Source organism: Hippopotamus amphibius, chromosome 9 (assembly GCF_030028045.1).
Source record: "Hippopotamus amphibius kiboko isolate mHipAmp2 chromosome 9, mHipAmp2.hap2, whole genome shotgun sequence".
Classification (NCBI taxonomy): Eukaryota; Metazoa; Chordata; class Mammalia; order Artiodactyla; family Hippopotamidae; genus Hippopotamus; species Hippopotamus amphibius.
The window spans coordinates 90,380,101-90,614,660 of record NC_080194.1 but is presented as its reverse complement, the minus strand read 5'-3'; the positions used below and the strand labels follow the sequence as shown (position 1 = coordinate 90,614,660).

The window sequence follows — 234,560 nt, the reverse complement described above, 5'->3', positions numbered from 1 at the left end:
TGTTTAGGCCTACCCTGTCACATCTTAGTGCTCTGTGTCCATTCTTAGGTCTCTGCCACTCTCAAGAGGTCAAGGAAGTACTGTCAAGGGTCTTGGATGGGCAGGAAACTGCCCCAAAAGTGTTTCTGGGCCTTTTTTAAAAGGACTAAATGCAATTCTTACTACAAAAACTGTGTGCCTGTTGCTGAAAGAATTAGGAAAGAAAAGTCTCTTCATTAATCCCATCAGCCATTTACTGAGTTCTTCCTATAGTCCAGGCATTGTGACAGGTGCTAAGGATACAAGGATGGATAAACCCGGGCAGGACCTGCCCCGGAGGGAACTGCAGTACAGAGGTGAGGAAAGACCTAAAGGAGTGGAGTGAGAGGCCTGTCAGGGTTTGTTGAGGAGGCTCAAAGCAGGAGCTGACAGTATTATTTGGGCAAGGGATCAGGAAGGGTTTCATCAAGGAAATGACTAGAGCTACCATCTGCAAAGAGGTGGCCAGGTTATTCCAGGCAGAGGAGACTAGGTCTGTGACCGAATCTAAAGGGGTGCTTTGTGGTTTGTAGCACAGAGGGCAGTAGGTTGTGGAGAAAGACAAGACTGGGAAGGAAGGCAAAGCCACCCAAAAGGACAGCATCAAATTTTAGATCAGTGGTTCTGGCGATGATGGGGAGAGAGAGAGCAGACCGAGACAAGTTAGGGGGCTGCTGCAGAAATTCAGGCAAGAAATAATGAGGGCTTTAAAGTCAAGTCAATGTAGGTGTTCACTTTGCCTCTGCAAGAGCACCTTCAAAAAAATAACAACATGGGACTTCCCTGGTGGTCCAGTGGTTAAGACTGTGAGCTGCAGGGGGTGCAGCTTCGATCCCTGGTCAAGGAACTAAGATCTCGCATGCTGTGCAGCGCAGCTGAAAATAAAGCAATGTGTTCTATAACACCATATGTGAAAATAAACTCAGAATGGGTTAAAGACCTAAACTTAAGACCAGAAACCATAAAACTCCTAGAGGAAAACATAGGCAGAACACCCTTTGACATAAATTGTAACAATATTTTTTTGGATGTCTCCTAAAACATAGGAAATAAACAAATGGGATGTAAACTTAAAAACTGCTGCACAGAAAAGGAAACCATAAACAATGAAAAGATAACCTACAGAATGGGAGAAAATATTTGCAAATGATATCCAGATAATATCCAAAATATATAAACAGCTCATGCAACTCAGCATCAAAAAAACAAAAAAAAACTGATTAGAAATTGGGCAGAAGAACTGAATAGACATTTTTCCAAAGAGGATATGTAGATGGCCAACAGACATATGAAAAGATGCTCAACATCGCTAATTATCAGGGAAATGCAAATCAAAACCTCAGTGAGGTATCACCTCACACCTGTCAGAATGGCTAACATCAAAAAGAACACAAAGAACATGTTGACGAGGTTGTGGAGAAAACAGTACACTGTTGGTGGGAATATAAATTAGTGCAGTCACTGTGGAAAACAATATGGAGGTTTCTCAAAAAACTAAAAATAGAACCACCATACCATCCAGCAGTTCCACTCCTGGGTATAGATCCAAAAAACCCAAAAACACTAAATCAAAAAGATACATGCACCCCAATGTTCATAGCAGCACTATTTACAATTGCCAATGTATGGAAACAACCTAAGTGTCCATCAACAAATGAGTGAATAAAGATGATATGTATATGTGTGTGTGTGTGTGTGTATATACATACCTACAGTGGAATACTATTCAGCCATAAAAAGGAATGAAATTTTGCCGTTTACAACAACATGGATGGACTTGAAGGATATTATGCTAAGTGAAATAATTCAGAGAAAGACAAATATTGTATGATATCGCTTATTTGTGGAATCTAAAAAATACAACAAGCTAGTGAATATAACAGAAAAGAAACAGACTCACAGACATAGAGAACAAACTAGTGGTTACTAGGGAGGAGAGGGAACCGGGGAGGGACAAGACAAAGGTAGGGGATTAAGAAGTACAAACTATAATGTGTGGAATAAGCTACAAGAGGGAATTCCCTGGTGGTCTAGTGGTTAGGACTCTGCACTTCTACTGCTAAGGGCCAGTGTTCAATCCCTGGTTGGGGAACTAAGATCCCACAATAGGCACAGTCAAAAGGAAAAAAAAAAAAAAAAAAAAGCTACAAGAATATACTGTACAACACAGGGAATATAGCCAATATTTCATAATAACTATAAATGGAATATAACCTTTAAGAACTGTGAATCACTGTATTATATACCTGTAACATGTAATACTGCACATCAAACATACTTCAGCAAGAAAATAGATAATTTTAAAGAGAAGGCATTGAGAAAGATTTTTCTTTTTAAATGGAAACATGGAGGGGAGAGGAAACACAAGTGAAGACTTTCCACAAGCAAAGCCACTGTATCTCCAGGCTCACTCCTTTCCGATCCTGTATTAATTTCACCACCCACATCCTGTCCCTCCACTAAACAAATAATTCTGCTTCCCTCATCAGGCCTTCAGATGGTTGAAGACAACGGAGGCTTCTCTGGGCTAAGTACTCTCAGTTTCATTTAAACCTCCTTGTATCGTGTAGTTTGGGGTCCCTGCTGCACCCCCACATTTGTGGTTTGGGTGGTTACACCATGCTCTCAATTTGTTATGAAGCCACTGCCCTCTGGAACCCCTGAGCCTTTACACGTTTTGTTATTGCCCAAACCATGCTCCTTCACTTTGGATGTTTGCAGTGGTTATCTTGGACCTAACAGCTGGCCCTCGTGTTTATCCTCATTAAATGTAGACTTGTTAGATTCAATTGACAACTGTCTCCAATGGGCAGGTTAAAAGGTTGAATAGAACAGGACCAAAGGCAGACCCTAAAGGCAAGTCATTAGAGTCCTTTCTCCCAATCAAGATCAGATGAAGGCGAAAGGCTCTGAACCCTGGTAAGACTGTGGTGCCGAGTTCTCCGTGTATAATTCAAAATGCAAACATTAAACCAGGAAGCAAATGCAAGGAAGTACAAGATGATTATACTTTAAAAAATATATATTTATAAATATCAAATTCTGGTCTCAATTTTTTTCTTTCATTCTTTGGTGTCCTTGTTTTGCTGGTGTTCTAAGCATTGGCTCGGGCTGCCCCTTGAGTGATTACTGCAGCGTTACTGATGCCATTCAGTCCTCAGCTGAGCAGTGCCTTCAGGATCAGGCCGGCGCCCAGAGCAAAGGGCCCTGCCTACCAGTCACATAGGTCACAGCCACACCAAATCCCATCGCTCTGTCTGGACCATGGGGGCAGCAGAAGACATTTTGGCCTGCTACCATGTGATTCCAGTTCTCCAGGAGGAGGGGCTCCTGGGCTCTCTGTGGGTGGGTTGGAAAGCACTGGACCGGAGAGAGGGTCCTATTGAGTCTAGGCAGCCAGAGGCCTGTGGAAGGATATTAGCGGCTGGGGGTGGGTGACAGCGGATCCCTGCAGGAAGGAGGGTACCAATACTAATTTGACTGCCTTAAAATTTCATCTAGAGTCAGACATCAAGGTGTCTGAAGATTAAGGAGACATGTCTTACTCTTCTCAAACGGGTGGAGGTAGGAAGAACGGGCAGGTGGCCCAGGCGTGTGGAAGCTAATGCTTCTTTTCTCTTGTTTGGGGCAAGTCCGTCACCTCCGACAAGAGCACAGAAGAGCTGAGTGGGTAGAAAAGAGAAATGATTCTCCAAGACAAGAAGAGGCGGGAATAGTCATGGGGAATAAAGTCATTTCTGTCAGATTGTGACCTAGTGAACATAGGCTCTCAATGAATGAATGCATTTTTTCTCAAGATCAGGAATCCCTTGGTGCACTTTGCAAATGAGAAGCATACTCTGTTCACGTACAGTAACAGAGGAGTCTGAGGCTGACAGGGAGGGTTGGGGGAGATTGTGAAAACTTCTCAGACCGTCGTAAGTAGCTTGAATTTCTTGACTGGGCAAGGAATATGAAGGCAAGTAGATAGACGGAGCTTGGAAGGGAATGGAGACATCCCTTCCTTCGAGTGGAGGGAAGGCAGGATGGGAGGGGATGTGGATTCAGTTTATAGGAGGTGTAAGATGTGAGAGGGATTTCATGCCTGGCAGTCTCTATTTCCTTAACAGAGTAGGGATTAACGTAATTGATGGATAATCTATTGGATTAAGAAGATTTATAGCAATTGTCAAGTTTTAGAAATGCCATTAATAGATATAGGTGTGAGATAGATCACCTGACAACTCAGCAGAGGCTGAAGACCAAGATCAAGCAGTGGCAACTTCAACACAACCAGACACTTTTTTGTAGCAGATATCAGCAACCCTGGAGCAAAAGTAGAAGACAGACCACTGGGTTGATCCTCAGCCATGGCCTGCCAGCCTGGACGTGAATTGCCTAGGGTCAAGGAGCAGGGTAATTAGGCCAGCTAGAGAAGGATCGTGAGGTCAAAACTGGACAGGGAGGCCTTAGGAGATTAGTTAGAATCAAATACAGTGAGCCTCTGACAATTAGAGGGCAGGAGGGAAAGGTGGTCAGAAAAAGGACATTTTTAAAGTTTTTTTAAATTGAAGTATAGTTGATTTACAATGTTGTGTTAATTTCTGCTATACACAAAGTGATCAATATCTCTCTCTCTCTATATATATATGTATATATATATATTCTTTTTCATATTCTTTTCCATTATGGTTTATTACAGGATATTGAATATAGTTCCCTGTGCTCTACAGTAGGACCTTGTTGTTTATCCACTCTATACATAACAGTTTGCAGCTGCCAATCCCAAGCTTCTACTGCATCCCTGCCCCAAAACCCCTCCGCCTTGGCAACCACAAGTCTGTTCTCTATGTCTGTGAATCTGTTCCTGTTTCATAGGTAGATTCATTTGTGTCGTATTTTAGATTCCACAAATAAATGATATCATATGGTATTTCTCTTTCTGATTTACTTCACTTAGTTTGATAATCTCTAGATCCATTCATGTTGCTGTAAATGACATTATTTCATTCTTTTTTATGGGTGAGTATAATAGTATTCCATTATATATATGAACCACATCTTCTTTATCCATTCATCTGTCAATGGACATTTAGGTTGTTTTCATGTCTTGTCTGTTGTGAATAGTGCTGTTATGAACATAGGGGGTACATGTATCTTTTTGGATTATAGTTTTGTCCGGATATATGCCCAGGAGTAGGATTGCTGAGTCATATGGCAACTCTATTTTTAGTTTTTTGAGGAACCTCCATACTGTTCTCCATAGAGGCTGCACCAATTTACATTCCCACCAACAGTGTAGGAGGGTTACCTTTTCTCCACACTCATTCTAGCATTTTTTTATATGTAGACTTTTTTTTAGGAAGTTTGTTTGTTTGTTTGTTTGTTTATTTATGACTGTGTTGGCTCTTCATTTCTGCGCGTGGGCTTTCTCTAGTTGCCACGAGTGGGGGCTACTTTTCATTGCGGTGTGCAGGCTTCTCGTTGCAATGGCTTCTCTTGTTGCGGAGCACGGGCTCTAGGCATGTGGGCTTCAGTAGTTCTGGCACGAGGGCTCGAGAGCATGCAGGCTTCTGTAGTTGTGGTGCACAGTCTTAGTTGCTCTGTGGCATCATCCCCGACCAGGGCTTGAAACTGTGTCCCCTGCATTGGCAGGCTGATTCTTAACCACTGCACCAGGGAAATCTTATATGTAGACTTTTTAATGCTGACCATTTTGACAGTGTGAGGTGGTACCTCATTGTAGTGATTTGCATTTCTCTAATAATTAGTACTGTTGAGCATCTTTTCATGTGCCTGTTGGCCATCTGTATGTCTTCTTGGGAGAAATGTCTATTTAGGTCTTCTGCCCATTTTTCAACCGGGTTGTTCGTTTTTTTTGTGAAAAGGGATATTTTTAAATGGAGCTATTTAGAGTCCAGAGCATGTCCACAAGGAAGTAAGCTGTGAAGTGGAGACAGGAGTCGTTGAAGTAGCAGAGACCAAGGGAAATAAGGCATTTTGAACACCTGCCAGCAATGGCCTTTCTCCCCACCCTCCAGTGGAGTTGGCCCTGTGTTGGGAGCAGGGGAACAGGTCCCAGAGAAAAGCTGGGCAGACACCTGGTCTCAGGCTGATTCCATGCAAAGGGTACAAAGCAGTGTGGCTGGAGTTCAAGTTCTAGGGGAAGGAAGACGGCAAGCTGAGACTGGGAGGCGGAGGATGTGTGGGTTCTCAAGGGAAAAGAGACAGTGATTCTTGGGCAGAGAACCTTGGCATTCTGAGAACCCCTCATTTTCTTCTTATCAAAAGGAAATGGGGGACTTCCCTGGTGGCGCAGTGGTTAAGAATCCGCCTGCCAATACAGGGGACACTGGTTTGATCCCCAGTCCATGAAGATTCCACATGCTGAAGAGCAACTAAGCCCGTGCACCACAACTACTGAGCCCACATGCCACAACTGCTGAAGCCCATGCTCCTAGAGCCCGTGCTCCGCAACAAGAGAAGCCACTGCAATGAGAAGCCCGTGCACCACAGCAAAGACTAGCCCTGGCTCGCCACAACTGGAGAAAGTCCACGCACAGCAATGAAGACCCAATGCAGCCAAAAAATAAAATAAATAAATAAATAAATAAATTTATTTTTTAAAAAAAGGAAATGGCACTATATTGCAGGAAAGAAGTAGATGTAAAATATACTTCAATATTGCTTGATTTTGTTATATATGTTATATTCTTATTTTTTTAAACAATGAAGTTTTTTTTAAAAAGGCAACAGCAGGGACTCTGCCTAGTGGGTATCCGCCCACTGCCTGGACTCAGGTGCCTATACCCATCTTTATTGCCTGCCTCTAACAGCCTCCCTCTTTATCCACCACTCTCTCCCAGGCCTGGGCTGCATTTCCCCAAGTGGCCAGCAGAGGGTCCTTCCACAAACAAATACACTTTTTCATCATTCTATCTAAAGATGAGAGACTGTCCCGGTGGACCAGAAACCTGGGGTGGTAGAAGCAGAACTGGGTCAATTCCAAGGTCTACAGTCCAATTCCTTTCCAGCTCCCATAGCACCCTGCTACCCTCTTTCCCTATAGATACATAAAGCTCCTTACCAACTGCTTCTCCCACAAATCCCTGCCCAGAGCACCCTGTGTCTGCTAGATTAGCTCCCGGCACTAAGCCGAGACAGGAATTTTCTGCTTCTGCCTTGCTCCTCGTAAGCCAATTATCATCGACCCTTGCCTATCTGGGTCTAGGGAACCTGTCCCAGATGGAGGCTGTCTTGGTGGTGGTGGGAGGGGGGGTTATGGGACACGGAATTGGGGAGGATCCTAGAAACAGCAGAGGATCATTCCCAGGGAATGGAAGGTCTATTTGAGGAAAGGGAGGAGGTCCATTTGGGCACTGAGGGAAAGTCCATGGTGGGAGATTGGAAATTTATTCAGAGGATGAGAAATCAAAGTGTGCCCCCAGACTAGCAACATCAGCATCACCTGGGGACTTATTAGGGATGTAAATTCTCTGACCCCACCCCAGATACTGAATCAGAAACTCTGGGAGGGGGGTCCCATGATCTGTGCTGCAAGGAGCCCTCCAGGGGATGCTCATGTGTGCTAAGCTTGGGAACTACTGCTCTCAAGTTACAAGGTCTCTTCCAGGAGTTAGAGGTGTGTGTTCTATGGAATCAAAGTTCTGTCTTAGAAGGTATGTGGAGGGAGTTGAGGGTATCTCCCAGAATGGGGAGGGTCTGTCCTAGTGGACCTCTAGAAGATTGGAAAGCTTTTCTATCCTAGAATGGGAAGAAGCCTGTTCAGGGGAGTGGAGATGGAAATGCCTCTTACGAAGGAGTGAGGACAGAATGAGAAAGTGACACTATTAGGGAATGAGGAAGTTTGACGGAGTAGATCAAGTCATGGTTTAGAATGTGTAGTCTTGGATTTGGATCCCTAGAGCCATTACATGTGACCTCATACTTGTACTTAACATTTCTGAGCTTCAGTTTCCTTATCTGAAACATGGGAGGATGATACTGGCCTCATAAAGCCTTTGTGAGAACTGGTTAGGCTGTTTAGTCAACAGATGGCTATAGAGCGGGTTTTCTGTGCACACATTTTGGGAATTCAGGGGAGAAAGAGACAGACCTAGCTCCTTCTTCAGAGATCACATCTCTATGCTGAGTGCCTAGCATACAGTAGGCATCAACAAAAGTAGTTTCCCCTCCTTTGCCAAGGTAATGGGAGAGTCTTCTGGGGGAAATGAAATGACTTTGAACCATGGTAAATCTGACCTTGAGAGTAAGGATATATGATCCATTCTTGAGAATTAAAAATCATCATCTATTGCTAAGCACTTGAACACCTGGATCTCATAAGAACATTTTGAGGCAGATATAGAGGATTTTTAATATCTCCACGGCATGGATGAAGCTCAGAGAGGTGGAGAAATTTGCTTGAGTACAGAACTAGTAAAAACACCAAGGGTAGAATGCAAATCTTCCAACTCCAAATTCAGGACACGGAAGATGTGTTCACAAAAAAATGGGGAGAGGGCTTCTTATGTCTTAGAGAAGGGGAAGGCCTGTTCCAGGGAAAAGAGAGGCCTTTAGTGGGTGCATGGCAGGTGTTCATATATATATATATATATATATATATATATATATATATATATAAATTTATTTATTTATCTTTGCCTGCACTGGGTCTTCGTTGCTGCACATGGGCTTTCTCTCATTGAGGAGAGCGGGGACTGCTCTCCATTGCGGTGCACGGGCTTCTCAGTGTGGTGGCTTCTCTTGTTGCAGAGTGTGGGCTCTAGGTGTGTGGGCTTCAGTAGCTGCAGCATGTGGGCTCAGTAGTTGTGGCTCATGGGCTGTAGAGCATGCAGGCTTCTGTAGTTGTGGCACATGGCTTAGTTGTTCTGCGGCATGTGGGATCTTCCCAGACCAGGGCTTGAACCCATCTCCTCTGCACTGGCAGGTGGATTCTTAACCACTGTGACACCCGGGAAATCCTGTGGCAGGCACTCTAACCCAGGGAATGGAAGGTTCATCTAGGGCAGTAGCTCTGAACTTTGCCCACTCAGTGGGATCAGTTGGGGAGTGTTTAAAACTAATGCCTGGATCCCACTTTAGAGATCATGAATTGCTTTGGAGTCTTATCTAAACATATTTGAAAGGCTGAGGACCACTGCTGTGGGACAGGGGGTGTGAATCACATAGGGTGGAAAGCTGGCAGAAGACTTGGAAATTTTGGTCTCTGAAGATAGGGAAGGTGGTCCTGAGGAATGGGGACAGAGCATCCCTAAGGAAGGGGAGGAAGTTTTCCTGAGCATTGGAAAGTTGTATGCCAGGGAATGGAGGGGAGGTCGTTAAGCTATAGAGGTTATCTCGAGAGAATAAAGAGCTTGTCTAGAAAGTGGACGGAGACAGTCCATTTGGGAGTAGGGTTCCCAGAGGCTTCCTAGCACAGTGGGTAAAAGTGAGGGCTTTAGGGTTTAAGCCCTGTCCTGCTACCAACTAGATGTGTCCTCCCTGTGCCTCAGTTTCTTTATCTGTAAAGATACTGAGGCATAGGTTGTAACACCAGCCTCACAGGGATATTGTGAGAATTAAATGAGCTAATGCAACTGTTGCGGGGTGGGGGGTCTATAGCAGAGCACTGGAGGTTAACTTGGAGAATGGAGGGCCTGAGGAATGGTGGTGATGTGGGGCATGGGTCGGGGAAGGTAGGGAAACTCTAAGTCACAGGGTGGGGCCTGGAGATGTCCTGCAGGGGCCGCCAGCCTCCAGGCTGCAGAGAGGCTGGCAGAGGGGGGGACCAGCGGGGGAGAGGTTTGACTGCTAGTAACCTCTCATCTGCTGCAGTAAGGAGATGCCTCAGCAGTGGCAGCAGCACCAGCAGCCTCCCCTCCCATCCGTCTCTGCTGTGTGACAGGTGGGAACTTAAAAGCTCAGGTCACGTGTCTCGGCTGGCTAACCTACTTTCCCCTTGAAGTTGGGGGCCGGGGCAGGCAGGGGCCAAGAGGAGTTGCCTGAGAAAGGCGCAGAGCAGGGGAAAGCCCCAGAGTGCATTGGAAGGCTTGTGGGGTGAGGGAGAGAATGCATATGTATGTGAGAAGATGCCAAAAACAGCGTTCTGAGAGCCGTGTGTACACACTGGCACACATGTACCTCCAGCATCAGGCATTGCCTGTCTTAAAGGCCTGAGTTTGCCTGGAAGAATAAAGATTTCTACAGTCAGAGCAGGCTGAGCTCTGGGTACCAGTTTAACCTTGGAGCTGCCTGCAAGCTCTCCCAAAGCAGCCACCTCTGTCCTTTTATAACTACTCTCCTCGCCCCTAGAGAGGGAAAGGGTAGGCGGGGAAGACGGGAGGAGGGGGCGGGGCCGGGGCGGTTGTCCCAAGATTCTTGCTTCCAAAGCCTTTTAATCTAGTTTGGGGATACCCAGGGGATGCCCTGAGCTCAAGGGCCAGAATTGTGGGAAACTGATAGGGGTGCTAGTAGTGCAGACAGGCTGACAACTCCACAATCCCTTGAGAGTGACGGAAACTGCACCCCCAATCCCCCTCCTCCACCACCATTTTTATAGCTGTAATCCAGGGACCTGTCCCCACTGAGTGACTTCAGCTCTCCTTTCCTCAGTGCCTCCAAGCCGGCCCTTCGCCACCAATCCCAGTCCCTGGTCCACAATTGCACACGTTCCGGCACCCCGCGTCACCGGCGTGTCTCTCCCCCTCGCCATCCTCACCCCCCGCGGGCTGCGGGGCGGCGCGGGCCCTTTAAGAACAGCGGGACCCGCGAGCAGCAGCTCGGAGGAGAGCGCAGTCGCCCGGCGGGTTCGGGAGGACAAGGCCCCGAGGATCGGGCTCAGGGAACAGGGTGTGCGAGGCCAAGCGGAGCAGGGGCGAGCCCCAATCGCCCCTCCCCAACCTTGTCGTCCCTCTTCTGACTTGAGGACCGAGCCCTCCCCTGTCGCCTGCCCCGCCCCGGCCCCGCCCCGGCCTGGCTGCCGGGACCGGGAGCCGGGACGCCGGTGCTGCAGCCAGAGGCAGGTAAGGGGGGCCCGGAATCTCCATCCTCGGCCCGTAGCATTCCTAAGCATCTCGGCTCCGCACCGGCCCGGGGGCCGCTCAAGGTGACCAGGCTTGTGGAGGATGGGAGGGGATGAGCCTGCCATGGGGGGCTTAGTTGGCAGTGGGGGTTTTAAGTCCCGGTGGTGCGCCAGTCTTTGGGGAGAGCCTAGGGCGCGCGGATCCAGGGGCTCCGGCGGGAGGGGCTGGCCAGGGCGTCTCACCCAGGAATGCGGAGGGGAACGCAGCGGGAGGCCCAGAGCCTCCTCTTCCTCCGCCTCCGCCTGGTCCATCCTGCGCTCACCCTGCTATCCTGACCTCCTCGCAGGCAGCCTCCGCCAGCCGCTTCTTCCCCACTCCCCCGCCCCCATCCAGTCCCCAGGGACTGCCGGCTTGCGGGGTAAGGAGATTAGAGCCTCCGTGGGGAGGAGGGAGAGGATGCGCGCTTCGAGGGGCCGGGCTGTTGCCAGGCTTGGGCTGGGGCTGCCCGGGACCGAGGAGAGGTTGGGACTGAACGTTGCTGCGCTGGGAGTGGTGGTCGGGGGGAGGACCGATGCTCTGGCGGTGGGATGTGTGTGCTCCCAGTAGCCGATCTACCCTGAGAAGGAGGTGGGGAGTGGGGGCGAGGGCACGTTAGAAAGCAAGGGAGCTCTGAGCCAGGGATCAAGGTCTGCCCCAAACTGAGCAGGCTCTCTCCCTGCAGGCCGGAGGCGGCGTGATGGCGGAGAAGGCACTGGAGGCCGTGGGCTGTGGACTAGGACCTGGGGCTGTGGCCATGGCCGTGGCGCTGGAGGACGGGGCGGAGCCCCCTATGCTGACCACACACCTGAAGAAGGTGGAGAACCACATCACCGAAGCCCAGCGCTTCTCCCACCTACCCAAGCGCTCAGCCGTGGATATCGAGTTCGTGGAGCTGTCCTATTCCGTGAGGGAGGGGCCCTGCTGGCGCAAACGGGGTAAGGGTGCAGCCTGATGGGGAGCTGCGGGCCCCCATGTGTTGTCCCTTCAGGAGCATGAGGCCTGGGTGTCCCCTGTTCTGCAAATCCTGTCGGAGCGTGTCCACTAAAATCTCTGCCCCTCATTCACTGTGCGCACAGCTGAGGTGCCAGGATCTGCGCTCCCCCTATGTAGGACACTAGGTTCAATTGGTTATTTCCTCTCCCAAGTTGACACTATCACCTCTGGTCCTTGAGGAGTTTTCCCATCTTTGTTTCAGGTAGAGCTCCTTTGAGGGCTGATGTGAGAAAGTAGGGACTGTGTTCCAGGGGTTGTCCTCAGTGGTTAGCATTTATCCTTGGACTTACAGAGCACTGCTAATTTAAAAAGATGTTTTCATTGCTGTCTTCTTACTTTATTCTTGGCGAAGTCCTCCGGGGCAGCAAGGGTGGAGGCTTGGCAGGATAGATGACATCCCTATGTTACTGATAAGGAAACCGAGGTCCAGAGAAGTTGAGTAACTTGATCAATGTCACACAGCTAATAAGTGGCAGTGCTGGGACCAGAACCCAGGCTTTCCAGCTCTCCATGCAGTGTTCCTTTCTCTCTCTTAACTTCGCTGTTAAGCATTCCCATCCCCTCCTCATTTCTCCCATTAGGACAGGTGGGTAAGGTCTGGCTGGGGCTCTGAGTTCCTCTGAACCCTGACCATCTCCTGCATCCCTTGCATCTTTTGCCCCCCACCCCACCCCTCTGCTCTGGGCGGGTTGAGCTGGGAATAGAGAAGCTGGGTTTTTCCCCAGAGCCTGGGTGTGGATCAGGGGTGGAGCTGGGACATTGTTCTCTGATGTTTAAGAAATATTTGGGGTGCTTCAGAACGGGGCTGAGCCTGAGCTCTCTCTGCCCTCCCTACCCTCATTCCCAGGAGCAAACAAAAGGTCACAGGGTCTGAGCCACTGGAAACTGAGGCATTCGGGCTCCCTGCTCAGCGCCTGTCCCTAAGCAGGCTCTTGGCTCTGGGTAAAATGAGGAGGTGGCTGTTATTTCCTCAGCCCTCACAGTTTTAAGGAAAAATGAAGATACAAAAGAAATGTGTCTAGATGGGCCAGCTCTCTGGTTGCTTTAACCCAGCAGCCACAAGTGGGCACCCCTGACCAGGTCCTTCCCTCATTTGCCCTTGCCAGCCCCACTCTGCTCTACTGGCCATTTTGCCATCTCTTCCATCCCTTGACCCTTCCTCTGCCCTCTGTCCTCCTCTCTCTGCCTTCTCTTTTCACTTGAATCTCTGTCCCCTTCTCTGGAGTACAGAAAGCAATTAGAGGTAGGCAGAGAGGAAAAGGAGCAAGGGGTGTGGAGAGAGGGAGATTTCTGTCTTTCCTATGTAAGTGTTCGTCACTCGCCTCTCCTAATTATATACATTTCTTGATTTTTAAAACACTTTTCTATTGATTATTATCAATTATATCACTTAATATTCATAATAACCTTATTATGTCCTTGGGAGGAGATATTACTAGCCTCATTTTATAGATGAGGAAACGGAGGCCCTGAAAGATTAAGTGACTTCATAAAGCTGTAAAGAGAGTTACTAACTGAGGCAGAGCTAGAACTCTGGTGGGTCTCCATCCTGAAGGCCTGGCAAGCCCCTTCTGTGCTGAGCAGTTGCGGTCCAGCAGGAGTCCCAAGACATGGGTTCCTAGCCACTTGTAAGCTGTGTGACCTTGGGCAGGCTACTTACCCTCTCTTGGCCTCACTTTCCTCGTCTGTAAACAGGGATGATAAGAATACCCACCACACAGGCTTGCTGTGCAGCTCAGCTGAGACATTAGCTGTGAAAATGCTTCATGAAAGGCAAGCGTAAGATGATATTTGAATTCGGCGTCAGTGTTCAATCGAGTGCTTGGTGGTGATTAAATGAGGGAAGGTCCATCATCACCACCTCCTTCCCCTGCAAAAGAAATCACTTCCTGTGAGTGGCTCTGAAAGGCACACGCTGGTGTGTGCAACCACACCATCTTTCTGATTGACGGTGATGATGACTGAGGCAGAGGGTTGGAATCCATGATTTCCCCTCTCCCACTAAAGCACTTTGCTGTGTGACCTTGGGTGAGTCACTGGATGTCTCTGGGCCCCAGTTGCCTCATCCATGTTGCTATAGCAGCGACTGAGACAATGAACTTTGTAAACTGGAAAGTACCATCCAGGCAGTTGGTGTGATCAGGATCCCACAGTGGGCAGCAGCTGATCGCCTGTCTGACCAGATGTGTCCAGAGGGACAGCTGGGTGCTGTGCAGCGAGGGTGAAAGATCACATCCCTTCACGGCCTCCACTAAGGAGGTAGAATGGAGAGGGAATTGGGCTCTGTAGGGGTCAGAGGAGGGTGGTAGTGAGCAAGGTACCTGGTGGGGATTGGTGTTTTGGCCTCACTGAGGCAGGTCTGCAAGCACAGAAGGCGGGCTAGCCTCCTTGGCTTCATCTTTCCTCTCCACCCTGTTGTCTCAGCAGTTGACTCCATGGAGTCTCTGCCCTCTGCTCCCTGGATTGTATTACATATATGCTGATATATAGCAGAGCTTTTCCTCCCAAAGCCTGGTGAGCCTCTGCTTTCCCTTTCCATTTTGAAATGCTGCTCATCCTTCAAGACTTAGCTCGAACACCACCTCTTCCCTGAAGCCATTCCTGATTTCCCTCTTGCCCCTCCACCCTCATCAATTCCATTTTCTGCATTTTCCTTGCACATGATTTGTACTTCTGTTATAACCCTTATTTTATCTTTCTTCAGATCCTTAGATGGTTTCTTGTCCATCTTTTTTACATAGACAATCACCATCTTGAGTGCAGGAACTATGTCTTCCTCATTTTTTTGGTCCTGTGTCTGGTACAGAGCTTGGAATGTAGTATATATCAATAAGCGTTTGTCAAATGAAATTAATAATGAAATGTCACTTGTTTTTAATGTGCTCTATGTGCCAAGCACTGTGTCACATGCTTTACGTATATTATCTCATTGAATCTTTATAGCAACCCTATGAGATAGGTACTATCATCCTCATTTTACAGATGAGGGACCTGGAGCTCAGAGAGTTTAAGCAACTTGCCCGAGGTCACACAGCTGGTAAGTGTGGAGCCAGAATTTGAACATAGATCCACCTGACTCCAAACCGGTACTCTAAATACATATGCTGCCTCCCAATAAGTGAATGAAAGGTGAGATTTTACTGGTCCATGTTAGGGGCTGCAGAGACAGCACACTGAAGAAGGCTTTTTAGAATGAGGCCAAGGCTCTGAGAATACACAGTCATAGAACAAACACTTATTGAGCATCTGGTACATGCAAGTCAGTCTGCTAAGGTTACAAAGATGTGTAAGATGCAGACCCTGCCCCCAAGGAGCTCACTAACTAAGAGGCTGGGGGAGGGGGTTGAAGGGCAGGCACATCAAGTAACAAACATGCTGGCATATGAGAAGTGCCATGGGAACACAGAGGACAGTCAGCCAGCCCAGGCTGGATCATTGGAAGAGGCTTTCTGGAGGGGATGAGAGCGTGACTGCTGTGCTTGTAGAAAAGGAGAAGAGTCTTCTGTAACTTTGATCTCCTCTCCACGGCAATCCATGAGATGTGGGGGGTTCCCCATGGCCTTCAGAAGAGCACTGTCACCTCACGTACTTTGCCATTAGTGGTGGTCATTTCTAGGGGGGGCAGGATGAGAGGGTATAGGTTACTATTGAGGCTCTGAGGGTCGCTCCTCATCCTCACCAATTCACACTGCCTATTTCACTGATAGCCATGGCTCCTAAGACTTTGGGGTGTCTCTGTTCACTGAGGCCCTGATCAAAAGTTCCTCCCGCCCTCACTGCAGGTTATAAGACCCTCCTTAAGTGCTTATCAGGTAAATTCTGCCGCCGGGAGCTGATTGGCATCATGGGCCCCTCAGGGGCTGGCAAGTCCACGTTCATGAACATCTTGGCAGGATACAGGTGAGGACAAGGCTGGGGTAGAATGGGGGAGGACCCAGGGAGAGGGGTCCCCTGGGGAGCACAGAAGGGGTTCTGAAGTGACGCTGACCCGCATCCCCAACCAACATTCCTGCAGGGAGTCTGGAATGAAGGGGCAGATCCTGGTCAACGGGCGGCCGAGGGAACTGAGGACCTTCCGCAAGATGTCCTGCTACATCATGCAGGATGACATGCTGCTGCCACACCTCACGGTGTTGGAAGCCATGATGGTGAGGGCTGGACGACCATCTCCTCCTCCCAGTCCCCCCTTTGTCTGCTGTCCCCATCCTTTCCGTTGGCTAAGGGGTCAAGGCCATGCCCTCTCCCACGCGTATCTGATCCGCCTCCACTCTGGGCCCCAGGTCTCTGCTAACCTGAAGCTGAGTGAGAAGCAGGAGGTGAAGAAGGAGCTGGTGAGTGGGGGCGGGGGGGGGGGTGGGGATGCGGGGGAACAGAACAGCTGCCCTTTTCAGTGCTGCTGAATTCTGGGGCCCCCGAGTTGGGCTGTAGGAGAGGGTTGGCCCAGGCTGGGACTTTGGGCTTAAGGGAGATGCTTATCTAAATTGGGGTGGTGCTGGGGGGAGCAGAGACTCTGAAGCTGACCTGGGGTTGGTGGGGGGCTGGGCCAGGTGACGGAGATCCTGACAGCACTGGGCCTGCTGTCCTGCTCCCACACGAGGACAGCCCTGCTCTCCGGAGGGCAGAGGAAGCGCCTGGCCATCGCCCTGGAGCTGGTCAACAACCCACCTGTCATGTTCTTTGACGAGCCCACCAGGTAACTCTCCCGCTCCTCTCCTACCAGGATGCCTCCTCCTCTCAGCCCAGAGCCAGGGCTGGAGGACTGCATCTGCTCCCCTGCTGGAGACCAGAGCATGTATGTGCAGCCTCCTGGGCCCAGAGAAGGGCTCCACCCCTGCCAATCCTGTTTTCGTAGCAGCCCCATCCTTCACCCTCGCAGAAATCCCCATGTCCTCCTCAACTGAGGCCGCCTGCTCCTTCTCTCCCCCACAGCCAATCAGTCACCAAGTCCTGCTAATTCTACCTTCTTTTTCCATCACTCAGATTCGTCCCACCCCCATTCTTAGTGCCAATGCTTAAGTTCAGGACGTCATCCACTCTTGCCTGCCTTTCTGCAACAGACTCCTATCTCCTTGTCTCCAGTCTCTCCCAGCCCATCCTTCTTCCAAACTGCAACCAGAGTGAATTTTCTAAAAGACAAGTCTGGCAGTACTCACTCCCCTGCTTAAAAAACATGTGATGATTCCCATTTGCCCTCAGAATAAAGTCAGAGGACTTACAAGGTCCCAGTCTGAACCTACTTCTCTGGCCTCACATCTTGCTTCACGCTGTCTTGTATTTTATGCTCTAATAATATTGAATCACTTATAATTCTCTTAGTCAAGCCATGTGTTTCATGCCTCTGAGCTTTGTACATGCTGTGTCTTCTGCCTGGAATGCCCTTCACCACCGTACCTGCCCTTCTTACCTCACCTGATTTAGCTCTTTCTTCTGCCAGACTCACTTAGGAACGTTCTCTGACTACCCTCCAACACCTTTGTACAGCAGAGCTGAATCCTCCCTGCTTTCACCCCATGTCTCTACAGCATGGTCCACATTATCTCAAATTATCTGTGCATCTCTCTCTCTCTCTCCCTCCTTCCCTCCCTCTCGACCAGAACCTACACCTTATTTATTCATCCTTGTAATCCCTGTGCCTGGCATTCAACAGGTGCATAATAATTGCTTGTTACACCTAACAGTACTCGGGGCTTCTTGGTACCTCCCAACGCCTGAATCATACAGTGTGGATGGGATATAGGGATGGCCAGGGTGACCCCTCTCCTGCCAGCTTCCTCGCCCACATAGCAGCTGCCCCACCCACACACTCCTTTCCCTTGGCTTCTGCTCACCTCACCCTGCCCCCTGGTGGCCTCTCTCTGGACAGTGGTCTGGACAGCGCCTCTTGTTTCCAAGTGGTATCCCTCATGAAGTCCCTGGCCCAGGGGGGCCGTACCATCATCTGCACCATCCACCAGCCCAGTGCCAAGCTCTTTGAGATGTTTGACAAGGTGAGGGTCTCTGGGCCTCAAAGGTGACTGGCCCGTGATGGGGAGAGGGAAGGGTCAGTAGAGGTGTGATGGGACCTGCCTGACTTGCTCGTGGTGTTTTCCTCACCCTTCTCTTTCTGCCTCAGCTTTACATCCTGAGCCAGGGTCAGTGCATCTTCAAGGGCGTGGTCACCAACCTGATCCCCTATCTGAAGGGGCTCGGCCTGCACTGCCCCACCTACCACAACCCAGCTGACTTCAGTGAGTGGGGGCCCATTGGTAGGGACTGGGATGCGGTGGCGGGCCAAAGCTGGGGGTTCAGACCATGCGCTTGGGCCTCCCGGAGGCAGAGATCTCACTGTTGCCTGCCTTCCGCGCACACCCAAGGAAGGGCTGGCTGGCCCTTGGGAAGCAAGGATAGATCTTAGCTGAGCACACCCCTCTGTGTCCCCCAGTCATCGAGGTGGCCTCTGGCGAGTATGGAGACCTGAATCCCCTGCTGTTCAGGGCTGTGCAGAATGGGCTCTGTGCCATGGCAGAGAAGAAGAGCACCCCCGAGAAGAATGAGCTCCCAGCCCCCTGTCCCCCTTGCCCTCCGGTGAGTAGTGGTGGAGAGGGGAGAGTGCAGACTGCAGAGTGGGGGAGGGGAGACAGGACCACGGACATGGCCTTGCCAGAGAGGACATGCCCCAGAGACATCACAACCACTGGGTACTTAGGAAGAACGCAGCACTTGGAATAGACCTGCTATCAGCTGGGTGACCTTGGGCACCTTACTTAACCTCTCTGAGCTTCGACTTTCTCATTCATTTATTTGCTCAACAAATTCTTACTGAGCGTCTGTAGCATGCTGCCCTTAGGGCCACCTGGTAAACAAGACTGAAGCTGTCTCTGACCTCATGGCCATTGTGGTTTACTGTCTTCTCTAACTTGGAGGTGACGATACTTATTTCACAGGGTTATTGGGAGGACTAATTAGATCATCACACAAAGCTCTTCACACTATAGCTGGTACAGTTGGTGTTCACTCCATGCAGCTCTCTACCTTAAATGAGATACTATAACCCTGGGAGGCCAGGAGGGTTATCGTTGCTGTCGGCATCATTATCATTATTAATAATATTGTGAAAATGGTGGCATAAGGGTATTTACACCTTTAGGGTAAATGTTTTCAACGGATTAAAGAGTAGTGACTGAGGAATTCCCTGGTGGTCCAGTGGTTAGGAATCTGTGCTTTCACTGCCGAGGGTGCGGGTTCCACCTTTGGTCAGCCTGTAAGCTGCACCGCGCGACCAAATAAATAAATGAAATGAAGAAAAGTGACTGATCTATTAGTAGCCCCCACAGGTGTCCTTGACTCCTGTCTACCTCCTCCCTCCCATGTTTCTACTCCCTCTTTGTGTCTCTCTCTGAATCTTGCTCTGATTCACACCCCTAAGGCCAGCTTCCAGGTACCCAACTCAATGGTGGAGAGTTCTGGAGGACTCTTGCCCTGGGGATGGGCTCAGGGGTTTTCCCACCAACTGAACTAGGTGTGGAGTGGGAGGTGGGGTAGGTTCACCTGATCCAATTTCCTCTCCCCAGGAAGTGGATCCCATTGAAAGCCACACCTTTGCCACCAGCACCCTCACACAGTTCTGCATCCTCTTCAAGAGGACCTTCTTGTCCATCCTCAGGGACATGGTGAGACATCAAGCTGAGGGAGGGGAGATGGACGTAAGCCTGGACCTGTGGGGTGTAGGATCCCAGCAGCTGGGATGGCAATGGGGTCCCTCCGCCAACAGCCTCCCACCCCAATGCACCCGTGGGTCTCTGTGCCTGTGAGGGCCCACCCAAGTTCCTATCCGAGTGTGCCTCGTCCATCCTTAGCCTGTATCCCTCCTCTCTCCTCACCATCACCCCTCACACAGGTCCTCACCCACCTGCGGTTCATGTCCCACGTGGTAATCGGTGTGCTCATTGGTCTCCTCTACCTGCACATTGGTGACGATGCCAGCAAGGTCTTCAACAACACCGGCTGCCTCTTCTTCTCCATGCTCTTCCTCATGTTTGCTGCCCTGATGCCAACTGTGCTCACCTGTGAGCTGAGCTGCCCTGGGCATGGGGCGGGGTTGGAGGGCTCAGGGTAAGGCCAGGATGCTGGACAGCTGTGCCTGATCGGCCTGTGTCCTCAGTCCCCTTAGAGATGGCCGTCTTCATGAGGGAGCATCTCAACTACTGGTACAGCCTCAAAGCATATTACCTGGCCAAGACCATGGCCGATGTGCCCTTCCAGGTGAGCCTCTTCCTCCCCTTCCCTCGGCCTCCCTCCTGTCTTGCTCCTTCCATCTTTGCTTGCCTCCCTTAACCTTCTTACCTGCCATCCTTTCCTTGACTTCTACTCACTTAGCAGCAAGTGATGAGTACCCACCATGCACCAGGCTCCATGCCAAGCACTAGGGATATAGCAACAAACACGACAGAAGTAGTCTTGACCTTGTGGAACTTATGTTCCAGTGAGAGTAAGAGAGGACAAACAGAAAATGATGAAAATAACAGCCCCACAAATGACTCTGTGACTCTTATTCAAGGCAGTAGAGAATAGTGTAGGCTCTGGAGCCTCACTGCTCCTTGTCAGCTATGAGACCAAGTCACCCAATCTCTCTTTGCTTCAGTGTCTCTACCTATAAAATGGAATGATGATGGTATCTCCCTTGGGATTGTTTATGAAAAGGAAATGAGTTACTACACGTAAAGTACATAGACTAGTGCTTGGCACACACTAAAGTACCCTATAATGTTTGCTGGGATTGGTTTTTGTTATTGCTGCCACCACCCTGTTCCAAGCACCAGCACCACCAATAATCCATAGGGCACCTTTATGCAAATTAGAAAATGTATCTCTACCTGTGGGTGGAGGCTGCACTGTGCTAGGGTGAGACAAGCACAGCTGGGGCTCCACCTCTGGTTGCCTCTTGGTTGGGCGCCTTGTGCAGTGAACAACCTGCACTACTGCACATGGTGAGCTCAGTCCCTGTCCTTGGAGTTGATGGCATCTAGCGGGACAAAATGCTCTCATATATAGAGTTAACTAATTAACAATATAAGCAATATGCTGGTCCAGATGGGAAGGACTTTCAGAGAAGTCACCATGCCTGAATGGGCCCTAATGGGCCTGATGGAAGAGGTGAGACTGGAAGATGAATGAGGCCCTTAGAGCCCGGGAGGAAGGGGACATATGTTGAGTTCATGTGACTGCATAAACAGGAGTGCAGAGGCAGGAGCAGGCCTGGATGCTCTAACAATGGCTGTCCTAGAGGCTCCTGGCTGGGTGAAGCGGAGGGTCTTTGCCGCCGCCCAGCCCTGTGCCCACTCGCCAGGTGGTGTGCCCAGTGGTGTACTGCAGCATCGTGTACTGGATGACAGGCCAGCCAGCTGAGACCAGTCGCTTCCTGCTCTTCTCGGCACTGGCCACCGCCACGGCCTTGGTGGCCCAGTCTTTGGGACTGCTGATCGGAGCCGCCTCCAACTCCCTACAGGTGAGGGGCTAGCAGGTAGGGACCCCCAAGAGAGGGGACAGAGTCTGGTGGGAGGAAGCAAGGCCTGGCCTAAGGAATGGGATGGATCTGTGGGAAACCCAGGGGCCACCCCAGTCCTGGGTCTGTCCTGGTCACCCCTGTGACGAACCGGTCACCTTCCCTCCCCTCCAGGTGGCCACCTTTGTGGGCCCAGTCACCGCCATCCCTGTCCTTTTGTTCTCCGGTTTCTTTGTCAGCTTCAAAACCATCCCCACTTACCTGCAGTGGAGCTCCTACCTCTCCTATGTCAGGTCAGTGCCCCTTCCCTCACCATCTGCCCCTACTCCTCCCTGCAAGAGGCCATGCCCAAGGGTGAGAGATTGCACCTGGGCTCTGGCAGTTTGCCCAGGAAGCAGGGGTCCTGTGCTCTGTGTCCTGCTCTGATGCCCTTGCTTGCCTAGGTATGGCTTTGAGGGTGTGATTCTGACCATCTATGGCATGGAGCGAGGAGACCTGACCTGCTTGGAGGAACGCTGCCCTTTCCGGGAGCCACAGAGCATCCTCCGAGCGCTGGATGTGGAAGATGCCAAGCTCTACATGGACTTCCTGGTCTTGGGCATCTTCTTCCTGGCCCTGCGGCTGCTGGCATACCTTGTGCTCCGTTACCGTGTCAAGTCGGAGAGATAGAGCTTTGCCCTGGCCTGCGCCCCAGCTCCTGCAGCAGGAAGCCCTGGACCCAGCCCTTTGGGACTGTTTTAACCTTGTAGACTTGGACCTTGGTTGCTGGTGCAGCCGGCCTCCCCTCGCTCAGCTCTTCCGCAGGCTGGCTGTCGGACTGCACTCCTAGCCTTGGCCCTGGAGGTGGGGGCGCCAGGCCTCCCCGCCATGCCCAGGAGTCTTCCCAAGTTGATGCGGTCTGTAGCTTCCTCCCTCCTCTCTCCAACATCTGCATGCAAAGACCACTGAGAGGCTGCCACTTTCCTTCCTGCCCCTGCACCCTCTTCTGTCATCTGCTTGGGAGCCCCAGGCTCTCCAGGCCCCCACTGACAACAGACCAAAGTGGCCCCCCGGGGGTCCCCACCACACAAGTGTTTGTAAACTGGGCTGTTATAAGGTTGGGGTTCCAGGGCTGGGTCCTGGCGGGTTCCCCTGGATGTCCCATTTGGACGTTGGAGTGGAGCAGGGATGGACTCCAGAAGTCTCTTCCTCCTCTTCACCTCTCCCTGCCCCTAGACCCTGGCTGATTTGGACAATCTGTTGGGACAGAAGCTGGGTTTTCTGTCTGGATCATCCCTCCCAATCCTGGGGATTGGAGAGGCCTGGTGCCATGGGCTGTCCCCGGACCCCTCCCCATCACCTCTGGTGGGGGCCGGGCCTGTGGCACCTCTGCAATAATGTCTATGTTTCTCTCTCACCCACCGCTGGAACTGGAAAATGCACTTTATTCTGGGGGGTGAGTGGGAGAAGAACCAAGCCTCCTTTCTCACTGCTGGTGTGGTCCCGACATGCTCACTCTCCTTTCCTGAGTTACAGCCACATATACGCGAACAGGCAATCTTGGCCCTACACACATGCGCCGTCCTCCTACGGCTCAGAGGAAGAGCGATGGCGGCGTGGTGGTGGTGGGTGCTGTGGGGAGGGCTGTGTCAACCTCCTCCTAGGGATCCTGCTTTGACTCTAAGGATGAGGCTGGTGCTGCCCAGGGCATCTCCAGGATCTGCAGGTGTCTACCCCCCAGTCTTCCCTCCCTCCCAAGCCAGGGGCAGCACAGGGCACCACTCCCTGGAGTTCAGGACCCCACAGAAGCACAAGCACGAGCATAAGTCAGACTTGGCCACTGCCAGCCATGGCTCTTCTTTTGTGTGTCAAGTTGGCAATCTTACTCCTCCACCCCTTCCAAAGGCACTTGCTGCTCAAACCCCTGTCCATGTTTCTCCACCCGCTTCCTATCAGACAAGGTGGGCCCTGGGCATCAGAGCAGCATGCCTAGGGCACCAGAGCCACAGATACACCTAGAACATGTCTGGCTTTCCTGGGGCCTCATTGTATTTCTGATTTGCCCTTCCCCTAGGGCTCTTGTCCCCTCTTCTTCCGGTACACATACCTCTCTACCTTCCTTACCCTGCCACAGATTCTCCCCATCACACAGAGATGCCAGTTGTATTTGTGGGATTTCACCCGTTATTAATAAAACTTATATTTATACAGTATGCAGCATATAAATGTGCATGGGACCGGCGCCTGGTGTCATGGGCTGTGAGGTGGTCTTCAGAGCTCTTGGCAAGATGTCTGTGAGTTTAGGGAGGCTGCAGCAGGGAATGGGAAGTCCTAGGTGTACCTCAGGCTGGTGAATATGTATCTTATGAGATATCTGTTTCATGCCTCACATCTTCTTTTAAAAAAGTATTTATTTATTTATTTGGTTGTGCTGGATCTTCGTTGCAGCAGTTAGGCTCCTTAGTTGCAGCTCGCAGTCTCCTTAGCTGTGGCTAGCCGGGTCCCTAGTTACAGCACATGGGCTCCTTAGTTGTGGCATGTGAACTCTTAGTTATGATATGCATGTGGGATCTGGTTCCCTGACCAAGGATCAAACCCAGGCCCCCTGCATTGGGAGCACGGAGTCTTATTTACTGCACCACCAGGGAAATGCAATGCCCATGCTTCATATCTTATGGATGCTTATGTTCATTATCTCAAGGGAGTCGCAGGTCAGCCCTGCATTATCTCTCATGACAACCCATTTTGCAGATGAGAGAACTGAGACTTAGGTTAAGTAACTTGCCCAAGGTCACTTAGCTAATGAAAGTGGGAACCAGCTCTGGCAACCAGGTCTTCTGCCTCTGGACTCCTCATCCTTGGCATTGGCCCATAATGCTTGTTCATGGTGGATCTGCAAGCTGTGTGCAGGGGCTCTGTGTCTGTCACATGGATGCATTCTTGCCCAAGTGATATGTGACTCTCTTTTCAGAACTCACTGAGCCCTGCTTCCCTGGTTGTGCCTAGGCGGGAGTCGGGAGGTTAGGGGCCACGAAGGCAATGAGAAACAAGAAAGACCCACGGGCCTAAGCGCTATGACGAGAGTGGCAGGGACCCCACTGAGCTCAGCACAGTTTCCCCCATTTCTTCTTCCTTTTTTCCCCACCGAGCCGCACTCCCAGGGCTAAGCCATCAGCCACCAGGACTGGAGATGGCTCTGGTAGCCTGAGATTTGGAGTAGGCAGTTGTCTGGAAGGCCTTGAGGGCTGGTGGCAGGATGACCCAAGAAGCAGTACGTTGTCTCACCTTCTTCCCTCCTGATCCTGAGCTTGGGGACTGAAGGAAAGGGCTGCCATCAGACCTGCGGGCTGCCTGGAATACCCTAGTTGTGCCACGGGCAGAGCTAAGTGCCCCACAGATTGGGTAGGGCCCAACCTGTGACCGGTTGGGTGCTTGCCTGTAGTTGGACGAACTTGGTTTCTTATGGGGGTGGGAGTGGGGGGTGAATAGTGGGGCATGGGAGTGAAAAGTCTGAGTCCTAGCTCCTGGAATTCTAGCTAGCTTTAGGGGGCATTCTGGGTGCCACCTTCTCCCTGGAGTGATGCCAATAGATGGCTCTAAAAGTCAGAGGGCACAAAATTCCACCACTATATAGTTTTTCTTAAGATTCTTCATTTTTACTCCTTCTCTTTTAAGACGAAATTTAAAATACTCCCCAAAGAGTAAAATTTATAAGTTCACACATTTATAAGTTCCCTTAGGAGCTAAGGAAATGAACAGCCATTCCAGAGACAGCAAGGGCCATTCAGGCACAGAGAACATTCGCAGAGTGGCTCACATACTTGCGAAGAAAGCTCTTTTGATTCTTGCAGCAACCCCATGAGGCTGCTAGGATATGATCATTCCCTCCTTTTACAGAGAAGGAAACCAAGGCTTGGAGAAGCGACTTGAGAAAGCTCTCAAGATGCTGTTCTCTTGCCACTAAGACCCACCTGTGATTTCTGCCCCCAGTTCCAGTCACTGCAGAGGGGAGGGGACATCCAAGCATGTTTTGAAATAGGCCCACTCTCCCTGAATGCCAGCCTTCCTGGACCTAGAGATCATTTCCTTCGATACAGCCACCTTCTGTGTCAGAGTCTCTGCAAGGTGCTGGAAGGCAGAGATGACCAAGGCACTTCTCTGTGCTGTGTCTCTGTAGCACCTGCTGCCCCATTCTGAGGTTGGACAACAGAGCGCATGCCCACAGCATGACTCACAATGCTTCTGTCTGCAAGAGGCCAGTCAAATTATATGTTATTAATAAAACCTACATGGCTGTCATACCTGCTGGGGATTGGGGGAGGGGAATGGCTTGCTCTGAGCTGTGTCCAGTAACGCAGCCAGGGGTCTGTCTGTCTCGCATGGCTAGGTAAGTGGAGTGAAGCTAGAGGACTCCTCCAGGCCTGAAATGTCACCCCTAAGACCACATTCACAGGATTACTCTACTTCCTCTCCCCTCACCCCATCCTATTCCCCATTCAGAACTTCTGTTAAAATCAAATGTGCTATTTTCCCTGCTGCCTGGAATGCCCTTCCCTTCTCTGGCTTTTTTAAATTTCTATTTTTTGATTGAAGTATAGTTGATTTACAATGTTTCAGGTGCACAGCAAAGTGATTCAGTTATATGTGTGTGTGTGTGTGTGTGTGTATTTTTTTCTTTTTCAGATTCTTTACCATTATAGGTTATTACAAGATACTGAATATGGTTCCCTGTGCTATTTGTTGTTTATTTATTTTATATCTAAGAATGTGTATCTGTTAATCTCAAATTCCAAATGTATCTCTCCCCTCCCTTTCCTCTTTGGTAACCATAAGTTTGTTTTCTATGTCTTTTGAGTCTATTTCTGTTTTGTAAATAAGTTCATTTGTATAATTTTTTTAGATTCCACACATAACTGAAGTTACTAACTGCCTGTCCCAGGCTTCCTAAGGCTTCTGTCTGCCTCTGAAGTACCATTATTTGGGCCCCCTGGAGGGAAGCTGCTATGGTCTGGTCCCTGTTCACCTTGTTCTGGTCGCTCGGTACTAGCCCAATAGCACGTGTTCAGTGACCAAACAGGTGTTTACACGTGTAAGTGAAATATACACACTGTCCTCAGTCTGGATGGAGGGTAGAAATCACAAAGCCCTCTTCCCAGCCCTGCCAGAGGCACCTCTCTACCAGTTCCCGACTGCACACCTCTGTTCAGTGCCACCTGTGTCTGCATGTGGAGATGTGTCCTGGCTGTGGGCGGTGGGTGGCTCCTCCATCAGTTATGTGGGCCCTGGGTGTGCCTGGTATGGAAGCCCGAGTAACTGATGGAGGAGCCACCCACTGCCCACAGCCAGGACACATCTCCACATGCAAACACAGGTTGTGTTGAACAGAGGTGTGCAGTCGGGAACTGGTAGAGAGATGAGGGTAGGGGCTTCGAGGACCAGGGAGCCCCAGGACTAGGCTATGATTGGGTGCCAGACAAGAAGAGCAGGTTGAGGTGGGAGCGTCTCTCAGCCCTATTCTTCTGCCTTCCATGAGCCAAGTGACCAGAAACCACACACAGAGGTCTGGGGTCTGAAGAGAGCCAGGTACAGAGGGAGGACCTGACTTGACTCAGATCTCCATGAAGCAGCGAGGAGGCACAGAGGGAAGCATGTCCTGGGGATGGGGGTTGGGGGAAGGAAGGTCTAGGGTTGAGGTAGGAAGACCCAGGCCCCGGATTCTTGTTCTGGCTCTTCCCCTTCCTGGTTGGCTCAACCTGTGCAAGTCATTTCACCCTTCTGAGCTGCAGTTCCTTCATCTGTAAAACGGGCATAACAACAAGCCCTGCCTGGGAAGTGGTGAATAATGGGATGGGACTGGCGCTTGGTGACTTGTCGAGGGCAGTCCCAGCGTCAGGGCCCGCCCGGATGGAGGGCTGTACCACGGAGGGCGGGGGTGGGGGGGGTGGGGGGCGCGTAGAGGGAAGGATGCGGAAGAAGTCCCCACCCCGGGCCCCACTCTCTGGGACACTAGCCCCTCTCACTATCTCCCTCCTCCCAGGACCTGGCGGCCCGGAGCGCCTGGGCTCGTCCTTGCGCTTGCCCGCTGCCGGGCCGGATGCCAGGGCGGGCAGGGCTCCGCGCAGGCGGGCGGGGCGGGCAGGAAGCGCCGCGCGGCGCCGGGGCCTCTGGGAGCAAGCGGGAGACTCCGGCGGCGACCGGCTCCCGGGCCTGGGCAGCGGCGGGTAAAGGTCTACGCAGCGGGGGCGGGGCGGTGCTGGGCTAGTGCCGCTAGGAGCTGGAGGCCGGGGATGCGTAGGACCGAGCCGGTGCGCTGAGTGGTGGGTATTCTGGTGGGCTTTCCCCTTGGGCTCTGAAACCAACTACAACTAGGAAAGCTGGGATCCAGTTTAAGAGGAGGAACTCTGGACCTGTGCGAGCACGGACCCCATACCTTTCCCGCTGTGCCCCCTCCTTTTCTCACTGCCCAGGTGACCAGGGTTGATCTTCCGAGAATTGCCCTCCCCACCCCACCTCCAGTCCCATCTTGGGTCAGAGGCCCTGCATATCTGATTTTATCCCACTGAACTAGTTTCCCCAGGCTTTTCCAGTCTTCCAGGGCCCTCTCTTAAACCCTTCTCCAGCCCAGGGACTCCTGGTCTGAGCTCCAGCCTGCACCTCCACTGGTTGGCCCTGCTGGCAAGAGGGCCCAGTGCAGCCAATTCTCCCTAAGTATGCCCTGCCCTTAAGGAGTCACATCTCAGTGGAGACCAGGTGCCGATAGCTGTATGCTTCATGGAAGGGAGATGGGAGGGATCAGGAAAGACTTTCCAGGAGAGAGGACCTTTGAGCAGATTCTTAAAATATTGGGTAGGATTCTGACAAGGGAGAAAGGTCATTCCAGGCTGATGAAAGAGTAGGAACAAAGTTAGAAAATTGCAAGCAAGAATTCAGTAAGCCTGGCGGGTGAGGTGCGGGTCGGGGGCAAACTCAGAAAAATAGCTGGTGTGGGCCAGGTGTTGGGACTGCACAGAATCTAGGATTTTAGGGAGGCGATTGGGGGCTGGGATGAGGGATGGCAATGGAATGAGACTGAAGGCAGAGGCCAGTAAGGAGGAGGAGGGGATGAGTTAGCACAGGGGTGGGAGGGATTATGCAATAGGAACAGGTTGGGGAAGTACTGGGAGGAGGAACCGGCAGGGCAGAGTCATTTACACTGTCTGAAAGAGGGGGGGACAGATTTGAAGAGGAAGAGGTCAGATTTAAAGTATAAATCACGTGATTCAGAAGATTTGCAATAAAGTAACCGAAAGGGGAGGAGGGATGCTGAGTTCAGTTCTGTGAGGGCAGGATGTCCATATGGAGATCTCAGATAGGATGTCATTCATTCATTTATCTATTATTTATGCCAGCCTCAAAGGCAAGTTACATAAAAGTCACAGGGAAGATAAAATGATCAAACCATTAAAACTCAGCTAAAAGGACCTGATAGCTAGGGAGAAACTTCAGAGGAGAGTGGATGATTGTTACTGGAAAATGTTGGCTCAAAAAAGCCACGGAAAATGAACACAGGACTCATAGGAGCTTGCTGGCAGCCAAGCAAAAAAAAAAAAAAAAAAAAAAAAAGGACACCTACATAAAACAGTACACTAGGCTGGAACTCAAGAAAAAGGCGCTCGTGAAGCCTCAGGGAATAAGCAGTGGTAGGGTCACTGAGGTGAGGGATGTAGAGGAGAGAGGTCTGAAGGCCAGGGTTTTGGCAATGTTGACATTTAAGGAAAGGCTGATGTTCTTCTGAGGGGGAATGCCCTCCCTTGGCCTGCACGGGGAGGTGGAGTGGGAAAGTGGGGGTGTATGGGGTCCATTCACACCATTCTTCCTGCAGGGGAACAGATAGAAGGTGGTGTGCTCAGTCCCCCAGGCTCTGACCTTCTCTCCTGCCATGAGCTGGGGCTGCCATTGGCCCAGGGCCGCCTGGGGCCCTGGTCTGGGAAGAGCACTCCAGCCAGCAGGTGAGCAGGAAGCAGGGGTTTCTGTTTCCACCTCTCCCGAGTCCAGATGGCACCTCCAGGAGAGCAGGGATCCAGACACCAGGTGTGCTAGTCCCAGCTCTGGGATTGATTTACTAGCTGTTGGCCTTGGGCAAGCACTGCACCTCCCTGAGCTCCCCTTTTCCCCATCCTAAACTAAGGGAGTCAGACTAGATGATCTTGAGGGTCCCTGCAGCTACATAAATCCAGAAACACTTGTCTGATTTCATTTTGCATTCAACAACTATTTATTGAGTGCCTGCTATGTGCCAGACCCCGTAATAAGTTCTAAGTAGATAATGGTGAACCCAAACAGATGTGATCCCTGCTCTTATGGAGGAATGGAGTGTGTGTGTGAATAAATGTTAATCAAATAATTACACAATGAAATATAAAATTGTATAATACCTGCTACAAAGGGGCAGTGCATGATGCTGTGAGAGCAAATGATGGGGGATTTGATGTAGATATGGGGTCTGTGTATTGAGCTAATGTGGGTGAGTTCTGGATGCTATTTCTTCCTTCTTTCTCTCTGTAGATGAACGTATCCCCTTCCTGATCCACTGGAGCTGGCCCCTTAAAGGGGAGCACCCCCTTGGGCCCCCTAGGTGAGGTCTCAGTGTCATACTTTAGGACACATCTGGGCTCAGCAGAGTAGCCTGGGAAGGGTCAGGACTTGGAGAGGGCTTGATCCCCTGGGGAGAGGTTGGTCTTCCAGGGGTGGAGAGGGTACAGAGTCAGCTACCAGGCCTAAGAGGAAGTTTGCTTGTATCATCCGTGGTACAAGTCACAGTGGTCAGCCAGAGGGAGGACCGGTGGGAAGTGGGTGGAGTCCGGCATTGGTCTTCCTGAGTTCCAGGTAGGCAGTCAGCAATGGGGGGCTGGAGGGCTAGGGGTGAGACCTCAGGCCCTGGGAAGGGTGTGAGAGTCGGACGAGGATCTGGACTTGGGTGTCCAGGGTCAGGCCTGGATCTCAGGAAGCTGGAAGTCCATCAGTCCAGGCAGGCCTGGACTCTGAGCCTATGCAGAGCCTAAGCCCAGTAGCCAAGTCCTAGCCTTTCCCCTCTCTTTGCTCACAGGGCCTTTATACGCCACCATGGAAGCTCAACAGGCAGTGGCAGCCCATCCGGGAGGCACGGACAGTTGTTCCGGGGCATTGCTGCAGTTGGTAAAGGGACTGGCTCCTCAATCTGCCTGAGGAGAGGGGCTGCTGGGATCCCAGTGGGAGGATGGGGTCGGGGAGGGTGGGGAGAAGGGCTTGGAGAGAGAAGCAAGCAGGAAGCGGGTATAGAGGATCCATCACCATCAGCCGTCAGTGGACCCACTCTCCTTGGCCCTGGTATCCATCTGTCCATGTATTCCTTCCTGCAATGCTCATGCAGTGCACACTTATGATGTACAAAGCACTGGGAGGGATATATCATCCCTACCTTCCACACACTGCCTCTGGCTGCCAGGTGAAGGTCTCACACAGATAATCGTGCAGCCAGTCAGCCCAGACTCGCCATCCCTCGTCCGACGGCTTCCCCACTTCCTGCCACAGGGGTCCAAACTTTCTGGACAGTCTGAGGGAGTCCTGTGTGTCCAGCGCCATTCTGGCCCCAGCATCTCCTGCTGTTGTGTCTTGACTCCACAGCCTGACCCTACCACCACCCTTAACTCCCGCATTTCCCGGCCCTTCTTCTTGACACACTCCCCTTGCCCTCCCATCCAGAAGCTATCCAGCGGCACCGCCGGAACCTGGCTGAGTGGTTCAGCCGGCTGCCCAGGGAAGAGCGGCAGTTTGGCCCGACGTTTGCACTAGACACCGTCCACGTAGACCCTGTGATCCGTGAGAGCACCCCTGATGAGCTGCTTCGCCCACCGGCTGAGCTGGCCCTGGAGCATCAGCCTCCCTCTGCCGGGCTCCCCCCACTGGCCCTGTCTCAGCTGTTTGACCCAGACGCCTGTGGGCGGCGGGTGCAGACGGTGGTGCTCTATGGGACCGTGGGCACAGGCAAGAGCACGCTGGTGCGCAAGATGGTTCTGGACTGGTGTTACGGGCGGCTGCCAGCCTTCGAGCTGCTCATCCCCTTCTCCTGCGAGGACCTGTCGTCCCTGGGCCCTACGCCGGCCTCCTTGTGCCAACTCGTGGCCCAGCGCTACACACCCCTGAAGGAGGTTCTGCCTCTGATGGCCGCTGCTGGTTCCCGCCTGCTCTTTGTGCTCCACGGCTTGGAGCGCCTCAACCTCGATTTCCGGTTGGCAGGCACAGGGCTTTGCAGTGACCCAGAGGAGCCAGAGGCGCCAGCTGCCATCATCGTCAACCTGCTGCGCAAATACATGTTGCCCGAGGTGAGTGCACCCTGCCTTGCCTCCGCTGTCCCTAATTTGCCTCCTAAGGATTTCTGGGTCCTGGGTCTGCAGTGTTTAATAGGTAGGAGCATAGGCTCTGGGTCAGTTCAAATCCTGCCCATCCACTTCCAAGCTGTGGGACTGAGCAAATCAATAACTTCTCCAAGCTTCTGTTTCCTTCTCTCCTTGAGTTGTACTGATCAAATGAGATGCTGCACGTGAAGTGCTTAACGCAGTGCCCTGAATCGCAGTGGCTGCTCAGTAAGTGCCACTTAGAACTATCACAGTCTTCGTCATCCTCATCCGTGAACACCTGGCAAGCGAGGCAGCCAGGATGCCAGGGTCTTTCTTAACTCTCAGCCGTGCTTTTCCCAGGCCAGCATTCTGGTGACCACCCGGCCCTCTGCCATCGGCCGCATCCCCAGCAAGTACGTGGGCCGCTATGGGGAGATCTGTGGCTTCTCTGACACCAACCTACAGAAGCTCTACTTCCAGCTCCGCCTCAACCAGCCAGACTGCGGGCCTGGAGCTGGGGGGGTCTCGGCCACACCGGCTCAGCGTGACCACCTGGTGCAGATGCTCTCCCGGAACCTGGAGGGGCACCACCAGATTGCCGCCGCCTGCTTCCTGCCCTCCTATTGCTGGCTTGTCTGTGCCACCCTGCACTTCCTGCACGCTCCCACGCCAGCCGGCCAGACCCTCACGAGCATCTATACCAGCTTCCTGCGTCTAAACTTCAGTGGGGAGATGCTAGATAGCACTGACCCCTCCAAGTTGTCCCTGATGGCCTATGCAGCCCGAACCATGGGCAAGTTGGCTTACGAGGGGGTGGCCTCCCGCAAGACCTACTTCTCCGAAGAGGATGTCCGTGGCTGCCTGGAAGCTGGCATCCAGACGGAAGAGGAGTTTCAGCTGCTGCAAGTCTTCCGCCGGGATGCCCTGAGGTTTTTTCTGGCCCCGTGCGTGGAGCCAGGGCACTCAGGTACCTTCGTGTTCACTGTGCCCGCCATGCAGGAATACCTGGCTGCCCTCTACATTGTGCTGGGTTTGCGGAAGACGACTCTGCAGCAAGTGGGCAAGGAAGTAGCCGAGCTTGTGGGCCGGGTCGGGGAGGACGTCAGCCTGGTCCTGGGCATCATGGCCAAGCTGCTGCCCCTGCGGGCCCTGCCCCTCCTCTTCAATCTCCTCAAGGTAACAGCCCCAAGACCCCAGGCTGCCGGCCCCCATCCTCCCCGTTCACCCCTTGCTTCTCTCCCAGAAGGAAACTGCTTCTTCCTGAATAGCTATGAATCCTCTTCTTGGCTCTGTTTCGGATTTGGGCAATCTGGCTTTTAGTGGGATTGGGGCATAAGAAAGGGGGCAAGAGAAGCCACAGGCTGGTGAAGGCTTAGAGGGGACTCTGAGGGTGCAGGGACTTTCATAACAATCCCACAACTCTAATGATAGGTTTTTTGTTTGTTTGTTTGCTTGTTTTTATCTCTCTTCCTGGTCTTTGTTGCTGGGTGGCAGAGGTCACTGTAGTCCAGGGTCTGTCCTGTGCTTTGCAGCTCCAGAAACCCAACTGTATCTGTTCCTCAGAGGTGATTAGACTCTGGGAGTGATGTCTCATCCTAACTTAATCACCAGAGACAGGTTTATAAAGCAGATGCCATTTTATTCATTTATACCAGGAGGATAAATGGCATTGGTAATTGGCTTAGGACAGTTGGTCCAGGGTGCAGGTCTGCTCCAGAAACCAAATTACAGGCCTGAGGACTGTACTGTGAGCAGGGCGGATGCACTAAGTTTTTGATGGGAAGTATTCACTCTCAGCTGCTGTCTGCCGGGTGCCTTGTAAGTGAAATACTACTATGATCCCTTTTATAGATGAGGAACCTGGGGCTCACAGAGGCTAAGTAACTTGAGCATGGTCATTCAGATAGTAAGTAGGATAACTGGGATCTGAGTGCAGGTTGTGTGGTTCTGCAACCTGTGCTCTTTCTGCCAAACTTTACTGATGTGCTGTGGATATTTCTATTAAGCTATGGTGCCTTGATAGGTAACCCCAGTCCTCTCTAGAAAAGTTTTAGTAATTGGTCTTGAGGAAGCGGAGCCCTGGTGAGCTGACAAAATTTTAACAAGTTTTCCTTTTTATAAGCAGCAAAGCATCAGGGTTAAGAACAGGGATTCTGTAACGCAGCTACCTAGGTTCAAATCCATCCTCTGCCACTTACTAGCTGTATGACCTTGTACAAGTTACTTAACCTCTCTGTGCCTCAAGGTCCTTAACTGTTAAATGGGGCTAATAATAGAATCTATATCATTGGCCTAATATGAGGATTAAATGTCTTTATCTGCAGGACCTAGCACATAGTAAGTGCTATTTAACTGTTTATTAGACATAAAAACAGGCTCAGGCAGCCCATCCCTTCTTACACCATTGCCTCAAGCAGGGAGGTAATGGCCATTGCTGAGACCACCCCACCCCTTTGAGAATGTGCTTGCCTCATCTGGATTGCAGTGAGAGGCTGTGGTCTTCTGACAGGACTCAGAAAGCCGCTCAGTTACTTAAGGGAGCAGCACACCCCCAAGCCCTCTTGGAGGGAGGGTTGCCCAGCAGAGGACGGGTCCCATTTGTTTCTTCCGGAGCATATTGGTTCATTTTCCCAGGATGTGGTTTTCGTATCTTGTCTCCAGATGATTGTTGGGGGAAGGGCACCATAACCTCCATGGTGGGAACCTCGCATATAAAAAGTGAAAAAAGCACATTAGAGGAAGTGCCACAAAACAACCTCGTGGCTCTTGCCAGAGGAATGGACCCCTCCTTTCCTTTCAGAACCATTGCAAGGATGGGAGCTGATGTCACAAACCTCCCAAACATTCATTTCTTCAGTAAATATTTGAATGCCTGCTGTTTGCCAGGCACTGTGTTAGATCCGGAGGCAAAAACAACAGAACCCCGGGTTTCTGCCTTTTCTGATCATACAGTCTCAACACAAACATGTCAACATAACCATATGATTAAAAATTCGGGGAAGTGCCTGGAAAGCAAAGTTCCAGGTGCTATGGAAGTGTGTAAGGGGGGGGACCTGGTTTGGGGGGATAAGGAAAGCCTCTCTGCAGGAAGGGCATTTAATCTGATCTCTGGAGAACTAGCTAGGAGAAGAACTGGGGGGAAAACACTCCAGGAAGAAGGTACAGTTTTGAAGGAGGAAAAATCTTGGCACTGTCAAAAAACAAAAAAGAGAAAGAGAAAAGCCGAGAGGACAGGGGCAGAGTAAGCGAGGGTGAGAGGCTGTGATGAAGGCACCGTGGTTGGCAGGGGCCTGTCAATGAAAAATTGATCAATAGTCCATGAAGGAAGGGGGACCCCTTCCAGGGCCTGAGAGTGGGCTCTTGTCTAACACTCAGAAACGACTTGTTTGAGGAGACATGCGCACTGACAAAGCAAAAGACTTTATTGGGAAGGGGCGCCTGGGCAGAGAGCAGTGGGGTAAGGGAACCCAGCAGAACTGCTCTGCCATGTGGCTTGCAGTCTCAGGTTTTATGGTAATTGGGTTTGTTTCCAGGTTGCTTCTGGCCAGTCCTCTTGCTTGGCCATATTTAGTCTGACTCGGGGTCCTTCCTGGTGGTACGTGCATCTCTCAGCCAAGATGGGTTCCAGCGCAAAGGATTCTGGGAGGTTGGGATGACCGTATTTGGGGGCTGGTGTCTCCTCCCTCCTTTTGGCCCATCCTGAATTCTCTTGGTTAGTTTTTGGAGGCAGCACCATGTTCCTTATTGGGACCTCCTGTTGTGAAACAGCTCAGGCAAGTGGTTGTCATTGTGCCTGGCCAAGGCCGGTGGTTTTGGTCAGCAGTTCCCTAACACATCTAAAAACGAAATGGAAATTTTAATCCAAGCCAATCTGAGGGTTATAACCCAGGAGACATTCTCTCAGAGAGGTCTGAGAACTATTTCAAAGAGGTAAAGAGGGAGGCCAGCATCTACGTGATTTTGGCAGAGGGAGTACGTGTAATCAAACACATCTCAGTAGAATGCTGCACCTAGTCATGAGGAACAGATATCTCAGTTAATGGTTTTAGTGCTTTTCTAAGTATGGAAAGAGGTAAGAATCCAGGTTCATAAAAATTTCTTCTGAAAATATCTAAGGACCAGTTATGTCAGTTTTCCCAACGTACAAAGTGCCTTATCTTGATCTTCGCCCTGAATTCCTTTCAAGGTTGTTGTAGGCCAGTGACTGCAGTGGCTAATGACTTGATTTTGCAGAATTGGGTGGTGGGCAACATTCTTTATTTTACAATCCCTTCCCTTTCAGTCTTAATTTCGATCAAGGTTTGGGAGGAATTTCATGACCAATTTGTTCCATGGCACTAGGAATGCTTACTCCCAGGTCAGGCGAGGATTTCATTGATACGTCACTCAATGTGCTATTACTGGACTAGGCCCTATTAACAATAGCCAAAATCCTCTGGACCACCTGTCTTATTAGTCTGTTATGATCCAGGAAATGGTTCCCTCTTGTTGCTTCTCCCCATATCTAGAGTTACACTGTTACAAATTCATCTTATAGAACTATATATTTGCCTATGAGGAAAGTTCTCTCTCTTTTTTTTAGAAATATTTATTTTTGGCTGTGCAGGGTCTTAGTTGCGGCATGCGGGATCTTTTAGTTGCGGCATGCATGCGTGATCTAGTTCCCTAACAAGGGATCAAACCCGGGCCCCCTGCATTGGGAACGCAGAGTCCTACCCACTGAACCACCAGGAAAGTCCCTAGAACTATACATTTGATCAATTGTTTCAAGTTGCCTAATCATCGTTAACTTTATCTGAGGCTCAGTCACACATTTGGTAATGCAAGAAACAATCTTTTAAAATAAACAAATACAAGTAATTTAGCCAGCAGCATTAATAGGATCGTAAGTAAGTATTGAAGCTAAGATCTTCCATGAGGTGAGGCCTAGTATCTCCCCAGGTCATCTGAGCAGTCTGCTTTGCATCAGTTGCTATCTTTAAGGAAAATGGCATATTGGCATTGTACATAAAGCTCACCAAAGACGTCTGCATATACACGGTGAGTGCTGGGTCATCGTGACCCCTTACAGGATTGAGAAAGGAATGTTATCTTCTAAGGAGTTATGTGGCTGGCACCAGAAAGAGAAAAATTGGTCTTTATGATGGAGCAGGTATTTCTACCACTGGGGAGATCTACTTAAATGCACAGTGCACACTAGAGGGGAGTGGGGAGGCCCTAAATGGGCAGAGAAAAATTTTATGTGTAAATTTTTCTTGTCTTTCCTTAAAACATGAATTTTATTTCATCAGGTCAGATCATGCAGGGTCTGGAGTAGGAGGCGCAGGGTCTGGAGTAGGAGGCGCAACGTCAGTCGTTGCTGCTGTGGTGGCAGTGATGATGTTGAAGATGATGTATTTGTGCCACCTAGCCTGGTACCAAGCTGATGCATAACATATGCTGATTCCTTCCCACCGCCCCTGGGCTTGAAAATGTATGGGGCATTTGGGAAAAAGAAAGAATTTCCTAATGTCTGGAGTACATGAGATGAGTGTTGACAGGTGCCCCTGGAAAGGTCCAATTGGGGCCAAATTATGCAAAGTTTTATATTCTACATGGGCAGCAGGGAGCGACGGGAGGCGCTGCAGCAGGGGAGGGGTGTGACCAGGCAAATCATGCTCAAGGTTAAGGGAGATCACGAGGCCGGAGCAGTCAGGGAGACTGCACCCAACGCTTAGGCGGGAAGGCTGAACGTCAGGCAGGAGGCTGCAGCACCCTCCCCCTGCTTCCCTTCCAGGTGGTTCCGCGAGTGTTTGGGCGCGTGGTGGGTAAGAGCCGTGAGGCAGTGGCCCAGGCCATGGTGCTGGAGATGTTCCGAGAGGAGGACTACTACAACGACGACGTCCTGGACCAGATGGGTGCCAGCATCCTGGGCGTGGAGGGCCCCCGGCGCCACCCGGATGAGCCCCCAGAGGATGAGGTCTTTGAGCTTTTCCCCATGTTCATGGGCGGGCTTCTTTCTGCCCACAACCGGGCCGTGCTGGCGCAGCTCGGCTGCCCCATCAAGACCCTGGATGCCCTGGAGAATGCCCAGGCCATCAAGAAGAAGCTGGGCAAGCTGGGCCGGCAGGTGCTGCCTCCCTCAGAGCTCTTTGACCACCTCTTCTTCCACTACGAGTTCCAGAATCAGCGCTTCTCCGCCGAGGTGCTCGGCTCCCTGCGCCAGCTCAACCTGGCCGGCGTGCGCATGACGCCCCTCAAGTGCACGGTGGTGGCAGCTGTCCTGGGCAGCGGAAGGCATGCCCTGGATGAGGTGAACTTGGCCTCCTGTCAGCTGGACCCTGCAGGGCTGCGCACACTCAGGCCCGTCTTCCTGCGGGCCCGGAAGCTGGGGTGAGGCCCTGTCTCGTGCACAGGCAGAAGAGAAGGTGCTCGGGAAACCAAAGGGAGTGAGGAAGGACCAGGGGGTGGGGTGAAGTCTGGTATGGGTGGAATTGACAAGAGCCACAGAAGGGGACACAGCCGTGAACCACAAGAGGCAGGATGGTGAGGGAGGGGCCCGGTGGGTGGGCAGGCTCCATGCCGAACTGCTTCCTTGGTTTCTCACCTCCCCTCTGCCCACCTTCTCCCGCAGCTTGCAACTCAACAGCCTGGGCCCCGAGGCCTGCAGGGACCTCCGAGACCTGCTGCTGCATGACCAGTGCCAAGTTACCACTCTGCGGTAAGTGCCCTGGGAGGGGGCTCCATCCTGCTGGCCAGCTACTATGGTCAAGGGTGAGCTCGCCACCTCCCAACATGCCTGGAATAGGCCCACCCACGGTGTAGTAGACAAGGCAGGAGTATAGACCTTGACCTGCTCCCCATGCCCCCGCGCCCCCCCCGCCATGTCTAGTACAAGCAGCCAGGCAGGGGGAAGGGATGCCACCAGCAACAAATAGGTGCTAAGAAAGCCTCTCGCGTGGCTGAAGTCAGGCTGGGGTAGGGGGAGGAATAATACCCAGGCTGGTTGCCTGGTAACAATGCCACTGATTCCCTCCCGGGATTTTCCCTGTTGCCTCACAAGGATGACCCTGATGCTAGGCACTCGGTAGATGCTCCCAAAGTGTTGACTGATGTACTAGCAGCCCAGACGTCTGGGTTCCTAATTTCGGGTTGGAGTAAGGGGAGATGAATGAGGAGGGAGGTGGAGAAGGATGGGAAATCGGGAAGGGAGGGCAAAGCAGGGGCTGGAAGGGGGTGAAAAAGGGGGAAGAAGGGAAATGGTAGTGAGGAAAGGGGGAGGGAAGAGACGAGTCTCCAAGAATGGAAGGCAGGAGGAGGGGAGGGAGACGTCAGCTTCCACCCCACTCTCCTTCCTCAGCAGTGAGCCTCACTCCTGATTCTCCATCCTCTTTTCCTGAGCCTGCATTTCTCCGCATCCAGGCTGGTCTCTGGCCCTGGTGGTGCACCCTTTTGGCTCAAGTCCCAATGCTCAGCACAGGGCATCTGCTAGGGGCCCTCATAACATTTGGGTGCTTGTGGCCCTAGGCTGTCTAACAACCCGCTGACGGCGGCAGGTGTGGCCCTGCTGGTGGAGGGGCTGGCGGGAAACACCTCCCTGAAACACCTGTCTCTGCTGCACACGGACCTTGGGGACAAGGGCCTAGAATTGCTGGCTGCCCAGCTGGACCGTAACCAGCAGCTACAGGAGCTGAACGTGGCCTACAACGGCGCTGGTGACACAGCGGCCCTGACTTTAGCCAAGGCTGCGCGAGAGCATCCTTCCCTGCAGCTGCTGCAGTGAGTCTTGCCCCGCCTCCCATCACCCCACCCACCCTCGGGGATTGGCCCTCCACCTGCCCTGATTCTCCACCACCATTTCTCTTAGGGTCCTAGTGGCCCCATTCCTATTGCCCCGGTCCCATGGAATTCTAGCATCACCCCTGCCTCCCATCAGCCACCACCCTCCATCTCTGGCTTATTGCAGACACTTACCCCATCTCATTTCACAGCCGGTGGGGGTGAGTTATGAGACCCCTTACTCTCTGGCCACCCACCCTCTGCCCCTCCCTCTCAGAGCTGAACGGCATCTACTCCTCTCTCTCCTGCTAGCCTCTACTTCAACGAGCTGAGCTCAGAGTGCCGCCAGGCCCTGCGGGACTCAGGGAGCACCACGGAGGGCAGTGCCCGGATCGTGGTGTCGCTGACAGAGGGGACAGCAGTGTCTGAGTACTGGTCCGTGATCCTGGGTGAAGTCCAGCGGAACCTCAACAGCTGGGATCGGGGCCGGGTCCAGCGCCACCTGGAGCTGCTGCTGCGGGACCTGGAAGATAACCGAGGAGCCACCCTTAACCCTTGGCGCAAGGCCCAGCTGCTTCGAGTGGAGGGCGAGGTCAGGGCCCTCCTGGAGCAGCTGGGAGGTCCTGGAAGCTGAGACAGTGGCAGCAGTGTGCGTCCCCCGGCCCCAAGCCGCTTCTGTCTGTGGCCTCCTAGTTTGCACTGCTACTTCTAGAACGATTGCTCCAGGGCTGGAGGCAAAGGCATGGGCGCAGCTGTGCCAGTTGCTCTCCTGGGGTGTGTCCGACCAGTGCTCCCAAGTCTGGAGCTTCGAGGGTCATGGAACATGCCTCCCCTCCCCTCAGCGAAAAGGACTGAAAGCTGTGGCATTTTGGAGGCCACCTTGTCCTGTAGCACCACCACCAGTCTCCTCTTGGATTGTGCCACCAGGGGGCACACTTCTTACACCGGCCTTGTCAGGGGCGTTGCCATCCAGAGGTGCAGGAGGGCCTCCGCCTCTTGCCCTCATGCTCTCTGGGGACACCCAAGATGCCAGCAGCCACGTTCCCCTCTCACTGGTGCTGTCTCCTCACCCTCGTTCTCTCTTCACCACAATGGTACCCAAGCTCGGTGGCCCCTAGGGGTGTGGGCCCTGACTTGCTGCTATTAAAGAGCTGCGTCTTCCAGCTACTGTGGCCTCTTTTTTTTTGTCTGCTGCTTCCAAGAAAGGGTACTGTTCTTGGTTATTCTGGTTAAACCACTGACCACTTTCTGTTGCAATTGTTTCTTGGGCACTAGGTTCAGAGGCAGTGAGGGCTGGGGGGCACGTGGACAAGATATTGGGGTGGGGGGAAGGCCATGTTGGGCCATAGGGCTCCTGTCACCTTTCTCGAACACTTATCCCAGGCTTAGAATTAGAGTAACCCGCAATTACAGGGACTTTTCTCTGTGCAGGGGGGAGCTGGGAGAGCAGCAGAGTCTCCTGAGAAGGCTGGGGTTCAGGAATGGGGCAGGAGGGACCTATACACTTCCCCAGAGGACAAGACTTTCCTCCCGTTAACCACTACCTGACTGCTTCCCAGGCAGCGTCTTGGAGGAGGCGGGACGTGGCGGGGCAGGTGGGAGGATCAGCTGGTTTCGATGGACCTTGTCCCTACCCTGAGCGCTGGGTCACTGATCCAACCATGGAGGCAGCTGCAGGTAGGAGGCTGGGAGAAATCTTCCAGAGGGGACTTTAGAGCAGAGGGCAGACTGGAGGGCTTTGGGACCAGGGCGCATTTGGTATTGGGGCTTAGAGCCCTGAAGCAAATAGACTGGAAGTTAGGAGGGGAGAGGTGAGTGGGTGGATGTGCCTGCCTTCCTGGTCCACGCCCTGTACTGATATGCTCAGATTTCTGTGCGTATCAGAAGGCCTGGGCTGGGGAGGGGAAGGAGGGGGAAGGGAAGATCCTTTTAGAGCGGAACAGAGGGGGAGAGTCCTGAATTTGGGGGTTCCCCTAAGTCCTTTCAGTTAATGACCATGGAAGAGGAGTCTTGGGGGGCAGAATGCGCCTCTCCTCCCCTCACTCCTTCTTTGCTCGGCAGATCTTCAGGACACAGCTTCCTTGGCCCTGTAAGTGCCGTGCTGTGAAGGAGGAACGGGGCAAGGGGAGGAGGGAATGGAAGGTGGGGAAGCTCTTCAGCTGCTATTAGCACCTCAAGGCGAGCCTAGGACCCAAGTTCGATGTCAGCTTTCTCCTACCTGCGTGCCTTGCCTCTTTGCAGGAAGTTTGAGTTTAACCCAAAGCTGGGCATTGATAATCCTGTCCTCTCCCTGGATGAAGACCAGGACCCCTCTGGTAACCCCCCACCCCTTGGGGCAACCATTTCCTTTCCGCAGAGCCACAACATCCTATCTCTTTGGTAACCACTCACTCTGTCTCCCTCTGATAACAGCCTTGGTGAGAGTAAGCGCATGGTGGTGGAAGGGGCCGGGTGTCTCCTCCTGTCCCAGCCACTCTGCCGGACCGTGTTCAGCCCCACTGCCCAATACCTAACTGGGCGGAAGTCTGTCCAGTGTTCTCTCACAGGGGGAGGGTCTGCCAACCACAAGGTAACCTGTACTTGGGTCGTGTCCCCTCTCTTCCCCCTTTTCTGCTGCCCACGTCCCCTTCCAGATCTCTGGAGCCTGGAACGGCCTCGCTTCTATCTGCTGAACAAAGAGGATGGCAGGAGTTTTGGCTTCCACCTGCAGCAGCCGTGGGGCAGGGCTGGGCATGTGGTATGCAGGGTGGAGCCAGGCTCCTCTGCCCAGCGCCAGGGTCTTCGGGAAGGAGACTGGATCCTGGGGGTGAACAACCATGTTGTGGAACATGAAGACTATTCGGTGGTGAGGCTGGGCTGGGACCCTTGTGGTGCAGGGGAACATTCTAGAGCACCTCAGGGAGACAGCAGCCAGTCGGTCACCTCCTCCCGTATATGGGGGCAGGACCCAAGCCTCGACCTGCCCCATCTCCCAGGTTTTAGGGATGCCCGGGTCAGAATGGTTGGGTGAAGGCCTCCAGAGAGCTGGTGCCCACGGTAAAAGTGTAGCTTCCAGGGAGGGGAAGGTGGCAAGAGGGGCCGGCCCAAGCCCGCTCCTCGTGCCCACTGTTCAGGTGGTACGCCGCATCCGGGCCAGCGGTCCTCGGGTGTTGCTGACAGTTTTGGCCCAGCATGTGCATGAGGTGGCCCGAGCTCAGCGGGGGAACGATGCTCACCTCTGTCCTACTCTCGGCCCAGGGGTCCGACCTCGGCTGTGCCACGTAGTGAAGGACGAGGGTGGCTTTGGCTTTGGTATCACCCAAGGTGAGCTCAGAGCTCGGGAGGGGTAAGGAGGGGGCTCTCAGCCCTGTTCTGAGCTGGCAACAGGCAGAAACTTGCTGTCTGGGTTTCCAGGACATCGGGGTCCTTTCTGGTTAGTGTTGAGCACCGGAGGGGCAGCTGAGCGGGCAGGGGTGCCCCCTGGGGCCCGACTGCTAGAAGTGAATGGGGTCAGTGTGGAGAAGTTCACGCGTAACCAACTCAGCAGGAAGGTACGGCTGCCTGTGTCCATCCTCACCTCTCTGGGCCTGCTCCCTGCCTCGGGAAGCAGACCCCTTCCCGTGGCACCTAATCTGATCTGATCTTGTGCTTCTGTCACCATCTGTCCCTTTTACACTCTGTGCTAGGCTCTTCCCTCCCCTCCCTAGTGCCTCATTCCTGGGCCTGGGAAGAGGGGCTGTGAGGAGGTGCCTGCCTCTGACCTCCCTACCCAGGTGGTTGACGCCGACGTCCTGCTGGGTCCCCACAGCTTTGGCAGAGTGGCAAGCAGGTGACCCTGCTGGTGGCAGGGCCAGAGGTGGAAGAACAGTGTCGCCAGCTGGGAATGCCCCTGGCTGCACCCCTGGCAGAGGGCTGGGCACTGCCCACCAAGCCCCGCTGTTTGCATCTAGAGAAAGGGCCCAAAGGCTTTGGGTTCGTGCTCCGGGAAGAGAAGGGCCTTGATGGTCGCCTCGGTGAGTGGGAACCCTGGCAGGGGGGAGGGAAGGTGGGCCTTGGGGTGGGCGCATAAGTGTATACATACACCTCTCAGTGCACACAGCTGCGGGCCCTGGCTGAACCCCAGCCCGCGGCCTCCTCCTCCTGTGTACCCCTGGGTCAGTCCCCCAGTGTGCGCACACAGTGGCCTGGGCCGGCACTGGGGGTCGGTGGGAAAGGAGCAGTGAGGATGTCCGCGTCCCAGGTCAGTTCCTGTGGGAGGTGGACCCAGGACTGCCAGCGGAGAAAGCTGGGATGCAGGCTGGAGACCGGCTGGTGGCTGTGGCTGGGGAGAGCGTGGAGGGGCTGTGCCACGAGGAGACAGTGTCCCAGATCCGGGCGCAGGGCTCCCGCGTCTCGCTCATTGTCGTCGACCCTGTGGCTGACCGCTTCTTCAGCATGGTGCGAGCCAAGGGGCGGGGGCTAGAGAGGCGGCAGGAATGGAGCAGGGCTCAGCTGCGAGGAGAAGCAACAGGTTTGTTTTATCTTCCTCTTTTCCAGGTTCGCTTGTCCCCGCTCCTCTTCTTGGAGAGCACAGAGACCCCTGACTCTCCCCAGGACACCGGCTCAGCCTCTCTGCTTGAGACCAAGAACCCACCAGTTGAAGACACAGTGGTGGCCCCTGTCCCATGTGGCTTCCACCAGTGCTTCCTGTACCCTGGGCCTGGTGGTGCCTATGGCTTCCGACTCAGCTGTGTGGCCAGTGGGCCTGGTGTCTTCATCTCCCAGGTGACTGATGCTCCAGGGACCTTGGATCTTTGTAATCACTTGTCTCTTTTTTTTTTTTCTGGCACACGGGCTTAGTTGCTCCGTGGCATGTGGGATCTTCCTGGAGCTGGGATCGAACCCGTGACCTCTGCATTGTCAGGTGGATTCTTAACCACTGCGCCACCTAGGAAGCCCCAATCACTTGTCTCTTGATGAACCTTCCTCTGCTTCCCTCCCAGAGCCTTAGAACACCCAGTAAACTTTCCCCTGGTGTTCCAAGCTCTACATCCCCCCTATTCCACCAGGTGACCCTAGGAGGCTCAGCTGCCCGGGCAGGGCTACAAATGGGAGACATGATTCTGGAGGTGAACGGGTATCCCATGGGTGGAGAGAATGACCTGGGAAGGCTTCAGCAGCTGGCTGAGGCAGAGCCACCCCTATGCCTGAAGCTGGCGGCCAGATCTCAGCAGGGCTTGGAAGCCTGGATTCCCCCAGGGTCTGGAGAGGTGAGGAAGAAGAGACAGATGGACTGTGAGCGGCCAGAGGAGGACAGAAGGGAGCCAGAGAGAAGGGCAGAGTGGGAGGCTGCAGGGTAAAGCAGCGTGGGGCATGCAGGTTGGGACTTTAGGCCGTGGTGGGTGGGGACAGAAGGACCCAGGGAAGAAGCCCCATCCCTGGGCATTCCAGTGCAGGTGGGGGCAGGGAAAAGGAACTCTTCTGGTTTCTGAATGACCTCTCCCTTCATTCTCTGTTTAGGACTGGGCTGTAGCCTCAGATCTGCTGTAGCACTCCCATGCTTGGCACAGAGCTATCCAAGCTTTCCTGTCTTCGCTGTCCAGCCTGAGGTGGTGGGAGCTGAGATGCTCTCTATAAACCAGAAGCTGCAGCTCTAGGACTCCGGATACTTCCAATCACAGGATAGTCCAGGCTCTCCCTCCCTTCCCATGGGCCCACCTCCTGGAAGAGGGTGTGGCCAGAGGCCTCAGGTGGGCACACGAGGGAGCCTCCCCTTTGATTCCAGAGGAAGTTATGTGGGATCTTTGGGAGCTGTGCCCCAAGGATGAAGATCTGCCTGAGATGACTGCTGTGATATTGTCATTTATAACAAGAAATACACATTTGGTCTTCATATCCTTTCCTGGCAGAGAGCTCCTAAAATCCTTGGAATTTCCTAAGTAATAAGAGTGATAAAGATGTCTTCTGTTATTCATAATAAGCCCCTTTCAACTACACCTAGTTTTGTTAATGAGGGGTCTTTGGGAAAGCCCCTGAGAATGGGACACTGGTTTCCAGGGGAACCAATCATGTGATAATGTGGTGACCCCCACCCTCAACCTCCTGGGAGGGGAGAGGGGCTGGAGGTTGAATTAATCACCAATGATCAGTGGATTGATCGATCATGCTTACATAATGAAGCCTCCATAGAAACCCAAAAGGACAGGTTCAGAGAGCTTTCTGGGTTTCTGAACATGAGGTGCTGTGAGGGTGGCGCAGCTGGGGAGGGCACGGAGCTTCCGTGCTCATACCTCACCCTGTGTATCTCTTCCATCTGCCTGTTCCTGAGCTGTGTTGTTTATAATAAACTGGTGATCTAGTAAACTGTTTCCCTGAGTTTATCACTCTAGCAAATGATTGAACCCAAGGAGGGCGTTGTGGGAACCTCTGATTGATAGCCAGTTGGTCAGAAGCACAGGAGACACCCTGGACTTGATATTGATATTTGAGGTCCAGGGCAGTCTTGTGGGACTGAGCCCCTAACCTGTGGGATCTGATGACATCTCCAGGTAGATATCTTCAGAATAGACTTAAATTGTAACACGAGTTAAATTGTGTCTGCAGAGAATTACTTGATGTGGGAAACCTCCCCTCTCTACATCTGACCAGAAAGGAAGTAGAGCTGAGAATGTTGTAGTAAATTAGAGGAGAAACAGAGAGTTTTCCCTTTTCAGGGGGACTGTGGGGCCCACTAGGAGTGAAGCCCATCTGGAACTCGCCCTAAGCGTGACTCCGGGACTGTTGGGTATGTTGCGTGGTGTGGAGACTGGCTGCACCTCCCCTCTGTGGGCACCTTGGGATTGCTTGTGCCTGGTCACTGTCGGTCTATTATAGAAATGGTTTCCCCCCACAAACCTGGCTTCCTTTGTTGGTATGGATGGGGGTAGGGTGATCAAAAGGGCCCCAGGTTCAAGGGGTGGGACCCAGTTTCTCTAGGAGAGAAGTTGAGACCTTGTAAAATTTCTTTCTTCTTATTCAGTCTTCAGGGTAATGGGTCAGCCCAGAACTGAGAAGGCACTCATCTCTGGGAGGCACTCATCTTTGCCCAAAGCCACAGCCCACCGTCCCATTGAGTTGTACACCAAGAGAGCTTTACTGCTGGGGCCTCAGAGGGCCCCAGAGACTAGAGGCTCACAATCTCAAAGATCCAGGGGGTTGAGTCCAAACTGGCGGAGCTGCTCCTTGAGCCTGGCGTGGAGTCTCAGCACAGCACCATCCCACTGAGGCTTGACGGCTCTCAGTTTGGCCAAGAGCCGGTCCAGGCTGTCCTGCAGACACAAAACTTCAGATCTCAGGAAGGGAGAGGGCTGGGCGAAGGGTTGGTCTGTAAGCTTTCCTAGCCAGTGTTTTCTTAAAGCTCTTATTCTTAGTGGGTAGGCGTGGTTGTATCCCCTTCAGATAGAGCAGAGGGCCCTGTGGAAATGCTTCTTTTCCTTCCCTAGGTCTGTCATTATCAGACTAGCTGGGATTTGTGGGGATGGGGGAGGGCTGGGTCCTGGGAGCACTGGCCTTCAGAGGGTAGGGCTTACGTGTAAGATTTCCTCGTATTTGGCCTCCATGTCTGCCACGTGGGCCCGGAGCTGAGCCAGAGTTTGGTCCCGCTCTCCCAGGGCCTGCTCGGCCTCTCGCTGTGCAGCCTCAGCCTCCCTCTGGCACATCTCTGTGGAGGAGGGCAGAAGGATGAAAGAGGCCAGGATGGTGACTCTCTACCCTTGAAAAGAGTCTCCAAAAGTACTCAAAAAGCAGAACCTGAGTGGGATCATTGGAGCCCCCAGAGCCAGCAACTTTCCCATAGTTCCTATGAAGAGCTGAAATATGCCATGAAGGTATAGTAGAGAAAGACTGGGCTTGGGACAAGAGATCTGGGTCCTAAATCTGCTTGTCATTTACTACTTGTGTAACGTCTGATGTGTCTCTCTCTGAGACTCAGTTTCTTCATCCTTATAGAAAAAAAATGACACCTACTTCGCAGGCTTGCTGTGAAAGTTAAAAGTGATAATGTATAGGAAAGCACCTAGTATGTAGGAGGTGCTTGATAAATGCGGATTGATTTAAATTTGAGATAAGACAAATATTAGGAGAGGAACTCAGGGTCTGCATGGCAGATAAGCAACTCTTGGATATCTACAGCTAAACTACAGCTATTTTAGGATAAGAAAATTTGAGGCCAAAAATTGTGGAAAATCTGTGCGCCATACTAAAATTTTTCAACTCTGTCCTGTTACCAAGATGGAAGATAGCAAAAGGCTTCCTTCTTAAAAAAATATTTTTGCTTATTTAGAAGCTTATTCAGGGGCTTCCCTGGTGGCGCAGTGGGTAAGAATCTGCCTGCCAATGCAGGGGACACGGGTTCAAGCCCTGGTCTGGGAAGATCCCGCATGACTTGGAGCAACTAAGCTTGTGTGCCACAACTACTGAGCCTGTGCTCTAGAGCCTGCGAGCCACAACTATTGAGCCCATGCACCGCAACTACTGAAGCCCAAGCACCTACAGCCCATGCTCCACAACAAGAGAAGCCACGCAATAAGAAGCCCGTGCACTGCAATGAAGAGTAGTCCCTGCTCTGCGCAACTAGAGAAAGCTGGCGCGCAGCAGTGAAGACCCAATGCAGCCAATAAATAAAAACTAAAATAAATAAATAAATTTAAATATATATATATATATAAAAGACGCTTATTCACTTATCAGCAAATAGTTATTTAGGACCTACCATGCATTAGGCCTTGAAGGTACAGAAATAAGTCAAACAGTTTCATTTAAGCTTGGTTTCATTATAAAAATCAGCCAGACTAAGAGGCTGTTTTGCTCATGAGAGGCATGTAGTGGTGGGGAGTAAGAACTGGATTTGGAGAGACCATTGAGAGGGGGAAATGGGGTGAGAGACTTAGGTCTTCCTCACATATAACTTAAGATTTTTTTTTTAATCCTGAAACCTCTGCTGCACTCCTCAATGGTGGGAGAGTCAGTGGGAAAAGCAATAAGAAAGCTTGCATTGCAGTCTTCTAGAAAGGACCATCCTAAGGCTGGACCATATCAGTGATCCTCCAAGGGAAAGGGCTTCAAGGGTGGGGAAGCCTACCTAACTGCTCCCGAAGGCCCCTCACTTCTTCCTCCAGCTGTCTGCTGCGGGTCTCCATCTCCTCCTGCAGGGTCCAGTACTGACGACTCATCTCTGTGGTGGGGACGGTGGGTGGCCAGGGACCCAGGTGGGGATAGAGCAGTAGAGAAAGGATGGGAAGTGCTGGGTGGGGAGGGCTCTGCTTGATCTAGCGGGGCAGTTGCATAAAGGCCTTTTGGTTCTTCTTATGGTGATTCTGAGAAGCTGGGGAAAGAGCTAGGAAACAAGGTTCCCTTCCCTCTTGCCAGCTCAGGATGGGGATTCAGGCCCTTCTTCCCACTCACTCCCATGGGATGAATGAGATAAAGGCTATGGCTGCGTTTTGTAACCCACACAGCATCAAGTGCATGGCATTGCGCATCATGGAAGGTCCCTGCCCAAGATCCCAGAGGCCTTCCTTTGGTTCTTTCAGGATTCTTGTGTGTGCTGGGGAGGCTGAGACTAGACATGGCAGACTGGAGTCCTCCTTGTCTCCCTTCCTAGCATCCCCTGGCCCTCTTGGTTGTCCCCTTCCAGGCCCCTGCCTCCTGCCCACCTGCTTGATGAAGCGCACACCTGCATATATGGCCTTCCCTTCACTCCGTGCCCCCTCCAATTCAGCCTCCAGTTCTCGTATCCTCTGCTTCAGCTGGTCTTCAGAAGCCTTGGCTCGGCGGGCCTCATCCCTCCGCAGAGCTGTGAACCATCCCAGAGCAGCCCTCAGGACTGGCTGGGCACTCCACTGAATCAGCACCCATGGCTTCGATAGGCTCTGCCCCTGCCAGCCTCCCATTGTCATTCTGGATTTTTCTTTTCCTTTTTTCTCTTAGAATCCTACAGGCTCTTTGTTACTAAGAAGCAAAAACTCCCTCTGTGTTCCAGCTATAAAAAATAGCTGCCTTGGGACTTCCCTGGCAGTCCAGAGGTTGGGACTCTGTGCTTCCACAGCAGGGGGTGAGGGTTTGATCCCTAGTTGGGGAACTAGGATCCCTCATTCCACGTGATGTGGACAAAGAAAAAAAAAATAGCTGCCTTTATCAACCCTTACTGCCCATCCTTCCCTCACAACCCCAAATCTCGACCATCTTTTTCCACGAGGGGGTGGTTAGAGGTCAGCTCAGCCCTCCACCACAGCTCCAATCTTTCACACTCCCGGGGGCACAGAAATGCCTATTGTTCCACCTCTGTTGACCCCAGCACTTCCACCCTTCTTACCCAAGTGGTCTTGGAGCAACTCCTTTTCCAGCAGTGCCAGCCTGTGCATGGATTCTGCCTCCACATCTGCCCTGGCAAGATGCAGAACCTCAGCGTGCCAGGATCTCAGCCTTACCTACCCCCCTCCCATCTTCATCCTACACCCTGGACTTTTGTTTTTGCAGAAGGTCTGAGGGCCACTAAACGAGGGGTCTCTGTGGGATGAATTGCGAGATTGGGATTGCCATATATACATTACTAATAAGGAAAAAGATATCAAATTGTACACTTTAAATCTATGTAGTTTATTGTATGTCAGTTGTATCTCAATAAAAGTTCTTAAAGAAAAAATATCAAATTGTACACTTTAAATATATGCAGTTTACTGTATGACAATTGTATCTCAATAAAAGTTCTTAAAGAAAAAAAAAGGTATTGGATACCCACTCATACATAAGAAAAAACAAAACAAAACAACAACAAAACACAAATAAATAAATAAAAATAAATGAGGTGTCTCTGATGGCAAAGTCTAATGAGCTCACTGCCCAGCACATAGTAGGTACTCAAAAGATGTGTAATGAATATATAAGAAGGCACAGAGCCAGAAGGGGCTCTGGGTGGGCATGGGTGGCAATTCCCCCACCTTCTCAGCTCCATGGAACCTGGGGGCAGGTCTGAAGGGGGAAGGTCAAGACAGCCCTGTCTTGTTATTCAGAGGGCTGAATTCTCTCTGGAGGACCGCTGCTCGGTCTCTGAGCCAGAACGTAGAGAGGCAGGGGGCACACACCTCCACCCAGCCTGACTCCCCAGCACCTGCATTCCTTTTCTTCTTCTGTACCCCATCTTTGGTCCCTTTTTCTTTGGCCTTAGGTGGCATTTCCTTGCTGTCCTGGGGGAGAGAGGGAACTCATATTTAGATCTGGACATGGAGATGCTCTCCTTACCCCTAGGTTGAACCAGGAGTCCCAGGAAAATTAGTGTTCTAGTCTCCGAGTCTGTCTCTTATACTTTCCAGAAGCTTCGGTTCTTGGTTTCCTTGGAGACTTAGGCAAGGCTGGGGCCAGGGGAAGGATGGAGTTGTTTCTCTCCACCATTTAGGCTCTAAGTACAGAAATCATTCCTCTCAATCCTGTTTCAGAGAAAATAAAACTCAGTACCTGGTCCCATCCCTCCTCCCATCATCCTTACCCTGCTTCTTCCTTCCTGCAGGACCCTCTCTTGCCTCTGTTGTGTCTCCCTGTGGTGTGACCCACTCGCAAGGAGAGGCAGAGAAAAGGTCCAACCAGCTAGGAGGCCCAGGAGGAGACTGGGTTCTGGGAGCCAATCCACAGTGGCAGATTTCATTAGGGGCAGGACTGAGAACTGGAAGGTTTTGTTTCTGGAGGCTGCATGTTGTCCAGGCAACTGGGAAACATGGAGTTCATAGGAAGGTAGAGTGGCTAAATACAAAGCTTAAAATACCAAGGTCTCAGAGGGCCAGCACTCTCCTTATCCCCAAATCCTAGGTACAGTTTGAGGAGAAAGGGCTTTGGAGCCAATTAGCTATGATTCCCTTCTATGTTTATGATTCTGCCTACAATTTGAACACTTACAAATTACAGATTTACACATTTGAAATAATGCTATTGTGCTGATACAGAGGAAAAGGACTGACTAGCCATTTTGGGCAATTTACACATACCAAGGTCTCATCAACAAATGACATTATTAGGCTTAAAATTGAAGATCCACTTCAGGAAGGCTCTCTGTGGTGTATGAAGGAAAGAAGTACAGGAGAAGATGGTAGAGAGAGTTTCCCCAGGGTGCTGACAGAGAGAGATGCAAATGGAGAAGAAAGGGCACTGGTTAGACACAGGAGCTGTGAGTTCTTGTCCCCACCCCCCACGCCCCGGATATGTAAACTTGGGCAAGCCTTATTTAAACTTGCTCAGCCTCAGTTTTCTGGTCTTTAAATCCTTTTTTTTTTCTTTTAGAATTTATAGCTTTTTAAAATGTTTTAAATTTAGTTTTGGCTGTGTTGGGTCTTCGCTGCTGCATGCAGGCTTTTCTCTAGTTGTGGTGAGAAGGGACTACTCTGCAGTGCAGTGTTTGGGCTTCTCATTGTGGTGGCTTCTTCTCTTGTTGTGGAGCATGGGCTCTAGGCATGCAGGCTTCAGTAGTTGTGGTGCATGGGCTCAGTAGTTGTGGCTCATGGGCTTAGTTGCTCCACAGCATGTGGGATCTTCCCAGACCAGGGGTCAAAACCGTGTCCCCTGCATTGGCAGGTGGGTTCTTAACCACTGTGCCACCAGGGAAGTCTCTTAAATCTTTGATTTTGGGGACTTCCCTGGTGGTCCAGTGGTTAGGCCTCTGTGCTTCCACTGCAAGGGGCACGGATTCCATCCCTGGTCGGGGAACTAAGATCCTGCAAGCCTCAGAGTGTGGCCAAAAAATAAAAAAGAAATCTTTGATTTTGTAAATCTTGAAAGGTCTGGATTTTCACCAGGTGTTTACAGGGCTATCTTCTCTCAAGGTGACAATGTATTGCCTCTTTTCCTCCGTTCCCATCTGTGGTTGACTTTCAGACAGGTGCTAAGAAAGTACCTTGCAGTATTGAGTTGGTTGGGGCTCCCTCTAGTGGACTTACTTGACCTTCTACTGAGTCTCCTGCATTTTTCTATTTAAATTATTTGTTGAGCAATGTTGGGGGTGCCTCTCACTTACGGGTGCTTCCTAGCATCTTGCTGGAGTCATGAATAGTTGGAAAAACAAATCTGGGGAAGGGAGAATGATGAGTGGCTTGCCCTGGTCAGCAGCCTGGACCCCCCACCCCCTCTCCCCAGCCCTGTGCTATTGGGAGCCTTGTTGTCTATCACCTAGATCTCTGGACACCATACTGGCTAGAATGAAAACAGCAGAAACTTCAGGGCTTTTCCCCTTGTGGAGTAAAGGAACTGCAGGCTCTTTACTTAGATATTTCTATCTCTGTCTCCCTCAACATTTTTTGTCAATTGCCTGTTGTCAGGAAGAGATCTGAAGAAATAGCCGTGAGATCTGGGGAAAAAATCCTTCCTCTAGGGAGCAGGCAGGTTCAGGCAGAGGCTGATGATATCTGTCACCTTCATGGCTTCAGGGGACCTCTCTGACCCCAGGGATATTTTACAGAGTAAAGAGAAGAAGCAGCCTTGTCCTTCCTGATGTTTACTCTTCCTGTACCTCAGTGTCAGATAACCTTGTGCACATCTCTCAGATCGAAGAGATTTTTCTTCTAATCTTGAAGCCTGTTTTTCGTTTATTCCTCCTCCCCCCAACCCTCTCTACCCTTGTAGGAATGCAGTAGAGGTTCCTGTCCTGGTCCTTCTCTTCATCCAGAGGCTGTTTGGGGACTTTTCCATAGAATAATTAGTGCTCTGTTGTGTTGTTGCATGGAGTCACGTATTGAGGACAGAGATCGTAGAGTATAAAGAACATATCATGTCTCAGAAGAGCATTTACTTTTTGAATATATTCAGCCAACCGACTTTCAGGTGCAGAATGAGGATGTGGTTTGGGGTGAAGGTGAAATGGAATAAGAAAAGTGCCAAGGGTCACGTGATGTGATACAAACTGAGCCAGCTCTAGAATAATCCAGGAATGAGAATGACATTGTGATCAGCAGTTCAATCTGTAGCACATTTTGAAAACAAGTCAAGTGAAAATTGTGAAAGAAAGGTCAATCTTCTTTTTTTGTTAACCTCAGTTCAGAAGTGAAAATAAGAAAGATCATTTCAGCAGAACCTGTCTTCCTTTGAATAGGATCCCATCCGAGGGTTTTAAAGAGATACAGAGGAGAGAAGGGTCACCCTCTCTCTTTTATTCAAATATGAGACATAGCTCACTGTATATTAAAAGAAATATGGCTTACTGCAGCAGAAACAGAGTGCAAATTATGCAATTCCATTGTATACAGACCATACTGAACATAATACAAACTGGAAGCCTTAAACCAAGCCAGAGATGTACAATGTAGATGTGTAGATTGTGGAGCCCTATACCAAAGTCACAAGACAAGATTCCAGAGTTAACCTGACCCTCGTAGCAACCAAATTCTGGAGTTATCTTAACCCCCAGGGCAATCTTTGACTCATGACTTGGGCCAGCCGACCCCATAATTAGGGAAGGTATTCACCATATAGGACCCTAGCCTATCACCTAACAACACCTGTTGCCTTTGGCACACTGACCAATTAGTGCCATTTTCAAAGCAGGAATTTTCCTTGTTTGGGGGTTATAAAAGTTGGCTGTGAGCCCACCAGAGCATCGGCTCTCCCTGGTCTGCCAGGAAGTCATCCTGCTGTCTTTACAGCGTCCCTTCTTTCTAATAAACTCTATCTTCCTGATATTCTGCCTTGTGTCTGGAAATTCTTTTCCAACCTGCACTCGGACCACGACATAGATGACCTACAAGCTCATACACAGCTCCAAGGGGCAATTTCTTCCCTATACTCCACTAAATCGAGGATTTGACTATGAGGGGGGAAAGGTACCCTTGCATGTCTACAGTGTGCTAGTACTGTGGAAGACCAAAGTTGATAAGACAGTATACCATAAATTAATGTGTGGCATGTGAGAAATAGATGATTATGGAAATTTAGAGGAGGGAAGGATTATTTCTAGCTGGAGTGTCTGGTAAGGAGGACGATATTTGAGCTGAGTTTAAAAAATGGATTGGACTTTAGTAGCACTCTTTAGGCAGGGGGAATGCTTTGAGTAATAGTGACGAAAAAAGAAAGAATTGTGGTATTTTGTGACTTGGTGAGTCAGCCAGCACAGGATATATGTATTGGAATAGCATAAGACTGCAAGGTAGTTTGGAGTTAGGTCATGACTGTTAACTTCATTCAGGAGGCAATGGGGAGCGTTTAAAGTTTTTTGTTTTGTTTTGTTTTATGCTATCAGAACTATACTTTAGGAGCATTGGTTTGGGGGCAGAATGGATTGGAGATGGTAGGGAAATCAGTGAGGAAAAGTTTTCAGTAGACCAAGGGAGAGGAAAGGAGAGCCTGAAACTAAGGGTGGACGCACCAGGGACCAGAAGAATTGACAATTATCTAAGAGCTTTGCCTACATTTTTTCTTTAGACATTGCCTTTCTAGGTAGAAACTGATTAATGGAAATTCTACTGATAGGAAATGATAATTCTGACTCCACAATCAATCTTAGATACAGGCCATTGAATTGCCAACAAGGATGTCTGGCATATTTTTTCCCCTCTTACAGGATCATTTGATAAGCCTAATTCCCTAATCAGTCGAGAGCTTTGTAGAAGAGCCAGGTGAGGAATCTGAAGAGGAACTGAGTACTTATTGACACACCAGGGCCTGCAAGCTCCCAAAGCTGAAGCTCAGAATTAGCAAATTAGGGCAGGGCACTTCCTTCTTTGGAAGGGAAGTTCTTTTTTTTTCAAAGTTCTTCCAACGGAACTTTGAGACTAGAAAAGTGGAAGTAACTGGGAACTGCATTGCTGTTCCCTGCGAGGAGGGAGGCCTCCTTAGGCCAGGGCTTGAAGCTCAGTTTCTGTGGTCAGGGCCTAATGCTGGAGGTGTGTACCTGTGGTGCAATGCACTGAGCAGGGGAATCTTAAGTACACTTTCAATTCCCAGAAAAGGAACTTGTGTTCAAAGCAAAAAAAGGGGGAAGTGTTTTGTTTTCAGAAGGTCAAAGGGCCTGGAAGAAGAGCTCGAAGCCTGTGTCTCAAGCCTTTCTGGGGCCTAGTCAGGATGCAACAATCTGCAGCATTCACGTTCCTGTGCTTGGTCCTGACAACTAGGAGTTTAAAACACTGGGGAGGGACTTCCCTGGTGGTCCAGCGGTTAAGCCTCCCCCTTCCAATGCAGGGGGTGTGGGTTTGATCCCTGGTTGGGGAGATAAGACCCCAAATGCCTTGCAGCCAGAAACCCAAAACATAAAACGAAGCAATGTTATAACAAATTCAATAAAGACTTTAAAAATGGTTCACATCAAAACAAACAAAAATCTTTAAAAAAAAACCCCCAAAACCCACTAGGGATTCGGGAAAGAACTTCCCTTTTTCTCCCACAATGTCAAGAAGTAAAGACTTTAAGTTCAATTTCCTCATTTGTCAGGTGTGGGGTAAAGTCTTTACATTGAGATCCTTTCTATGGCCACCTGTGTTAATTTAAATAGCCCAATGACCCCCATCTAGGAGGCACAAACCTACAACCCACAAGGGACACGGAGGGCTCGGCTTCCGCCTAGTGCGCAGACTCCATGTCATACCCCGCCTCGCCCTTTCCCGGGTCCTCCAGCAGGGGGCGCGGCGCCAAGGTTTCCCCCCTCCTCCTCCCCGCCGCCCCCGGGCCCGCCCCTCGCCGCACGGGCGGGGGAGGCGGCGCGGAAACTTGACCGCGGCTTTCCGGGAGCGGTGGCTCGGGAGGGGGTGGCGCAGGAGAGGTCGCTCCCGAGTCCGGACGCGGCCGCCCGCTTCCCCGAGCTCCGCGGGCTCAGCTCGCGCTGTCTGAAGGGGCGCGCCCGCGCGGACTCGCGCTCCCAGCACCGCCCACTCCCCTCCCCGCGACCGCCCCTCCCTCCGCCCGGACAGCCGGCGGCTGTGGCGGCGGCGGCTGCCGGGAGAGGCCCCTCCTTCACGCCCTCCTTCTTTCCCTCACTCGCAGTCGAGGGGAGCCGGCGGACGCGGCTGGGCCCCTCACCCTCCCCGGGCCATGGCCGGCAACGTGAAAAAGAGCTCTGGGGCCGGGGGCGGCGGCGGCTCCGGGGGCTCGGGCTCCGGCGGCCTGATCGGGCTCATGAAGGACGCCTTCCAGCCGCACCACCACCACCACCACCTCAGCCCCCACCCTCCGGGGACCGTGGACAAGAAGATGGTGGAGAAGTGCTGGAAGCTCATGGACAAGGTGAAAGGCCTGCAGAGGACCCGCGGGAGCAGGGGTGGGCGTGGGCGGAGGGGCCGCGGGAGGGGAAGGAAGGGACAGAGGAAGCTGGGGGAGGGGACGGGTCGTGCGAGACCGGGGAGGCGAGGAGCTGGGGTGACGGGGCGGAGGGGTGGGGGCTGTGGGGGTGGGGAGGAGACCGGGAGGATGGGGGTCGGCGGTGGGGGAAGGGCTGCGGTTGGGAGTGGGGGAATGTCGAGGTGGTGTGTTTGGGGTTGCGAGACAAAGATGGGGTGGGTGCTGGGGTGAAGGTTAACTGGGGAGCTACCAGGGCGGAAGTATAGTGGGGGTACAGAGTTTGGGGCGCTGTGCGGGGTGTAGGGATGTGGGTCACGGAATCGGCCCCGGGAGATAGGCGGGAGGGGGTTGAGGAAGAGCGCTTGATTTACCGGCTGGGACTGTTAGCTGGGTGAGCTCGACTGGGGAATTAGGTTTACGGGCTCTGATCGAGAGACCGGGGTCCTGACAACTCCGCAGGCAAACTGCGCCCTGGGCGAGCGTATAGTTTTTTTTTTTTTCCTACCTCATTAAGATGTAACACCGAGTGAAAGAAATGGGGGATGTTTAAATGGGCCAAGGAAGGAACTTTCCTCCACATCTAGCGCTGGCTCAAGTTTTTCTCCTCCAAAACATTGGATGGGATCCATGGCTGGTGCTGAGATATGCACTGATTAAACCACAAGTTCTGGTTATAACCATTATCTTCGGAGAGATATAATGACTGAGCGGGTTAAGCAGCAGATTCTGACTTCTTTCAGAACTTCCTCCTTACACACACTGCGTTGGGTTCTACTTTTTTTTTTTTCTGTAACAGAATTTGACTCCTTATTACAGAACCTGACTTTAGATGAACTGCTTTGATTACTTTTTTTTTTAGCAGGTGTGAAAAATAACCCCATTTTAAGTTTGGCAGTTGAGAGAATTTTACTTCCTTATGGTTGGGTCTGTATAATGAAATATAGTAGTTAGTCCCAGGTACTTGAAAGTGTTCAGTCTAACGATTTGTTCTACAGAATTCAGTATTTCCTTGCCCTTTTTCACATGTATTAATAACTTATTTTTGCAGAATTCATTCTGCAGATGGAAGGTGATTAGATATTGTGAGAGAATGGTGCTATTTCCTCCAGAGTAAAATTTTCTTTGGTTCCTCTCTGGGCCTAGGTTCCTCCTCCGTAAAGTCCTTCATGGATTGTTTTGGATTAGAAACAGCTAATAAAAGTGATTATGAAGCACTTGGCAAATATAAATGTGCTATATAAATGCTTAATAAGTCCTGTGTGTGAATTAGCGCTCCTGTAGTGCATACCAGTGGTTTCGGAAGCTACTTTTTTAGGGCTGGTTTTTCTCATGTTAACTGATTGGTATTGTAATTAATAAAAAAAGTATTTGTATGTTAATTATATTGGTGTTATGCTAATTTAATTATTAGAAATTGTAATAACACCATTAAAGAATGTTAGACAGTAAAGGAAATTTTAATTGCATTGACACCTTTAAAAAATATATCAGATATATTCAAAATTGAAGATGTAGGTTTGCATTTTAGGGGTTTAGAGCTAAGGACTTAAAAAGTTTCTCCTGTGGAATGGAGGAGAACATTTGTATTTCTAGTTAGTTTCTCATTTGAGACATGTGTATCAACATGCAGTGTGTCAAAATTGTATTGATTAGAGACCTCTCCTTAAAAATAATAAACTTTTTATCAAACTTTTCAGTCTCTGTAAGGTAGTCCTTAAAATAAGATTCCCCTGTAAATCTTATTCATCTCTTTAAAGAGTGTGTATTGAATTGTGATTTTTTTTTTCTGCAGAATGTTTAATTATTTGGGAAGAATAAAGACCTCTCAGTTTTGAGTTAAAGGCTTTTCAGGTTTTGATAGTTTCAAGGAAAGTAAGCTTCTAGCTTTTCCATTCTAGTGTAGGGAAAGGAATGTTTTATTCTTGTGTTACTTGTTTTGGAAGATGATTTTTAGTACTCTGTGCCCCATATCACATATTACTGGTTGTGCTGAAATGAAAACTTAGTTTTCCTTTCTGATGTATTAGACCAGTAGGTTCGTACTACTTTCCAGATTTTCTGAATACTTCTGTAATGTTGTTAGATTGCACCATCTCTTTTACTTTTGATATTTTGAGCATAGAGGTTCTCTTTTTTCACTTTATTTTTATTGTTGAAAGTCTTAAATGTATCACTAACGCTTCTTGATTTAATGCCATGTGATATAAGTGGAGAAGAACTTAGTGTCAGATCTTCAAATGTCCCACACATTTATTGAATTTAGCTTTAAGTCACCATCTCATACCTGTTTTAACCTTGTCTTTGAAGCTAGGCGAATATTAGCCTAGTCTGTTATGAATCGGTTTATTGATTTAACACTGGGAACTGTCTCCTCTCCTCCAATATTGGATGTATACGGATGGAGAAGTTGGCACAAAATCATGGGTTCTGGTCAACATAGGCCCAATTTACTATTCCATTGCAGAACTTATAACTCATTGTTGGAAAAATGCTTGAGCTAGAACGCTTATTATTAAACAGAAGACGTGGTAAGCGCCTAGATTTTTGGGGTTTTTTTTTTTTTGTCTTTTTTTTTTTTTTGCAACCCCGGTGTATTGTAATATTTGTGAAGATACTTGTATGTGAAGAAAGTGGCTAGGAAGTAAAGAGACAGCTGGACAGGGGGGTGGAGAGAGCAATCATATCAATTGCCTTAAATGTAAATATAGAAGTATCAAGGTATTTAATTTAGTGAGAGACTCAAAATTCCATTATGAAGTAGAGTGGGAGTTGGCAAACTTTTCTGTCACAGGATAGATAGTAAATACATTAGGCACTTACACAGTCTTATATTCTTTGTTGTTGTTTTTACAACTCTTTGAAAATGTAAAAGCCATTCTTATCTTGCTGATTTACAAAAAAAAGGCTGCAGGCTGTAGTTTGTCCACCTCTGAAGTAGAGCATCATGCTGGCAGTATTTTAGGTCCATGCTGTGTTTTATTTATTTATTTATTTAGGTTGTGTTGGGTCTTCCTTGCTGTGCGGGGCCTTTCTCTAGTGGCATGCGGGGCCTGCTCTTTGTTGCGGTGCATGGGCTTCTCACTGCAGTGGCATCTCTTGTTGGGGAGCACAGGCCACAGGATCTAGGCACATGGGCTTAGGGCTCACAGTCTTAGTTGCCCCGTGGCATGTGGGATCTTCCAGGACCAGGAATCGAACTGATGTGGTTCCCCCCTGCCGCATTGGCAGGTGGATTCTCAACTACTGTGCCACCAGGGAAGTCCCAAACATCATTTCGTTTTAAATTAGGGTTTAACAGATAAATTCTTTCTGAATGGTTACAACTAAATCCCTTGCTAGTATGTTAGTATTATACATAAACATAAAATACACTCTTGCCAGAAACATTTCAACGTTTAAAACGAGGTGGCATGAAGTACTAATGCAGTATGCTGGATTATAACTGAATTTTGATTCCCACAGCACACTTCAGGTCAGTTCACTCTGCCTTGCTCTCCAGGGATGACTGGAAGGGGATGTAGCACACATGGGTCAATGGAAGGAATAGAAATGTTTCATCTTCAATGCTGGCCCTTCTTGCTATGTTTTTATTTTAGGTTAGCTTATGTTAGTAAAATCTTAAGGTGCTGATTTATTTAATGGACTATAATTTATTGGAAAAATGCTTTAAAGCATGGTTTTAAAAAAGCATTTTAAAAAGATAATGCTACTGCTACCTACCTTCTCCTGCTTGCCCTAAAAAAGGCACTTTAACGTCCTGTATTTTGGAAGCAAGATGCATTTAATAGAATTTATGAATCAGTATATTTCATTGGACTACTTTCTCCCTTCCTTCTTACCTTTCTTTCTATGTTCGCATGCTCACTAAATACCTGAGCGTACTGCTAGGTGTAAATTCTTACATTCCAGGAGATAACGTTATAGTGCTAAGTGACTGTGTAAGTATGTTCAAAGTGATATGGGACCTCTTAAGTTTAAATATCATGTACATATTTCTTGTCTTTCTTAACCTCTCAAGATTGTAAACTCCACAAGGACAGCAACTATAATCTCTTTATCTCCTATAGTGTCCACTTACAAGGCCTTACACAATAGTAAGTGCATTGTAAATATATGTTAAGTTAAATTGCTTTGTGTGCCCCAAAGGAATGCTGAAAGGGAAAGATATGGGGGTGGGAATCATTTCTTTTTTATAAATTTATTTATTTATTTATTTATTTATTTATTTATTTATTTATTTATTTATATTTATTGGCTGCTTTGGGTCTTCGTTGCTGCTAGAGGACTTTCTGTAGTTGTGGAGAGTGGGGGCTACTCTTCATTGTGGTGCACGGGCTTCTCAGTGTGGTGGCTTCTCTTGTTGCAGAGCACAGGCCCTAGGCTCTTGGATTTCAGTAGTTGTGGCTCACAGGCTCTAGAGCACAGGCTCGTAGTTGTGGCTCACGGGCATAATTTCTCCCTCGGCATGTGGAATCTCCCAGACCAGGATCGAACCCATGTCCCCTGCATTGGCAGGCAGATTCTTAACCACTGTGCCACCTGGGAAGTCCGGGAATCATTTTTAATTACATTAAACTTATTTCTTTCTTTCGGTAGTTCTTCGATGATGTAATCCCTGTTTCATGGATACGTAGCTTCAGAGAGGTTAGGTAATTTAACTTAGTTTATAGGGGAGCTTGATTTGGAATCCAGGATTACCCACCTCCGAAGACTTAGTTGTTTCCTCCGTAGGTAACTTCTCAGGTATACAACAAAGTCTCGATAACAAAAGTCATTTTTCAGAAGGTGACTGGTGTAGTTATACAACAGCAATTCTTGAACACACACTCACACCCACCATTCACACACTCAAGCAAAGTAGATGTTCTCTTGAATGATATTAACACAGTGTTTAACTAGTACTATTCAAAGAAATATCTATTTTTAAGTTAAGGGTTTGTGTCTCTTCAGAATATGTGTACTGGTTACTTTGCATGGTTATCATGGAGGCTTGAACATGTATTTCCCCATTATACTTAATTCATATTATCTGTGGTAGCATTTACCACTTTTTATTTCATCTGTCTCTCCCTCCACTAGAGCTCTTCAGGATCAAGGATTGTCTTAACTTCAGTTCCTGTGTCTAACACATAGTACTTGCTATATGAAGTGCAGACATTTTAACAAAATAAAGTGGGATGATAACATGTTTCCTCATTTTCTATGTGATTAATTAGAGGGAACAGGTAGGGAGTTTTTTTTTTTTGTTTTTTTCAATTGCCATTTACTATTTTATTTTTAAATTATTTTATTTATTGGCTACATTGGGTCTTTGTCGCTGTGTGCAGGCTTTCTCTGTTTGCAGAGAGCAGGGGCTACTCTTCATTGCAGTGCATGGGCTTCTTATTGTGGTGGCTTCTCTTGTTGCGGAGTATGGGCTCTAAGCTCGAGAGAGCTTCAGTAGTTGTGGCTTGCAGGCTCCAGAGCACAGGCTTAGTAGTTGTGGCCTGTGTGGGATCTTCCCGGACTAGGGATTGAACCCCTGTCCTCTGCATTGGCAGGTGGATTCTTAACCACTGTGCCACCAAGGGAATCCCTTGAGTGTTTTTTAAAATTAATTAATTAATTAATTTATTGTCTGCGTTGGGTATTGCTGCACGCGTGCTTTCTCTCTGGTTGTTGCAAGCGGGGGCTACTCTTTGTTGTGGTGTACAGGCTCTTCACTGCAGTGGCTTCTGTTGTGGAACATGGGCTCTAGGTGTGTGGGCTTCAGTAGTTGCGGCACTCAGGCTCAATAGTTGTGGTGCATGGGCTTAGTTGGTCTGCAGCACGTGGGATCTTCCTGGAGCAGGGATTGAACCTGTGTTCCCCGCAGTGGCAGGCCACCAGGGAAGCCACTTGAGTGTTGAATTAAAGTAACATTTACTAAAAGTAGTTTTACCTTTTTTGGTTATAAGGGTAATATATAGTCATTGTAAAAAAGGTTGTGTTGTTTTCATGCCTATTAAGAATTCCCCCAGGGACTTCCCTGGTGGTCCAGTGGTTAAGATTTCACCTTCCATTGCAGGGGGTGCGGGTTCCATCCCTAGTTGGGAAGCCAAGATCCCACATGCCTTGCGGCCAAAAAACCAAAACATAAAACAGAAGCACTATTGTAACAAATTCAATAAAGACTTCAAAAATGGTCCACATCAAAAAAAAAAAAATCTTAAAGAAAAAAGAATTCCCCCCAAAGATGTAAAATTTTCCCTAATTCCTTATGAAACAAGCTCACTTCGCATTTCATGTGATTCATAATAGACATTTTGAAGGGTATATGGAATAAAAGTAGGTTTAGGCCAGGGAAGAAGATAATCTGCTCTATGCATTTTGTGGCTTTGAAGTTTTTGGTGACTCTTGCTGTAGAGAAACCTTTTTTTTTTTTTTAATAAATTTATACAGTAGTTGAATAATAAGCTATTATTATTATTATTGAATAATAAGCTATTATTCTGTAGTTGCAGCACATGGGATCCGTAGTTGTGGCTCATGGGCTCTTAGAGCACAGGCTCAGTAGCTGTGATGCACAGGCTTAGTTGCTCTGCAGCATATGGGATCTTCCTGGACCAGGGCTCGAACCAGTATCCCCTGCATCGGCAGGCGATTCTTAACCACTGTGCCATCAGGGAAGTCCTGAAACCTGTTTTTAATATGTTCTTAATCAGCTGTATACACATGGGCAGTTTGGTCCCCAAGTTTTCACTTTCAGTGGAGTTCATGTTATAGTCAAATATATGATAATGTTTATACTATGAAAATCATCCCCCTAATGACTGACCTAGAGCGTTAAAAGAAAAATGAACTAAGTATTAATTTGGAAACTGAGCCTAAATTTCAATCACACTTCCCATTGAAGTTAATTCTGATCTACATTAGGTTTGTTGGAAGAGTGGGATTATAACAAGCAAGTCATTGTGAAATGTTTTCATGATTAGCACATTTTGTGCTGGAAGGAAATAGGTGGGAGTAGTCAACCAGGAGCACTGGAAGCCAGCCTCAGCTCTGTCCCCATAATGTTCCTTCCTGCAACAGCTTCCAAAAGGAGAAGGAGAGAGGGGTGCAGTGATGCTGTTGGTGGTACACACCCACTGGGGATTCAAGCCCTAGGAGATGGAATGTCACTACCATAGAAGCTCCTAAATCAGTAATGACCCTGGGTCTCCCCTCTGCAACTTTTGGGATGGATGGTGAGTCTTGCTTAGCAGAGTCCGCTGCCTTGGGCGCTTTCTTACAGCCACCACTGACCTTCCCTCTGGCCCTAGGATCAGCCACGAGGAAATCTTAAAATGAGGCCAACTCACTGCTGCTTCAGTGAGAGGGATGGGATACTAATTCCTGCCTCCTTCTTTCTTAGGTCTACTTGGAATAGCAGTACACAGGTGTAGCACTCTTTGTGAAAAACAATTTATGAATCATAAAATATACAGAACAAAATGTAAAGGTCTCCCTTTACTCTCATACCCCTAAATGACTACCCTCTCCAGAGGTAACCACTGTGTACTGTTTGGGGTCCATCCCTCCAGTCCCTTTTTCTAAGTGGCTCTGGGAGGTTGGATGGGTAGCATTGCCCATGAAAGATTTATGACTTGAGCAAGTTGTTGCCTTTTTAGCATTTACTCACTAAGACTGGTAACTAAGTTCTAATAATTCTTTGTATTGCTGAGCAGTTTACAATTTCACGTCTGCTGACACAGCAGAAATTTGAAAATAATGTGTCTTATGAGAATGAAACAGATTCTTATCTAAAGACATTTTAAGATATTATGCTCTTAAATTTGGAAAGTAATACTTATAAAATCATACGTTTTAAGCAAAAGTGGGATTTTTAAATAAAAATGCTAGTAGAATTAAAACAATTTTTTGCTGTATTATGGAGATTATCTATGTTAATACTACATGTAGGGCTTCCTAGGTGGCGCAGTGGTTAAGAATCCGCCTGCCAATGCAGAGGTCACAGGTTCGATCCCAGCTCCAGGAAGATCCCACATGCCGCGGAGCAACTAAGCCCGTGTGCCAAAAACAAAAAAAAACAAAAAAACAAACAAAAAAAAACTACATGTAGGTCTCCCTGAGTTCTTTTTTTAAGGGGTGCATAAGATTTTATAATATGGATATATGTTTATTTAACAAATTCATATTGATAGTCTTCTAGGTTATTTCTGATTTTTAATATTAGAAACAGTGCCGCACTGGACTCTCTATTATGCAGTTTCTAAATATTCTTTAGAATAAACTTCTAGAAATGAAATGTACTGGGTCAAAGGAATCATACATTAAAGTTTGAAAAGTATATATTGGCACATTGACTTCCAAAAACTCTGCTTTCATCCACAATCCTTGTGTAGTTTGTTACTTTAAATATGGTAGCTGATTCCTGGTTACTTTAGGTGCAAATTAGCACCTTTCCATCATCACACTTTCATTGAACACTAACTTTTTGCTGGATGCTAGGGAGCTAAGGATTACCCAGTGCTCATACTTGCAAACTGGTGATGTAACTGAAGGTATGCAGAGGGCTCAGGCAACCCCCTGTGGGAATCATTAGGCAAATCTTTACTTAATCCTTGAGGAGACCAGAAAGGGGATTGGGACTGGGGAGGGACTTTAGACCAAGCAGGGAACTCTACAATATCCTAATTCACAGTTGTGCCTTAATTAGGGTCTGACATCCAAAAAATGATGCTAAAATCATTTAATCTCTAGTTCATGCTAAGTATTGGTTTGAAGTTGCACTGATAAGTCTGGGGAGAGAATTATATTTTCCTTTGAAAAATAGAATCCATGTATAAAAACTGCATGGTTAAGCTGTTAGCACATGTTGGTTGTTTCATTTCCTACATTGTAGTGGCTGTATTTTTTTCCCCCTGCAACTAATGTGATAAATGAATGTAGTGAGATTGGTAATTAGTTGTAAGTGGCATATTGTTTTTAATAAATAGTGTTGGGTGGTATTTGAGAAGTGTTGGGTAGTAATTACAGTTCAAATCCCTGAATGGGTTTGTTTGTTTTTTTTAATACATTTATTTACTTATTTATTTATTGGCTATGTTGGGTCTTTGTTGCTTCACACGGGCTTTCTCTAGTTGCGGCGAGCGGGGGCTACTCTTCATTGTGGTGCTTTGGCTTCTCATTGTGGTGGCTTCTCTTGTTGCGCAGCACGGGCTCTAGGCGCGTGGGCTTCAGTAGTTGTGGCATACAAGCTCAATAGTTGTGGCTCACAGGCTCTAGAGTGCAGCCTCAGTAGTTGTGCTGCACGGGCTTAGTTGCTCCGTGGCATGTGGGATCTTCCTGGAGCAGGGATCGAACCCGTGTCTCTTGCACTGGCAGGCGGGTTCTTAACCACTGCACCACCTAGGAAGTCCCCTGAATGGGTTTTGATAAATCAATAATGGAAAATAGTAATTAGAAGTAAAAGACTTTTTCCTTGGGGCCATTATCTAGTGATGATATGTTTCTTTTTAAAAAGTATGGGTTTCTGATTTCTGTTTGAAAAACAGTCATGAGTTTTCATTTAAAAGCTTTACTGTATAGTTACACTTGTAAAACAAATCTCAAGTTTCTGAGTTGATTAGTTTCTAAAGCTTGAAGCTTGAAGAGGACTGTAAGGAATTAATTGATCTAACTTTTAATTGATAGAGGGAGGGAGACCCAGAGAGATGAGTAACTTGCCCAAGGTCACATAGCCAGTTAACGTCAGTCACCAGACTAGGACCCAGGTCTCTGGACTCCTACTCTCGTGTCCTTTCTGCTGTACCTCCTGTTCTCTTGAGCAACGGATTCTTTTAAAACCATAATCAAGTTTTATGTTTTATATATAACTCACCATATTGAGTACTTGCTTTTGAAGCATAGTGCTTATTTTAATTATGTTTTTTTAACATATGAAAAAGTTTGAAATGAAAAGTGCTTCCATGGATAAGTTAAGGTCTACAGAGATAAAAATAGTCATTCATAGTCTTATATGCTTATAGTTTTCTGCCTATTTAGAAATACAATTCCTTAGTATTAGAGAAGATTCTGTGTTCAGAATAGAATTAGGCATAGGCACTATTCTCTGTAACTTTTCTCTTTTTAAAAATTTAGCAATTTCCAGGCATAATTTTATATTCCTCCTTATTGTAATCATAGCACTTCCCCAATTTTTTCTGTTGAGCATTGAGTCCTTGGCAGAAGCAAAGGGAGGAGCTAGGCCAGTGAGGAAGCTATTATGAATGGAGTATATGGCAGCTGTACAAAGATACTGGTTTCCCAGAGCTAAGCATGTTTCTTTCTGACATTGTTCTGAGTGATGCTGTAAATGTACAGGCAGAAGTAAACAAAAGGAAGCCATTTTTGCTGTTGCAGGACTTGGAAAGCAAAATAAAATTGGTCAAATGGAGAACAGACTTAGCAGGAAAATATCTTTAGGAAATTTTTTGGTGAATTTTTTAAGCTCAGAATGCACATTTGTGCTTTAGAGGTTAACTAAAACTGCCCATGTAAAATTCATGAAGTAATGAAGGCAGGTTCTTTTGACTTTCGCTGTTTGTTAACTATTGACTTGAATTATTCAAAAAGCCTTTTGGGAACTTTTCCCCTAGAGATTATAAATATTTAGGGAATTTTTTTGTTCTTTCCAGAAGATTTTAATGTCAAAAGAGTTGCTCCACCTATATACTTACTTTATGGTTTGTGTTTGTGTTAACGACTCAGAGTCATCAGTGGAATGCTGATTTCCCTGGTCATATGATGATTTATCTTTGAAAGATCTTGAGAAAAGCAGATATTTAATCTACAAATGATCTCTACAGGGTCACATTCTAAGGAGGGACCGATAACATTTGTGGAACATACGTGGTAGTCTGAAAATTTGAACTAATCAGGCATTTGGGAGACATTTAAAAACTCATGATATTTTAAATCTGTTATGAGGGATAATATGTTTTTTCAGTTCATTGTCATTAACAGCCTTTATTGATTGCTTACTATAGGTTGGGCAGAGCAATTTTAGTTTTGTTGTTGAGAGGAAGTATGTTTTTTTTTTCCAGAGGTATTAGGCAACTACTGCATTTTAACCTGAATTCTTAATGTTAATGCATTTGCCTTTAAATAGGGAGAATATATGGATTGGTGTGTGTAGGCCTGGATATAAATGTAAATAATTTGGGGGGAAGCTGTGCTTGGTTTTGACCTTTGAAGGAGTGGATACTGTAGTTTTTGCAGATTGTTGGTCAGCCTATTCTTGGGCGGCCTGCTGCCTTTTCTCTATTCCTGGGTTACCAAGTAGTCAGAGATCATGCAGGTTTGGAAGGGTAGCTGTGGCATGGCCAGGGTGGTAGGAATAATGGTGTCAGTTTCTGGGAGTCAGCAAAGGGTAATGTGAGGTAACATTCTGTCTTCAATAGTTAATTCCTGCCAAACCTGCAGATAAATCTGGTCAAATTGTATGGAAATGGGGAGGGAACTAGCATTGAGTGTCTACTTTATTGGAAACTGGGCAGTCTTTTCATAAACAATTATTATGAGGTGAGTATTATCGCTATCTTACAGGTAAAAGAACCTGTAACCTCTGAGGCTCAGAGGTTAAGACATTTACCGAAGTAAATGACTGAAACAGGACATTCTGATGTGGCTATTTGGTGTAATCTTGTCAAGATAGTAAAACATTTTAATTTTAATTCAACACATAAAAGCTTATATTTTAGGCTTTGTCATCCTGTCTCCTTGTTAATTCCCTGATACTCCACATCGCTCCCTTAAGGACTCTCTTCCCCTTGCTCTCTACACTTTAGTCTCACTGACCTTTCTAGTCCTCAGATCCAAACCTGTTCCCACTTTAGGGCTGTTGGATTAATTTTTGCCTGTTTGGGCTACTCTTCAGCTGATTCTACGTGCCTGACTCCTTCCTGTAATTTTAACTCTTAGCTTGAATTCACCTTAGAGAAGCTTTCCCTACTCACTATGCTTCAGTAGTTATCCAGCATTTTCTTGTTCTAATTCTCTGTGTAGATCCTAATATTTTTCTTGTTGATTTCCTTTTTGTTGTTTATTGCCTGATTTCTCTCAGATTCAGGGGTATTGTATTTTCACTTCCGTGTCCCAGTGCCTGACATATATTTGTTAAATGGATACCTTTAGAAAAATCAAAACCAGGTGCAGTCTTCTTAAACGAACTGCCTTCATATCTCTGAATTTGTGTCTGTCTGAACCTGTCCTCACTCCCTTTCTTCCTGTTTTAGAGGAAGGAGGTGTCCCTTCTCTTAATGGTATTGGGTAGTTAGTGTTGCTAGCTGTGTTGTTGTATATCCCATTTTGCATGTTTTTTTTTTAATGTATTTTATTTATTTATTTATTGGCTGTGTTGGGTCTTCATTGCTGCACACAGGCTTTCTCTAGTTGTGGCGGGTGGGGGCTACTCTTCATTGTGGTGTTTGGGCTACTCTTCATTGTGGTGTTTGGGCTTCTTACTGCGGTGGCTTCTTTTTTTGCGTAGTTGCGGCACACGGGCTCAATAGTTGTGGCTCGTGGGCTCTGGAGTGCAGGCTCAATAGTTGTGGTGCACGGACTTAGTTGCTCTGCAGCATGTGGGATCGTCCTGGGGCAGGGATCAAACCCATATCCCCTGCATTGGCAGGCAGATTCTTAACCATTGCACCACCTAGGAAATCCTCCATTTTCTTTTAACTTATCTTTTTCTCTTCTGGTTCTTACTCCATGTAAAACATGTTCAGTATTCTCTGAAAATACAAACCTTTGATTATATACCTTTTGTAGCCTTTGCTGGATCTTGATCTCTTAGTCTCAATTTCAGTCTCCCCTGATGCCCTCCATGGACTAATCTAAGAACCTACCATTGTAATATTTTTATTATAAATATATGTTCTGTAAGAATATATTCTGAATCATAAATACCTGTCTTACAAATGAGTTTTTAGAATGCAATACTTATAAATTGGGGACTGTTTGTTTTAATTAATATGAGTTCTTAACTCTGTTGCATTTAGAATATAGTTGTCTTCTGAGATAGAGTCGTTTTTTCTTGGCTGTGTTGTTCTCTTTTGGCTTGAAACCCTTGATAGGATGAGTAGCTTCCTAAAACACTGTTAAAATATTCATAAATCAGATATTTTTGTTGATTCAGCATGCCTTTATTTGCTAGGCTTATATAGGGCTATTTTTCAAGAGTACAGGAAATGTACAGGGGATAAAATATTTAGTTTAAAAATTTTAGTATTGTCTTACATCATTTGAAGAGCCATTAGAAATTAAATTGGAATTTTGCAATTGTTCCAGGTGGACCTAGTGATCCCACTTCTGGGGGACTCCATCCGCAGGAAATAATCTGATGTGTAGAAGAATAAAATGTGCGGAGATGTTCATCACAGTGATACTTGTAGTAGTGAAGACTTAAAAACAATGTAAATGTTAAAGTGGAGGGGATGGTTTAAGATATGGTATGTCCATAGAGTGGAATCATTTAGAGATCTTTAAAAAGTTTATAATAAGCTTTTGGTGACTCAAAATAGGCATTTCAAAATACTAAATAAAGAGTAAGAAGTCAGACTTCTGCTTCTACCAATGTTAGACTAGGTTGTTTTAAACCAAATAGTACTGCTGGCAGCTAGAAAAGCTAGAAGACGTTGAAGAGCTATAAAGGCAGTGAGGAATTAGAGGCCAGGTTCTGGAAGATAAGGAAAGCTCTGACAGGTAAGCCTTGTTTTTGAGGCTACCTTGTCCATGAGGTCATTGCTGATTCTGGAAGTGATAGCTGAGAGGCTGAATAGAGTTTTCAAAATGCTCATGTCAAGAAGTACAAAATATTGGAATTAGGGCCTGCCAATTGGAATTAGGGACTTAACCCCAAAACACTCTGGGTTTGGGATTGGGTCCCTAATGGCCTGAATTGTAGGAGTAAGGGTGAAACAGAGGGAAACCAGTCTTTGCAGGGGACTGAAGACTGAAACTCAGTTTTTTAATCTTCTCAATTTGGGGTTAGATTAAGATGACCTGGAATTCCTCATGTCCCTAGCCAATCTGTCGGCTAGAAGCAAAAGTAAATTCTTTCTGATTGGCTCTGTAATTTTTATATACAATGTTCAGCATGTAATAAAATAACTAGGCTTATGAAAAGACAAACGCAACTGAAAACCAACAGGAAATATTGATAATAGAAACATACAGGGGATACAGATATTTGAGCTATCAGTCATGAACTTATATCTATGATTAATGTTTTAGAAGAATTAAAGATAAAATTGATATTTTGTCAGAGATCTGAAATGGTAAATAATGAAACAAATTCTAGAACTGAAAAACACGAGAACTGATTGTTAAGAACTCGGTGGGTTTAACAGCGTAAAGCTTAAGGAAAAATTAGTGAAGTAGAAGATGTCAGGAAAAAAAAAATCCAGACTGAAGCATTGAGTGACAGAAGGGTGGTGAATACAGAAGAGAGTATATGGAATATTGAGTAAAGGTCTTATGTATAAGTACTTGAAGTTCAGAAGGAGAGAAGAAAGAGAATTGGGCAGAAGCAATATTTGATGAGAAATTGGCTGAGAATTTTCCAAAACTGATGGAAATCATGAGGTCACAAATTAAAGAAGCTCTATAAACACCAAGAAAAATCCAGAGTAAACTGCATCTAGGCACATCATAGTAAAACTGTTGAAAACCCGAGGCAAAGAGAAATCTTAAAAACAACCACAAAATAGAAGACACTTTATCTTCAAAGGAGCAACAGTGAGACTGACAGCCTGACTTTTCAACAGCAACAGTGGCATCTAGAAGGCAGACCTCATTTTATTGCACTTAACAGATAATGCGTTTCTTATAAATTGAAGGTTTGTGGTAACCCCGTGTTGGTTGATGATTAGCATTTTTTAGTAATAAAGCATTTTTAAATTAAGGTATGTACATTGTTTTTTTTTAAAGACAGAATACTATTGCACACTTAATAGATTACAGTATAGTGTAAACATAGCTTTTATATGCACTGGGGAACCAAAAATTTTCTGAGTTACTTCATTGCATTTCTTGCTTTATTGCAATACTCACTTTATTGCAGTTTTTTCATACCGAAACCACAGTATCTCCAAGGTATGCCTGTAGCTATACAGTGATGACAGAAAATAACTGCCAATCCTTATCCAGTGAAAATAGCCTTTAAAAGTAGATAAAAATAAAATGTTTTCAGATAAACAAAAACTGAGGAGAATTTGTAGCCAGCAGCCTATACCCTAAAGGAAATACTAAAGGATGTTCTTTAGGCTGAAGGAAAATGATTTCAGATGCAATGAAGCGCACTGGGAAGGGTGGTTATGTGGTTAAATATGGACGAATATTGGCTGTGTAAAATAATAACATGTAATAGTAATAATAATGACTTGTGGACTTTATGATGTATGGGCTTAAAATGTTTGATGGCAATAGCACATAACTTGAGAAGAGTAAATGCAGTTAGTGTTCCAGTTTCCTTGCGTTGTCTGGGAAGTGGTAAAAGGACTACTTTATATAAGATTTAATGAGTCAGAGATGCATTTTACATTTACTGAGTTATTCATTTAAAGAGTAGTAAAAATATATATTTGACAAGCTGATGGAGAAAATTGGGAAAATAAAAAGCATAAAGCAAAAGAGGGCAAGAAAGGGGAGGTAAAGAAATATGAAACAGGAGAGACACATGGGAAACAAATAGTAAATCATTATTTATTATAGGATCAGTACTTATTAAGTGAACCATATAAAATTGCCAGTATTTGACCTACAGTAATAACAGTTTCATAATTGAAGTGTAAACAGGTCAAATTGGTTAAAACCAAAGATTATCAGAGTGGGTTAAAAGGAAACCAGCTATATTCTTCTTGACAATGTCATGCATTAAGTATAAGAGTATAGAAAGTTTGAAGGTGGAAGAATGGAAAAAGATATACCATGCAAACACCAACCCAGAAAAGTTTAGCTATATTAGATATATTAAAGTGGACTTTAAGGCAAGAAGTGTTTCTAAAAGGATATTTTGTTGATGAAAGTTGCAGTTTACCAAGAAGAAAATAAAAAGAATGTTGAAAAAATAATACATTATAATTGCACTGATTTTTTTAAATTGAATGGAAAAAAGGAAAAAGTAGTTCACTAGTACTTATCATTACTAAAATATTAGTGTTGTCAAACTAATCAGTCTTTGCATTTATGATTTGTTAAAAAAATTTTATTGGAGTATAGCCGATTTACAATGTTGTGTTAATTTCTGCTCTGTAGCGAAGTGAATCAGTTATACATATACATGTATCCATTCTTTTTTAGATTCTTTTCCCATATAGGTCATTACAGAGTATTGAGTAGAGTTCTCTGTGCTATACAGTAGGTCTTTATTAGTTATCTATTTTATATATAGTAGTGTGTATATGTCAATCCCAATCTCCTAATTTATCCCTCTCCCCCATCACCCCCCCATAACTGTAAGTTTGTTTTCTACATCTGTGACTCTATTTCTGTTTTGTAAATAAGTTCATTTGTACCATTTTTTTAGATGCCATATGAAAGCAATATCATGATTTGTTTTTCTCTGTCTGACTTCACTCAGTATGACAATCTCTAGGTTCATCCATGTTGCTGTCAATGGCATTATTTCATTCTTTTTTATGGCTGAATAATATTCCATTGTATATATGTACCACATCTTCCTTATCCACTCCTCTAGCGATGGACATTTAGGTTGCTTCCATGTCTTGGCTATTCTAAATAGTGCTGCAGTGAACATTGGGGTGCATGTATCTTTTCAAATTATGTTTTTCTCCAGATATATGCCCGGAAGTAAGATTGCTGGATCATATGGTAGTTCTATATTTAGTATTTTTTTTTTTAACCTTTTATTTATTTTTGGCTGCTTTGGGTCTTCGTTGCTGTGAGGGCTTTCTGTAGTTGCAGCGAGCAAGGGCTACTCTTTGTTGCAGTGTGTGGGCTTTTCATTGTGGTGGCTTCTCCTGTTGTGGAGTGTGGGCTTCAGTTGTTGCAGCACAGGGCTCAGTAGTTGCAGCATGCAGGCCCTAGAGTGCATGGGTTTCAGTAGATGTGGCTCTCGGGCTCTAGAGCGCAGGCTCAAGTAGTTGTGGCACACGGGCTTAGCACAGCATGTGGGATCTTCCTGGACCAGTGATCGAACCTGTGTCCCCTGCATTGGCAGGCAAACTCTTAACCACTCTTCTTTTTTTTTTTTTTAAAGAACTTTTATTGAGATACAGTTAACAGACAATAAACTGCATATATTTAGAGTGTACAATTCGGTATTTTTTTTCTTATTAGTAATGTATATATGGCAATCCCAATCTCCCAATTCATTCCCCCTCAACCCTCCCCGCTTTCCCCACTTGGTGTCCATATGTTTGTTTTCTACATCTGTGTCTCTATTTCTGCCTTGCAAACTGCTTGATTTGTACCAGTTTTCTATATTCCTCATATTGGTGTTAATATATGATATTTGTTTTTCTCTTTCTGACTCACTTCACTCTGTATGACAGTCTCTAGGTCCATCCATGTCTCTACAGATGTCCCAGTTTCATTGCTTCTTACAGCTGAGTAATATTCCATTGTATGTATGTACCACATCCTCTTTATCCATTCATCAGTTGATGGACATTTAGGTTGCTTCCATGTCCTGGCTATTGTAAATAGTGCTGCAGTGAACATTAGAGTGCATGTGTCTTTTTGAATTATGGTGTTCTCTGGGTATATGCCCAGCAGTGGGATTGCTGGGTCATATGGTAGTTCTATTTTTAGTTTTGCAAGGAACTTTCATACTGTTCTCCATAGTGGCTCTATCAGTTTACATTCCCACCAACAGTGCAAGAGCGTTCCCTTTTCTCCACACCCTCTCCAGCATTTACTGTTTGTAGATTTCCTGATGATGTCCATTCTAACCGGTGTGAGGTGATAACTCATTGTAGTTTTGATTTGCATTTCTCTAATAATTAGTGATGTTGAGCAGCTTTTTGTGTGTCTCTTGGCCATCCGTATGTCTTCTTTTGGAAATGCCTATTTAGGTCTTATGCCCATTTTTGGATTGGGTGGTTTGTTTTTCTGATATTGAGCTGGATGAACTGTTTATATATTTTGGAGATTAATCCTTTGTCTGTTGATTCATTTGCAAATATTTTCTCCCATTCTGAGGGTTGTCTTTTCATCTTGCTTCTAGTTTCCTTTGCTGTGCAGAAGCTTTGAAGTTTCATTAGGTCCCACTTATTTATTTTTATTTCCATTACTCTAGGGGGTGGATCAAAAAAGATCTTGCTGTGATTTACATCGAAGAGTGTTCTTCCTATGTTTTCCTCTAAGAGTTTTATAGTGTCTGGCCTTACATTTAGGTCTTTTATCCATTTTGAGTTTATTTTTGTGTATGGTGTTAAAGAGTGTTCTAATTTCATTCTTTTACACGTAGCTGTCCAGTTTTCCCAGCACCAGTTATTGAAGAGGCTGCCTTTTTTCCATTGTATATCCTTGCCTCCTTTGTCATAGATAAGTTGACCGTAGTTTATCTCTGGACTTTCTATCCTGTTCCATTGATCTATATTTCTGTTTTTGTGCCAGTTCCATACTGTCTTGATCACTGTAGCCTTGTAGTATAGCCTGAACTCAGGAAGCCTGATTCCGCCAACTCTGTCTTTCTTTCTCAAGATAGCTTTGGCTATTCGGGGTCTTTGGCATTTCCATACAAATCGTAAAATTTCTTGCTCTAGTTCTGTGAAAAATGCCATTGGTAATTTGATCGGGATTGCATTGAATCTGTAAATTGCTTTGGGTAGTATAGTCATTTTCACAATGTTGATTCTTCCAAACCAAGAACATGGTATGTCCCTCCATCTGTTTGTGTCGTCTTTGATTTCTTTCATTAGTATCTTATAGTTTTCTGAATACAGGTCTTTTACCTCCTTGGTTAGGTTTATTCCTAGGTATTTTATTCTTTTTGTTACAATGATGAATGGGATTGTTTCCTTAATTTCTCTTTCTGATCTTTCATTGTTAGTGTATTGAAATGCAAGAGATTTCTGTGTGTTAATTTTGTATCCTGCAGCTTTACCAAATTCATTGATTAGCTCAAGTAGTTTTCTGGTGGCATCTTTAGGATTTTCTATGTATAGTATTATGTCATCTGCGAACAGTGACAGTTTTATTTCTTCTTTTCCAATTTGGATTCCTTTGATTTCTTTTTCTTCTCTGATTGCTGTGGCAGGGACTTCCAAAACTATGTTGAATAGTAGTGGCGAGAGTGGACATCCTTGTCTTGTTCCTGATCTTAGAGGTAATGCTTTCAGTTTTTCCCCACTGAGAATATTGTTTGCTGTGGGTTTGTCGTATATGGCTTTATTATGCTGAGGTAGGTTCCCTCTATGCCCACCTTCTGGAGAGTTTTTTATCATAAATGGGTGTTGAATTTTGTCAGAGGCTTTTTCTGCATCTATTGAGATGATCATGTGGTTTTATCCTTCAATTTGTTAATATGGTGTATCACATTGATTGATTTGCATATATTGAAGAATCCTTGCATTCCAGGGATAAACCCCACTTGATCATGGTGTATGATCCTTTTAATGTGTTGTTGGATTCTGTTGACTAGTATTTTGTTGAGGATTTTTGCATCTAAATTCATCAGTGGTACTGGTCTGTAATTTTCTTTTTTTGTAGTATCTTTGTCTGGTTTTGGTATCAGGGTGATGGTGGCCTCATAAAATGAGTTTGGGGTGTTCCTTCCTCTGCAATGTTTTCGAAGAGCTTGAGAAGGATGGGTGTTAGCTCTTCTCTAAATGTTTGATAAAATTCACCTGTGAATCCCTCTGGTTCTGGACTTTTGTTTGTTGGAAGATTTTAAATCACAGTTTCAATTTCATTACTCATGATTGGTCTGTTCATATTTTCTTTGTCTTCCTGATTCAGTTTTGGAAGGTTATACCTTTCTAAGAATCTGTCCATTTCATCCATGCTGTCCATTTTATTGGCATATAGTTGCTTGTAGTAGTCTCTTATGGTGCTTTTTATTTCTGTGGTGTCTGTTGTAACTTCTCCTGTTTCATTTCTAATTTTATTTATTTGAATCCTCTGCTCTGTTTCTTGATGAATCTTGCTAGAGGTTAATCAATTTTATTTATCTTCTCAAAGAACTAGCTTTTAGTTTTATTGATTTTTGCTATTGTTTTCTTTGTTTCTATTTCACTTATTTCTTCTCTGATCTTTATGATTTCTCTCCATCTACTAACTTTGGGTTTTGTTCTTCTTTCTCTAGTTTCTTTAGGTGTAAGGTTAGATTGTTTATTTGGGATTTTTCTTGTTTCTTGAGATGGGACTGTATTGCTATAAACTTCCCTCTTAGAACTGCCTTTGCTGCATCCCATAAGTTTTGGACCATTGTGTTTTCATTGTCATTTGTCTCTAGGTATTTTTTGATTTCCTCTTTGATTTCTTCAGTGATCTCTTGGTTATTTAGTAGCATATTGTTTAGCCTCCATGTGTTTGTGTTTTTTACAGTCTTTTCCTGTAATTGATTTCTAATCTCATATTGTTGTGGTGGGAAAAGATGCTTGATATGATTTCAGTTTTCTTAAATTTACCAAGGCTTGATTTGTGACCCAGAATGTGATCTATCCTGGAGAATGTTCCATGTGCACTTGAGAAGAATGTGTAATCTGCTGTTTTTGGATGTAATGTCTTATAGATATCTATTAAATCAAGCTGATTTATTGTGTCATTTAAAGCTGTGTTTTCTTATTTTCTGTGTGGATGATCTGTCCATTCGTGTAAGTAGGGTGTTAAAGTCCCCCACTATGATTGTGTTACGTCGATTTCCTCTTTCATAGTTGTTAGCATTTGCCTTATGTATTGAGGTGCTCCTATATTGGGTGCATATACATTTATAATTGTTATCTCTTCTTCTTGAACTGATCCCTTGATCTTTATGTAGTGTCCTTTCTTGTCTCTTGTAACATTTTTTAATTTTAAAGTCTATTTTATCTGATATGGGTATCGCTACTCCAGCTTTCTTTTGATTTCCATTTGCATGGAATATCTTTTTCCATCCCCTCACTTTCCGTCTGTATGTGTCTCTAGGTCTGAAGTGGGTTTCTTGTAGACAACATGTATATGGGTATTGTTTTTGTATCCATTCAGCCAGTCTGTATCTTCTGGTTGGAGCATTTAGTCCATTTACATTCAAGGTAATTATCAATATGTATGTTCCTATTACTGTTTTCTTAATTGTTTTTTTGTTTGTTTGTTTTTGTAGGTCATTTTCTTCTCTTAGAGAAGTTCCTTTAGCATTTGTTGTAGGGCTGGTTTGGTGGTGCTGAATTCTCTTAGCTGTTTCTTGTCTGTAAAGCTTTTGATTTCTCTGTTGAATCTGAATGAGATCCTTGCTGGGTGGAGTATTCTTGGTTGTAGGTTCTTCCCTTTCATCCCTTTAAATATATTGTGCCACTCTCTTCTGGCTTGCAGAGTTTCTGCTGAGAAATCAGCTGTTAACCTTATGTTAATCTTGTATGTTATTTGTCATTTTTCCCTTGTTGCCTTTAATCTTAACCACTCTTAACCAGGGAAGTCCTATATTTAGTTTTTTAAAGAACTTCCATACTGTTCTCCATAATGGTTGCACCAATTTACATTCCCACCAACAATGTGGGAGGGTTCCCTTTTCTCCACACCCTCTCCAGAATTTATTGTTTGTAGATATTTTGATGATGGCCATTCTGAACAGTGTGAGGTGGTATTTCATTGTAGTTTAGATTTGCATTTCTCTAATTGTGTTGTAGAGCATCTTTTCATATGCTTTTTGGCCATCTGTATGTCTTCTTTGGAGAAATGCCTGTTTAGATCTTCTCATTTTTTGATTAGGTTGTTTGTTTCTTTGACATTGAGCTGCATGAGCTGTTTGAATATTTTGGAGGTTAATCCCTTGTTGGTTGCTTTGTTTGCAAAAATTTTCTCCCATTCAGTGGGTTGTCATTTTGTTTTGTTTATGGTTGTGATTTGTTTTTGTGTCTTAAGAAATACTTCCTTTCTGAGATCATACAGTTCAAGAAATATTTTCCAATTTTTTTTCTAAAAGCTTTAAGGTTTTTTCTCTGCACAGGATCTTTAATTCACCTGAAATTTACTTTTCATGTGAAGTGTAAGGGATGTAATTTTTTTTCCCATATGGATAACCAGTTTTACAGTAGTTTCTCTCTTGAACTGATATGTTTTGGGGTTTTTTGGGGGGGGGTTTTTTGGCCACACCATGTGGCATGCAGGATCTTAGTTCCCTGACCTGGAATCAAACACGTGCCCTCTGCAGTGGAAGCACAAGTCCTAACCACTAGACCACCGGCGAATTCCTCTTGAACTGATTTGTAATGCCACTTCTGATACTGAATTTCCATACATGTGTGTCTCTGTTTGGGCTCTCTTCTTTTCCATTTGGCCATTTATCTGTCTTTGGTCAACATCACACTATTTTAATTATAAGATATGAAAATGTCCTGATAGCTCATTGGGTAAATACCACCTACTTTGTGACTTTTCAGAATAGGCCTGGCTGATTTTGGTCTCTTTTTCTTCCATGTGGGTTTTGGGATCAGCTTGTTAAGTTCCATGAAAAAGCTTTTTGGAATTTTGATAGGAATTGCACTGCATTTATATACTAATTTGGGGGAGAACTGACATCTCCATAAACATGATAGGGTTCTTCATTCATTTTTTTTTTATGTTCTTCAGTAAAGTTTTATAATTTTCTTCATAGAAGTCATGCACATCTTTTTTTAGATATATTCCTAGGAGCCTTAAATCTTTATTTATGCCATTTGAAATGGCAACAATTAAAATTATATTTTAAAATTATTTATAAAATAGTTATGAATGCTAGTTTGGTATATCAATTTTGAATCCAGCAACCTATTAAACTGTTTTGTTTCTAATGTTTTGTCACTTCCCTTTTACTTTATTCATGGACAGTTATATCAGCTACAAATAAAATTATTTCTTTCTGTTACTTATATTTTTACCACTATGTATGCACATCAACAGTATAGTTTAGAGGAGTGTCTTTTTAACAGTAATGTAGTCATATACATGTAATTGTGTTATATATATTTTGTTTCTGGTTTCTTTAGATCTACTTTGTTTGAGAGGAGCATCCATGTGCTAGTGTATTATTGCTGATAAATATACTACATTTTATCCACTCTACCATAGATGGACATCTGGGTTGTTTGCAGTAGTCAGTTACACATTTTTGTATGTGTATCCCAGTATATCTTTCCAGGTGGATATCTGCAGATACATAGAGCATATAAATCTTTAGCCTGACAGTGTAGTGCTGGGCTGTTTTCCATGGTGTTCTATTTTTTGGTTTTTGGGTTTTTCTTTTTTTAAATTATTTATTTGGCTGTGTCAAGTCTTAGTTGTTGCATGGGGTATCTTTTGTTGCGGTGTGAGGGCTTCTCTAGTTGCAGCACATGGGCTTCTCTCTAGTTGTGCCTCGCAGGCTCTGGAACACATGGGCTCAGTAGTTGTGACGTGTAGGCTTATTTGCCCGGTGGCACGTGGGATCTTAGTTCCCCCACCAGAGGTTGAACCTGCATCCCTTGCATTGGAAGTAGGGTTCTTAACCTCTGGCCCACCAGGAAAGTCCCCCAAGGTGGTTTTATTAGTTCAGATTCCCACCAGCAGTATTGGAAGGTCCTTGTTCCTTGCCAGTGGTTAGTATTGCCAATTTGGTGTGTGTAGTGGTAGTATCTCATTGTGAGCTTACAGTAATCATTTTAATAAAATTAAAACGATTGAGATTAAGCACCATTTCATATGTTTATTGGTTATTTGGATATCTTTTTTTGTCAAATTATTGTTCAAGTCTTTTGTCCACTTTTGGGAATTCCCTAGCGGTTGAGTGGTTAGGACTCTGAGCTTCCACTGAAGTACGAGTTTGATCTGGGGTTGGGGAACTAAGATCCCACGTGCTGTGTGGTGTGGCCAAAAAATTAAAAAAAAAAAAATCATCTCTCTTACTGATTTGTAGATGTTCTTTATATATTCTGGATGTATATGTCTGGATATATATACATATTGTAAATATCTTCTGTGATTTTGTACATGTATTTTTACTCTTTTGTGGTATCTTAGAAGGTTTTTTAGGGTATAGTAGAATTTCATTAGTATTTTCCTTTATTACTGTTTTTTATGGTCCTGTTTAAGAATTTTTTTCTCCATCATAAAGTAATGAAAGGTACTTTTCTTATTGTCTAAAGCTTTATTTGCCTTTCACATTTAGGTCTAGAACCCATCTAGGTTTTTTGTTTTGTTTTTTGTATAGTGTAAAGCGAGGGTTTAGTTTGATTTTCCTTTTTTCCCACATGGATTATTCCACTACTGTTTTTGGAAAAGATCACTCCTTTGTGATGTCAGAGGTCTGTATATGTGTGGATCTATTTCTAGACTTTTCTGTTCCACTAATTTATGTCTTTTCCAGACACAGAAAAATCCATGTAAAGGGAAAGTGCTAAATAAAATGGTAGGAATAAGTACAAAGTATTAGTCATTATAACAGATGTAAGCTCACCAGTTAAAAAAACAAAGATTGTTCCATTGGATTAAAAAAATCTAGCTATGTGTTCTTTAAAAGAGACCTACTTAAAACTAAGAACTCAGAAGAGTTGAAAGTAAAAGAAGGTAAAATGAATTACCAGGCAAATTCTGAGAGTCCTGCATTTATATGGGAAGGAACTCTTTGTTGGGTCCAAGGCCTCTGTGCTCCTGTCCCCTAGTGGTGGTTAAAGCTCTAGGTCCCTACATTACCCAGGTTTACCTCCCAGGGCAGCCATGTTCTTTATTTCTGCCCCTGGAAATTTTCTTTATTCTGTTGTGGGGTGAGCCATGCATTTCAAAGGAATTTGCCATACTTCATCTAGCATTTTTTAGGCATTTATGCAGATGTCTCCCCCGCCCTAGTTCAGCCTTCTATGTGTTGTCTGAACTGTTAGATATGGTTTTAAGAACCCACTCTTCTAGGGGGAGTACTAACAATGTAAAGTGATTTCCTGTGGGAGGTGGAGGGGGGAGGTTATGGATCATGTCTTATGTTCTTGTGCATTTTTCGTATTTCCGCAAAAGAGCACATATTTTATGATTTCTTTTAAACTTAAAAAAGGAAATTGCCCTTTAGATCCTCCAAGTAATAGCCCTTTTTTTCCATTTGTTGCAGGTGGTACGGTTGTGTCAGAACCCAAAGCTGGCGCTAAAGAATAGCCCACCTTATATCTTAGACCTGCTGCCAGATACCTACCAGCATCTCCGCACTATCTTGTCAAGATATGAGGGGAAGATGGAGACGCTTGGAGAAAATGAGTATTTTAGGGTGTTCATGGAGAATTTGATGAAGAAAACTAAGCAGACCATAAGCCTCTTCAAGGAGGGGAAAGAAAGAATGTATGAAGAGAATTCTCAGCCTAGGTAATGGAGAATACTACACAAATATTTATTCAGGTCTGTGACTGTCTGCATAGGTAACACATAGAAATAGTTGAGTTGGCTTTAATTTTATATCAACAAGAATAGAATGCAAAGTTGACATTTGACTTAAAGCTGTGTTTTGTATACAACATTAGCTTGGGGGTGTCTATCCATCCCTAGCTCTGATTATTTGTTTACCTCTGAAAAGTCAGTGACTTACAGTCATGAAGATGAGTTGGAGGCAGTAGGTCTTTTAGAGGACCTGAAGATCATGAAAGTTTGTGGGTAGGTGAGAGTTTGAAAGAAAGAAGTTGGGGTGGGCAGTAACTAGTAAGAGGTTGGATTTTGCCCGAGCTGGTAGCGTATTAGGTAGGTTATAAGTACGGGGGTAATAGGGAAAAAAATTAGCCAATAGTTTGGATAACATTTTTTAAAAAAAATAAAGCTAAGTGAAGCGACATTTCCTATATAGGTAAAGTAACTTTTCAAATAGGATAGAATAGAACACTTTTCAAATAGAATTGGCAAAATGCAGTTAATTCAATAAATATTTGAGGGACCATTAGCTACTTCTTTTGTACTTATTAAATACTAAAAATTAAATTGGCTGTCCCATATGTTATTGGCTTGTTGTGAATTACATACTGGGAGAGAAATAGGTTGATTGTATGCATGGTATAGTTGGTTTTTTGGTCCAATTGGAATTAAATATTAACTCATCTGGAACAAGTAATAAAATGTAAATTCTGTTATAATTTTTAGGGAGTAACTTAGTCTTGAGAAGTGACTTGAATTGGGAGGGACAGTAATTTCTGAGGCCATTCAGTTGGTGTGCTAAGCAGAAATTTACTAAATGATATCCTTGTAGCCTTTGACACTGTTGGCTTAGATTCTGGGAACCTTCATCTCTCACTTAAAATTTTACCCATATCATTATTCATGTTACCTTTACTGTGACAAATTACTCACGTTTGGTCCAGGATATTAATATTTCCTTCTTAAAAAGATTTCTGGTAACTGAATTCAGTCAGTAGGAACCTTTGTAACATCTAATTTATATGAAAATGAACTTGATCCATTTATTTATTTAAATTTCATGACTTTTGTTAAAGTAAAACCATGACTCCATGGATGTTAGCTAACTAGTCATTTTGTATTGCTGAATTAAAAAAAATAATTTTGGACTTTATTAGGTACCAAAACTTAAAAATTTTATTTATTATTCACAGTATACTAGGTTCTAGTTCTAGGAGGTGAAAAGGAGAGTTAAGCATTCAATTTTGATGTCATATGATAAATTCTTTAATAGAGATATGTACAAAATGCTGTATGAACAGCGTTTACCTAGTGGTATCAGGGAAGGTAGCACAGAGGAAGTGTTATTTGAGCTAGATTTTGAAGGGTAAGTAGGAATTTTCTAGGCTGAGAAGCGAATAAAAGGCCTTTAACACAGTGGCATGAAAATGCAGGCTCTGTATGTTTAAGGAATGTGAGCAGTCTGCTTTGGCTAGAATTAGGGGAGATAGATAAGCTGGAAATACGGGGTTGGAGTCAGATTGTAAAGAGCTGTTTTTTAACCTCAAGACTTTCTCCAGTAGATAACAGGCTGCCATAGAACAGGTTTTCTTTCTTTCTTTTTTCATAGTGGAATAAAAATTGTAGATTTTTTGGTCTTCTTAGAGCACACTGAACATCACTTGACATTTTTTTTTTAATGTCACTGAAAGGCAGACTAGTCTATTGGTTAAGAAGAGGATGGGGACTTCCTGGTGGTTTAGTGGGTAAGACTTCGCCTTCCAATGCAGGGGGTGTGGGTTCGATCCCACATGCCTCATGGCCTAAAAAACATAAAACAGAAGCAATATTGTAACGAACTCAATAAAAACTTAAAAAAAAAAAAAGAAGAGGATGGACTCTAAAGCCAACTGCCTTTGTTTGAATCTTAACTTTTCCACTTATTTAGCTGTGTGATTCCTCTGTTTCTTCATCTGTAAAATGAGATAGTAGTATTACTTTCCTTGTAGGATTGTTGGGAGTTTAATAAGTAACTAAATGTTAGGTACTTAGAACAGTGATTGGGACATTGAAAGTGAGAAGTGGGTTAGCTCTTATTCTGTTACTCATCTTCACTATTTTCATTGCTGTAAACATAAATTGCTGTATCAGGCTGTTTATCATGGGTAGTGCTGGAACCTAAAGAAGTGCGTAGACCAATTTGCCCTTGCTAAGTGGCTTCACACAATGCTTATAGGTTCTTTTGCCTTTTTAAAAAAACCTTACTGTCACTATGTCTGTCTGTATCAATTTCATTTCCCCTAATATGAAGCTTTTAATCCACTATAGGCTTTGACCATAAATCAGGTTTGTACAAATTATATGTAAAGTGAGAATAAATAAATTTGAGGTGAGAATACAATTTTATTTCAGTAAAGGACAATTTTATGACTTTACTATATGATCTTTGTGATCTGTATTTTGGTGGTTTGGAGCCTTTATTCGTGTTCATTTTAAAAAATTGAGATATGGTTCATGTACTGTAATGTTCACCCTTTTAAAGTATATGATTCAGTGGTTTTCATTGTGTTCACAAAGTTGTGCAACCATCACTACTATCTAATTCTAGAACATTTCTTTCACCGCAAAAAGAAACTGCATGCTCATTAGCAGTCACTCCCCATTCCTCACTCCTGCTTCCCCCCAGCCCTTGGTGATCACTAATACTTACTTTCAGTCTCTGTGGATTTGCCAGTTCTAGACATTTCTTTTAAGTGGAATCACATAACATGCGGCCTTTTTTGTCTGGCTTCTTTCACTTAGCATGTTTTCACACTCATCCATGTTGAAGCATAGATCAGTACTTCGTTCTTTTTTATGGCTAAATAATATTTTATTCTATTGAGATTTTGATTATGGACATTTGGATTGTTTCCACTTTTGACTATTATTAATAATGCTGCTATGAACATTTATATACAATTTTTTGTGCCACTATATGTTTTCAGTTCTAATATACATCTAGGAGTGGAATTGCTGAGTCATATGCTAATTCTATGTTTAACATTTTGAGGAACCACCAAACTATTTTCCACTGCAGCTGCACCATTTTACATTTACCAAGCAATGTATGGGGGTTACAGCTTCTCACTAATACTTATTATTATTATTATTATTTGGTTATAAACATCTTACTGGGTATGAAGTTGATATCTCATGGTTTTGATTTTCATTTCCCTAATGAGTAATAAAATGAGCAGTCTTTTTACATGTTTATTGTCTGTTTGTATATGTTCTTTGGAGAAATGTTTATTTAAACCCTCTGCTTGTTTTCGTTTTTTGAACTGGGTTGCTTGTCTTTTTGTTGTTGAGTTGTAAGAGTTCTTTACACATTCTGGATACTAGAGTCTTGTGAGGTATACGATTTATAAAACTTTATTCCCATTCTGTGGGTCTTTTCATTTTTTTTTTTTTTTAAATTTATGTATTTATTGGCTGTGTTGGGTCTTCGTTGCTGCACTCAGGCTTTCTCTAGTTTCGGAGAGCGGGAGCTACCCTTCGTTGTGTGCAGGCTTCTCATTGCAGTGGCTTCTCTTGTTGTGGAGCATGGGCTCTAGGTGCGTGGGCTTCAGTAGTTGTGGCTCTTGGGCTGTAGAGAAGAGGCTCTATAGTTGTGGTGCACGGGCTTAGTAGCTTGGTGGTATTTGGGATCTTCCTGGACCCGGGCTCAAACCCGTGTCCCCTGCATCGGCGGGTGGATTCTTAACCACTGCGCCACCAGGGAAGCTCTCACTTTCTTGATAGTATCATTTGAAGCACAAAAGTTTTTAATTTTGGTGAAGGCCAGCGTTTTTTCTTTGGTCACTTGTGCTTTTGATTTCATAGCTAAGAAACCGTTGCCTAATCCAAGGTCATGAAGATTACACTTATGATCATTTTGAATTGATTTTTGTTTATGGTATAAGCTAAGGGTCCAACTTCATTCTTTTGATTGTGGTCATCCAGGTTTCCCAGCACCATTTGTTTAAAGGACTGTCTTTTCCTCATTGAATGGAGTTGACATCCTTGTTGAAAATTAATTGACCTTGCGTGTGAAGGTGTATTTCTGGGCTCTCCAATTTATTCCATTGGTCTATATGTCTGTCCTCATGCCAGGACCACACCATCTTGATTACTGTAGCTTTGTAGTAAAGCTTTGAAATCAGGAAGTGTAAGTCTTCCAACTTTGCCCTTTTCCTAAGTTGTTTTGGCTTTTTGAGGTCCCTTGAGATTCCCAGTGAATGTTAGGATCAGCCTGTCAATTTCTGCCAAAAGGGCAGCTGGAATTCTAATAGGAATTGTATTGGACCTCTAGATCAGTGTGGGGAGTAACTACCATCTTAACGATACCGAGTCTTCCCAATCTATGAACATGGAATGTCTTTCCATTTATTTGGGTCTTCTTTAATTTCTTTCAGCAGCATTTTATTGTTTTCAATGTACAAGTGTTTTGCCTCTTTGGTTAAATTTATTCCTAAATATTTTAGGAGTAAAATAATTCTAATGCTATTATAAATGCAATTGTTTTCTTAATTTCATATTTGGATTGTTCACTGCTGGTGTGTAGAAAGAATATAATTGAGTTTTGTAAGGTTTTGTGTTTGATCTTGTATCCTGCAACTTTGAAGAACTCATCTGTTGGTTCTAGTTGTAGTGGTCTTTTTAGTGGATTCCCTAGAATATTCTTCGAATAAGATCATGTTTGCATGATCTTGCATAGTCTTTATTTGTATGCAAATAGTGATAGTTTTACTTCTTCCTTTCCTTTGTGGATGCTTTTTTTTCTTGCTTAATTGCTCTGGCTAGAACCTCATATGTTGAATGGAATCTGTGTTGAATAGAAATGGTGAGAGCAGGCATCCTTCTCTTGTTCCTGCTGTTAGGAGGAAGGCTTTCAGTCTTTCACCATTGAGCATGGTGTTAACTGTGGGATTTTCATAGATGCCCTTTATCAGGTTGAGAGAAAGTTTCTATTTCTTCTTCGCTCAGTGTTTTTGTTTTAATCACAAAAGAGTGTTATAGGCCTTTTATGTGTTGTTCCTGGTTTTTCTTCTAAAGGGAGAGGAAAATTTGTGGACTTGTAAAATTCTAGAAAAAGTGGATATCTTGAGTTGCACTAAGGGCAGGAATGCAGGTAAGCCTCAGGAATAACTGAAACCAGGATTGAAAATGCTGCCAGGACACTATCTGCATTCTTTCAGTGCATATTAATGTCTAAATTGTGGGGAAATCTGGCCTCTGCTCTACCCGAAAATCTTACGGGTTTCTACTGTAGCAGAGCATCTGCCTCTTCGTCCCAGTTTTGACTTAGGCTTGGTATAGATCATTTGATTATCTCTGGACCAGTCAACAAGAAAAGCTGATTAGGCAAGCGTGAGCAAGGTGTCACCTCTAAACAAACTTACTATGGTTTTGGGGGAACATATCTGTTCCCCCAAAACCATGTACATAAGGGAATTTATTCCCAGACTGGATTTTGAGGATCTAATCCCTTACATATTCTCTAGAAGAGTGTACATAAGTGTAGCTTATCAGTATATAATATAGTTGCTTCCTGTTTTTATTTTAGAGAGGATATTAGGTGAATTAACTTCTGTAAAGATGTTTGCCCTTATTCTTCTTAGACTTTATAAAAAATGAATTCGGCAAAAACCATAGGCTGCTTTCTTTCCTTTTATCTTTAACTCTGGTTTTTGCACCTGTTTTCCTTAGTACACAGGATGTTCTAGGAGAAGCTGAATGGGATTATACAGTGCAGTTAATTTTAAATTGTCATTATCTTATGGTATCCATTTGGAAGTAAGATTAAACTTTTCTGTTGTAACTATATTGTCTTTTTAGAGGTAGTTATAAACTGAAATTATCAAAATTTGGTTTTGTTGTATTCAGCCAGAAATAATTCAGAAATAACTAAAAGCTTATGTGCTAACCATTCATTAAAGAAAATTAGTAGTGAGTATTTTCTCTGTGGTGGGCATTGCTCTAGTAACAGTGATAGAGCAGTAAACAGGACATAGTCCCTTTTCTCATGATGCTTATAACCTTATGTTCTTTCATTTTCTATTAGTTTCCAAACTATAACCACAGAACCAGTATTCTTTTGGTTTCCAGATTATCCTACAGTGGAAGAGTGGTGATTCACAAACTAACAGCGGTGTTTGTACTGCTGTTGTTTTTCCCTAGCACCCTGAAAATAGGTTTCAACAAGTGTGCCAAATTCTATTGGTAGATAATGGTGGCTTAGATCTTTGTGTGGAGGAGTTTGGGCTTGGTGGGAAAAGATTCCCACTTAGATTAGGAATGCCTTTCTTACAACTGGGAAAGGGGCAGCACCATGCTCTTGTATATTTTTGGTTCAGAAGAGAGATGATGATGGCTTGAACCAAGGTGGTGGTGGTAGAGTTGGAAAGAAATGGACAGAACTTGATATGTTTTAAAGCTAGCATAACATGATTTGCTAATGGATTGAATTGGTTTCTGGCTTGAGCCAGTGGATAGATGGTGTAATGGGAAGCCATGGGAAGGTATAAAACAGGGGAAAGTCATGATCTGATTTTTATTTTACAGTGATAGTATTGGCTGTTGTGTGGGAAATGGATTAGGCTTGTGGAGGTAGCAGTGATGGATATAGAGGGATAAGTTAAAAGGTTACTTCTGTATACCAGATAAGGGATGAGATAGTTTAGACTAAGGATGAGAAAGCTGAAAGGAAGAAAACTGGACCAATAAGAGATGGACGGGAGCTAGACTCAATAAGAATTACTGGTGGATTGGACAAGAGAAGGGTGAGAAAAGATAACTGGGAAGAATCAAAGATGTAGGTTTGTGGTCATTAACTCTGCCAATTGGTGGCAGCATTTAGTAAAATGGGGAATTCAGAGTACAAATGTGGGGAGAAATAATTTGAGAGTGAGGGGAATTAAGAGTTCCATTTTGGACAACTTTAAGTTTGAGATATTCTCATGAGCTACCTAAGGTGAAATGTCAAGCGGACAGTTGGCTGTGTTAGAGTGTGAAGTTCAGAAGGAGAGTCTGGAATAGAGGTAGAAATTTGGTGATGTTCAGAATAGTTTTTAAAGCCATGAGAGTGGACAAAATCATCTGGCAGGGGAGAGAAGTCAGCAAAGAAGATTTAAAAGGCGACACAACAAAGGAAGAAAGGAGAGAATAGATTAAATCAGCCAACAAAGAGTAAAAAAAACAAAACAATTCTCTCTAAAAGGGAACTATCCTACACTGTTGGTGGAAATGTAAGTTGGTGCAGCCACTATGAAAAACAGTATGGAGGTTCCTCAAAAACTAAAAACAGGGACTTCCCTGGTGGTCCAGCGAGTAAGACTCCGCACTCCCAACGCAGGGGCCCTGGGTTCGATCCCTGGTCAGGGAACTAGATCCCATGTACCACAACTGAGAGTTTACATGCCTCAACTAAAGAGCCTGTATGTGGCAACGAAGATCACGTGTGCTGTAACTAAGACCCGGCGCAGCCAAATAAATAAGTAAATATTTAAAAAAGAAAAAAAAAATCCTAAAAACTTTGAGTTGCCATATGATCCAGCAATTTCATTCTTGGGCATATATTTGGACAAAACTATAGTTCAGAAAGATACATGCACCCCCTCTGTTCATAGCAGCACTATTCACAATAGCCAAGACATGGAAACAACCTAAATGTCCACCAACAGTTGAATGGATAAAGAAGATGTGTATGTGTACACAAACACACACACGGTATGGTATATAAATACTGCATATATATGTGGTATGGTAATCAGCCATAAAAAAGAATGAAATAATGCCATTTGCAGCAACATGGATGGATCTAGACATTATCATACTAAGTGAAGTAAGGCAGACAGAGAAAGACAAATATCATATGATATCACTTATATGTGGAATCTAAAAAAAAATGATACAAATGAACTTATTTACAAAGCAGAAACAGACTGGCAGACATAGAAAACATACTTGTGGTTGCCAAAGGGAAGGGGGATGGGGGAGGGATGGAGTGGGAATTTGGAATTAGCTGATGCAGACTAGTATATATAGAATGGATAAACAACAAGGTCCTACTGTATGGCACAGGGAACTACATTCAATATCTGTGATAAACCATAATGGAAAAGAGTATAAAAAAGCATGTATGTATATGTATAACTGAATCTCTTTGCTGTACAGCAGAAATTAACACAACATTGTAAATCAACTATACTTCAATTAAAAAAAAAGAGAGTCTTCCCTGGTGGTCCAGTGGATAAGACTCCATGCTTCCAGTGCAGGGGACCTGAGTTCGATCCCTGGTCAGGGAACTAAGTCCTTCATGCATGCTGCAACTAGGAGTTTGCATGCCACAGCTACGGATCCCACACACCACAACTAAGACCCAGCACAGCCTAAATAAATAAATAAATATTAAAAAAGAAAGAAACATAAATATCCTCCCCCCCCAAAATATTCTCTCTAAATACAAAACTAGCAAAGGAAATAAATAATCCACGAAAAGAAGAAGCATAAAAGACCAAATATGAATATTAAAGAACAGTCCAATTTGTTAGTCATAAAATAATTTTCTTTTGACCTGCAAAATTGGCAAAAAAAAAAAAAACAGGAAACTCTACTTGTAATTAATATTTCAGAGGAGGGTGTAGGAATGTGAGTACCCTCATACCTGGTTGTGGTAGAATGAAACTGATTTAGCCTTTCTGGAGGGTGGTTTATATAGAAAGATTTAGAATTTTGCTCAATAGTTCCACTTTTAGAAGTTGATCAAAAAGAATAGAGAGGCCTTCCCTGGTGGCTCAGTGGTTAAGAATCTGCCTGCCAATGTAGGGAACACGGGTTCAGTCCCTGGGCTGGGAAGATCCCACATGCTGCAGAGCAGCTAAGTCCGTGCGCCTCAACTACTAAGCCTGTGCTCTAGAGCCCGTGAGCCACAACTATTGAGCCCACGTGCTGCAGCCACCGAAGCCCACGCACCTAGAGCCCATGCTCCGCAACAAAAGAAGCCGCCACAGTGAGAAACCCGCGTACCGCAACGAAGAGTAGCCCCCAGTCGTCACAACTAGAGAAAGCCTGTGCGCAGCAATGAAGACCAAACAAAGCCAAAAATAAATAAATAAATAATAAAGTAAATCTTAAAATGAGGGGAAAAAAAAGAGAGAGAAGGGATTTGGGTTAAAATACAGTTACAGAGCCATTCATTTAGGTTCTGTTTATAAAAGGGAAAAACTGGAAACAACCTAAATGTCCAACATAAGACGAATTACATAAACACGAGAAGATATGGTGTACAATGTAGACACTAAAAATTTTTTGTCGATAAAGACTAACGATAGGCAAACAATATGTTAAAGAAATAGGTGAAGGTGTCAGAAGGTACGGATTTCCAGTTATAAGATGACTGGGGATGTAGTGTTCAGCATGGTGACCATGATATTCCTATAAAGGAAAAGAGGCCACAGAATTGTATGTATAACTAATAAGAGCTCATTTTTGTTAAAAGTATTTAAGAAATATAGAAAACACCTGGAAAGAATGATACCAAAATATCAACAGTACTTATTTCTAGGTATTGGGATTAGAGGTAATTTTAGTTTTCTTTCTGTTTATATATTTTTAAAATTTTCTGTAACTAATATATAATCAACCAAATTATTTTTTAAAAGAAGAAAAAGGTGATACTTCTTAGGTGACAGCTTGGATTCACAAGGACAATCCTGGAACTTCCCCTTTCTTGTAGTAACATGATTGGTAGATTCAGTTGAGTTCAATTAACCTAGTCAAAATCTGAAGTTCCCAGCTGGAGAGGCTAGAAAACTGGGCTAACATGGAGAAGGTAAAGTTTAATGAAGGTGAAGAGTCACATTTAGTTCTCAAAACCATCCTGTACAACTCTAATATGACAGTGCTTGCAGACAAGTCAATCATAAGTTACTATGGTTTAATTGTTAATATGTGATAAGATCTTAAGAAATTTTAATGTAGGAGTTGGCTGAATATTGGTGCCTAAAGTACTTTTTGTTTGTTTTAAGCCAAATATCTACTTTGTTGTGTAGAGCTTTGGTTAATTAATATATTTTTTTTCTCAAACCTTTTGGTTTCAGGACCCCTTTGCACTCTAAAAATCATTGAGGACCTCAAAGAGCTTTCATGTATGTAGGTTGTATCTATTAATATTTACCGTGTTCAATATTAAAACTGAGAAATTGAAAAATATTTAAATATTTAAAATAACATTTAACATTTAATAATAACAATAACAAGCCCATTACATGTTAACATAAAAATGTTTTTTTAAACATGAAAACATTTTAATATAATTTTTTGTTTTTTTTTCCCCTATTGGCCATGCTGCACGGCTTGCAGGATCTTAGTTTCCCAAGGAGGGATTGAACACCAGCCATGGCAGTGATAGCCTGGAATCCTAACCCCACTAGGTCACCAGGGAACTCCCTGGAAAATATTTTTAAAAATAAGTAGTTTTACATTTTTGCAAATCTCTTAAACTGCCTCAATGAACATTTTGTACTTTGTTACATTAAAATTCATTGGTCTGTCTTGCACTTTATTTATTTATTTATTTATTGCCATGCCATGTGGCATGTGGGATCTTAATTTCCCAACTAGGGATCGAACCACGCCCCCTGTATTGGAAGCACCAGGTCTTAACCACTGGACTGCCAGGGAAGTCCCTTGTCTTGCACTTGTAATGAATCTTTTACCCATGCACGATTTTGTAGTATCATGCCTTGGTCACTTGGAAAATATTGGTTCACTAGGTTATATAGATTTTCTAAATGTTGACACATCATTGTACAGTCACATTCATTAATTAAATGTCATTAGAAAAGTTTTATTTAGAAACTGTTAAGCTGATAGTGGAGGATGGGCATGTTTTGAAATTCTGATTTTTGCTTAAAAGCTTGAATTTTATCATTGGCAACAAAAACTATCAGTTGTTTTCCTTGAGGTGACAGGTTGCTTTGTTTATTTTGGAGAAAATGTTTGCCAAATACCCAAGTCTGAGTAACCATACTTTGCCTACTAGTCATTCTTTCAAGTAGAAATGGTGTTCCATGCCATGTGTGAAAATCCCACAGCCAACATTATACTCAATGGTGGTAGACTGAAAGCTTTCCACATAACATCAGAAATAAGACAAGGATGTCTGCTCTCACCACTTCTATTTAACATAGGTTCTATTCAACATAAGAGGTTCTGGCCAGAGCGATTAGGCAAGAAAAAAAAAAAGCACTCACAAGGAAAAGGAAGAAGTAAAACTATCTCTGTGTGCACTTGACATGATCTTGTTTGTAGAAAACCCTAAGAATCCACTAAAAAAACCACTACTAGAACCAATAGATGAGTTCTGCAAAGTTGCAGGATACAAGATCAAATACAAAACTTTACAAAACTCAGTATGTTCTTTCTACACACCAGCAATGAACAATCCAAAAATGAAATTAAGAAAACAATTCCACTTATAATAGCATCAAAAAGAATAAAATACTTAGGAATAAATTTAACCAAAGAGGCAAAAGACTTGTACATTGAAAACAATAAAATGCTGCTGAAAGAAATTAAAGAAGACCCAAATAAATGGAAAGACATTCCATGTTCATAGATTGGGAAGACTCGGTATCGTTAAGATGGTAGTTACTCCCCACACTGATCTAGAGGTCCAATACAATTCCTGTTAGAATTCCAGCTGCCCTTTTGGCAGAAATTGACAGGCTGATCCTAACATTCACTGGGAATCTCAAGGGACCTCAAAAAGCCAAAACAACTTAGGAAAAGGGCAAAGTTGGAAGACTTACACTTCCTGATTTCAAAGCTTTACTACAAAGCTACAGTAATCAAGATGGTGTGGTCCTGGCATGAGGACAGACATATAGACCAATGGAATAAATTGGAGAGCCCAGAATTATACCTTCACACATAAAATCGATCAATTTTCAACAAGACTGCCAAGTCTTTTCAACAAATGGTGCTGGGAAAACTGGCTAATCACAATCAAAAGGATGAGGTTGGACTTCTACCTTACATTGTATATAAAAATTAACTTTAAATAATCAAAGACCTAAATTTAAGAGCTAAATACAAAACCCTTAGAATAAAACAGGTGAAAATCTTCATCATCTTGGATTGAGCAATGATTTCTTGAGTTAATACACCAAAAGCATAGACAATAAAAAAAAATTGATCAGTTGAACTTCATCAAAATTTAAAACTTTATCCATCAAAGGACACTAACAAGAAAAGACAACCCACAAATTGGGAGAAGATATTTGCAAAACATATATTTGATAAGGGATTTAAATCCAGAGTATGTAAAGAACTCCTAGAACTCAACAGAAACACACACGCACACACACAAACCCAATTCAAAAACAAGCAAAAGATTTGAATAGATACTTCTCCCAAGAAGTTATACAGTTGGCCAATAAGTGCATGAAACAATGCTCAATGTCATTAGGAAAATGCAAATCAAAACCATGAGATACCACTTCACACCCATTAGAATGTCTATTATGAAGAAAGGGAAACTAACAAAAATTGGCAAAGAGACATTGAAACCCTTGTCCTTTGCTAGTGGAGATGTGAAATAGTGCAACCACTGTGTAAAAAGTTTGATGGTTCCTCAAATAGTTGAAAATGGAATTACCGTATGATCCAGTGATTCTTCTAGGTTTTTACCCCCAAAGAATTAAAAGCAGGGATTGAACAGATATTAGTACACCCGCGTTCATAGCAGCATTGTTCACGATAGCCAAAAGGTAGACATAACCCAGGTGTCCCTCAGTAGATGAATGGACAAGCAATATGTGATGTATACATACAATGGAATATTATCCAGCTATAAAAAGAAATGAAATTCTGATACATGTTACAACATAGCTTAAAAGCATTGTGCTGAGTGAAATCAGACATAGAGACAAATATTGTATGATTCCACTTATATGAGGTATCTAGACTAGGCAAATTCATAGAGACAGAAGGTTAGATATGAGGTTACCAAGAGACTGGGCAGAGGGAGAGTAAGTAGTTACTGCTAACATTTCTGTTTGGAATGATGAAAAATTCTGGACATGGATAGTGGTGATGATTATACAACATTGTGGATGTACTTAATGCTACTGAATTATACACGTAAAAATGGTTTAAATGGTTTACAAAAAAAGGTATTCCACAAAAAAAGCAACTGTTTCAACTATTTAAACATTGCACATGTAAATCAACTACACTCCAATAAAAAATTTTTTAAAAACTCAAAAAAAATAAAGAAGACATTGCACAAATGCGTTTCCTGAGGACAACTGTTACTACACAACAGGAATACTTTTTGTGTACTTCTTATTTTATAACACACAGTGTTTTTAAAAATGTCCTCAATACTCAAAATTTAATAAAATTAATGATCTTTCCTGCTTCATCAAGGACATTCTTAAGTGCAGCTAGCATTTTGGTTTTGTTTTTACTGCAAGTCATGGTGAAGAGTACAGTAGGCTCAACCCACCACTGCCTTTGTGCCTTCAATGCAAGTATCAACATAGTGAAAAGATGAATCATGTGGTATCTTATTATTATGGAAATGCTTTTAACATTGCAGACCCTCTGAAAGGGTTTCAAGGACTTTTAGGGATTGCATAGCACATTTTAAGAACTGCTGTATTGATGTACACATTTTAAAAATGCTATAGCCATATTATAGGGAATTGAAAAAGTAGTGGAAGGAAAAAAAGATTACTGCTGCTGTCATTTTGGTACAGTTCCTTCTAATCTCTTAAAGAGTAGGCTTGATGTTATACTGTTCCAGTACCACTTTATAATTCTGGAGCCAGGTAGGCTAATGTTATCCTTTTTTATGTTTGAAGCATTATACATTTCAAGGGAACAAAATATCAAGGCTGTTAAATAGATTTTAATAACTGCTGGTCCTATGGAGAGGTTGTAGCTGCTTAGATTGTTGTCTTGAGGGGTTCAGTGGATAAAGGTTCCTGGGTGGAATAGAAATATCTTCCTTGGGCTTGGGAAAGAGATATGACAGTGTCATAATTTGTTCCTTACTATTTTAGTCTAAAATTTATAGTTTTAGAAAATTTTTCTTATAATTTCTTCAGAAAAATTTTCTTTTGTTCCCTTCCTTCTATTCTTCAGGCAACTGCATTTACATGTATATTTGGCCACTTGGTTTTGTCCCACAGGCCACTGGTGCTTTGTTCCTTTTTTTCTCAGTATTTTGTTTTGGGGAGTTTCTATCACTGTGTTTTTGAGTTAATCTTTCCTTCTGCAGTACTTAATCTGCTGCAAGTCTCTTCATTTTAGTTTTCATCTCTAGAAGTTGGATTTAGATCTTTTTTATTTCTTCCGTGTCTTAACATATACGAGAGTTTCTCTTTTTGTACAAATAGAATATAGTTATATTTTTATATCCTTGTCTGTTAATTCTGTCATCCGTGTCACTCATGGATTTAATTCTGTTGATTTATTTTTATCCTCACTAAGTCATATTTTCTTGCTTCATTGCATGTTTGCTAAATTTTGATTGGATGCTAGACATTGTTAATTTTACTGTGGTAGGTGCTGGATACTTTTGTATTCGTATAAATATTCTTGAGCTGTGTTCTGGGATACAGCTGAATAGACTGATCCTTTTAAACTGCGTTAGGCAAGGCCAGAATAGCTTTTTTTTTTAGTTAACCTTTTTTTTAAAATTGAAGTATAGTTAATTTTGTAATACAGTGTTGTGTTAGTTTCAGGTGTACAACAGTAGTTCTATATGTGTGTGTGTGTGTGTATTCTTTTTCAGATTCTTTTCCATTATAGATATTGAATATAGTTCCCTGTGCTATGCAGGAGGTCCTTGTCATTTATCTGTTTTACATATAGCAGTGTGTATTTGTTAATTTGAAACTTCTAATTTATCTCCCCCTTACGCCTTATCCCCTTTGGTAACCATGAGATTTTTTTTTTCCCCTATGTCTGTGAGTCTATTTCTGTATTTGTAAATAAGTTCATTTGTATCATTTTTCTTTAAATTCTGCATGTAAGTGATATCATATATTTGTCTTTGTCTGACTTGCTTCACTTAATATGATAATCTCTACATCTGTCATGTTGCTGTAAATGGCATTATTTCATTCTTTTTTATAGCTGAGTAATATTCCTGTGTGTGTGTGCGTGTGCACACACATACACCCCCCCCCCCCACATCTTCTTTATCCATACATCACTTGATGGACATTTAGGTTGCTTCCATGTCTTGACTATTGTTAGTAGTGCTGTTATGAACATTGGGGTGTGTGTATCTTTTCAGATTAGAGTTTTCTCCAGATATATGAATAGCTTTTAATCTAGCCACATGCTAGATTCTACCCATGTTCTCTGAAGTACAAGATTTTTCCCCCCTCTCCTCCTCCTATGTGAGAACTGGGGAGTGTTTGCTGTACTACTTCCAGGTGGTTCTTTCCCCAACCTCAGGTATTTTCCTGTGTTTCATCAGTGCTCAGCTATAGATCTTCTGAGCTTGCTCTCCCTTTGCAACTCTCTCCTCTCTTGTATTCTGTACTGAGGACTCCAGCTACCATGGTTTCCCCAGACTCACAATTCTGTCTCCTCAACTCAAGAGACTATTAGGTTCTGCCTGAGCTCACCTCTATTTGTTTCCCCTCTCTTAGGGATCACAGACCTCTGCTACATGATGTCCACTGTCTGGAAACCATTATTTCATATATTGTGTCCAATTTTTTAGTTCTTTCAGGGAGGATAATTCCAGTCCCTGCAGTTCCATCTTGGCTGAAAGCAGGACTCTCAGTCTAAAATTTAATTTGGGATTTTTCCAAATTCAGATGTCATTAATATTTATCACGTGCTTGCTGTATGCCTGAAAAGTTCAAATGTGGTCTGGTCTTCTTTACTCGCTCCCTACCTCGCCGCACATATTAATTGGTCATGCCCTCTTTTATGTTAAACAAAATGAACATGGCCTTTGCCTTGATGTGTTTTTCACTTTACAGATGTGGAAACAGAGGCTCAGAAAGTTAGAATATGTTCCCCAAGTACATACAGCCAGTAAGTGCTAGGGCCTTTTTTTTTTTTTTTTTTTTTTTTAAGCTGGTAACCCAAATGTTTATTACCAATTACTTGGTTTTCTTTGTTTGAATGTAAAGGAATGATGATTGTGTATTTCATTTCACATTGCAGAAATGATCCCCTGGAGGCCGTATTTCAAGTAGTATATGAAATGGTAAACTACATAAACTTGGGGAAGTTAAAACATTTTAATAGGCATGTCTTTTGAAATCAAAAAAATGTCAATACTGTGATTTACTGCAGGATTAGGTATTCACATAGCAAGAGAATTTCACTGAAAATATTTCTGATAGAACGTAGGCTTGATTATGTAGATAAAGAGAGAGAGAATACCCTCCCTTGCCTCCCCTCAAAGAATCAGAGATGACTTTTATAAAACCAGAGCAGTATAGAGAAGTAGGCAGTGAACATCAAATAGAATGGGCAAAAGCCTTTTCTAATCACATTGCTCTAATAGTGCCAACCAACACTTGCTCTAAAACCATAATACTTGTGAAGTCTACAACTGCATTTAAATTAGAACATCTTAAAGAACAAGCTCAAAAGCTGGCTACAAGAATGTTTTTTTTTTTGCCAGGCTGTAGTATACAAAGCAGCAAATGCTTGCTGGAGATACCTGGTAGTGTGAAAGTGTTAGAAGTGTTGTGAACTTGAATCCTGGTAGTGTATTTTTTTACTTTTACTTACTGTGTATTGAACCTGAAATATATGTTTTCTTCAGAAAGCTTAAAAAACAATCCTATGTATTAAATTTGTTAAAGAAATGAAATAAAAAACTCCTTAGCATTTTTCTTTCCTCTTTGTTTAAACTCTCCCCCTAACTCCTTTTTACATGCAAAGTGCCCATCCTGCTTAGTGTCTAATAAAATGTATCTAAATGATTTAAGTATTCAGAGTTAATATTTAACTTGTTTCATTCTTAGTCTTACAATATTTTTCTCATATTATATACATTTAAAATAATTAGTTGAATGTTTTATTTTCCGAGTAACGTTGAACCAGTTTATAGTGATCCCCTTCCTTTTCTTCTTCTGATCTAACTTCAAAGAGCAGGATTTAAAAGCCACTTAGAAAGGAAATCTTTCATTATTATTTCTGTTAACAGTGAGCTTGAGCTGAGTTCTCTTGACATGAACCTTTGTGAAGGGCTTTTTAGGCCTGTATATGACTGAATATTATCTATTTTATTTTTTTAATCACTAAATTCAGGTGTTTTAGATTAGGTGAGTGGTTAAGGCACTGCTTAATAGCACAGTTTCTCAGTGACTTTCACTCAGTGGTGCACACACAGGTCAGTAAACACGTAGTGATGGCGTAGTGAGGTTAATGCCGTGTCGGGGGAGATGCTCAGTGTGTGAGCTGGATCACCCGGCTGGGCTCCTCTGCCATTTACTATCTCTATATATGACCTCAGACAGGTTGCTTCTCTTTGCCTCAGATACCTCATTTAAAAGTGCTTTCATAGGATTGTTGTATTTTAATGAATAAGTTAATGTTTAGAAAGCATCTAGAATAATGCATGGTTCACAAAAAGCAGGACCTAAGTATTTGATTTTTAAAAAAATTAGATATACACATTGAAAAATTATGGGAGGGAGAAAAATGTTGAGAAATATATATACTTCAAAATAGTTGAAGTAATAATTTTATGTCATGTATATTTTATCATAATTTAAAAAAAAAGTCATGGTTCAAAGGCTATCGAAATTTTCCTTATGCAAGTATACATTCAACAAGTATTTTTGAGATCTTTCTCTCAGTACATTCCAGGTGAACATCAGGCTTGAATTCATAGGTGGAAGGATGAGCCTGTATAGAGACCCCATATTCTCTTGGTGTCCTGTGGAGAGAAGTGCTTGAGTTGAGCACAGTTGGCTGTACCATGAGACTGGGCTCCAGGAAAGGAACTCAACCTACCCCGATGCACCCCTGCACTCTCTCTTTTTATGGGGGTCAATATGATAAGTGAGGTAAAAAGTGTGAGTTTGGGTGCCACCTATTTACAGGAGTTGCTGAGAACCAGCTTCCTGGTAACTAGAGACTGCGGAGGTCCCTTGGGCAGATGTTAGGAGGAGCCCCTGGTCCTAGTTAGCTTGTTGCCAAGCAACCCAGAAAGAACAAGATAACTATTCAGGAGTCAAATGCAGTAATCCAGGTGGGATGATAGTGGTTTGGACTAAGGTGGTAACTGGACTATGGTGGAAATAAAGTCATTGACTCTGTGAAATAATCGTATATTATATGTGTATATATATATACACACATACACACATATATAGCATATGAATAGCTTATTCCTCTGTTTGCTAAGTAGAATTTTATTATATGGGTGTAGCACAGTTTATTCACCTGTTGATGTACATTTTAGTTGTCTCCAGTTTTCGGCTGTTATAAACACAGCTAACAGGAACATTCATTTCCAAGTCTTTGTGTGGACATATATTGACTTACAGCATTATGTAAATTTAAGGTGTGCAACATGTTGATTTGATAAAAATTTTATTTCATTTTGATTATTCTGTGTGAGGGAATTGGCAGACAGACAGGTCATCTCCAGCAGTGTCGACAGTCTTATAGAGATATTCACAAATCTGTTTCTCTACTTGCTATCGCTTTCCCAAGCTGCCTGCTAAACATGCCATATTAATATCTTTCAGACATCTCACATTCAGCATGTCTGAACATTGAATGTATCCTCTTCATTAGCAAACCAACGTCCTCTTCTGAGTTCCCTCTGTTAGTATTATATAGTGGTGACAGGCGTGAGTTACTGAGACTGATTCTTGGATTAATTTCTTTCAACCAAGATTTTTTTCATCTATAAAATGGGGGTAATAGCAGAATCTATCTTAGAGGATTGTGAATGAAAATTATTAAATAATAAAAAATATAAAATGCCCAACACATAGTAAGCCCTTTAAAAGTATTAGCTTTATTAATATATTATTTTTTTAAGACCCTTGTCTCAGCTGCTCAGACTCAGTTTCAGGTTCATCATCGCTTCTCTCCTACTCAGTCATCTCATCTTCTTGGTTTTATTTCTGCAGTATCTCTCAAATCTATCTTATTTTATTGCCAATGTTTGGGCTCCCATTTCTGCTTTCTACTTTCTGCTTTCTACTGCAGTACCATTCTGATTGAGCTTGCCGCTTTTGTCGTTTCCTCCCTGTTTCATCTTGCATACTGCTGTCATTTATGGCCTCAAAACAGATTCGATGTCACTCCCCAGTTCTAAACACTCAATGACTTCCTGCTGCATTTGTAATGTCTCTCACCCCTGATAGTTAAATCTCTACATTTTGAGTCCTGCCTGTGTAATTCAGTTTTATTATGTGCTACCATGATTCTACATTCTAGCCATGTCCATTTATTTGCCAGTCCCTGAACTTCTAGCGAACCTTTGCTTTGGTCATTCCCTTGGCTTAGAATCCCTCTCCCTCCCATATTGTCTATTGAAATCTCATCTATTCTTTAAAGTCCAAGAAGCCTCCTAAATTATACTAGTTTTATAATTAGGGTGATTGAACCCCTTTTTTAAAAAATTTATGTATTTATTGGCTCTGTTGGGTCTTCGTTGCTGCATGCGGGCTTTTTTTAGTTGCAGTGAGCGGGGGCTACTCTTCGTTGTGGTGCGCAGGCTCCTCATTGCCATGACTTCTCTTGTTGCAGAGCACAGGCTCTAGGCGCGTGGGCTTCAGTAGTTGCGGCACATGCGCTCAATAGTTGTGGCTCACGGGCTCCAAAGCACAGGCTCAATAGTTGTGGCACACAGGCTTAGTTGCTCTGCGGCATGTGGGATCTTCCTGGAGCAGGGATCAAACCCATGTCCCCTGCATTGGCAGGCGGATTCTCAACCACTGCACCACCTAGGAAGCTCTATCCTAGTTTTAATTAATGGTTCGCCCACCCATGCTCTTGTGACACTTGTTTGTTTTTGTTTTTAAGAAGTTTATTTATTTATTTATTGGCTGTGTTGGGGCTTCATTGCTACACATGGGCTTTCTCTAGTTGTGGCCAGCGGGGGCGACTCTTTATTGTGGTGCATGGGCTCCTCGTTGCGGTAGCTTCTCTTGTTGTGGAGCATGGGCTCTAGGTATGCGGGCTTCAGTAGTTGTGGCACACGGGCTCAATAGTTGTGGCTTGCAGGCTCTAGAGTGCAGGCTCAATAGTTATGGCTCACAGGCTTGGTTGCTCTGTGGCATGTGGGATCTTCCTGGAGCAGGGATCGAACCCATGTCCCCTGCACTGGCAGGTAGATTCTTTTTTTAAAAAATTTTTATTAATTTTTATTTATTGGCTGCATTGGGTCTTCATTGCTGTGATGAGTGGGGGGCTACTCTTTGTTGTGCACAGGCTTCTCATTGCGGTGGCTTCTCTTGTTGTGGAGCACAGGCTATAGGTGCACAAGCTTCAGTAGTAGTGACACTTGGGCTCAATAGCTGTGGCTTGCAGGCTCTAGAGTGTAGGCTCAGTAGTTGTGGCGCACGGTCTTAGTTTTGCTCCGTGGCATGTGGAATCTTCTCGGACCAGAGATCAAACCTGTGTCCCCTGCATCGGCAGGCAGTTTCTTAACCACTGCGCCGCCAGGGAAATCCCAACAATTGGTTTTTATTGATAATTTAATACTCACCAAAGTCAGCCTAAATGTGTGAGTCTGCTTTGATAACTAGTCAGGGCCAGGAAGACCTTCTTTCCTGTGTTATCTGACGTTGTCTTTATTTATAGCTTTTTAACAAAAGTATGTTAAATTTGATAAAAATACCACTAATTAAATACTAAATACTACTAACTAAATAACTAAAATACTAATACCAGAGTTGTACAGAGACACAGAATCTTGAACTTGAGGAGAATTATTTTTCATGGAAAATATATTGAAAACGGCAGTGATGAAGAGTTTTCTGGTTTTGATGCCTCCAAACAAAAGAGCTTCAGCTAGATATAGAAAATTTCATCATCTTTCCCAAGTTTTGAGAATAGCAAAGTTAGTAGCTGCTTTAAGTTTGTTCAGAGAAACCATATGGAAATGGATGTCTGAATACTCAGGAGTTAAATACTTTCTACATATTTGATTAGATTCCATTAGAGCTGTCTCTTGCTCGGTATATAATTTGTTTTGTCTGTCTATGTATCTACATATTTTTTACTTTATTAAGTTCACAGGAAAAAACTTCTGAAAGGTGCTTGGTGGGTTTTGTCATTTGTCGGGTTAGGGTATGAGAAGTTTGGGAGGTTTCTGTATTACGTTACTGATATGCTTGTATATTCTTTAAGGAACTGATATAGAGAAATTGTCATCAGTTCTCAGGGTTAATATGCTTTTAGCTGCAGACAGATGCTGCAGTGTATGTAACTTACAGAGCTGACTTTCAGAACTTGGGTTAGTAAATTCAAAGGTTATTTTGAAATATAGAGAAGTCTGATTATATTCTTGAACTCTTTAGAAATAATGATGATAGTACCATAAGTTAATGTAACTTAGTGAACATTTGCTAAATGTTCACAATGAGTTTTAAGTATTGTTTTTTCCCAACCACACTAAAAACCAAAGGTATTAAGTTACAAATATTATGTCTCTGTAATGTGTGCTTTAATGAGAATGTATCACATTAATCATTTAAAAATATTGACTTGAGTGTAAGTGATCTGTTTTACATGAGTTAGGAAAGAAGGAATATATATCTGTGAAAAAATAAATCTTTTCCAGTAGTAACTACAGTGGAGAAAAATGGCAAATACTACTCACTGCCTTAACCAGCTGGTCAAGGTTAACATCATCAGTGATGTCATGTGGACTTCATGTACCCTCCAGTATGATGTGGTGAGACTGGCACTTCACTTCTGTGATATTGTGTCCATAAACTCATAATCCCAGTCAAAGCATGATAAAAACATTGGCTAAATACAAATTGAGACATGTTCTACAAAATACCTAACCAGTACTCCTCAAAACTGTTAAGGTCATGAAAAACAAGGAGAGACAAGCTATTACAGACCAGGGGAGACTAAGGAGATATGACGAATAAGCATAACATAGTATGCTAGATTGGATCCCAGGATAGATAAGGACATTAATGGAAAAAACTGGTGAAACCTGAATAAAGTCTAGGGTTTAGTTAATAGCACTGTACTGATGTTGGTTTCTTAGTTTGGGCAAATGTACGACAGTAATATTAAGGGAAACCAGAACTGAAAAGAGGGGTATGTGGGAATGCTTTATACCATTTTTGCAACTTTTCTGTAAATCTGAAATTCCAAAATAAAGAGTTTATTTAAAAAAATAAGTCATATTTTTCAAGTCTATAAATTTGTGCTCACCACTGCAGGGCATAGAGTGTGTAAGACACCTTCACTGCCCCTGCCCTTAAGGAGCTGTCATTCAGTTGGGCAATAGGACAACTGATAAAAGTAGGACACGTTGAAGCCAGCACAAAGTATGAACAAGATGCTGTGGAGCATTGAGGAGTGGGGATGTCTTGAGTTTGAAAGGAGGCATTAAATGAAGACTGGGAATACTTCCCCCCACCTCCAGCATGCACACCAAGAAGATAGCATTTAAGATGAATTGTGAAGGGGCAGGATTTCAGTAACTACAGTCTGGAAAGGAAATGTGTACCATGCTAGCAAACCTGGGCTGTTGAATCACAGACCAGCTCTGCCACTTACTAGCTCTGTGACCTTGGGCAGGTTATTTGAGGTCACTAAGTCTTTGTTTCTCCTTGTAAAATAGGATTAGTAATTTCTATTTCAAAGCATTATTATGAGAACTAAATAAGGTATACATGTAGCTTAACAAAATATCTGATACATTGTGAGCTCCTAATGTTAACTATTAGAGAAGGAGAGGACATTTATTCAATAATAACACCATCACTGAAGGCCTGGGGCCTGGAAAGTATAGAATATTTTGGGAAATACTGAGTAGTAGTATATGTCTAGAAAAGTGATTCAGGACCGTATTGTGAGTGCTTTGACTTATAAACAGAGCACTTTGAACTTTTTTGGCAGTTATTGGGAAGTCATTGAGGATTTTGGTGTAGGAGGATTAAGGAGATTGAGTCTCTGTTTTAAGATTAACTTGATAGAAGTACAAGGGGCATGTTGGAGATTCTCCTGTGGACTTCTGCCTTCCCTTTTACCTGTGAATTAGATTAGTGTTTCTTTAGCTTTAAAATTCTATGAAACAGCTCAAAAATGTTCTGAATGATAATGTGTTGTAATCTGTTACTATGTAATTTGGGGGGTCTCAAAAGCAGGACCATTAGTATATTATCAAATATACTTAATATGTGCTTAATGAAAAAGGTCGTTGATATTTTTAGATATATTGGCTTAGAACTTTTTTTAATAGGTGATGGTTTTTGCTTCACGCCTCTCGTTTTTTTTTTAGCAGTTTAAGCAGATAAGAGTTAAACAGTACTTCACTGACTTCCTGTGAAGCTTTGTTGAAAGAAGTTCCGTTGTATCTATTTTTAAAGCTGATTACTGTGAGCAGAGGATGCTGCTATTGAGTTATAAATGTCATCTCAGTATGTTTCTCGCTCAGCATTCTTTGGATGACACTAGTGTTTGCATATAAGGTTTTGGAGTTTAATGAATAGAAAAAGCAGTGCAATTATCACTGATAGGACCAGTAAATGAAATACTTAAAAGCATTGATCACTTCACTGTGGAGCAGTATGATTATTTATCATCATTTATATAGGTTTTACAGCCCACACCGTGGCTGATTGGCAGAGTGAGTTATACTGTGACCTCATTTGGGAAATATTTTACAGCTCCAGAATGGTATTGTATAATGTTGTGCAGCTTGTTTGTCAGTCGTATTAAGTATTAATCATTCTGATATTTACCCACTGGGAAGTACAGGATCATTGGGTCTACAGATATTATTAAAATAGATTATTGGGGCTTCCCCCCAATGTTTTATTATAAAATTTTTCAGGCATACAGGAAAATTGGAAGAATTTTGCAGTAATTATATACCTATTACCTAGATACTACAGTTAACTAAATTATTGTTTTCAAAGGGAAAGTTCCACTTCTCTTTTCAAAAATCAAGGAAAGTTCTGAGTCTTTGAACCTTTTTCACATGCAATAGTATTTTCACATAGCTGAGGTGATTTTTGATGTTTCCATGTTATTTCTTTAGACATGATAAAAATCTTTGAGTAAAATAATTCACAACACATTCTGGAATTAAGCATATTCCTAGTGTTGTAGATAACTTTTAATTTATCCCCATATATGGTTCATACAATTAACTGTTCATTGAAATTCCGTAAGATATAAGTTTATTTACATTCCTTGCAGGCAGAAATAAAATATACTTTTAAAAATTTACTATTTCTTGACGTAGTTTCTCATCCTCTGTCACATAAGGATAAAATGTTAGCTTTCTTTCTCTCATGTCTTTCTTCTTCAGTATTATTATGAAATTAAACTGCTGAAGTTAAGGTTTCTTTTCCAGTTTCAAATCAGCGTATGATATAGCATAGATTTGTACATTTTTATAAATAGAAAGATATCTTTAAGAGCAATTGGTTCCAGCTTCCTTATATTACATTGGAGTCAATGGGGGCCCAGAGAGTTTATCTGTCACAGGACACAATAAATTAGTGGGAGACCAGGAAATACATTTTAGATTTCTAGTTGTCTTGACTATCATCACATATGTTTTCAGCTACTCCTTTTGTAGAAGGAATAAGCAGAGCATGCCTGTCAGTTATAGAATTTATCTCTGAGTATCAAAATGGAGTTTCAGAAAAAGTAACCATAAGTGAGAATATATTTATGAATACATTGGACTGATTGTTTTGTAAGTCATTTAATTTTTTTCTAGAAGATCTCAATCTCTTAATATTTATTTCTCAACAATTTTTTTCTTCTTGAAACTTTTATCATACTTCTAAGGGTTGGAACATTCTTGTTAAAACAAAAAAGAGAGTACTCGCTGTACTTGTCTTAAACATTAATAAATACATTTTAATATAGCGGGTTAATATATCTCCTTGCACTATGTTCTTTTTTCCATTTCCTCTTTCTCTGCAAAGTACTTTGTGGCCAAGAGTTACAAGGCAGCTTGTTTTTCAGTATTTTGTATAGTAGAAAATGCATTGGTTGGCATCATTTGAGGAGTTTTCTGTTTATCTCATATTCATACAAAGGCTACTTTTCAACAGTGTCTTGCTTGATCTGTAGAAATGGTTATTGTGGTTTCTATCAGGTCATACTCATATCTTTCTACTTTTGAAGCTAAAACAGGAGCTATAATTGTGCATTTAATTTTTATATACTTACATATTGGTGACATCTAGATCTTAGTCCCTTATTAGCTAAAATTATACACAGAAAAATGTATACCATTACTTTAGGCCTGAGGTACAAAGGTACATTGGCTTTTAGAGTAGGACCTGAGGTAGAGGGGCGAAAACTCACACCAGTCTCGAACCTTTTTAAAAATTGACACTACATAGTGAATCAGCATTTGATTATGGGGAAGTTGAGAGAGGACAAGCGAAGAGAAAGATGGAAACTCTAGAGCAGAATTTGCAGTTACTTAGATGTAAATGGTTAGCATTAAAGGTAGTAAGAATGACCTCCTTCTTCAAATACTGAGTTAAAGTAAAGCTTGTATTGATACTGCTTGCTGCTACTCAGAGTTAAGAAGGAACAGTTTTGTCTTCAGGGCATTTACCAAAAATTGAACAGTTGTGTTCCTTTGTGGATCTTTGGAGAAATTTTAGAACATATTATATGAATTGAAGTAACTGCTGACAATTTTGAAACATATTGCTTACTTGTAATAAGCCCAAATATCCATCATGCCTCATTGTTGTAAGTTTACATGTTTAGACAGATATTGCTGATTAAATTCTGCTCTGTACACTGTAGACACTGAACCATAAGCCTAAGGCCTTAAAATGTTATCAAACAAAATTTCAACTCAGACCGCTTACAAAATACTCTGACCCATGGGCTTTTATAGATCCTTTTTTTTCCTTTTAAGAAGTGTGATGCTTACAGTGCATATCTCTGGTGGTTTTAAGAAATGTAAGCTGGCTTTTTCGGCAGTGCATCCGTGAGTACAAAAGTGTCTTAAATTGATTTTCAGTAACTATTTCAGTCAGCACTTCAGATTGCTCTTAGGCACCTGGTGCCATTGCATCCCTATGGTCAATAACTTTCACCTTTTTGTGGCTTACATCACAAATTAAAAAAGCTTTTTGTCCATTGTATTTTGGTATGTATATTTTATCTCTGATCCAGCAAAGTAGTGGATACCTGGTAGATCCTCAGTGGAAAATTATTTGAAGAGTCAAAGATGCCGACATGGCCATCGTCCAAAGACTCACTTCCTGCCTTCACTTCAGAATTGGCTTAAAAATCAAGTCAGAGAGGTTCCTAAGACCACCCTCTCTAAAACGGCAACTTTACATGCCTCTCTTCTCATACTCTGCTTTGTTTTTCTTCAAAGTCTTTTTCTCCTACTGCCTGACGCTCTGCCATGGGGATGTGAATGCTGTAAAACCAGGAATTTTGTTTCATTCATTGTATCCATCCCTAGTGCCTGGCACATTGTGTTCAGTCAGATGTCTTCTGAAGGTATAGTAAAGGTTAGAAATGATGCCAGATGCCAAAGGGATATAAATATACATCAGAAATGAATTCAGCCCTTGTGTACACAGATAACTATAGTACAGAATAGGTTCAGATGACATAAGGGAACTGCAGTGAAAATATTGGGGGTATTTTAGAAGTTTATTACTTATAGCTGGCTTCTTAGGAAATGACATTTAAGCTGGGTCTTTTTTTCAAACTAAGGAACAAATAAAGCAGCGGTTCAGAGGTGGGAAAGTGAATAAGGATAGTATGTATAAGAAAAGGTAAAATGTTCAGTTTGGCTAGAATATACTAGTGAAATTAGTTATAAAGGTAGATTAGACCCAGGTTAGTGGAAAGTCTAAAAATCAAAGTTGAGTTTGGATTTTGTCCCATTGGTACTATAGAAATTGTTTTTCCCCGCTCCTTAAAAGGCAGTTATATGTCGTGTGATTGAATGTGCATAGGAATAGACTGAAGACAGAAGTTTGAGTTACGGAGTATGTGGTGCAGGTGGCATGGAGTACCTGTTAGAATAATAATACAAATCCAAAGGTGGTTTGACAACAAATGATCAGCAAATGACAAGTCAGATACAGAGAATAAAGAAAATGGAAGCAGCTAAGATGACCGACTCTAAGGTTCTGAACTTGTGGGAAGTGAGATGGTCATTAAATACAGAAAGTAGAGAAGATGAATAAAGAGCAGGTTTGGGAAGGAAGGTTATTTTGAGAGTTATTTAAATAAGTAAATTATAATTATTTAAATAAGTAAAGATTTATTTAACTCCAACTAACGAATTTGTTTTTTTTTTCTCTTAAATTGAACTATAGTTGATTTGCGTTTCAGGTGTGCAGCAAAGTGATTCAGTTGTATATATGTATTCTTTAAGGTTCTTTTCCATTATAGGTTATTACAAGATATTGAATATAGTTCCCTGTGCTCTACAGTAGGTCCTTGTTGGTTATCTGTTTCGTATGTAGTAGTGTGTATCTAGGTTCCCAGTTTATTCCCCACCCCGCCATCCCCAAGGAAGGTTAGTTTAATTTTGAACATGTTGCTTTGAGGTGCTAGCATTTGAATCGAGAAATGCAATAGGCAGTTGGAAAACTACCAGGGCCTAATATTTGGGAATTTTTTTGCAAAGCAGTTTTTGAAGCCTTGAGATTGCAAAGGAAGAGTCAAGAGAGTATATGGAGAAAGAAAGGAAAATGATGGAGAGCAAATTCTTGGGAAATAGTTATATTAGGAGAGTAGAAGGAAGAGCCAAATGAAGAACAAAAGCAAGTAGGAGAACCAAGAGAGGATGACATTGGAGAAACTAAGGCAAGACATTTTCAGGAAGAAGTAAGTTTCAAACCTGTTTCTTCCAAAAAGAGTTCTGTTGTAACCATGGGAGTGTGATATATATTTTTTTTATCATATACATTATTCTCTTTACACATAGTAGGTTCTCAACAATTTAGCATATCTTAAGGGAGTCATGGACTCTCTCCTGCTTATCTTTAAGGATTAACATTTGACAAAATGTTATATTAAATATTGAGGTTTAGTCCACTGTGCCAGTCTGGCATCCTGCTGAAGACTTTAGGAAGTCGTGGGACTGATCTGTGCTTTGCAAATTTTCTGTCCTGTTGTTTGTGATATATTCTCGATAGTTTTATTTTTGTGTCCTCTTTGGTAAAACAGTGAAAGTCCTAACCAGCAATAATCGAAGCCTCTCAGAATGCCTTGAGGAAAACAGTTAATGGAGTTTAGGGATTGGATAAGTGCTTATACTTTTTATCTTACTTGAGCTATTTAGCGTATGAATTATTTTAGACTGTCTTCAAAGAATATTAATTTTATCACTTTTGTGGGTGCTTTCAGAAATAGGAAACTAGAAAGAGTATAACTTGATACAAGTGCAAGAAGACAAATATCAAAAAACTGAAGCTAATTTGTTGAAAAGCTGATTAGAAAGATTTCAGCAGTATTTTGCAGAAAAGTTAGAGCTATAGAGACAGTGCAGCATTTTATCCAGGAAAGACAAAGATGGGACTAGTGGTGACCCTCTAGTGTAGCATTAAAAAAGAAAAATCTATCTGTATTAAAGAGAATTTTTAGGCAATAAAATTGATCATAAATTGACTGAAAACTTTATAGTCCATATGACAAGAATTGACTTTTGAATACATAAATACAAATTATCGAGGCATGGGAAAATAAGCAAGTGTAATAGTAGCTGGTTTGGTGTATAGCAATATCTAAGGCATCTGCATCTTGTCCTGCGTGGCAGTACCATAAAAGATAACACAGCTAATCTGATCAAAGTACACACCTGAAAGTAGAGACATCATCTGGTGTGTTAAATTGGTACTTTATAACCACCGCCATTAGACAGAGATTGTTAGAATAAAGTTAACTGATTGTTAAAGCATAGTAGTAGCATATGCACTTATGTAGAAGTTTTTACATGGTTTGGATGTTAGCCTTTCATTTTTGGTAAAGGAAGAGAAGTTTAAGTTCCTTAAAGAGGAAAACTTACCTCTTTTAAGTCTGATTTAGTGAAAATATTTGTTAGGTCTGAATATTTAAGTAGTCCTTTATTTATTTATTTATTTATTTATTTATTTATTTATTTAATTGGCTGTATTGGGTCTTCGTTGCTGCACACGGGCTTTCTCTAGTTGCAGTGAGTGGGGGCTACTCCTCGTTGTGGTATGCGGGCTTCTCATTGCGGTGGCCTCTCTTGTTGCAGAGCTTGGGCTCTAGGCGTGTGGGCTTCAGTAGTTGCGGCACATGGGCCCAATAGTTGTGGCTCATGGGCTCTGGAGTGCAGGCTCGATAGTTGTACCGCATGGGCTTAGATGCTCAGTGGCATGTGGTATCTTCCTGGGGCAGGGATTGAACCCATGTCCCCTGCATTGGCAGGCGGATTCTTACTGACTGTGCCACCTAGGAAGTCCCTAAGTAGTCCTTTCTATTGAGGATTTTAATTTATTTTTAATTTAGATGAGTTGTAGTAATTTAAACATCCAGATTAGTTTATTCAAAGCAGGAAATAATATATCTTGCTTTTCTAACATTTCTTTTGTGAGTGAATGGTTATAGCAGTGTACAACTTCTTACACTTATTTGTTGAGTCCTCTTTATCTGTCATCCTAAAAAAGTAAATTTGTTCATGTAAGTTTATGCTCAGTTATTAGGCCTGATTAAGGTTAAAAGTCTTAAAATAGATTACTGTTAAAATTTTTTTTCTAATTTACCATATAACATCTGTTTGAACGGAGGGAAAGTAGTGAACCTAGTGAATGCAGCAGTCTTTCTTGCAATATAATTACACATCTAGTGCTGTGAATTCAGCACATTTAAAATAAAAATAATGTTATGTGTTCATTTAATGATTGCACTTCTGATCATTTTGTAGGCGAAACCTAACCAAACTGTCCCTGATCTTCAGCCACATGCTGGCAGAACTAAAAGGAATCTTTCCAAGTGGACTTTTTCAAGGAGACACATTTCGGATTACTAAAGCAGATGCTGCGGAATTTTGGAGGAAAGCTTTTGGGGAAAAGTAAGTCTCAAAATAATGAATTTGACCTATGGAGAACTGAAGCTTGTGTTTTAGGCTTTTGCTTAGTTTTTTATTGATGGAATATTTAAAGTATGGGAAACAAAAAAATAATGTATGTGTACCTACTTCCCAACTTTGGTAAATATTAACTTTTTTTTTTGCTCTGATCATTTTCTTTAAGAGAAATAAACCTTTGCAGTTCCGTTGAAACCCATGCTCTTTGATTGAATACTCTTTCTTTCCTCATCCATTATGCTGTTAATGGACATTTACATTTCAAGTTATTTGCTATTGCAAAACAGTGCTGCAGAGGACAGAATTGTATTTGTCTTCATATGCAAGAGTATCTTAATAGTTACATACCTAGGAGGGGAATAGCTGAGTCAGGGGGTTTCACATCTTCTGCTTTGCCAAATATTGCCTGATTGCTTTCTACAGTGGTTTGTACCAGTTTATATTCCTGTAAGTAGTGTATGCGCATTCCAGTAGCTCTGCAATTTGGCTGACATGGGTAATATGAATTGGTATCATACTTTGCTTTATATTCCTAATGACAAGGGAGTGTGAGCACCTTTTCACATTTGTCACCAATCAAGATTCTTATTCTGACTTGCCTGTTCCTATTTCTGACTTGTCCGTTTTCCTATTGAGTTGTCTTTGTCCTCTTGTAAGGTACTAATTCTTTGTTAGTCGCTTATATTAGAGATATCTTCTCCTAGTCTATGGCTTGTCTTTCCACTTTGTTATATTGTCTTTTTGATATTCAGAAGTTTAAAATTATATAGACAGATTTATGAGTCAAGTTTATGTTTCTAAGTATCAATATAAATGTTCTTGAATATCCTCTGAAATTTTGGATCAAAGAACTGTAAAGGTAGAAAACAGTAAAATTTTTCTATTGAATATACAGATCCTAAGGTAAGTCTCTCTTTAAATGCTTTTTTTTTTTTTAGTTGAAATATAGTTGATGCACACTATTAAATTAGTTTCAGGTATATACTACATACTGATTTGATGTTTGTTAAACACTTGCTTTATTTTAAAAAATCGTGTTTAAACATTAAACATAGAATAATTAATAATTAAGTGATTTTTAAAAAACTTAGTTGAAGAGGATGGGAATGAGTTTAACTTTTGTTCCTTTAACTTAATAACTACCAACATTAGAAAAGAGTTTGAAACTCCACTTGATCTCTTACTTTCAAGTGGGTGATTACATAAACTTTTCAAAGGCAATGAGATTTTATTTTTTTTCATGATCTTGAGAAATAGAAATCCCACAGTATCTTTTGCTAGCCATATCTGGGGTTTAATCATTCTTATGTTAAATAATTTCTTCTTTGTCTCTATCAGAATTCTGTCTTCCTGTACCTTAAGCCTATATTCCCTCTAGTCTAGTCCTTGATAGTGTGCGTTCCTCAGAAGAACACATTGTTTTATGTGCTTTTAAAAAGTTTAAACCCAGGCTTTCAGTTAGTGAAGATCTGGCCACAGGTTATATCTGTTATACAGAAAGGATAATCTCATCTCTCTTTCCATGCTTCTCTAATAGAACAAATGTCTGAAGAAAGATGAGAAAGGGAATTAACTTTGACAAAAAAAATCCTGCTAAAGAAAGGTGGGAAAAGATGTCTCTGTTATTAATTTACTCATTAGAAAGTTAAGAAATGTATAATTTATGCCCTTTCTGTTCTCAGTGTAAAGTGTAGTTCAGCTTCTTTAAGGAAATTGAAGTTGATATTGAGAGCTTAATGTGGCTCTTTTCCTTGAATGTAGCCTGGAATTATCTATTATCTCACTCTGTGCCTTCTCTCCCACCCCCACTCCCATCCTAGAACAATAGTACCTTGGAAGAGCTTCAGACAGGCCCTTCATGAAGTACATCCCATCAGTTCTGGGCTGGAGGCCATGGCTCTGAAATCCACAATTGACCTGACCTGCAATGATTATATTTCAGTTTTTGAATTCGACATCTTTACGCGACTCTTTCAGGTAGGATACTAAAACATTGGTTAGACTAGTTATTGCTACTTTTTTGAAGAGAAACATTTTTAAAAGATAGCATTTGGGATTTTGCCTATTTTAAAATTTATTTTTATTCATTCTAGAATAAATATATATGTATTTTTTATATATATATATTTTTTGTAAAAAGAATAACTATGTAATCTGCTTTATTCCCCTCATATTATGATCTTTCTGTATTATTAAATATTCTTTACATCATTTTAATGGTTGTAGAACATCCTAAAAATGGGTATAATGTATTTAATGAGTTCAGTTATTGAACATTTATGTAAGTTTCCAGCATTTTCTCCTATGGTATTGAAATTCTTGATTGTTAATATTGAGATGTATTGATGCTTCACAAAGAACTCATTTCTTTTTCTAAAAATAATGTGTGATGTGCCACCTTGCATAAACCTTTGTTTAGAACTTCTTACTTGCACATCTAGGCCTTGCCCTGTTTCTCTGTTTTTGTTTGTTGTTTAACCTCACTACTATTTGTTAGAGCTGCTTGAAAATTTTCTGAATTTCGTTTTGTACAGTTAAGTTTCTCCCTATAAGCATATATTCTTTTCTTCTTAGCTTTTCAGAATTCTTATTTCCCAGACATGTTTGTCTTCTCTTAAAGTAACAACATGATTCAAAATTTGTGACACCAAATGGAGAATTTATAATTGAGATTTGAGATTGTTTTTCCTTCTGTTCTTCATTGCTCTGAGGCTGGTTGTATGTCTTGAGCCAAATGATCTGATTAATCTCTTGTTTCCTTAGCCCTGGTCATCTTTGCTCAGGAACTGGAACAGTCTTGCTGTAACTCATCCTGGTTACATGGCTTTTCTGACATATGATGAAGTGAAAGCTCGGCTCCAGAAATTCATTCACAAACCTGGCAGGTCAGTGCGATGAAGCAAAGAGGCTTATTCACCTGAATTTTATTCTCTTGTGACTTTTGCTAAAGTAGAGGAGACAGGATCTTCTACTAGTTCCCCGGTGGCCACGTTTCTGCGGTAGGATCAATGTCTGTTTATCAGAGAAATTGACTTATCTTTTGGTCTGGAGACATTGAAGAATCTATTATTGATGGTCCTTTTGATTTTTGTCTCTATCTTGTCTTCCACCCCAATACAAGCGTATTAAAGATTTTGTTTCTCTCTATTCTCAGTTACATTTTCCGGCTGAGCTGTACTCGTCTGGGTCAGTGGGCTATTGGGTATGTCACTGCTGATGGGAACATTCTCCAGACAATCCCTCATAATAAACCTCTCTTCCAAGCGCTGATTGATGGCTTCAGGGAAGGCTTGTGAGTACCTACTGTTTGTCATCTGCTAGAGTCTAGGAACTGAAGGGCTGTAAAACTGCACCATTAATGACTTTATTCCAGGTTTCTCCTACAGATTAAGATTCAGGACACATATTAACAGTTTATATTGTTTGGATTTTCAGCTTCTGTAGGACTTTTGTTTTTATTTAAAAAGGATTCCTTGGGTGAAATTATTTGTCTCTACTGCTCACTTGTTACCCTGAGTAAACTTTATCTTTCTTTTTTTCCAAATGTTAACTTATTTTCAAGTCTATATTAGATTTTTAAATATACCAACTAGCAGAAACTGTTACCAGTTGTTTGATCAGCCAGCGTTAGAATGATCGGATGTTCCTGATGGCAGCAGGCTCAGTGGCCTTCATCTGCCTTCATTCTAACTTTGCTGTGACTTGGCAGCATGTCTTCAGGCTGTGGGCTTTTGTAATCTCTGCTAATATTTGTGGCTAAGTTCTTATTTATTCCAGAATTGCTATTCCTTTGGGAATTCAAATTGATTATCAGTTGGTAAGCACTAAAAATACCAACAGTTGACCAGGTATCAGAAAAATACTTGTGTTTTAAAGTGATTAGGAAAATCCATTTTCCATTATACATCATCTTCTACAGTAACATTGGAGCTGAAAGGGGTACTTCCCCAAATGTCAGAGTGGTTTGATGCTAGAAGCTTCCTGGTAGTGATTCAGTGGCTTAATTTGCTTCTTGTTACATTTCTTTTAAGTTGGTGTCTCTCAGTATTAAATCTGTAAACCAGGGTATTTCAGATCTTTGGTCAAAGCAAATGTCATATACATTAAGAATTTACACTTTGTGGCCATCCACAGATTAAAATAGGAGTTGGTAAACCATGGCCCACAGACTAGGTCTTTTGGTACAGCCTGCGTCTAAGGTAGTTTTTCCTTTTTAAGGTGTTGTTAAAAAAAACAGTCAAAGAAGAATATGTGACATAGACTTATGTGGGTTGCAAAGCCTGAAATATTTACTATCTGGCCCTTTACAGAAAAAGCTTGTCAACCCCTTGATTAAAATAGAGCCTGTGGCATTGTGCCCTGGAGAAAGAATATCAGTGTTCGAAGAGTATCTTCTTGGAACTGATCTGTGTTATTTAATTCTTTTGAAGTACTAGTAAAATTTATCTTTGCACTTATGCACGATTGCTGTTTTAGAGTGAGAGAATTCCTAGGTGACATTTATCTATATTAATAAGCAGTGATAAATTGGCTTCAGTAGAACCCCAAGATTGGTTACTCATTTTACAGCTATTTATTTCCTGATGGACGGAATCAGAATCCTGACCTGACAGGCTTATGTGAACCAACTCCCCAAGACCACATCAAAGTGACGCAGGTAAATTTTGTTTTACATTATAACCATATTGCTAGAGCCAAGCTTTTGTATATTACTTTATAGAACTGACAGTAGAATTATATTAAGTGATTGGAACACTTAAATTTTAAACCACTGACTAGATTAGTGAATTTACGTGTGTGGGGTTTCTTTTTAAACTGTGCTTCTTAAAATACGGACTTCCCTTATGGTCCAGTAGTTAAGACTCCACGCTTCCATTGCAGAGGGCACGGGTTCGATCCCTGGTCTGAGAACTAAGAACTAAGATCCCGCATACTGCATGGTGTGGCCAAAAACAAAAACAAAAAAGGACCAAGACTAGGTGCTTTCTGTTTTAATTGATCACTGTTGTGACACTTTTATACAAGCAAAATTAGTATTAAAAGTAACAGTCTTCAATTTTCCTATTTTTATTTAGCATTTCCAGTCATTCATTCATTCAGCAAATTTGCAATAGGCTGAATAATCTCTTAATTTTTTTTAATCAAAGGAACAATATGAATTGTACTGTGAGATGGGCTCCACTTTCCAACTGTGTAAAATATGTGCCGAAAATGATAAAGATGTGAAGATTGAGCCCTGTGGACACCTTATGTGCACATCCTGTCTAACATCCTGGCAGGTATGGACCCAAACCATGCTTTTTCTCAGCTAAGTAATCACAGTGAAGAGTTGGGGATTATATATCCTTTATGGATATAAAGAATGGCCTGGTTTGTGGGGTAGGTTCGAAACTTTTGATTCTTTTTTCATTTCTAGGGAATGTATTTTTAGTGGACGAATATTTTAAGAACTTTCAGATGTGTCTGTTACTATCTCCTGTTTCCTTTGCAGGAATCAGAAGGCCAGGGCTGTCCTTTCTGCCGATGTGAAATTAAAGGTACTGAGCCCATTGTGGTGGATCCCTTTGATCCTAGAGGAAGTGGCAGCCTATTGAGGCAAGGAGCGGAGGGCACTCCCTCCCCAAATTATGATGATGACGATGATGAACGAGCTGATGATTCTCTCTTCATGATGAAGGAGTTGGCTGGTGCCAAGGTAAGTCTGCAGTCTCAAAGACTGTGGCAAAATCCATTCTCAGTTGTGTCCTAAAGCAGTAGAGCACTTAATAACATCCAAAATACAAGGAGTAATGATAGCTAATATTTATTAAACATTTACTGTGTGAGAGAAAACCGTGCTAAGTACTTTACTTATTTTAACTCATAGTCCTATACTTATACATAGTCATGTAACCCTATGAGTAGATACCATTATCCTCATTTAGCAGTTGAAGAAACCAAGGCACAGTGAGGTTAAGGAGTTTGCTGAAGATCACACAGCTAGTAGGTTGAACCAGAATCTGTGGCCAGGCATTCCAGCTTCAGACCCATGCTCTTATTGTCTGTATCCTGGAACTGGGCTCTACCCACATAGCTTGGTGGAGAAAATGAGGGGGGAGTAAAAGAATCGGACCCTATTTTGCTACTGTGACTAGAATATTTTCTCCTTGTCTTTTTCTCTAATGGAGTCTTGGCATTGGAAAGTTAGGTTTGGGCAGGAGAAATGAGGCACCGTTAACAACCAAATAAATGACAACTAAAGTGACTGGAGGGTAGGAAGTACCATATAGAAACTAAACAAACTAGAAAGGCCCAAGTAAAGATAGGAAAGATAAAGGTTAAGAAAGGATGTGACCAGTCTGTTATGTCAGTGGTAGAGTAAATCAGGGATTTATTCACTAATTGGAAGTAAGGCAGTCATTGAAGATTTTAATAAATACAGGGCAAACAGAGATTTTAATATACTGTCATTTCTCTAGTTTAGACTGGTATAACTTCATAGGAGGCATTTTTTTTTTGAACAAAAGAAGCTTTCTTATCTATCAGCACCTAACTGCCTGGCACATAGTAGGTGCTCAATAAATACTGAAAGGATGGATTCTGTCTCTTAAATGATTGTATCCGGTGTATCTCTTCCTCTCTGTCCTCAATGCTACTGCCTTATTACAGGCTCTCATAATCATCTGTTACAGGCTCTCATAATCATCTGTTCTCCCTGCTTCCAGAGTCATTGATCTACAGCTTAACCACCTCATTCCTTTGCCTCACACTCTTTAATGACTTCTCATTACTTAATGGGTTAATAAGTCCATTCTCTTCTCTAGGTACTTTGCCCTGATAATCCTTCCTGCTTTTGTAATCCAGCAAGGCTGAACCACTAAAGATTTCGCCATGCTTTTGCCTTGATAGTTTCTATGTAATTTAGCTCAGTTTTCATGTCCTAGGAAACCTTTCCAGACTATACCCTGCTTCCTCCACTCCAACTCATACTATTTACCCACATATAATCTGGATCTGGCCAAGTGTTTCTGGGATGCTGTGAATATGTCTGTCTTAGATCTTATCACCTTGTAATATTTTATTAAAAATATTTCCCAGGAATTCCCTGACAGTCCAGTGGTTAGGGCTCCGTGCTTCCACTGCAGGGTGCACTGGTTCGATCCCTTGTCGGGGGAACTAAGATTCCTCACGCTGTGTGGCATGGACCCGAAAAAAAAATTGTTTTCTATCATATTATAAGTTCCTAGAAGGCAAGAGCCATATCCCATTTGTAATTAGCTACTCAAATTTGAGCACATAGTAATTGCTTTGGATCTTTGGGAATTGAAAACGCTTCAAAACAGAAATTGATAAATTTATCTATGCTATATCAGTAATGGATAGTTGAGGAAATCTGGACTGAGTGGTATATTTTTAGTTTTTTGAAGTTGACAGTAGTCTTGGCCCCTTATAACAGGTTCATTGGTTACATTTTAAGAGATTCATGTGACCTCTAAAGCAGTTTTATGTTATATATAGATTGCTCTCTGTTCATTCATGAAGATTTACTGGTAACTCCTAGAATATTAGGAAGCTGAATAATAAGGTAAAGAAGTGATCATTTATATATGTATTTGTTTGAAATTAAAATACCCTTTATTCTTCATGAAATTTTATAGGTGGGTAGTACTCATTGTGGAGAAACAGGCACTCATATTCAGTGTCTGTGGGTACAAATTAGTTCCATCTTTTTGGAGGACAGTTTTGACATCTGTCAAAATGTATATAATGTTCACAGTTTGAATTAACAATTGCATTTCTAGGAATTTGTCCTAAAGAAATACTCAAGACAAGCACACAAAGATGTAGATGTAGTTATTCTTAAGCATTATTTATAGTAATAAAAAATTAGAAACAGCCCACATGTCCATCAGTAAGAAATTATTACATATCCATGTGTTTGTATTTTATTGCTGCCATAACGAATTATAGTTGTCTCTCAGTATCTGCGGGGGATTGGGTCCTGGAGTCCCAGCAGATACAAAAATCCGAGGATGCTTAAGTCTCTTATATAAAATGGCATAGTGCAGTGAATACAGTTGGCATTCCTTACTCTTCTGGTTTGGCACAGTTCAGTTCCTTGCCAGTTGTAGGATTAAGATCCCTATTCCTTGCTGGCTGTCAGCTGACTGTTTTTTAGGGGCAAGCTCCATTCTTTGGCTCCTGGACTCCTTTCCTCCTCCTTCAGTCATATCTCTGAGGTTCTCAGCTTTTAAGGACTCTTGTAAGTAGATTGGGCCCACTCAAATAATCCAGGATAATTCTCCTATCTCAAGATACCCTTGATCACGTCAGCAAAGTTCCTTTTGCCAAGTAAGATAGATTCACAGATTCTGGATTTTAGGGCATGAACATCTTCCTGTGGGAGAGGGGACCACGATCATTACTCTGTCTACTGCAGTCCATATGATGGAGTCCTCTGCAGAATGAATCCAGTTTACATATACTTAAGTGGAAAGCTGTCAATGTGTGTTAAATTTAAAAAACAACTGTATGTTATGTATATCACCTTATTTCTGTTAAAATAATTTAGTTTTAAAATAACATGCAAGGGGGAAAATTAGGTGACTACATATCACATCACACTATTATTTCTGAGGCTACAGTATCAGAGGACTTTCATTTTATGGTATATTTGAATTTTTCACAGTTAACACGTATTACTTTTGCAAGGTGTTTATTGTGCTAGTTAAGTAGCTCTCTTGAGTGCTGTATGGGATAAGAAACCTAAGACAAAGGCCCAAAAAGAGATAGTGGTTCTATTTGGGAAGAGACTATATATACACAAGTGAAACACTGTTTAATACAAGCCAGATAGTGTACATGATTCTAAATTGTTGGGTACACACTCCAAGTGCTATAGAACTTTAGAGGAAAGAAGAAAATTAAAAGTTTTTTTGTAGCTAATATGTATAAATGAGATTAAACTTACTCATTTAAATAAAAGTAATAAATGTATACTGTAAAAATTCAAGTAGAAAAAAACAGCTTCATGTATTGTATTGCGCTTGGCTTTTCTGTAATTTGGTCTATTCTTAATGGGTATTCCTATTGTTTCCAGGCTACACATCTTTTGCAAGTCTGTCTGTAGGGTAGATTTCTGACAGTGGAGTTACTAGATAAGAGTATGTCCATTTAAACTCTTTGAGAGAGGAGAGGGATATAATTAGTGGTGGGGCACATGGGAATTTCAGAAAGCAGTGGCATTTCATTTCTTAGCTCAATGGTAGGTTCTATGTGGGCGTTCCATCTTACTATTTTTTGTACCTTACAGTTCCTTATCTACTTTGTATGAATAAAATATTGGAGTAAAAATCTCTAACTTTTCTGGGATGTGCATTAAAATTTGTTTCCAATTTTTTTGTCCTAAAGTCACTCCCAAAATATGTGAGACTATGAGAGTGCCTGTTTTGTCACATCCTAGTAGCTTGTTGTTTTGTTGCTGTTTTTTTCATTTTGATTTGTTTTTAAAATAGTGAATCTACTTTTTAAAAAAAACGCATGATAAACTTTTTAAGTTTAAAAGAATTGCTAAAAGGCTTATAGAAATGTCAGTTCCCTGCTTCCACCCACTCCAGCTCTTTTGTCCCATTCAGATTTTTCAATTCTTAAAACTGTTCCTTAACCGTATGCTATACTGCTTTCTCTTGATTCTGCAGTATTAGTTATCTGCTTAGAAAAGGACTTAAATTTATCTCCCTCCTTCCTGCTCCCTATCTTTTGACTATAGTTAATCTGAATGTTTTTTGGTTCAGTCAGTGTTAAGTGTTTAAATGGCTTTTGCTCCCTGTTGTATCAAGTAATATGCTATACTTTCACTTTCTTTTACAACCTTCTGCTTTTCTGAAATAATCGATTTGTTTTTATTTCCTTAGCTTTCAGTTTGTACCTCTCACTATTAAGTCTTACCAAACATCCTCTCAATATAATTTTCTATGAATTAAATTCCATTAACATTAATATAGTAGGTAGTATGTAACATAGTATACTGACATATGGGAGTCTGCCATGTTTTGGCTCCAGTCTGGACTGGTTTCTCGCTGGGTGTGCTGCATTATATGTCACCCTGAGATCTCCCCTCTCCATCATTGTGGGACTTCATTGCCTCTCCTCTGTGTTGGAGTGCTTATTTCTTTTTTTTTTTTCTTTTTTAAAATTAATTTATTTGGTTGTGTCAGGTCTTAGTTGTGGCATGCAGGATCTTCGTTGCAGCATGTGGGGTCTTCGTTGAGGTGCACAGACTTCTCTCTAGTTGTGGCACACGGGCTTAGTTGCCCCAGGGCATGTGGGATCCCAGTTCCCTGACCAGGGATTGAACCTGCATCTGCAGTGTTGGAAGGTGGATTCTTAACCACTGGACCACCAGGGAAGACCCAGAGTGCCTATTTCTTAACTCCCGTGTTTTTCTGTTTCTTGCTTTAACTTCCTTGTTTGGGTGGAATATGCCCTCAAAGTAATTTTCTGTGAAAAGGTGAGAGGTGAAATTTTTGAGACATTTGATATCTTAAAATATCTTTATTCAACCCTCAAACTGACTAGATTTCTACACTGAAAAAAAAAATTCAGCTCTATGAATTGTTAAAGCCTCAGTGACTTCTAGTTTCTAGTGCATTTTTGCTCTTTGGTGCCCCTTTTCCCTCTATCCTCAGAAGCCTTTAGGATGTTTTCCTTATCCTTGATTCCCTGAAAATTTAAGGGTGTAGTTGGTTGGTTGGTTGGTTGGTTGGTTGTTTGGTCAGGGGTTTCTTTTCTTTCTTTGGGCTAGCTATGCAGCGAACACTTTCTATATGGGTATTTATGTCCCTTAGGTCTTGGAAATATTCTTGTGTTATTTCTTTGATAATTTCTTCCCCATATGTGCTTTTATCCTTTTCTGGAACTTTATCATATGTTGAGATAAAAGAACATTTCAGGGATTGGTTATGATATTGAGGCATGAATTGAAGAATACGATTAGCTCATTCACCCCTCTGCCCATTAGGAATGAGAAGGATGGGTCAGCATAGGCAGAGAGGGGCTTCTGAATTGAGAAACAACTTGAACAAAGTTAAGGAGGTTGGAATTCCAAAATAGGGAATTACGGAAAATGCTATTGGTTAGGGAGACCAAATTAGAGAGACCTGTGAAAGCCAGGCAGGAAAGTGACATTTTATGACATGGGAAAGTGTGAGTTACTGATGGATGGTTTTTGAGCTAGTGAGTATTTAAGGGTGGTTAAGCTGGTAATGGTGAGCAAAATGACTTGGTGAGATAAGAAACTAGAAGTTGGGAGAATCACTAGAAAGTGATTTTCATAAATCAGGTCTGAGGTTTGTAAGTAGAATGAAAAGGAAGATATAGATATGAGATTCTTTTATGGAAAAGTCAACAAGATACAGTGACTGACTAGATATTGATGATGAAGTGAAAGTTAGTTTGACTAATAACTTTTCACTTTCTTAACCTTTGAGGTGTTTAGCTGCTCACGCTCCACTGACATAGAGCCCACTTTCTTAAGCATGAGTAAATGCAAGTAGTCTATGATGCGGGCTTTTTTTCCCTCATTCACCTCCCAGCATTAATGATAAGACTCAGTATGGGGATGTTGTTTTTCTGTCATCTTACATAAGTGCTTGTAATACATATTTGCCTGTTTTCCATCTGTTTTGCTTTTAGGGAATGTAAATGTGAAGTAATATTTTGTATAAATTCTTGTATATCTCTTGACAGCTTATTTGGACAAGCTTATCAGCTACTCATCACCCTGCTGTAGGCAGGGAAATGGAAAAGGTTATACATTTATTTGTTTCTTTTGACTTGGCACCTCAATTTTTAGAATCAAATTGACACAAAAAAATCATCCCTTTTAATTACTGAATTGGAAGAACTCAAGATGCTTTTTAAAAATACCACTGGTCATTTTCTCTTATAAATCTCTTTTTTTTTCTTTTAATCATAATAACCCATGGAAAATTTATTAACTCTGATTTCTTTCCTCATTCTGCCCCTTAATTATATTCCTAGGTGATTTGTTGAAAGGTTAATGTATACCCCTTTCTTTTAATATGGCTGTTTTTAATCTTGAAGAGATTATTTCTTTTTCTGAAGATTGGGAGATAGTAAATTGTAAAATTATTTAAAATTATAAGCTAGGAAGCTTTTTATAGCACAGTCATTTCTAGATACATTTGCCTGTAACTTGCATCTGCATTGTATTTCTGTGATTGACAGCGCCCTCTTATGGTGACATAAAATACTTCAGGAAGCGCTACCTTAAGCCAAAGTCAGGCCCATTGGTATATTCAGTGTTCATATAGTACTTGCTGTTTACATCTTCAGGAGTTGAGAGATGCCACTCTTCCAGACAAGAATTACCTATTAGGAAATTTTATTTGTATCAGGTGGAACGACCTCCTTCTCCATTCTCCATGGCCCCACAAGCTTCCCTTCCTCCAGTGCCGCCACGGCTTGACCTTCTACAACAGCGAATATCTGTTCCTTCAAGTGCTTCTGGTCTTGGAACTGCTTCTAAGGTAAAACATTATCCATTTCTACAGTTTTCTGATTCTTTGCTGTGGATTAGTGGGGTTTGACTGATTGCTTCCATTATGCTTCCACAGGCTCCTTCTGGCTCCCTTCATAAGGACAAACCATTACCAATACCTCCCACTCTTCGAGATCTTCCACCACCACCCCCTCCAGACCGGCCATATTCTGGTGGAGCAGAAACCCGGCCTCAGAGACGCCCCTTGCCTTATACACCAGGCGACGGTCCACCCAGAGACAAACTGCCGCCTGTCCCCTCTGGCCGAGGTGGAGAAACATCATGGCTGCCTCGGCCAATCCCCAAAGTACCAGTAGTTGCTCCAAACCCTAGTGACCCCTGGACAGGGAGAGAATTAACCAACCGACACTCACTTCCGTTTTCATTACCCTCACAAATGGAACCCAGAACCGATATGTCTAGGCTCGGAAGCACATTCAGTCTGGATACCTCCATGGTGAGTCCTGATTTTGAAATTATTTATCTTAGTAACAAATATTTGTGGATGACATTGAATGGGTCAATTTTGTGGTATGTTTTGTACTGGATTCAGAGATAATATAATCCCTACCCTCAAGAAGTGTATGTGTTAATACGCTTGTTAATGCAGTAAATATGTTTCTATGTGTGTGTGTCATGAGTAGTATAAATAGAAAACACTTCAGTTTCTCTCCTTTAGAGAAAGGAGAGATTATTTCCAGATACAGCAGTCATGAGAGCTTTATGGAAAGAGTGGCATCTGAATTTGAAGTATTCTTTCCAAAGTGGCTATAGTTTGAAGATAGACCTACAGTGACAGAAATGCTTAAGATGTATTGTGGAATAACAAGTAGTTTAATTTGAGAGGAACAGAAGTTTTGTGTATCAGAGTAGGAAAAAGGAGCATTGCTGCTAGATTAGAGGGCTTTGTATACTCTCAAATTGGAATTTATTTGGTATAAATGAAGAGTACATGAAGATTAAATTAGTAGAGTGGTGTGACCAAAATGGTGGTTTAAAGAGAGGAATCCAGGAGTAGTATGCAGAGTAGATTGGAAAGAGAACAGATTGAAAAAACGCAGGTTAGTGGTCCGTTGGATAAGCAGGAGATAAGAGGTCCAGAGCTGGGCATGGGAGAGGTAAATTCCTTCTTTGTTAGTTCATTTATGCCTAAACAAGATAAGTTATAAAACATCTAAGGTGTCAGATGCCAACGAATGCTGTGGAGAAAAATAGGGTAAAAACAGGATATAAGGAAAGCTGGAGTTGGGATGGGGCAGGTACATGGAAGGATAGTGTGCAATTTTGAGCAAAGACCTGGAGCAGTGGGGACAGTGACCTGGAGCAGCAGCGGGTGAAGGGAAAAGCAAGTGAATTTGGGAAAGTCTATCTGAAGAACAACAAAGGGGTTTCATATAGCTGGTACTAGGTAAACAAGAGGGAGAATCCTGGTCTAGGAGCAGAAGAGGGAGCCAGGTTCGGCAGAGACTTTAGGGAGCATGAAACAAAGACCCAGTAAGGCTTGAAAGCAGTCAGTGGGTGGCAAAAAGGATGAGAAATCACACACACACACACACACACACACACACACACACACACACATACACACATGCACACACCCCAGAGGTTTTGAACCTGGCTAACTAGGGACAGACATGTTGAATTTGAGATGAGCCATTGAAGGAAGAATTGGCCAGTGGGTAGTTAGAAATCCAAGAAAAAGATGGAGAGTGAAATTGAGAAATGCTGTGGTCCTTAAATGAACTGTATTTCTTGGTTGAAAGGGAAAGGGGAGGGTAACTTAGCATTCAAGTGATATTTATGTGATATGCAGTCTAATTAGTGAGAGTGGATTAGGTTTGACTTTCTGGTGGCATCAGTATAGAAAGATGTGTAGATTTTAAGAACTAGAATGGTGTTTGTCCAGACAGCCAATTTCCTCAAATCTTTCTAGAATTAAAGCAAGCAAACAAACAAAAAAACATATTTCTGGGACTTCTCTGGTGACTTCCATGGGTTAAGACTCCGTGCTTCCATTGCACAGGGCGTGGGTTCAATCCTTGACTGGGATCCCTTATGCCGTGCGGTGCAGCCAGAAATTTCAAAAAAAAAAAAAAAAAAAAAAAAAAAACCCAGTCCACTTCCTTGGCTCTTTTTCTTTATTTATTTATTTTTTGTTTTTTTTTTTTTTTTTTTGGCACACGGGCTTAGTTGTTCCGCAGCATGTGGGATCTTCCTGGAGCTGGGATCGAACCCGTGACCTCTGTATTGGCAGGCAGATTCTTAGCCACTGCGCCACCTAGGAAGCCCCTTGGCTCTTTTTAGATCTGTCTCCCTGACCCTTACATATGAACTTCCAGCTGTACTTTTGTCACATGTAATAATCCCTAAGAATGGCATTGAGGGTGAGGTCTGTGTCTGTATGTTTGTTCTTGTTACTTTGAATAGATTACATAAGTAAGAGGAGATACTTAGCCTATATTAAGAAGGTTCTTTTTTAACACTTTTCTTTCTAGAATACGAATAGCAGCGCATTAGCAGGTCCAGAGTATGACCATCCCCAAATCAAACCATCTGCATCTGCCAATGCCATTTATTCTCTGGCTGCCAGGTAAGTTTACTAAAACTGTATTTTATGCAGTAGAGTTGACACTTTCAAACAACTTATTTATAGAAAATATAGAAAACCCAGAGGAGTGTAAAGAAGAAAGTAAAAATTGACATGTATTTCCATTATGTAAAAATTATCATGTTTTGGACTGTTTCTTTCCGTTATTGTCTCTGTGTATGTGTACATAGGTCAGGCTTGCCGGGGCTCATCAATTTTATTAACCTTTTCAAAGAAGCAATTTTGGTTTGTTTGTTTGTTTGTTTTTTTTAATTTCTTTTAAAATTCGTATCTTTTAATTCTTCTTAGGTATCTGCTTCTTTTATTGTGGTAAAATACATGTAACATAAATTACCATTGTACTGTAAGTATACAGTTATAATCATACAGATCAGTGGTGTTAAGTATATTCACACTGTGTAACCATCATCAACATCCATCCCCATAATTGTTTTCATCTTTTGAAACTGAAACTTTACCCATTAAACACCATTCTCCCCTCCCCCCAACCGCAGGCAACCATGATTACACTTTCTGTGTTTACGATTTTGACTACTCTAAATACCTCCTAAAAGTGGAATCATGCAGTATTTGTCCTCTGCGACTGGCTTATTTCACTTGGCATGATGTCCTCAGAGTACATCCATGTTGTAGCATACTGCAGCGTTTCTTCCTTTTTAAGGGGAATAATATTCCATTGTACGTGTACACCACATCTTGCTTTCCCCTCCATCAATTGATGAACACTTGGGTCGTTTCCACATTTTGACTGTTGTGAATGATGCTGCTGTGCATGTGGGTGGATGAATAAATACCTCTTCAAAACCCTACTTTCAATTGTTGTGGGTATATACCCAGAATTAGAATTACTGGATCATTTGGTAATTCTGTTTTTAATCATTTTGAGATGCCACCGTGCTGTTTTGTAATGCAGCTGTGCTGCTTTACCTCCTCACCAACTGTGGGCTCCAGCATAAGGGTTCTTATTTCTCCAAGTCCTCGCCAACACTGCTTGTTTTCTGGGGTTTTTTGGTAGTAGCCATCCTAATGTTTGTGAGGTGGTATCTCACTGTAGTTTTGATTTGCATTTCCCTGATGGTTAGTGATGTTGAATATCTTTTCATGTATCGTATTTATATATCTCCTTTGGACACATGTCAGTTTAAGCCCTTTGCCCATTTTTAATCAGCTTTTTTGTTTTTGTTGTTGAGTTTTAGAAATTCTCTGTATATTCCATGTGTTAATTCTTTATCAGGTACATGATTTGCAGATATTTTCTTCCATTCTGTGGGTTACCATTTTACTCTGAATAGTGTCTTGTGATGCACAAAATTTTTGAATTTTCTTGAAGTCCAGTTTGTTTATTTTCTTTTCTGTTACCTGTGCGCTTGGTGTCATATCCAAGAAATTGTTGCTGAATCAGATGTCATGAGGCTTTTGTCCTGTGTTTTCTTTCGAGAGTTTTATTTTAGAGCTTAGTGTTACGTCTTAGATTTAGGTCCTTGACCCAATTTGAGTTGATTTTTGCATGTGGTGCTAGGTACCTTGCTTCTTTTGCATATGAATATCCAGATTTTCTAACATCATTTGTTGAAAAGATTGTCCTTTCCCCCATTAAATGGTCTTGGCAGGGAGTTCCCTGGCAGTCCAGTGGTTAGAAGTCGGTGCCTTCACTACTGTGGTCCGGATTTGATACTGGTTGGGGAACTGAGATCCTGCAAGCCATGTGGCATGGCAAAAAAAAAAAGGTCTTGGGGCTTCCTAGCTGGCACAGTGGTTGAGAATCCGCCTGCCAGTACAGGGGACACGGGTTCAATCCCTGCTCTGGAAAGATCCCACATGCTGTGGAGCAGCTAAGCCCGTGCATCACAACCGTTGAGCCTGTGCTTTAGAGCCTGTGAGCCACAACTGTTGAGCCCATGTGCTACAACTACTGAAGCCCGCGTGCCACAACGGAGAGTAGCCTCCACTCACCGCAACTAAAAAGAAAGCCCGTGCACAGCAAAAAAAGACCCAACACAGCCAATAAAATAATAAATAAATAAATTAATTAATTAATTTAAAAAAGGGTCTTGGCAGTAGTCATTTGACCATGTATTTGAGGATTTACCTCTAGGCTTTCCACTCTGTTGCATTGGTCTGCATGTCTGTCTTTATGCCAGCACCACACTCTTTTGATTACTGTAGTAAGTTGTGAAATCAGGAAATGTAAGTCCTCCAGTTATTTTTTCTTTTTCAAGATTGTTTTAGCTATTCAGTGTCATTTGAGATTCCCCATAAATTTTAGGATGAGTTTTTCTATTTCTGCAAAAAATGTCATTGGGATTTTGATAGGGGTTGCATTTAATCTGTAGGTTACTTTGGGAAGTACTAACATCTTAACAATATTAAGTCTTCCAATCTATGACCATGGAATGTGTTTCTATTTATTTGTCTTTAATCTCTTTCAGTGGTGTTTTGTAGTTTTTATTGTACAAGTCTTTCACCTCTTTGATTAAGTTAATTCCCAAGTATTTTATTCTTTTTGATGCTATTGCAAATGGAATTGTTTTTGAAATTTTGTTTCGAAGTTGTTTATTGTTCATGTACAGAAATGCAACTGAGTTTTGTTTGTTGACTTTGTATCCTGCTACTTTGCTGAGATCATTTATTAGTTCTAACAGCTTCTTTGTTGAGTCTTTAGGGTATTCTACATATAAGATCACATCATCTGCAAACAGGGAGATAATTTTACTTCTTCCTTTTCAATTTGGATGCCTTTTATTTCTTTTTCTTGCCTAATTGATTTGGCTAGAATTTCCAGTACTATGTTAAATAAAAATGGTGAAAGCAGGCATCCTTGCCTTGTTTCTGATCTTACAGGAAAAGCTTTTCAGTCTTTCACCATTGCTTATGGTGCTCATTATGGGTTTTTCATATATGGCTTTTACTATGTTGAGGTGCGTTCCTTCTGTCTATTTTGTTGAGTATTTTTATCATGAAGGGGTGTTAACGTTTTTGGATACTTTTTCTGCATCAGTGAGATGACCATGTGAGATTTTTTCCTTTGTTGATGTGGTGTGTTGATCACTTTTCATATGTTTAACCATTCTTGCATCCTAGGTTTAAATCCCACTTGGTCATTCATTGTGTATAATCTTTTTAATACGCTGCTGAATTCTTTTTGCTAGCATTCTATTGAGGACTTTTGCATCAGTGTTCATAAGGAACATTGGTCTGTAGTTTTCTTATAATGTCTTTGTCTGGCTTTATATCATGGTTATGCTGGCCTTATGGAATGGGTTAGGAAGTGTTCCCTCTTCAACTTTGGAGAAATTTGAGAAGGTTTGGTATTAGTTTGTCATTAAATATTTGGTAGAATTCACCAACAGAGCTGTCAGGTCTAGAGCTTTTTTTTTTGTTGGGAGATTTTTTTGATTACTGATTCAATCTCCTTACTAGTTACAGGTCTATTCAGATTTTCTGTTTCTTCATGATTTATTCTTGGTAAGTCTGTGTCTCTAGGAAGTTGTCTGTTTTATCTAGGTTATCTAATTTTTTGATGTACAGTTATTTGTAGTACTCTTATCCTTTTTATTTATGTATAATCAGTAGTAATGTCCCCACTTTCATTTCGATTTTAGTAATTTGAGTCTTCTCTATTTTTTCTTAGTCCATCTAAATAAAATTTGTCAGTTTTGTTGATTTTTTTTTTTAAGAACCATTTTCTCTTATTTTTCTGTCCTCTATTTGTCTCTGCTCTGATTTGTATTATTTCCTTCCTCTGCTAGCCTAGAGTTTAGTTGTTTCTTTTTCTAGTTCCTTAAGATGTAAAGTTAGATTATTGATTTGAGATCTTTCTTATTTTTTATTTTGTATATATATTTTAAATGTTTTGAGGAGGCTTTTTTTTTTAAATATTTATTTATTTATCTGGCTGTGCCAGGTCTTAGTTGCAGCACATGGGATCTTCGTTGCCGTGTGCGGGGTTTGCTCTGTGGCTTGCGGGATCTTTTAATTGTGGCATGTGGGCTCTTAGTTGCAGCATGCGGGATCTAATTCCCCGACCAGGGATTGAACCCGGGCCCCCTGCATTGGGAGCTCAGAGTCTTAACCACTGGACCACGAGGGAAGTCTTGAGATCTTTCTTATTTTTTAATGTAAGCATTTATAGCTATAAATTTCCCCACTTAGCACTGCTTTTGCTGCATCTCATAAGTTTTGGTATATTGTGTTTTCATTTTCATTCACCTCTAAGTATTTTCTAATATCTCTTGTAATTTCTTTTTTAATTAATTAATTTATTAGCTGCATTGGGTCTTCATTGCTGTGGTCTTTCTCTCATTGGTGTGAGCGAGGGCTACTTTTCACTGCGGTACATGGACTTCTCATTGCAGTGGCTTTTCTTGTTGTGGAGCACGGGCTCTAGGTGCGCGGGCTGCAGTAGTTGTGGCTCGCGGGCTCTAGGGCTCTAGAGCTCAGGCTCAGTAGTTGCACACAGGCTTAGTTGCTCCGCAGGAAGTGAGATCTTCCCGTACCAGGGATTGAACCCTTGTCTTCTGCATTGGCAGGCAGATTCTTAACCACTGCGCCACCAGGGAAGTCCCTGTAATTTCTTTTTCGATCCGTTGGTTATTGTTTGACGGTGGGGATATTGAATAATATCCCCCAGAATGAGAAGGAACTTTGAGATCAAAAAACAAGGCAAGCCAAGTCCATAAAGTACAATCATGAAGTTTATTGTGTGGGTAACTTACATAGAGGCAGTGTCAGGCGGATGACCATCCAGAGGCATTTGTAGCTGCACTACACATCACTGAAAGGGGTACAGGGGAATTTAAACGGGCTAAAGGTAAAGATAGACTCTGACTACTAAAGGAGAAGCATGTCCTCAGCAATAGGAGCTGGGGGTTCTCCCCCACCCCCAGGGTCTCAGGTCATTATTCCTCACAGACCATTTACCATCTGTGTCAGCAAAAGGCATTCTTCCACTTTTCATATCAGATGAAGCAAAGGTAAAAAGTTGATAGGGAACTTATCTGGCTCAGGCGTATTCCTTGTGAGCAGGCTAAAGCTCAGTTATGCAGACGGGGAGGGGGTGGGATTGCAGGCCTAAAATGGAGCTCACAAAATGGAGTCAGTGTGGTTTCAGCCACAGTTATTCAGAAGTGTATCATTTAATTTCCACAATTTTATGAATTTTCAGTGTTACTTTTGTTATTGATTTCTAACTTCATCTGTTGTGGTCAGGGAAGATACTTTGTGTGATGCCTGTCTTTTAAAATCTATTAAGACTTAATTTGTGGCCTAACATATTGTCTATCTGGAAAGTGTCCCGTGTGTACTTGAGAAAAGTGTGTGTGCTATTCTTGTTGGGTAGAGTTTTCTGTATTTGTTACATCTAATTGATTTATTGTATTGTTTAAGTCCTCTGTTTCCTTACTTTTCTCGTGTCTGATTGTTCTATTCAATGAGTGGGGTATTGAAATGTCCAGCTCTTACTGTAGAGCTGCCTGTTTCTCCCTTCAGTGCTGTCAGGTTTTGCTTCATGTATTTTGATGGTCTGTCATTAGGTGTATAAATGTTTATAATTGTTACATCTTCTAGTGTATATAATGTTCTTTGTGTCTTGTAATCTTTTTTGATTTAAAGACTATTGTGTCTGAGATTAGTATAGCCCCCCTGCTCTCTTTTGGTTACTATTTGCATGGCATAGCTTTCTCCATCCTTTCACTTTCAGCCTGTTTGTGTCATTGAGTCTCAAATGAGTCTCTTATAGGCAGCATATAATTGAATGTGTGTTTTAATCCAATCCCCCAGTCTCTGTCTTTTGATTGGGGAGTTTAATTCATTTATATTTAAAGCAGTTACTGGTAAGGAGGGACTTCTGTCATCATGCTCCTTGTTTTCTGCATGCCCTGTAGTTTTTTTGTCCCTCATTTCCTGTGTTACTGTTTTTTGTGTTTAGTTGGTTTTTTGTGGTGAAATGTTTAAATTCCTTTCTCGTTTCCTTTTGTGTATATTCTATAGGTATTTTCTTTGTGGTTACCAAAGGGATTACATTTAACATCCCAAAGTTATAACACTATAATTTGAATTTGTACCAGCTTAACTTCAATAGCACACAAAAACTCTGCTCCTCTACAGCTCCACCACACCCCTTTCTGTTGTTGTCACAAAATTACATCTTTATACGTTGTGTGTCCCTAGTTCTTTTAAACTAGTTCACGAACTAGTTCTTTTAAGTGCATCAGTTTCCTAAATTATGCAAAAGAAAGAGATTTGGAGTTACAGACCAAAGTTACAGACTGGCTTTTTTTTTTTTTTTTTTTTAATTTATTTATTTATTTATTTTTTGGGGGGTACACCAGGTTCAATCATCTGTTCAGACTGGCTTTTACACTAATAATTGTCATTTTTTTCCCTTTAAATGTATTGGTAGAAAAAACCAAAAGGTACAGTTACAAACCATTGTTACAGTAATACTAGCTTTTATAGTTGTCCATGTGTTTACCCTTATTAAAGTTTTTATTTGTCCATACAGCTTGAAATTACTGTCTAGTGTCTTCATTCACCCTGCAGGACTCACTTGAGCATTTCTTACAGGGCAGGTCTAGTGGTCATGTTCTCCCTCAGCTTTTGTTTATCTGAGAATATCTTGATTTCTCCTTCACATTTGAAAGACAGTTTTGCCAGATACAGGCATACCTCAGAGATATTGTGGTTTGGCTCCATACACTGCAGTAAGGCAAATATTGCAATAAAGTGAGACACGTGAATTTTCTGGTTTCCCACTGCATATAAAAGTTATGTTTACACTATACTGTAATCTATTAAGTGTTCAGTAGCATTATGTCTAAAAATATATATGTACACACACACCTTAATTTAAAAATACTTTAAATATTTATTTATTTAGGCTGTACCATGTCTTAGTTATGGCACGTGGGATCTTAGTTGAGGCATGCAGACTTCTTGGTTGCAGCATGCGAACTCTTTAGTTGCAGTATGCATGTGGGATCTAGTTCCCTGACCAGGGCTCGAACCCAGCCCCCTGCATTGGGAGCACGGAGTTTTACTCACTGGACCACCAGGGAAGTCCCTAAAAATACTTTATTGCTAAAAAATGCTAACCATCCCTGAGCCTTCAGCAAGTCATAATCTTTTTACAGTAGTAACATCAGAGATCGCTAATCACAAATCACTGTAACAGATATAATAATGAAAGAAAAAACTTGAACTATTTTGAGAATTATCAAAATTTCACACAGGCATATGAAGTGAGCAAGTGCTGTTGGAAAAATGGTGCCAATAGACTTGCTTGATATAAGGTTACCACAGATCTTCAATTTGTAAAAAACGCCGTCTGTGAAGTACAGTAAAACAAGATATGCCTGTATAGGATTCTTGGTTGACAGCTTTTTTTCTTTTAGCATATTTGAATATATCGGCCCACTGTCTTCTGGCCTCTAAAGTTTCTGATAAGAAGTCTGCTCATAGTCTTATTGAGGATCCCTTGGGGTGATTTACTTCTTTATCATTCTCTTTTGAGAGTATAGGTCTCTTTGAGTTCCTTTTACTTAGAGTTTGTTGAACTACTTGGGTGTTTATATTCATTGATTTGGGAAGCTTTGGGCCCTTATTTCTTCAGATATTCTCTCTGCCTCTTTCCCTCTCTCTCCTCTTGGGAATCCCACAGTGTATGTGTTAGTCCTTTGGTGGCCTCATGTCCCACAGCTGCCTTAGGCTCTGTTCAGTTTTCTTCAGTCTTTTTTCTTTCTGTTTGTTCTTCAACCTCGATAATTTCCATTGTTCTTTCTTCAAGTTCACTGATTCTTTTTTCTCACTGCTCAAATCTGCCTTTGAATCCCTCTAGTGATATTTTTTTTCCATTTCACTTGTTACTTTCAGTTCCAGAATTTCTTTTTTGTGTCTTGTTAGGTTTTTTGTCTCTATTAATACTTCCTTTTTTTTTTTTAAGAGGAATTGTTTTTGTTTTTGTTTTTGTTTGGCTGCATGGGGTCTTAGTTGCAGCACGCAGGATCTTCGTTGCACCACACAGGCTTCTCTTTAGTTATGGCGCGAGGGCTCCAGAGCGTGTGGGCTCTGTAGTTTGTGGCACACAGATTCTCTAGTTGAGGTGCACGGGCTCTGTAGTTGTGGCATGCAGGCTTAGTTACCTCGTGGCACATGGGATCTTAGTTCCCTGACCAAGGATTGAACCCTTGTCCCCTGCATTGGAAGGTGGATTCTTTACCACTGGACCACCAGGTAAGTCCCGATACTTCCATTTTGTTCACACATCGTTTTCTTGATTTTCTCCACATCTTCCTTTAAATCTCACGGAAGTCACTTCAGCCAGAGCAGAATGGGCTTACAACAATGCAGGGAGGTGCAACAGACAGTGGCTGCTGCCCTGTTGTGAGCATCTCTGTGAACTGGAGCAGCAGTCAGCGATCAGAACGCAGATCCCCAGTATTTGGAGGGCGGGATCCTTTTTGCCCACCCTGGCTCCCACAAGCTGTGTGCAGGCAGCTCCAGAAACATTTGTACAGCTGCCTGCCATGTGGCAGCGGTTGGGAATGGGTAGCTGCTACTATGCTAAGAGCTGAAATTAACAGCAAGTTTAGCATCCCAGTTTTCACCTGGAAGTCACAAGCCTTCAACAGACTCTAGAGTTCCAAAACAGTTATATTAGACATCTTCTGCCACCTTCCCAGAATCCTCCTTGAGTATCTGCTTTTTGTTTCATTGCTTTATTTTATTCTTCCAACTTTCCTTAGGTTTTTTTGTTGTTGTTTGTTGGTTGGTTGGTTTGTTTTTTGCTGCTCCGGGTCTTAGTTGCAGCATGTGAATCTTTCAGTTGCAGCATGTGGACTTCTTAGTTGCAGTATGCATGCAGGATATAGTTCCCTAAGCAGGGATTGAACCTGGGCCCCCTGCATTTGGGAGCATGGAGTCTTACCCACTGGACCACCAGAGAAGTCCCTCTTTAGGTTTTATTTGTTATTTTTCTAGCTCAGTGAGATGGGTGCTGTATTAATCTGCTCAAGCTGCCATAACAAAATACTACATACAGACTGGGCAGCTTAAGCAGCAGAATTTAACTTTCTCATAGTTCTGGGGGCTGGAATTCCAAGATCAGGATGGCAGAATATTTGGTTTCTGGTGAGGGATCTCTTACTGGCTTGCATGGTTGTATAACCATCTGACTACGTCCTTGCATGGCCTTTCCTTGATACATACACATAGGGAGAGGTATAGAGAGTGACAGCAAGCTCTCTGGTGTCTTTTCTTATAAGGACACCAATCCTACTGAGTCAGGAGCCCATCCTCATGACCTCATCCAACTTTAATTACTTCCTCGGATGCCACACTGAAGATTAGGGCCTCAACATAGTAATTTTGGGGAGGACACAAACATTCAGTTCATAACAGATGCTGTAGTTGCATTCCACAGATTTTGATATGTCATGTTTTCATTATTATTCACTTCAAAATATATGATTTTCCATTTGTGATTTCTTCTTTGACTCATCAATTATTTATGTGTTGCCTGATTTCCAAACATTGGAAGATTTTCTAGTTACTCTTCTCTTATTGCATTCTAGCTTCATTCCAGTGTGGTCAGAGACCATACTCTATGACTTCAATTTGTGCTGTTTGTTGAGACCTTCTTTATTGACTAGTTTATGGTAAATTCCATACATATTACCACCTTCATTTTATTTATGTATTTATTTAAAATTTTTATTTATTTATTTATTGGCTGTGTTGGGTCTTCACTGCTGCACGTGGGCTTTCTCTAGTTGCTGTGAGTGGGGGCTACTCTTCTTTGTGGTACGCGGGGCTCCTCATTGCTGTGGCTTCTCTTATTGCGGAGCACAGGCTCTAGGCACATGGGCTTCAATAGTTGTGGCACATGGGCTTAGTTGCTCCGCGGCATATGGGATCTTCCTGGAGCAGGGATTGAACCTTTGTCCCCTGCATTGGCAGGCAGATTCTTAACTGCTGCGCCACCACCTTCATTTTATAAAAATGTATATTCTGTAGTTATTGGGCACAGCATTCTGTATATGTCAAGTTTGTTAATTGTATTTAAATGTCCTATCTCCCTGCTGATTTTTTTTAATCTACCTGTTCTATCAAATACTAAGAGGAGTATGTTAAATTCTCCCCCTATAATTGTGGGTCTTTTTTCCTTTTAGTTCTGTCCATTTGTATTGTATATATATTTAGTCTATGTAATTAGGGTGCATAGAAATTTAGAATTATTGACTAAATGATAATTGGATTTATTATTCCATTTACTCTCTAGTTCTCCTCCTATCCAGCTTTAGTCTATTTTGACTTATGTTAAAGTGGCTACATCAGCTCTCTAGTGTTTGTATGATCTTTTTCCATCCTTTTACTTTCAACTTTTCTGTGTCCTTATTGAAGGTATGTTTCTCCTAAGCAGTGTATGCTTGTTGGCTTTTTTCCCCTTCACGCCAGTCTAGCATTTTTTGTTTTAACGTAATTGGAATATTTGTTCCTACTCTTTTCCCCATTTTCCCCATCTTTTCTTTGTTCATTTTTTTCTACTTTCTTTCTTTGGGATTAAAATATTTTTTATTATACCATTTCACTCCTAATATTCTTTTAGCAGTTATCCTAGGAATTCCAACATATACCCTTGACTCTAAAATTAGAGTCTGGTTTGAATCAGTGCCTCTTAACACTTCCTAGACATTCATTTTCCCACATATTTATCCTCTAGTACTCCTCATTTCTTCCTGCTTTTCCACACTTCCCTCTGGAATCTTTCTCCTTCTGCCCAAATAACTTCCTTTAGAGAGACAGAGAGGGAGAGAAAGAGGAGGTCGTGTTAGTGTATCTTCCATTAGTGGATTATCTCAAGTTTTGTTTGACTTTAAATATCTTTTATTTCACTTTCATTTTTTAAAAATATTTCCACTGGGCTTCCTAGGTGGCGCAGTGGTTAAGAATCTGCCTGACAATGCAGAGGTCACGGGTTCGATCCCAGCTCCAGGAAGATCCCACATGCCACGGAGCAACTAAGCCCGTGTGCCAAAAAAAAAAAAAAAAAAAATTTCCACTAACTACAGTATAGTTGACCCTTGAACAACTTGGGGGTTAGGGGTGCTGACCCTCTGCACAGTGGAATATCCAGATGTAATTACAGTGGGCCCTGTGTATCCACAGTTTTGCATCTGCAGATTCAACCAACTGTGGATTGTGTAGTACTGTAGTATGTATTTATGGGAAAAAATCTGCATAAAAGTAGACCCGTGTAGTTCAAACCCATGTTGTTCAGAGGTCAACTGTATTCTGAACTGGAGTTATTTTCTTTTCTTTTCTTTTCTTTTCTTTTTTTTTTAACTTAACCTATACATTTAGTAATTTTTTTTTTGGGGGGGATACACCAAGTTCAATCGTGTTTTTATACACATATCCCCATATTCCCTCCCTTCCTCAACTCCCCCCCCACACCCTCCCTCGAGTCCCCTGGAGTTATTTTCTTTCAGCGCTTTAAAAGTATCATCCCACTGCCTTCTGACTGTCATTGTGTCTGTTGGAAAATTAGCATAATGTTGCTCCTTTAAGGATAATGTTTCTTTTTCTGACTACTTATAAGACCATTTTGTCTTTGGATCCCAACAGTTTTACTATAATGTGCCTTTGTAATTTTCTTTATATTTATCCTTCTTAAGGTTTGTAGAGTTTATGGATTTTGTCATTTGATGTTTTTAATCACTTTTAGAAAATCTCAGCCACTGGGAATTCCCTGGCAGTCCAGTGGTTAGGGCTTTGCACTCTCATTGCTGAGGGCCTGGGTTCAATCCCTGCTCAGAGAACTAAAATCCCACAAACCACGTGGCACAGCCAAACAAAAAAAAAAATCAGTATAGAAAATCTCAGCTGTGGACTTCCTAGGCATAGTGGTTAATCTGCCTGCCAATGCAGGGAATACAGGTTAGATCCCTGGTCCAGGAAGATCCCACATGCTGTGGAGCAGCTAAGCCCAGGAGCCACAACTATTGAGCCCATGTGCCACAACTAGTGAAGGCTGCGTGCCTAGAGCCCGTGCTCCGCAACAAGAGAAACCACTGCAATGAGGAGCCCATGCACCACAATGAAGAGTAACCCCTGCTCGCTGCAACTAGAAAAACCCTGTGAGTAGCAACGAAGACCCAACGCAGCCAATAAATAAATAAACTTTTTTTATTTTTTATCTCTCATAATTTTATTTTATTTTATTTTATTTTTAGCACACGGGCTTAGTTGCTCCGCGGCATGTGGGATCTTCCTGGAGCAGGGATCGAACTCATGTCCTCTGCATTGGCAGGCAGATTCTCAACCACTGCGCCACCTAGGAAGCCCTAAATAAACTTTAAAAAAAAAAAAAGAAAGAAAAAAATCTCAGCCACTATTTCTTTTTTTTCTTTTTTCCATCTTTTTAAATTTTTATTGGCGTATAGTTGATTTACAATGTTGTATCAGTTTCAGGTATATACTATTTCTTTAAATAGACTGACTAGTGCAGTCTCTTTCTCCTCGCTTTCTGTGACTCCAGTTACCTGAAAGTTTGACCTTTTCACCACACCTCATATAGCTCTTATTTCTGTGTTTTCCAGTCTTTTTCCTTTCTTTACTTGAATCTGAATAGTTTCTACTCTAGTTCCCTAATTTTCTGTTTTGCATTTTCTAATCTGCCCCAGAATCCATCTATTATTTATAGATAGTGTGTTTTTAAGTTCTGGAATTTCCATGTGAATTTTTGAAAAACTTATTCTAGTTTCCTAATAAAATTCTCCATCCTGTTTTTGAGGAGGGGGGCAGGGAACGTGCCACGCTCTGCAGCATGCGGATTCTTAGTTCCCTGACCAGGGATCAAACCCAAGCTCCCTGCAGTGGAAGCATAGAGTCTTAACCCCTGGACTGCCAGGGAAGTCCCTCCATCCTTTTTTTTTAATGAACATATAAGTTGTAATTATTTTAAAAGCCATATCTGTTACCTCCAACTTTGTCTCTCTAGTTTGACAAGACCACCAAACTACCACTGCTTTTTGCTTGGTTTCTCAGAATCTAGTGCCACACATACATGGTTTAAGGATTCACAGTAGCTCTAGGGAAAATTGCAGGCAGAATTTCAAACCTACTTCTCTATTGTTCCTTTCTCCAGGACATTTGACCCTTTGTATCTTGGCCATCATGGTACTCCCAAATTCCAGTCCCTCTCTCCTCAGTCTGTTGAAACTACCTTGAAACCCCAAGTTCAGAACCCCTGATATGGGGCTTACTGCAGTGTATTCTCCTTGCCTCTGGAATCTTGGCCTCTCAAATCTTGGCTGCCTGGTTGCGCTCCAGTATCTTCTTTTTTTTGAATATTTCCCTGCTTTTATAGCTAGCTGACAGACAGTGCTTGTTACTTGGCCATGGCTTATAGACATGAAAAATGTATATATGTTTTAGATCAAGATACGGTTTTATGTTTTCCCATTTTTTAAAGCATAGCATTAAATCTTGGGCATTTCTTCCTATCAGTTAAAAAGTTCTTCAAAATTTGCATATTATTATGTAATGTGGCTATAACATCATATATTTAATCATTCCGTGTTGTTGGATATTTATTTTGTTTAAAAGCTTTTACTGTAATAACTTTGCTTCAGTGAACATCTTTTTCCATAGCCAGAGATGCAGCCAAGGTAAAATTATTGTGACCAAAGAATGTAAATGTTTTAAAGTATGTATTACCAAAATGCTTAATGAGTAAGAGGTGCGATTAGTTATTCATTTATTTGGCTGCGTCAGGTCTTAGTTGCTGCTCATGGACTCTTTCATTGTGGTGTGCGGGCTTCTCAGTAGTTGCAGTGCATGGGCTTAGTTACCCCTTGACGTGTGGGATCTTATTTCCCTGACCAGAGATCAAACCCACATCCCCTGCATTGGAAGGCAGAATCTTAATCACTGGACCATCAGGGAATTCCAAGACGTGCAATTTTGTATTTTTATTAACATCATCAACAAAAAGAATTAAAATTTTTGGATTATCCTTTTAATGACCTTTTTCTCTTTATGAAAATAGTTTGTGTTAATTATAAGAATATTTAGAAAACCCAGGTAAGTGATGCTAAATAAAGAAGTTATCCCTAATCTTACCACTGAGAGTCAGATAGTAGTTGGCAACATGCAGCATGCTCATTGCCGGAATCGTGCTTACATTGTTTCCCACTAGGAGTATCTTGAACATCTTAGGATAGTATATATTTCTTCTACTACAGCAATTTTCAAATTATTTCGAATAATTGCAAAGCAGTTCATTGTTTTTGTTTTCTTTTCCTGTTTTTTATTCTTTGTTTTCCAGACCTCTGCCTGCGCCGACGCTGCCCCCTGGAGGGCAGTGCGCAAGTGAGGAGGACACAGAGTATATGACCCCTTCCTCTAGGCCTGTGGGCCTTCAAAAGCCAGAAGCGAAGTGGCCTTTGGAGGCAACCCTGAGTTCACGGTAGGTTCACAGCAGTCCTACTTGGGAATTCAGTCAACACCAACTCACCTGCTTGGCTTGCTGCCTGCACATAGCATTATCCAGCCAGAAATAAAGCAGAGGGGTGTGTGTAGCCGCTGATGTTTTAAGCTTCTTGCAGCAGTAAGCAGTTCCACTTACTATTTCTTCATCGCAGTAATTTCAAAAACATACACAGCTCTTACTCGTAGCAAGAGGTAACTTATGATATTTATTAGTGGTACTGGCAAAAGGAGAATGTGTCATCTTGATAGAATCAGGGGCTAAAGAATTGTAATAAGTTTGCAGATAACGGAGTTCTGTTTCTGAAGATAATTACGCCACTTTCCTTCTGGTCCAGAGCATGTGACTGTGACCAGCAGATCGATAGCTGTACTTACGAAGCAATGTATAATATTCAATCCCAGGCGGTGCCAGCTGTCACAGAGAGCGTCACCTTTGGTGAGTAGTCGTTCTGTTGCTTTAACAATCATTGATGTGCCGGAGGAATGCGCCTGTAATGTTTGGCCAATGAGAGCTTGATCTAAGCGGAATATTCTTCAGTAATTTTCTTTGCAAAATATCTTTGATCAGTGGCAGTAAAACCCCCTCCTCTCTTTTGTTTGCCTTTCACACAGCTAGTTCCGTTTGTGTGTTTCGTCTTTCCAGGGCCTGGAGGCCTTTGTGTTCCGTGGCCTGGACCTGCAGTGCTGGCAGCTAGCTGCCTCTTACTCCCATTGCGTTTCAACATTGGTGAAATTCTTGTGTGTGTGGGTGGTGAACACTCAATTCCCATATTAACTAGCTTACCAAGTTGAAAGTTCAAGAAGGCAGTACACGCAACAGGGCTCTTTGGCTGATCTTCCAAGGTGAAATGCAGATGAAAATGTTGAATGGATGCTATAAAGTGGTGCTTGAGTCTTGGGCATCAGTGGCCATTAACCTTGGCAAGGGTAGCTTTGGACATGTTCAGAAAAGTAGAGCTGCAGGATTGGTGCAGGTTTTAGTTTCCCTGTTTCTTTTATCTCTACCCACAGGGCCACATGGTGTTTGGCCCATTGTGAATTTCGGTAACCGTTTGATTCTGTACATGCTTAAATGAATGGATGCCCCCGTACCGAAATGTTAGAAGGTGAAGTACATTAGAAAAAGAAGATAACTGCACAGACTTTTCTCTAGGTGAAGGGAATTTGGCTGCAGCCCATGCCAACACTGGCCCCGAGGAATCTGAGAATGAAGATGATGGGTATGATGTCCCCAAGCCACCCGTGCCCGTGGTGCTGGCCCGCCGCACGCTCTCCGACATCTCCAATGCCAGCTCCTCCTTTGGCTGGCTGTCTCTGGAAGGTGATCCCGCAACAAGTGAGTCTCCAGGCTACCTTGGGTTTGTCCTAAAATGCTGTATCGTTACTTATTTATACCGAAACAGAAATGACTGCCTGCTGATAGTATGTCAGTAGCTGGAAATAGTGGACTGAAGTGGGAGGAAAGCTGGTCCTGGGTCCCAAATTAGGAAGTTAAACTGTATTCAGACTCTTGAGGATTTTGCCAGACTTAGAAATGAGGTTGTTCCTTAAACCCTGGCTCTTCCTGTGCTGGGGGTAAGTGTTAATAGGATCTGTGGCTCTTCTGAGTGTGCATGATGACGGTGATAATTCATCACGATGGTTCAAACCACACATTCCTGACTCCTGGGCCCTGTCCCGTTGGAAAGGAGGTGTGCCGGCTCTGGAAAGCGCACTAAGTGGGCCTGGAGCCAGCCCGCGTTTGGGCCTTGACTGTTAAGGGCTGTTCTTGCACCTGTGGCCGCCTGGGAGGGCAGCAGCCAGGGTTGCTGTCACTTTAGAAACGGAAGACAGCCTTCAGGACAGCTGGTGAAAAAGATACACAGCATCCAGTTGCCCAAACAGGCGGTGATCCCCACCCACCCAGCCTAGTTCAGTGCTTCTTCACTGCAACCTATAAGCTTATTTCTGTTTCCTTATTTGTATAGGGAGAAGTTTAGTGTCTTCTCTGGCCCCTCAGAAATGTTTTTTAACTGTTAATTCAGGCAATGATGTGTGTGAAAACTTGGTGCTCAGTGTAAAGCGTGGTGCAGGTGCAGACGTTCTTTATGGAGGGCAGCATGGTCACTGTTGGTAGAACAGGTGCATGGTGTCTTTAGAAGGTTATCCTGCTGCAAGAGGGAGGAGTCTGTAGACTAAAACCCTTGAAACTGAAAAACCTGGCCTTGTGACAAGAGCACAAGTACCCGACTGACAGTAGGTCAATAATACCTTATATTAGCACATTTTTATTAGATGAGGATGGCGCCCCCCCCCCCCCCCCGATTTGCAAATATTCTTTTTCCTATTTCTTCTAGACTTCACTGAGGGCCACCAAGTTCCTGAGAGGCCACCCAAACCATTCCCTCGGAGAATCAACTCTGAACGAAAAGCAGGTAGCTGTCAGCAAAGCAGTGCTGCTGCCACCACCACCTCACCGCAGCTCTCCAGTGAGATTGAGAGCCTCATGAGTCAGGGATACTCCTACCAGGACATTCAGAAAGCTCTGGTCATTGCTCACAACAACATCGAAATGGCCAAAAACATCCTCCGGGAATTTGTTTCTATTTCTTCTCCTGCCCACGTAGCCACCTAGCACACCCCATCCCTGCTGCAGCTTAGAGGACCGAGGAGCCAGGAGCTCTTGCTCAAGTAGCACCTAAAAGGGCAGAGAGTTTCCTTTGGAGACTTCACAGTGAGGTCTTGCCCTGTCTGTGGGGTATCACATCTGTGGTTCCAAGATTTCAAAGCAGTGGAATGAGAACGGAGCAGCTAGGATGTTGTATTATTTTATTTGTTTTGAGAGTGCATTTGAAGGTGTCCTTCAGTCCCCACCTGAGAGAGTGTGGATTTTTATTAAATGGTAGCCTACCTGGGGAACAGTCCAGAAAGCAGTAGGAGAAGTACTGTGCTACAAATCCTAATTGAGGACTTAAGACCTTCTTGGGTTAAGGATGTTGTTATGTGTGTCTTGTCTGTCTGTCTGTCTGTGGTTGTATGTGTCCTGTGATTATAAGATTAACCTGCTGTGTGTGTTAATCCCAGCCCGGGAATTAGCACAAGAGGTTTAGGAAGGAATCTTATTAAAGACTTCCATCTACTGTGGTTTTATACCCAACCCCAGTGTGTATTACATCTCCAACACTCCCCTTTGGCTTGGATTATCATGTGTATAGCTGAAGTCTTGTATTTTTAGAACACCCCCCTTTGTCCTTTCCCCTGTCTCCTCCACCTTCCTCCTCCTTGGTGTCTGTCATTGGCATTGGGCTTGCTATGACCAGCCTTACTGAAGCCAAGCAGCTTATAGGATGTGCTTTACTATGCGTGATGGTGTTGGCTTGTTTGGTAGATAGCTGGGAAAAGTACTGTTGCTCTATCATTATGGTCCTGTTTGATACTTGCAGCGAACACTGGTCACTCCAAAGCACTGTTTCTATAGGAACATTGAATCTGTTTATTAAAAGGTGTTTTAATTGTGCTAATTACATAATGACTGATTTGAGATAGAGGCCTTCAGATACATTCCATGCCCTCCCCAGAAAACAGTCTGTGGGAGTCTGTTGCCTTGGTGCCAGGTATGTGTTCTAATGTAGGTCATAGGGGTTTTCTACTTAATGGGAAGGGAAAAACACTTGTTTCCAGCATGGCTTTCTGGCCCAAATACCATGAAGCTCTTAGGAAGCTCCATTCACATGCTCTTTACCTTGTTGTACATAAAATGCACAAAACAGACAATAAGGATTTAACGCTTGCGCTTTTCTTCCCAGTGAATTTCAGCTTATGTGGGTGTCTCCCTTTGAACGTGAGCCAGGTTATATTTTCAGAGGTGATTTTTTTTTTCTTTGCGCGTGAAGGAATGGGGGGATACCGCCCGTGGTCGCACAGCATTCTGCTGATAATTAGCACCAAGCCTACACTGGTGCCGCCCGGCGACTTGCTTTTCTCATGTGCCTGTGGCTTTGGGAATGTAGCATTTCCTTCTTCCCCTCCTCCCCTCCTTCCCCTTTCTTCTTCACTTTAGGTCCTGTAGACTCTTTAGTGACTGCGTTCCCCACAGTAATTAGACATCACTGGGTAAAATAAATGCCTTTACTGCGGTGAGACAACAATGTGAAAAGCCCTGCAGCTTGTGCCATTGCCAGGTTGTAAAGGAGACTCAGAGTCCGGTGTGGGGCACTGTTGGTCCATTCCCGCAGATACTGCCAAGGGACCGCTTGAGTTCAGTTAGCTCTCTGGCCAGAGCCTCTTACTGACTTCCCTAGCAGGGTGCAGCCTTCCTCCTTGTTAGAGGCAAGCCTGCTCTTTGATAAATCTACCTTCCTCACAATCTAAATCATGGTTTTGTCTTGAGATCCAAACAGAAATGACTCTCCTTACATCTGTTTTCTTTCCCATCTTGTCATCTTTGGACCGAAAACTTTTTCTAACTCTTCTCTTCGCTTTCGGCTACTCATAGGTCTTTTGGTTTTCTCCTCTTGCCTCAGAGCCATTTATATTCCCAGAGTAGATAGTTCAGGGCTTCTTGCCAGGGTTATCCAAGTGTGTCTCCTCTAAGTGGCAGAAAACGACACAGCCCCCACCAGGTGCAAAAGGGCCTGAAGCAGGGTGGAGAGGGCAGAGGAAAGTGGCAGAGAGTAGGAAACAGTAACCTAGTATCTCCTACTCAAAGCCAGTATAGTGTTTCACTGAGGTAGCATTCAGTTTTGCACTCTGTTTAGATGTTGAAGGCCTAGACAAAGACCTAGAGAAAATGGCAGCTTACGTACCTCTCCACCCTGGAATTTTTCCTTGTCTGTAGATAATACCCATAGTCTGAAGATCTATTGAGAGAACAACGCACTTGTTCTGCCTATCTTTTGCCTTTTCAAAGTGCATCCAAAATTGTCTTTGATGATTATGCCCTTATTTACATATGCTAAAGGCAAGTTCATCCTTCCTTTTTGTAGCTGAGTACCCCATGAGGCTCATCGGGTCAGCCCCCAAACTAGGTGCCAGATCCCTGTGCTGAACGTGTGCACAGTTTCCAGGCTGGTTCTCAGCTTGTAGGCCTGTATCTGCAGGTGGTCAGGGTCTGAGATCATTCTGTGAGGGGTTTTCTCTTTGGGTGCTCTGAGGTCACGCCTGGGTCCGTGCCTGAGATTGCCAGGTGAGCCTCAGGAGAGTGTTTGCGTGGTTCTTGTTTTGAGGATATTTCCAAAACTTTCTTAAATTTTCCTGTGACTAAGGCACCAATAACCCATTCTTGTCCTCCATTTGTGTGGCAGTTTTTAATTCTTTGGCTGTGTTCTGAATTTAACTAAAAATTGCCCTTTCACAAGTGGGCTTTGAATTTTTGCCATTTTTGGCAAACACATCCTCTTTCCCCCTCTGTTAACTATCAGGTAAGTGAGGTAAAAACCACTTTCATGTTTTCCTTTTTCTGAAATGTATTAGGCTCTTCTATTCAACCCAGCCTCCTGCCTCCCCATGTCTCCCTGTGTTGCTTTACATAGGCTGCCTTGTTGCTGGGTGGCTGCTTTGCCCTGCTTAATCAGCTGCTCCTGCCGTACTCCTTGAGAACTCAGGAGCTCTCAAGGTGGGAAAAACCTGTGGGCTCAATGATATACCTCCCTTTAGGTAAATAATAGATTAGGCAGTTTATCGTCTCAGCATTTATCTGTTAATATTTATATAAATAGTGATATATACCTGTGGATGGCCATTCTCTTCCACTAGCTTTCTCTGTCCCCCCAGTCCCCCCAGTGCCACTTTACATATTCTGCCATTCTTCTGTTGGTTTGTTTCCTATACGGACTCTCAACACGAGGGCCCAGGGTGTGAGATGGTACTATTAGTATCATTTAGCTGTTTTATGAATTTAAAAAAAATTGGGGGGTTGCTATTCCTCACACTTAAAATATTTATTTCCTCTATAGAAAAGTAAAATATATTTTATGGTCCAATCAGCAATCTTACACCTGAATTTTTGTGTGTGATCAGCAATGGTGTTAGTGCAGAATATTCTCCTACCTCACACCAGGAAAGGCAGAGGGGTATAGGTCCTCTTCCCAAACTGTAAGTCCCCCTTCCTGCTGTTGGCCTTTCTGAGTCTGCAGTGACCACTGCCCATGGAATAACGGTATTCTGACCATTGGCCTGGGTCTAACAGTGTGTTCGTTCATTCAGCAAGTGTTTGTGAGTGATGGCCATGCGCCCGAAGTGTCAGCTCTGTGTTCTCCCCTGCCACCACATGGTGGTTTACTGACATTGAGGGATTGTACTTGGGCTGTCTGGCATGTGCATTTGGCCCTAAAGTAGCCGTTCCCAATAAGATTATGCTGTTTATATCCACAGCTCTTTTATGTATACATACATTTCCTGATAGAGCTGTCCTGGTTAAAAATCAGTTCAAGACACTCCCATTAACCCCTGTTGTCTTCCTATAGCTTTGACAGTGTCTGGGAGATTCCTCCGTATAAGTATCTTGGATACCCACCATTTTTATGTGTTTAAGTAGAATCTGGTGGGTTGGTATGTTGGCTCAGAGTTTCACAATAGGGCAGTTAAATGTTTAAGTAAAGCATCTGCCTGTACTCCCCTTTCCACTCCAGTGCCTTCCTTGATCTTTTTACTGAGCTGCTTGTGCCCCTAATCCCCTTTATTAGAAAGTTTTGTTATCACCCTTTTGGGACCTCTCACCATCTCCCATTCTATGTGGAACTTGTTTTCCAGTCCTTCAACAACCTTTCAGCTAACCCTGTTTCTTAGGAGGGCCAAAGGTGTGCGAGAGGGATGGCCACCTGTCTCTGGGTCCTGATCCTCAACCAGTTGTTTGGTCTCCCAAGAGCCAGGCAGTGAGATAGATTGAACTCAGTCAGCTCTCAAAAATGTCAGCCTGTATCTCTAGGGGTACAGAGCTTAGAGAGCTTACAGACCCTAAGAACTTAGTGTCGAAGTCAACACGTTATTATCCTCCTAGACTTTCAGGCCCTAGAAATTTGATCTAAAGTATTCTTGGTTGGCATAAAGCATTACTGTTACTACTTTGATCTCAGTCTACATTAGCAGTCTCTCTTTAGAAATACATGTAGCCATTTAATGCATGGAGGAGGATGCATAGTGGAAGCAGGTCAAGGCTGTGTCTTTGACCATCCTATTGAGCAGTCCTTTGGATGCAAGAAGCAGAAGTATTCAAGCAGAAGAATGGAGGGAGTCATAAGGGTGCAGGGTATTTCCCAAAACCCAGGATAAGCAGTACAATTGATTCCACGTGGAGCTGAGAAGCTTTGCAGCCAGTCCTTTCTCATGCTCTTCGGTCTGTCTGTCGGTATGCATGGCCCCAAAATAGGCACCTGAGTCCTCAAGTCCACACGACCCCCCAGCTCTAGGGATCACTGTTTTAACAGAATCCCAGAGCCTCTTGGTTCATATTTTCAAGAAAGACTGTGATCAACCCAGCACACCGGTCAGGTGTCAACCCCCGACCAGTCAGCCTTGCCACACAGGCCAGCAGCGGCATGCCCCTTTGGGTGGGACGGGGGGGCCGGTACCCTGGCACGCTGCAGCAGTGGAGCTTAGCATACTGCTTTTTTGAGAGTGGAAAGGCAGGCATGGGACTGTCTGGGACTTTGAGGAAATGCTTAGGTTAAAGTTGATTTGGGTTACTGTCTTATTTATTTCTTTATTTCCTGTTTTTCTTCCCTTTATGAGTCTTGGCATCCAAGATTTCTTACCTCCCTCTTTAGGACCAGTTTCTCCTGTTCTGGAGAACTAGTCTCTTCTTAGGTGACATTTCTTAGCCTTCATTCGATCTCAGGTTTCTAGTCTTCTTTCCTTTCATTTAGAGAGCAGATCACAAATCCACTGTAGCCCCTACCCATGGACTTCTGGGCTCTCTTCAGGTTTTAATGCTGAAAATATACGCATTCTATGGGCCCATGGCCTGTGTCCCTCCATGCCCTCCTCCCCACCCTTTCACCTGGTCTTTCCTCTGTGAGGGCAGCTCTGCAGTAATATTCTTAGGCAGGCCTTCCAAGGTACCTCAGAAACTACTTAGCCAGTAAGAATTTATAAAGTTGAAACAGTTGCCAGGATATAACTTAGGTATAGATTCCAGTTCAGAGTAGAGCTTTTACTGAGAACTCTTTAGACAGGACGCACTTGTCCTCCCTATCCAATTGCTCCCTTTGTCGTCCTCTACTAAAGCCTTTATTTGGGGTTTTCCTGCTTTGCCTGAATCTTTCGATCTTATTTATCTCATCCTGGAGCCTGTTCTGTGTTAAGACGTTTCATAATTACTTACAACTTTTTTAAACTACTGGAGTCATTTGATGTACACAGAAGTAACCTAATAATCCAAAGATATACACTGAGGCCGTGTTGAAGGCCGGGGCCTGTGTATTTGAAATTCCCTTCTAGGCCCCAGGATTAAGGGGCAGAGGGACAGCAGTGCCACTCGCCTTCACAGAGTCCTAGGAAATCTGAGTTGGTTTCAAAGGGGAGCACCGGTGTTTCTTGATTCCAGAAAGTAGCCCAGGAGTAAGTGGGGGAGTTGGGGTGGGGAGAGCAAGGCCTCTCTGGAGGCTCACTCGCAGTCGGCTGGAGAGCACGGGGCCAAAGGGCCAGCTGCTGACTAACAGACTAACAACTGTTTGGAGAGCTCGCTGCCCCTTTGCTTGTTCAGTGCTTGAGAAAAATGTGGCCGACCACTCCCTGTGTTTGTAGAGAGCAGAGGCTGAACGCCAACCTCAGATCTCCTACTGACTTGGCAGTGGAACAAATCAGAGTTCTGGTCGCCTGGCCCCATATTTTTATTCAGTCCCGAAAATGAATGTGAGAGGTGCCCTCCCCGAGTCCTCCTACCCCTGGCCCAGCTTGGGGAGCCAAGGAGAGCGCTGCTCGGTACCTGCTGTCTGAGCTCCTCAGGCCTCGTGCTGCCTCCGTGCTCAGGCCGCAGAGTGCGGTGTGCTGCGTGTGCACGCCCGGCACTCTGACCGCAGGGGTGCTGACCTGCCCTGTGTGTCAGCTCCCTCCTCGCTGCTCGCCTCTGACCCTGTTGTGGGTGAGGGTAGCCACACTTACAGCTGTCTGGAAACTGAAGAGGCAGAGGACTGCTTACCAGTCTGCAGACCGCATGTTTTCTATCCCTTGGCTGCTTCCTTCTGCTTTCTGGGTGAGGGAGCCCGCAGGCGCCATGCCCACGAGCGTAGATGCCTCCTGACCTGCCCTTCTCAGCATCGTTTTAGTGTCTTGGCCTTGACCTCCTGCTGAAACGTGTGGTAGAGGCGTGGCAGCCGTGAGGTACCTCCTACATCTGCTTTCTGGCTGTGGTGACTTGGGATTTTTAACCTTATATATCTTTTTCCTTTATTCAAAACAAAACAATTTTTAGCACACTGAAAGAAAAAAAAAAAAGCCAAACATTTTGTGCCTTTCTAAGGCAGCACTGTATCCCAGGCTGCATTTTAGGACTTAATATGGAAATACCAGAGTCTTAGCTCCTCTACCTTGAGTGTCATTCGTCCCTCCAGCCTAGGGGAGGAGTGCTCCATGTGGCTAGGGAAGTGGCACCAGGTGCAGTGTGTCGGCGCTCCCTTCTCCCTGCCACGGTGCTCCGTTAGAAGAAACGAGCATTGTACCCCAGATCATTTGGTTGGTTCCAGTCAGAATCTTAGTTATCAGGGCGTATGTTCTGTTCAGCAGGAAGAGACAGGATGTTCCGTGACTCCCAGGTATACTCTGGACCATTTCAAGTGACCCAGCCTCCTGATCCTGTTAGTGACCCAACTGCGTGGAACAGTGGAGGGTGGACTCTCCCAAGAAAGGGAGGTTGTTTGGTGGTTTGTTTTGTCTTTTTTGCTGGATCCTGAACTGGCCTAGACCTCCTGCCTCTCCCTTAGACTTGGCTTTCCTTTCATTTGAAAACTTCAGACGTAGAGCATTAAGTAGCTAGTGCCCTCTGCAGGGGCGAGTTTTCCCCTAGGAAGGGCAGCAAGGACCACGTACCGGAACAGAAGCCTGTCCTCAGTATTGTGGCCACTGTAGGTTTCGACCAAAAAAAAAAAAAAAGTATTCTGTATCATGACATTTTACTGATCTCTTTCCCTTTTCTCAGTTCTTCCCTGCCTTTAACTAATAAAGAATTGGGAGATAGAAACAATTCTTTTCAAAGTCCTGCTTATTCAGGATTTTGACATTCTTGGCCTGGGTGGGGCTGGAGAGAGTTGATGCTTTCTCCAGAATGAAGAGTCCCATTTGTATATCAGTGTTAAAAATAAAACAAAATGGAAACTTAGATGAGATTTTTGTGGACTATTTTAAAAATGTGTCATTAATATAAAAAAATTATATTAGCAGTATTTAATCATTCTCACCTGTAAAGAGTAAAACAGAAGGTAAATATTCTTACAGAGAATAGCAGAGCTTTAAGATTCATTTTCAAGTCCATGTTGTTTTGCCAATGTATTAATGTTTAGAGGTTCTGTTATACTAATGTTATTTATTAATTTTTTTCATTTCCATACACAGTTAACTAAAGAGCTTTTTCAGGCACCCATGTCTGTAAAAAAATATTTTTAAATAAAGTTTCTTTTGTTGTAGCAGACCTGAGTTTTTACTCATTCGTGGGTTGGGGGTGAGTGATACACTGGCCAGATGCCTAGGCCCACCAGTTCACCACCAGAAGGCTGTTCTGCTACCTTGAGGGCAGTCCAAGTGACAGAAAAGGGGCAATAGCGCCTTGCCAACAGCTCACCAGGCTCTGCAAGGTGCCTTGATAGAGCACGGCAGCTTTGCTGCTGAGTAGAGTAATTATTCCCTGTGCTAGAGCCTGAGCCCTCTGCTCAGAAGCAGAGGTGACCCCCGTCCCTGCTCCCAACTGCGAAGGGTTTTGTGTTCCTTTTGGTACAGTTCCAATTCTGAAAGCCCCAGGCTGCTGTGGTACCCATGATAAATAAAAAGCAGTGTAAGATTTCTGGGACCATTAAGCTTTATTTTTCATATATATATATACATATATAAAAAGGAAACAATTTGCAAATTTACAACATAACAAAACCATATATATACACACACGCGCACGCACAGACTCACACAGATACACATACACGCCCCAAAGCTCTAGCCAGGCCCGTTTCTCGTCTCCAAGTACCATTCTCCCATTAGGGCCCTTCTGCTAAGGTCTAGACCCATTAGCTCAGTCTGTGGAAGTCTGGTGCTAATATAACTTTATAGCCTTAACCCTCATAAAGGACAGCCTGGACTTCATCTCCAACCCCTGCCCCCAGCATTCAGTCTTACGTGATTCCTTGAGAGGGTGGGAGAGCCAGATGAAAGAGGGGGCTCAGGCCCAATAGCCTAAACTCTGGAAAGCAGCGCCCAGCTTCCTCACTGCAGGGACAATGAGATATACCTAGAATATCTTTTAAGGAGCGACACCAGGTCCTGGCTTCTGCCCAGAGAAAGGAAAGAGTGTTGCAAAAGGGACTCCAGAGGCAGGCAGGCAGCTGCTTCTAGATACTGCTGGGATCTCTCCAGAACCAGTGTGAGCAATGAACTTCATCAGCAGAGAGAGGCCTGGGTTCCCTGCATCCTTACTTCAGTGATACAGCTGAATGATGAAGCCAGCCCTGGAGCAGGAAATCAGCTCAAGATAAATAGGCTGCCTAATTCAGCTGCTGGCAGAAGGCAGGTATTTACATCCGTAATATGTGTAAAAAGAAAACAAGTTCTGCAAGAAACTCTCCTATGTGCCTCTGGGATACTGAGGCCCTCTCCTTGGCATGAGCATCACAGACAAATTGAGACAGTGGTGGACATGTCCCTGAAGGGGGGCCCTCCAGGGCCACATGAGGTCCTTCTCAGGACAGCTCTGGTCCTAGCCCATGTGCCCTCCTAAACAGGGTCTGAAGGTGAGCTGGAGGGGGATCTTCTCTGTAGTCCACTTCAGAGGCTTTGGCGACCATCCTGAGTGCTGGGGAGGAGGGTGAGCAGGGAACAGGAAATGTTCCAGGCAGGGGAGGGAGTGCTGTGTGATCAATGGGCTAGTGCCTCAGATCGATGTATTTCTCTCCCTAAAGATGGGTGAAGAGCAGAAGTGAGGGGGGGATTCGAAGACACTGACTGGGGTTTAGGGTGTAAGCGCTGAAAGGGAGGAGGGACTGAAGCCACAGCTGATGAACTAGGTGCAGCCGCCTGGAGGAAAGAAGCCGGGGTGGGTGGCAAGGCAGAGAATGAGAGATGAGACCCCCAAATCGCACCGGGCCACACTTCACACTGAGTGACGTGAGCCGCCAGTGCTTTTCAGGAAATGGTGATGGGACAGGGTCTTGCTCTCAGTCCTGGGAGCTACTCTCTCTCTCAGGGTCCCTCAGCCACCTGCCTGGCCCTACCGTCTGTGAGTAGAGTTAGGAAGGTAAGATGGGGCCTGCTCCCCATCTCCAGCAGGGAAGGATGAAGGACAAAGTTAGTGTTCAGCAACCATCAGCCCCTGCTGCTCCCAATCCCTGAAGATGTGTCAGGTTCTGGCCACAGGAACTGCCTCCTACCTGGTCTCCTGGAGCCCTCTTGTCACCGTTGCTGCCCTGAAGGAGGCCCATCTCTTCTGGGAGCTTATCTGACTTAACTTCAACTACAAATTCGCTCTTACGAGACGGGGGCAGCGTGCTGGGAGGAGGGAGGGAGGCAAGAGGTTGGCAACTCGGGGGCAAGGGAAGGGGGGCTGTTGGGAGCGACGCGGGACTGGGTGGTGATGGGCTCTGAGGTGCTCCGGGCCAGCTCAGGGTAAGGGCAACAGGGATGAAAGGGAGAAGGTGTGGGTGGAAGCTGGGTAGTGGCGGTAAAGCAGGGAGCGCTCAGACCCAGTGTCCCACTCCTGCTCCCAACAGGCACGTGGGCACGGGGGCTGGCAGGGAACGTCCCCGAGGGGGCAGCAAGCTGGCAGCATGAGACGGGGTGGGGCGCAGGCTGCCAGGTACCGTGCTTACATCTCTTGTTTGCCTGACCGTCCACACGGCAGCTTGCCCTTCTTGTAGAAGAAATAGAGGACAGCACCCAGCACAGCCAAGACCAGGATGCACACGGTCACGGCCACGATGACCACACCCTTGCTTTCAGGCTCTGTCAGCTTTTTCTCTGTCCCACAAAGACACCCCGAGTCACTCCCTACCCCAGGCTGTCACATTACCATTGTTGCCCCTGGCCCAGCCCAGGGCTGATGGAAGATGGGCCACTGCTCACTTGCTGACAGCTCCCCCGGCCCCTTCCCCGGGCCGGTCAGGGCAGCATAAGGATACCCTGGCACAGCCCTGTTCCCGGTCCCACCCAGCTCACCTGTGGAGGTGCTGTTGGCTCTGGCATAGGGACTGCCGGTAGAGGTGCTGAGCGTAGTGGTTCTGTTGGAGTCTGGGGTGAGAGACGTTAAATGGATGGGGGCAGGGATAGGAACGTGCCCTGCCTGGGCTTGCCCCCACCCCACCCTGCAGGAGCAGGCCCTTACCCAGCTCCAGAATAATGATGGTGCTGTTTCGGCCCAGGGAGTTGGAGGCCATGCACTCAGCACCTGTCTGCAACAGCTCCGGGGTCACAAGGACATTCAGGACGCTTAGGACACTCTGAGGGTCTTGGTTTTGTTCACTTGCCTACAAGGAAGGAGATGCAGCCGAGGGGTGGGAGGATGTCGGGTGGCAGCAGAGCCTGCGCGGGACGGACCAGAGCCTGGGAGGCTGCGACGCGTCTGCTCACCGTGCCATCGACGCTCCAGATGATGCTGGGCCGAGGGTGCCCCGATGCCTCGCAGGACAGATTCAGCACCGCGTTCTCCTTCACCCACATCTTCCTCTCCCTCAGTGCCATCCACGGGGGCCCTGTGGGAGGGCGGGGAGGGCGAGACAGCAAACAATGCCAGCCCGCCACCCCTCCCCACCGCAGCACCCCAGGGGAGCTGGGGGCTGTTGGTCCCCAGAGACCTTGAAAGAAACCACCCAACTCAAGGTGGCTTCGAGGGGCCACCTGATCCCTGCCCAGGGCCTCACCAAAAACGGCCACGTTGACCAGCTGGGTGCGGTGCAGGCCGGGAACGCTGGGCACAGATGCCACGCAGCGGTAGCCTCCCCCTGCCTCCCGCTTCAGGTTGTGTAATTGAAGCACAGGCCCCTCGGCCAGCACCTTGCCTGTCTGGGGTGAGAGACGGGTCAGCGGTCACTCCCAGGCCCACCCGCCTCATGGCCCCTTGCCCCAGGGCCCCCAGCCCACCTTGGGGTACCTTTTCTCTCAGCCATTGGAACTCAAGGTCCTGGTTGCTCTCTGCCTCACAGGTTAGGGTGAGGCTGCTGCCCTCCTGGCTCTCGGGGGCTGAGGGGCTCACTCGGACGTCAGACACATCTGGGGACGCAGCAGTGGTGTCAGGCAGGACGGGGCAGGGCAACTTCCCTCTCGCCCCAGCCTGGTCCCCCTGTCATGGGCCCCCAGCCCCTCACAGTTCACCACCAGCTCCTGTGGGTCACTCTGCAGCGATGCCATGGTTTCCAAGTCCAGGCCCTGACATTCATAGAGGCCACTATGCTCCTTCTGGGCAGGCTCCAAGACCAGGACCCCGTTGTCATCAGTCCTCTCTTCCTCCATCTCCCTGGTGCCGAGGTTCTGGGAGAAGACAAAGGCGTGATCAGAGTAGACCTCCAGCCACGCCTGCGTCCCCGCCTGCACCCAGAACAGAGGCCCCCGCACCTGCTTGCTGATGCTGAAGTGGGGCGGAGGGTTGCCATCAGCCAAACACCTGATTTCCACGTGGTCCCCCTCCTTCAGCAACCCCTCAGGCTCCACTTCCAGCCACACTCTCTCTGCCGGGTCTGCATAGGCAAAGGGGGCAGCTCTCAGCCCAAAGCCAGCAGGACTTTCTGCCAGGCCCAGCCCCACTGCGACGGGTCGGTACTCACAGAAAACAGGGACAGTGACCTCCTTAGATTCCTTCATGTGGTTCCCACTGGGCAGCCGGTAGCTGAGCTCACAGTAAAACTGGGCATCTTTGTCCTCCTTGGCCAGCTGTGCCTTCAGAACACTCTGCAAGGTGTACAGACCACTTGACTCCACGATCTGAGACGACTGGATATGGACCCCTGCGCAGGGAGGAAAGGGTGAAGGGCTCGGCCTCAGCTCCACCTCCAACCCACCCTCTGGTCTCCTGGGTCGGAGGAATGGCAGGGGAGCCCCTGTAGAGGGCCAGGTACAAATGCCAGCTGTGACCCTTCCACCCGGCAGTGTCACTGTGCATTATCTACCCTAGACAAACACACATGGGCACACGTACAAGGATGTGTGCAAATAGTGCTGCAGTGATTAAAAAAAAAAAGAAATGAGGAAACACTCTGGGTGTCCACTAATGGGAATGAGCGGTTAAGTAGGCTATATTGCATACACTGTGTGAAATACTGGGCAGTAGGTAAACCATCAGGCAGATCTAAGTACAGTGACCTGGAAAGATTTCCAAGACTTGTCAAAAGGAAAACAAGGTTGTGTAACAATATGTAGCACACAGTACCATTCACATCAGGGTTTCTCGACCTCAGCACTACTGACATTTGGGGCCAGATATGCCCTGTGCCCTGTAGGGTATTTACAGCATCCCTGGCATCTACCCCCTAGATGTCAGTAACACCTATCCAGTTGCAACAACCAAAAATATTTCCAGACACTGCCAAGTGTACAGAGGGGAGCAAATTCACACCTAGTTGAGAACCACTGATACAGATAGTAAAAAACAAAAGCCTATATAGTCCTAGATATATGTACATGTGTGAGTAAATACCTAGAAGTAGGCTTGAAAGAATACATACACCCTGAAAGCTGAGCTATTTCTGGGAGGTGGTCTGGGGCAGGAAGGAAATTTTCCTTCTAGATTTTCCACAGTTCGAATTCTTATGAGAATATTTTCAAGGATCACCTGTACACTTTAAAAAAAGTAAAATAGGGGCTTCCCTGGTGGTCCAGTGGTTAAGACTCTGCATTCCCAAGGCAGGGGGCACCGGTTCGATCCCTGGTTGGGGAACCAAGATCCTGCACCCTGCATGGCATGGCAACCCCCCCCAAAAAAAAGTAAAATAAAATGCAAGGTGGTCCCCATATGGTACCACCACAAGCATGACTTTTACGGGCAGAGAGGACGACTTACGGTTCTTCTCCTCCTTCAGGGACTGGCCATTCTTGTACCAGGTGACTTGAGGAAGGGGGTACCCGTTCCTCCCCATACAGGTGGCAATCTAAGGAGGACAGGCTGTGAGTCTCGGACCCCTCCAAGCCCCACCTTAGCTCCTGCCTACCCCCTGGCCACCCCAGCAGCTCTCACCTCCTCAGGCTCCTCACTGTTCACAGAAATGCCCAAGGCATTGACCTGGATGCTTGGTTCCTCCGGAGCTTCTACAAGGGAGAGAAATGGGGGGCATAGGACCACCACTTCCCACGCCCCATACTGCCTAAAAAGGCACAGCCGGGCCACTCACTGTAGACGCGGAGCTGGATGCGGTGCTCCTGGGACCGAGGGCGCTTGCCCTGGCACAGGAAGATGCGCTCGTCGTGGGGGGTGATGCCTGTCAGGGCCAGAGTAGTCCCTTTGTCCTGGAGGCTGAGCCGATGCTGGTACTCTCCAGGTTCGCTCTGGCCCTGGCCCTGACGCACGCGAAAGATGAGTGTTGGCTTCTCCTTGTGGACCTAAGGGGAAGTGGCAGGGAGGAGGTGAGGATCCTGGAGATACATGAAGGGCAAAGCCTTCCGCCCCTGCTGCCCTCTCTTGGGCCCAAGCACTCACAGAAAACCAGTCCACGTGGCTGAAGTTGCCCTGGGAGTAGGAGGGGCCACACTTCAGAAGGGCTGTGCGGCCCACTTCCACCTCCACCAGCTCGGGCTCCGGCTGCTCGGCCTGTCCGGGCACACCTGGGTGGGGGGGAGTGGGGAGGAGCACCCCAGCAGCTGTGTCAGCTCCAGCTGCTCTCTATGCCCTTGGCTCACTTCTGCTTGCTGCAGCTGTTCCTCCTGCCACTTTGAGGGTCTGAAGGGCACACTGTCCTCTCCTATCCCTTAACCACTCTTTACCCCCCAAACCTGGGATATGCACTTCTGGTCATTGAAGCAGAGACCCTGAGCACCAGGAACCTCCCCGATGAGGCTGACAGAGGGGCAACCCAGGCTCTGGGCCAAGAGGAAGGCCCCTTTCCTTCCCAACCCTAACCCCCCCCTCTCTGGGTGAGCTCAGAGTGTGGGAATGCAGAGCATGTGGCAGCCGGGGTACACAGGCCCTTTCTGTCCCCACACCCGGGGGAAGACATCACTACTCTACCCTTTGCACCCCCAAACCTCCTCCCCAAGTCCCCCATAAAACCCAGTGGGCAACCCTGGCCAGGTGGCCCTTATCTCATACTCCCTAAGCACCACCTCTGTGAACATCCCACATTCTCAGGGGACCCCATCCTGGGAGTGTTGTGAGTACGAAGGGGTCAAAGTCATGCAGGGTCCAGAATCTCTTCCCAGGGTCAGGGCAGGGGTCAGGGCAAGGGCCAGGCAGTGGGCAGGAGTGACGTCAGTGGTGCCAGTGTCCTGCCCGCCCCGTGAGGAGGTGATGTCAGTCCATACCATCTGGCTGGACTCGGGTGCCTGGTTGGTTGCCCTGGGCTGGCTCCCAGACAAGGGCAGATGGAGTGGTCTTCAGCCCAGAGCAAAAGCTTCAGATCCCTGACTCCATTTCCCCAGAGCTGGAAGAGCAGGGCCGGGTGGGGCTGGACCTTCTGCAGCAGTGGAGCGCGATTTAGCCCTTTCCCCAGAAAGGCTTGGAAGGCAGCAGCTGAGGGTACCCCAGGGACACTGGCGGCATGGGCAGGAGCCCATCGAGCTGGGTATTGCCTAGGCCTCCCTTTCCCCCACCAGACAGCGGCTGGAACCCGGGAAAGGAAGCCAAGAGAAACAAGCGACACCGCTGCGGGCCATACAAGGGCAGCGTGAAACCAGGAGCGCCCGGCTCCTAGGCAGTTCCAGAGAAAAACTCCGAGGTGCAAGGGCCCATTTTCCACCTGAACGTGGTCCCATTCCAGGAGGTGAAACAAGTTTGGGGTGCTTCCGCTCTGGGAATCCTCGATCCCTCGTCCCTGCCACCTGTGATGCCGTCACCCGGGTAGGGGTGAGGCGACCCACACCGCCCTCCAGCCTTTGCCAACGCCCTGCCGGGGCGGGAGCCGCCGTTCCTCCCCTCCTCGCTCACCTCCAGCCTGGCTCAAAGCCCAGGCGGGAGAGGGAGGGGTCGGCGCACCCCTCCAGCTAAGAAAGCTGCCTTTTGCAGCAACAGGCGGGCGCGGGATTCAGGATTTGGGGATGCGCTGTAGCTGCGCCTCCCGCCAAGTCTCCAATCACGGGCTCCCCAGAGAAAGCACCTGAGGAAAGCTCTCCCTAACGCCCCAGGGGACTCGGCTCCACCCTTTCACGCTCCAGGCAGCAGCCCCCCTACCCGCCTCCCCAGTCCTGCTCCCGGGATGCTCTGGAATAGAGGCTGCAAACTGGCTGCAAAGAAGAGTTGCACGCGCGCAAGGCGCCAGGTGCCAGGGACCCGCGGACGAAGAGCGCACGCCGCAGCGCAAAGCCCGGGCCCCCGCCGCGATGCCAGCTCTGCTCCCTGGCACGCTCCGCCGAAGACCGCCGGGTCGGCGCGTTGGGGGCGCGGGCCCCCCAGTGAGCTCACTCACCCGCGGCGCGGCGACAGCAGCAGTAGGCGGCGAGCAGGAAGGCGCAGATGAGCCCGGACCGTCCCATGCTTCCCGGCCGGAGGGCGAGAGCCAAGTGAGGGAGCTCGCGGCTGCCGGGGGCTGACGTCAGGGGGGCGGGGGAGGGGGCCCGAGCGCCGAGGCCCGCCCGCCACGCCCCGCGCAGCCCACCCCCCCTCCCCCCCGCCCCGCGCGCCGCAGCCCTAGGGGGCGGGCCCGGCGCCGAGATGCCCGGAGCTGCGCCGCCGAGCAGAGCCGCGCGGGGGTTAGGCCGGAGCCTTCCTCCCAGCCCCTAGCTGGGGAACGGAGAGGGGGCGGTGACAGGTGTCTCCGGGCCGGACTGCCTGGCCGAGGCGGCAGCGAGGAGAAGCTGGCCCGGATGCCCGGAGTCCCGCCGGGTCAGACCCCGCCGCGCTCACTCCCGCTCAGCCCCAGGCAGCCCGTGTAGCCCCGGGGGACCTCCTGGCGGGGGAGCCGCCGAGCAGGTCCTTGGTGTCCCTGATGGGGGCCTCCCTCCCACTTAGGCTCTTCTCCCCGCCTCCTCCTCCGCCCCGCCGGACCCTTGCCACAGAGGAGGCTTCCCAGATTGCACCACTGCGGCTGCCGCCGGCCTGGCACTGCCCCCAAGCCACGCAGTTCTGGCAGCTTTGAGGGAAGAACCCTGAGCCGGGGCCCAGAGACCCAGAGGTACCTGTACTGGGCAGTGGAGATGGTGCTCTAAGGACTGCCCCTTCAGCCCCAGCTCCTGCAAGCCCGTCTTTGGCTAGAGGAAGGAGGAAGGGAATGAACGCGCAGGCCCAAGGTTGTCGCATTTGTCCAAGCCCAGATCCTGAGAATTCTTCTTCTGCCCCTCTTCACTCATTGAGCCCAGCCTGGACTCACTTTCCTCTCGCCTGGATGAAGAAGAGAGGGGGAAGAAAGAGGGGGTGCAAGGTCTCCAGCTTGACCCTCAGTACCTGTTGCTGTTCCTGAGGGTTGAAAGGACCCCCTGCAGCAGGGCTCCCGCCTGCAGCAGGGCTCGACCTCCCTCCAGCATGCCCCCTAAACTCCCCCATGGCTCATGGCTCAGCAGCTGGCGGTAAGGGTTTGGAGGAGGAATCAAAACTGACTTCAGGCTGCCCTGCCTGAGTGCGATCTGCCGCACAGCAAGGTGAGGGGAACCCTGCAGCTCCTCTTATTCCCAGTGCCTGGATCTTCTGGGCTCTTGAACTAAGGCTCTGGGAAGGGAGACATGAGAACTCTTGCCTCATAGAGACGCCCCCCAGCACCCTAGCCCCAGGAAAGGGGTCCACATCAGCTGGGACTCCTTCATCAGGGAGGGTCAAAAGGGGCCCTTGATTTGGGGTAGAGTCCTGTCACCAGGCAGGGCAGCCTTGCTGCTGGTTGGGGGAGGGGCAGCGTGAGGCAGCAAATGCCAGAGATGGGCAGGTGACTTGAGAGGATGCTCCGGGATGGCGTTTTGATGACGCTGAGATGACTCTCAAACCACATCAGCCTCATCTTTCAGAAGCTTGCCGACCCCCTCCTCGTCTCCAATAGTTTCCAGCCAGAGGCCATGCCAAGCCTCCCAGGCCAGAGGCCTGCAGCCTGGGGGCTGGGGGGGGGGGGCGGGGGGGCAGGAGTGGGGGAACAAGAGAGAGGAGAATGGTGCTTCCCCATCCCCCAGAGTGAATGTATGGACTGGCCCAGGGCCCAGAATGGAATGGATGGGTTTGTTTGTCTGCAGGGGCCGGAGTGGGAATGGCTGAAGGATGGATGCTGTTTGCCCTGGCAAGCTCAGAGCTAGGCATGGCGCTCTGCTTCCCTGCCCCCATCCCCTTCCCTTCACTTAACACCATTAACTAATCATTGTCCTTTCTCCGGCCTGAAAACAAAGCCAGCTAACCACCAAGGACGGTCAGTTCGTAATTCTTCTTCCGTCCTGAGGCGAGTGAAGCTAGATGGGGGTGGAGGAGCTGCCTCTGCAGTGAAGGGGAAATGAGGTTAGAGCCCAGGGTGACATCCGTGCCCTGCACGTCCCTACCAAACAAGCACAAAGACTATCCTTTAAGGAAGCCAGCAGCTTGGGGCGATCTGGGCTGCCAGGGAGTGGGTGGTAGAGGTCAGGGGGCAGACAACTCCGGGATGGCTTCACAAGGGCGGCACACTAGGATTCCAAACCAAAAAGAGGTCAGGACGTTGGAGAGGATTCAGAGGGGAATGGAGACAGAAGAGAGGGGGATGACGACAGCGCAGGGTGAAAGAGCAGAAGTTGAGGGTATCAGCCCTCCAGCTCCTCTGAGATGCCAGGAGATAGAGCTTCAGCAGTCTCAGGAAAGAGAAGAAGGCAGCAGGGGAAGAACTTCCAGCGAGAGAGGATGGAGTTCCAGCAGAGGGGGACATCAAGGAGGCCGTGGTGGGCCTTCCATCAGCAGACACTCTTTGCCTGGACTGGGCTGGAAGCAGCCTTGCCCAGATTCAGGCCAAGATCAGAAGAGCCCCAGGCCAGAGTCCTAATTCCCTGTCTCATTTCTCTCCAGAAGGAAAGAGAAGGAAGGCTGTCTTCCTCCACCCCCATGGTAGACCCAGGCTACTCAGACACAAGAGGACCCGCTGTGCAGAATGCCCTTGGTGTGTCTCTCAGGCATAGGTCTGACCACAGGTAGAGAAACTGAGGCTGGGTGAGGTGGTGGCTGTGGTCTGGGTCCCTCAGTTCCCATCTCAAGGGTGAGTAGGGGTTTTCATTTCATTGTACAACGTGGGGCCCCACCCCAGTGGCGCTGGAGGTAAAAAGACAAGGCTGGGCCTTCCCCCAGGGGCTTGCTGGGGTGAGGTAAAACCCAGGAGTCCTCTCTCTCATAGTGGGCACAGGGGTCTCCCACCCACCCCGCTGGTGGAGGCGCCTTCACCAGGAGGATATGAGAAGGGCGGGTTCGATGGAGGAAGGAAGCTGATAAAGACACGTTTACAGCTGCACTGTGAAGATGCTGGGGGGGGGGGCACAGCAACAGTGGAGATGGTCAAGGCTGGGGATCCTGCCACCCCCCCCGCCCCGCCCCGGCCTGCCTGAAAAATAGGCTTCAGTCTGAGTCTTTGAAGGGGAGGTAGGAGAGTTTTTCCAGAATGGGGGTCTGAGCTGGGAGGAGGCTGTGCTGAGGGACGGAAAAGCTGGGTAGGAGGAGGGTGGGGGGCCGCTGCTGCTGAGGACACCATCAGGCCAGGAAACCGGATCCTGGGGGGCTGGGTGGAAGGTGCTGGGGAGGAGATTGAATGGGGGGAAGCAGCCCTATCCTGGCCGGACGCGGTCTCACCCATGTCCTTCGCACCTGACCCCGGGCAGGAAAAAAGGAGGTGCCTCCTGCGTTGAGGTGCGCCCCAGAAACACCATGGAAGAGGAGGGTGACTCGTGTGTGTGGGTGGGGGGGGGGGGAGGGTCTATTTTTAAACTTGGAAAAACCATAAGTGAGTTCATCTCCACCCTGAGTGCTGGAGGAGGCAAAGGCCCCATTGTCCAGGGGTCCAGAGAAGGGGAGGGGGAAGGGAGGTGGTGGCACAATGGCGGGGATTATACTGGAGCAGGCTGGGGCCAGGAGGGCGGGGGAGGGGCGTCTCCGTCACAGCTGGCCTACTGAACTCCGAGGTCGAGCCAGCCTGGGGCTTGGACAGGGGTGTTTCCCACTCTCACAAAGCCCCATCTTGGGGAGGTGGGGTCTGTCTCTGGCATCCGGTGTCGCATCCTGGGGAGGGGTCTGCGGGTGGGATTCCCACAGCCTGGCTTTCCCAGGGACTGACTGCACGGTCTGTTCCCAGGCTCCCAGCATTCCAGCGACTCCCCTGGGAGCTGCTGGCCTCTCCTCTCACCCCTGCTCTGCCAGGGAGTTGGGGGAAAGAGAAAGAGGGTGTGGATGCATGGGGACTCTTCCTGGGGCCGAGGGACCCATAAACCAGAGGGAGGGGGAGCAGCGGCTGGGGTCTGCTAAGGGGGATCACATCGCTCCCATCCTAGTCCCCAGCCCCGTTGAGCCATCCCCCAGACCGGGACTGTCCCTCTGAGAGTCCTCTCCGACCCCAGGGGCCTCTCCACACGGGCAGCCCTCCAGCACCCAGGGCCTGAGCCCAGAGGGTCCCGGGAGCCCCCGCTCCCCAGCTCTTGAGCGGCGGAGGCCGCGGGGAGGCGGGGCATCCGGCCGCGCTCGCACCAATCCAAACATTACCATAAATGCTCAGGCCGCGGCGGGCCGGGGAGGGGCTCGGGCAGGGGACCGTGGGGCTCGCCGGAAGCCCCGAATCCGGTCTCCAGGCTTTTTCCCAGCGCGGGCTGGTAGAGGTGATTCAGTCTCCCCTTTGGGAAGGGCGGGGCGGGGGTGCGGGGGGAGGCAGAGTTGCGGGTGGGGCGGGGTGTTGGGGAGAGAGCCAGGCTGTATGGGGAGTCCCTGAAGACTGCGTCCCGAGCGCGCGGTGACCTCTGATCGACGAGAGAGTAGGACCGTCCAGCCAGGATTTCAGCATCAGGTCAGGGGTGGGGGCTTCTGGGTCGCCCTGTATCCCCGCTGGATCCACTCCTGTTAGCTGTTATACTGGAGCCTCTCGCTCCCAATCCTGGGTCTCTGCTCTTTGGCCTCTGAGGACCTAAACGTCTTCCCACTTCCTCCTCTCATCCTAAATTTGGAGAATGCAGCAAGCTGGGGGCAGGGGAGGGCACAGGGCAGGATGCTGGGAGGCTACACCTCTCCCCCTCAGGGAAGTTCACATCCGCTCCCCAAAATACCACCACCCAGGAGGAGAAATGTCCCCAGAGAGCTGTTTAAATTTGACTTTGAGTTGTCCCTGAGGAAAGGACAGCAAGTCTAGCAGAGAGGAGCCTATGGGAAGCCTAGGGATCCCGGGTTCTGCTGTGTCTCTGGAGACAGTCTTCTCCCTGAAGGCCACTTCTGCACTGCGGTTTCCATTCCGGGCAGCTCTGAACAACCTAGGAGGGGCCCTGCAGGAGGGGAGCCTTGTCCCACCACACCCTGGCAGGGCCTGTGATTCCCTCTGCTGTTGCCACAGCTGAGAGGTGGGAGGGAAGAGCGGCGGCAAGCGGTGGGGGTGGGCTGAGCCCCGCCTCCCTGACCCATACCCCAGGGCCCAGGGCTTCGAAGGAACTTGAAAAGTGGAGAGAACACAGGATTTGGAGTCAGAGAAGAACCCCAGACCAGGTCAGACGGGCTGTGCTCTCCCGGGTACCTTCCCTTTGTGTCCCAATCACACTGGAAAGTGCTGGTTCAACTTTGGTCTCCAACACCCGGCTGTAAGCTCCATGAAGGAATTGGTGGCTTTGAGACAGCCCTGCCATTTAATTAGCTAATCTTGGGCAAGTGGCCAACCAAGTGACTGTTCAGAGGCGAAATGGCCATGCTCAGAATGTGAGAAGAAGCTACTTGTAGCTAATATTTGCGCAGTGCTTTACAGCTCAGGCCATCACTTAAGGGTCATTTTCATCGCTAATGTTTATCTTGATCTTTGCACCAAAAAATGAGGAAACTAAAGCGGAAAGAGTTGCATGACAGGACTTCCCTGGTGGTGCAGTGGTTAAGAATTCACCTGCCAATGCAGGATACACGGGTTGGATCCCTGATCCGGGAAGATCCCACGTGCTGCGGAGCAACAAAGCCTGTGTGCCACAACTACTGAGCCTGTTCTCTAGAGCCCGTGAGCCACAACTGCTGAGCCCCAGTGCCCCAACTACTGAGCCCGCGTGCTGCAACTACTGAAGCCCGCGCACCTAGAGCCTGTGCTCCGAAACAAGAGAAGCCACCACGATGAGAAGCCCACCGCAACGAATAGTAGCCCCCACTTGTTACAACTAGAGAAAGCCCCCACACAGCAACGAGGACCCAACACAGCCAAAAAAAAAAAAAAAAAAGAGTTACATGACCTAAAGTCACTCAGCCTGTGAGTAATGGAGGTACATTTTTTCACTGTGGTAAAATACACATAACACAAAACTTACCCTTTTAACCATTTTAAGTGTACAATTATGCAGCTATCACCACTGTCTCGTTCCAAAAAGTTTTGATCACTCCAAAGAACTAAAATTTGAACCAAGATTGATCTAACTCCAAAACCTGGGTCCCATACCTGTAATAATTTACAGCTGAATTAAGTATGCATATCATGGAAACGAAAGCAGCAGATTGGAATACCACTGAATTCTGTGGTGTAAACAGGAAACACAACAGGGATTCAGCAGAGGGAGCATCCCTGTGGACTCTGCCTGCACTAGCCAGGAGAGCCTTTCTGAAGTGTGGAGGCTTCAGCGTAGAGTCGAGTTTAGATAGGGGAGGAGTGAGGGTAGATCACTCCAGGCAGGGCAAGTGGCACAAGCAATGAGAGGCGGTGGGACTGAAGAAAGGGGCACACGCAGTGACAACTGCTTCTTCTGTATAAGAAGAGTTTCAGTATAGGCATCTTGCTAGAAGGTCAGGCTGATAGGGGGAGGCTGGGGAACACGGCTTGCTATTTGCATAGCAAGACCACTGCTTTCACTTTCATTATATGTTTCCTTGGAGTGTCTTGAGAAGAGCTTCAGCCACTGCTACAACCTGTAGACCTGTCAACCTGTTGGCACCACCTTTATGCAAACAGCTGGTACTAAGTAAAGTGTTACATAGCTAACTAGAAATTCAACAGGGTAGAGGGGGCACCCATGTGATAGCCTGGGCAATGAGGTGGAGTTAGGTCATGGGGGAGGAACTTGGATCTTGAGATAGAAGAGGCAATGGGGAGCCACTGCCTGTTCTTGAGTAACGGTAAAATGCTGTGATGAAATTGAAGTTTAGGTTTATAAGGGTTTCTCTTTCTTCTTTGCCTGAGAGCGCCCCCTGGTGCCCCTCGTTTGAACTGTTCTCTCATCTTACGGAGTAGGTGGGAGGATGGGGGACAGAAAAGCTGGATTGATGAGTTGCAGAAACCAGACTCTTGGGCCTCATTTCAATTCATCCTGAGTGATGACAGCACTGCAACACAAATAGAGGTGACGTGTGGACAGAGAGGGTTTGCTTTGAAGGAAAAGGGCATCGTGGTGGCTCCCTTCTCTGTCTCATAACTGAACTAGGATATTGTGTGTCAGGTACTAAGCTGGGGGCAGGGGATGGGATGGTAACTAAGAGCAGGTCCATGTGTTTGAGAGGTTTATACTGACAAGTAAACAATTAGAATACAACGTGTCAAGTACAGGGTGCAAATATGCACATGAAACACTTACTTAACTCAGCCTGAGGTGGCCAGAGAAGGCTTCCTGGAAACGTTGACACCTAGCTTCATTTTAAGGGATAATGGTAGGTAGCCGGGTAAATGAGGTGTGGTAGCATCCTCTGTGCAAGAGACAATTCGTGGTTGATTAGTATCCTGCAAGGAGGAATGAGTTTAGTGAGGGATGAGGCCATATTACAGAGGATTTGTAAACCCTGGCAAATGATCTAGCACAGCAGGATGTGTATAAATGGTTCTGAGCAGAGCAATGCCAGCCAACTGGTTTAGATCTATCTGAGTTCAGGCCCAGAGGGACAGAACCAAAGGTCCCACTTTCGAAGATCCTGTTTCCCCTCCCAGGTTCATCCTCTCCCTTGGGTGACTGCAGTTGGAAACATCCAGACGCTTCTGGGGAGGTTGCTGCTACACCTGGGGTATGGCCTTATTTTAAATTTCAACAAGCCAATGCATCTGATCATAAAAGCTCCATGCTAGAGTGAAAGATAAGCATGGGAGGCATTTCGTTCCTTATGTCACCCACCGTGACTCAGATCCTCTTGGCAGCCTTTTCTTCTTCCCACATCCAACTAGAGGTGGGACACAACACTTTTTGAGTCCCCTGTAAACAATCCTCAAATAAACTCCACTCAGTGGAGTACTATGCAGCTGTTCAAAGGATACGGACGCTCTCTACACATTGATATGGAGTGATCGCTAGAATATAATTTATTTATTTATTTGTCATTGACATTTTTATTGAGGTGTAGTTGATGCAGAATATAATTTTTTAAATATTTATTTAGGCTGCACCAGGTCTTAGTTGCAGCATTCAAACTCTTAGTTGTGGCATGCATGCAGGATCTAGTTCCCCTACCAGGGCTCGAACCTGGGCGCCCTGAATTGCGAGTGTGGAGTCTTACCCACTGGACCACCAGAGAAGTCCCTAGAATATAGTTTTAAATTAGAAAACTTGATACAGAGGGCTCAACATGGAATGCTACCTTTTGTGTAAGAATGGGACGAATGTTTTATATGATCTACATCTATATTTATACTTTCAAACAGAAACACTGAAAGGACAAAAACCCCCAGTGTTTGTGTGGCCAGGTCAGATACAAATGAAGGTCAAAATATTTGAATTATTTGAAGGCTAGCTAACTCTGTTAAATTTGCTCTGTCCTCTTACCTTGACAAATAGCCTTTCTAATGACAAAGTAAAAAAATGTGTAAAGCTGTGGTTTTTGTATGACAAAGTCATCAAAATATCCAATATAATTTAACTTAATTATCACTGCACATGCCTGAGTGTTCTCATGATGTGCTAGCAATGTTTGGATGGATAATAAAGTCATATGCAACTCAGTTATTATATAATATTCCATTAAATAAATCTTTCTTGCCTTCATTTTGGCAAAACCCCTAATTATATTGTTATAATAAAAATTTTCTCATAATACATATTCTGTTGCCTGTGATGCCGAATTAATTTACTTTTCTTGAGTTATTGTTGCTCTTGGATGTTTAAAAAGCTAATTTCAATTTAGAGAAACTTTGCTCCAAACTGAAATTATTACTAATATTTTTAAAGCAATACTTAAATTCAGAATTGAATCATAAATTTTATATGTCATATTCAAACATTGTAAATGAGTCACAGATAATAAATGATTTTATCCCAGAAAATATTTTTTTCATCATATAAGTCTGTATCATTATAATTTTCAACATCTTTTAAAGCAATGTCTAGATTCCTTTGGTGTTTAAGTTTTACTTTTTTCAAATTATTCAATGCTGAGCAATTATTTAAAAAAAAACCGAAGAGTAGTATTTGCTACATTTCTTCAAATCTCTGTGCAATTGAAACTGTAACTTGAACTTGGCAAGAAAAGCCTCTCTAGAAATTAGTTTAGGAATTATTTGCAGGTGAATCTTTTCCTTTATGCCCATGCAAACATTTTTATTTCCTTGTTTTAGTTTCCAAATGTATATATTTAACTCTATTTTGAAATAATTTCGAATATTCAGAAAAGTTGCAAAGAATAGAGTCCTTTACCTAGTCCTTTACCTAGTGTCAAAGGTGATTAACATTTTGCCACAGTTCCTTGACCGGGGATTGAACCCGTGCCCTTGACAGTGAACGTGCACAGAGTCCTAACCACTGGACAACCAGGGATTTCCCCAGATTTTGCTTTTTTAATTCTTTCTAAATTAAAATCTTTAAATACAATTTTAACTAACAATTTTTATTTATGTGTGTATATATGTATAATTTTTATGAATCATTAAAGTAGATTGCATACATCATGCTCCTAGTTTCCTTAATACTTCAGTATTTCCTGAGAAGAAGGATATTGTCCCAGATAAGGACAGTTATCAAATTCAGAAGATTTAAATTGATACAAGACATTTCTAGTCCACAATCCATATTCCAGTTTGACAAGAGTCCCAGTAATGTCCACTGTGGCGTTTGTCTTCCCCTCTAGTACAGCATGCAGTCCAGAATTCTCTGTTGCCTTTAGTCCTCAGGTCTCATTACTCTCCTTTAATCTGCAACAGTTCCTCAGACTTTGCCTTCATATTTGCCAGTTTGGATTTGTCTGGTGTAATCTTGTGCGGAAAATAGGGTTATGCACCCCAGGCTGGAATACTGTGTAAGTAATACATACGTTAGCATCCCTTGATGGTTCTGCCCTGAACCAGTTTTTACTATCATTGTTTTAAAATGGTGATTTTCTACCTCTAGCCTCCCTCATTGTGTATCAGTCAGTGTTCCGTTGTAAAGAAGAACGCTCCCTTCTAATTTTTTGTTTATTTATCTTCTTGTAATCAGTTTGGACTCATGGATTCCTATTTTATTCAATGGGTTTTATTCCATTACTCTCCTTATTTACTTTGAAATCAGCCACCTTTGGTGGCCACCTTTGAGCTGGCTTCTGTATCCTTTGACACTATCCCCTTTCCGTCCCCTCCTCCTGCCCCATAATTTTTGGCACTACTTTATTTCTGGCAGAATTTCCAACTTTCTACCTTCTCTGCCTCAGCCCTAAAATCAACCATGTTTCCAAGGAACACTGGTCCCTTTTAGTGGGGAATGGTAGTTAGAATCGAAAATCTGGGCACTAGGTCTGCTCCTTGCTACTGGGGCTTTATTGCTTCTAGGCCCTTTCAGTGGACAGAGCTAGGGAAAAACAATACCCATATAGCATATATACTATGTATATAATACATCTAAGCTAACATATATCATATCTAACACATACATATTAGAAAGCCTGAGTTCATACTGGTAACTTCCAATTCCAGTCTAATTCCATGGGGTTCTACCTTGCCTTCCTGCATTCCATATTTATGTCTCTCTTCTTCCAAAGGAAGAACTCTGGCTCCCAACAATGTTTCAGAATTGCTATACCCTACAAAAAGCAAAGCTAATAAGAAGAGTTCAAGAGGTCTTTCCTTCCCCCAGGCTGACGGTATATAGTTAGTTCTTACTTCCCTCATTGCTGTGTAGGTATATTACTCATGTGAGATTAAGTTGGGTTCATTTGTTTCTGTTTACATTCAGCTTGGGTTGTTTTTTCTCATTTTTGTTGATTTATTTTGATATTTTAAACATGTAGGGGATTAACATGCTTCCAAAAGTTGAAATTACGCAATGGAATTCCCTGGAGGTCCAGTGGTTAAGACTTGGCGCTTTCACTGCCGTGGCCCGGGTTCGGTCCCTGTTTGGGGAACTAAGATCCCACAAGCAGTGCAAAAACAAACAAAACAAAAAAATTACACAAAAATGTATACTTAGGGACGTGGCACTCCCTCCCTTCCCCATCCCTTCCATCCCATTCCTCTATTTCTGCCCCTAGTAGATAATTAATTTTATTATTTTTCTGGTTTAACCTACCTATGTTTTCTTATATCCCTGTCTCTCTTACACAGAAGGTACCGTACTATGCATAATACTTTGCACTTTGCTTTTTCTCACTTAAAAATGTAAACTGGAAATCACCCTATATTAAAGAGTTCTTCCTTCTTTTTTTTTTAACAGCTGCATTGTACTCCATTGGATTTACCTACCAGAGTTTTGTCAACCAATCTCCTGTTCAGACTTTTAGATAATTTTCAATATTTTGCAATTATAATTAATGTTACAATAAATTTTCCTTTTGTTGAAAGTGTCTTAACTATCCATTCCTAGAAGTGGATATCTGTGTCAAATGGTAAATGCATATGTAGGTTTTTTTGTTTTGTTTAGTTAATTGTGGTAAAAAAAATAAAGTAAAATTTAACTTCTTCAACATTTTTAAGCATACAGTTCAGTAGTGGTAAGTATCTTCACATTATTGTGAAACAGATCTCCAGAAACTTTTTGTTTCACAAAACTGAAGCCTCTGCGCCTGTTAAACAAAAACTCCTCTTTTCTCTCTCCCCCTGGTCCCCAGAACTCACCATTCTACTTTCCATTTCTATGAATCTGACTACTTTAGATACCTCATATAACTGGAATTGTATAGTATGCATCTTTCTGTGACTGGCTTTTCTCACTTAGCATCATGTTTCCACGTTTCATCCATGTTGTAGCATGTGTCAGAATTTCAACCACGTTTATGGGTGAATAATATTCCATTGTACAGCTAGACCAGTTTTGTTTATTCATTTATCTGTCAGTGGACACTTGGCTGGCTTCCACCTCTTGGCTATTGTGGATAGCGCTGCTATGAACATGGGTGTGCAAATATCTTTTCAAGACCCTGCTTTCAATTCTTTTGGATGTATACCCAGAAGTGGGATTGCTGACTCATATGGTAGTTCTATTTTTAATTTTTGAGGCCCTTCCATACTGTTTTATATAGCAGCTGTCCCACTCCACAGTCCTACCAGCAGTGCACAAGGGCTTATCCTCTCTACATCCTTGGGGACACATGCTATTTTCTGTTTCCTTGGTAGCAGCCATCCCATTGGGCACAAGGTAACATCCTTTACCAGCACCACTGTGAGGACCAGAGATGCCTAGCATCCCCTCATATGCCTGCCAGCCGAATGCGCATCGTCCTTGGAGAAGTGTCCAATCAGGTCTCCCGCCCATCCCCCAATCAGGCTATTTGATTTCCTGTTGTTCAGTGGTAGGAGCTCTCTCCACAGTCCAGACACCGACCTCCATTTGATGCACGACCTGCAAATACTTTCCCCAGCTCTGTAGGTTGTCCTCCCCACTCTGTTGATTGTGTTGCTTGATGCATGAAAGTCTCCAAGTTTAATGTAGTCCCATTTGTCTAGTTTTTTCCTTGGGGGCTTACTGTTTTGTTGTAATATCCAAGAAACCGTCGCCAAATCTAATGTCATGAAGCTTTCCCTCTATGTTTTCTTCTTGGAATTTTAGAGTTTGGAGTCATATGTTTAGGTCTTTATTCCATTTAAAAATATTTTTATTGGAGTATAGTTGATTTACAACGTTGTGTTAGTTTCAGGTGTACAGCAAAGTGCATCAGTTATACATATACATATATCCACTCTTTTTTAGATTCTTTTCCCATATAGGCCATTACAAAATGAGTAGAGTTCCCTTTTCCATATAGTGTGAGCTGTATCTAAATTCATGCTTTTCATGTAGCTATCCAGTTTTCCCAACACCATTTGTTGAAGCGATTGTCCTTTCTCCATTGAGAAGTCTTGGCACTTTGTTGAAGATCATTTGATCATATATGCGAGAATTTATTTCTGGCTTTCTCTTCCATTCATTGGTCTATATGAATGTCTGTCTTCTTTTTTTCTTTTCTTTTTTCTTTTCTGGTGCCGTGAGGCATACAGGATCTTAGTTCCCTGACCAAGGACTGAATCCGAGCCCCCTGCCGTGGAAGCACAGGGCCTTAACCACGGGACCTCCAGGGAAGTCCATGAATGTCTGTCTTTATGCCAGCACCACACTGTATTGATTACTGCAGGTTTGTAATAACGTTTATGTAGATATTGTCCAACTCCTCTCCACTGGGCTGGTTACATTTTGCTTTCCTACCAGCAAAGTATGAGAGTGCCTGTTTCTCCAGAGCCTCGCCAACAGAGTGTGCTGTCAAGCTTCATTTCCTTACAGTTTATTAGAATGCAGCCACTTTAGCTTTAGATAATATTTTGAAATTTAAAAGAAAGTATTTAATGCTTTTGAAAATAAAACAACTACTGGACATGCAAAAGTCATGAATCTGGGCTTCCCTGGTGACTCAGTGGTTAAGAATCCGCCTGCCAATGCAGGGGACACGGGTTTGAGCCCTGGTCCAGGAAGATCCCACATGCCGCAGAGCAACTAAGCCCGTGTGCCACAACTATTGAGCCCACGTGCCACAACTCCTGAAGGCCATGCGTGCCTAGGGACCGTGGTCCGCAACAAGAGAAGCCACTGCAATAAGAAGCCTGTGCACTGCAATGAAGAGTAGCCCCCACTCTCTGCAACTAGAGAAAGCCTGCGCGCAGCAATGAAGACCCAACGCAGCCAATAAATAAATGAATAAATAAATAAGTAAATTTATTTAAAAAAAACCCCAAGGGTCACGAATCTTACATGTTTCACAAAAATTAACTAGCTCTCATAGACCTAAATGTTCAATGCAAGACTATAAAACTTCTAGGTAACACAGGAGAAAATCTAAGTGATCTTGGGTTTGGTGGTGAATTTTTGGCATAATCTGTGAAAGAAAAAAATTGATAATTTGGGCTTTGTTAAAATTAAAAACTTAAGTTCTGTGAAAGACATTGTTGAGACTGAAAAGAGAAGACACAGACTGGGAGAAAATATTTGCAAAACACATATCTGATAAATAACTGGTAACCCCAAAATATATAAAGGGCTCTTAAAACTAAACTATGAGAAAACAAAAAACCCAATTTAAAAAAAATGGGCCAAAGACCTCAACAGGCACCTCACCAAAGAAGATATACAGATGGCAAATCCCTATGAAAAGATGTTGGTTCACTGGGGAATTAAAACAACAAGGAGATGCTATGGCTATCCTATTAGAATAGCTAAAGTCCAAAAACACTGACAACACCAAATGCTGGAGAGGATGTGGAGCAACAGGTACTCTCATTCATTACTGGTGGGAATGCAAAATGGTGCAGCCACTTTGGAAATCTCTTCGGAATTAGTTTGGAATTCAAAATATTTGAAAATAGTTTGGAAATTCTTATAAAGTGAAACATACACTTACCATATGATCCAGTAATCAGGCTCCTTGGTATTTACCCAAATAAGTTGCAAACTTAGGTCTACACAAAACCTGCACGTGGATGTTTATAGCAGAGGTATTCATCACTGTCAAAACTTGGAAGCAGCCATGATGTCCTTTAGTAGGGGAATGGATAAAAACTGGTAGGTACATCCATACAATGGAATATGGTTCAGGGATTAAAAATAAGTGAACTATCAAGTCACAGAAAGACATGGAGGAACCCTAAACACATATGACTAAGTGAAAGAAGTTAATTGGAAGAGGCTATGTACTGCATGATTCCAATGAGATGACATTCTGGAAAAGGCAAACCGATGGAGATAATAAAAAGATCAGTGATGGCCAGCAGTTGGGTTGGGGCTGGGGAGGAAGGAGAAACTGGCTGAATAGGTGGAGCACAGGAGATTTTTAGTGCAATGAAAATATTCTGTATGATATTGTAATATTGTAGATATATAGCATTATACATCTGTCAAAACCCATAGGATGTAAAACACCAAAAGTGAACACTAACGTAAACTATGGACTTCAGTTAGTAATAATAATGTGTCAGTATTGGCTCATCAATTGTCAAAAAACAATTGTGAAGAAATTGTGAAAAAATCAATTGTGAAGAAACTGAAAGAGTCAAACTTAGGTTTAGATTTTTGAACTTTTGTCAATATTAATAATAGTAAGCAACAGTCCATCTCAAATGTCTGTGGGTAGCGCACATGCAAGAATAATTTAATTTTCTACTTGTGATCATGATTTACTGTTTATTTGAGAGTCTTCTGTTACCTTGCTTAACTCTTCAAGTTCCTTTCGTATCATGTGTTCATTAAATCTACTTGTTTTAACCACATTGAGCAAGCATTCTCATCATGTGTCTAAGAATGGTTGTAAGGTCAAATGTGATACGTGCCTTCCTAAGATGTTTCATTTTTGGGCAGATCCAGAAAATACTGTATATAAGTTTTTTTTAAAAAATTAATCCATTTATTTATTTTATTGCCTGCATTGGGTCTTCATTGCTGCACTCGGGCTTTCTGTAATTGTGGTGAGTGGGAGCTATTCGTTGCGGTGCACAGGCTTCTCATTGCGGTGGCTTCTCTTGTTGTGGAGCACAGGCTCTAGGCACACGGGCTTCAGTAGTTGTGGCACACAGGCTCAGTAGCTGTGGCTCTCGGGCTTAGTTGCTCCAGGGCATGTGGGATCTTCCTGAGCCAGGTATTAAACCCGTGTCCCCTACATTGGCAGGCGGATTCTTAACCACTGTGCCCCTGTATACAATCTTATTAATGCTCCAGAGAAAGCCATCATGATCACAGTTGAGGTCAGGTCTAGTAACAAGTTCAAGTATGTGCCAAACAGGGCATATGACACAAAAAAATGCTTCTGAATTTTTGGTTAAAAAAATGATCTTGTTCACCTTTATTTTTACTAACCATGTCAATCCCATTATCATGAACTTGCCTTCAACATCCTTTTAAATCAATTGTAAGCTGCTTCTTTCAGTCCTTCCCTTAAGTCAAAACAGGGCTAAAACCAACTAAATATGCACACATGTTTCATCTAGACTCATATATAGACAAATTTTTAAAAATATGAATTAATATTACAAATGTTCCTCAGCCACTACTGCAAATACTGCATTAATTTCTGAGTACTTCTGGAACCACAAATTGGAACAGGAAAAAGAGCAAGAAGATTCAACTAGTTAATTAATGTATCTCTTTTCTTCCCTAAGTGCTTCAATGGCTCACATCCTCCCCAGTACAAACCACAGATCTTTGTGGCATTTGGACACAGTCACCTCATGTTTCCAGGACACAGATTAGGAGATGTGAAGTGCTTCTCCGGGCCTGAACAGAGCTGATGTTTAGGGTTATGGGTTCTCCTGTACTCATGCCAAGCCCCGGATTCCGATTGAGAAAGGAAAACATTTTTCGTTATGTTTGTGATTTGTGGGGGCCTAGGGTGGTACTGGGAGGGAAGAGGGTGGAGAGGGCAAGATGAAAGTAAACCTTCTAGGAATGTACCTTTTTATATAGTTTTGACTTTGGGACACTGTAAATGATTTGCATAATTAAAAAGCCAAATTAAATCAAAAAGGAAAAAAAATCCAACTCTAAGACCATGGCAGTCATATGGATTTTACCAAATGCTTGATGGGGAGATGAAGGTGAGGATTACAGTACACACAATACCACAAAACAGAGCTCCTGAATTAGACATTCTTTCTGGTTTTACCCCATCTCTTAATCCTCAAGCCTGAACAACCTATAAACCCCCCCTCTGTTGTCCCAGCTAGCATCTCTCACCTAGCAACACAAAAGCCCTTCACTCAGCACAACAGCAGAAACCAGCTGTTGTTCCAGCAGGCCCCTGGGGCAGATGCCTGAGAGTTTTAGATCATACCACTATATCTTCCATGACAAAATTCTGCAAGAATAGTGGCTCCAGGCATTAAGTTTTCTCCAGATCTGGCTTATTTTCTTCTCAACCACTGCAACTCACACTAGTAAGCAATTTGAACTTTCTCCCTAGAGTCAGTTGGTGTTGGTTTTTCTGACCAATACTCTCCAGTCTTCCAACCTCCAAACAGAGGATGACTCCTGCTTTGGCAACAGTGGATTTGAACCAGCTGTTATCTGAGACACAGTCCTATAGGAAAAAGAAACGAGTCAGTAGATATACTGCTTGAGTCCAAACCAAACCAAACCAAACCAAACCACAGTGATCACCTCAAGGGGAGTGTTTACAACCTCTCAGCGCTGGGAAGTCCCTTGGCTGCTCCAAGGGGGGAGTCATCCCAGCACTTCTTTTGCATTGTGGTCACATGGTACTTTCTTCTCTTTCTAGCTTAAGAGTGGAGAACATCTTGTAGTAATTCATTTGTCACAAGAATTTTGGCCACAGGTAACCTCAGCCTGCCCACAGCTGAATGCCAGTGAAGTCAAAGGTTGTGGCTTGTTTAAGCCAAGCTAAGCTGGTTTTGGCTAAGCATGTCTCAGATGACTCAAAGGGGAGGCCTTGGTCCCAGACTAATGGAAATACTGTCTTAGGGGATCCTGCCAACTTCAAGGTCTTTCTTGGTGTGGAAAGCTGGGTGGTTAATTACACACAGTGCAGGACAGCAAATTTGTTGAGTTTGATTTTGGACACATTGAGTTTGAAGCACCAGTGGGATATACAGCAGCTGTCCAGGAAGCAATTGGAACCTGAACTTTGCAAGAGAGATTCAGGCTGAGGATACAGATTTGGAGATCATCGTGTAGAGAGGAGAGGAGACAGAAAGAATACAGGAGATGGTAATCTCCAGGGCCATGGGTGGAGAAGGAGGTCACTGGTGTCAGGTGCTGCAGAAGATAGATTAAGAACATAATAGTGGTTGACAGGACAAGTAAGATTTCTGAAGAGGACAGGTTACAGGTGGTGGGATCAAGTATCTTGAAGAGGAACTGGGCATTTTCTCCAAGATTTGAAATCAGGGGAAAAATGCAAAATAAAAACACCAGCAACAATAACCACAACAGACTGTGATCTGGGCAGGAGGTTAAACAAATCTTTATATTATTCTCCTTTGTTTAGAAAATTAGCATTTTGTGGCTAAAGCTTAGCCACAGAAATAGACTGTTGGAGTAGAAACAGACTGCTCTGTAAACTCAAATAACAATGGGAAGCTGGAGTCTGATGGCCAGAGAAAGGGAGGGGAACTCTGAAAAGGAAGAGGAAGACAAAGGGAAAACATATCTCAGAGAAAACATTAAGTTGGGGCCTGACAGATGTGAGAGAGAGGCTGGGGAAAAACCAGTGGAGTTTTAGAAATTGCAGAACTTGCCCTGCACTACGGTGTAACCCCTACTGGGAGGCCCCTGCCTCAGTAAAGGTGTGCTGCATGCCACACTTCTGTATCAGTGGTGCTTTCGGGAAGGAAGGATTCAGGCAGTGTTCAGGGTTGGGTGATGGAGACAGACACTTTCAGGAGTCCAGGCCAGAGTGGAGATGAGTTGAATGTGCCAACTAAAAACTGTCACTAGCCACCACAGTCACTGACCTTCAACGCCCCCTGAAAGGAGTTCAGGGCAGAGATCAGGAATGAGTCACTCTGTGCTCTGGGAAAAACTGGGAGAACAGGCCTTCAGATAGTTATTTTCGGGAGGAGATTTTATCAGCCCAAATTCCTGCATCTTATACCTAGAAAAGTACTTAAATCATCAGTGGAGACATGTGCTCCTTGTGACCAGCAGAACCTTCTGCCAAACCGTGTGTGCTGGACTGCACGTATGCCCCCCTTTCCAAAATCACATCTATATTCACCTCCCGCCTCACCTCTTCAGAGCAGTTCCTCAGAACTACCCGAGAGGCCGTCTCCTGAGCTATAGTCCACACTTTACCCCAAATAAAACTTAACTCACCACTCTCATGCTTTGCAATTTTTTTTCAGTCGACAGACAAGTGCAGGCAGGAAATTAAAGCAATGGAGGCCAGGGGAAGGATAAGACCCCCACGTATCCTTGGCCTTCGTAGAGAACACCAGGCTTCTGAATACATTTGGGATAGGATCTTAGATATTTTGAAAATGATTTGAATATTAAAGAAAAGGATAAATTTTGAGGAGCCTTACTAAGGCTGCCCAGGCACATATCTAGAGTGTTCAAGTAAACAAACGAATAGGGCCTGGGCTAGGAGGGTGAGCTATTTCCGGCATGTGACCTCCTTTTCTCATTGACAATGAGGTAATCTCTTGAGGATGTCGAGAAAACGTGATTGATAGAGCTTGAGGAAACAGCTTGGAAATAGCGGCTTGGGAATCCCCTGCCGCAATCTGTTTCCCCTTGAACTACGTGTGAGCAGGCACGTCTGAAACATTTTTTGTATCCTCAATGCATTTGTCGCAGCTCAGTAAACGATAGAATAAATGGATGAATGGAGGAGGACGAGAGACCAAGTCTGAGGCTGCGGAGGCGGTGCAATCTTAGAGCCCAGCTCAGAAGCAGGGATCGCCAACCCGCACCTAAAAAAGTCAAGGCTGGAGGCCAAGGGAAAGGACAGCTCCCGCGTTAGCCCAGTCCAAAGTCCTGCTCCTTTAGGGGGCGGGGCTGGGATCAATTTCGCCTCTGCCCTTCAATTGACCAATCCCCGCCTCAAGGGGGCGGGATTTCAATCTGTTTCCACCCCTCCTCTGTAACGCTCTGAATATGTTTGGACGCCGTTCAAACGGACCAATGAGTGCTCGATGTTTCCTGCGGTTGGGCCTCACCGATTGGCCAGAGTTCGTCGTCCCTCCCTCCTTGTCATGCTTCTTGCCCCACCCTTTCGCACGCAAGATGGCGGCGCCCAGCGGAGTGGAGGCCGCGCCAGGGGTTTGCTGAGGCTCGCTCCCTTCCCCGCTGCTCCTTTGGGCGCAGAGCACCGCGAGCCCAGAGGACGGGGGCCGGGCGGGGACAGGGGCACCTGCGTAGCTGGACCGCGAGCCCGCGCCCAGCCTGCGCCGCCCCCACCCGGCCCCGGCCTGGCCCGATCCCTTGCATTCCGGGTCTCCTATCGGTCTGACCCATTGCCCGGCCGTGGTACGCCGCCACCAGGCCTCCAAAGCTGAGGTTTCTCCTCCACCCTTCTCAAAGTGGACGTTTCACCTCCACTTTAGAGGTCTTTCCTCCGAAATAACCCGCCTTAAAACCGGGACTCCTGGACCCGCACCTGGCCCCCTTTCCCTCCCCTCAGACTCCAGTTTTTTCTAACCCAGTTCTTCCTCACATGCTCCCTGTATTGGAGACTGCTCACTTCCAAATTAACCCCTGACCCCCCTTCTCCCCCAGAATATTGACAACCCCGGCACCTCCCTCAACCGGGAGCCAGACTTCCTTTTGGACCAACCCCCATAGCCCTACCATGGAGGCTGTGTACCTGGTAGTGAATGGGGTGGGCCTGTTGCTGGATGTGCTGACCTTGGTGTTGGACCTCAATTTCCTGCTGGTATCCTCCCTCCTGGCTTCCTTGGCCTGGATCCTGGCCTTCATCTACAACCTGCCACACACGGTACTGACTAGTCTTCTGCACTTGGGCCGCGGAGTCTTGCTTTCACTGCTGGCCTTGTTCGAAGCCGTGGTCCGTTTCACCTTTGGGGGCTTTCAGGCCTTGTGTACCGTACTATACAGCTGCTGTTCTGGCCTGGAGAGTTTAAAGCTCCTGGGGCATCTAGCCTCCCACGGGGCGCTTAGGAGCCGGGAGTTCCTGCACCGGGGTGTCCTCAATATGGTCTCCAATGGCCATGCTTTGCTGCGCCAGGTCTGTGACATCTGTGCCATCACCATGAGCCTGGTGGCCTACGTGATCAATAGCTTGGTCAACATCTGCCTCATTGGTACTCAGAACCTCTTCTCCCTGGTGCTGGCCCTGTGGGATGCAGTGATGGGACCGCTGTGGAGGATGACGGATGTAGTGGCTGCTTTCCTAGCCCACATTTCCAGCAGTGCTGTGGCCATGTCCATCCTCCTCTGGACCCCCTGCCAACTAGTACTGGAGCTCTTGGCCTCCGCTGCCGGCCTCCTGGCCAGCTTTGTGCTTGTCAATCTCACCGGCCTGATGCTGCTGGCTTGCGTTCTGGCAGTGACGGTGACTCTGTTGCACCCGGACATCATCCTGAGGCTGGCCACAGGGGTGCTCAGTCAGCTCCATGCCCGGCCATCCTACCACCGGCTCAGAGAGGATGTTGTGCGGCTCTCTCGCCTAGCACTGGGCTTGGAGGCCTGGCGCCGAGTCTGGAGCCGTAGCCTGCAGCTGGCGAGCTGGCCAAACCGGGGAGGGGCACCTGGGGCCCCTCAGGGTGGCCCTAGGAGGGTGCCCTCAGCCAGGACCTGGCGACAGGACACTCTTCCTGAAGCTGGGCCCAGATCAGAGGCAGAAGAGGAGGTCAGGATGGCCAGAGTGACAGCTGCCCGGGGCCGGGAGAGGCTCAATGTGGAGGAGCCTATAGCTGGGCAAGACCCGTGGAAATTGCTGAAAGAGCAAGAGGAGCGGAAGAAATGCGTCATCTGCCAGGACCAGAGCAAGACGGTGCTGCTTCTGCCTTGTCGGCACCTGTGCCTGTGCCAGGCCTGCACTGAGATCCTGATGCGCCATCCCGTCTACCACCGCAACTGCCCACTGTGCCGCCGGGGCATCCTGCAGACCCTCAACGTCTACCTCTGAAGACTCCCTCCCTGCCTGCCTGCCCCTCCATGCTCCACGCAGCCACCTGCGCTAGGACAGCATTCACACCTGATCTCTGGGTCCTGGCCTGAAGCCCCTCCTGCCCCCAAGGCCATCCTGCTGAGCTTCTAAGCCATACGTCCAGAACATCGAGATGGGAAACTCTGAAAGACTTTGACTTGGGTGGGGGCAGGGTAACAGCTTTTCCTTACCCAGGGGGTCCCTGTGATGCCGAGGGTGGTGATTGTGTCACTCTGCAAGGCCCTGAGACTGTTCACTGTGGACTCCCCCCCAGCGTGCCAGGGCCCACCCAGATGTCAGCATCTGGGGCTCCCCCTCTCCGCTTCTGGTTTTTCTGTTGGGGATTTGTAGGTTCTCTCCCTGCTGCCTCTCTACTTCCTCCCCAGCTTCTGCAGCCACACACATCAGTGTCATTTGGTTGTTTTGGTAACTCAGAGGGTCTTGGGATGATCTTGAGCATTTGCTTTCAGCTGGAGCCCCTGTGCTCTGGCAGGCTTTGGGGGTAGTATCTCTCAGGTGCCCTTAGAGCTAGTTCTACCAGTCGTGATCTTATGAGGCTCCCTCCTAAGCTGACCCAACAGCTGGGATCAAGAATTAACCTCCAGGGATGTGTGTGTGTGTGTGTGTGTGTGTGTGTGTGTGTGTGTTTGCATCTGACTTTGGGACCATGTACCCCCTGATACCCCAGCACCACTGGGAACCTCGGGAGGGACAGCCAGATTTCTACTCCTGTCCCTTTCACTCCCCACATCACAGAGGAAAATGGCATGCCCCTTCTGTTTGTCTCTCCCTGGCATTGGGATGGGCAGACTGTACATTTCACTAGGGTCCAAATATAGAAGGGGCTAGGGCCGAGGGGCATGCAGCTCCCTGAGGGGGTCTGTCTGGCCCAGGATCCAGTGAATAAAGTTCTGTTACAGCTCTGACAGCCTCTGTGTGCATCCTTGCAAATGTGAACAGTTGGTTAGGGTAACAGATGCTGCAGCAGGGTCCTTCAGTCCTGCTGGAATCACAAGTATGGTAGGTGGGGCTCCTGGCAGGGGAAGAGAGAAGATAGGGTGCCTTGGGGATAGCCCATGCCGGGTGTGGCTGGCTTTGCTTTCATCCTCTCTGATTTGTGCCCTCTCACATGTGTGGCTTTTGGAAAGCTCTTTGTATCTTTTCTATTTTGCCAGAATTGAGCCCTAGGAAAGAGGGGTGTGAACTTGCTCACCCTTTGAGTCAGCCCTCCCAGCTTTTCCTCTGGTGCCACTCTTCCCAGGAGGGAACTTGGGGTTCCTGCTGCCTGGCATCCAGTCTACCCTCAGGTCCCTGGAGGAGTTGGTGCTTGTCTTTGTGTCTCTTGGCACAGAGTGGCGCTGTGATGGGCTGGAGTATGGCTGCGGGGCCTCCTGTTGGAGAGCTGGGAGGACTGTCTCTAGCTCGCTTACTGGGCCCAGTCTCCATTGGCCACATCCATCCTCATATGACCTGCAAGGGTGGGGGGACACTACCCCATAATTATATGTTAAATCTAGGAGTATAATGCCAGGGACAGCCTCCTGGAAGGGGGAGGAGGGGGAAAAGGGTAGATCAGGAAGAAACTCTGAAGAGAGGCCCCTGCACTTACTCTGTTGAGAGCCTCAGCTGATGTGGGTTTGTTAGTCATTGGGTTGGGGTTGGGGCATGGAGGGGAGCCTTGAAGGGGCTTTGCGGCTAGCCTCAGACTTAGTGGCGTGGCCCAGCTCGGTGAGGGAGAGTTCCCCACATCCACCTTGGAGCTGGGAGGCCTGAGGAAAGGCTTTTTTTTCTCCCTTCCTCCAACCCTGGAGAGGGAGCTGAGCAAGGGGAGGCTTGGTTCCTTCCAGTCTCTGTTTAATATGAGGATAAACATTTTATGAGAGAAGATAAACTTCCTGAGCTGGGAGCAAGTGACCGCTTTTTCCTCCACCCCCATCTGGAATCCCGCTGGCAGAGCTCCCCTGAACCACCTTAGTAGGAGCTCAGGCTACCCGCGGTCATTGCTGCATTCTGGAACTGGGGTGCCCCCTTGTGGCCATCTCCAAAATGACATCTTTAGACACCCAGGAACACTCCACTCCCCTGGTATCGGGGACAGAGAAATAGCTTTCCAGTCATCTAGGGACTAGGCAAGTAGCCAGAGCAACTATGAATGAAAATCCCAGGTTCCTTTTTGTTGGTCAGGGCAGGGATGTGTGTGGTGAAGTTCCACCCAGTTCATATGACATCTTGGAATTAGAAAAAGGTGCTCCTTCTGGGTGGCCAGAGTTCCACACCAGGACACCGCCCCTCAGCAGGGCGCCCCTGTTCACCACCTACACCACTTACGCAACAGCTCTGTGGAGCAGCTGCTTCTTCACGTGGGCCTGCTTCCTGTATCTCCTGGCCCATAGCACCATCCAGCCTAAGAGCCCTCCCTTCTGCCTGAGCGCTGTCTCCCCCCACCCTCCCCCCTCTTCTCCCCAGTCTCAGAATCAGGACATCCCCACCAGAAAAGAATAAAGGCTGAAGATAGTAAGAGGGTTTGTTTGTTTTCTTAGATTTATTGAATGATCTCTGAGAAAGGGGCCCAGGAGCAGGAGGGATGAGGGAGGACCCAGAGAAGCAGGGAGACCACCTTGAGGTCCTGGGCCAGAGCAACTGGGGGCACTCACAGCTGCCAGCACACTGCACTCCTTTGGTCTAGGGCAGAAATCCAGCCACTGCCCTGTGCTGCCAGCCCTGATCTCAGCCTCTCCCCATTCCCTGCCAGCAGCAGAACTGAGAGGCCCCCACCCCACTTCCACAGTCATTCACAACATTCGGGGGGGGGGGGCCAGCCCTCCCCGATGATGTGGCCCTCAGTATCACGCCCTCCACCCCTAGGAATGAGAGAGCATGCGCTCACTTTCCAGTGGGCATCAAGCGAAGACAGGGGAGTTGTGCCAGTCAGAATACACTAGAAATCCAGAGAAGGTACTGTCTGTCTTGATGCTGGCATAGATGCCAATATAATCACCCACGCCCACCTGTACCCACACCTGGTCTTTGGGCTCCAGCCTCACCATGGCGCCCCCGGAGAGCGAGGCTGGCTTGGGCCAGCCCCCGAAGAACTGGAAGAAAGAGGCGACGGTCTCGCCATTCTTGACCAGATCGAACTGCAGGCTAGCCCGGTAGACGGTGGCGTGGACGGCGAAGTAGTAGATTCCGGGCACCTGGCAGGTGAACTTGCCGGTGACGGCGTCGTAATGTCCCTGCTCATTCACCAGCACGAGGTCGAAGGGTAGGGGCACGTCCGACGGCGGGGGCACCCGGCTCTCGGAGCGCTTGGCGCTGAAGGCGGAGCGCGGAGGCACCGCGCACTCGCCCGGCGGCCCGATCGCCCCCGTGGGGCCTGCCTCTCCTCGCGACCCGGGCTCCCCACGCGGCCCCGGGAGGCCTGCGGGAGGGTGGGGCAGGGAGGGAAGCGAAGCAGTTAGGGCGCGCCCGCGGCGGTCCTCCCGCATCCTCCCTCAGCCTCCCAGGCGCCCCTTCCAGGCCGGGGCCGCCCTGCGCCCCAGGGCCCCCTCCCGGCTTCCTGCAGGGCTAGGAGCAGATCTGAGGGGCCCGGGGGTTCTGGCTCCCGCCGCTGAGTCACTCTCTCCTCTCCCGGCTCCGACGGGGTCGGACGGGGACTGGGACTGGAGCGGCGCGCCCTGCCGGGAACCCCGAACCCCAGGGCCTCGGGAGCAGGAGCGGGGCCGCGCTCGCTGGGACGTCCCCACGGATCGCAGCGGAGGCGCCTCTTACCCGGCCTCCCGCCCTCGCCTTTCTCTCCCAGAGCCCCGGGCGCGCCATCGCGGCCGTCGCGGCCGTCGCGGCCGGGCAGGCCCTGGCTGCCGTGGTGGCCCGGCGTGCCGGGAAGGCCGGGGTGCCCCCGGCACAGGCTGGGGATCTTGTTGTCGTCCAGCGGGGGCGAGCCGGCCGCCAGGCCCAGGAGCAGCAGGGCGAGGAGGGGCCTCATGGCGCTGGCACGCGGAGCCCGGACGCCGCGGGCCTCTGGTCGTCTGTGGGCCGGGCAGGACAGGCGTCGGGACCCAGAATCCTGGGACCTGCCTCGGTCCCCGCCCCGGCGCGGCCGGCTCGGTCGGCTCGGTCTCCACCCCACTGCCATGTCCCTGAGTGAGGCTGAGTGGCCGCGAGGGGACCCAGAAGGGGGCGTCCCGAGACCCGAGAACCCCGAGAGCACCGCGCAGAGGGAAGGAGAGGCCGGCCCTCCCTCCCCCACCCCCCCGGGCCGGCGCCCAGTCTTTCCCACAGTCCCCTCCCCCACCCCATCCCCCCCCGCCCCCCCCCCCGCCAGACTCACCCCCCTCCCAGCTCCCAGGGCTGCTCGCTCTCTCTGTGGCCTCCTTCGGGGCTCTCGCTACTCCGGACCCTCCAGTTGACTCCTGCTGCCTTCCCTGCGCTTTCTCCAGCCAGGCGCCCCCTGCTCTCGGCGTCCCCTTGGTGCTGGTTCGCTCCTTGCCGGCTCCTCTCTGCTCCTCCCAGACTCCAAGAGGAAACCAGTTGCTCGGGGGCCAAGAGTCCCGGCCGGGAAATAGCAGGGAAATAACTCGTGGTGTCGCCCGGCGGCCGGCCAAAGTTTGGGGGAGAAAGGAGGGAGAGATTTGAGGCGGGCTCAGAGAGGCAGAACCATGAGAGGCAGACGCTCAGGGCATCTACTGCTCCAAGGAGCTGGAAGGAGAGATGGTGCTGTGATTGAGGACAACGCTCTAGTCCAGGAGAAATATAAGCTGAGAACTGAGGGTGGAGGGTTCTAGAAGCATTAGAAAACTGGATCCTCAGGGCTCAGAACAGGGCCTGCCACATGACTAGGCACTCCATACATATTTTTTGAATAAATGAAAACGTCAGAAGGTGGGTGGTAGAGAACCTGAAAAAGCAGATGGAGGTGGGGAAGGTAGAAGGTAGGAAATCGGGGTCAGAGGCGGAGGTGGGAAGCGATCCAGATTGTCAGTGGTACAGCGTGGAGTCAGGCCAGCTGTTTGCAGCAGCTGGGGCAAGTAAAAGGATAGGGAGGGATCTAGGAGGATGGGAGGGTCCCATTAGCCCCATTGAGGACTTCTCTTCCCCTCCCTGGGAGGACCCAGCGGGGAGGGGCAGAGTCCAGTGCTGCCCCCCTTCCTTTGCTCCCCTGCCTGCCCGCCCTGACAGGCAAAGGAGGATGGGCAGCAGTGGGCAGGGGCCACCTCAGGGTCAGGGCTGGGCACAAGCTTCCAGGCCAGCTGCCTCGGGCAGCCTGTTGCAGTTAAAGGGCCAGGGGGTGCCCAGCAGTGCCAGGCCAGACTGGCACTGGCGCTCTGCCTCCTGGCAGACAGAGCGGCAAGGGGGAAGGACACTGCCTAGCGGGGTGCAGTGGGGCACAAGCAGCCCGCAAAGGAGCCTCCGGAAATTCTGGTAGCAGGGCAGGCTTGTCAGGCTCTGTGGAAGGAGGAGACCAGACCTCAGGCACCCTGCTTCCCAGGTTTCCTCCCTCCCCTTCCTGGGAGTTCCTCCTTATCTCTGCCCCGAGCACCTTGTAACCTCTGAGGACCTCCACCACCTCCTCCTGGGTGGCCATGCCCACCCAGATGTTAGGGAAGGCCGTGGTGTTGTAGCTCAGACCGATGCACATCTCCACCTGGACAGGCTCACAGGCCACCTCTGCAGGGGTGGGAGGGGAGGGTCACTCTGGGGAACACTCACTGGCTGTGTGACCTGGGACGAGTCACTTCATCCCTCTCTATGGGTCAGACGGGGGTTGTTGTGAGAATCAAAGGAGGTAACACAAAGAGATGCTTTATACATGTCGAGGATTCCTATTCTCCTGAGAGCCTGCTCCAAGCATCATTCGCCAGCCCTAGGCATCATGCAGGCACCTCTATGATCTCAGGGAGCAAGGGGCACCAGCCTTGGCAGGACCACTGGACATCTGGAAGGAACTCCCTTGCTCTCACCCACATCTTTGAGATGGGCCCTGGAGAGGGCCTCTCTGTGTGACAAGGCCGGACTGCTTCTTGAAGCCCCTACCATCGACTCCCAGATTCCCATTTCCCTTGGGGATGACACTAAGTACCGTTGCCACCGCCGGGGGAGAAGCCCTCCAGTATTTGGTGAAGTGGTCCAGAGTCAGGATGGTGGGCCCCACCCCCATCAGGGAGGATAGGGATGGCTGTTATGACATGTGCCAGTGGGTTTCTGTGGATGGGCACTCAGCCTGCTCAGGCCTGCCAAGGCCCCCCTGCCCCTGCAGGGCCTGGGGGCAGGCTCCTCACCTGGGGGTGGGAACAAGGGGATGCTGCAGTTGTCATTGCTGCTTTCTGTGCAGTCTCTCCACGTGCCGCACATCCACTGCAGACTCTTACACCCTCCATCCCGGCAGGGGAACTGACCGGGCCCACAGGGTTCTGCAGGCACAGGAGGCATGGCAGTGCCCTGGGACATGCCTGTATCCCCACTGCCTTCATGGTGCCCTGACCAGGGTCCAGAGCCCTTCCCTGTTCTCCTGGAGGCGCCTCTACTGCCCACACCCACTCGCCCAGGGCCACCTACTCTCTGTGGCATGGAGGGCCCGGTAGGTGGCTGAGAAGCCCCCGATGCTGCTGCCATGGTCTGTCCTAAAGAGCACAGCCAGCCGGTGGTGTGCGGAGATGAGGCGCGGGGGTGGCTCTGCTCCACAGAACCTGCCCAAAGCAGACAGCAGTCCTGGCGCGGGGCCCCTCGGCTGAGCGAGTGCGCACCAGGCCTCCCGCAGGCGTGGCGTGGAGCTGGGTGCTCTGGGCGATGCCAGAGGGGATGGGAGGCTAGTCACTGACTCATGGGGCTGGTGAGGAAGACATACATATTCAGTAGACAAAGTACTAAACAAACTAAACAAACTGCTTGAACTTGAGCCACTGCGACCTGGGGAAAATCAGCGGGGGTTGTGGGGGAAATTGGAAGTAGGCCGAACAGCTAGGAGAACTGGGACGGCGAGAGGCCTGGGGAGGGCCTCCTGGAGGAGGTGATGTAAGCAGCAGAGGCGAGAGGGACAGGTACGAAGGTGAGGAAGGACGAGCCTTTCTTAGGGTGACAGTGGGGAGACCTCCAGCTTGGCGCAGGGGAAGACGACAAAGCGACCGAGTGGGCTCATTTGCTGGAAGCCTTGACCTGGTACTACGGAGGCTGGGGCCTATCCTCAGCTCCTCCTACTGGCTCTCCTGATACCTGCCCAGGAGGCTGAGGGCCCCTGAGTTGTGGGTCTCGTACACCTCCACGTAGTCAAACTTGCACTCGTCTTGCACTTCCAGGCTGAAGTTGTGGAACAGCAGTTCAATGCCATGTCCAGAGGGCACTGAGATATGCCAGGTGCAAAGCTGGGGGAGGGCATAGGTGGAGTAATTTATGGGTTCCTTCTTCTGTCCCAGTCGGGGCCCCCAGGCTGACTCCAGATGGGCTTCCCCCTGCTGCAGGCCGGGTAGGGAGTGGGTGGGCCCTGCCCACACTGCTCTCATCATTGATGGCAGAAGGGCCTTTCAACTTATCTGGTCTCAGACATAAGCTTACCCAGCACGGGAATATCTGGGTACCTAGTAAGCACATGATAATGTTCCCTTCCTGCCTGCTCGGTCTCTGACCTACGCAGGTCCAAGGCAGTATCCGCAGTGCTGTTCCCAGTCACACTAACCGGTTGCTCAGGTGTGCCCACGTGAGCCTCACCACCCTCCCAATGGAGTGCTGGCTTACCTGTGGGTGAGGGTCCTGCTGCAGGTAGCTGGGAGCCGAGAAAGTGCCCTGGAGCCCAGTCAGGTTCCCCCCACACCCTGTAGAGAGGAGGAGGGGCTCCTGAGTTTGCTAGGGTCTGTGCCTTTGCCCAGTAGGGCTGGCAGGGATGGCAGAGAAGAGTTTTGGCCATGGCCGTGGGGAGACAAGTTCCAGAAGAATGACCAGGCAGGTTTGGAGCTGGGCCAGGCCTGGGGAGGCCAGCCTGAACCTGGATCAGATGCCCGAGGACCGTTCCCGCCCTGAGGCTGGCGCGCCCCATACCGGAGAACTTGGCACTGCAGTTGGTCTCGTCACTGCCGTCAGCACAGTTGGCAAAACCGTCACACACTGAGTCAGGGAGCAGGCAGACGAGCTGGTCGCAGGGGAACTCATCGTGGGCACAGCTCCCTGGGGGGTGGGCATCTGGCTTCAGAACCCCCTAGAATCTCTACCCATTTTGCAGGGCTGGGAGTGACTAGAGGGGAGGGACGTGTACAGTTGATTGGTGGCTGGGGACCCAGGGGGAAACGCTCACCGTGCCCAGGGGCCACGGCCTGGTACCAGGCACGGAAGCCAGACCCTTCCACGCTGCTGTCGGAGACGAAGGCCACCCGAAGGTGGCTGGCGTTGGTGTTGAGTGTGGGGGGCGGCACCCTCCCACACACTCTGCAAGAAGCCAGGTTGGGGTGATGGAGGCGCAGAGCCCGAGGCCGGCCAGAATGGAGCCTGCCTGGGCGCTGCGGTCCTCTTTCCTCAAGCCCTGTCCTGGGGATGAGGTGTCCAAAAGGTCCTTTCTTTTCCAGCGGAGCTCTGACCTCCCTGGCTCCTCCACGTCCATCCTTGAAGCATTTATTCATGGGAAAGATATGTGGGAGCTCCAATTTCCAAATTTGGAAACCAAGGTCAGAGAGGGGAAGTGACCTTCCCAAGGTCATATAGCAAGATGGAGGCAGAGCTGGGCCCAGAGGCCAAGTCTCTCTGTTTCCTCCCAGTCAAGAATTTCCCACGACAGTTCCCTGGTTCTGCCCTCCAGACAGTGGCTCAGGATGGGGGGTGGGATCTCCTGGGGGCAGAGGAACCCACCTGAGGAGGGGACCTTCAGGCTCGGGGGAGATTTCCAAGCGATCAAAAAGACAGGAGGCCACACTCTCCACGCTGAGAGCTTCGATCTTGAGCTGTATTGCATGGTCTGTGGCCACGTGGATATGCCACACGCAGTGGGTGTCGGGTGGGTAAGGATCTGGGTAGTTGGGGCTGCTGAAGAAGCCCCCTGGGCCGGGAAGGAGGCCCCCACAGGCTGCAGAGATGGAAGTTAGTGTTCAGAGGTCAAACAGAGAGAGGATCTTTTTTTTTTCCCAAGGTGCCTCTTTCTGGCCCCACCCCACCCCCGTCCCCCGCCCCCTTGGGCCCTTCTAGGGGAAGATCTGCCCTTAATACTTACTGGATTGGGGTGAGGGGGTCATGCCTGCCTCCGGTTGCCCTTTAGGGGTCCCAGTTGCCTGAGAGGTGGTGGTGGGGGTGGCGGCAATGGTGGTGAGGCCTCGGGAAGGTAGTGGATGGTAGGTGGTCCTGGATGGGGGTGTAGCCTGCAATTCTGGAGCCGAAGATGGGGGAGTGGGATTCAGAGGTGCTGGATCCCTGGCAGGGCACGGGTAGTGGAGCTCATGGAGACTCGTCCTAAAGCCCTTCTTCCAAGCAGGCCCTGGGTACTTACGGGCCAGGATGATGGCCGCTAGCAGCCCAAGCAGCAGGAGCAGGAGGCTGGCCAGCAGGAGGACACACAGCCAGGAGAAGTGGCAGTCAGCCTGCAGCCCTCGGGGACGCCGGCCTGCGGGCAGGCAGGGTGGGATTTTGAGAGCCCTTTCCCTTGGGCATCCCTCACACAGCCCTTAGCTGCTGGGCCTTTCCGTCCTACCCCCAGGTCCCCCCCTGAGATGGTTACCATGCCAGGGAGCTTGGGTGCTGCAGCTGGCGTCCTCCCGGAGGGCAGGTGGGGGGCAAGGTGGCCCTGATTCAGGCTCGAAAGCAGGATTGCAGAACTCAGTCTGAAGGGAGAGACTTGAGGGCTGAGGGCCAGTGGCAGCACTGCCTGGCAGATGTGTTCACTGGGCACTGCCAGCTCTAGGCGGGCATCTGGGTCTTGCGGGAGTGGTCCTGGGTGACCCTTACCTTGCTCAGCTCTGTTGCCTCCACACAGAGGATGATATCGGAGCAGTCCTTCATGGCTCTAGGCTCTGCATGGCTTTCTCCAATCCCTGTGACAGTCCAGGACCCCAAAGGGCCCGCTCCCTGCCCCCAAGCCACCTCTCAAAGGGGCAGCCTCTGCTGCCTGAGAGCCAGGGCTGCCAGGCTAGACCAGCTCTCCCACTGCCCTGGGCAGACTAGTTGGGGCTACTGGCTAGTCTGTCTCTGTGTGGGGGAAGGGAGAGCAGCCAGAAGGAATTCGCAATGGCATGAAATGGTCCCTTAATCCAACTCAGCTGAGGATGCTGAGGTCGAGCCCCTGGCACACAACAGCAGTCCTTAAAGGCACAGACCATGGCTGAGAACACCCCGCGGAGGAAGCTAGGTGCTCTGTGGGGGGTGTGACCAGGGAGATGGCCACCCCCTTTCCTAACCTCACTGAGGTGTTGAGTGAGCATCTGAGGGGTGCAGGGAAGGAAGGGGACAGTGGGGCAGTTTTACAGGCATGAAGGAGCCTTCGAAGCCAGCAATGAGGGTTTGGCATCTTCAAATCCTGTGAGTCCTAAGGGCCCTGGACAAAACCAGCAGCCCACCACTCCTTCCCATCGGGGTGACTGAGGCATTAGCCAAGCCGGGTCTTTGGAAGTCCCTTAAAGCACCTGGGTGCCCGGGACAAGGAGATGAGACATTATGGACAGAATAGGGTTGTGTAGGCTCTGCTTTGTGTCTGTGTTGATGTGAGTCAGGGAGCTTGAGGGGTTGGCTGCCTCTTCCTGGGTCACCTCAGGCTGCAGGAGAATGGGCAGAGGAGGAGGAGAAGGTGCCCGAGGCTTTGGACGGGTTGGTCAGCGCTGGCCCTTCAGATGGGCTGCGGAGTCCGGCAGGTGGTGCCTTCTGCTGCTGCAGCATAGAAAACACACACTGCAAACTACATCACTCCGTGCCTCTCTCTCCACAAGCGAGGTTCTCTTGGAAAATCCCAGCCTGGCACAGCTGTCATCAGGGAGAAGGGAAAGGGACTGTTAATCTGGTTTGTGTTAGCCGTGCTCAGGCTGAGTCGGACAGGGCAGGAGGTGGAGAGGCAACATAACCTTTCTGGCTACTGTTTGTAGAATGTCTGTTTTGTATTAGGCCCTGGGCCAGCGGTCCTACGTGCAGTTTCTCTCCTTGAATCACTCTGTGAGGTAGCATAACCATTTTACAAATGATGGCCTAAGGCTCCGAGAGGTTAAGTAACTTCCCCTAGGTCACACAGCTGGTAAGATACAGAGACAAGAGCTGAACCCAGGACTGGGGAAATCCAAAGCGCGTGTTTTCTCTGACACACGTCTTTCACTCTACACTGGCCTAAGGCAAGCTGGTGACAGAGGGGAACTAAGTGAAGAACCCAGTGGGGAGAGGAGAAACAAAGGAGACAGATTCTGCAAACCCGAACCTGAGGCAGCTCTCCTCACACTTGGGACATTCCCCCCACACCCAGCTCCTCTCCGTTCACCCCCTGGAGGGCCTTGGGCTGCTTTCATCTAGGGGACAAGCCTTTCCTAGGTCCTAAGATGTGGACTGATTTTAGAGGGTTTGGGAGGTCATAAGTATTTCCGTAATAATACTTAGGCGTTATTTGTCCTTCTCCCTTTCTTGCCTTCCTTCTTGAGTGCACAGCATGGTTTCCAGAGGCTGCATGAAGTGCAGGAGGTGATAATCCAACCAGGTGTTAAAGGGATTTGCAAAAATGTGAAACAATGTTATCCTTCTTACTGTTCTTTTTGTTTTGGAAAATGTAGTTTTTTTAAAAAAAGGGACTTCCCTAGTGGTCCAGTGGTTATGACTCTATGCGTCCACTGCAGGGGGCAGGGGTTCCATCCCTGGTTGGGGAGCTAAAATCACCCCCCATGCTGTGCGGCAGGGTCAAAAAAATTTTTTTTAATGAAAAAGTTTGCTGTTATTTAAAAATTTATTTAAAAATTAATAAGAAAATATTTGAATTCCTTTCCATTCTGATTTTAACATGGTAAATGTGAATAGCTATAATAGGCAGGGGGACTTCTTGGAAGAGGTGGGCATTTAGTCTAAAGTTAGAGTTGAGGGACTTCCCTGGTGGCGCAGTGGTTAAGAATCTGCCTGCCAATGCAGGGGACACGGGTTCGAGCCCCAGTCTGGGAAGATCCCACATGCCATGGAGCAGCTAAGCCCACGCACCACGATTACTGAGCCTGTGTTCTAGAGCCCACGAGCCACAACTACTGAAGCCCATGTGCCCAACTACTGAAGCCCATGCGCCTAGAGCCCATGTTCCACAACAAGAGAAGCCACCGCAATGAGAGAAGCCTGCGCACCACAGTGAAGAGTAGCCCCCGCTCTCTGCAACTAGAGAAAGCCCCACGTGCAGCAACGAAGACCCAACACAGCCAAAAAATAGAAAACTACTACAAAAAAATAAAGTTAGAGAGCTGAAAAAGATTTTAATAGGTAGAACTTGGGGGTTGGGTAGAGTTTCCAGAAAGGGGGGAGGTACTTAGCACTGTAGGCCTAAGGAGCCTGGGTTGTAACCTGTTTTAAGCAGGGAGTGGCTCCGTCAGACCCGGGTCCTGTTTGCGGGAAGGTGGTGCAAAGGAGGCAAGGGGGAGGCTGGGAGGGCCGGAAGCTGCTCTCTGGCTTTGCCGGTGCCCACTGCCATCCTCCACGACTCCCCTGGCTCTGCTGGCACAGGCACCTTTGCGACTGGCTGCTTCATGGAAGTGTGTCTAGAGGAAGGGTTAAGCGGGGTGAGGGGCCGGGTCAGGGAGGGAGAATGATGTGGGTAAAGGGACAGCGAGAGAACGAGAACATAGACCCCTCAGCTCATCGGCTCATTTGCCCCTCATAACAGCCCCAGGAGGCAAAGTCAGGGAGGTGTATTTGTTCCCATCTTCCAGCTGTAACCTGAGGCGCCAGAGTTGCACAGCTGGCGAGGAGCAGCGCTGGGTTTCAGAGCTGGGTCTGTTGGATTCCTGATTCTCAGCTTTTGGTCTTTTTATTCCTTTCCTTTCTTCCCCCTTTCCTTTATTTTTCATTTTCCATGTTCTTGCTATAAGCCGTGTAGCATAGTGGGGGCGAGGGGGCCTGTGGGCCCGGACTCCTCTAGGCTAGATGTGCAGAGGAGGCCTGGGCCAGGCAGCCCCGGGGAGGTTTCAGGCCTGTGGCCATGGAGCTGCAGGTTGCTTGCTTCATTCTTGGCTGCCTCTTGGGCTTCCTTTTCTTCCTTTGCAGGCCCCGGGGCCTTGGCCTTCTTGCCTCTTCCTTCTCCTCCTGGGGTCTCCCCACCTCCCCTCGCCTGCAGGGACCCTGTGTCTCCAGCCCTCCCTTTTCTTGCTGCTGTGGAGGCGTTTGCATGGACTTTCCTGTGGACCACTATGAATTAAACTAACAAGCAAAGGGAAGTTACCTCTTTTCTTGCTCAGGTGATTTCTAGACCCCTGGAAGCTCCACTGGGTTTTTGCTTTTGTTCCTGCAAACTTGGATGCCTGCAACTTGGCCTGGCTGGCTCTCTGTGGCGCCTTTAGAATCTAGAGGGGCAAGGCCAGCTTGAGGTTAGCTATCACCTTCTAGACTCCGGCTCACTAGCTCTGCCTTCTGCTGGCCCTCCAGCTCCAATCCTTCGCTCCAGCCAGACCAGCCTCTTCCTTGTCCCTGGTACACTGTACCCATCCTACCTGTCCTTGTCCAGGCTTAGCCTCTGATCTGAGCGCTTTCCTTTTGCTCTCTTGCCGGGCCAGCATTATAGATGTGCATTAGAACTTGACTTCCCTTCCTCCTCCCCCGCCCCACCCCCCCGGGCCAATCCCATCAAATACTCTCTCCTCTCCTTGTTCACTGCCACCCCTACCCTTGACTCTCATCCTCTGGTTCCTGGGTCTTTAGTCTCTAGGAGCTTGGATGACTACAGCTTCATCCCAGCCAACCTACTGTGTCTTCAAGAGGCAGGTCACACCAAGTATCAGGAAATCAGAAAAGCTCAGCCCTTGGCTTTGGAATGCCCAACCAGTGGCTCTGCCTCACTAACTCTGTGAGGCATTCCTGAAAAGTCAGAAGCACCCTGAGAAGCCAGGGGAACTCAGCACTGGCCGAGGATCACCCACTAAGAGAAGCTTAGTGGTGTTGATGGTGCAGTCCTGGAAATAGAGGTGAGGTGGGGGAAATAGACATTAGTTGAGTACCTATGTGCCGAACACACAACTCTGAGTAGCTCTTGTTATGCTCAGATTACAGAGGAGGAAACAGACTCAGAGAGATTAAGTAATTTGCTTGGACTATGAATGCTAGTCTCTCTCTGCTGCCTCCGGCTTCCTGCACAGGTGCTTGTTTGTGCCCCTAGAGCAGTGAAGGAAGGGACCCTCAGAGGTGTATGGGCCCAGGTATGCAACAGATCCTGCTGGATTTGCCCCAGTTCCCTGGTTACACTGCTGTTCAGTTTAGTTGCTAATAGACACGGGATTGGGAAATTTGCTTCAGAAAGTCCTGCAAAATGCTGTCAATTATTCGACCAAAAGGAAAAGCACTCAGATGGAAAGAGATCTGGGTGGGGAGTCAAGATTCCTGGGTTCCGTCCTGCTCCTGCCACCAAAGAACTGATGGACTTGAGGCTTCTTTAGAGCTTGTGTCCTCACTGGCAAGATAAGAACATGGACAAGGTGACCCATATGGGAAGTAGTGTGAATTTTCTGAGCACTGATCACTTTAAAACATATAAATTATAAAGTGGAATCATGGAACCAGAGGTGTGCAAGTCCTCTAACATAGGACTTATATTTAGGAAAAAAGTGACTTAGAACATTCGAGCTGAGACCTTCGAGATCCCCTACTCCAATCTCGTTAATTCACAGATGAGACACTAAGGCCCAGAAAGAAGGAGGTTCTTGTTCGAGGTCACACAAGAGCTGGTGCAGGGAGAGCTTCTCCCCTAGGGAGAGGCCTGCTGGGATGCCAGCAAAGAATGGGGGAAGAAATCCCAGTTGCTAGGAAGCAAAGCTGATGGGTAAGAAAACATGGGGACAGGTTGTGTTTGGGGATCTGTGCAGCACTAGGACCTGTTGCCATGGGGATGAGAAAGTCCCACAGGTTAGGTACAGAAAGGAGGGCTGGGAGCAAGGGTGGAAAGGCTGAGCCCCCGCCCTCAACATTACCTATAGTCTGTCTGTTCCCCAGTGGAAGACAACAAAAGCACACGTGGCTTCTACGTCTAGTGAGAAATTAGTTACAGGAGAGGTATAGCACCTTACATCGATTTGGGGCTCAGCCATCCATTGTACTCTACACCTATTTCCCTTTTGAAGGTGATCCTGTTCACTTGTGTTTTGGGGGGAATCTCTTTCCTGGGTTGGGCCCCTTCCAAGGCAGGCCGGGGACAAATCTCAGGCTGAGTCACTGTTGTTTTCAATCCTTCTTTGGAAATGCCCAGAAAAATTGCCCCCACCACTGTCTCAGCCCAGGAAGTGAGTGTGACAGCAAGTGTCGCTGTCCCAGGAAGGGTGGGAGAGAGAGGCCTTGGTTTCTCAGTGTCTGGACCATGGATAGCAGGAAAAATCCCGATAAAACACTTTAAGCTCAACTTAAAAGTGTTGTAAGAGATGTAAGTTTCCCAAGTTTTGGGATTGGTGACACAAATGGAAGATCTGAATGGTACTGAGAAAAGAGAAAATCCAAGGAGTCAAGTCCCAACAAGACCCTCCCTTTAAGGAGTTAAATCTGGTGACGTCTTGAAAACAGCACTTTAGAGCACAACACCTTTACCATAAAGGCTGTTGTTTCCAGGTATTAGTGGGGCAAGTTGAGACCTTTCATTTAATTTATTGAGGACCAAGTCTTGATCACTCCACATCCAGGCATAGCCACTCTGCTCTAAGAGCAAACATTGCTGTATTCAGCCTCTGCTGGAGAGACCTGTCGCAGCTCGTCGTAGGTCTGTACTGGCACCCAAGTGTGTCAACAAGAGAACCACCAGAGTGACCATTCCAACAGTTAAAAAGCAGACAGTCCATTTAAAGTGATGTCTGTTAGCAATGCTGATTTCCTTAGGTGTGAAGCCAGGCTTGTGGTTATGTGGGAGATGCACACTGAGGTATTTAGAAGTGGCGATAGGACACCTCACCCCTAAATCTTTTGCCCCAAAGAATCAAGTATACATAAACAAATGTGGCAAAATGTGAATATATCAGTGAATCCATATGAGGAATATAGTGTTCAAAATGTGTACTATTCCAGCTTTTTTTTTTTTTTTAAATAGAATTGAGAAGTTTAAGCTAAAAGGTGGGTAGTTAACTTTTTTCAGAACTTGGAATCTACAATCTGGTTGAAGTAGTAAAATATCTCCACTGATAGGCTAGGAGTGCTTCCTGGGTTCAAACCCATACCAAATCAAGATTCTATCACTTACCAACTTATTTCTCAAAGCTATCATTTATTCTGTACAAGGTTCCACTGTACATCACACATTCTTCTCCTCTTGCTTACACAGTAAACAAGTGTACACCAGCCCTTTGGCTCAGGTTCACAGGTCTTCCCTGCAGGAGGGGGTCAGGCCAGTTAGACTCAGGGTGTCTTTTTCTGATGCCTCCTGGGAACACTGGAAAGTTCTGGGCTCCGAGGGGCACAAGCGGGGCCCAGGTGTGCAGACAGCTCCACGCACAGAGCCCTGTGCCTTGGTGCTGAACAGCTTCTCTCTGGGACAGCACAGAGCTTTGCCCAACTACTTAGGGCAGAATCAAGCCCATGGGAAAGAACCATACAACTGAGGCAAGATGTCCCCAAACACCCAGGCTCCAGCTCCCAGGTTGGCCTGCAGACCGATACTAAGAGGAGCTGGGGGCGGCATGGGCATCCCTGAGAAACTCGGTCCAAAGGGCCTATGTCAGGAGGCTCTGAGAAGGGGGGACGGGGCAGGAAGGTCGGGGAGAAAAAGCAAGTTAAGGGGGAATAAATAAAAGGTGAGAGAAGCTCAAGGGTAAGGGGCTCGTGCTATCCTTCCAACAGCTGGGAGTAGACCACGGCTGGGTTAGAGGAAGCGGGCAGGAAGAACTTGATACACTGTCAGAAGAAATCTCCTTTTACCTACTCTCCTCTTCACCTCACTGCAATGTGAAGCAAGCCAGGGGCTACGGGCACGACCCCGAGCTCCCCAGAGGCTCTAAACATGGCACTGGGGAAAAGGGAAGAGGCTGAGGGATGTGTCAGGGAGGGGCAGTTACCCCCTGGTCCCCAAATGCTATAAGGCACAATTCTTGGAGGCAACTAGATTCCATCCAAAACGTTAAAAAACAAACAAAAAACCTGTCAGATCCCAGGTCTACTGTGGCTGTGCTTGGGGCCTGGCCAACTCCCACCTAGCACCACTGGGGGCTAGCACTAGAAAAGCTGTATTTGAAGAATTAAAAAAAAACCAAAAATGACCAGCACAACGTCCCAGCTGTGAAGAGGTGAAAGAGCATCTCCAGTCTGAAAACTTTAGTTATGGTAATTAAAAAAAAAAGTTGGGCTTTTAAAAACCAAAAGCAGCTTTTTTCAAAGATGTCCCCTCATCTCTCCCTCTGGAGTTAGCAGCGTTAAGAGGGCTCTTGGCTCATGGGTGTTTTTCTTGCTCCTGGACCGGTGAGCAGGGGTCCAGGTGAAAAAGGGCAGCGCTTCTGGGCGGCAATCCTCCCAGCAGGCTCCAGAGGGCGCTGTCTTCTCAGGAGGCCGGGTCTGGAGCCTCCACCAGTGGGCAAGGATCTTCTCCCCACAGACCGCCGTTGTTTATCACACAGGAAAAAACCCCAAGCTTACAAACGCAAACACGAGAAGCTGAGGGGCGCCGTGCCGGCTGGGTCTGGGTCCTGCCGCTCTTCCCTGCCAGGAGGGCCTCGCGGGCACCAGGCTCCCCGCTCCAGACCCCGGCCAGGCTGCAGCAACTGCTGCTCGGCGGCTTCACTTTCCTTATTTTTCTCTTATTTGTCAGGATTTTTTTTTTTTTTTTTTGCCTTTTTTGGTCTTTTTAAAAAAACTTAGGGTGTGGGGCCACCACGGGGAAGGAGGACGGGATGTAGCTCCTCGTTGCTACATGCGGGAGGGTGGACTGGCCAACTCGTAGAAGAGCAAGTAGGCGTCGCTGGTGCGCACTTGGCTGGAGGACATGGGGGAGACGCTGTGGAGAGAGGACAGGTGAGCCTGGCGGCCACGGGGCCCCACGACGCAGCTGAGCGGCTGGGGTTGCGGGAGGGCCCATCTCTGATCTACTGGACACCCGAGGCCACCCTCTTCCGCAGAGTCTTCAAGTGGGCAGCTGCGCCCCTTTTGGCCCTGACCTTTTCTGGGTGAGGTTCAGGTGCCTGACAGCTGGGAGCCCCGCCCGAGGCCTGTCTCACCTGGAGTCATTGAAAGTGTGCCACTCGCCTGTCACCGGACTCCGGCAGTAGGCTGTGTAATGGCCGCCCGTGGTGGTCCCGGAGTGATTGGACACAGCGTACAGGTTGTAAACGGCGTGGTCTGAGCAGCAAGCACAGGGGTCAAGCCTGAGGCGCCCCTGCCCCCCCCCCCCACTCCCAGGAGCACCCCTCCACCTCTCAGCTGCACCTTAGACACACGTGCCTTGGTTCTGTGCTTCCAGCTGAAAAATACTTACTGGTGTTTTCTGAGGCAAATTCTCTCAAGTCCAGGTCTCTTAGTGGGAAATTCACAAATGTTGTGAGCTTGCTGGTTCGTATCCTGGATTCTGAGAACCGCTTCAGATCTGGTATTGGTGTGAGTCAAGGACAGACAGGTGGCAAGCACAGAGTCAGAGAACAGGAGACAGAGTCCTGGAGGGCAACTGTGCTTCTCAGGAAGCAGAAGAGGGAACGAGAGGGAAGAGCCTACTGAGTGTCCGAGCTTCCTACCCTTCTGGCCCTCACCTGGGCCCCTGCCGTCAGCCACTCTCTAATGTCAAGCCGCGGCCTTGACGACCTGAAGGATACGGAGCACCAAGGTCTTTGGGAACCTCTGGATGGAGAACTTCTTTACACACCGTCTTCTGGCTCGGCAGCGACAGCATGTCTGAAAGACACGACAGACAGAGCTGGGAAGGATTCATGGGAGAGGCCAAGGGCGAATCCAGCAACCCCGAGACTGGCCCGCCCCCGAGAGGGCGCGGGAGACGTGCTCTCGCTGCCATGGAGGGTGACCTACTGGCTTTTCATCGCCATCAAGCACATCCTCTTTGGTGAAGAGCCTCAAGCAGTCCATTAAAGTCACCTCAGGATAACCTCGCTGGGAGAGAGAGAAGTGAAGGTCAGAGGTCGATGACGTGAAAGGGTAAGAGTGGCAGTTTCAAAAACGGGGTGGCAGGGGTGCATACCTTAGCAATGGGCAGAGACAGGTCCCAGAAGGGATCAAAGACTGTAGAACAGTAACCACAATCCGTACACGTCAGGGAGCTCTTCAGCTGCCCAACAAAGAGATCTGGGGAAGAGACGGACATGTGATGCTTAAACACTGTGTCTCCTTCCTCACCGCTCCTGCCTCAGTCCTTTGGGTGCCAGGCACTGGGTAGCAGGAGAGGTCCCCGGGAGAATGGGCTTCTCATGCTCTGCTCAGGCAAAGCACTTCAGAGGGAAGGCAGGCATTTCCCCCCATGCCCGTACTTACCCCCGATCCGACTGTCTTCCCGTTCTAGATATTTCCTCCACATCTGGCGCCCTTTCTCATCATCACTAGGACCCAGCGAGAGGAAGACAGTTGGGTCAGAGCTCAAACTGTGGTAAGTGTAAAGGCCTAGCAATCTAAATCCTTCATATCCAAAATTCTCCCCAAATCATTGCCCCCAAAGAAGTTCGAGCAGTTCTGCCCCCAGCACTCTCCTCCTACTTACGGAAGATGGTCAAGGTTCTCAGTGTTGGACTTGGGCCTCACTGTGACCCGGTTCACCTCATTGTGGAGCCCGTCCAGAAGGAAGCGAAGAAACTCCTGAGCGTCCTGCTGACTGAACCCAAAGAAAAGGGAGTGAGCGACACCTCTGGTCCCTAGAACCTGCCATGCCCACCACCCACCGTGGGGAGGACCTGTCCCCAAGGCCCTTACTTATAGCCAACGAAGCGTGGTGCGTATCTCTGGATCTGGGTCTTGAACTCAGAGGGGCTCACCACATCATTGGGGGATGAGGTCCATATGGTCTGGATTAGCTTTGCAAACTCTATCGGAAGAAAAGGGTAGAAGGGGGTGTGGCGGACAGCTGAGCCACTTTCTCTTAGAAATTCTTAAACCAGAGTCCCAACAAAAAGAAGCCAGAAAAAGAGAACTAGGAGAGGAACATATGTCACATGACTACTAGTACAGAGACGGTAGAGTGGAGAAAGCATCCGGAGGGGGAGCAGGGGCGCGTCCAGAGACGGGCCCCTCACCTTCCATGAGGGCTGTGTGCGCGCTGCTGCTGTGGCTGAGGTCCCGCATGTAGAGCCTCTGCAGGCAGTAGTCTCTCAGCTCCGGGGTGTTGCTCAGGCACTGCAGAATGGAGTTCATGAAGCACTGCGAGAGACCACCTGGACGTCAGCAGCAGAACAAAGACCCCTGGGTGGCATGTTTAGTCACTCAATACCCAGAGCTCTCTGCTTCATCTGGCCCAGAAATGAATCCTCCCACAGCCTGGAGTTCCTCTGTTTGTACGTGAAGGCGGTGAAGTGAGGCAAAGTCCCACTGCTGGCACAGGTGATGTAACTGGTTATTTACTACAGAGGTGTTCCAGAGGGTGTGGGGGAGCTGGACCTGAGTGGGTGGGAAGTGATGGATGTCCTTGAGGAGAAGGATCCAGGAAAGTAGCTAAGCTGTGGGGTTAAAAGGGAGACTCCCCTTGAGTAGTGCTTCCTGCTGGGGGCGGGGGTGAGGCAGAGCCCAGCAACTCTGTAAAACACCAGCCAGGAAGGGCATATACCAACTGGCCTGGGGGTAGGGAGTCAGATGTAGCCAGGAGGGGACTCTGGGTAGAGGGTCCCGGTGGGGATGGTAGGGAGTGGCCTCAGGAAAGAAGTGGGCTGGAAAGAACTCACCGTGTTCCCAAGGTTACGAAGACCAGCCAGACCCTGGGTGCTCTTAGAATTCTGTAAGCAAAGAACATGTGGCATATTCAGGCTCAAGGAAGAGGCCTGGCCTATGTTAGCTTCTCTCTGCAACTTTCTGCCAGTTGTAGCCACTAGCATTGGGCCACACACAGTATTCTCTCTTCAACTTTAGTCTATGTACGTTGTAGGAAAGAGGGGTGTGGAATGCCTATCATTTTCAACACACAAAATATGCTTCAAGGCTTTGCTTTCTTTTATCCACTATGTGTTTTCCCCCATCTTTGTTACTTTTCATTCTCTGCCATATTGGAGACTGGAGATTAGAGCCAGAGACTAGGAATTCATATACCTGACTCCTGGGTCCAAGAAAGTTCAGGTCCCAAATCCAGGCACTCTCTCCAATGACCTACATTTGTATCCTGAGATGTCTGGTATCTAAAGCAGCTGTCATAATGAGCACTTCAAGGAGGTCTTGAAAAGTTCAATGACAAAACACCTTAACTGAGTTTAGATCTTCAGCTGGGGAAAAAACTCTAGCTGGCCTGCCATTCTGAATTGCCAGAGACAGGTGGAATTCCTTCCAGCTGAGCTCAGCTCCTTCGGGCTGATTAAAGCCTGGGAGAATCCTCCCCGCCTGGTTCCGGTTTCAACATCCTGACTGGCCACTGGCTGGGAATCCTTCTGATGGCAGACTGTGGCCAAGCAGAGGTAAGCACCTGGCTGAAGGCGCTACTCTTGCTCTGGTCCCTATTGTGGAGGCTGGTGAGGGGGTGGGAGAGAGAACAGGAGCTCAGTCGAGGACTCTGAGCATTGTTTGTCCAGGTCTCTTGGCTAATCCAGGCCCAACCTCCAAGGAGTCAGAAAACCTCCAGGCTCAGAGGGTTAAAGCATCAGCGTACAGATGAGCCTGCCACCCTCTCTCTCAGGGAGGGGACCTGGGAGCAGGCAACTCTGGAGCAACACTGGCTGGGGCATGCGTGGGGCCAGCTCAACCCTGATCAGAACAGGAGCCTGAAATAACTCAGCTAAAATTACTCATGCCGTGTGCTGTCAGCAGCTCAAAGCCCATGAGGTTGTCAGCATAAGGGGGCGGGGTGGGCTGCGGTGGGGAGAGGCAGGCTGAAGGAGGGCTGTTCTCAGGCATTGCCCTGCTGATCCCACAAGAAGATCCCTCCTTGCCAATGATTAGGTCTAACACTAACAGGTAGGGAAGGAAATACCTACAGCAGCAGAGAGACCTGCTGCCCACCTGCAGCTAGAAAGAAAAGCCTAATGGCAGCAGGTGGGGTATAAGCATCTGCGGAAGAACAGCAGCATATGGCCCCAAATGCAAAATTTAAATCTTACCTTTACGACAATCTAAACCCTGATGTTCCAGTCAGAGGGCCACAACAGAGATAATTCCCTGGACAAAGACCTTATCAGCATTTTGAAGTAGACCTGGGGCCCGACAAAATCACTGAAGTCTCTGTGTCGCCCATTTGGAACTAAATAGTAAAGCCTGCCCACAACCAAATACCTGCTCCTTCTTCCCCAGGATACCCACTCTTACACCTATTTCCGGCAGTGCTGTGTTAGTTCTTACCCCCTATGCCTCAGGTGACATCTGTCTAAACAGGCCGCAGAAGCAAAGCATCCTGCCACTGGTGAATGTCGCTGTCCACCAAAGTGGGCCCTCGCCTGAGACAGCAGTCACGCAGCACTCGTGGGGGTGGGGCACTGGGAGGCTGGAAGCATCTTTCTAATGAAGCTTTCCTGTGCTGTTGACACTTTCAACTCTGACCCAGCAGACGGAAGGTCAAGGAGAACAGGTCACGACCTACGGTTACTATGCTTAAGGATCTAACCCTGCTTATGGCCTGGTGGGTGGAGAGAGGGGGGAAGCTCCTTCAGGGGATCGCTAGGACCCTCTTAGTTCTGGGGGTGGGGGTTGTGCCTTTGTCTAAAATTTTCCGAGCTCAAAACTACTTGCCAATTTCTAAGCACTCTGTGTAGAAGGTGGCTGGTAACAGGAGTCAGGGGGTGGGAGCGGAGGGGAGAGCAGGGCTGTTCTCTGCCCAGCCAGATATTCTTCTGCCATGAATAGGAAATCAGGAGCTCCAGGGAAAGTCAGCAGTTTCCATTCCAGAGAGGAACAAAATGTCCCAGGAGTGACCTTTCTTACGGGGAAAACAATCCTACCTCAGGGCTCACAGGGAGAGGCCAAAACTGGAGAAATTGGAAGAGACCCTGCACAGCCAGCCTCTCAGCAGGAGAGGAGGAAATGACTCCAGCTGGGATGCTGGAACTCAAGTGCAAAGAGCTGAGAATGTTTGGGTCAAGAACTTGCTTAAAATGAGCCATCGGCAAACCTAATCTGACTCAATAGCAACCATTGTTCTAGAAGGGAGATGCCACCTCCATGGCCAGGAAACAGCCAGCATTCACCTCCCAGTGAAGGAGCAGGGGGCTTGGTAAGAGCCCGCTCTGTGTTAACGCGGAGGAAACACCTGGGAACGTGGGCCATGGAAAAAAGGCTGCTGGAGGTTTATGTCTTCACACTCCAGACCCCAGGAAGGGGCTTTCCGGCTTACTTCACCTGTGCCATGAGGGTCAGCCATGAGTCCTGGTTGCAGCCAAGGAGCCTGGTGTGGCCCTGGCACGGGGCAGTGCACGCACTGCCAACACAGGAGATGGTGCTGTTACATAAGATCTGTTAGGCTCTGGCCCCTTCTCCCTTCCCCAGGGGGCAGCGCTCAGCCTTCAGCCCCAGCATCCCTCTGCGGTGGCTACGGCTACATCATTGGAGGGATCCAGTGCCCACTCAGCTGGCCTGGGGAGGGCTGGGAAGGGAAGGGACGCTGACCTCTTTCCCTGTCTGCAACTCCTCTGCCCTTCACAGGGTGACCGACCCTCTGGGATGAGTGACGGGGAGGCGGCCCCTTCCCCACCAGCCTTTCTTGCTGGGTTTTGGCCTTGGAGGAGTCATGCCCGCAGAGTCCAGCGAGCTGCCCGTTCCCTCACACACCGAGAACTAGTCAAGGTTACGCTTTCCTGCACCTGTCCTGCTAGGTGCCTGGAATTAAGAGCCCAAGAGCCACCTGGCGCCGGGGACGAGGAGAGGGAGGGGGAAGGGGGGCTCGGGGGACTCGGGGGCTGGGATCTCAAGAAGGGGAGGGGGCCGCGGGTAAGCGTGAGATCACCTGGGGAGGGGGCATTCCTTGCCGGGAGACCCTGGGAAAGGGGGGGTGGGGGCTGGGCAGACTCCGCGCCCGGGCCCGGCGCGCGGCAGGAGGGGGGCTTCCCGGGGAGGAGGCGGAACCCCAGCCCTCGGCGTGGGGGTCCCGGAAAAGGGCCCCGCGTACCTTGGCTTTGTTGAGCAGGAGCCCCACGAAGGTGGAGAGCAGCAGGGAAGGGGAGAGAGGGGAGCGCGGCCGCAGCTCCTTGGCGAGGGCGGGGAAGGGGGCGGCGGGGGGCTCCTCGGGCAGGGTCACGGTGTACGAGGTGCGCATGCTGGGGGCGGGCGGTGGGCTCGGCCCCTCGCCTAACGTCGGCCAACGGGGGCGCGGGGGAGTGCCGCGCGGTCCCACGGTCCGCACGCCCAGGCCGGCGAGGCCGCCACAGAACGCCGTCCGCGGCGCCCGGCGGTAACCGCTACAGCGGGCCGACAGCGCGCTCCTCCGCCTCAACCTCCCCGGCGCGCGCTGTCTACCGCCCAGGCACCGGCCCTCGCGCTCCGGCCGACTGGCGGCCCTGCCGGCGCCTCCGGCCGCGCGACGTCAGCGCCGGGGCGGAGCCCGGGCGCCAGCTCCGCCCCCGCCCGGCCCCGCCCCCGGCGCCTGCACGCGGCCCCCATCGAGGCCGCGCCCCCGCTCGCTTCCCGCGGGTCCGCCCACCGCCCGGCTGCCCCCGGCCCTCTGGCCCCCGTCGGCCCCGGCTGCCGCGCAGACCCGGCAGCCCTCGGGGGGCGGGCAGGGCCGGAGCGCGGAGTCTGGGACCCACTTCGGGGTTGGGACTCGGGAGAAACTGTCTTTGAGGCCCGCAGAGGACACGTCTCCAAGGCCGAGTGTCAGCCGGGTGAGCTTCCCCCAAGGCAGCAAACGATTCCTAACTTTTTGGGGGCTGCAGATCATTTTGAGAACCCGATGAAAGCTCTGTACTCATTTTTTTTTTCGGGGAAAAATGCACCCACGCACAAACTCTTGCACAGCATTCAGGGGGGACTCAGGCCTTCTTGGAGCCCAATATCCACACAGTCCGTGAGGGTTGCAGGGCCCAGGTTAGGAAGGTGGATTTCCACGGCTTTGGGACTGAGCCCCCCTCCTCCCTCCCTCCAGTCCTGGTTTGGCCCGCTATCAAGAGAGGCAATGCCCGTATTTTTATACTGCACCACAGGTCACTGTCCCTTTTGGCCCCAGGAAAGAACCTTTACTGGCCTCTTCTACCCAGTTACCCAACTCCATCTCTCCTAGAATCTCAGATTTTGATTTGTTTTTGGGAGATGGGGAGAAAGTACCACCACGGAGGAGAAATAGGTGCTCAGCTGGCGTGGGGGTGAGAGTACTCCTCGGACCCTAAGGGCAGCAATACTTGAAGATCAGAGGTCTTGGGGTTTTATTCCTGCTGCTTCCCCCCCTCACCTATTGGGGATCCACACAGAATCTGCCTGGAGAAAGTATCTTGTTTGGAGCTTGATGGCTATTTTTAGTCAGTATTTTTAGCATTTAAAAATACTCTGAGAGGCAGCAGTGTGTGCTGTTACTCATCTGTGGCCTCCTTCTGTTCCTCTTGGCCTGCTCATCTCCACATGTACACGCGCACTGCACACACGACCACAGCCACATGGGGAATGTGTCCAGGATGCATGTATGGCTTGCACCCCAGGCCTCCCACAGAATAGCAATTCTGTGCTGTTGAGAGGGGAGCACAGCCTGTTGTTCCAGTATTGGTGGTGGGAGGAGGGGGCAGGCGGCAGGAGCTGCAGGGCATTCTCCTGGGTGGTAAGTGAGGTGCGATGGTAGGAGGGGTGATCTCCACAGTTACTGTCCTTGCCCGGTGACCAGACCTGGACCCCGGACAAAATGCAATGGGCTTTTCCTCCATGCTTCCTTCTTCCTAACCGCCCTTTCGAGCCAGTCCCACACTGTCTGCAGCAGGGCTTGCATTTCATCACGTCCCTCCCCTGCCCTGAAACACCCGACTCTTCTCTCCAGCACGGAAGCCTCAGGTAGTCCTGTCTGTGAGGCTGTCATCCAGAGGCTGGACGACACCACTGTCACCACCCTCACTCTTCTCTGATCCCCGCTGCCAACCAACCTGCTTTAGCACTTGCCTTCTCTCGCTTAAAAACCAAAACCGCCACAGATGAAGTACTTACTAAATGCCAGGCACTGCTAAGTGCTTTATATATATTATCCCAGTTAACTTGCTTAACAAAATAGTGACTTGGTAACTATTCCCTCTGTTTTCTAGATGTAGGACCTTTAGCCCTGAGAAGTCAGATGACTTTCCAGGACCTCAAAGCTGGTAAATGGCAGTGTGGCGCTTGGAACCCAGACCTGTCCTACAGCAAAACGCATGCTAGTAACAACTGCCAGGAGATTCTGGAATGCCCTTCCTGTTCTCTGCCAATTACCAACGTGTAAATTCTGCTCAAAATTCACGTCTTCCACAGAGCCTTCTCCAATGAACCTCACCCAGCTCTAAACACTGTTACAGCATACCCTCAAGTCTACTAGCATTGTTTCCACTGTATGAATTTGTCTTAATATGTTTATCTTTGTTTTATAAGTGTCTCTATGACTTCTGTACATGGCCCGAGCTTGTGTGCTGATTGTACCATCACACCGATGCCTCCCCAAGGGCAGGGTTGTGGGTTCTCTTCGTGGGTGCCTAATAAAGGTGTTGAGCTCATCACGAAAGGGGGCCAGACCAGGCTCTGCTGGGCCTCCTGGACGTCCCGTGGAGCCTCGGAGGGTGGGGTGAGTGTGGGTTTGCGTGTCGAGTGAGTGAGCTGCGGGAAGCACTATCAGGCGCTGACCCTCTGGAGCGGTTGGCCTGTCGCCTCCCCAGGACATCGTGGCATTCTGCCAGCCCGCTCTCTCCCTCTGTCCTGGGATGCGGGAGGTTAGGAGCATTGCTAGGAGCAGGGAGGCCCAGCTGGGGAAGGCTCCTGCACGGGAGCCCTTTGAGAAGCCTGGGCGGAAAGAATTCACACAGGCTGCAGTGTCGTCGGCTGCAGGACACAGCTGATGAAGTGTGGTCATTTCTCAACGAGCCAAGCCCCCGTGAGACCTTCTCTCCTCACTGCTTCTGAAGTGGGACGGGTAAGGCGTAGAGGCTTCTGGGGTCTGAATCTGGCTGTGGCTCCATGACTTTCTGCCTCAGACACACGGAGCTAGTCTGAGCAGCGCTTGTTCCGGGAGCCTGACACTGTCATGTCTCAGACGCTGTGCTTGGCCTGCCTCCCTCGTACGTATTTTCTCACCTCCGATCCTTCCTGGCACAGGTGGAGTATTTAAAAGATTAAAGTCAGGGTTAGCTCTGCGAAGGCAAGACTGTGAATATGTTGCTTCCTCAGATCTTGGTGAGCCGCTTGGTCCTGGGTTTGGAAACACGGCTTAAGCCCCACTCCTGCCTGCACCTGCTGTTTCCACCGCACGCGAGAGACTGGTGGCCTGACGGACTGAACTGGTAAGGGCTCAGAGCCCTTGTCAGGGGGTTAGACTTTCAGCCCACGAGTGCCCTTGGGGAGAGAGGACCAGCCAGCCATTCCTTGGTCTGTAGGAAGCTCCACCTCCCTGCATCACTCAGACCCCAGGAGGCCAAAAGCTCTGTACCCCCTCGAGCCCCTGAACAGTCTGCCCTGAACCAGCTGGATTCCAGAGGCCCACACACTTCCCTCTCTCGTGTATACCTCTGTGCAGGGGCACCAGTTTTACGCATCCGTTGAGGTAAGAGGGTGCAGAGGCCACGTGTGCAGCTCTGGGCCCTGAACGTGATGTTCATTTCTGCAGCCGATGGTCAGCGAAGCGGCTCCCCCCCGGGGCAGGGAACATTTTGGCAGGCTTGGATTAATTTCTGCCTTGCTCAGCCCACCCCCACACCACATGAACTCATGGAGACATCCCGGCGTGGGGGTGGAGGAGGAGGCAGGGAGCACGATGCTGGGCACTGATTGAGAAGACAAGCCTGGGTGAGGCCACACCAAGGCCACTGCCAAGTCACAGCCCACAACTGTGTCTTGCTGATTCTAACCACAGACTACACACTGACAACCTTTTCTTTCTCAGCAGCTAGTATCAGCCCTGGCCATGGGCCCCTCTGGTTTAGGCGCTCCTCTGTGTGACCTTCCTTTGCTGTCAGCACAGATTCAGGCCCTCAGGAAGTTCAGCCTCCTCTGGGTGGCCGAGCGGGTGAGGACAAGCCCCAGGGTCTCAGGCTGTCAAGCTGGACAAACAAAGACAGCAGGGATGCAGTTCAGCGTAGCTGAGTAAACAGAGTCAGAAGGCAGGGGACAGAGAGGAAGGTCACACTTCTCACCCAGGAGCCCTAGGGCAGCCCCTGCTGTCCTCAACTTGTGCTCTTTGGAGTAAAACTCCTCCCTTCCTCCCACTGCTTGGCAGCAGTCGAGTCCAAAGTCCCACCCGAGAGAAAAATCACATGACCTCCGCTTATATAATCTCCTTGTCACTGAACAGCTGGAACCCGAGGCTTTGCGAGATGAGTCAGCAGCCCCAGCGGCAAATAGGACCCAGGTACGCCAGGTGCCCCGGCCGTTTGTTCCTAGCAACAGGTCCCAGAGCAGAGGGCAAGGGTGTGGAAGAGGCCATGTGGGGGAATAGGCTGGGCCAGGCTCTGCATCTGAGCAGCAGGTGCCCGGCTGGTGACTTGTGCTCTGGAGGGCGCTGGGCCAACCCAGCTCATCTTGGGGAAAGGAGGGTGGCCGGGGCAGGGCTGGGCAGGCAGAATGCCAGGGCCAGGGAGGGAGCAGCTGGAGGGGGCGGGGAGTGGAGGAGGATTAGGATGGATTGTAGGGGCTAAAGCGCAGCCCTGGCAGGGCTCAGTGGGAACAGCTTGTCCTTCCATAGGCCCAAGGGAACAGGAGAGGTGCGGCAGAGGGGGGCCGGGACTGGGTTGGGTGCTTGGGCCCCTGGCTCTCTGCAGGGCCAACCCACCTGGCCTGGCTTGGAGTCCCCACGGAGGTAGTGGAAGGTTCTTTGGTTTTCGGAACCAACACACCTCCCGCCTCTCCAGTCTGTCTGAAGGTGGAGCTGGGGGCAGCCCTCACTGACCTAGGCTGAGCTGCACCCTCTGTGGATGGCATCTTGTTGGTGCTGAAGCAAGCCAGGGTGGGGGGAGCTATTCAAAATTCTTGTCCCCCTCCACCAGTTCTTCACTAGTGCTCAACTGAGTCTGTGAGAGTCCAAGTTCATGTGGGCTGTTACTATTAACGAGGGGACGGAGTCTGGTTAGAACTGTTCTACTCCCCGGTGGGCCCTGCCTTTGACCTCCCTTTACTGTAGTTCAACTGTAGTTCAAGTCAGCTACCCTGGGAGCCCTGGGGCCAGGGCTGCCGCAGAGGAGTCAGATCACGCAGGGGCCTGCGGCAGCAGGATGCACTTTCTCAACTTCCTTCCTCCCAACAGTGGTCCCCTCCCCTCCTCTAGTCAGCTGCCAAATGCCCCTTCTTTTCCATCCTCTCCTTTTCCCCCTTAAGTTTAAACCAACTCTCCCTTCGCGTTTTACTGGTTTCAGATTCCTCCACATCCATTATTTGCTTTGAACTTCATGACATCCTGGTGAAGTGGGCAGGGCAGGCATGACCGTTCCCTTTTATGGGTGAGGAAACAGCTCAGATGCGAGGTGTCCAAGGTTAAAAAGGCAAACCGTTCTTCCAGCGGTCAGAGCAGCCCATCCCAACCTCGGATGACCTCTCCCTTTCCCATCACCTGTGACACTGAAAGACACCTAGGGCGGCCTCCTACTGCACCTATTTTTAGAACTTATTTCACCAGGTTAGTTGCGCATGCCCGAGGGCAGAGACCATGGCTCACACCTCTCCTGCCTCCCGAGGCACCTGGAAGGGGGCAAGGAGGACTGATATTTATCGAGTACCTACTACGTGCCAGGCCCTTTCACACGCAACCTTTGATTCCTCACGATTATCTATGAAGTGGGAACTCTGATTGCTCTCGTTTTACAGAGGGAAACAGGTTCAGAAGTTCAGGAATGTCTCTGAGGTTACGCTGTTAGTAAGCCGAGCGCCGTAAATGAATGAATGAGATGGTAAGATCCTCAGATGGAAATGGGAAAACAAACTGGACCTGCTTCTAGAAAGAAGCAGGTCCAGTCCTCATGGACAAGACTGTTCTCACCCCCGCAAGATGGAGTCAGCTCCAGAAGCCAGGGTGAGGGGGGTGAGGAGACAGGGGGTGAGGTTAAGTCAAGGTCTTACACCACGGACCCCACGAGGGGCCTTTCCCTGTTGGGAGTATCTCCTTGAGTGAGAGCTCAGAGGGAAACGCTAGCTCAGTTGTAGGGCTGCTGGCTAATTCTGTGTGTGGTGGGTTGTTTCTGGACAGCAAAGAGGGATATTTGGGGGGCTGAGCGTGCTCCAGGTCAATCTGCCACTCCTCTGAGGTCCTCTCTCGAAACTGCCCTCCCCCTGGCCCTGGGGGTGGAGGTGTCCCCTGTGGGAGGGGTGGAGGGCAGCAGGCTCCAGGGAGATTTGGGGTACGCCTGTGTGGGAAGGAGGAGGCTCTGCTCCCTTGGAATGGGGGCTGAGAGTGGCTCTGCAGCTTAGTCTGCGGAGGGGAGATTTCCAGACCTCAGTGTGCCTGAAGATTCCCTGAAAGGCTTGTGAAAAGGGCAGATGCCCAGGCACTATCCCTAGAGAGTTTGATTTGGGGTGTCTGGGTGAGGCCCAGACCCCTGAATTGCTAAGCTGTGCAGGTGATTCTGAGGAAGGCAGTCTGCAGACCCCATTTTGAGGAACACTGAGTCCCATAAAGAGCCCTTCTCTTCTGAGCAAAGGGAGGGATCCCCGTGGAGGCCTCTAGCACCCAAGCCCCTCCCCTGAGAGCCATCTTCTGACTGCCCCTGAGATGAGCAGCACCAGGCCTGTTCAAGTGAGTCGTGCGCCAACCTAAGCACACGTCCCCTGAGAGCATGGCTTTCTCTCCGTGGCCAGCTCTGTCATCTACCACTCCTCGTCTACACCAGCCCTCCAACCTAGCCAGTCCTGCCTTCTCAGGGTCTGAATGTTCTGGGAGGCACCAGCTTTTGCATGTCCCATGGCACTTCACAGATGGCCCAGCAGGGCCAAGACTCTTTAAGTAAAGGTATCAAAGCTGTCCTCTCAAGACCTTTAGTTATGACAAGCTTCAAGATCTGTGACCTAAAGCTCCACCCCTGTTTTGCACTCCTGCTCCCTTTTTCTGCGTAAGCCCCCTAAGCAGGATGTCTTGCTACGGCACAGCCATTGTTTCTAAAAGAAACGTGTCCTAAGAGTAGGAGAAGAGTACGTAAAGTAATGAAGGCGACGCAACACCCAGTTCTCCTGCCCATATGCTTGCCTGTCCATCTACACACCTACTCATCCACTCATCCATCCATCCACCCACTCACCCCTATCCATCCATCCATCCATCCATCCATCCATCCATCCATCCATCTGAGTGATAAGCAGGTCAGCTGAGTTCTGCACCGAGCTAGGTACATGGTAAGGGATCTTGAGATCTGATTTCTTTCTCATCCTCTGAGAGTTCACCACCTAATAGGTAAACTAATGACTGTAGAAAAGGCAGAATTGTAGTCAGTGCCCCAAGAGAGGTATGTTCAGGGATTAGATGTGGGTGGGGCCATGCCAGCCCTTAACTCAGTCTCCAGCAGAGCCTCTTCCCTTATTCAAGCCCAGGCACAACTGGAGTAGAGAGGGATTGGATGGTCTAAAGCCCTAGGCAAAAAGTTCTGCACCATTGTCTCTAAAGACACACAAGAACTACTCCTGTCCAGACACCCTGGTCCTGAGCCAGGCAGTGTCCATCAGAGAGAGACCCTCTTCTCCTGATGTCTTATGTCCCAATGTTAAGCCACGTCTCTGGACTGGGAAGTAAAAGCCTGAGCAGGAGGAGAGATGCAGTCAGGGCCGGGGGCCCCTCTTACCACAGGGCACACTGGTGGTCTGGGGGCCTCAGCAGTCAGTCCAGGATGGGGCAGGGCCTGCAGGGGACGCTGGCACGTTGGGTGGGAAAGTAGAGGATAAGAATCGCAGTGTGTGTGAGGGTAGCCGAACATTTCCAAGAGCACCGCTGGGCCATTGTTGAGTGCACGGGTCGTGAAGTGGGTTCCCTGGGGAGAGTGGGAAAGTCCCTGAGCAAGACATCAAGCTACGAGGGCACCAGACGTGCTGAGATGACTTCCTTGGTTTGTCCCCACTTGGGCTGCAGGAGCAGCTGCTGTGAGGCCTGGGGGAAAAAAACCTCTGCCTTCGATCACTGGTCAAGTCGGGAGTCCTTTCCTCATCTGTGGCTGCCTCCCCAGCCCATCACCGGGTCCCCAAGGGGCAAACTCACCATGATGTCTCGCCCTGGGGAGCTGGAGCGGCTGGACACAGGGGCCTGGCCCTTGCCCTTCTCCCACAGAGTGTAACGGCCACTGGGTCGATAGGTGGGGCTGAGGACTTCAGGGACGCGTGAGGGCAGGGCCTGGGTGGGCACCTGCGGGGCGCTGCCCTTGCCACCGTAGTTCTCCAGGTAGTCGGCCAGGTACTCGGAGCGGCTGGCTGCCTGGTAGAGCCCCTGCAGGGCGCACAGCTCCCTGCGCGTGCGGGCCAGCATGGGGCTGCGGCCCAGGTCTAGCCGGTAGCTATCTGAGGTCCGGAGGCTGGAGAAATCCCGGGCCAGGTCTGATTGGCTGTTCGACTTCTTCTGAGTCAGGGTTACCCCCTGGTTGCGGGCACTGACGGGCAGGTAGCCGAGGGAGCTGGTGGTCCCTCCGTAAGGGAATCCACTGCCCCCACTGAGTCCACTCCCTGAAGGCCGCTCGCTGCCCCGAGTCTGGCTCTCCGCCCGCTGACCACCCCCGAGGACGCTGGGTCTCAGCAGGGGGCGGCCTCGGTCATAGTCCAGGAGGGAGGGGGGGCCACAGGTACAGGGACGGGTGAGGAAGCTGGTGGGGGGGCTGGGCTTGAAACCAAGCTTCTCCTTCTCCAGGAAGGAGGCAGCCAGGTTGGCCCCGTAGGAAGAGGGAGTGTAGATGCCATAGCCCGATTTGGCGTAAGGGACATCTGTGTAGCGGGCTGATTCTGTGTAGCGCTTCAGGGTAGAGGAGAGCTGGGACATTCTTCAGGGCGGCACTCAGTGGGGACTGGGAGCCTCATGGGCTGAAAGACAAGGAAAGCAGTTGTCAGAGGGCCCTGCCGGGGCTCAGGCTCCCACTGTACCTGCTCTCCATCCCCAGCTGCCCAGACCTCAACCAGGGACCACACAGCCTATGTCCACAGTCTATTTTCAGCCCACGGCTGAGACACACCTCTGCGTGTGCACGTGCACACAGGCACGCAGGTCTCCACGCACCCATGCATTCACACCTCAGGGAAAGCACGAAAGCTGAGCTGGCTTTCATGAACCACACGGGGCAATCGGTCTCAGCATGTCCTGGCCGCTCCGAGTGCTCCTCTCAAAGACCCCAGCATGAGAGCGGGAAATGCCCTACCTCTGCAGCCCTTCAAGCAACAAAGATATTCCAGCCCAGGTCCCATGTGCTTCCTCTCATCAGCTTCTGCAGATACTCCGAGATGGGGGGATGCCACTGCCCTCACCCCCTGGATTGAAAATGCTGGACATTCCAAGAATTAAGACTGCTCCTTTCCTTTCTGACCTATGGGACGGGCAGGAATCTTTTGGGAATTCTACGCTGTCTGAGCTGGCCTGACCGGAGGATCATTTGGCCAGATCCCTGACGAGGAAAAGGAGGCCCATGGGGCTGGGGGGGAGGTGGCGGTGAGTGGCCGAGAGGGAGCTTGACCTCAGTCTCCAGACCCTACCCCAGAGTTCTTCCCTGGACACGATCACCTGCTGCGGTGGGCGATCCTGGTGTGATAGAGCCTGCCCTCTTCACTGATCTAAGCCTTCTAAGTGGAGTTAGGGCCCTGTGGCCTCACGGGGGTGGGGGGGGGGGTTCCCCTACCAGCATCCCTCACAAACTGCTCATGATGATAATGACTTATGCAAAGGAGGCCCCCTAGAGGCTAAAATCCTGCACTGCAGGCAGTCCTCTGTTCCCACCCCCAGTCCTTGCCGCTGGGGTGGGTCTGCTGAAGGCACACAGAAGCTCTGAATTGAGGAGTTTTGAGAGCCTTAAAGGGTCATCCATCTTTTTTTTTTTTTTTAAGTTTCATGTCATATATATTTTACCACAAGTAAAAGAAGACACTTCCACATCCATCATCCAATTGAATCTTCCCAAGGGCCCAGGGAGTGGGCAGCCATGACCACACTTTAAATAGAGGATAAGGAAGCAGACAGAGGCGAAATAGCTCGAACCAAGTCTCACCGCGGGGACCTCAGATATGGGAATCTATCCCAGATTTCCCGGCTACTGAAACAAGGGTGATCATCAGTTAGATGCACTGCACCTGTCGCTCACCCTCACTGTCAGGCTCGGTTTAATTGCTGCTACAAAAGACTTGCACATCCTCCATGTGTTACTCAGGCTAAACAGTGAGATGTTTGCCCAAGTTGTTTTTCAGGAACTTGGAGTCAGCCGAGTCCAGTGCATACTCCAGTCAATTAAGACTGGTTAGGGCCATCAACCCCCCATCCTGGACATTTGAGAGTGTCCACTTGATGAAGGGGTCATCCACCTTAAGTTCTCTGTTGTACAAATGGGAAAGGTGCCGCTGACTTGGCCAAGGTCACACACTAGCAGAGCCAGGACTGGCGTCCATGTCTCTCAGATTTCCAGCCCAGGGCTCCTCCCATTTTACCTCGATTCACGACTCCCATCAAATTTAGGCTCACGTGGGGGCCCCCCAGAGTCCCTCCATCACCATAAACCTGCAGCCTTTATCTACAGGGGAGCTGAAGGGCAAAGGCGCTCAGAGAGAGGAGCAGGTAGGATCGGGCCTCTTTGGGCGTCAGCAGGGGCTCTTGGGGGGCTCCTGGGGCAGTGGGGGTGCAGAGCCATCCAGGACTCTCCGAGGAGTGTGCGTAGGGGCTGGTTTTGACGCGCCCCGTGGCTGACTAGCCGGCTAACTGTGCCCTAGTCATTTTAGCCTCTCGGAGCCCCAGTTTCCTCACCTGCAAAATCAGTGTAATTGTCATCATTATGATCCCTGCCTCACAGGGTTGCGAGGAATAGATGACATAATAACATATGAAAGCTCTCAACAGTGACAGTGGTCATTATCTCCTCCCCCAGCCCCCACCAGGCAGCCCGGCTCCTCCCTTTGTAGGCCTGTAATAATGTCAGGGCTGGCTGTCTCCTGGCCGGGCCGGCCTCTGACCGCAGCCCTGGGTGCCAGGCTTCTCCCTGAAGCCCCCGGTGGGATGAGCCGATGAGCCGGCAGTGGGCTGAATCTAGCTGTTTGGCAGTCAGTGGCTCAGGCAGCCCACAGCCTGCCCTAGGCCGCAGCCCAGCCCACTAGGGCAGAGAGGAGCTGGTGCCAAGCCCCAGGTGCTGAGGGCCAGGCAGAGAGCTCTAGAAACTTGGTCCATGTAAGGCGTGGCATAGGTGCAGGGGTGGGAGGTGAGCAGCTGACACCTTCCATACAGGCCCCAGAATGAAACTTCTAGGCCCTGCCAGAGACCTCTAGCCATTTTCAGCCAGGCCGGCGTCAGAAAGGCCTGGCCTATAAGTTACCATCCACTCTTTCCCCACCTGGCCCGGGGCCCCCTACCCTTCACATACACTCCTTCTCCTCTCCTGTTCCCACCTCCAGCACAACTTTCACCCCTTCCTAGGAAAAGAGAACTGGAGGAGGACCTCATGCAGGGTTAGGGGGAAACCACAAGCTTCCCTCCCACCTGCTTAGCTTTCTGAGGTCCGGAGAAGGAAGAGAATGAAGGCTGAAGGAGGCCAGAGGGAGAGACAGAAAGAGGCACAAGGGGCGGGGGCGTGGGACCAGTCCCGCTCTATTTCACTTTGGAGAGCTCCATCAATAATTCAAAGTCAAAGAGACTCCAGGTCTCAGGAGCTGGGCTCTGGGACACCGGGCAGCCAATCAGATACAGCGGCACCCCCCCCCGCCCCCCGCCCCCCGCACCTCCCCCTCTCCGCACCCGCCCTGCCCAGGGCAGGAGCTCATGCCTCCTCCCCTCGGGTCCCTCTACCCCTCCCCCACACTAAGGCTCCCAGGGAATTGGTATTCTGCAGGCAGTGCCCCAAGCTTGCGACCTCTCCTTGCCCTGCTGACGCAGAAGTGCTGGGGCCAAACGAGGTACAGCAGACAGGGACAGACAGCGCTGGGATGGCCCACAAGGAGCCCTGGGAAGGGTTGGGGTTTGGAGGTGGAGCCACACCTTCCAGTCCCCAGTATCACAGGAGGACTCCTAAATCCCTTTCTCCTGTCTACTTCAATCTGGCAGGCAACTGACCTCTCCCTCACTGCAGTCCCAGGTGGTCACGCCCTGGAAGCTGCCTCTCAGCGCTGGCACCTGGCTTACAATTCCCCTGTCTGGGGAGAGGGTCCCTATTAGGGCTGAGGCCTTGAGCAGGCCTCGCCCCTCCCCCAACCCCCAGTTTCACTCTTAAGGACAGTGCCAGCATCTTTCAGGTGAGCAGGCAGCTTGCGTTGGTGCCCCTCACATTACCTGGCACGGCTCTCCCTGGAGGCTGCAGAGCACGGCCTGGGCGGGAGAGTGGGCCAGGGTCCCTGGCTATAGCCTTGCTGCGCAAGACAGGGACAGGACGGGCACTCACATGGCCGCGAGTCTCCTTGTTGCCAAAGGAACGCCTGAACTGAATGGCCCTTTCATGGGGCAGTGGGAGGCCAGCCGATTGGCTGTGATCCCCCGTCTCCCTCCCTGCCCAGTGTGGGGCCCCTACTGCCCGACTCCTTTCACTGTTTACCCAGAGCTGGCAAGTACAGGCATGTGGTTCCAGGCAGCGCCTCCCGAGGTGCCCGCCACCTTGGACAGCAGGGGCAGCCTCCCTGCCAGCCTTCTCCTCCGTGCCATCTCACCGGGGCCCTCGGCTCTTCCCTGCTCTGCCAGGCTTCCCTCACGCTTTGCTCAGTTTCCCCCTCTTGGGAGGGATGGTGGCATGCCTCTTCCCGAAGGGGCGCATGAGCCAACTGGCCATCACCCCCCCAGCAGGTACGAACACCCCTGGACCAGGCATCACACTGAGTGCTTCTCAGGCAGCTTCTCATTTCTCAACAGCCCGAAGTCCAGCACTCCGTCAGCCTTCCCTGTGCTCCTGGCTTACAAACATCATTTGAAGTTTTACTTTTTTTACGTTAAATTCAAAATCAAAATATTTTCATTCAAAGTTTAAAAAAATAGACAAGACATTTAAATAATGAAACATTCAAATGAGGCGTTTAGCGTTCATATTTCTGAAGTTATTAAAGCTTAAAACTGCACTGACACTTCTGGGACACTGCATGTTAGCTCACTTAATCCTCACAAGTGCCCTGAGTAACAGGGGCTATTATTATGCCCATTTGCAGCGGAGGAAACTAGGGGACAGGGAGGTGAGGTGGATTGCCCAAGGTCACACTGGGAGCAGTGGCAGAGCTGGACTGGGACCTACCTGGGCTCTGTCTGCTGACAGCTACCCTGAAGCCAACCCCCATTCCCACCCCCCCAGCCCCCGCCTTCTCACTTCCCTGGCCTCTGCCTGAGCTGGCACAGGGTGGGGGGCCTGCAGCAGGGGGTGGGGGGGATCCAGGCGTCCACTGTCTAGGCAACAGCAATGGCAGGTACAGACTCCCACAGGAGTTTCCACTGCAGGTGAATGAAAGTGAAGCCGGCTGCAACCTGAGCCCCAGTGAGACGCTGATGGGCCAAGAGATGGTCCAGGAGGCCTCCATTTCACCCGCGATGCCAAGCTCCTGCATGGCCCCTGGCACCAGCATCTGGCCCCAGCGAGGGCTCTTGGCCCAAGGCCTGGTTATGGACATGCCCCCCAGCCTCCTACCCTTGCTCCTACCTCAGCCCACTCCCCGAGGTACCCACACTAGTTGAGTCAGGGGTTAAAACGAACCCTATCTTCCTGGGGCCACCATCCCCTTAGTCAGCCACCGTCATTTCCTGTTGCTCACGTGAAGAGCTCCCTAACCTGCCCAGCCAGGGGAGCGACTTGCTCCCCAGGAATCCCAGGCACTCCTGGCCCCCAGGGTAGCGATGGGTGATGCCCGACATCCCAGCAGCCTCCACTGCTCCTCTCTGCCCAGATCCGCTCTCCTTTCTGGGGTGAAGGCATACCAGCTTCTGTGGCCTTGCCCCTGCCTGGATAGAAGGCCCCTAGCTGGGCTTCAGAGGTGCACCTCAACAGGGTCCAGTCCCGTCCCCTCCTAACCAGGTGCTCGTGACAAGGGAGTGGGGAATCCCAGCCAGTTCCACCAGGTGCTCGGGAACCTCCACAGTGGTGACCTCAGAGCTTCCCAAAGCCGCTTGCTAACATAACAACATTGGAACGGGGCACTGAGACGGCTGACCTTGACGGGCAGAGTGGGCCGGGAGAGGGGCCCTGTCTCCCTCCATCTACACTTTCTCAACTGCATGCCCAGCTGCTGGGGCACTGCCTAGACACAAGGGTCGCCTCCCAGGTCAAGGCATGTCCTAGTAGAAGTGGAAGATGCAGGTGGAGTAGGTCAGTGTGGGGGATATTTGTGCTGTCGCAGTCCAGGAGTTCCCTTGACTCCTCTCAGGCCCCCAGGAGTCTCAGCCTGCCACTAGTGGCTCTGCCTCTCAGGGACTGGCACCCACTGACCCCCCAGTTTAGTGCCTAATATGCTTTGTCAGGGGGTCATCCAAGGGGAACTGGGTCCCTCTAAGTCTCTTTAGATCCCAATAGGTACCCACAGGCTGGGAGGGGGTGAAGAGGTAAGATAAAGAGATTGGAGATTAGAGCCAGAATCCTGCCTGGAGGAGAAGAGGTGGGTGGGCTTAAAGGCAGTGTCTCTATAGGGTGCTTTTTGATTTGGGGTTGGGAGGCGGTGGGCTTCTCTACACTTGCAGGAAAAGGTAAAGATATGGGCCCCCAGGCAGTACTGGAACCCTTTAATTCTCTTTTCCAGCCACCTCCCTTCCAAGTACTCTCCTGGTACCCCCACCCCAAGGGAGAGCCCCAGGCTCCCTCCCTCTCCTCTAGGGCTTCATCTTTCTCCCTCCTGGCCTTTGAGCCCTTGGTCTTGCCCATAGCACCCACCAGGCCTAGTAGGGCGGCCTCTCACATGCTCCCGCAAACAGACAGTCTCCCCCAAACAAGACAGTCCAGGGTCCTCTGGACAATGGCCCTGTGAAATGTGGATACCAAAGGGGCAGTTACTGACCTGTGTCCGGGGACACTGGGCAGGATTTGGGGGCTTCTCCTTCCCCAGCAGGGCAGGGAGCGCAGTGGAGGGCCCAGAGGCAGGAGTCTGACTGGGGCCTGGGTAATCCGGAGCTCAGGTTACTGACTCAGATATATATAGTATCTTATCTGACCTCATGGAGGTGGCTAGCTCCACTCTCTGGCATTCCAAGCCCGGGGAGAATTAAAGGGGCAGTGGCAGGCCCTCCCCCTTGAGGTGGGCTGGTGCCAGGCAAAGAGATCCTAAGAGATTGTTTGAAGGGAGGCATTTTGAAATGGAAAAGAAGAGGGATTCAAGGGGAAACAGAACTGGAAAGAGGGTAGAGGGATGGGGGTGGAATAAGGCGAAAATATGGAGAAGGAGGTATCAGTCACAGAACTGGAGAAGAGGAGACAGCCTTCGTCCACCTTCTTTCCTTCTGAGATGGAGGGGACCCAGAGGCAGACAGCAACTCGCTCAAGGGCACACAGGTAGGGGGAGGCAGGAGGGATCCCTCTCAGGTTTCCAGTCCAAAATCTTTTATAATGGACTTCTAGGCCTGGGCTTGTATTCCGGGTCTTTCCCTTTTATTGGCCCTGAGACAGTGGGCAAGTCATTTAAGCTGTCTGAACCTTATTTAGTCTGTAAAACAGGAGTAATAATAATGCTATACCTCACAGGTGTGAGGATTAAATATTTGTAAATTTCCTGGCACATAGTAAGAGTTCAATAAATGATAATTATTACTATATTGAATACTTCCACTTATTACTACAATTAGTGGTAGTCTTTGTAGTAGCACCTCCCGGGTGAACCTTGAGAGGGAGAAAGGGGCCTCCAGGCCACTCTGCGGGAGGGCTCTGTTCTAATGCCAGAGAACAGTGCCATAGTTTTCTGAGCTGGTCCATGTCCCACAGCTGGCAAGGCAAATGGAGCCTTGCCCTATTCCCAGCTGTCCAGTTCACCCATCAGAGAAGGGCCAGCCCCACTCGGGCTCCTTCCTCCTCTACCTAGAAAAATATAGCAAGTGCAGCTTCCCCCAGGCTCCCAGGAGCAAGGCTGGCTGCTCTGGGGTGGTTCCACTCTACCTGTAGGTGTGCTCAGGATCCCAAGCCTACGGAGCCGGGCTGGCTGGGCAGGGTCACAGGAGGAAGGTGCAGTCTTCTTAACCTCTCAGGCCTTGGTGCTCTTGTCAGCTCCCAGTCTGTTTCTCCTGTTTCTTGACGGCTCTCCCTGAGGACTGGGAGTACCCGGGGTGGTGCCTCCACCCTGTCTCAGCAGTGGCTACTGACTCAGCTCAGGTCGTGATGATGCACTTCAGAGCATGCCCTCGTCCCCAGCCCTCATTCCAGTTCTCATTCCGACTCCAGTTTGGCATCATCTACAGCATCAAAGGAGTGGTGGCTGCTCCAACCCCAGTCCAACCAGCTCTCCTTTTCTCCACTGTATGAGTCTGATGTGGGGGACCTTCTCATGCCTGTGCCTGGGGAGGTGAGCATCAGCAGGATCTCCAGCTCAGGCCCATTCTAAGAGCAGCCGGGTCAGGAGGTAGATGTTCACTCCTTAGAGGACAGCTAGAAGGGGTTGGCCAGGGCTTCCATTGGCTGTTAAGTATAAGTTACTTGCCTTGGAGCACCGCGTGCCAGCTTCTGGTTTGAGATTGGTGAGAATTTCAAAGATACCTCTTTCTGGTTTGGGATTGGTGGAAAATCTCCCCTTCACTTAACCCTCCCCCCACCCCACCCCCTTTGGCAAACTGACCGGAGACAGCCCCCAGGAGCTTTGAGAGGAGAGAGTAAATGAGCTGCCACGCACACGTGGGGAGGGGGTTATCAGGGTCCGGGCATCACTCTCAGCCACATCCCACACAGGGCTCAGAGACCTGGTCCTGCCCAAGCAGCGTTTCCTTAGAACACACTGATCAGCACACAGATGGCTCTTCTTGGCACCCTGGGCTGTCAGCTGGCAGGCTTCCCCCACCCCCACCCCCCCAAAAAAAAAGAAAAAAAAAACTGGCACCCACAGCTGGAGATCCTCAGCGCAGCTGGCACTCGCCCTACATTTCTAGTGCCCATTCTGCCCAAGCTCTCGTTGACACCTCACTTTCTGAGCTTCAAACGGCACTGCCCTCCGCATCCCCCCTCCCCAGTCTCCGACAGGTGGCAGGTACCTGCCTCTTCTCCGAGGATGGACGAGTCGAGCCGGGCACAAGCATGGAGCTGCGGTTGAGTCCCGGCTGGTACTGGAGCGGCGCAGTGAGCAGCAGCTGACGCAAAGGGCTTCCTGGCCTGGGCTCCTGCCCGCCTCTTCCCCACCTCCGCCGGGGGGCCCTGAGAGGACCTCCCCGGGAAATCGGCGCCACCCAGCGGGCAGCCGCCTCATTGCGCCGGGGCCAGCAAAGCCACACCCCGTGTCTTGCGTCACCGAGACGCGTCACGGCTATTGGCTTGTTCCTATTGTGGCGTCATTAGCTCCCCGCCCGCCCAGGATCTCCCAGGCGACCGACATATACAGAGAACCACGTGGAGGAAAGGCACGCGAGTGTGGAGCGGGTGCAGCACCTGAAGTGGACCTGAATATGACACGACGGGACAGCTGGAAGGTATTGGGAAAGAGGAAGGGTCATGGGGAGAAGGTTCAGAAGTTGAACCCCAGGGCATATATATCAGCTTTCAGTTTTCAGGGAAGGCTAAATGTTCCAGCTCCTTCCCATCCAGGCTAGGAGAGGGCCAGTTCTTCTGCCTCCTCTCTTTTTCTCTACTCTTTCTCTACTCTCTGCTCATTTTACTATCAGGAGATCAGTGATTGATGGTGCCTCCTTGAGTGGGTAAACGGTGACACTGAGTCAGTGGAAGAGATTTTCTTTTGTCTTTAAAGAAAAAGCTGAAAGGTTACTTGAATTTTTGCGGTTCCCATTCTTTGTATATAACCTTTCCCTCATCCTCCACGGCGGTGAAGAATACCACACAGCCAGGTAGATCGATGCCAAGGCAAGTACAGGTTTTCAGTTTCATCTGGTCCTTCCAAATGTCCTTAGCTCCTTTTTTAATGCTCTTTGGCTGGTATTTCTGTCCATCACCACCCTCCTCAGGTCCCTCAAGTCTTCTATATTGCAGAGAAACTAGAGGCAATCAGGAGGGAAACATATACAGTTCTGTATACAAACAGCTAAATTCATTATTACCTCTGCTCCAGAAGCAGTGAAAGAGGTGTCCCTCTTTCTTGTCCAAGACAAATCCCTTCTGGATCTCAACTCTTTTGTTTCCTTAACGTTACCCAAAAGCTGGGTTCGCTTCTTGGTGGGTGTCAAGCCAGAAGACACAACCAAGCCAAAGATCAGGAGAAGGAAGAACTTATTACTTGCAGCAAGTAAGGAGGTCTTTCCCAAAGCAGTCTCCCTAAACAGCAAAATTGGGGAAGTTTTAAGCTAAGAGTGCATGCATATTCAAGAAGGACTTTGAGTAGAATTCAGCATAGAATTGGGTCAAAGGTTAACAGAGAGCTTTAGTTGATTGAAATCAGGGTGTCAGAAAAGGTCAACATCATTCCTTAGGTTCATACCAGTCTAGGGTCTCAGCAGGTGGGTACCATCCTCCACCCAGGTGGGGGCCTTAGTTCCAGCCGAACTCAAAGATTTGCAGCAGATTGTTATATGTATCCCTTGAGGAGGAACTAGGACTCTGTTTTAGTAAACTTGTTCACTATTGTTTACTGAACTATTGTTTCTTGACTGCTTTTCTTTTGTTTCTGCATTCCCTCCCTTCCCTTAAGGTCAGTAATTACTGAGACTTGTTCAAGGGCTGGCACTGTGGCCAGGCTTAGATCACAAAATAGCTTCGACCAAAAATGGCTTCTCCTCTGTCAAGAAAGTCGTGCCTACTTCTCTTTCTCCAGGGCCCTTCCACCCCATCTGCTTACCTTAGGACCCTCACTGCATTGCATTTTACGGACAGCTACCGGACGTGCCAGGTAGTCTTCTTGGAAGACAATAACCAAATAAGGAAATAAGTAAAATATGTAGTATTGGGTGGCAGTAAGAGCTATGGAGGCAAATAAAGCAGGAAGGACCATACAGAGTGTATAAGGGGTCATCAGAGATGGTCTCAATGAGAAGGTGACATTTGAATGATCTGAAGGAGGCGAGGGAGTGCGCCATCTGGATATCTGGGCAAAGAATATTCTAAGCAGAAAGAACAGTGAATGCCAATATTCTGAGATAGGCATGTGCTTGCCACCTTCGAGGAAAAGCGAGAAGGTCAGTGTGGCTGGAATGAAGAGGGAGAGCTAGAGAGTGGAAGGTGAAGTCAAAGAGGTAAGGGAGGGACCTCACCTTGTAGGGCCCTAAGGCCATTTCAATGACTTTAACTTTTACTCTGGGATAGGAGCCATTGGAAGATTTTGAGAAGAGGGACATGGATCTCATTTTTTCTCTAACTGAATCCCTTTAGCTACTGTATGGAGGACAGATCTGAAGAGAGCCAGAGCAGAAGCAGGAGACTGTTTAGGAGGTTACTGTAATCATCTGGTGAGAGGTGATGGTGGCTCAGGTTAGTGTGGTAGGCAGGAGAGGAGGTGATTGAATTCTGGATGTATTTTGAATGTAGAACCAACAGGGTTTCCTGGTGGATTAGGTGCTGTGAGAAAAAAGGACTTTTTTGGTCTGAATATTAACTGAGGACGTATAGGCTGTGGAAGGAGCAGACTTGGGAGTGGTGGGGAGGTCAGGAACTTGGTTTAACATGTATTAAGTTTGAGATGTCTATTGGACGTGTCAAGATGCCAAGAAAGAGGTTGGATGTACATGCTTGGCAAAGTCTGGGTTGGAGATATAAAACTGAGAGTCATCAGCATATGGAAGTTATTTAAAGCCATGAAATTAGAAGAGATCACCAAGGGAGCAAATATAAATAGAAAAGATGTGCAAGGACTGAATCCTGGAGCTCTCCAACATGCAGTGGGTTTAGAAGTGAGTAGGAACCATCAAAGGACATGAAAGGAATGGCCAGGGAAGCAGGGGAAGAAAACCCCAGGAGACGATGGTGTGCTGTAAGTCAAGAGAAGAAAACCTATCAAGGAGGAAAGATCAGTTGTGTCAAATGCTGCATATGGCTTAAGTACAATGAGGTTTTTGGTGACCTTGACAAGAATGGTTTGGGTAGTGCTGGAGTGAAAGTGGGACTGTGGGTGGTTCAAGAAAGAATGGGAGGAGGTGGAGGGACAAGATATAGGCAACTCTTTTTAAAAAAAAAAAATTTATTTATTTATTTGGCTGTGCCGGACCTTCAGTTGCAGCACGTGGGTCTAGTTCCCTGACCAGGGGACAACTTGGGCCCCCTGCATTGGGAACACAGAGTCTTAACCACTGGACCACCAGGGAAGTGCCCTAGACAACTCTTTGGAGGAATTTTGTGGTAAAGGAAGGAGAGAGATTGGGTGGGAGCTAAAAAGAGAAGTGAGGACAAGACGTTACCCAAACACCCTGGGGTTTGCTCTCGCGTGCACAGTAAAGCCAATCTACTGACACTGGGCTGTGGCAAAGGGAAGTGCAGTGTTTATTGCAGATGCCAAACAAGGGGTATAGGCAGCTAATGCTCAATAAAACCCAAACTCCCTGGTGACTTTTGGGAAAAGGATTTAAAGATGGGGTGAGGGAGAGTGTTGCGGGGGTGCGTGATCAGCTGGGAAACATTCTTTTGATTGGTTGGTGGTGCAGTAATCGGGAGTTAACATCATCAACCTTCTGGTTCCAACTGTCTGGGGTCTAAGTGTTTGTGGTCAGCATGCAGTTAAGTTCCTCCACTTGGTGGGGGTTTCAGTATCTGCAAAACGGCTCAAAGGACATGGCTCAAGATACTATCTAGATCCCTTGGGGAGGAAACAAAGGTCCTTGACATGGTTTAATGGCTAAACTCTTATTATTTTGTCTTGTTGACTGTTTTCCTTTGTTTCTGCATTTTCTCACGTCTCTGATTAAATTTGTTCTTTGAAACTCAGGGAAGCCCTAGGAGGCTAAAATTTTTCTACAAACAAGAGGCAGGCAGAGGACATGGGAGCATCTGTCCTAGGAGGGCCCCATAGGATCCTGCTCAGCTACAAAGAAAATTTTTTAAATGGGAAAAATAATTATCTGTTTGTATGTTGTTGAGAAAAAGTCAGTACAGTCAGAATAGACGATGCAGGAGAGAGATTCGTGGATCAACGTCCTTGATGAGGTGAGAGTGGGTGGGATCTAGTACAGAAGTGAGGACTTGGCTTTGGCCAGGGCACAAAGGGTGCATCCAGGAGGAAGAAGAGGGAAGACACAGTATTCAGGCACCGACGTAGGGAGGTAGGTGGATGTGGTGGGAACTAGTGGAGATTCTCTCGGATGGCCTCTTTTCTGTCATTCATTTAGGAAGCAAGGTCAGCTGAGAGTGAGGATGGAGGAAGGGCTGGAAATTTAGAGGTGGGGTGGGGGGAATTAATAAACTAGTCGTCTCAGGGCACTTAACCTTGAGTGTGTATCAGAATCACCTAGAGAGTCTGTTAAAGCCCCGTCCAGAGTTTCTGATTCTGGAGGTCTGGGGTGGGCCCGAGAATTTACATTTCTAACAAGTTTCTGGGTGATGCTGAGGCTGCTGGTCTGGGGACGGCCCTTTGAGAGCCAGCTTGCGTGTGCCAGTGAGTGGGAGAGTGAGTGAATGAATTGTGGACACACAGTGGGGTTGTCAGGCAGCATCAGGACCCATCTGAGATTAGAAATCAGAGATTGAAAGCGTCTCCATTCAGTGTTCTTTCCCGTTGCATTCAGTCACTCTCCCTGGGTGGAGTCCTGTCCTTAAAAAATGAAAATCTCTGGAATTCCCTGTCAGTCCAGTGGTTAGGACTCTGTGCTTTCACTGCCAAGGGTGAGGGTTCAATCCCCAGTTGTGGAACTAAGATCTTGAAAGCCGCATGGCCCAGCCAAAAAAAAAAAAAAAAAAAGAAAGAAAGAAAAAGAAAATCTTTAGTTTAGGTTTTAGCTCTCTCCCCTTCACAGTTCTCTTGAAACAGTTGTGCACGGTGTCTCCTCACCTCCCTGTGTGTGCAGTAGATGGCAGGAAACCTCCTTCACCCAGTCAGCATCATCTCCTATTCGCTCGCTCCAATGGGCCTTCTTATTTTTTAATTTTTATTTTTTTGGCTGAGCCACATGGGATCTTAGTTCCCTGACCAGGGATTGAACCTCTGCCTCCCTGCAGTGGAAGCTCGGAGTCCTAATCACTGGACTACCAGGGAATTCCCTCCAATGGGCCTTTTTAGTCATAATCAATTACTTGACCTCTGGCAAGCTCGATACCCCCAACCATTTCCTCCTCGAAGTCCTCCCCTCTTTCAGATTTTGTGATAATGCTTTTCTTTTTTTTTTTAATATTTATTTTTTATTTATTTATTTTATTTTTAGCTGCATTGGGTCTTCATTGCTATGCACGGGCTTTCTCTAGTTGCGGCAAGCGGGGACTACTCTTTGATGCGGTACGCAGGCTTCTCATTGTGGTGGCTTCTCTTGTTGCAGCGTGTGGGCTTTAGTAGTTGCACCACACAGGCTTAGTTGCTCGATGGTGTGTGGGATCTTCCTGGACCAGGGCTCGAGCCCATGTCCCCTGCATTGGCAGGTGGATTCTTAACACTGTGCCACCAGGGAAGTCCCAATAATGCTTTTCGTGTTTCCCCCGCTGTCACTGCCTTCTCATTCCTTCTTTCCTCCTGTGTTTCTTCATCGTCTGTTTTTGTAGAGCTTATAGCACAGTGGTTGTTATCCTTACAGATTGTACACTTGTAGGTTTCCTGGGATAACTTCTGATTCCTCTGGTTACTAGCAGTGAGGCCTGAATCTTTTACATATGTTTCTTCATATGTTAAAAAAACATGGGAATGTCCCATACATATTTGCTAAAGTCCAGGAGGAAGTAGCCCTTGTTGTTAAATGGCCACCCGAGTGTCCACTGGGATGTCTGCTGCCTGGTTTCTGCTTGTGTAGGCTCTTTAGGTCTGAGATGTCTCTGCTATCTCTGGGTCACTCTGGGACACTTGAGAATTATTCTGCGGCTTCCAGGCCCCAGAGTAGCAGGAGAAAGCATGATGCTGTCCGAGGTTCCAACTGTGTCCAATGACTTTCCAGTCATTTCCTCTTTCAGGGGCCCTGTCCCCTATCTGAGGATCTACCCAGGATGGGGTGGTGGGGCCCCATGGGCAATCAGATCTCCAGACCCTCTCTGGGTTTTTTTCTGTCCCTGTGCTTTCCTTCTGGCTTGTGTCTGCTGGTGGTGCTGCTGGTGGTCGTGCCAATGGGAGGCCTGGCTTTACCCAAGATACTTTCTCCACATTGTCTGTCCAGGCTGTGAGTCCTTTCTGTCTTATTAAGGGTCTAGGCAAGTGAAATGTAAAAGCCAGAAGTGGCTTCCCATTTTCCCTCCTGGTTTTTGCTGTCACATCCTTTCACTGAAGCATAAGCACAAAAGCTTGGCTGCTTAAGGTGGGGTTATGGGGGTAAAGGGAGCCAACAAAAATAATATTTAAAAACATCACCATATTCACTACATCTCATGGAGACCATATCTTTTTTTTTTTTAATTAATTTATTTATTTTGGCTGTGTTGGGTCTTGGTTGCGGAACACGGGATCTTTTGTTGCTGCCTGCAGGCTCTTCGTTGCAGTGCGTGGGCTTCTCTCTAGTTGTGGTGCACAGGTTCCAGGGCGTGGGCTCTGTATTTGCAACACACAGGATCTCTCGTTGAGGCACACGAGCTCAGTAGCTATGGCAAGTGGGCTTAGTTGCCCCATGACATGTGGGATCTTAGTTCCCCAACCAGGGATCGAACCCACGTCCCCTCATTGGAAAGTGGATTCTTTACCACTGGACCACCAGGGAAGTCCCCGGGAATCATCTTTTTGATTCTCTTTCTTTTGTTCTCCTAAGGTTCTCCTCTCTCCGTTGCTTCTGTCTTAGTTTGGAGTTTCATTCTTATATTTCTCCTGGTTTGGCAAAATTTTCTCCCGAACCCTGAGGGTCAAATTGCTGGAACAGTAGGAGGTTTTTACGGTTGAAGACCTTTGATAAAAAAGAAGATTGAGAAGACTGTGTGACCTATTTAATGCCTGATAAATATTTTATCTTGATGAAAATCAGTACTAACATTTAGCACACGCAGTAAAGGAAATATCAGGGACATTTTACAAATCTGAAGTTAGCGATAATAGGTATATTATAATTTCTACTTATCATCCCTGGGTGATTTCTCCTTTTTAGGATTTCCCTGCAGTTTCAACAAGGGAGTGGTAAATCTAGTTTGCTTTGATGCAGATGATATGTAGTTAGTTCTCCCCAGCCAGGTACCTTCTGCAGGCGTGTGATGCCTTCTGAGCTTTAGGATTTCCAGATGCTGTGGCCCCTTCTGGTCCCTTCATGGTCTTTGAGCCAATTTTGGGGAACCCTCTATAAAGAATGCCTGCCTGAGATTGGATCCTATGATTTTTGACACCTTGGTAAGGAGAAGCAGGAAAAACCATTCTTTAAAAGTTGCAAGCAAGTTTTCAGTTTCTAGAGAGGGAAACTCCACCTTGGGGCTGACAGATTCTTTGCTTTGGGAAAATCACCCCAAAGGGCTTTTCTTTTCCTAGATGTAGAGCAAGTATCCACCACTGAGCTGAGAGGGATGTTAGATCTGGTGGATGGGAATTGTTTTCCGACCTTCTTGGTTTTTAGAAGGCAGTGGGAAGACGTGTTTCTTGGCTCTGAGTTTCGAGTGCTCTTGCTGGGCCTGGGCCCAGCGGGTGTGTACAGGAGCTCAGGTATGAGACAGGGGCAGGGAGGGCCAGTGGTGATGGTAGGTGAGTGGGAGCCGGGTGGTTGGTGGACGTCCTACAAGCCTACACAAGGCTCACATAGCCAGCTAACACAGATGTTTTGGAATGGATTGAGTTGGTGTGTGTTGTGAGTCCGGGTGTGATTGGCCTTAGGGTTAGTGGTGTACCCCAGCCTGTGCCTCTGAAGGAGGTGGACTTTCTACTGTCAGTTGTGCTGACAGATAGTAAAGAATGGGGGGTGGGTGGGCCTTAGACTTGCAGTGAGGAGAAGCTTTCCCCTCTCCAGGCCTCCTGACATTGTGTTCCGGGCTCTGACGTGTTGGTGTGTTCAGAGTATTCCTGGAGCTGACCCTCGCCTCAGGGAGCGAGGCTGAGGGGTGTCCCTATAAGAGCCCTCCCATCCTTGCCCTGCCTCCCCTTCATGCGTTTGGCCGAGGAGAAACAGCTCCGCTTTATAAGGGCAGTGGTTCAAATAACTGTGGTTCCCGCCCATGGTCTGGTCCAGCTCTGTCCAACAGAACTTTCTGTGAGGACAGAACACCTCCAGCACTTGAAATGTGGCTGATGTGGCTGAGGAACTGAAATTTTAACTTACTCCAATGCAATGGAAATCTAGATACCCACGTGTGGCTAGTGGCCACCACACTGGACAGCTCGGGTGTAGATGGCAGGAAACCATAAAGCTGTTCAGCCCGAAGCCTGAGCCCAGAGCTCTGATGCCGGCTGTCGTCAGCAGAGGACACGGAGGCTCCAGGAGGCTGTGTCACCCTGTGTGAGGGGTGGAGCTGCCCCAGGAGGCCCAGCAGCAGGAAGGGGGCAGTGTCCCCAATGTGACAGGGCTCAGGCTGCCTGAGAGCAGGCCCCTCCTGCAGCTGACACACCAGGAGCCCGAGACTGTGGCACCGAGCATCAGGCCACAGGTAAACTGATGGCCCACTGTCCGCCCGTGACTGCGTCAGGCCAGTCCTCCCTGTCCGGCTCAGTCCCCAGAGGTCCAGAGAGTCCAGTGTGTCTGTTAGCAGCACGCCTCTCCTGCAGCATCACCTCGCCTCAGTCAGTTTCCGCCCCCACTGCCTAAACCCCCTCGTGCCCGGACGCTGCTCTGGGATGGGCGCACTCTGTTTAAGCCTGAGCCTCCGCTCCAGAGATTCCCTTGAGCTCTGGCCTTAAATGAAACTCACTGTTCTCTGAGGACACCATTTCCCCTAAAGCCCCCTTCAGTGGAGTCTGCCTTTACTCTGTCCCTCACACCTCTCAGAGTCAGGAAGTGGGGTTTGGGTGTCCTAGGACTGCCATGACTAGATGGCTTAAAGCAACAGAAATTTGTTTTCTTATACTTACATTTTTGGCCAGAAGTCCAAAGTCAAGGTGTTGCCAGGGCCATGCTCCTTCTGGAGCATCTAGAGGAGGATCCTTGCTGGCCCCTTTCAGCTTGTGGTGGCCCCAGGTGATCCTTGGCTGGTGACAGCATCACCCCAGTCTTCCCTCTGTCTTCACATGGCTGTCTTCTCTCTGTGTCTCCTGTTTCTGTGTTCAAATTTCTCTTGTCTTATAAGGACACCAGTCTGTGGATTAGGGTCCACTCTAATCCTATGACTTCATTTTAGCTTGATTACATCTGCAGAGACCCTATTTCCAAATAAGGTCACATTCATAGGTAGTGGGGACTGGGACTTGAATGTATTTTTTTGGGGGGGGGAGGGGCACAGTTCAACCCACAGCAGGTCAGGCAAGTGTCCTTGCTCCCTCCTTCAGGCACCCCTGCTGGATCTCCAGGCATCTTATTACCCTGCTGCCACCCTTGCTTGCTGCTGTCACATGCTGGCTGCAGGTTGCTTGTCTCCCTCCTGGCCCATTGTCTTCCTTTCTACTCCTCTTTCATCCTCCTCCATGATTTCAACAGCCATGAGGATGCTCCTTCCAACCCTCTGGCCTATCAGGTTTTGGCCCCCTTTACCTCCTCTTTCTCTCTGTGTGTAATCTGCCCACCCTCCGACCTTTTCACATCCTGACCCAGTTAAGACTAAAATGCATCTTTTTTTTTTTTTTTTTTTGTGGCCACCCTGTCTGGTTGTGGGATCTTAGTTCCCCATCCAGGGATTGAGCCCATGCCTCCTGCATTGGAAGCACAGAGTCTTATAACCACTGGACCACCAGGGAAGTCCGTAAAATGCGTCGTTTTAATCACTGCTTTGCCAACTTCCTCCGTCCCTTTGCCCCTGCTTCCTTCTGCTGCTCTTGCCTGGAAAAACCTGGGCCCTCCCCGAGGCCATCTTCCCTTCCTTGTAGGCCGGCACCCATGCAGGTGAATGATCCTGGAGATCACCTAATTATGTCCCCTTTATATTCGTGGCCACACCTCGGAGGGGTCACAGTCAGCGCTGCCCAGCATTTCTATTATGTTTCCATGGTATGTTTATTTTCCTGCCATGTTAGTTTTCTACTGCTGTGTAATGCATTACCAGAAACCTAATGGCTTAAGACACCCATGTGTTCTCACAGTCTGTAGGCTAGAAGTTCTGGTGGGCTCAGCTGGTTCTTTTGTCCAGGGTCTTACCAGGCGAAAATCAAGGTGCTGGCCAGGCTGATTGTTATCTGGAGGCTTGGGGCAAGAATCCACTTCCAAGTTCTTTAAGGTTGTTGCCAGAGTCCGGTTCCTTATGGCTATGGGCGTG

General features: G+C 46.8%; 10 protein-coding genes across 21 annotated transcripts; 5 read left to right on the top strand and 5 right to left on the bottom strand.

Annotated features, from left to right (window-relative positions):
* Positions 1 to 11,757: 11,757 nt before the first annotated feature.
* ABCG4 (ATP binding cassette subfamily G member 4) lies at positions 11,758 to 22,203 on the top strand. Of its 2 annotated transcripts, none has more exons than XM_057749802.1 (14): positions 11,758 to 11,995; positions 15,836 to 15,953; positions 16,069 to 16,201; positions 16,334 to 16,384; positions 16,601 to 16,746; positions 17,917 to 18,040; positions 18,166 to 18,280; positions 18,475 to 18,617; positions 19,604 to 19,702; positions 19,930 to 20,098; positions 20,194 to 20,294; positions 21,379 to 21,537; positions 21,709 to 21,827; positions 21,978 to 22,203. In XM_057749802.1, the coding sequence occupies exons 1-14, from the start codon at positions 11,758 to 11,760 to the stop codon at positions 22,201 to 22,203; spliced, it is 1,941 nt and encodes a 646-aa protein (XP_057605785.1). The 2 variants fall into 2 exon arrangements, with proteins under 2 accessions (XP_057605785.1, XP_057605786.1); XM_057749803.1 differs by lacking the exon at positions 11,758 to 11,995 and adding an exon at positions 15,036 to 15,090.
* A 4,703-nt stretch (positions 22,204 to 26,906) lies between these two features.
* Positions 26,907 to 40,749, top strand: NLRX1 (NLR family member X1). 4 transcript variants are annotated; one of them, XM_057750601.1, is made up of 10 exons: positions 26,907 to 27,348; positions 29,375 to 29,501; positions 30,058 to 30,127; positions 30,599 to 30,687; positions 31,234 to 31,853; positions 32,229 to 33,044; positions 37,645 to 38,240; positions 38,482 to 38,568; positions 39,375 to 39,626; positions 39,939 to 40,749. In XM_057750601.1, the coding sequence occupies exons 2-10, from the start codon at positions 29,432 to 29,434 to the stop codon at positions 40,258 to 40,260; spliced, it is 2,922 nt and encodes a 973-aa protein (XP_057606584.1). In that variant the 5' UTR covers positions 26,907 to 27,348; positions 29,375 to 29,431; the 3' UTR covers positions 40,261 to 40,749. The 4 variants fall into 4 exon arrangements, with proteins under 4 accessions (XP_057606584.1, XP_057606585.1, XP_057606583.1 ...); XM_057750602.1 differs by lacking the exon at positions 26,907 to 27,348 and adding an exon at positions 27,546 to 27,734; XM_057750600.1 differs by lacking the exon at positions 26,907 to 27,348 and adding an exon at positions 27,547 to 27,830.
* A 473-nt stretch (positions 40,750 to 41,222) lies between these two features.
* On the top strand, positions 41,223 to 46,212 carry NHERF4 (NHERF family PDZ scaffold protein 4). The gene is made up of 11 exons (XM_057749780.1): positions 41,223 to 41,303; positions 41,688 to 41,715; positions 41,868 to 41,941; positions 42,260 to 42,471; positions 42,740 to 42,929; positions 43,020 to 43,156; positions 43,414 to 43,618; positions 43,846 to 44,042; positions 44,142 to 44,369; positions 44,654 to 44,854; positions 45,105 to 46,212. Exons 1-11 carry the CDS (start codon positions 41,288 to 41,290, stop codon positions 45,132 to 45,134), a joined length of 1,518 nt encoding a protein of 505 aa, XP_057605763.1. The 5' UTR covers positions 41,223 to 41,287; the 3' UTR covers positions 45,135 to 46,212.
* A 533-nt stretch (positions 46,213 to 46,745) lies between these two features.
* CCDC153 (coiled-coil domain containing 153) lies at positions 46,746 to 50,794 on the bottom strand. Its single transcript, XM_057696052.1, has 6 exons — positions 50,721 to 50,794; positions 49,936 to 50,006; positions 49,297 to 49,416; positions 48,703 to 48,795; positions 47,153 to 47,283; positions 46,746 to 46,891 (listed from the first exon to the last, which is right to left on the bottom strand). Exons 1-6 carry the CDS (start codon positions 50,792 to 50,794, stop codon positions 46,763 to 46,765), a joined length of 618 nt encoding a protein of 205 aa, XP_057552035.1. The 3' UTR covers positions 46,746 to 46,762.
* Positions 50,795 to 56,343: 5,549 nt separating this feature from the next.
* Positions 56,344 to 152,852, top strand: CBL (Cbl proto-oncogene). The gene is made up of 16 exons (XM_057748724.1): positions 56,344 to 56,810; positions 82,081 to 82,328; positions 112,465 to 112,611; positions 114,447 to 114,603; positions 115,390 to 115,511; positions 115,781 to 115,918; positions 117,196 to 117,283; positions 117,774 to 117,905; positions 118,118 to 118,321; positions 125,025 to 125,156; positions 125,244 to 125,624; positions 127,663 to 127,757; positions 142,102 to 142,242; positions 142,601 to 142,701; positions 143,419 to 143,601; positions 144,602 to 152,852. The coding sequence occupies exons 1-16, from the start codon at positions 56,619 to 56,621 to the stop codon at positions 144,877 to 144,879; spliced, it is 2,739 nt and encodes a 912-aa protein (XP_057604707.1). The 5' UTR covers positions 56,344 to 56,618; the 3' UTR covers positions 144,880 to 152,852.
* A 379-nt stretch (positions 152,853 to 153,231) lies between these two features.
* On the bottom strand, positions 153,232 to 161,451 carry MCAM (melanoma cell adhesion molecule). Of its 2 annotated transcripts, XM_057696001.1 has the most exons (16): positions 160,979 to 161,451; positions 159,058 to 159,182; positions 158,753 to 158,960; positions 158,599 to 158,669; positions 158,425 to 158,512; positions 157,193 to 157,372; positions 156,984 to 157,105; positions 156,737 to 156,899; positions 156,523 to 156,641; positions 156,293 to 156,434; positions 156,003 to 156,124; positions 155,758 to 155,899; positions 155,592 to 155,663; positions 155,246 to 155,393; positions 154,808 to 154,925; positions 153,232 to 154,333 (listed from the first exon to the last, which is right to left on the bottom strand). In XM_057696001.1, exons 1-16 carry the CDS (start codon positions 161,043 to 161,045, stop codon positions 154,304 to 154,306), a joined length of 1,917 nt encoding a protein of 638 aa, XP_057551984.1. In that variant the 5' UTR covers positions 161,046 to 161,451; the 3' UTR covers positions 153,232 to 154,303. The 2 variants fall into 2 exon arrangements, with proteins under 2 accessions (XP_057551984.1, XP_057551985.1); XM_057696002.1 differs by lacking the exon at positions 154,808 to 154,925 and having other exon boundaries at positions 160,979 to 161,450.
* Positions 161,452 to 180,721: 19,270 nt separating this feature from the next.
* RNF26 (ring finger protein 26) lies at positions 180,722 to 183,579 on the top strand. The gene has a single exon (XM_057696010.1). It carries the CDS (start codon positions 181,297 to 181,299, stop codon positions 182,593 to 182,595), a length of 1,299 nt encoding a protein of 432 aa, XP_057551993.1. The 5' UTR covers positions 180,722 to 181,296; the 3' UTR covers positions 182,596 to 183,579.
* A 1,567-nt stretch (positions 183,580 to 185,146) lies between these two features.
* Positions 185,147 to 187,228, bottom strand: C1QTNF5 (C1q and TNF related 5). 2 transcript variants are annotated; one of them, XM_057695502.1, is made up of 3 exons: positions 186,944 to 187,228; positions 186,385 to 186,641; positions 185,147 to 186,034 (listed from the first exon to the last, which is right to left on the bottom strand). In XM_057695502.1, the coding sequence occupies exons 2-3, from the start codon at positions 186,596 to 186,598 to the stop codon at positions 185,517 to 185,519; spliced, it is 732 nt and encodes a 243-aa protein (XP_057551485.1). In that variant the 5' UTR covers positions 186,599 to 186,641; positions 186,944 to 187,228; the 3' UTR covers positions 185,147 to 185,516. The 2 variants fall into 2 exon arrangements, with proteins under 2 accessions (XP_057551485.1, XP_057551484.1); XM_057695501.1 differs by lacking the exon at positions 186,944 to 187,228 and having other exon boundaries at positions 186,385 to 186,864.
* A 580-nt stretch (positions 187,229 to 187,808) lies between these two features.
* On the bottom strand, positions 187,809 to 196,327 carry MFRP (membrane frizzled-related protein). The gene is made up of 13 exons (XM_057695503.1): positions 192,529 to 196,327; positions 192,302 to 192,404; positions 192,074 to 192,187; positions 191,801 to 191,953; positions 191,443 to 191,656; positions 190,895 to 191,025; positions 190,642 to 190,767; positions 190,342 to 190,418; positions 189,823 to 189,971; positions 189,169 to 189,299; positions 188,892 to 189,023; positions 188,153 to 188,280; positions 187,809 to 188,058 (listed from the first exon to the last, which is right to left on the bottom strand). The coding sequence occupies exons 1-13, from the start codon at positions 192,580 to 192,582 to the stop codon at positions 187,834 to 187,836; spliced, it is 1,737 nt and encodes a 578-aa protein (XP_057551486.1). The 5' UTR covers positions 192,583 to 196,327; the 3' UTR covers positions 187,809 to 187,833.
* Positions 196,328 to 198,131: 1,804 nt separating this feature from the next.
* USP2 (ubiquitin specific peptidase 2) lies at positions 198,132 to 224,306 on the bottom strand. 6 transcript variants are annotated; one of them, XM_057750415.1, is made up of 15 exons: positions 224,231 to 224,306; positions 223,149 to 223,441; positions 215,135 to 215,943; positions 214,725 to 214,910; positions 203,568 to 203,618; positions 202,926 to 203,049; positions 202,606 to 202,717; positions 202,397 to 202,507; positions 202,174 to 202,238; positions 201,884 to 201,987; positions 201,715 to 201,795; positions 201,504 to 201,582; positions 201,173 to 201,280; positions 200,916 to 201,036; positions 198,132 to 200,695 (listed from the first exon to the last, which is right to left on the bottom strand). In XM_057750415.1, the coding sequence occupies exons 3-15, from the start codon at positions 215,900 to 215,902 to the stop codon at positions 200,608 to 200,610; spliced, it is 1,998 nt and encodes a 665-aa protein (XP_057606398.1). In that variant the 5' UTR covers positions 215,903 to 215,943; positions 223,149 to 223,441; positions 224,231 to 224,306; the 3' UTR covers positions 198,132 to 200,607. The 6 variants fall into 6 exon arrangements, with proteins under 6 accessions (XP_057606398.1, XP_057606396.1, XP_057606397.1 ...); XM_057750413.1 differs by having other exon boundaries at positions 223,149 to 224,289; XM_057750414.1 differs by lacking the exons at positions 223,149 to 223,441; positions 224,231 to 224,306 and adding an exon at positions 222,061 to 222,146.
* Positions 224,307 to 234,560: the final 10,254 nt, after the last annotated feature.

Coding starts and splice junctions, on each gene's coding strand:
- NHERF4 (XM_057749780.1), top strand. Junction 42,930..43,019: donor TGGCTTTGGTATCACCCAAG/GTGAGCTCAGAG, acceptor CTGGGTTTCCAG/GACATCGGGGTCCTTTCTGG. Junction 44,855..45,104: donor TTCCCCCAGGGTCTGGAGAG/GTGAGGAAGAAG, acceptor TTCTCTGTTTAG/GACTGGGCTGTAGCCTCAGA.
- CBL (XM_057748724.1), top strand. CDS start 56,619: ATGGCCGGCAACGTGAAAAAGAGCTCTGGGGCCGGGGGCGGCGGCGGC. Junction 117,284..117,773: donor ACCACATCAAAGTGACGCAG/GTAAATTTTGTT, acceptor TTTTAATCAAAG/GAACAATATGAATTGTACTG. Junction 143,602..144,601: donor GGAAGGTGATCCCGCAACAA/GTGAGTCTCCAG, acceptor TATTTCTTCTAG/ACTTCACTGAGGGCCACCAA.
- MCAM (XM_057696001.1), bottom strand. CDS start 161,045: ATGGGACGGTCCGGGCTCATCTGCGCCTTCCTGCTCGCCGCCTACTGC. Junction 155,900..156,002: donor TCTGGAGCGTCGATGGCACG/GTGAGCAGACGC, acceptor CCTTCCTTGTAG/GCAAGTGAACAAAACCAAGA. Junction 154,334..154,807: donor AGAGGGCTCCAGGAGACCAG/GTAGGAGGCAGT, acceptor ACCCATCTTTAG/GGAGAGAAATACATCGATCT.
- RNF26 (XM_057696010.1), top strand. CDS start 181,297: ATGGAGGCTGTGTACCTGGTAGTGAATGGGGTGGGCCTGTTGCTGGAT.
- CCDC153 (XM_057696052.1), bottom strand. CDS start 50,794: ATGCCACCTAAGGCCAAAGAAAAAGGGACCAAAGATGGGGTACAGAAG. Junction 48,796..49,296: donor AGGGAAGGCCATATATGCAG/GTGTGCGCTTCA, acceptor TCCCCACCACAG/AGATGAGTCGTCAGTACTGG. Junction 47,284..48,702: donor GGGCCTTCGGGAGCAGTTAG/GTAGGCTTCCCC, acceptor CCTCCTCCACAG/AGATGTGCCAGAGGGAGGCT.
- ABCG4 (XM_057749802.1), top strand. CDS start 11,758: ATGGCGGAGAAGGCACTGGAGGCCGTGGGCTGTGGACTAGGACCTGGG. Junction 16,747..17,916: donor TTCTTTGACGAGCCCACCAG/GTAACTCTCCCG, acceptor CTCTCTGGACAG/TGGTCTGGACAGCGCCTCTT. Junction 20,295..21,378: donor TGGCCGATGTGCCCTTCCAG/GTGAGCCTCTTC, acceptor CCCACTCGCCAG/GTGGTGTGCCCAGTGGTGTA.
- USP2 (XM_057750415.1), bottom strand. CDS start 215,902: ATGTCCCAGCTCTCCTCTACCCTGAAGCGCTACACAGAATCAGCCCGC. Junction 201,796..201,883: donor TGTCTCTGCCCATTGCTAAG/GTATGCACCCCT, acceptor TCTCTCTCCCAG/CGAGGTTATCCTGAGGTGAC. Junction 201,037..201,172: donor ATTTGCCTCAGAAAACACCA/GTAAGTATTTTT, acceptor CTTGCTGCTCAG/ACCACGCCGTTTACAACCTG.
- MFRP (XM_057695503.1), bottom strand. CDS start 192,582: ATGAAGGACTGCTCCGATATCATCCTCTGTGTGGAGGCAACAGAGCTG. Junction 191,026..191,442: donor CCTGAAGGTCCCCTCCTCAG/GTGGGTTCCTCT, acceptor GGCTTCTTGCAG/AGTGTGTGGGAGGGTGCCGC. Junction 189,300..189,822: donor GCCCTCAGCCTCCTGGGCAG/GTATCAGGAGAG, acceptor TGCTTTGGGCAG/GTTCTGTGGAGCAGAGCCAC.
- C1QTNF5 (XM_057695501.1), bottom strand. CDS start 186,748: ATGGCAGTGGGGTGGAGACCGAGCCGACCGAGCCGGCCGCGCCGGGGC. Junction 186,035..186,384: donor AGGCGAGGGCGGGAGGCCGG/GTAAGAGGCGCC, acceptor ACCCTCCCGCAG/GCCTCCCGGGGCCGCGTGGG.
- NLRX1 (XM_057750601.1), top strand. CDS start 29,432: ATGAGCTGGGGCTGCCATTGGCCCAGGGCCGCCTGGGGCCCTGGTCTG. Junction 30,688..31,233: donor CCGGGGCATTGCTGCAGTTG/GTAAAGGGACTG, acceptor CCTCCCATCCAG/AAGCTATCCAGCGGCACCGC. Junction 33,045..37,644: donor TCCTCTTCAATCTCCTCAAG/GTAACAGCCCCA, acceptor CTTCCCTTCCAG/GTGGTTCCGCGAGTGTTTGG.